The 272,851-nt window shown below is 40.3% G+C and overlaps 3 protein-coding genes and 1 pseudogene across 14 annotated transcripts in view; 3 read left to right on the forward strand and 1 right to left on the reverse strand.

Moving 5' to 3' along the window:
* Positions 1-13,166: 13,166 nt before the first annotated feature.
* Positions 13,167-97,423, forward strand: ttc27 (tetratricopeptide repeat domain 27). Its single transcript, XM_086258226.1, has 20 exons — positions 13,167-13,455; positions 19,974-20,157; positions 22,517-22,640; positions 25,384-25,527; positions 29,637-29,739; positions 33,652-33,810; positions 35,071-35,210; positions 42,528-42,640; positions 50,675-50,741; positions 58,865-58,978; positions 62,771-62,866; positions 66,656-66,778; positions 72,881-73,108; positions 74,080-74,178; positions 75,281-75,333; positions 79,767-79,932; positions 85,852-86,049; positions 89,696-89,807; positions 93,640-93,740; positions 94,681-97,423. The coding sequence occupies exons 1-20, from the start codon at positions 13,362-13,364 to the stop codon at positions 94,804-94,806; spliced, it is 2,544 nt and encodes an 847-aa protein (XP_086114352.1). The 5' UTR covers positions 13,167-13,361; the 3' UTR covers positions 94,807-97,423.
* An 8,517-nt stretch (positions 97,424-105,940) lies between these two features.
* Positions 105,941-242,521, forward strand: ltbp1 (latent transforming growth factor beta binding protein 1). 8 transcript variants are annotated; one of them, XM_086258230.1, is made up of 29 exons: positions 105,941-106,637; positions 115,901-115,971; positions 132,387-132,771; positions 157,245-157,396; positions 170,771-170,938; positions 180,742-180,939; positions 181,358-181,635; positions 182,049-182,151; positions 187,486-187,545; positions 190,927-191,049; positions 194,447-194,611; positions 196,443-196,604; positions 200,213-200,235; positions 202,022-202,124; positions 205,878-205,964; positions 208,101-208,226; positions 210,115-210,234; positions 217,030-217,152; positions 219,612-219,737; positions 219,817-219,945; positions 222,628-222,756; positions 232,474-232,611; positions 233,457-233,618; positions 234,061-234,150; positions 234,478-234,606; positions 236,885-237,058; positions 238,078-238,230; positions 238,649-238,798; positions 238,888-242,521. In XM_086258230.1, exons 1-29 carry the CDS (start codon positions 106,294-106,296, stop codon positions 239,067-239,069), a joined length of 4,353 nt encoding a protein of 1,450 aa, XP_086114356.1. In that variant the 5' UTR covers positions 105,941-106,293; the 3' UTR covers positions 239,070-242,521. The 8 variants fall into 8 exon arrangements, with proteins under 8 accessions (XP_086114356.1, XP_086114357.1, XP_086114358.1 ...); XM_086258231.1 differs by having other exon boundaries at positions 200,216-200,235; XM_086258232.1 differs by having other exon boundaries at positions 170,774-170,938.
* Positions 152,032-152,958, reverse strand: LOC147315425 (uncharacterized; annotated as a pseudogene).
* Positions 242,522-245,540: 3,019 nt separating the features above from the next.
* Positions 245,541-272,851, forward strand: part of rasgrp3 (RAS guanyl releasing protein 3 (calcium and DAG-regulated)) — a 40,669-nt gene continuing 13,358 nt past the window's right edge. Inside the window, exons 1-8 of one of the 5 annotated variants that reach the window (XM_086258239.1) lie at positions 245,541-245,875; positions 253,124-253,202; positions 253,481-253,583; positions 257,133-257,195; positions 257,384-257,515; positions 257,886-258,033; positions 268,460-268,633; positions 272,696-272,812. In XM_086258239.1, the coding sequence (XP_086114365.1) occupies positions 253,133-253,202; positions 253,481-253,583; positions 257,133-257,195; positions 257,384-257,515; positions 257,886-258,033; positions 268,460-268,633; positions 272,696-272,812 (807 nt within the window). In that variant the 5' untranslated portion in view covers positions 245,541-245,875; positions 253,124-253,132. Of the gene's footprint in view, positions 245,876-247,674; positions 247,757-253,123; positions 253,203-253,480; positions 253,584-257,132; positions 257,196-257,383; positions 257,516-257,885; positions 258,034-263,075; positions 263,529-268,459; positions 268,634-272,695; positions 272,813-272,851 lie in introns of those variants that run through there. The other 4 variants (XM_086258240.1, XM_086258244.1, XM_086258242.1 and 1 more) reach the window with 4 other exon arrangements.

Raw genomic sequence — 272,851 nt, forward strand, 5'->3', positions numbered from 1 at the left:
CACTCTCAAGACTGTGAAGGTTAGCATTGTTTATTTTAGTAAATTTAATAATGACAGCACCACAGTGGATTTTAAATGAAACAATAGATGCCACATGATAACATGTGTACTTCTTCCTCACCAAATGTATTATTACAAGATCTTTGACACTGCAGATGGTCTGGGTTTCAGAAAAACAAACTGGCAAGCTAGCATTGATATTATTAGTGTCTTGTGTTTATTCATGTCTTCCCCAGGGTCTTTGACATTTCGCTGCTGTACTGTTCACTTCAGCTTTACGTTTGATTTCTCATATTGTATATAGTAATGGCAGAGATATTAGGATATTTAAGGGGCTGCACTGCTACAGCTGTGGGGGGCAATACTTTGGTGAAGTGTCCTGGACCCTGGAAAGAGACTGTGTAGACTGGGTAAGCAATTAAAGGTTACTGGCCCAGAGTCATTGGGCAGCTGGGTAAAAGCAGATGTTGATATTCAGTGCCAGTTATGCAACGTGTCCAGCCATGTCTATATGCTCTTTTTTCATGCTGTTAATATAAGAGGAAAAAATAAACTCTTTACTGATTAAAGAAGCATGGTCTGTGGAGCCACAATCTGATCCTGTAGTGTAGCTGCAGTTTGCACATTTCGTGTATTCTCAGCCACATTTGGTTTAGAGCACAGCCAATATTTAGCAAAAGTAAATTTAAATTCACACACTGGTGATGGCAGCTACATTGTAGCCACAGCCACCCTGGGGCGCACTGACAGAGGCGAGGCTGCCGGATACTGGCGCCACCGGGCCCTCTGGCCACCACCAGCAGGCAGCAGGTGAAGTGTCTTGCCCAAGGACACAACGACCGAGATTGTTGGAGCCGGGGCTCGAACCGGCAACCTTCCGATTATAAGACGAACTGTCAACTCCTGAGCCACGATTCAGTCATCCACCCATGTGTGTGAATGACTGGATGTGTAAAGCGCTTTGGAGTCCTTAGGGGACTTGTCTTTGAACCCTTTTATAGCCGACAGGTATTGAAGACACATTTACTAAGAGGATGAAAGTTGGCATTGTGTTGGTGAAAGAAGAAGACATCATCCATGTGTTGGTTGTCCTTGAGGCGGCAGTAATCCTGTCTAATCTGAGGGATGTCTCAAGTGCCATTTCCATGCTGATGGGCCTTCTTTTTGCCTTCAACATAGACTATCCAAAGGAACTTAAGGGCATCTTTGAAGTCATTCAGAACGTCCTCGTGAACATTGGTGGAAGGCAGTGCGTCTCACTAGTGCATGGTCCAAGAAACAGACTCTTGCAGAAAGCCATACAGAACTGTAATTGTATGCTCACAGCATACAATTGCCTTAGCGTTATTAAGGACAGTTTTTATTTTACTGTTTGTTTTTTTGATACTTGCAAGTTCTCATTCTCACTTTTGTATGTCACTAAATGACTACACTTTACATTCCAGATTAGACAATTACTCATTTGTTCATGGTTTAAGAAACGTCTGTGAACAACAATATAATGGTGGACTCTGCAGATGCTTATCTCATGCAAGTCAGTAGTTTTTCCTTTGTTTTGCAATTGAGCCGACTGAAACTAATGTTTCTGAAATATTCATATTATCAAATGTTTCAGGAGCATGCACTCATTTTCAGAGCAGTTGGTTCTGTGGAATTTGTTGCAATTGTAAACAAAGACAAATACAAGAGTTTGATGTCTTAGTTGTTATAAACTGATCTTTACTGTCACTTATCAAAGGTTTTGTACTATTTTAATATTTCAAGTTTTATGCTAACAGGTGTGACTGAGCACAATGAAGTTTAAAAATTTTGAAAATGTAAAGAATAACTTTTGTAAAATAGCAAGTGTCCCGTTGATACATTACAATAATGCAGACTTTATGTTGTTACTTTTAACACAGCAGTATTTATCTCATCTTGTTGAAAGTCTGATAAGCTCATGCCATGGTGAGGGTTCTGTTGACCAGCTGTCCACAATTCACAAGAATCCCTCCTGCTCCAGAGTATTGGTCAGAATTTAATCTTCCCCCAAACTGGGCTCAAGACCAAGTTCAAATTTATTGTTTCACAGCCAGCAACTTTTGAGTTTTGATGGATTGTGAGCCTGATGAGTTACGTCACTGATTTTTCTGTTTCTCAGATGACTAAGATGGCGCAATAAATGTTGAATGTTGGGTGCTCCTGAGTAATTGTCATGTTTTTAAAACAAACTTTCTGCATGAATTGATCAGATACACTTTTAATAGCATCTGTGGGTTTTAATTTTTTTCTGTAAACATCAGAAATTTTAAAGGAATGTAGATGTTTAAACCTGAGATCTAAGATAATCCTAACAGGTAGTTTTGCTGAAATAGATGTTGGAAAGCTAAAAAAAAAAAAAAAAAAAACTTAAGATGTTCAATACACATTTTTCTTTACATCCAGTCAATCAACTCTGATAATTAAAATGAAACTGATTCACGAGTTCACTCAGATACCTTAAGGAGCTCAGTTAATTAACTCATTCACTGCCAGCCATTGGCAGTGAATGAATTAAACCCATTGACTCATTCACTGCAATTGACAGCTATAGACGTCAATGGCAGTGAATGAGTCAATGGGTTTAACTCATTCACTGCCATTGACGGCTATAGACGTCAATGGCAGTGAATGAGTTAATAAACTTAAATCAACTTGGCTAACAGATTACGTTAGTTAAGCTAAAATAGATTCCTAAGTTAAAAGAACTACTAAAGTATTTGAATTAACTAAAAAACCCAAGTCAACTGAACTAGGACAAGAGTTTAAACAATAGATTATTTTAATTTAGCTGAAAGAGTTTTCCCAAGTAAAAATGACAATTAAAGCAGTTGAACTGACTAACAAATCTCAGTCAACTAAGACGAAAGTTTAGACAACATGTGATTTTTCATCAACATGACATTTGGTTGTGTTACAAGAACAAACTTTATTTCTTGACTTAACTTAAAAATTTAAGCAGCCCTTTACATCATATTTTTAAGTTGAAACAACAAGTTATATTTTACAGTGTACTTATGTTTTATTTACATTAATGATGGGCGTATAGTAGAAAATGTTATCACTTTTCTAATTTTCATTAAATTATTAATACAAGCTCAGTTCTTGCACTATATACTGTTAACACTTTTTACCAAATGTAATGTGCTTGCAGCCAGAAGGTGGTGTTAATGCACCTAATGTTTGTGGAAGACTGTTTAAAAACCAAAACAGAACAAGGAAATTTCAATTATTGGCGTGCAATACTGCAAACTTTCATCTCAATCCAATACCAAGTAAATGCAGGGCCAGCGTTGCAGACATCAACACCGATACTGAGGGATATTACGGACACTCATTCTATCACTAAGACCGATCATGCACCTCTGTGACAGAAAAGAGTCACACCAGCATATCTTAAAATATCTTAATTTTCTCTTAAGAAAAAATAAAGAAAAATTACTTAGTAAACAATTATTAGTATCTGCCTATGCTTCCTCACCACATGAATTAACACCCTGAGAAAACTAAAACTAGAATTAATTGAAATATTTAAGAAGAAAACACGATGTCAAACTTTGGACATGGCAACAAATCTAAAAGAAAATCCTTGCTAACCAGTTAAAACTAAATATAGAAAAAACAGCTATTTATTCTAAAGATTGACTGGGAGCATTACTCATGATCCACAACAAATCAATAAATAAAGACTTTTACGAAGCTTTATAGTCATCACAGATATCCAGATAAAACAGATTCACAAAGCCCTGCAACATTTCTGAAACAGTTAAGCCCCACATCCAGGTGGCTTTCCAGAAGAGTTTTACAAAGAATTTTGGTCTACGCTGGTTTATGCTAGTACGCTATGACAGGTTTTTTTTTAAATGGCAACTCAAATTCAGAATGAGGACACACGATCTTCAAACATGAACTCTGCCATTATTACAAATACTTCTAAAACCAGGGAAGGATCCTACACTCCCATCCACCTCCTGCCCAATCTCATTCATAAATGTAGACCCTAAAATACTCTGCAAAGCCATTGCCAGAGCATTAGAAAAAATCACTCCATCGACACACCCCGATCAAACAGGTTTTATCAAGGGTCGACACTCAGCCAGCAATACATGCAGACTAGTAAATGTGATAGATTCTTGCTCCATCCACAAATTATAAACCACAGTTGTCTCTTTGGGAGACAGAATTTGACCCAGTAAACTGGACATTTCTATTAGCAGTTCTACACAAATCTGGTTCGTTCTTCATAAATTGGATCAAAAGGTTTTCCAGCTCTCCAAATGCATGTGCTAGGACAAATGTTCTTCCTTCCCAAAACTTCAGTCTAAACAGAAGAACCAGACGGGGCTGCCCGCTTTCATGGATAAGTTCTCATCCATGTCAGACTGCTCTGGTAAGTAAATGAACAGTTCTGCTGCTGAACTGCAAATTAGACATTAGATATTAAATTTTTCCTACGGACTCTCAGACTTGGTACGAATGACCTTATATTTCTCCACTAAAAATAGTAGAAGATGATCTTACATATTGCAGTACCTACATCACTCATGGGAAGAGAGGCCATAGTTGAAATGATGGTTCTGCCTAAAATAAACTACTTATTTTCTGTGATCCCCAATAAACCCTCTGCTGCCTGGTTTAAGTCACTAGACTAAAAAATCTCTAAATTTTTATAGAAAAATAAACCGTCACAAATAAGTTTGAAAACTCAGTGGTCGTCTAGAACTACCAAATTTGTATTACTATTTCTTATTTTATAGACTGCTATATATTTCAAAATTAATTAAATCAAGCTCGCTAGACAGCCCATGGCTGGACCTAGAGCAAGTATTCTGTGGAAACACAAAATTCTCTAATCTGCCTTTTATAAGCAACGGTATTAAGTATCATAATTGCTTTTAGAGCCTTAATATAAAGACCTGTATAAAATGTATAAGTTACTGTTAAAAATTGAGAATTCAATCCCCCTCCCAACCACAAAGTGAGAGTGAGATCTTTCCATTAATCCAGATCAAAACCTCTGGACACAAATCTGTTCAAGTACTTTCAAGTACCCGTCTAAAGCCCCAACTTACAACTCATACAATACAAAACTCTCCATACAATGCACAATACAGGACAAAAGATGTTCCAAAAGGGGTCTCTTTTGAGCCTGACAGCATGACTGACAGTCAAGGGTCACAAATATCCAGATTTTGAGTCGATTTTGTTTGTTGAAGTTCAGAATACTAGAGTTGTGATGACTAAAAAAATGCCTGGGATTACTAAGGTCTCAGTTTCAGAGACAATGGACCTCATTCATATAACTGTGTGTATGCACAAATCTGTATGTACATGGTGTGTACAAATGTTACACATACAAAGTAGTGATTCATCAGTATATTAGTACCTATATTTGTTAATAGTCTATTTGCTAGATGATGCTTTCTTCAGCTGATGCATACAAATAAATGATGCGTTTCAAAAAGTTTAAACAATCTTTAAAATTATTACTACTAATAATGATAATATTGTATTTTATCTTATCTTATATTACATTTTTAATGTACATGACTGTGGGCAGAAGCCCAAAGATGCAGGAGAATCTGGATTGGGTTTTTTTAGTGCGGTGACTTTCTCACCTTTGAGCAACAGATCGTGTGGTCCCTCCATGTTTTTTCTTCTTTTACTCTATTAGTCTTTTTCATGCTTAATGTTGATATCCAAAGTAATCTCTGATACTTAAGCATGATATATACTTTGATAGTTGAGAGTGAGAACTCAAAAGTGAGCCCAACCCTTCAGTGGTCATGCAGATGAAGGAAATTCAAGAGTAGATGCCAAATGGTCACCACAAGTCAAGAAAGCAGAGTTTCTTCAAGTCTCCAGAGACTGAAGGCAACACCTTAACACCACCAATGTGCTTTCATACCGGTTCAGTTTCTCACTTAGTATTATGAGAATCTCTCAAAGAGTATCTGCGTGAAAAAATTATTTCTTTCTCAGTTTAGCATAATAGGACTTAGAACGCCAATTTTACGGTGGCCCTGAGAGGCCAAATGGACTGCAATTTAAGAAAACGCCAGCAATAAGAAAAACACTGCAAAAGCACACGAAACACAACGGAAATAGGAAAAAACAGATCTCCAAAAGCACAAGGGAAGTGTTTCTGGGGAGACAAGTATGGAGGACCACAAGAGCCACGCGCATCGAAATAAAAAATTCTGTGCTTAATTAATGAATTGTAGAATAAAATCTGCATTTGTAAATTCATTTTTGAATTCCAATTTAATAAACTGACTTTTAAAATGCTTTTTAAGTCTTCATTTCAAAAAACATTTTCGAATTGCACTTTAATAATAAAACTGCTGGCTGAGAGGGATGACTCGTACATCACTAGAGCAGGTCCTTGGTGGAAGGTCCCCTAGGTTGGGTAAGATTCACTTGGAGCTCCTAAAGGCTCTGGATTTTGTAGAGCTGTCTTGGTTGACATTCCTCTGCAACGGCATGTAGGGATATGAGGGGGTGCTTCTGGATTGGTAGACTGCGGTAGTGGTTTCCTATTTTTAGGAAGGAGGCCTGAAGGGTGTGCTTCAATTAGATGGGAATCACACTATTCAGCCTCCCTGGGAAGGCCTATGCCAGGGTACTGGAGAGGATAAAATCAGGTATTCTGTGGGAGGTACTTCGGGAGTATGGGATATCTTGCCCATCATTGCAAACCATTTGGTCCCTGTGCCACTGCAGTGAGAACTCACTCCCCATTGCGCGCAATAAATCATGCTCATTCGCAGTGGGTGCTGGACTTTGCCGGGGCTGCCCTTTGTCACTGATTTTGCATAGAATTTTTACAGATAGAAGTTCTAGGCATAGCCAAGGGCCAGAAAGCTTCTACTTTAGTGGCCTCAGGACCTCAGCTCTGCTTTTTGCAGATGACGTGGTTCTGTTGATTTCATTGAGTGTTGTTGAGTGCGTGCCAAATATCCTTGGGCAAGGTACTAACTCCGTGTTTGCCTACTGTTGGTGGTCAGAGGGCCCGGTGGCGCCAGTGTCCGGCAGCCTCGCCTCTGTCAGTGCGCCCCGGGCAGCTGTGGCTACAATGTAGCTGCCATCGCCTGTGTGGGAATGAATGGGTGAATGACTGAATGTAGTGTGAAGCGCTTTGGGGTCCTTAGTGACTAGAAAAGCGCTATACAAATGCAGGCCATTACAGAAAATTATGGAATTGCACAGTCATAGGTATTATATGTATATCCTAAAACTTCTAAATTGCACCCCTAAAATAACATCAGTAACACGTTATTTTGCATCGTATCAGTGTGCTGTTACGAGTAGTATCTATCAAAAAATGTTCATCTGTCAGTTGTCTGTTTGAGGTGGTTGTACACAAAGCTGAACACTGCTTTGTTCATAACACACCCACATCAAAAAGCTGCATTTGGCTCCAATGATGTGACATAATTAGGCTGCCAAGAATAAATATCAGTCAAAGGGCTATTTATATCTCTGTGTCCTGCTTATTTCCATATCTGTCACAGCACAGTTTTTAAAACATAGACACTGGCCTGTGTTATTTTATAAAAATAGACTGAATTCAGTGAATGCAAGTTTAAAGATTTCTGTGGTAATCACCACTTAATTGCTGACTTTTGCAACTGAACTGCTTTAGTTGGTCTTATAAAGGAAATATGTGCTTCTCCTTGTTTGAGTAACTGAACAGAGAGTCTTTGTTTGTTTGTGTTTCAAGCATTGTTTTAAGACTTGCTAGGATTAAGACAATTAGGTTGCTAACACTTGGAAAAAAACAGCTAATTTTACATGTCATATTTCTGCAGGAATGACCAAAAACTGTGATACTCCAGTTTAGTATGGGGAAGAAAATTATACAATAAAATTAAAGCAAAGAAACAGGTGAAAGGATCAAAATTGTGCTGCCAGTGATGATGATCTATGACATGTTTCTGAAATGTGGTGCCAGGAGTGAACCTGGTTAAAAACCCAAGACACGCTGGAGGAACTGAGGGCCAGTTTCAGTGCATCTTCTACTCTTTCCCACTTGGTGAAGAATCTAAATTTGTGTAGTCATACTTTTGCTGCTGCAAATATCTCATGGGGTGGAATTAGGCTGCACTCTCCTTTCTCTGATGGAAACAAGAAGATGGTAAAAAGACTGGTTCTTATTTGCTATTTTACTCAAGCACTCACAGTGCTTTATACAACTTGCTCTACTCATCCAAACACTATTTTCTACACTTAAATGCTTTTTATTTAACATTCACACTCCAATGAGCACATTGGAGAACAATTTGGGGTTCGGTATCTTGCCCAAGAATACTTAAGCATGCAGACTTGAGCAGCCAGTAGTCGAACAACCAACCTTAGTAGATACCCGCTCCACCTCCTAAGCTACAACCACCCACAGGTGGATGCATTTTTATCCATTACTTTTTGGAAAACTTTCCTATTTCTTTCAATTCTCCCATTTATTTTTTTGTTTGTTTTTGATCTTTGTTGTTATCATTTATAACAAAATGCCTGCATCAGTATAGTCTTGGTAATTCTAGGTTTTATAGCACTTTAAAGCCTGAATCATTAAATGATTGCTTATTTTCTTATTCTTATTTTCTAAAAATGGAGAGTTTATCGAACCATCAGATGAATTTGTTTTAAAAATTAATAACATTTTCCATCCATCCATCTTCTTCCGCTTTATCCGGGGCCGAGTCGCAGGGGCAGCAGCCTAAGCAGAGAAGCCAAGACCTCCCTCTCCCCAGCCACCTCCTCCAGCTTATCCGGGGGAATACCAAGGCGTTCCCAGGCCAGCCGAGAGATATAATCTCTCCAGTGTGTCCTCGGTCTGCCCCTTGTCAGATGCCCAAACCACCTCAACTGGCTCCTTTTGATGTGGAGGAGCAGCGGCTCTACTCTGAGCCCCCTCCCCTCCCTTCTCCCATCACTCGCGAACAAGACCCCGAGATACTTGAACTCCTCCACTTGGGGCAGGAACTCATCCCTGACCCGGAGTGGGCACTCCACCCTTTTCCGGCTGAGAACCATGGCCTGCTGATCCTCATTCCCGCTGCTTCACACTCGGCTGCGAACCGTTCCAGTGCGAGCTGGAGGCCCTCACCCGATGAAGCCAACAGAACCACATCATCCGCGAAAAGCAGAGATGAGATTCTGAGGCCACCAAAGCGAAAGCCCTCCGCCACTTGGCTGCGCCTAGAAATCCTGTCCATAAAAATTATGAACAGAAACGGTGACAAGGGGCAGCCCTGGCGGAGCCTATCACCCACTGGGAACGAGTCCGACTTATTGCCAGCAATGCGAACCAAGCTCTTGCAACGGTTGTATAGGGATCGAATGGCCCGTAGCAATGGGCCAGACACCCCATATTCCCGCAACACCTCCCACAGGACACCCCGAGGGACACGGTTGAATGCCTTCTCCAAGTCCACAAAACACATGTAGACTGGTTGGGCAAACTCCCATGCACCCTCAAGTATCCTCGAGAGGATAAAGAGCTGGTCCAGTGTTCCGCGACCAGGACGAAAACCGCATTGTTCCTCCTGTATCCGAGGTTCGACTAACGGACGAACTCTCCTTTCCAGCACCCTGGCATAGACTTTCCCAGGGAGGCTGAGGAGTGTGATCCCCCTGTAGTTGGAACACACCCTCTGGTCCCCCTTCTTAAAGATGGGGACCACCACCCCAGTCTGCCAGTCCAGGGGTACTGCCCCTGATCTCCACGCAACATTGCAGAGGCGTGTCAACCAGGACAGCCCTATAACGTCCAGAGCCTTCAGGAACTCGGGGCGGACCTCATCAACACCAGGGGCTCTGCCACCAAGGACGTAACATTTTAATTTCCATATAAAAATTTTAATTTGTATCATATTTGCTACATCCGCCATTTTTAAAAATTGCTTAAAATGTATTGTGAAATTTATTTTGGTTTTTCAGGGGAGAAAAACACACAGCTCATGCAGAAAACTGTGAATATCAAATATGATACACCAGGCATTAAGGGGATACCCATTTCCACTTTAACAGGCTTTTTGGTTTGCACTTCATGTGCTGGACTCTCTACTCTGGGCATACTCACACTTGGCTGTCTGTAGGGTAACTAAATATGCTTAAACTAGACTTTGGTTGTGCTAGAGCACATTTCAAAAGTGTGTGTGTGTCAGTGAAGGAGCGGTAGAGTAAGCAGGAGAGAGTTGAGTTGAGATGCCGAGGCATCAACACTGTGTAATACCAAATTCTGTGAGCAATAACCCGTACTGTATTATACATAACACTATTTATTTACATATTTACTTTTTTACACCGGATTATATATCTGTACATGATGTACATGATGTTTGCATTGAGTTGGAGATGCTCTGTATCTCATTGTACAACTGTATAGTGACAATAAAGACATTCTATTCTATTCTATTCTATTCTATTCTATTCTATTCTATTCCACCACTTCCTCACTTTAGTACAGCAAGATCACTCCTTTCACCAGTTGTATGCATGCATGTAGAATGTTATCACAAGTGGGCCTGAAATGTTATTGCACCTTCACAGAGAGCCTATAGTAAGTTGAAGACATCCAGGTACCCTGCTCAAGGGAGGTGATCGGTGGTCGTAACTTTTCTTAGAGTGGGAGGGGGTCAAGGATGGGCTGGACTGAAGGTGTAGGGATACGTGATGTGCTGTGGAATGTTCTTTGTTTGAATGTCTGTGTGGGTATATAAGATGTGAGGGCGGTGGCCAAATTTCAGAGATGATCCTAGTGTTTGGCTAGCATTTTTCTCTCCACATTGCAATATGTTTATTAAACCCACTTCAAATTACAATCACTGGGTGTGTTGCAGGTGGTTGTCATAATTTCCATAACAGTACATAATCACGGTCTTTGATAGTTTTTGGAAAATAACATGACTTTTGTGGAAGCTGCGGAGAAAAGATTCTCATGCAGGAAAAGGTATCATACTGTAATACAAGAAAAATCCTTTGCTTGTCTCCAAACTCGTAAAAAAAGGACAAGCTCTGGGTCTCATTAGAAAGCCTACGTATTATATTGTTTTCAAAGTATCAGTAATCAGTCAAATATGCAAAGTCTGTTTACTTGTCAGATATGGGCCTCATTTTCTCTTTAAAGTGTTGAATTCAATAGTTAATCCCGCTGTGATGCTGTGCTCTGTCCTGCACTTTGTGAAAACTCTTTTTGCAAATTTTTTGTGGAAAAAAGATGTAAGATCTTTATATTCTCTATCAGACTGTGTTCGCCTTTTGACTCAACAGGACCAACTATACTTGCTCTGATAAACAATTCTCTTGCATCTGGTTGTATTCCAGCTGCCTTTAAACATGTTGTTTTGCAATCACTTATTAAAAAGAAGAACCTAGACCCTGCTGATCTTTCAAACTACAGACCTATATCTAAATTATCATTTCTGTCTAAGGTTCTTGAAAAAGTTGTTTTAAACCAAATAAATTAATTTTTAAGCTTACAGGTTCTAGATCATATCATAGCACAGAACAGAGACTGCTTGTTTTGAGAGTTTTTAATGATCTTCTTTAAATCGTTTACTCTACTAGCCCTGCAGTTCTAGTGCTTCTGTCTGTCAGCTGCCTTTGAGACTGTGGACCACAAGATCCTTCTGTTTCATCTAGAACATGAAGGTGGAATCCAAGGCACAGTTCAGACTTGGTTCAAATCATACCTGACGAACAGAAGTTTCTCTGCACTTCTACAACAGCACCACTCACTTGTGGAGTGACTCAAAGGTCCATTCTGGGCCCACTTCTTTTCATTGTATAACTTGCCTCTAGGTTCTATCTTTAGAAAACAAAGTATTTCTTTCCACTGCTTTGATCTTGACCTCCGGGTGTGTATGCTCATTCAGCTGAACAGCAGAGATCCATGGAGACCTCTGTTAAACTGTCTTAGCAACATCAAGTCAGTCATCTAACCAGATGCTTTTACGCAAACCTAAAACCAGATTAAAACAGAGAAGTGGTTAATAGCAATACATAAATGGAATAATGCATATATCCATGGATCTATCTGCACAGGTAGGACATTTACATTTTTATTAAAAAATAAAATTATACTTAAAAACACATTTTTCTCCTTATTTTTTGGCACCAGTGTGACATCCTTTATAGACTATACTTTTATTTATTTTTATTTAAAAAAAGTATTGAGATGATTTGTTGTGAGATATTGTGAGTTGAGTTATTGTACAATTCTTTAAATGTTTGACAACTTAATAAATAATTCATTTATTCTAAACAATTTATTCTTATTTCTTTAGTTGAATACATGTAAATGCCAAGACAAGACAGTTTGACAGGTACAAAATATAATTTTTTGATGTTTTTTTTGTATCCATGCATCTGTAACACCTGGTGTATAAGGGATAATTAATTTCACCATAATAACATCTAATTTGTAAAGATGAAATATAATTATTTTTGATCTTTCCAAATTATGATGTTTACAATATCAATCTTATATCACTAAATTGACACTTAACTATTGACACATTAACTTATGAAGTCAAGTTTACTGTATTTATGGACTATATCAAAGTTTAATGTCGGCTAAATCTACTCAAGTAATGGGATTTCAAGCCAGGTGAATTAGTTGAGCCTACAAATTCACCTCTTTTCCGAATGTCATTTTTTGCGTTTTTGTTAGGTGCACATCATATACGTGTATAGGTAAAAAAGTAAGTATCCAACCACAGTGAAAGTTGTGAAACCTTCTTTACTGTGGGAATGATATTTGATTAACTATATTCTTAAATACAAATTTACTCAAAGGGGGTGGACCATGTTTGGTTGAGGAGTGCAGTATAGCACACTTATTTTAAGACAGTCGATGGTTGACGTAATCATTCATAGATGTAAATTAATTTTCCTGTTTATAAACATACAATAAGCCCCATCCTTATCCTGTATTTTATTATTTTATGTTATTTCATTGTTGTCAGTGTGATTAGGTTAATCAGTTTGCGAACAGCACGAAAGGACCAAAGAATGTCGTAGCATCTACTAATATCCTGAAAAAACAACAACAAAAACCCCCCAGACTCCTCCACATCCCCGGGCCATGTGCAGACTGGAAATGCTCTGCATCTCTGTGTGCGCGCCTTGATTAATTTTCCCACAATGCAACGCGGATCTGTCATGGCTGCTCACTGATTCCGCTTGCTCCACATGGGCAGAAATAAACATTTTATCACTGATTGAGACGCTCCGAATCGGCTCGTTAGCACAGCGCTTTATAGCTGGCTTTTATCTGGGACCGTCCTGACTGAAGGCAGCAGCTCCAGCTTGACTTTGGCAAGAACCAAATCCGTTCAGTCATGCCGCCGCTAGACGTGGAGATCGCAGCACTCCGAGGGTTTTTAACTGCCGGTGAAACAGCGGAATGGAAGCAGAACATTTTCAGTATTGCAGGTGAGGCAGCCGCTTGATTCTGCTCCTTTATTCACCACGTAGCTATTGACACTGTCATAACGAGGTTAGTTTTGTCTCAGGTTCTCAAAGCTGTCAGGTTGTGCTCGCCTGCCAAGCGAAGGCACATTTAAAATGTAGAAGCATTTGACGGTAACAGCTCTGGTCTAAGTCTTTAACGGTATTGACAGGACTTCCTGTGTTGTCTTAATAAAAGTGTTGAGTGCTAGAGCAACAGTCTAAATGAATTCATGTTCATGTAATGTCTGCTAAGCAAACTTAGCTACGGTACGTGTCATTCGCGCTCTGGTGGATGTCACACCAAATCCCGTTTATTTTTTTGGCAGTAAAAACTTGCATTGCTTGTGGGCAGCGTTAGCTATTGCGTCTTGTAATATTGTAAAGCGATTTAAAATGTGGTATGTAACTATGCTATTCGGCGTTAATCTTATACTGGGATTGATTTTCAGTAAATGATGAAGTCGATTTAAAAGAAATTAAACATTAGCTAACGTTAGCTTTAGTTCGCCCAGTTGTCCCAATGTTCACCGGAGACGTAGCTGGACGGAAACTAGATGGTTATGTTGAAAAGCTATGAACTACAGCTAGCGTGGTTGTTTTTTTTCCTGGTAGGTTTTATCATTAGAGTCTAGCATGACGTCTTCTGTCCATACACCTGCGTCCAGTCGACTCGAGCCGCATCTGTCAGCTGCGTTTAGAACCCTGAAACTAATCCACAACTGCCAGAAAGCCCCAATGGTAGACATCCTGTATTAAACAGTGCTGTCTGTTTAACTGGGGCTCTCTTTGTTACCAGCAGGCTTTAAATGGCCAGACTGCGAGATTCCTGCTGGATAACCCGTCTCTAGTGTGACTTCAGTACGGTTTGTTCCTAGACCACGTCTTATTTCTGCCGCAGTAATTGACAGTGCATTAGCATTTAATTAAACTGGAGAGATTTGTCAGTGGAGATATGAAAGAAACTTAAGGTAGGGACGAAAATTGCAGTCTTAAAGCACAATATTCAGCAACTAGCTGTAACTCTATTATCCAGTTCTTGGAAGACAATTTCTTATAAGAATGAAAGAGCCTTTCACTGTCAGTTTAAAGGTAACATGATAGTCATTTTTTTCTGTTGAAATAAATAAAATGGCCAGATTGAAATATTTAGGAAAGCATTAGCTTTGGACTGCATAGCAATAGTCAGACTTTACCCCAGATGCTCTGTTATACTGGAAGGCTGAGGCTGTAGAATAAAGTAGCCTAAAACAATGAAGGAAACGAGAGATGGCTCTTTATTACAGGGTCCCACTGTAGCCAGGTAAGTACTTAATGACCTGTACCTCATTTGATTTCGGTGTGACACGTTTTCTATGTTGACAATGAAACAGATATGTCTTTAAATTGGACACAGCTCACAGTGAGTGACACCACTGTTGTTCTCGGGCTGTAAATGGTTCGATGCGCTCTGCTAAGGTGCTCTATGTGCCAGGATGTGTGCAGGCATGGTCCATCTCTCTGACATCCACACTGTCTTCTTATGGGCTTTGTTGGTTGAGTGGCATGGTTAAGTGCTGTGATCTTTTGCAAGATCCCGAAACAGTCATACTGGTTTCTGTTTTATCCTTGAAAGAGATACTTTTTCTCTCTCCATTTAACGTCATCAGACACCTTTTCTTCATAGCTGGCTCTAGAGTTTTGTAGTTTGCTGCATCTAAGGTGCTCTACAGTACAAAGAATGAAAAGTCCTCTGTACACCATTGCATCTGTATGCAGTTTATCTTGGGTTTTTTCACACAAAAAAACATGGATGGAAAATCAGTAAATGTAGCTGAAAAACTGCATCAGTGCCACAAATTTGTTTGTCATGATCTTTATATGTTATCCAGGTATGAATACAAAAAAACAGTTTCCTTCCTGCACTGTCATTGCGAGATGTGTTCATGCTGTTGGTAAGAAAAGTCTGTCGATGGTTTCATGTGATGAATCACATTTGAAGATGTAATTAATTTGGTGCAAAAAACCGCAGGCACTGCTCTCTTTTTTTATTTGATGTGCTTCATTTGATGTACGTACTTGTACAGATGGACTTGTTAAAAATTTGTTCTTAAAAACTTGTTATTCGTATCAGATCGAGAGGTCTTTCTGTTTACCCGATCCACTGTTTTATTGTACAGGTATTCAGGTAACAGTTTTTTGTACTCTTACCTAAGTTTAACTGCCACTCTTTGATACTTTAAATTGAAACTGCATACTTTTATTCAACAACTACATTATCAGTTATGTTTAGTGTAAGTGCTGTTTGTAGTTACTTCATGTTTTCATTTGAGGTAATTTTTTTGATGAAATTTGATGTTTGAGAATAATGTATATTGTTATCATTTCAGTTTATTTTGGAAAGTCTCAACAGGTTGTTGAGCTTTATTGTGAAAGGTTGATGCGGAAAATAAACAAGTGGACGGCGGAGCCACACGATGATTTTAACGTCGTTGTTGCTAACAAACCGAACGTAAAACAGTCGCATGTCCGACCGTAGTGTTATTATTTTTAATATAAGAGAAAGAGAGAACTATAAGAAGAAATGAACATAGCAGCTACATTTAGCTAACATGTTCATCTAACAGTTTAAGATGTTTGCCAAATAGTTTGCAACCTACAATACTGTGCATAAATCTTGAGCCACCCCTGATTTCTTTATAAACTTAGCACAAAAAGTAAGGAAATTTGTGTTTGGTTAATTATGTCTTTGTTGTAACAATGCTTCTTGGCAGTAAATCATATACTGCTGGAAACCCTGCGTGTTTCCCCGTAGTAAGGAAAATGCATGTGCAGCACAACTAAAAATGAAAAAATCAACTCTGCTAACTTAAGAAAAACTTGCCAATGTGAAATTGGCTACTCTGTTGGCTCATGTTTGGTGTCATTTATTGGTTTGGATGAATAAACAAGACCTATTGGCAATTAATCAGTTGCAAAACCATGTAAATCACAGTTCAACAAAAGAATGCTTAATACTAATACAGTGAATTTGAAATGAAACCATATATGTATAGGCTTTCATCTTTAATTCAAGGGGTTAAGCCAAAGTATTGTATTTATAACAGTTTTATGCATCGTCCTCCATTCACAGGGTGATAAAATTAATTGGACAAAATAACATCATTTGAAAAATAACTTACTGCAAGATTTGGATAGCTCTAGCAGGCAGAAACTAAAGACTGCAGCCGTCTTTAGTTTCTGAGATTAGCTAACTGACTTGGCCAGTGAAGAATATCCCATTTCTTTGCCCTGAGAAACTCTAGGGTTGCTTTTGCAATATATTCTGGTTCATTATCTATCTGCACTGTGAGGTGGCATCCAATCAGTTTTGCAGCAGTTGGCTAAATCTCATTAGAGAGCATAGCCCTTTGTACTTCAGAATTCATCCGGCTATCAACAGTCGTATCAGCAAGAAACACTACTGGCCTGGCTCCATTGGCAGACATACATGTCCATGCAATAACTTTGCCAGATGACAAATGGTAAGCTCTCCCTTCCCTTTTCCAAACTTGTGTAGCTACTCCATACTTTTCACCACTCTTGGTCAATCTTGGTTTCATCTGAAGCATTAGATTGTTTTTTTATGTGAGAATTTATGGGAGTAAGTTAATTTGACACCGCTTGTGTCGAGCCAAATGAGATTGTTTGACTTTCTTGGCAGGTAATCTTTCATAAACCATTGTTCTTATATCCCCTGGACCTATTACCATGGAAGTGTTGTGGCAAGATTTATGATGAACTGACATCTTCTTCTGCATTATTTCCCAAAAGTGTGTCGTATCAGAGGTGGTGTAGGGTGTAGATGATCGTAGAACATAACACTCAGAATTAAAGCCAGGCTAATGCAGCTGATTGAGCTTTTATGCAGATTATCGAAGCTGTATGGACAGCCCTGCTTCAAGAAAGACAAGCAGCCCGTGACTGTGTGCATTTTTTAGTGTTTCACAGAGAAATTGGGGTTCCCATGTGAGCTATTCCTGATCTTTCATCTTGAATCTATATGGCTTCTCAGCCTTGTACGCTTTTGCAAATTCTATTCACCATTTCCTTATTAACTGCAGCTCAATGCCTGAACATTTATGAATTATGGACTAATTTGAGGGCCCCTGCCTTGTTTTCCATAATTGCTGCCATTTCAACAGTAGACCTGAAGAGTAGTTGAAATGTCATTAAACATGTGGCCATACCTCAGGCTTTCATTTTCCCCTCATAAAGCCAGAGCCTTCCTCCTCCCGTCTTCTCCCTCCCACCTCACTGCGCTACTATGGCAGCCCCTGGGTTTCATTAGATCGGCAGTCAGATGAAAATCTCCACACCTCTTTTACAGCACCAGTCACACTGCAAGCATTTATTAAAGCCAAGTGGACAGTTGAGCGACCATGTGACTGACCTGTGGATGTGGGCATGTGGGATAGGCTCACACTCCTACATGAAAATAGTTTTCCATCTTTGACAAAACTATGGTGTTTGGATTCAAGGATGCGTGTCATTGGTACCCCCTTACCAATGACACGCATCCTTGAATCCAAACACCATGCATCGTCTTATTGTTTCTAACAGCTGTCTGGAAATCAACTAAGCAAACCTCTTTTGGATATAGAGATATTTTATTTATTTATTTTTAATTTAAAGAAAAATGGTTGTAGAGAGCAGTGAAGCTGGCACAGGTTCTCTGACATGACACATCTGTTATTAGTGTTTAGGTTATTTGTTGTCCACACCTGGTTTGTGATGGAGACAATCTTGTCTGTTTCTCAACTTGGCCAGGCTTTGTTATGCAGCTCAGAGCACAATCTACTTCCTCCCCTCTATTCCCTCCACCAGGGTAACACAAAGTAATCAATGCTAATGAGCCAAGCCAGTCTCCCCGCTCAAATAAAAAGCTAATGAAAGACGGGGAGATGTTGAACGGAGCACTCGGGCAACACAATTATTTCTTGTTGGCAAGCGGTGGCCCAGCAGCTGCCCTCTGTCTTTCAATAAATCGACATTTCTCATCATCTCGGTATCAGCCTTTTCAGCATGTCCTCTTTATCTCACAAGTGTACGGTGGTTTTGGAGCATGAGCAAGGTAAATACACACTGTATGCAGTATAGGTAGGGGATTGTTTATAGCAGAATAAGGCTACAGTGGAAATAAGTGCATTAGCACCACTGATGTCAACTTGGGCTTGGTCATTGTTTCAACATCAAACTTTGTCCCTGTTTACATTGTTATACAGCTAGATTTTGCAAAGCAAAGCTTTCTTGTTCTTTTAAGGGGTTTAAAGAAAAGACTCATTATAGAGAGCACAATGTGTTTGGTGCCACAGTGCAGTCAGATCACAGTTCTGATTGCAAAAGCTGCCAGACCAGACAGGATTTAAAAACAAAAAATCAGACCAATCGATTCAGCTTTACACACAAACTTAAACTACACTTTCTTTGTAGCAATTGTTTTTTTGTTTTTTGCATTTGGGTATAGCAGATCTACATAGTTTTGTTTCTGTCATTTATGTTAAGTACAGTGAATTTGTGTGTCATGAAATGCAACTCATAAATAAAATTGCCATTGCATAAAAGGTGTTACCTGTTTCTTTGTTTGCTGCAAAAGAAGTCAAACAGTGTTTGACATCATCTGACAGCTTGACAACTGCAAGTATTAACTCATTCACTGCCAGCCATTGGCAGTGAATGAGTTAAACCCATTGACTCATTCACTGCAATTGACGGCTATAGACGTCAATGGCAGTGAATGAGTTAATATCAGTACCGGCCTAAAAAAAAAAACCTCTTATACGTTGGAATATCCTTTTGAGCAGTGAGTGTCCAAGGCATTGATCTTTCAGGTCTAACCAGTTACCAAAGGCTGGCGTGATGGTTTAGAGTTCAACACCACATAGCAAATTGCCAGAACCACAATGGAGCTTCTTCAGCAGAAGTTTGCAACGGACTCCGTCAAAACACGGACTCAGCGCCACAGAACACTGATGGAAAGACCCGAAGATGGCAGTTCAGATGTTTTACAGACATCTGAAACTCTAGAACTGCAATTACTGCTAAAGACTTGTTCTAGCGCGCGCACGCACGCACGCACGCACGCACACACACACTCCTTTTTTGCCTGTCTATGATTGCACCAGTCACTAGGCTTTTTTTGTAAACATTGAAACAATGTAATTGTTATGAGATGGTCAATCCTGTGTTGGTATAATGTTCTTTGGTCCTTGGGGTATGAGGGTTTTCCGTATGAGTGCAAATGAGTCTTTTCTAGACTAAGAAGCAGCGACACTAAACATGTTCTTTTCTTTTGGCAGTAAACAAAAGTCTGTTCTTATTCACAACATGCCGTATTAAAGCAATGTATGATATTTCCTGGCAATATTGGGATCGTCATTCATGTACTTGATCCAAATTTCCTTAACTGCAGTACACAGCATTATTTTTTTTTTAGTTACAGAAACCAAACGGTAAACTTCACTTCTCCAAACATTGTCTTCCAGAGGCAGGCCCTCTGCTGGAGTCCCTTATGGAAGGGGACTTTGAAGCAGTTCTGCTGAGCACGGGAGTGACAGATCTGCTCAACGGACATGGCGACTACCACGAAGGGGAGAACATCGAGTCCTACCTGGAGAGACGTTTACTACTGTACCTGACCGATGGCACCAATGATAACCAGACCAGCAGGTACTATTAGGGCTGGGTCACTTGATGTCTATAACCGATTCAATTCTGATTCACAAGGTCCTGATTCAATTCGATCTCCAAGTGGAATTCAATTTTGACTCAGTCAGAAATATTATAATTCTAATCGTTTATCAGTACATATCCATCCATCCATTCGCTTCCGCTTATCCTTTTCAGGGTCGCGGGGGGTGCTGGAGCCTATCCCAGCTGTCATAGGGCGAGAGGCGGGGCACACCCTGGACAGGTTGCCAGTCTGTCGCAGGGTTAACACACAGGGACAGACAACCATTCGCACTCACATTCACTCCCGCATTCACACCTATGGGCAATTTAGATTTGTCAATTAACCTATCCCCACAAAGTCATATCCATCATTTAAAAAAAACCCAGCAGTGAACACAGACTGGTGCATAATAAGTGAACGAATAATACAGAAAACAGATTTTTGATGGCAAACTGGTCTTGAAGTACACTGAGCGAGAGAGCACTGTGCAGGAAGTGTGATTTTTAACCGTGATGGATGCAAAACAGCAAAAGTAAGAGAGAATTCATGACATGTTTTTCAAATGGGAAGCGTAGTTTTGATCTTCTTTTGCTGCTGGTTCAGCAAATTCTGGTCCGAGTGACAAAACCTGCAGCTTCAGAATCTTTGAGTTGTCGGCTTTCAGCACTGTCCGTGTATGTGCAGCTGGGTCGTGCTTTGTGTTTGCATCTTTGATCGGAATCCATTGACCTGCTTTTTCAGTTGTTTGGTGTTTTAACTCTTTGGCAGTTTTTGAAATGTTTCATGACCTTTAAACTGAGATTCTGGCGTTTCTGGCAAAATATATTTATATTTAAAATCGATTCAACATTTAGTATTGCATTATTCAAACTAAAATCGATTTGAATCGGAAAATTGCTATTGTGTATTACTGGCATTTTGCAAACTTTATTGATGCATGCTCAATTATCCAGGTAAGGAAATCGCAGATTGTGTTGATCTGGACGTTGATAAACATTTCGTCACTCACCCAAGTGACTTCTTGGATTCCATGTGAAATCCACACACCACATGGCTGGATTTTATTTCACTGGGAATAGTATGACTTATGTGAATCTCATAGACTTTTCTAAACTCTATGGCTATGCCAACCAAAATAATAATTAAATAATTCAATTATTTGCATTTATAAATATCAGTATTTGCAAAAACTACTGTAAATTACTACTGTGGGGCTTTTAAAGACCTTTCCCATTTAATCTGGCTGATATGGTTCATGCTAAATTAGATGGAGAGTTTAAGGGGAGTTGCACAACAGTAGTGAGCCAAGCTCCCTTCAGTCATTCATTTCTACATGAATCACTTAACAGCAAATATACTGTGCTGGTAATATGTGTTTAGCATATATCTGGTCTGGGTGGCTTTTGTTTGAGCTGCACTAAAAATAAATTAAGATGATGCATGTTAACTTCAGTTATTTTTTACATTTGCTGTAAATTCAGCAAAGTACAAAAACTGAGTTTTGTTCATAAAGACAAACACTATCACCTGTTTTTACAGGTGAGCCTTTTGTGGCTGTTACCTAATCTTCCTACATCCGAGTATACTCATGTCAAGAACTAGACTTTCAGGGCACAGTCGCACTAGGCACAGCTACTTTAAACCACATATTAACACTTTCCTATTTTGACAAAGTAATTAAGTTGTGGTTCTTCTATTTTTAATGCTAATATTAAAAAGCCTGCCCTTTCCTTGTAAGCAATGGGTACCAGGGAAAGTCTGTTTCTATTACCTTGCAGTATTAATGTGTCAATCAAGCCTGAGCACCAACATGGCAGCTTAGAGCTTGAAGAGTCAACGAGTATCTCTGTTGTTACTTTTGTAAACTAAAAAAGTGAGTTTTCTGAATTGAAGACACCAAGATGTCCATGGTGGCCCAGAGATGGACAGTGTACATCATTGTTTCTTTCTCTCCATTCACCCCCAATATTCCTTTTGGCATGAAATATTAATTCTTTAATAAGTTCAGGTTAACATCTCTCACTTCTCATTCTCAGGGCAGAACTGTACGTGAGTAAATGTTGAATCCAGCTCTCGTTCCTTCTCGTCCTCCTTCACCCCTCATAATTTTTTGTCTCTTCCATCACCCTCCATCATTTTCTCATCCTAATTGAAATGCAGCAAAACATGTCGATGGTTGTCCCTTCCATTGCCAGAGTTACTGGCTGTAGTCTGTTTTTTCCTAAAGACCTGAGTGAGCATCTCTCAAAAAAAGTTCACTTGTTTTTCCTCACTTCTGAAAAGTATTGTTGAAAAATCTCTCTGCAATATTTCTGTGCAGTAAATCTGCTGTGTGTCTTGTCCTTCTGGCTGCAGGGAGTTGGCAGTTTTGGCCTTGGCTGTCTCATGTCTCCACATGTTTGCCCAGAGTAACTGGACCGGTCCTCCGGTCTCCTTCGATATCTGTGATCTGCTGACCCCAGCCCTGTTGTCATCTCAGGTATGATTTCTTCCTTCTCCTTCATCATCCTGTCCGTTCTGCAGTGATTTATAGGCTGGCGAAAATTTGAACCGACCTTTGTCAAGGTTTTGTTGATATTTTTTTTCCATGGGCTTATCAGTAAATGTCAACATATATTGGAATTAAGTCAGTTAGCTTAGAAGTTAAACGGTGAAACTGTAATAGAGGAAACTTGAATAGTCTTTTGGGAGAAGCAAAGGAGCTGAGTGTCAGCTAAACTGAAACAGATATGTGTGATTTTCTTCATGTTTGGGGATGCAGGTTGTTTGAGGTTGATTGACCTTGTTGATTGTATAAAGGTTATTGCATTATTGAATTTCAAAGCAGAATTTACACAGCAAAATCTCTGAAATGAAAAAAAAAATGCTTTGGAGACAAAGTAAAGATGTGTAAATTTCAAGTCTGCCATACAGCATCACTGCTGTTTAACAGAAATCCTAAAGAACCAAATCAACTTAAGATTTGTGCTTTTGTATTAGAACACACACACACACACACACACACACACACACACACACACACACACACACACACACACACACACACACACACACACACACACACACACAATCTATTGGATTCAGGTGTTCCAGTTGCTTCTACAGGTGTAAAAAATCAAGTACAAAGCAAACATTTGTGAAAGAATGGCACTTTCAGGATCTGAGTGAATTCCACCGGTAATGTGATAGGATGCTAAACTATCTGTTTAACATCTGTTTAATCTGTTTATCCGGTCAGCTCTGAGCAGTGGAAGAGCTATAATACTGCTAAGCATTTGGAAACGAAAACAACTTGGCCACAAAGTGGTAGGCCATGTAAAATCACAGAGCAGGGTCAGCAAACACTAAGGTGTATAATGTGCTGATGTCAGTCACTACAGGCCTTCATGTGGCCTTCAGATTAGCAGTGTAAAGAGCTTCGTGAAAGAGCTTCCATGGCCGAGCAGCTGCGTCCAAGCCTTGCATCACCTAGGCAGGTGGAGTGGTGTAATGCATGCCACCACTGGACTCTTCTTTGTCTGGCAATCTGATGGACGAGTCTGAGTTTGCCAGTTGCCAGGAGGAAAGTACTTGTGTGACTTCACTGTCAAAGTGTAAAGATTATAGGCTTGATTTTCAGGAGCTGAGCTCAGTCCTTCGGTTCCAGTGACAGGAACTGGAACTTAATGCTTCAACATACCAAGACATTTCAGACAATTTCATGTTTGTAAATTTGTGGGAACAGTTTGGTGGATGGCACCTTTGTGCTCCAACATTACCAGTGCACAAAGCTAGGTCCATAAAGACCTGATAGAGTCAGGATTTAGATTTGGGATGAATTGGAGCAGAAGCTGCGATCCAGGCCTTCTCGTTCATTTCCTGACCTTACATGTGCTTCTGGAAGAATGATCAAAAATTCCCATAAACGCACTCCCACACTTGCCAGAAAAGCTATAGCTGCAAAGAATGGGCTGAGATCATATTAAACTCTATCGAATAAGAATGCGATGTCACTCGAGTTCATATTGAAGTGAATACTTTTAGCAATATAGTGGAATTATGAGAGCAGACTTTTAATTGACTAAGTTATTATTTGAAGGAGTAAGGTACTTTAAATTACAATCTAAATAACATCCCAATTCCTACTGATTTGTAAGTTAGCATATTATAAAATATATCAAGGAATCATAGTCTTGTCAAAGTGGTCAAAGCTTCCTTTTAAGTTGGTGTATAAAGTGACCTGAATCGAGCAGAGCCAGACGGAGCTCTGTGGACTAGAGCTCAGTACTGAAGCATCTCTGGAGTCCTAATTACTTGGGTTTAGGAGATTGCTTCCCCCTGGCACTGCGATACTGTGAGCACAATAGAGCATTTCACCCTGCCATAACACCAGAAGAGAGGACCAATCCTTTTATCAAAGTAATTTCTTTGGTGTCAGTGATTTATCTCTGCTGTCACATGAAGGAGGCTGCGGTATGAAGCAGGTCACCCATACATGCGTGGCAGCATGCGTGAAAGGGAGGACAAACATGGCAGAGCCATAATCGTGTGGAATTAATTCTGATAAAAAAATTAAAAAAAAAAAAAAGAAGTTAAATGCACTTCTGAGTCCGATTAATGTAGATGATCTTTTTCAAATGAATTGTGACAACAAACAAACAAACTAGGGAGAAAGGTTAAAAAAACTCATCTAAAAATCCGTTTTAGTCATGGGCTGCTAGGACACTTGAATAGAACAACTCTTAATGTGATGGTAATAAACACACTGTTTTCCTACAAGTTTGAGCACCTGCTGTGAAATGAGTTTTTCTTGCACTGTTGTTGTGAAGGGGAGCCTGGATTTCATCTCTCATTCATGTTAGTGAGACGAGAGAGTGTGACGGAGAGGATGACACAATGAATTTAAGTAACTGAAATGATTCTGCATGTATGCTTGGCACAATCACCTGAGAAGAGAACATGCTGTAAAACTGGGAAACTTCAGTAAAAGCTGAACTCAGATCTAGCTAAACGATTTTGACAAAACATGTTGAAATGCCATCTAACTTAGTGTTTGCAGTATAGGCAGGTCCTTTTTGTGCCTTAATGTGCCTTTAGGCTTCTAATCAACAAAGTTGATTTGCAGAGCTAGGCTGAAGCAGCAGCGGCGACTCAGCAATAGTAAGAAAGCAGTCCTAATGTCAGACCTTCATTTAAGTCAGCCATTTGTCAGTGTGAGGACTTAATCCTAATTTCCTGACTAGGAGCCTCAGATGCTGGTTGATGCCATCCACTCCAGCCTGCTCCTGGATGGGGAATCGGTGTATAGCCAGGTGGCCAACCCCTTTCTCCTACTGTTGGCCAGGGTAATTGTCACCAAATGCTTCCCCAAGATGGATAGGCTTCAGGTAAGTCAGTCTTTCTGTTACAATGATCGTAGAATTATCTGAACTTATGTATTCATTATAAATATATGCATTATAATAATAATTTTCATTGATGTTTACTCGTGGCCTGCAGAATCTTTTTAAATCAATTTTACAAGTCATTGTGTTGTTTCCATACATAACGAATCCATCCAAAAATATATGCTAACACTTGATGACACAATCTACACCAGAGATGAAAACTGGAGACCAACTCACATCTACTTCATAAATTTTACGGTCACTACATCAATAGGATGTGTGTTTGTAATTGTTAAGTCTAATTGTTGAATGTTGTCATTGGGTTTCTTAAATTTGTACAGTCTTGGTTCAAGCAGTAGGATCAAAGCTATTCCTTTGTTCCTGACCACCTCTCCAGCCACTCTGTGCTGGGGGAGGTTCTACTGCAGATTCATGCTATCTGAAAGATCTGTTTCTTGTGTTGTAAGCTTCCTGCTTTTATGATCCTTTTGGTCAGCAGGAGGTCTCTCACACACACACACACACACACACACACACACACACACACACACACACACACACACACACACACACACACACACACACACACAGTGCCTTGTCTTAGGCAGATTTTTCTATGCGTTTGCACCTTTCGTCCACACGTAAACGGCGTTTTCGGTCACTGAAAACAGAGATTTTTAAAAACTCCCACCAGGGTGGATATTTTTGAAAACTCAGTTTTTGCATTTACGTGTGGACGAGAAGAACGGAGAAAACGCAGCGTCAAAGGTGTGTGCATTTTTTTGACGTCACACTGTGCGCCACGTTATTGTTTCGGTGAAATGAATTTCTTCAATACTGTTACTGTTAATTCTACTCTCTGCAGTGTTTAAATGCTTACATATACACACAGTTACTGTCCCTCCACACATACGACTCGGTTCTGCTTCTATGCCCCAGCTTTGTTTACTTTTTCCCACCGAGGCTTCTAGACTTCTGATTGGCCAACATTTCTGCACGGTTAGGAATATATGGCATGTTCATAGCAGCGTTTTCCTTCATTTCTGCGTTTATGTGTGGACGGGATTATTTTTTAAAACCAAAACGGAAAATCTCCGTTTTCAAAAATACCCGTGTACGTGTGGACATAGCCTTAGAACCATTGGGGGGGGTTTACGGTGGGAGGTGCTTGTGTTGTATTGCATATTGTAACTCAGGGCCGTGCAGTGACGTTTAAAGGGGCGGGTGCTCAAAGTTAAAAAGGGGCACATTGAACCAGGCTGAATAACAACAACACACATTCATCAAGAATCTTAATATGGGATCGCATCATACTATATCACTGTTGTGAGGTGGCGACAAGGCAAAGCAAATGTAGCCGATGTTTTACCTGATGGGTACAATGTTGCTGTTGAGGGGTTGCTGCTGCTCCTGCTGCTGATAGTGCTGGAGGCAGGGCTGTGTTGATCTGAGACTGTAGACAGTAAAAAGTCCACAGGAGAGATGGTAGCTGATTAAACAAGTGTCATGAGATAATAACAAAATGCAAAGATTGGTGACAGCGCTTGGAACCATAAGGCAACAAAAAACTGTGAGAAATAATTTAGGCTCTGCCTGTGAATCACTCTTTGCTTCTCTTCTTCCTTCCATCCCATCATTTCATATATCACTCTCCACTTGCTGTCTATGTGAGAACAAGGCACAACTTGCTATTGCAATAAACTATAATCTAATTATCCACACCTAACAACTCCTGCACTTAATCTAAATGATGACAGAAAAATGTTATAGCACTGCCTTTAGTAGCCTCACACAGGTCCTGCTGTTTCCTCCTCATGTCCTTACCAGGCATGTCTGGACAATGTTATATCATGAGTAATAATTAAAAAAAAATCCATACACATAAAACAAACACATGCACACACAGTGACACTTTAGACCTTCTTCAGAATACTGTATATACTATGGGCATCAGTGTGCTGATCCAGAATCCTTACATTATTATTCATTACTAGAGCTACAATAATAAAGCAATGAGGAGGGGGAGGTAATAAATATGAAATAATGTCATTATGATGATTCCATTTGTTTCACTATCCACTCTGTGCAGGGCAAAGCTTATTACATGTTTAAACTGTAGAGATACAATCATTTTACTGCTGTAAAATCAAAATTTTGTCTTATTTAAAATATAAATCTAATATAATCTGCTTGTGTTACAGCGTGTTTTTTAAAATATTATAATGCATAATTATGTGGACATGCATATTAGATCGTTTTTAGTGAAATATAATCCCTCCAGAAAGGCAGGAAAAGCCCGGAAACTTACTTTAAAACTAAATATGTTCCCTAAAACGGTGACAGAGCTACAGACCCATGACAGCCTTACACAGGTAGCCAGCAGCTATGACTAGCACTACTTGTGCAGTTAATAAAAGGACAGGTAATGTTTGTCGCGCTGTTGCACACACAGCACGCTCGTTTGTTTCAGTTCGTCAGTTGCAACAAGACAACTTACCAACGTGTACGTAATAAGCTACTCCTGGGTGCTACACACTACAGTGTACGCTGTACACCTACTTACTGGTTTTGTCGCATCAGTCTGTGTCTCTGAGTTAACTTGTGTTTCTCCTACAGCTCCGGACCGCAAAAAATGCGCGTGCTCTTTGTGAGCTCGTTCCCGGCTCGTAACCAGCGCGTTCTGCCGTCGAGGGCGATCATTGGTTAAATGTGATCATGTGACTGATGCAAGCCAGATCCTTTTATTTAGCAAAACTGTGATTAATAGTTAAATATTATTGTTGAGGGGCACAGACAGGACTCCGCACGCACACACACATAAAAAAATAAATGAACAAAAGGGCACTTTGGGCACCCATCAGGAAAGGGGCGGGCGCTCAAGCCCCCCCCCCCCCCCTCCCCGCACGTGCCTGTTGTAACTGTCATGTCAATAAATAGCTACGGGGACAACTGCTCTTTGAAGGATTTTGGGCATGAGACAGGTTAGGAGCGTGAGCTCCAAGAGCTGGTTCTTGACCAAAAACTTTCCTCGTTAGCGAGTGAAAAACCGGTTGAAGATGTTCTGTTATGTCTTGTTTTCTTCATGATGAATAAGTCTCTAAACTAGCAGTGCTTGTGGAAACACAGACCCAACAGTAGTAGTTTGAAAATATTTGTTTTACGTCATTGATTTAGATCCTAGTGGTACAGATCATGTTCCTTGCTATCCATCAAGGCCCATCATTATTCACACTGAGTGGACTTAATTTCTCTTTAGCATAAGGTTTGAAGGAAAAAAATGTGAGTGCATACTGATTCATTGAGACGGGCAATTAAATCTCCATGTGACTGTGCATCCTCGCTAACACACGAGTAAGATTTTAACATGGTTCACTTGCACTCTACCAGTGTGTGACAAGAATGGGAGGTTGCAAGGTGTAAGGAGGTTTTGGTGTAAGGGGAAATAAAACACTCCTCCTCTCTCTCTGCCACTTTCTGTTCTGTTCAGATGCAAAAAGCTAAGGAGTGAGCTGTTTTTAGTGCATGCTCAGCACTTAGCTCCAGGATGCAGCACTCTAAATGCTGGTGTTGTATTTGTCCTGAAGGCGCCTCGAGATCAGCATTATGTGTTTATTTATTCACCTATGCTCTGAGGGGAGTGCTTGTTATAACATTAAGAACAGAGTAAAAATGTCTTCCCTTTAAACACACGTTGCTGTGTAAAAACACTTACCCTCACTAACCAAAAACACAACAAACTGATAATGTAGAAATAAAAAAGAAAATCAAAACATTATTGTGATGTAGTTTCCAGATATGTTGATCTTTAAACATTCCAGCTTTTCAGTAGATTACCAGGCACACAGGCTGGAACTGTGACACAACACTGTTTGTATCATGGCCTCAGTCTTGCCTATCAATATTTTAATTGCATTATTTTAGATGGTATTTGTGGTCTTCAGACTAACAAGCAAGAAACTGAAGCGTGTAAGAAGCTTAAGCACAAATGATCTCATCTCTGTATTAAATCAGATGAAATGGTAATAAGCTACAACCCTGTTGTCAGAGAAGTTGGGTCGTGGCTTTCGTTTAATAAAAACTTGACTCACTTTGTTCACATGTACATGCAGCTGCTGCCCTGCTGGACCCTTCGCTACATTAACCTACACCAGCAAATTCTAGAGGCCCGTTCCCCACAACTCTTCAGCTTGGCCCAGATCAGCATGGACAAAGGTCTGTTTGTTTTTTGTTATTGTTATTGTGTTGTGTTATATGCTCGTGAGTGTATGTGGGAAAGAATATTTCAAACCTAAGTGAGCATTTAGCCAGTTTACCACGTCAAGCATCAGCCGTTTCAGTGTATTCGCGCTGTGTGTGCTACAGTTTGGACAAATTGACGATAGAGTTGTTTCCAGCTACGTCTGTGGTGTCAGAAGTAGTGAATTCTTTGTGGTCCATTTGGACTACACCATAGTCAGCAGTTCACTCTGAGCTGCTGTGCTGCTGATATGTATCAGTATCTTATTTAACTGTTAAACTGGCTGATGAAATTAATGCACATTTATTGCGTACATGAAACGAAAAAAACAAATCGTGAATTATCGCAAAATGTTTTAAGGTTGGTTGAGGCAGAAAATTTAATAAATGCCAAAACTATATAGAGGCTGGGAGGACACAAACAGCCTCAGGGTGACAGGCTTTAGTTTGTTGGCAGATCAAATTCAAATTAATTTTATTGATTGGATAGGTGTTCTTCATGGCTGCAATTCCTGCAGTGTAAAATAGACTTAGCAGCAGATTATAGTCAAGTAGTAAGCTTATATATGTTCTGCATTCCCACATTAATATGATATGCGACACATAGTTTGTGCTTCATTCATTGGCTTTAGTAATTATATTCTATTTTGTGATTAAAACATGCTTTAAGTAAAAGAATCAGTCAAAACTGGACTCTTTTTGACTGATTCACAGATTGCTTTGCTTTGAAACCAAAACTCCAAATATAACTTACTCCCAACCGCATTATTTATTACCACAGCGGTTTAGCCACGCAAAAAGAGTCTCACTTTAAGCTCAAAAAAGCCATTAATCTGGCTTCGTAGTACACTGTGACCTATGTGATCAACACTGGTCTTGCATCCATTATGTGTATTCCTTGGGTTAAGCAGGTCCTGTTTTCCTCTTCGTCTCTGTCAGTAGAGGTTTCTTTGCAGCATTTCCACATAAAAGTCTGACTCCCACAGTCCTCCTCAGTTATGACAACCATTTATGAAGTCAAAAACATTATTAAACATTATTCCTGCATTAGACAAACATCCATATTAAAGACTTTGAGTAGTCTTGTGCACTTTTATAAGATAAATCTTATTCATGAATCTTATTTTGTTGTCTCTATATGTGTGTCTATGACTTGGATTTCATTTTGTACTGAGAGGTTTTCTGGGAAGGCATGGCCCATTTCATACATATGCATACTCCTTTCAAAAATGTCTCTGGCATATAGAACATGAAGCACGCACTGGTTTCTTAGAGGACCACTACCCAAACTGACATGTGGGTACCAGTGCACTGAAGAAACGTTCTTTGTTTATAAGCAGTTGTTTAATCACACTGTGTTCCTGTAATGGAATTAGAGTGGAGAAAATATCAGTATGTGAAATAACTGTTCTGCGTAAAGCAAAGCTACTCTCCCTTTCCCATCGTCCCAGCAGAGCTTTTATCAGCATTTGGATTGTTTATGTAATTATTGTTGGGTTTTTTCCACAGCCTTTCCAAATGGCTGCTTGCTGGAGTTTGTTTTTTAAAGGCAGTGGGTTTGTTGGAGCGCAGTCTGTTGTGTGGCAGTTAACAGAGTGTGAAGGGCGAGCCGACTGCACATACTACAAAACATACTGATCCGTATTCCAGAGGAACAGTTGGACACGATGCTTTTACGAGTGGTGTGAGCAGAAAGGTGATGCTGTGACAAGCATGCACATCTGTTTTCTGCCCATGGAGGTGCTGCCATGTCTGGCTTGATTTCCTTTTGTTTGGTGCGCAACAGGAATATTTTTGCTGAATTAATGTCCTGAACATTTTTACTGTTGGCCAGTTGCCTTTAATTATAACAGGTTTTTTTTCTGTAAGGACATTCTTTGAGACTTACTCTGAGCTGCAAAGTCAAAGTGTCTGCATGTTTGAAGGTGCCCACTGATATTGTCACAGCTTAGCTGATCAGAGTAGTTGTTGGGTTAGAATGGAAAAAAACACACCTATAAATATCTACAAAGGGTGTGTGTGAGACATATTTTACATATAAGTCTATTTTAATATGAAAGGTTGAGGTTATTGTCACTTGGAAAGAACAAAATCGGCAGCTTTAGGCACCCAGTACTTTGATGGCTCACAGTTTGTACCAAAAATGTTAAAAGAAGTCCCATGAAGCTAGAAACATTTGTGATGTGTATGTTTTGCAGAGATTTACCATATAAGTAAGCAAATCAGTATGAACGCTGCATGTTTATTTGCTTCTGTGAATCAAACTGTAGTATATAACTGTTAACACGATGTGCTCGCTTTAGTTAACGTGCAAATAGCCAATACGACAGCGCAGTAACACCTGTTACAAATGATCCTGCTAGCCAGCTGATATGGTTGGCTTTGCTTTGCATTGCTTCTGTTAGTAAACTTCCAAATTTTGTTTTTTTTTTTAACAGAAGCCATTGCAAATGATGTCGGTATTTATCTTGGCCTACAGAAAGTGTTTGATACAGTAGATTATTGTCAGTTATTAAGGAAATTAGAGAGATGTGGAATAAGAGGAATAGCCTGTTCCTGGTTAAAGCTCATTTGAAAAATAGACAACAGTGTGTGCAAATTAACAAAACTGTTTGAATTTAGAAAGGTTCAATGTGGGGTTACCTCTATGATCAGTGATCGGTCTAAAACTCTTTAGACTTTACATTAATGATATAAACAATTTACTAAAATGAGTAAATTGTTTAAATTTGTTATTTTTGCAGATGATTTAAAGATTTAAAGGATATTTTGTGTGCAAAAGAACGTGAGTATGACATTCTTAACATGTGGTTTGATATCAACAGATTGTCCCTTAAGAAAACTCAATTCATGCTTTTTGTGACCAAAAAAGGATGTAAAGAAAATATTGAATTAAAGGTTTTTAATACCAAAATTAAAACAGTCAGTGATGTAAAATCCTATGAACAACATTTTCATTATATTATAGGGAAAATGTCAAAGTTATTATGTGTTCTTTATAACACTAAGCATCTATTAGAGCTTTACATATAATTTCCTGTTCACTTGTATTTTTTTCTTGTGTGGAGTTGTGGGAGTCGGCTTTTAAAACAATAATAAATTCAATACTTATATTACAAAAAAAAAAAAAGAGTAATCCGAGTCATTAATAAGACTGGTTATGATCACACTGAGGCAATGTTTCTAAGGTCACACATAATGAAAGTGAACGATTTGGTGTTTTTAAAGTAATGAAAATGATGTTTAAGCAAAAAACAAGTTACTCCCAAACTGTGTTCAAAGGTTTTCTCAATAATTAGAGATTTTTGTCATTTTACTGTAACAAAAGCAAATAAAGAGATTAAACAAAGGTGTACTTCTGTTGTTGAGGTTTAATTGTCGAATGATGTTGATATGTGTTTAAAAATAAAAAATGCAATTCATTTGCAGTCTTCAAAAGAATGCACTACAAATATATTTATCGAGGGTTATATTTGATTTGTTAATGTTAGTCTTGTCTATTTGGAAAGGTGGGGTACCTTAAATGATAAGAATGTTGGCCAGGCATAAATATAAGCAGGGCTGCACATAAGTGGTCCGCAGGTGCGCATTCGCTGTCAAAATAAAAGAATGAGGGAATGAGACTGCGCTTTCCTCTGTCCATTCCCATCGACTCCATGCTCAGTGTGTCTTTTTAATGTCTCATTTCAGGGCCTGAGTTCTTCGAGCAGGGTTGTAAGGAGCATAGATATATTTGGTTCATGCATAGAAAAGAAACTGGACCCCTGGTGTTTTTCTCAGCTACTTTGACAATCTCTGAACATTTTAACTGCAAAATCACAATGTAAGATGGCTAATCTGTGTTTCATGTTCATCCTCACTGGAATGTTCTTCCCTTTCCTTTTACAGTGCTCAAATGCCAGTCTGTGTTATCACAACACAGAAACCTGGCTATTCAATTCCACCTCGAGTGCGTCTACACTAGTCTCACCTACTATGAGTACCAGCGTGCCAAGGAACACATCGAGAAGGCTCGGGAGCTTTCGGGGCTCACCATCAACATGACTGGTAACTGAAGTACACACCTGGAGAAAAGAATGCTGAATTGACAGAGAACCATAGGAGGCCTGTATAATCAGGGAGAGTTGACAAAAGGGAGTTCTACATGAAACACAATTTGACAGTTTAACAAATTATTATTAGCAAACCCAAAGCTACTAGAGCTGCAGAATTAGGTCTCCAGTAGTTTAGCCTATGTTGAACTCTTGGAGATCTTATTGTTTAGGAAGGAGCTTTAGTTTTAGTCAGTGACTCGTTATTTCTCGAATTCTACAAACAGGATAAAGTATAAACTATTAGCTTCTTAAGTGATAAAGTAACATTAACCTTGTGCCCTGGCTGTGGCTCATCTTTCCAGTGTGCTGCAGCGCTGTATTATAGGACTCTATGAAGTACTGTCCAGTTATCATTTTACACCCGTGCAGCTTTTTATTGGAAAAAATAAGTTTTTAAATACTTATGCTGTATTTTTATATTTTAGTTCCCGTTTTGGTAAATGGGCTGGTTCTTTTATAGCGCTTTTCTACTCTGAGCACTCAAAGCGCTCATCCACACAGCGCTTTTTTTTTTTCTATGTTCTTTCTATGTAAGTAGCACTAACATGGGGTTCACATGTGTTCACACACGGGGTTAGTATCTTGCCCAAGGATATTTGGCATGCAGACTGGAGCACCACCAACCTTCTGATTAGTAGGTGACCTGCTCTGCCACCTGAGCTACAGCCACCCCTTTTACCTTTATCTTTTATTAAGAACAATTTAGCCCATAAATTAAACTTCTCAGATATGTTATTTTTGCTGCAGTGTCTACACTAGTAAGATCTTTTTATATAAACGAACATAACTATTATCTTTCTCACCGGCATTTTTCAATCATTCAATCAACTTTCATTTCAAAAGTTATAGAGTTGATGTGTGATTTTTTTTTTTTTTTTTTTTTTTTTTTTTTTTTTTTTTTTTTTGTAAGAAATTGATATTCAGAGATATTCAAGAGATCTTTAGATGTCAGCTGCTGTAGCTAGCTAGCTTTTTGCTAACTTTATATTCAGCATAACCTCATAAATCCTTGATATCCTTGATTTCAGATTTGGGTGTGTTGAAGTATGGACAGAGCAATAGTTGTCCAACATTCTAAGCTGGACTGACAACATGTTGCATTATTGCATTATTTGTTGAATAATGCAAATGTAGTTACCAGTGGTGATGCTGAATAAAATGTCCAAATTTAACCATAGTATATCTAAACCTTTTAAGCTGATTTCATCTGTAGGTGCCCTTGGCAAACGTACCCGGTTCCAGCAGAACTACTTGGCTCAGCTCATCCTTGAAGTCAAAAGAAAGCAGGACCAGCCTTGTCAGATCAATGATGAGGAAACTCCCACCCCTACACCTCAGGCTAGTCTTCCCAAGGTATGAGCGTCTGTTTGTCTTCTTCCCAGCGCACTTTGGTTGTTCGGCTGACTGACTGTTGAGCCTCTATCTTCTATGTTTCAGACACATTTATTTAAAGTTCGGTAACTTGCAACATGTCCCTTAAGCCCACTTACACACACATTGATAACACATCGTCTTTTCCACCTTTAAGCTAATGTCCACACACTCACAATTTACCTTTCAAAACTGAGAGAGATTCCATGAAACCTATGTGTTTATTGTTGGTATTTATATTCTTGGTTAACTTGAATTAACCTTTTTATTTTGCCTTTATACACTCTAAGACCATTTGTACTTGAACTGTCTCTCTTATTCAGTTTTGTGATTGCATAAGTATTTGAAGTTTGATGTGTGACTTAAAATGGGTATGTTTGAGTTTACTAGGAGAAAATCTTTAATGGCAGGGGCCATACTATAAACAGACAAGAGTCTAACCTTGACTCCTCTAAAAATGGATAGCTTATGGAAGCTGTCTCGTTGACTTGGCAACAGTCTGCCCATTTAACCTTTTCTGCTAGCCAAAATTTACAGAGGTGCAAATGCTTTTTAATACCCACCGTCATCAGCAGAGGGGGGTGTCTACTTCTGGACCTTTTATAATACCCTGTGAAACCTGTTGATACTGTTGACCCTGTTAGTTCTCTGTTACAAGTTACAAGTTCTCAATATATAGGCCTTTAACTCAATCTTTCTCCTGAAATGGGAAAAGAAATGAAAATTTTTATGCTGGAGTGCAGTTAAAATTCATATTCTACCTCTAATACTTTGCATGTGCAAGACCAACAGCATATCAGGCAGGTGTTGTCATAATATTTTTGATTATTGACATACATGCACATAGTCATGCATACGTAAGTCTTTATAGAGAGGCATGGTTTAGGCTGCATCAAACCCGGTCCCTGTAGTCTTTTGGCATATAGGTTGCCTACTTAACCAAGTGAATGATAACTGACAGTGGCTTATGAATCTGATTGTTTGGTAGGTAACCAGAACCTGAAGTAGCAAAGCAACCTTAAACCATGATGTTGATACGTGGAGTTCCCACCACTATGCATTTGTGTCACAATGACGGGTTTTGTTTGTTTTTGCACACTGTTCTTCTAAAATTTTAGGAAAAGTTAATATTAGTGCCCAATGAACATTGTCTTAGAAATGCTCTAAAATGTACCATGACACATTGTATAATGTAATGAACTCACATTTATTTAGCACTTTTTTTCTAGTCTTACTGATCACTCAGAGTGCTTCAACTACTTTCTTTTTAACCTCACATGAATAGTTTAGAGTTTGAAGTGGGAGCTATCATCATCTGAGTTGAACATCTGAACCAATGTACCACCCACTGTTTCCTTCATGGTGTCCGTCCACACTGTTCTTATTATTTCTTTTTTTTCTTGAGGTGAATATAAAATTTAACCTTGTTTTAAAACTGTATTGGTTTTGCTGTGACCCAAGTTTTTGTAAATGGTTAAGAACTTTTATTTATAGAGAGGAGAACCTGTAAAAGCCCAGACTTTTTTTTCTGTCTTTATTTTGGCCACATTTGACAGGAACTGCATGCTGATATCCTCATATAAAACCTTTTTTACAACAACTGTTAATAAACTAAACAAGAGCAAAGATATTATGATTAGGGCTGAACGATTATGGAAAATAATCTAATTGCGATTTTTTTGCCCCAATATTGCGATTGCGATGCGATATGCGATTATTTTTTAAGGTCTTTGTCTTCTGTATTATTAAACAAAGACAAGCAATACATCATATAGTATGGCCAATACTATATTACATTAATTTTAAACTGTTCTTTCCTGGAAGACAGACCTCTGTTATGATGACATGAGGTGATGCATGAATTGATGACTGACATTTTTATTTAACTTCTTCAATCACAACAGTATATTTGAACATACACAATAGTTTATTTTTAGCTTACAAACATCTGAGCATAAAGTGCTGACAAGGAACCCTGGTGTAAACATTAAAATGAAAGTCAGTACAATGTGCAGATTGCAGAAATATACATAAAAAAAATCAGTGGCTTTACCACACTCAGTTTTTCGACATCTGTGAACTACTAGACAGTCATTCAATTAAAAAATAATATTAAATAAATAAAACCTAATAAATAAAAAATACACACATCTTACTGATCTCTGCAGTCAGTAACATTACACATAAAGTGCAAACATAATAGCAATTGTATAAACACACACACAAACACGCCTTTAAAATTTAAAGGCGTGAAATTGGACGGTCTAGTTCTGATTAGCGTCACCGCTGTCTCGGTGGAGTTTAATAAACTCGGCCGTCTGCTTCTTGCTATCTAAAATATAACCAGACACTGGTGTAAATTCTCGACTGTCTCATACTTCTGTTTAATAAGTTTTCTGTTTGACGTTTAGTCAGCTGTGTGAAAACCAAGGAGGAACCCACCCGGGGGATTAATAAAGTTTTATTTTATCTAATCTAATAACTTTAATCTCAGCCAAACCGATTTACTCACGAACAAACAAAACACTGAAAAAAGCCCAACAATAACATTTTTAGGTTGTCTAAGTGACTTATATATTACGTTTAACCCGAGCAGCGAAACTCCGCGGTGATCTGAAAATGATGTGCCGGGAGTTGTGCCGCTCTCGGCCGCATCAGTAACCCTCGAGCTCCCGGCTAGCTGTCGAGCTGGTGGGTAGCAGACGCCTCTGAAAACGTCGAAGCACTTTTGCAAATATGGGATATCTTGATAAACCGAGCAGATATTTGATGTTTACACAACTACTTTCTCGCCTGAAAATATGTTAAAAGTTTATTTTGTGACCCAGAAAGATTAGTATGAGTAATTTTATAACTTAGTAGCGGCCGCCATTGCTGGAAACTGGAGTTTGGCTGGGCCGCGCTATGAATTCTGGGATATGGTAGTAATTTGGACAGCCTTCGGCGCGTTGCTGTGACGTAATCGGTCTACAAATGCGGCCTCAGGAGGATGCAGCCCATGAATTTGGACATGTCCAGAGTATAATCGCAGCCTTTGCGGTTAGAAAATTGCACTTGATCATGTCGCGATATTATCGCAAATGCGATATATCGTTCAGCCCTAATTATGATCCAGATTGATTTTTGCTGGGTTTTTTTGAGAATGTCAGAAGAATGTCAATTATCCTTGTTTCTATTTGATATGTATTTGTACAATTACTCAAACATCCTGGGTCTAGTTCTAGATTAAACTTGACTTTAAAAGGTAACCGCTTCTAAGAGCTACCTCTCATGTGGTTTTCATACCTCTGGTATAGATTTGTCTGACTTTTTGCGTAAATCGGCTGACAAAACAATCCTTTGCTATCCACTCTGCCAAAATCAGATTGTCCTCCTTAGTTCGGTCCTCTTTACATTTATATTAAGTTTAGTTTGTGTGTACGAAAGAGATCTTGGTGTGTGACAACCTATTTTCCTGGTGTCTATGAAAACTAAAATATCACTTTGCTTCCCTAAATTCCCTCTCTGGTGTTTCCCAAAGTTGCACAGTCAGATCTCTAGTGCTCAAATGTGTCAGCCACTTCATGATGAAGTACTGGTCAGATGCCCACCACAGTGTGCTGACACACACACTCTCGCACAAAAACACCAACAAGCAGAAAAGAGAAGAATGGTTACTGTCTAAATGTTTCATTATGCTCTCCAGGCAGAGAGAAACTTGCTTTTAAATGGTCTGTAAAGCACAGAGATTTAAACGATCTCCCACACACACTGCACAATGACTGTCTAATTTCCCTCCATCATACCTGGTAAGTCTCCCATTCATCCTTACGCTACGCAGGTTTGGTTTTAGGTCCCTACACAGTCAATCACTCTCTCTGGCTGACTCCTTTTGTTCTTTTTGCCAGCATTGTGTGCTTACATGGAGGTGGTTTATTTACCTCACACTGCTGGATGCTGTGTAGTCTGGCAGTGAGCTCGGGCTGGGTGATTCATTTCATTTTCAGACAGGAATTTGACTTAAAACATTAACATTAAAAGCAAGTTAATCAAGCGAAAACAATCACTGTAACACATTTTATTCACAGTGATGGTCTTGATTTGTTACATGTTAAGCAGATCCGTGTCCTCTTGTGAACTGGATGTAAAGTGGATTGTACAAATGTGAGGCAGGGTGGTTGTACCCTGCTGGAAATGTGTTGTTGTTGTGATAGTAATCCTGCTTAGTATCCAGAGATTCAGGCATCTAGTCTGTATAATTGGATAAGGAAATGAAAACCCCTTTTCTAATCTAAAAGTGACACCAAAACCCTCCACTTTTTTTTTTGCTAGAGTTTTATTGTCCATGTTAACATTGTTTTGGAGCACAGGGTGGCTAGGCTGAGCCTTCGACTTAGGATAAAAAGCTTAGATATTCAGGATTCATGCTACAACTTCCTTTGCATTAAAAGGAGCCACTCTGTCTGTCTGGTATCTGATAAAGTGTCTGCCTCTGGTGGTTTTTCCTATCATGTGTAACTGGTATGAGATTGTTAATCAGATCAAGAACATGGTAAGAGATTATATACGTTGTCTAGCTTGTTAAGACCTAGAAAAAGTCACAATGGACAGAACCGTCTCTCTAGCTTTCTCACTGGGGATTTATCCTTCATCTGTAAATCTATGCTATGGTGACATTGGAACCACACCCCTCTTAAACTACTTACTATAACCTGTGACCTAAACCGATATTAAGCCAGATTTAGACCACAGAGGTCTAAATCAGGTGTAAGACCTGATTTGTCCCCCTTGATGGACAATGATTCATATTTTCTTTTTTATTGATCTGATCTAATAAATTCAAAATCTTTTCCAAAATATTTGCTGGAAATTCACAGGAGGAATCAATGGTACTCAGCAGGCTAATAGCAATAGTTGCAGACTGCATCAACCAGATGTGCATTCACTCTTCTGGGGGGGGGGGGAGGATTAGGTTTCAGAGTGGTTTGCAGTTCCTATTGAAGCATAATTCCCCAGTTAGTCATCTGCCATTCAGAAGTAGCCAAGCCAAAAAACTCTGTTTCTGATTTGTAATAATTGCAATAGTTCTTTTTTCCCCATCAGTTTCCCAAATATTTCACTTACTAAGTGTTTTTGTTTCCAGCTAATCACATATTTCAAGCTAATCTAACATTTAACCGTAGCAGTGGCAAAACACAATTACAAAGGTGGAACTTTTCCTTGATCTAGGGGCTAACATTTCACTGAAAGCTGTCAGGGACATTTTGTTGTGTTTTCTTTTTTTCTTTTTTTTTAATATCATGCTAACAAAAACCTTATTAGCTATGTAGTTCAGTCCATGTACATTCCAAGATACTGGTAGTCGGTGCTAAAGAATTTAGGAATGAGACACTGGTTCTAGCTTACATACATTTTCTGAAATCTTTCGAGCCTTACCTGTAGTGCGCCCATAGAGCTCTTAGTCTTGTAGCCATGGCTCAGGTCCAGTTCCTTGTGCTATGTTCAAACCACTAATACCCTCATTACTGGTGGAGGGGAGTAAATTGGCTCAATCAAAGCTGTCATTAACTAGAGCACACAGTCTCCCCATCTCAAGTGGATAGAAGGAAAGTAGAGAGGCAAGGAGTAGGGACTGTTTATCACTGGCCAATCAAACCTAGTGCCAACCGGGAAACGGGGCCATTTCTGTTGCTGTGGGTCTGAGTGGACTTAGAAGTCAGATCCAGGGCTTCTGTTTTTTTGCTGATGCCAAACCACATTATCACAACAGAGGATTTGATTGAGTTTGCTCAGACCAGAGGAATGCACTTGCCTGTCACTGACAGTTACTGATCATTAAGTCCAGAATTTTTGAATAGCTCATAATTGGTAAAGTAGTTTGAGCCTTAGCTCATCCTGACTGCATGGTGTTCTTATGCAGGACTCTAAAAATTCAAACTGAGTGTGTACACGTGTAGGTGAAGGTTAAAGATGTTATGTGTGTTATGTCTGAATAATCTATCCATATAGGCCTACCCATTAGCTTGTTGGTTGGTAGGTGCAAGGCAGTCTGTCTTAATGAAGCACCTCAATTACCAAAAACATCTTTAGAAAAAAAAGGCAGAATTACATATACTGATTTTTGTGCCTTTATTTCTGATACTTGTGAGTGTGAGTGACATCTGACATGGTTTAATCAAATGTGACTGTGCAATCAGCAGTGTAACAAACTCAAATTCAGCTTTGAAAGCTTTGGAAGTGGAACTTGCACCTTAGAAGTTTTGTTTTGTTTCTGGGGAATACCAAGCTAAATATTATTAAACCAGTACTAATCACCTCTGAACATTACCCTCTTAGCCATCAAACAGCATCTCTTTTTAAATATATTCCGCAGTTAAACAGGTCTTTTAAATCAATTCATTTCTAAGATCTTTCAAAGATCCAAGCTGTTACATGCAATAGGCTTATAGTTGTATGGTTGGTATTTCATTCCAGTTATTGGTCAACACTGTTGTTTTAATATGTGCTATATAAATAAATTTTGATTTGATTTGATTGGTCCAGTGAGAACTGCTAGTCCATTTGAGTAAAGCACACCCTCTCTGGGCAAAAAGATGGCGTATTGGTTGTTTGGTGATTTTCTTTTAGCAATGAGGTTGATCAGAAATGCATAAAGTTTATACGTTAAAGCACTGCATTAATGTATGGTTTAATATACCTTATATTCTAAAGCTCTTTAAGAATAGGTGAGGTGCAAGAGAACATTTCTCTTGATGCAGAGATACTATGGGTCGTTCCTGAATGACATATCACCTTATCGTCTTTAGAGGAATTCCAGACACTCTTTCAGTCATAATCCACTGCATGTGGCTTGGGCAGTAAATCAGCCTTGACTTCATACTCAGCTGTCTTTACCACAACAGACCTCAGTTTGGCACAGAAACCTGAGAAAATTGAGGCCTAAAATATGGAAGTCCTAATTTGCAGCCACTGTGTGGCAACCTACCTCTACCTCCAATCTATGTGACCATATTAACAGAATCACTAGTTACCAGCAGTTAACTGAAATCTTGATTGTTTAGCTTATCTTTGAATGCTCAGTAAAACGAGTTATTTTCTTGCTAATATCCATATTGAAGTGATGGCCCCAAGTAGCAGCATGTTTGAGACAGTCTTCAAATTTAAAACCCTTACCCTTCTTAACATTGTAGCTCCAAGCAATTTCTGAAAAGTAATGCTACATTCAAAAATGTATGCTTAGTCGCTTGGCAGAACCTTATAGTCTTCATATTCAGTGGTTTATGGCTGCTGATTGTACACATTGTGTTTCTTTGCCTACAGGACTATAGTCTGGGGGATGACACACTACTGGATAAAATCAATTTAGCAGAGCCAGATCAGTACCACTTGCCTGACCTAACTGCTGAAGAACAGGCCGTCATCCTGGGTATCTGGTAAGTCTGCTGCCTCAGAGCTGAACTGTAGCTGTGCGTAAAATTGCAGTTAGAATTGTTTAAAACAGTGGGAAAACCACTAAGAGTGCAGGTATATTGTAATACATAACGACGACGGTAGCCTCATAAGGAACATTGGGTTAATAGTTCATCTGTTGGATGTCAGAAGAAATTGTGTCTCAGGCCTGAAGACTGAAATAATTTCTCACCATCCTGCACATCTATTTAGATCTAATGATCCCCTCAGTTCAGTTTGCCCCTGCATGAATATATGCCATATTCTAGGGCTGCTCGATTATGGCAAAAATGATAATCACGATTATTTTCACTGAAATTCAGATCTCGATTATTTGACGATATTTATTTAACAATAACAATGTGTTGAATAATGGCTTAAAAGATGGTCAAAAAATAATATAAAATAGTGTGCAAATACTGATAACAGTGCAAATGTTTGCAATATAAAAAATAAATGAAAAATGTAAACATCTGTGTTTAGTGAACTTCAAAATACTCCATAATATTTATGCATACAAATAACCAAACATCAAGGCAAGCTGTGTAGCCACACAGTGTACAATTGCATCAAACTGACATTGAGGTATGTCGATTTACCGTGTGAGCACCGGCTCTGTGGTGCAGCTACGACACCGTAGCAAAGTTTACACACTGTCTTGATCCACGTCTGACTCCGCGAACCCATAATGTTTCCACACCACTGAAGCTCTTTTACCTCTCTTTTCAACCAGCGGCATTCTTTCTTCAGCAGCCATTATCCTCTCCTCTCCAAATAAGAGGAGGAGGCTACCCCCCCCCCCCCCCGTCCCCCGTCCCCCGTCCCCCGTCCCCTTCTGTCTGCCTCAATTTTATCCCACAACTTAGACATTCACATTACTCACACTCTCATTACACATACATATAGGATCTTGGGGGTGGGCACGCTACATGGACTCCAAATTACCATCAGGGTGTACAACCTCACCCCTGGCGTCGTTGCCCACCTCTCAATTTTAAATACACTTAGACATTGAGGGTTAGCAGGAGGGACCATGCGCTTACCTGCTGCTCTCTGGCAGGTAGCTCCATGCCCTCCTGGGTTTTAAATGCACCGTAGAACACACATGCATCAACACTACATATGAGCGGGTGGAGGGAGGTTTGGAGTCTTCTCCCACCCCCATTCTCTGCGACCTGCTGGAGCGGGGGGGCTAGGAGGATAGGTTGGCCGTCCGACTGCGGTCTGGAGTGTGGGGCCTCCCTGCTGCTGCGGAGTTGGGGCGGTCTGCCCCCCCACCGCAGGGAAAAGGGAAACACCACCTGGGTCTGGGTGCAGTTCCCCCCTCCAGGGGCAAGGGTACCTAGACCCGGTTCGTAGAGTACGCTTGGGGAGTGTGATAGTGTGTACAGCGTAGGGCTGCTCGATTATGGCAAAAATGATAATCACGATTATTTTCACTGAAATTGAGATCGCGATTATTTGACGATATTTATTTAACCCTTTAAGACCCACCATAGAACCAAGTCCGCCAGAGCTTATATTATTTTTTTTAGAATAGAATAGAATAGAATAGCCTTTATTGTCATTGTACAGAGTACAACGAAATTGGAGTGCCACTCCCTTGGTGCAAGTTTCAATAATAAATATAAATGTAAAATATAAAAAGTACAAAAAAAAACAATCGTAAGTACTCAAACAATAGTATGTACAATATATACAGGATAGCAGCATTAATATAATGACAGTATGAATAGCAGCATAATATAATGACAGTGACGGTATGGAATAGGTTCAATTGTTTTTGTGCTTATTCACTACGGTGATAGCTCTGGGAAAGAAGCTATCCCTGAATCTGTTTGTCCTGGTTTTATGTGACCTGTACCGTCGGCCTGACGGTAATAGTTCAAACAGTTGGTTGCTGGGGTGAGAGTAGTCCTTGATGATATTGCCAGCTCTGCTGAGGTACCGAGAGTTTGCAGTGACCTCCAGGCTGGGCAGAGAGCAGCCAGTGATCTTCTGGGCTGTGTTGATGACCCTCTGCAGTACTTTCCTGTCTGCAGCTGAGCACCCTGCATACCATGTTGTTATGCCGTACGTTAGGATGCTCTCTATGGTGGCTCTGTAAAATGTCACCAGCAGCCTCTCCTCCAGGTTGTTCCTCCTGAGCACTCTCAGAAAGTGGAGACGCTGCTGGGCCTTTTTAACCACCGCCGTGGTATTTGCAGTCCAGGAGAGGTCATCAGAGATCTGCACGCCCAGAAACCTCATGGAGTGTACCCTCTCCACACAGCTCCCGTGAATGTAAAGTGGGGCCGGGTCTGCTCTGCCCTTCCTGAAGTCCAAGATAAGTTCTTTAGTTTTCGTGGTGTTCAGTTGGAGGTTGTTAACTGAACACCACTCAGTCAGTCTGTTGACCTCATCTCTGTAGTCCGACTCCTCCCCCCTTGAGATGAGTCCAACCACTGTGGTGTCATCCGCGAACTTTATGATGGTGTTTGAGAGATGGGTAGGGGAGCAGTCGGATGTGTAGAGCGTAAACAGGAGGGGACTCAAAACACATCCTTGTGGAGACCCGGTGCTGAGTGTGATGGTGCTGGACCGGTGGGGGCCGAGTCTGACAGACTGTGGTCTATTTGTCAGGAAGTCCTTGATCCAGAGGCAGATGGGGGTGGAGAGTCCCAGGTGAGACAGTTTCTGGACCAGGATCTCCGGGATGATATGATTGAATGCTGAGCTGAAGTCCAGAAAGAGCATTCTCACATAGCTTCCTCGGTGCTCCAGGTGACTCAGCGCAGTGTGGAGCGCTATGGTGATAGCGTCCTCGGTGGAACGATTTTTCCTGTAGGCAAATTGGTGGGGGTCCAGAGTGGGAGGCAGACCGGCCCTGATGTGCTGACAGACCAGTCTCTCAAAGCACTTCATCACTACAGGCGTAAGTGCAACAGGCCTGTAGTCATTTGGGCTGGCCACAGCTTTCTTCTTGGCGATGGGGATGATGGTGGAGGTTTTGAGGCAGGGCGGGACGGTGTTTGATGACAAGGAAAGGTTGAAGATTTTAGTGAAGACTCCGGTCAGTTCGTCAGCACATGCTCTGAGAACCTTTCCATGTATTCCATCAGGACCTGCCGCCTTCCTGGGATTCACTGACCTTAGAACACACCTCACTTGGTGCTCCCTAAGTGTTAGTGTGCCAGTGCTGGGGGCGGGTGGAAGTGGTGTGGCAGCTGAGGGCTTGGTCGTCTCAAAGCGGGCGAAGAAACGGTTTTACATGTTGTAGTGCCGTTTGTGGGAGCATTTCAAGTTGCTATGCAACTGTTATAGCCCATATTTTAATAATATGTATGCATTAAGTCCATAGTAACTACATTAATTGCAAAAAAGTGCAATAAACTACAAAAAAATTGAAAATCGTTTTTGTTTTTTACATATATTTCTACTTGGAGAAATTTAAGAGGTTTATCCCTCAAAACTTTAAATACAAAAAAGTTGCAAAAAATAGTTTACAACAACAGGAAATTTATTTTGAGTGTCTTCATAGTTTTATTTTGGAGATACACCAATTTTTATATACTGCAGGAAAAACAAAAAAACAATCCTATGATGCAAATTTGCAAAGAAAACAGCAGGTGCATCAAAATAAACTATTTCCAGCAGTGCAATTCGAGTTCTAAGCATCCCAGAAACTATTCAGAAAAGTCAAACATGACCAGTATAGGTTTTTAAGGCGTACAAGTAAAAAAAAAATACATTTTCCGCGAAAATGACGTCACTTCCGGTTTCGGCCAGGAAATGGCGGACATGCGACAGTTCGCGCTGACGTCTGTTTCACTGTGGGAAGTGTTACGAACAGCTGATCGGATCGGCAAAGCGTGTTTCTGGAATATTATGTTTTTGTTCCTGCAAGCGCTTTTTATGGAAGGAAACCGTGACCGAGGACAAGCTGATGGCATCAGATGTAAGTACAACTCCTCAGGTTTCATATGCAAAAAAAATTATTGCGCTAGCTTACGCGGTTCAGGTTCTACAGGGATTTAAAAATAGTTACGCAAAACGGAGCGTGCCGCTCTGACTGGCTTTAAAGGGTTAACAATAACAATGTATTGAATAATGACTTTAAAAAATAATATAAAATAGTGTGCAACACCACTGAAGTTTTTTTTTTTTTACCTCTCTTTTCAACCAACGGCAGTCACTCTTCTCTCCAAATAACTTCTGCTTAGCTTTCCGGGCTTCCCTCGGGTCCTCTTAATCAGCGGTCTCCAACCTTTTTTGTGCCACGGACCGGTTTATGCCCGACAATATTTTCACGGACCGGCCTTTAGGTGTCGCGGATAAATGAGGGAGGGGCTAATAATCGGCTCAGTCATTTTTAATGATCGTTGAAAGCCCAGATCGTAATCGTGATTAAAATTCGATTAATTGAGCAGCCCTAGTACAGTGTCTCTCTATGTCTGTCTCCACGTTGGTTGAGTGTGGAGTAAGTGCATATGAGAGCATGAGGGTGGGAATGGATGTTTGTATCTGTGTGTGCCTGTATGTCTGTGTCTATATGTCAGGTTGGGTATCAGACGCCACCTCTCTGGGGACATCTCAGGCCCTCCAAGGTTTGGAGGCCTATCTCCCCCCACCACCACTTCCCCTGCCAGTGGCGGACTCCCTCAGACATCGGTGCGTTGGTGGTTCTTTGTGTCTGGGGGTGGGCGTTCGGGTACACACCGGCTCACTCCTTGGCGGCCGCTTATCGGGGCCTGGAGCCTGGGGCTCACTCGGGCCACTTCGGAGGTGGGGTGCCCCCGGCCTCTCGGCCTGGGGCTCGGTCACTCAGGCACGGCTGGCTGCCGGCGGAGCTCACGGGCGCGTCACTGCAACCCCCCCTGGCTTCTGCTCCGTGGCTGCTGAGTGAGCCCTCATCTGGGACTCTCCTCAGCTCTTTCTGGGACAGTGGCGCGGCTGCCCCTCTGTTGGTCTTCCTTGGTCTCTTGTGTTCTGGGGGCCTCTGGATGTCTGGAGTTTTGATCTCCTCCATACCTGCTTCATGCCCTGGAGGACGGGGCTGTGGCCCCCCCCACACCCTCTAGCAGATCATTACATGAAGGAACCTTTTAAAATAACAAGCGCGTCCATGCTCACAGGTGTACACACGGGTGATCACACCCACAAACTACACCCTTTTGGCTCCTACCTCAAAGCACACTGTGTTCTGTTCATCTTATGTGCTGCACAATAATCTTTAATATTTAGTATTTACTGTCATATTCCCATATACCATTGTGATGTTGTTTATTCTATTACTCTTGTTCTCTTCTGCTTGTTTTCTTTTTTCTTTCTCAGCAGGTGACCCAGGTGATTGATATTTGTATTTTTTATTTCTTTTTTTTTTTTTTTTTCTTCTGCTCATTCTGTTGGTTTTTGTCTTTTGCCCTTCTCCCCCGTCCCTCTTCTCAGCTGTTTCTCTTTCCCTCTTTCTTTCTCCCCTTCTTTCCCCCAGTCAAGTCTGTCCCGTATTCAGCAAGTGAAAATAAAATAAACAATAAAAGGTGAATCAAATGGACCATTACGGCAAGGCTGGGATGGTCAATTTGGTAAAGTAAATCCGTTGGGCATCTTTCTTCGCCTTTAGACAATAATTCTGATGGCAAAAGAGCCAAACGGGACAGGCAGAAAAAAAAAAAAAATTGAGCAAGTGTGTTACCAAACAAGACACCTTAATAGATAGCCCATGACTATCTGGCACTGGACTTTGGCCCTTGTGGGACATGATTGTCGCGGGTGGAGGATAACCTGTGCTATACGCTCCCCACTCGTCTTTACTGTTTTTAAGTCTCTCTTTTTTCCTCTTCCTTCTTCTATTTATCTCTTTATCACTTCTTCTCTCTTTTGCTAACCTGGCCCTCACCCCCTGTCAGCTCTGGGGGTGAGGGAACCTCATGATCCTTTATATTTCATAAATATGTGACACCCCAGGCAGTTTTTCAGCCAGTAAGCCCCAGGAGTTTGCATGAGTTAGCTGATGTCGTCCCAACTGTTTTGCTATGTTACATAGCTATGAATTCTGCCTGGTTATCAGGCAGAGCAGTATTAACTTACATAAACCAGAAAAAAGCCAATATGGGGTCAGCATCAAAACCAAACAAAGGTCCGTCAATGGATCGAATTCCCTGATTCTTAAGATTTAATTATGTCTATCAGTGGTGTACTAAGGGCTGTGCTCTGGTCTTAGATGACAGTCACTGGAATATAGTGCAGTGGGTACTAAACTGAATGTGTGACTGTGTACATTTACCACCTGCACAAACATTTTTCCAGAGTCAGTTAATAAGTTGTATGTTTTTCTATGTAAAGTTTAGAGTTCATCAACACTTCTTTTACCCAACCCTTTCTTTTTTTTGTGACCTGTAGTTTTCTCTAAATTTATAGCTGAGTGACTGTTATTTGTGAACGTGTTTGTCCTGGTGGTTTAATCCAGGCAAAGGGATAAACAAAATAGAGACTAAAATGTAATATATAAAAATAGTTATCTTCACAGTAACCTGGTGATTAATTTTCTTTGCTGGTGCTGGAACTGAATGGGCCAACTGAAGGTCAGTGGAGCAGTCAGTGAGATTGCTAGGAGATGATTGATGAGCAGCAGGTCTGTTTAAATTAAAGGAAGATCTGTACACCCTGATACCACTACAAAACAGTGTTAAGAACAAGTCTCTTGTATAGTGTGTGTCTTCCAGAGTGTTAGCAGACCACATTTATTCAAAAATTAAGCTAGGTAGTCATTTGACACTCAACCTAGTATAGAAACCTTGAGAAAATATAGATATCGCTAGCTCCGGGACGTCGGGCTAGCGATTTTGCGAGCCCTGTATAGTATATTTAAACATTTTAATAACTTGTCTTTATTGTCACTGCTTTTTGTATTAATGAGTGCTAATCCCAGGATATAATCAGTATTTATTAATTCCTTGCCAAGGGCTTAAACAGCAGAGACTCTGGTTATGAATTCTCCATGGTCCCTTTAACTCTGGGAATGTGACCTTGTCTGGTTTCTCTTTTCTCCCTCTTGAGCTCTTGGCAGATCTGAAATTTACCTCTTAGAAAAAGTACTTTTAAAGCTCACTGTGGATTCTGATTAATTCCCACGCTGACTTATATATAATAATTAAAACAATTTCTAACGGTCTACCCTTTATTGATTGTAACAAATCATAAATCATTCCCAGGCGCTTGCATGGTTGGCTGATGTTATCCACATTGGCTCAAGAGTTGTGTAAAAGACCATTTTTGATCTTGGAAATCGGTGGTCCGAAATGTAACAATCCAGCCTCCCCCCTAGTTTGCTTGTTGGTCAACTTGGATGACATCACTACTGAGATGAATAAGATTGTACTCATGAACTGGAAAAATTAAAATAATCTTAATTCTAACCAATATAGAGACTGTCAGATAGATCATATTAGTTTTGAATACAGCCTCTTCCACCACTATAGATCAATCCTTCTGGGCTCCTTTAGTCGGCTCCATCGCCTAGTGGGGATGGGGGGGGGGGGGGGTGTTCCGCTTTCATTACTGTGGTTGATGCGGGGGTAGGTACGGGCTTGGGGTGTCTGGGGATTCTCTAGGGACAGATTTCTTGGGGGGCTCAACCTCGGGCTGTGTTCATGACCCGGATGGGGCTCTGGTGGCTCTTGGATGGTGTTTTTCTGGCGGCTCCCTGGAGGGTCTGTTTTGGTGGACGTAGGACACTGGCCTGGTAGCCTAGCTGCCCCAGGGTGGGTCTGGGGCAAGCTTGGAGACTTGGGGTTCTGGGGGTGCTCTGCCTCTCTGCTGGGACTCTGATAACAAAAGGTTATCAAAAATAAAACAGGAAATAGGCATGGGAAACTAAACGGGGGCAAAGCCGAAAACACCGGGTCAACGACCCAAATTCCCTGACACACCGAGGGGATCTGGTTAATTAAAGCTCAAGTTACCAGTTGTTTTACTTGTTAAATAGGATATTTGTATTAATCTTTCCACTATTTATTCACAAATATTTTTGTCTGCAGCACTGACTTCCAGAAGAATAACCCTGTGCACAAACTAACAGAAGAAGAACTCCTGGCCTTCACGTCTGTAAGTCATTGTTTACTTTTTTATGACCAGCATTGTAAGTTTTCCCTGTAATACTAAAGAGAAATGACTTTGGTAGTATGCCTTGCCTTTTTTAACCCAGCCGACACATACACTCCTCTGATTAACAGTGAAACTTAGAATTAACAAAATGAAAAATAATGCAGCAGTGTATAAATCACTATTTGGGCCTCATTCATCTTGCTTATACAGGCAATAAATAAGATATGTACAACCAGACTTGCAGTTAGATTGGTAAACATCCTAAATGTAAGTTTTTCAGCAGAGTGCTGAAAATATCGTCGTACCAGCAAATTGAAGTGGACATACAAACATAAGCCACAATACAAAAATGATGAAATGGCTCACCCAAAGGTGAGCAGTAAGAAAGCTGAGCTCATGTTGAGGGAAACGTAACCATAAATCTTTAGGGACACTCCCAAAAACAACCAGTAATTTTTATGAAGGCAATTCCTGAAAACTTTAATGGAACTTTTTGTAGTGGCAGACAAACTGTAGTGGGACCACTACTACGATTTTATCGTTATGATGATGTTAGTTGGAAGATATAATTACACGCTAATCAATGTATATTCATGAGTACAACATAATTGTTTAATTAAATAACCTAAAAATCCCTTTTTAAATAAAGCTGTATTTGAGATGAATATTGTCACCATAATTCACTCTGGAGAGCATGCACGTCTTCAAAACTTCAAACCTTAGCTTTGCTGTAATTATTTGGTTAGCCACTAGGATGCACTTTAAATTTGTACTTGGCAAAAAGAAGCAACAAATACTGTACTGGTGGGATTATTGAATAGTTCAGTGTGTCCTACTAGTTGTTCTGGCTTGCTTAAGCCTGATAATAACGCTTTTGTTTCCTTTCATGAGGTCTTGGAACACATTAGATTTGATTGTTAAAATGACACATTGTCACATTCTCACCACTGGTCCTAATATAATGATTCAGTCTTTGTCACTATGGCTGTAAATTGACACAGCACTGTTATTTACACTTAGGATATGAGTGGTTGTAACTTTTTGAGCTCATGATATGTAAGACTTTGTTTTGCAAAGAAAGTAAACTGGAAATACTAGAAAGAAGAGTATGTGGCAGTCAAAGTCAGATCAGAACAGCTGCTCTGTATTTCTTTGAAAAATGTTAATTACTTTGTCCTGTACCTACATTTTTAATCCTGGTGCATTACCTGAAATCCTAACAAGATAAGGCAATATGCAAGTCTGCGTGTCCATGTTTATTGGTGCTATCCAATTGGAAACAAATATATTTGTGGGTACATTTGTACTATGCCAGTGGTTATTCTCTGTTCATCACTTTTCTTTGAAGTTGAGCAGTAGTTATTATGAAGCCAGCTGTGTATACAAAATAAGATGGCAGCATATCTGCGTTGGCTGGAAATGCTGCTGCAAGCAGCTGCTGGCTCTGTGGGCAGGCATCTTCCCAGCCTACATGTAGATCCAGGAATCTGCAGGCTGGTTAGATGGTTGTCACATGTCTGGCTGTCTTCGTCGATACCTGAATCCTATCACCTTACTAGAAGAACATCTCTCAGCACTGCTAATGTGTCAGTTATTACAGGAGCTTTTCGCCCATGATTTGAGTGTAACAGGGAATATTACAGGCACTAATAATAAGCTGCACAAAAATCAACCGAGTTGTTTCATCTCTGCAGTGAAACTTTGAATTCATTCTAGAGAGAAGCTTATGAGACTTTGGCAGCTTGTGTAGGGTTCAGGCAGCAGTATCACAGGGATTGATGATGCACCTCAGCAAACTACCAGCTGCTGGAAACCCAACAAAGAGGATTTAAGGATCTGACTTGTGTCTAGGTTCCAGTTAGGACCATTATATCTATATCCCTTTCATCTCTGCAAACATGCTTCCTCACAGATCTCTCTGTCTGATCTCTATTTCTGCACCACTCGTACATCAGAACACTGCATAGTAAATATGTCAGGTTTTTTTTATTATTTTTTTAAGAAAAACAATGATCTTCAAAAACAAAAAGAGACCGTAAATGTAGCAATACGGATTTATTTATTGCCCTGGCTTTAATTCAATAAATCTGTTAATTTTGGAGAACTGTACCAAAGCACGTGTACGGTAGGTGACAAGGCTCTGCCCTACCATCCGAACAGAAATCTTTATGCAGATCGATGCGTTTGCAGGACATGAATTATGCTGGAAGAAGGGTAAATTGGCCTGACTCCCTTTGCAACTGAAGAAGGTGAAAGCCTGGCCCACAATAAGAGTTCATGGTATTCTGCAGTTAATGAATAAATTGAACCTCATCTCAGGGTTGCAGTAAAAACTCACACAGGTCTTATTCCCATGTGACACAGCCTGATGTCTCCTCTCACATCCAGATGTTTGTTCAGCCCCAGTCTACTCTTTGCAGCATTACACACTGTCCTAAATGCCTCTCACATTAACTCAGTTTTGATCACCATACTCAGTACCTACAAAAATAAATACATAAATTTAGTATAAGTATAACCTGCTCCCAAGCAAACCTGTCTCCTCATAACAGAGTCTCAGTTTCTTGTCGACAGCTGTCTGCTGTATTGAATCTGTCCCTATCGGACTTCATCAGTCTCTCAAATTGTTGTATTGTAATTTTGACCCCCTCTTCATTTCATTGTGGGTATTTGTTTATGCACAATAGGAGTGAATGATATGTAGTAATGATATGCAACAAGGACACTGCTTTCAGTTTGTACGCATCTTTAAGGTTCTAAAAAGCATCGAGTTTGGACGGGTTTTACTACTTGTAATTATGAAGTATGCAACATTTTTTCTAAGCTTTTTTTCTGTTACTCCAAAGCATTCAGTCAAACATAACAGAAAATAATCAATATAATAAGTGGATTTAGTCGTCACCATCAAAACTTCCTCTGTCTTCTCGTTGCTGTTAAGAAACACCCATTTGCGTCAGGAGCGACATGACAAACGCTTTGGATGCTTTATCGTTTGATTTTTTTTTTAATTGCTCAACGATTGATGTTGGTAGAGGAATAACTGCATAATTAGGACAATTTACTGTTGCATTAATGACTCCAGCAAGACTTGCTAAGCATCCACAAAGATCATTAGTGTTTGTTTATCTCACCTCGAACCATGTATCTCTTTTATCACGCATTTCCATTGTCATAAATATACAGTGTGTAGAAAGTTACTGTTGTATAACTTGTTCTGATTAAAGATGAGTCGAGACATGAATTCAGATGAAAAGCTTCAGTCGTCTCTCTCTGACATCTACCTACCAGTAAATCTGCTGAACACACCCTCCCCGCTTTCCCTTTAATCAGCTCATCTAAAGCTAAACCACTAAGCTGTGCCAGCTATTATACAGCAGATTATCACCACAGCACACAGATAAAGACTTTGTGGCTGTAATAGGTTTTAATAATTAGGTGTTCTCACTAAAGCTTGCTGCTTGATTTCCCACTACAGTGCACAGCAGACAGGCGAGCCCTGTGCTTATTTCAGCTACAGAAGAAGAGGAAAAAGAAAGTTACTCTTGTGTGCATTTCCACAGTGTTGCGGTACAACCGCAACGCCAAATAATTTGGGAATTAAAATGTTTTTTAAAACGGCAACAATTTGCAGAACATATATATTCTATAATAGAGCATTAGAAATATATTAAATGTTTAAAATGTGTTAAGTTTGAGAGGTGTTCAGATGTAAGTAGGTTAACTGACAACAGGTCACTGACGTGTTTGCAGTTTAGAGAGGCTGTATTTATGAATGAGCAGAAGAACCTGTATCTACAGATTGGGAATTCATTTCAGAATGTCATTCAACATAATAAAGAAGACTTTAAATTTTTATGTCATCATATATGATAGATCATCAGATATTCAGAGTGTCTGTATTAAAAAAATAAATAAATGAGAATATCTAAAAATCAGTGGCTGCCCATGATCTTTGGGTCCTCAGGCAGCACTGCATTAGGAAGAAAAACATCATCCTGCTATGCAGACACTGCATGTGTTCACGAACCCTTCCAGAAGGTATCGTCTGTGCCATCCAAAAGCTCTATCATGCAAATAACAAACCAGATGTGAACATGATCCAGAAATGCTGCCCTCTTCTCTGGGCCAAAGCTCGAAGTAACACATGCTCCCATCTGGGGAAGGCCTTGCATATTTAATCAATACAATGCTAAACACAGCATCTATAACAACATCATGGCTTCATAGTAAAAGAGTCTGACTGCTGAACTGGCTTAACTGCACCAAACCATTTGGGCATCATGAAATAAAAAAGCGCCGTGAGACGACCCAGGATTGTTGAGCAGGTAAAATCTTTCGTCAGACTAGAATCTGACAACATTTCAGAGCAGCTGCTGGAAAGCTTTTATAAAAAGAAGGTATTTTTCCAATAATGGTAAACTCTCTCAGTTCAAATGTTTGGTATGGTTTCGGTCTTCTATTGTAAGGGAAAATGTGTTTACGAGATTTGCAGATCATTGCATTCTGTTTCAATTAATTTATTTTTTAAAATTTGTTAATTTATTCCTATATTCATAAATACTAATGACGTACTAATTTTGAAGGATAGCGTGGTGTGTTCAGATTTTTCTGGATTACTTTGTACTTCTATTGTGTTACAGACTTTATTAACAGCATATAGCTGCTAACTGTACCTCTGACTGTTAACAGGTGGGCTTTTTTATGTTGAGATTATAATGTCTAAAATCTATGCAAATATAGACGAAAGGTATGCACCGAAATATTTAGTGTTCATGGAGAGCAGCTCTTATTTTATGATGGTGCTGAACATGAGCTTCTAAGTCTTGCTTAGAAATCATCATATTTCATTAAGTTTTAGTCTTCTTAGAATCTCACTCTGTACATCCATCTGATTCAGTAACTAACTTTTAATGCTAAGTAAGTGCCAAAAAAATACAAGTCAAAAATGGCACTCAAAAGAGAATAGCACCATTAATACTCACACAGTGTGGACTGGATTAAAATCACAGACCATGTAATAATAAAGTCCTTCCACTTTCCAACAGAGAAATAAATCTTGTCCAAAAGAAGCTTGGATGGCAGCTTCGAATATAGACTGATTAATTATACAATAAATTTTCAAGTATTGATTGAATTACTCCATTTTTTTTTTTTAAAGCTTTTTATTCTTCAGTTTTCCTGTCACTGTTTCCTACTTGAAACATTAATCAAGATATGGAACAAGTTTAATCTTGAACTGTTTGTAAAATTCATTCCCTAACCCATCTGGGCCTGGACTCTTACCATTTTTTAATAAACCAATAGATTTAATAATTTCTTCCTTTGTAATCTTGGCATTCAAAATCTTGCGACCCACCTGATCTAACACAGGGAGGTCACACTTATCTAAAAAGTCCTGCATATCTTTAGGCCCTGCAGTGGAATAGAGAGATTCATAAAACTGTCTAAAGTTATCATTAATGTCTTTATGTGATGTAACCAGGTTTCCATTGCGTGATCTAATTTTGTGAATCATTCTGTTAGTTGTTAGCTGTTAACTAACAGGGCTAGTTGTTAGCTAGCCCTGTTAGCTAACAACTTATGTTAGCTAGACAGCTACATAAGTTGTTAGCTGTCTAGCTAACAACTTATGTGGCTTGTCCCCAAATTCAAAGTACTTCTGTCTTACAAAGGTGAACGCTCTATTAATGCTGCTGGTTAGTATTTGATTTAGTTCATATTTTAGTGCACAAATAGTGTTGTACTTATCTAAAGAGGGAGCCCTTGCATTATTGGCGTCCAAATCGTGGATCATTTTCTTCTAATTTTAACTGTTCTAGTTTATTATTTTTATTCTGTGAGGCCTGATATGATATTATGCACCCCCTGATATAGGCTTTAAACGTTTCCTATAATATATCAGGTGAGATTTCGGCATTATCGTTTATAATGGCATTTCTCCATCTACCAGAAAATAGTCAATCCTTGAATAAACGTTATGTGCAGAAGAGTGGAAAGAATACTCTACCTGATGGATTTAAAGTTCTCCACACATCACAAATATTCATATTGTTCATATATGTTTTAATAAAGTTGCTACCTTTACACAATGTGTTTTGTTTTGTTTTTTTCTTTTTGGAGAGGGATTTATCTAAGTATGGGTCTAACACTAAATCAAAATCACCTCCAATTATTAAATTATTATTAGGTATATCCGGAATTAAGCTGAAAACCTTTCTATAAAACTCTGGGTCATCATGGTTAGGTCCATAAATGTTCAGTAGAATAATTGGAATGGTGTGCAGCTCCCCGGTCACTAATACATATCTACCATTCTTATCAGCTATAGTGGAAGTGTGCCTGAACGGAGTATCTTTCTTAATTAATATAGCTACCCCTCTGGTTTTAGCAGAAAATGTTGAGTAATACACCTGATTAATCCATCTACACCCAAGTTTATTATGAGCAGCATTTTTCAGATGAGTTTCTTGTAAAAAGATAATATCCGCTTTAAGAGATTTCAAGTGTGATAACACTTTGCCTCTCTTAACAGGCTCATTTACACCTTTAACATTCCATGTACAAAAGGTCAGATCCACACTCTTTTCATTTCCATTTCCATTGTCTTGCATTTGAATAAATTAAGGCGGCTTAATTCTGGTGCTCTCCATACTTCTGCAGTCAAGATATGGGCCCCAACCCTCACCCCCCACCGCCCTCCCCATGTATAACCATAACAAAACAAACTCGTAAGCAGTGCATCCCCGCCCATACAGTCCCAACTGAAAATAAAAATAAAAACAAAAGATCTGAAGGGATGCGGTAACAAAAACTAAGCTTACCAAAATACTACTTGATTAATAAGATTGCAATTAGACCTAAAGTTCAGGTTCCACCAGAATAATATAGTATATGCTGTAAAGGTCAAAAAGGTGAACCTATTATTGTTTATGTAGCACACTGTGCATTCACAGTGCATTCAATTATGACTGTACTTTTGTTTCTGCAGCTCAGTGCAAGGCAGCTTTTGGAGAATATTCTAAACTGGAATGATACTGGGACAATACTTGCACAGACTGAAAAACCTAAAAGCAAAGAGATCTTTTTTGGGTTTAGCTGCCAAACTATATACTGATGTCTAATCTTCACTTTGATCATCGTCTAGTTTAATACTTACACCCAGAATCAGAAGCGAGATCCATCTGTGACAACCTTTAAAGTTGTGCACATTTATATACACAACATGTAACAGTAATAACTTGAATACTGGAGGAACAAATATTGTATAATCCACTTTATTTTGAAACAGACCAACACAGATCAGTTTATAGTTTACAATTCAATCCCTGTCTTATCTATTTTAGTAGTGCATATGGATGCATTCTGAGCTTATTATTAAAGCTGCAGAATTTGATAAGGAAAAAAAAGACAATTCTGACCTAATAATGTTAGGTTATTAATGTTATTATTTGTCTCTGTACTGTTTTATACTGTTTATACTAAAATCATGAGTACTATACTTCATTTGTCATCTGTAAGCTATGATTTTTGGGGCAAAGCATCCTTTAACTTATGCTTGTGTTTAAAAGAAAACTTGGTTATGCATCAATTTACTTCTTGTTCAGAAGGATGTCGGTAATTTGAAGTGCTGAATGAGTGTGTCATGTTCCATATTCACCAATAAATAAAACACACACACACAGATTTGTTAATACAACAATCTTTGTATTGTCAGGTATATAAAGCTCTTGTATAGTTCTATGTTTGTGGGAAGGTAATGCCAGGTTTGCTTTTTCATTTGCTTCTTTTTTGTGTAATGTAATTGGTTTTATGGACTATGAATCTGGATTGATCTGCTTGCGTTTGCTTTTAAGGGTTTAATAGTTAGTAGAAAATAAAGAAAAATACTTTTTACGTACAAGTCACGTTTCATTCGGCCATACATACTTAAATGCATCCCTTCAATTCTATCCTTCGGACCTTTGGATTGAGCCACCTTCTGATTAGAGGATGAAGCACTATTTCCTGAGCTCCTTGGCTTTTGTCACCAGAATGATACTGTTGTTGCACACAATCATGTGTTCCTTGATGATGTGAATAAAGTGTTATCTTTGACCCTCTATTTTTCTTTTATTGTTCCGCAGTGTGTTTTGTCCGAACCCAAGTTTTGGCCAGTGCAAGTGTCAGCACTTTGCCTCAGGACGAAACTGGAAAAAGGAAAATCCCGATGTGTAGAAAGAGCCATGATGCAAACCCAGGTAAATATCTACTCGGGGTGGAAGGTCAAAATAAACAGAAAGCAGAGTGTGTGCAAGCGTCTGCCTGCCTTAATCAATCCAGCTTATTGTAGAAATGGCCATACAAGTCGCCCTGTTGAAATAAGATTCAGAGTCTCTTCCAGCACCACCACCTATCACACCATATGTCAAAAATAATGCCAGTCACTGCTATACAGACCCTTTCCAAAAAATTAAAATATCACAGAAAAGTTTATTTATTTCCAAAATTCCATTTAAAACGTTAAACTTTCATACATTTTGATTCAGGGCCCACAACTTAAACGATTTCAAGTACTTAGTTGTTTATTTGTACATCATTTGGGCTTCCTGCTCATAAAACCCACAAAAACAGGATTTCAAAAAATTAGAATACTGTGAAGACATCACCATTTACTTCTCAGTTTTTGCAGAAAGAAAAGATAGAAATTAGGATCACATCAAATCAATCAAAATGTTTGACTTATAATTTTGAAAGTACATCTTCAATACTTGGTTGGGAATCCCTTTGCGTTAATCATTACCTCGATGCGCCGTGGCATTGAGGCAATCAGCCTGTGGCATTGCCCGGTAGTTATGGAAGCCCAGATTTCCTTGATGCTTGCTGTCAGCTCTTCTTTGTTTTTGGGTCTGGTGGACCTCATTTCCCTCTTGATACCCCATATATTCTCAATGGGGTTTAGGTCTGGTGAGTTGGCTGGCCAGTCAAGCACTGTGATGGCATGGCCAGCAAACCAAGTTTTGGTGTTTCTGGCGGTATGGACAGGGGCCAGGTACTGCTGGAAGATGAAATCTGCATCTCCATACAGATCCTGAGCAGAAGGAATCATGAAGCCCTGTAAAACATTCTGGTAGACTGTTGCGGTGACCTTGGATTTAAGAAAGCAGAGTTTACCAACACCTGCACTGGACATTGCACCCCAAATCATAACTGACTGCGGATATTTCACACTGGACCTCAAGCAGCTTGGGTTCTGTTCCTCACCTGTCTTCCTCCAAACACTTGGACCTTGATTCCCGAATGAAAGGCACTCTTTATTTTCATCGGAAAAGAGGACCTTTGACCACTGGCTAACAGTCCAGTCTATCTTCTCCTTGTCCCAGTTGAGTCGCTTCCGACGTTGGCTCAGACTCAGAAGTGGTTTTGAAGCTTTGACTCCTGCCTCGTTTCACTCTTTCTGGATCTCTGCCAGATTCTTGAATCTTCTGTCTGCCTGTTTTCGTGGGTTTCATGAGCTCTAAGCTCAAATTATGTACAAATAAACAACTAAGTACTTGAAATCGTTTAAGTTGTGGGCCCTGAATCTATCATCTATGAAAGTTTAATGTTTTGAATGGAATTATGGAAATAAATAAACTTTTCCATGATATTCACATTTTTTGGAAAGGGTCTGTAAGTACAAACATTCCACCTCCAGTCCCAAGGAGGCAGACGGGGACATGAATCGTCTTGGAATTGGTAAAAACATTGTTCTTGTGACTTGTTTATTTTGGATAGTTTGTATTGTAACTGCATCTATCAGAAAAATGAATGTCATTCCAAAAACGTATGTAAGTTAGTAGTGTGCTACCTGCTGTCAGGAGATAACACCTGGTAACAGTCGTCTGAGTCATGATTTTTGATTGACTCACAATCAGCTGCACATCTGGAATGATGAGTGCTGCTCATCATGGGCTATGCAATGAGCTGTCAATAACAGAAATAATTTCCAATCAGCAAAGAGCAGAAATCTGCACCTGTAGTGGGCACAGGGCACTGGAGCAAAACTGGAGAATAGAAAACTGCAAACATGGATTAATGAACCCGTATTTCTGATATCCAAAATTGAGGCTCCATGAATTCATGGAGAAAGTCCAGGCTGCTGCTGTGATATGTTGAATGTTTTCTTGCCATTCTTCATACACCTAAATAATAACAAATCACTGGTTGAATCTCAATTCGTCAGTTTTTTGTTTGCTGTATTCACTTGGTTGTGGGCAGAGTGCAGCATCTTCTAAAGGCTTGTTTCATAAATGTGACAGTGGATATAAGTGGCCTCTTTGGTCACCTGATCACCTTTGGGGAGTGGTATGTTAGTGAAAACCATAGCAGGAAAATCAAAGGCCAGGTTTTCCACAGTACTCTGCGGATGCACATGCTTTCCTTATCTGCCCTGCCCAGATTTGGATAATTAAATCACAGCCCATTAAAAAAAGTTAATAATCATAAAGGTTTATCAAAGTTCAATTATCTAATTGAACTTTGAGTATTAATCTGAACTGCTTGAAATGAAGGAAGCTAGTTTTCTTGTTTTGTTTTTGAAGACAATTCGCGTATCATGGCAGAAGCTTCTAGAAGTTCTGCAGCCTTGATTTCATGAGTGGTTTTTGCTCTAGTGCAAGTCCATCCAAGGATACTGTTTGTTGCTGTGTTTTCATTTTGTGTGTAATCGTATCTGCCCATCTGTGAATGGTTTCGCCATCATGTTACAGAATAAGAAAATTAGTGTGACCACAAACAAAGTTAAGAGCCGCAGAGCTCTGCAGACTCACAGTCCCAGTGAGTTATTGAGTAACCTTGTTCTTTTTCTCTCCAAACAACCCTGAGCACAAACCAAACCATTAATGCTGCACAGCTCCAAATGTTACTGTGGATGTTGATCAATAACATCCCTGAAAGAGTGAGCACAAGGTGCATTATGGGTTTATTAAAAAAAAAAGCCGCAAACGGAGGACTCGAGGACATAGTTTGCAGACAAGTCTTCCTTACAGAAGTAAAACGAGGCTGTTTTAGCTGCCACAGCCTGGGCTGGTAGAGAGTAAAGTTGTAAGCAGTGAATGTCATTTTTTAAGATGTATTTTGTGATTTTGTGTAGTTGGATTGGTTTCCTATAAAGGTCTCAAGCTTATTGAGCAAATAAAATGCACTTGGTTTCTATTTCATTCTATATGATGACATGCATCTAAATCAATTTGGCATGTAGTGTTGTTCTACGTTGTTTTGCTTGATTTTGGATAAATAATTCCAGTTCTCAAGATAAGGATCATCCATCAGTCTGCCCATCAGTCCGCTCTGAGATAATTTCTCTTTGAAAGCAGGCTAACAGGGTCTCTCAGATAAAATGTTTTTTGGCTTTTTTATGGAGGATCCTGGATGAGAGAGAAATGATCTCTCCAGAAGGTTATGGGACTACCCTTAGAGGCTCCTGACTGTTCGGTCTGCCTCCTACAAAGTGAAGAATCCACAAAGCATCCTGATCAGATGCCTTGACCTCCTCAGCTGTTTCTCAGTGCAAAGCGGCAGTAGCTGTACTCCCTCCAAATGTGCGAGCTCCTCATCCTGCCTCTAAAGGCTGAGCCCAGGGAGCTTATTTTGACAGCTTTTATCCACAGCCTGATCAGTTTTGACCCTTTGGAAAAGATGCCAAGATTCTGCAAGGATGGTGGCAGAAGGAAACCACAAAACGTGTCTGTTTGTTCCTCCTTGCATTTTATTTAATTCAAAATCATAAAAGGAGAACGAACAGCTGTAGGCTACAAGAGTTGTGTTCACTATTTGCTCTTTGTCTCCATGAATGTTCCCTCTCATTGCCCATTTCATGCCTAATGACCCTGTAACCCTGTCAATGGCACAGAATATATACATATATTTGCACTGCTAGCAGTAAAGATACTGGTTACATCTTCAACTGATGGAAGTAATACTCAGTCATTTTGGGGGATGAACTCTGTTGTTACAGACTCTGCAGCACATTTTGTGGTTTCCTTCTTTATTTGAGTTTCTTTCTTTTCCAGGCAATAGTAGACCACTTTGAAGACAAGAGTTGTCCTGTGACGGAGCGCCTCAAAGTCTTTTACTGCTGCCAAGCACCACCCAGATGGGCTGTCCAGGTATTAGGTCCCTTTCTGTTTTTTTCCAAAACGTTCCGTCTGGTAAACTAAAAGGAAATTAACTAGCACTTTATTCACTTTGACTGTGAGAGTCTGTGTTTTTTAAAATTTATCATTAAAAAGATCTTTTGGACAGAGACTAATAATGTCACTGATGATACGAAACGATAATGTCTCGGTTAAGCATAGATTGAATAATTCGCATTAATGTCACATAAGTGCACCTGAGATGGAATACAATAACATTTTTGCTGTTATTTGGTCATAAACCTTGCCTTGATTGTTCTACCATAAGAAAAAGCGTCTGCTGTCCTTAAAACAAGAATTCACTAAACCGCTGACACGCCCCTTAGGCTTGCTGTTAAGGGTTTGAGAGCTACTTTCTAAATACTGTGAATGTTGTCACAGGGCTGACTTCATCCTCTTTCATTCCAGAGCTCATAGCTTGTATACTTAATGTTGTTGTTATCATACCTTGTCTTGTCCTATTCTAAATTCCTTTTTTGTTTCAAAATAAACTAAAGAAAAAGTAGAGATAACCAAAGTTATAATTAAGTTAACTCTTTAAGCATAGATAAGTGAATGGCAAATTAGATTAAAATTAATATTACATTTGGATTGAAATCAAGCGGTGTCATGCCCGTAACAGGGACAGAACAATACGACAAAAGGCCTCCAGGGCGGGGTGTAGGGGAAAAGAGCAGCTGTTCTAGTGCTTGCCCACGTGCTGCATTCTTCAAGTAGCAGCCTTGTCAAAGGTTATAATCAATAATGCTTAACTGCTGTTTGTTCTTGGCTAACAGAACGAAGAGCAATGCAACAATCAGCTCTGTTGGCTTTATCGTTGCCATTCTTTTGGCATGCTTGGAACATTTTTGGTCACCAGTAACAAATAGCTTACATCACCTTATGATTCTGGTGGGTGTACCACTAGAACACTGGTACTGGTCACTGCTGGCACAATGTTCAAAGAAAACACTAAACACAAGACAGTTCAGCTGTTATTTATAATGAAGATTCTTTGCCTTTAATAAGAATTCAAGTGCCTTAATTCTCATGGCATAGTTACATTTAACCACAAAGTCTCTTACATGACATCATCTGTTTACATAATTCAACCAAGGCAGATATCTGGTCAATAAGCCAATTTCCTCTTGGCCAGCACGTTAAGGCATTAAAATGTAATGTAGACAAATATTTATCATTGTCTGAGACAAATCTTTCCACCTCTCTGGCAGGTCGTCCTTAGCTTATATAGTTCTCATGAGATCTCATACGTTTTTTTGGCTATTGAGAAATGTTTGTGATAATATTTGATTCTGCGGTCAGAGCTTCTATTCATCTGCATTTCTAATGGAGGGGCACCTCTCAGCAGCACTCTCCTAATTTAAATTCTGACTCTCTCAAGAACAAACTTTATCACCCTGAAGTTCTTCTCTGCTTACTCAGCGCATGTGACATAATTGTTATTATACTGGATTAAATTTTAAAAGAAAATCCACTCCTTGCTGCCACATTGTCTGTTAAGATTTCCAGTTTGCTAACGTACACATCCGCTCTACAGTCTTAAAGAGAACATCAGCTACTTGTAATGATATGATGATTTTATTTCATAGAGAACATGACAAAAACAGAAAAGCACCGAGTGACAACAGCTTGATTGTTGTAAAAACGTTCATCTAACTTACATACTTAAAAACCGTGTATGTAAATAACTTTTTTGGCTGCATACATACTGTGATGCTCAATTCAGATAAAAAAAAAACATTAGAACTCCGAGATGTCAGGTTAAGGAGTAAGCATGATATTACCTATATTACGTTAGTTCTTCCATAATAGAACTAGAAAGGAGTGTTGCATACCACTGTTTAAGGTTTCTTGTTTGCTAGAGTAACAAAAGTTGCCCCCATATCTGTATCAAAAACTCTAATGTCACCTTTAATCCCATTGTAAAGTTATAGCGAGTTACTGGATGTAGAAGCACTTTATGTGTATGGGAATTTTATACTAGATTGATAGTTGACCTCTGGAGTTCACACCTTAACCACACCTGTACACCTTAAGCACTTTATCTGCCTTGCATCCATGGCCAATTTAGAATCAATAGTTTACTTAACGTGCATGTCATTAGGCTGTGGGAGGATGGAGTTCAGAGGAGGCCAGAGGACTTGGAGGAAGCCCACTCAGTCACAGGGAAAACTCCACATCAGAGTGGCCCAGCTGGGCAAATTGGCCACATTTTGATAAATAAATTGCACCTGAAAAGGAGAAACTAGCTGTGACATATTTTGATAAAATCTTTGCCTCTTTGTGTCTATGTTGCACCATTAAGCAAGTGATCAGCCAGATCCAGCTGACATTATTGCCAGCAGTGTTGTCCCAGGTAGGGTAAGGAAAGAGAAGAGGTTGAATAGGCAGTAATAGAAAGATTGAAGTAGGAGGAGTGTTGGAGAAAGGGAGAAATCAGTTTGGGAGGAAACATCACACAGGCAGCCGGTAATAACTGATAACAGCAATGAAGTTGGAATTGAAGAGTCTGTATTACCGTCTGGGGAGCTGAAAGTCTGTTGAGGAGGAGGATTGCAGCAGGTACTGCAATGCATTTTTCTGCCGGGGGTGGCTTTCTGCTTTTTCCGTCTCACACTTCGTTTTCATGACAAGCCATTTCATTTTTATGCCTTTAGGGTGAGGCCATTTTTATAGTTTACTTACAGCTGGTTTTGCACATTTCTGGTCAATAACCACACATCAGGTAGTGTATATTTTACATTGCTACTAACCAGTTTCTAAAGCATGCCATCAGTTGCTTCCCTATGTTTCACTGATTTCCATTAATTTCATGGTACTTTAAAAACTTGTGATTTCTTACAGTGGTGAGGTTGGATCTTCACTCATGTCTTTTACACTGTTTTCAAGCCTGCCTGATGGATGTACAGTAGTTGGCGCATCATACTATTGTAATGTCTTACAGATGAGTGTGGATGGTTACAAAAAAATTGCAGACACCCAAATGTCTGAACCCGGCGTAAAAATGTCTTAAAACTTGCATTTTTCTTTAAAAAAAAATATATAAAAAATCAGCATGTGGCTGGTCTGTGACCATAGCAAATATTTTCCTGTTCAGTTTATCAGTATAACTGTCGTTTTGTAAATTACGATAACTATTCATCATAAATGAGAATAAAACAATAGAGTCTTCCTGTCTTCTTTCCCATAAGTCTACAACTGCTAGAAGCACTTTGATATTATATTTCTCCATGCTAACGCTAACACAGGTCACACAGAACTAACTAACACAGTGAAATTGAATGTAGATAGATTATTTATTTATATACACACACATACATGCATATATATATGTGTGTGTGTGTGTGTGTGTATATATATATATATATATATATATATATATATATACATATATATATATATATATATATATATACATATATATATATATATATATACATACATACATACATACATACATACATACAACAAATGGATGGACATAAATTATAAATTATTGGTATAGAATATTTTGTTCCATATCAGTCAGTCAGAGCAAGTTTTATCTGATTTCGTCATCAGATGCATTTATATGCCTTCATGGTTATAGAAGTTGTTAAAGATCTGCAAACAGTATTTTGCATGAATGTTAGCTTTCTAGCATGCTAATATAAAATGTGCCTCTTCTGTCACTCTATTAGCGTTGTCATAGTGAGCACCTTAGCATGCCAGCAGCCTCAACATGGTTCAGACGTCTTCGCTTTATTCTCTCCCTGTGTACAGAAACAGCTGGCCAGCCTTCTGATGGATCTCGGCTGCATCAGTTCAGCTGTACTCATTTATGAAAGGCTGGAGCTCTGGGAAGATGCAATTATCTGCTACGAGAGACTCGGCCAACACGGAAAGGTACACGCTGATCTTAACATTCCTGAACTTAACTGAATATTAAACCACTAATCTATGTAAATGAAGTCGTTTTAATGTTCATACAATTGTTCTTATTCCCTAAATCCTTCACTTAATCTAGACAACATTTCTAAGTTGTATTATTAGAAGAGGTTTTTCCAGCAGCTTGCTGTTTGAATAATCAAAATCATCTAAAAGCAATAGTGCTTAGTTTAACATTTTTTAACTATATTTTGAGTTGATATGAATTTGTTTTAATACTTCATGGTTTCTTTATTCACATAAATAGTGTAACACTTACTGTATGTAGGCAAGAGTAATGTAAAATCAAATTAAATGTTTCATTTTCTCTTAAACAGACCCTAGTTACTTTGGTAGAAATCATAAATGACACATATTTTTTAATCACAACCCCCACAGTCACTATCTGTTCTTTTCCTTCTATCTGGGGTTTTGTTGGATTAAATCATCTTTATTGAATTCTAGATTCTCTTATCTCGTGTAATAGAGAAACCTTTTCACATCTAGGAAAAACATTAAAGGTTTCCATGATATTTGAAGAATTTCCTGGCTATGGGATAGCTACAATATTTCTTATCTTATCAGGAAAAAAAGAGTCAGAAAAAGATTTTAATCCTATAATAAGACTGGAAAACTTTTGTCTATTCCAAGCTGTGGTTAACTCTCTGCAGATCTCTGTTCACAGCAGCACAGATGGTGTGATTTACATGTCAATTGTAGATTTCAAACTAAATGATTTGATGCTCATTTGGCAGATCGGTATTTTAAACTGGTTGTCAAGGCCAAATTAGAGGTTGTCAGTAATTAGTGATGAAGCGATCGGGGGGAAAAAGTCAAAAATCAGGATAACTGCACTTCTACTCATCTTTCCCTTGGTCATTATTCAAAATTGCAATGACTTTTTATTCATAGTTTCAACGCAGAAGACATATCCTTAATTACTTTACTTCAGCATATAAGAGTAACAGAAATATTGATATCTTACAGTGAAAATAGTATTAATGGATTCTGATTAATCTGAAGAACTGGATTTTGTGTATCTTCTTGGTCTTAATTTTGTTTTACTGATAACTTTGTCATAATCCTTCGGGAATGTAAACAGGAAGTATAATGTTGACTTTCACTACAACATGAGCCTCATTTGTTAGCTTGTTTACCTTTTGTTAGAACTCCCTTGGATTAGCCATCAGGATTACAGACTTCCAAGACTGGAGCATGTGATTTTTAATCCCTTGCCAAAAAATGTTCTTCTCATAGCATGATGCTAGGATTACGGTTCACTTCACTTCAATACCATTTTATTTAAATAGCACCAAATCACAACAGCAGTTGCCTCAAGTTGCTTTACATTGTAAGGTAAAAAAATTGTAAAGTATTTAATTTATCTGAACTTGTACTGCAGCTGCAAATGCTGACCGTGACTAACTTTGTATTGTTTTTAAACTAAAGGGGTAATGTCCCCTGTAGGCTCTGGATCTGTCAGAGATCTCCACTTACACATAGCCACAAACCACAAAGGGAGTCGCAGAGGAAAAGCTCTGATGCCTGAACATCACCATGTGGCTCCTAACCAAGTCCTATTACTTCATGTTCTTTTAAGGAGGGCGCATTCTCCACCCTCCAGCTGAACAAAGAGATTGTTATATTCATAAAAGCATTATCAGTCTGGGAGTATAACCAATTCATAGGCCAGCACTCACCAAGGACATTCTTACCTGCCTGTCAAGAGTACAACACAATTCTTGCTGTGATTGTGCTGCGAGAAGTGATCTCGGCGTTTAGATTTAGGTTTGAGTTTAATTCCAAAGACATCCAGTGAGGACCGTGTTTAGAAATAATTCAGTCATTCACTCAGTCATAACATTACTAAGTTTTGATCACTATTGCATCAGATAGTTTTAACTCCGATGATTTTAGTCAGCCATGCAGAAGTGTGGACAGAGACCCAGTACAACTACAGAGACGGTTAAAAGCAGATGTCAGCACGTATGCTGTCTGCAGCTGTGTGTACACTACTAATATTCCTCTTATCTCTTATATGCATGCACAGAGAAGCATTAGTGCAAAACTAGCAACATATTTATGTATGCATTATATATGCATACATGTATAATGTATATATGACACTAATAAGCAAAGCCAAAACAAACATGGCACTGATTTAGTGCTGGTAAACACATTTGCAGCAGAAACACCAGATGACAAATGTTTTCTTTTCAGTTTAATATGATGGATGGACTACTTAACAGACCTAGCAGACACAGGCCCCATGACTGCTCGGGTAACGTTTCTTGTTGGAAAGTCAATGACATTACTGCAAAAAGATGCAAAATGACGGAAAAATTCAAAACAATCACAAACAGATGCAAAATGAGCACACAGGGATACAAAATGGCAACAAATACAAAAAAGTAATTACAGGGAGACACAAAACAATAAACAAAGAGCTAAAAACAAACAGTTAACACAGATGCAAAATGACAACAACAGGAACAATCACCACAGTGAAATGCAAAAAGATCAGAGAGAAACGGAATGAAACACAAAAAGATGCAAAATCACAGCAAAAAGTGGAAGAACTGGGGGAAATTGAGAGGCCAAATGCTGTTTTCTCCATACTGATTTAGACTGTTCATAAGGCAAAAACCTAGAAAGATGAAATTAAATTCCTACTGGGTCTAGGTAACGGATCAAACACTAGATTGCGCCAATTATGTGTTTAACATACCCAGTACTCAAATCCAACTCGGTTATGAAATGCAGATGTGCATAAATGATGTGTGTGGATGTTGAGCACTGACCTGAACATTTAACCTGTCTGTTTGTGAAGAGCTCTCAGCAGGACTCTAACAGCCTGTCAGCTCTTTGTTTGTCAGTTACAGTGTCTATTGTGTCTGATTTGATTAGTCAGGTTGCTTTTTGCTAATAAAAAGTGCAGTGCCCTTCTCTAGTCTTAAACCATGTGCTGTGGTAATTCCAGCCAATAGTCTGTGTTATGTACTCACTGAGATCCAAAATAACAAGGCCGATCCACTTGTCTGGAGTGGTTGGGATTCTGTCCAGCACTGCTTCTCCGTTATCCCCTACACTCCCTTTTTGCTCTGTCATAATGACATTGTTTCATGACGTAATGTAATGTCGGACATAAATAATGAAAGAGACTGCTGTGTTCAGCATGGCTCACAGCTCGTCTCTGTTTAACTAAATGTTTGCATTGCATTTGCCCAGCTGCAGTAGAAGTTGCAGGCTGAACACTTGGATGTTTAGTGGTTACGTTACATCTTCATTGCTGTTAAAATGTCACTTTGTTTTGTTCTTTGTTTTTTTTTTCTTACTAGCAAGCATGTGGAAACCATCCCATTAGTTTCTAAACTCCACATTTTTCCTAAATATTAACAGATAAAACAGTATTTCAGCCACTGGCATGTTGTTTTTTCTGAGCCTAAAATGACCATATTTGGAAAAGAGGGTGAAGTGCTATGCTCTTAACTAATGACTGTATTCTGCAGTCTGCAGGGAGATACCTGCTAATTATGCCAACTAATAAACAAGTAGAAATCCAGTCATCAGAAATGAAGCACAGATGTCAAGAATTGACAATTTATTTATGAGATATTTCCATTAAATTACTTTAAAAACACCAACAGCAAAAACGGGTTCAAAAGATCTATATTAAAAACTGAGACTTCAGTCTGGATGTCTTGGTACTGATGTTTCACAAGTTGGACTTCTCTCCTCCATAGATCCCAGTAGGTCCCAGTCTTTTTAACAACATTTGTTTTCATAGAAAAGCAGTTAGCACAGGAATAGCAATTACCCTTGGTATACTGCATTTCACAGTGTCTTCTTGCTCAGCCACCATCCTTCAAGTCCACGTGATTGATCTGCACTTCTGGGGGTACTTTTCAGAATAAATTTGTTCAACCTTAAAACTAAAATGACCTGAAGTTATCCTCATAATGTTTTATGCACTGTTGAATTTTCTCAGAAAACAGTATGACTACAGTCATTATCAGCCTCACGCATTAATATGTAATATGCAAATACTAAATTAATCTGAGACGCACCCGCTCGAGTCTGGGAGCGACATTTAACTTCAGACAGATCAGATGAATTTGTTTTCCATGTTTGAGTTATAGTTTAGATTAAAATTCAAAGTAATGGTCTTAATAGGTGTGTGTGTCTGTGTTACCGTATTATCTTTAATTAGGGAATGTTGCATGGGGTACAACCTGCTCAGCGTTGTGTAGTTTAGATAAGTATGATGGGGTTTCTCGTTCCTAATCAGGCTGGGCTGTTGGCCCAGCATCAGCCCCATGACAGCAAAGGAATGCAGTGAACCTAAGGCTCTGTCAAACCTCAGAGGCCCTCGGCTCGCTAGCAGTGGTTAGATTGGCACTCTTCACAACCTAAATCAAGACAGAGGGATTTGGAAAGAGAAAACAATCTCATTATTCCACCCTCACAAGTGCGTGAGCTGCAATCCAAAACATGTAGTGGCAAGACAAAGTGCACCGAGTGCAAATGTCCACAGGTAATTTGACAGCTACTATACTTGTAACATAATCCCTATGTTAATTTTGTTTTTCTGTCAGACTTCATTCCTAGATCTCAGCCTGTGTTTTGATACTTTTGTTTTGGTTTGGGGTTTTTTTTTGCTTCTCGTAGTGTTAAACTATGTCCTGCCTATGAGTAGATGGGTAGGATAAGGTATTCATATCTCCTGAGGAGAGGTGAAGAGGAGATCTTTTAATAGAGCTCTTACAAGTCATTAAAAAGTCTTAGAAAATGTGAAATGACAATTTTTCAAAAGGTCCTCAGAATATCTGAAATTTGCCATCAATTGATGGTAGGTGTTAAATTTGCAGCGTAAAGAAATATAATCAATCTGATTATCATTAAGTTTTACTAAGTGTTGCAGTTTTATGTCACTTGGTTATTATTCTTCCCCTGCACTTAACTAGGCAGGTAGATAACAATCGTCACACGAATAAAAACCACACCGTTGTTCTTTTGTGGTCGTTTATGTCCAGTTGGATACATAGCATGGATTTTGATGAAAGAATAAATTGTAAAACTGTAAATAAGACACAAAATATCATGTGTGATCTGATATGCGTAAACATTCTTTTACAATTAGAAAATGCTGTGACCTTTAAGCATCATAGGCTATACTTCCTTACCATATAAATTGAAGCACAACGAAATAAGCTAATGGCTAATTAGCGTCTAGGCTAATGTCTGATACAGCACATCTTTAGGTGAACTCACTTGTACAAACTATTACAAGCAACTCACGGCAGCTAGTGCCAAACACACAATAGTAAAATACAACATTACTGCCAACTAACAGACTGTGTTGGCTTAAAAGGTAGCAAAGGCAGGCAGGAAGTAGCAAGAGGTGCTATTCCGGTAGGATGTCAACTAAAATGGACAGTGTAAAAATGCCCCTAAAACAAATAAAGACACTATGAACCTATTTAACACCACATGATATCTAGGGCGACTCTTGGGGATCATTCACATGTATTTGAGACATGCTTATGTACTACATGTAAAACACTCACAAGCCTAGTCTGAGCTGGTGAGATGTGTGTCAGCTGCCTCTGACCTATCCTCATATAAAATGCCAAATATTTGTTTTGCTTTTTGGTGCTCCAAGAAATCACGACAAGGGTTTTATAAGGTAGAACATATTTTGCTGTTACATGCATGATTAATATGATATATCACAAAAGTTCATCTTTGTTTTAGGCTGGCCATCCTGACATTAAATTAAGCTATTAATGGTTGACCTGATTAGTTAACTTATGTAAGCAAGTACCTATATTGAAAAGAAAAATGCACTGTTTCTAAGATTGTATTAAATTGTAGATGAAGTTGGAGGCATTCAAAAAGGTCGACGCTGAGGTATATTCCGTATGTCCTAACATCTAACACAGGTAGATATTAGTGTTCATGTTGCTATGTTTGGAAATGAAATCAGTTAAATTCCACCTAAAATCCAACAAACATGGGAGCTGAATGCAGTTTCACATGTCTCATCTGAACTCACCTTTGTTCTTCTCTGTTTGTGCTCAGGCCGAGGAGATTGTGTGCAGGGAGCTGGAGAAGAAGGAGACACCTAGTCTGTACTGTCTACTAGGAGACATCTTGAGGGAGCATCAGTATTACGACCGTGCATGGGAGCTGTCAGGTCAGCGCAGCGCCAGAGCTATGCGCTCCAAAGCCCTGCTACACCTCCGCCACAAGGAGTTCCAGCAGTGCGTCAACTGCTTTGAGCAGTCGCTCAAAATCAACAGCATGCAGGTACAAGCAAATCATCATTCTCTCACATTTGTCTATAAAGTTTAATAATAATTTACTCTTTTAAACTTTTTTCATGTTCAGCAGTGCACAAGAATGAATTATTTTCTCAACTGTACTAAAAGTTGAGTGTGCCAGTGATCACTATTACATGTGTAAGAATGGGTCAGACCTACAGGTGGTTAAAATGCTGGGCCCGTTCTGTAGTCTCTACACTGGTCCCTGTTCACCTTTCAGTGTTTTCCACAGATTTAGTTTGGCTGAGGTGTAAATTCAGTGAGTCTAGAATCCTGCAGATGAATTTCAACTCCACCATCCTGGACTGTGGTTGGTGACTGTATTCCTGTTAAGGAGGCTGTTAGAGTGCAATGCAACTGGTGACATAACAGAAGTTTTGTACTAGTTGCAGTCCAACTCAGTAAAGTATGTCTAACTGCTAGCACAAGATCTTCTTTGTGAAAGCACCTGAAGGATGTCAAAGAACACTACAACCTAGTGATCCAGCTGGTGGAGAAACACTGTCTGAAACCTTTGAGCAGTGGAACTGGATAATAGACATGTACAAGGTCACCATTATACAGCCATGCGTTACCTAGTTAGAGCAAGCATGGCACGAGCCACAGGCACAGCAACCAGATTTAGTCATGAATTTAATTTGTTCAAAATGTAGTTACATGTTCAGATTTTTAGACATCAGGTACAAGATACAAGACAATTAAACCCATCAGTGTAATCAGTGTAAGTGGGATCACTGATATTTAATTAAAACACCTCTATGCATAAGTACATATTAACAGAGCAGCTGGGATAGATTCTCAGCCTGGTCAGGATTTTAATCTTTCTTTGCTTTGTTAACACACACTTTCATTTCAGGGAAATATCTGTGCCTTAATTTAACACTTCAATACAAACCTTTTTTTGTGTGTGTGTGTGTGTGTGTGTGTGTGTGTGTGCGTGTGCGTGTGCGTGCACAGCTCGGTGTGTGGTTTTCTCTTGGTTGTGCCTACTTTGCCCTGGAGGGCTATGAGGGAGCTGCTAAGGCTTTCCAGAGGTGTGTGGGACTGGAGCCAGACGTGAGTACCTACACACACAGTCTTTCTTTTTAGGGACACTCTTTGACATAATGTCTTTTCTCCAAGTCCATCCTTAGTTTTAAAGGCCAAGTAATGTGGGTTTGCTTGAGGCTGCTAGTGCATGGAGATTTCTTTAACACAAATAAATCATGCAGTTTATTCCAGTAATGTCCAAAGCATCAACTACAGCTTTATGCTGCATCTTTCACTTTTGGGAACTGGACAAAGTCACAGGGAGGCAAATCTGACAGGTGGTTCATAGAGTTGTGTTGGTGTGGGCGACACCACAGGTTGGCATGTACCACTGTACAGTGGACATTGCCACTGTAACAGCACCTATTTGTTTTGAGCTCCACATTTTGAAACCTCAGCAGCCTTAGTGTTTTGTCCTAATGCTGGTAAGCTTGCAGGACTGACAGACTAATAAAATACTCAAATTTCACTTCTTGGATGGTTGTACCAAGCAGAGGGCCATATTAAATTACATATTACATAACATTATTTTAGTGACAGACATGGAGATGTCAAGTACAGTGAGTAGAACAAGTAGATGTGAAGCTAGTAGACAACAATCAACTACTGTTGCATGTGTATAGATGTCAAAGGAACTACATGGCTCACTTTACGCCTTGCGTAATGGAAAAAGGGCACCCTGCAGACAACTGTTACGAAGGGGAGATTTTCTGTAGACCACTGGAAAAAATGTTTTAAACAGGATGTAAACATGCTTTTTAATGAAGTGAAGTTTGTGGGAGTCTCTAGACAGCCTGAAGTGCTAACTGAGCTAACGCAGTTTGTGGCAGTTGTGATTATTTTTCAGTCTCGGAGGTTGTTTCTGCTTGGTCCTCCCAAAGTGAACGTTTCAATAAATTTATGTTCATAGCACACAGTTAGTGCACAGCAAATATATAGACGCTAGCCGTCTCTCATTTCAACTCATTTGGTGAGGGTTTAATAGTCACTCCAGCTTTTCTTTATGTGCATAAACCTGAAAATTGTGTCTTGTAGGATTTTTTTGTTATTCTTTACTTCCTTTTCCCCACTGTCTTCTTTCCCTCACTGACCTGTGTCTCGCCCAACCCCCTACCCCACCTTCACCCAGAATGCAGAAGCATGGAACAACCTTTCTACAGCTTACATTCGCCTCCAAATGAAGTGAGTATGAGTGTAGTGCATATTGGAAACTTGTTGGTGTAAGAACGTGTGTGCCAGGTAATAGAATGGGTTGACTTTTGTCCAATAGGATTTCTGCCGTAAGCAGCAAAGTGTTTGAAACCATCCACACCCAGCAGACTGGAAAACGCTCCAGTAGTCTTTCAAAATAACTTGGGCAGGATAAATGTGCCCAAAGGTGATGATGACAGAAAGGTCAGAGGTCAACTGCATCTAAGTTTGTCCATATCTCTCTAAATTGCTATTGCTGGTATTTAGTTTCTAAAACAGAATGACATACACCTCCATGTAGTGGATTTTACCTCCCACCTTAGTTATCTCTTCAGATTTCTAAACTACAGTCTCTGGGAGCATTCCTAAGGTTCTTCCTTATGCTTCTTATTTTACACTAGTCTTCTTTCAATATGACGCTGGATGTCCACCTTATTGAAACTACAATGTGCAGACTGACTACAAAACGTGCTCAACGTACTCTACTGGTCAAAAGTTTTAGAACACACCCCATTTTTCCATTTTTTTTTATTGAAAATTATGCAGTTTGATGCCTCATTCCACTCTGAAAAGAAAGCACAATACAAATAATCAATTGGAATTATCAAAGAAATCATGGAATCAAAATGTATCTTAAACTTCTCAAAGTAGCCACCTTTGGCAGATATAACAGCTGAACACACCCGGGCATTCTTTCTACAATAGAAATCAAATATTGTTCAGAAAGTTCTTCTCATATCCGTTTCCAGTTTCTATAAATGTGTGACACTTGTAGGTTGCTTTGCTATCACTCTTCTGTCCAGTTCATCCCAAACCAGCTCAATGGGGTTTGAGTCTGGAGACTGTGCTGGCCACTCCATGTTTTCAAGCTTACCATCTTGTTCTTCTGAGGTAGTTCTGGCACAGCTTGGATGTACGTTTTGGGTCATTATCTTGCTGTAGGATGAACCCCTGACCAGCTAGGCAGATCAGAGGGTTTTGCATGGTGCTGCAGAATGCTGTGGTAGAACAACACACTTCCTCCTCCATGTTTGACAGTTGATGCCACACAGTATGGAGCCATCCCTTCGCCTACAGAGATCCTGCGTGAAGAACCGAAGATTTCAAATTTTGATTCATCAGTGCATAATACCTTCTCCAGACTTCAGTAGTCCTATGGCGGTGTTCCATGGCCCAGCCAAGCCTCTTTGTCTTATTCTGACAAAGAGACAAACCTGCAGCTCAAAGTCTTCTCTTCACAGTTGAAACTGAGACTAAGCTGTACTTGAAGCCATTGTCCTGTGAACTCTCAGAAACGTGTCCTCAGATTCATTTGTGGCGTTGGGTCTGCCAGACCTCTTCCTGTCAGAGTTTCTGAGTCCCTTTTGATGGTGAAGGAAACTGTGCTCACTGACATCTTGACTTTATTTGTGATTTCTCTGTAGGAACGGACTGCATTTTTAAGTGTCATGATGGTCTGTCTCTCTTCCATTGTTAATTACCTTTCTCTCAACATTTTTGTAGCAACACACTACTTTCTGTAGTCAATACTGTTCAACTGATGCTCACGAGGCTATGGCACCACAGTGTGTTCCAACACTGCTTTTATGCAGACAGAGGGGGCTGTAAGTAATCCAGAAAAGTTGGAACACCTATAGGAATTAGTAGCCTTTGTAAAGACAAAAAGGCAGATGCTGTGTAGATTAAAGTAATGTTACTGTCAATATGAGAAATGGTCTGTCAAATTCTATTAACAGGTCGGGGTTCGAATCCAGAACATGGTCCAGTTATTGTGACCTAGGTTCTATTATAGCCACAAGTCATTACATTTTGATAGTGAGCCATATTTATTAGAACTCAAAGTCAATCATAACGAAAGCAAATGGTAGATAAGACTCAGGGGAATGAGGCAAAAATGACAAATGAATGACCAGAAAGACAAAATGTCTTCAGACTGATGCTGACACTGCACTCTGTTGCCCACTGAGGTGGAAAACTTGGAAAATCTCCACATGTCCATGGATGAGAATAATGCCAGTCAGGGTTTCTGCTACTGGGTTTCAGAACATTTTTGAGAATATGATCTGACACCTGATGCTTACGAAGCTTACGAGTGCCAATCACAGGGAAACGGATAAAGGAAATGCTATGCATTTGTTCCGGTAAGGTTAGCATAAAGTTATGCATTAGACTCTGCCAGGCTCATGACAGGACAACACACTGAGTCACACTGTACAAAGAAATAAAAATTCAAAATGAATACAGTTTTGTCAGCTTAAAAAAATCAGCGATTTAACTGGAAAGTTTTTTAATGTTAAGACCAGTCTTACGAATGGACTTGAACCTTCCCAACTTAAGCATTGTAACATGAATGCACATATGGGTAAAGCTTTTAATTAATTTAACCAACATGCATGTCATTGGGCTTGAATGGAAGGTCAATTAGTGGTCAAACAGTACAGATTAGATGCTGAGTTGTGGTGCAACACAAACTGAAAGTGCAGAGATGGCGCTTCAGTAAGTTCAGAGAGATATTTCAGACAGTAGTTCATTTTAATTTTAGTTTTATTTATACAGCAACAAACCAAAGCAACCATTGCCTCAAGACCCCTTATATTGTAAGGTAGAGACCCTATATAACAGCGGTTCCCAACCTTTTTTGCGCCACGGACTGGTTTATGTCCGACAATATTTTCACAGACCGGCCTTTAAGGTGTCGTGGATAAATACAACAAAATAAAACCAGTACCGGTACCAAAAAACAAGAAAATATATTCATAACACACGTGAAAAGAACCAGGAGAAACCAAGTTATCGATAAAAACGATAAAAATAAAGATTAAAAAACGATAAAAACCCCAAAAAACATAAATTTCACACCCGAGCCTCACCTCTCGCAGCCTGGTACTAAACGACTCACAGACCGGTACCAGTCCGTGGCCCGAGGGTTGGGGACCGCTGCTATATAATACAGACAAAACCCCAACAGTTACACAAACCTCTTTGAGCAAGCACCTGGCAACAGTGGTAAGGAAAAAATCCCTTTCAACAGGAAGAAACCTCTGGCAGATCAGGGAGGGGCGGCCATCTGCAGATGTTATGAGAGACACAACAAAAGAACACACTGTGGACAGCAGTGAAAAGCCTTCTCTTGACATTAAAAAGCTACTGGATGTATTAAAGAGGGTCATTTCTGTGGCTGATAGTTTGGGACAAGAGTGTTTTTGCAGCCTTGTGGCATAAAGAGTTTCCCTTTCAGGAAAAGAGTATTTAAATGAATCAGTTGTACTGAATTTACTGCATATTGCATAAAATCTGTGAACAAAAGTCACGTCTTATGCCTGTTGTAGTTGTGATAGTTACTGCTAGGAGTGTTGGTTTTTAGTAGAGGGAGATGTTTTCTGAATAAGTGTGCAGTCTGCACTTGGTGTGCTTTGCAGCTCAAAAGTTTGTATCGCCAAAACTTGCTCTGTCCTAAAGCTCTTCACTTAGTCATCATGCTGAGGTTTTAGGGGGAAACCCTAATTATTGCTTCTCAATATACTGAGACTTTCATGAAACAGAGCAGAAGTTAACTGTTTTTGTTGTCAGCAGTAACTGCTTTAAAACGGAGGCTGTTGTTCATCTGTAGTTAGTGTAGACAGTCCTCAGCTGGTGTCAGTATCTGCTTACTGTGGAGGACTGCGTGCGAACTGTGAGCTTCTTTTTGATCTAGCTTCATCGTTAAATCTGTGTGGGGGGGAAACAGCTTAGTGGAATGGAATTTATTAATATTCAACCATTGTCTTTCTTCCCTAATGTCTATAAAAGGAATTTAGACCAAAGTAATTCTGAATTGAACTGTATGACAAACTTGCCATTACAGATGAGTGAAGTCGCTCTCATTCAGGGTGTCCCATGCTGTCATTTAGTCATTCAGAAGTAAATCCAGTGCATTCTTAAGCTTTGCTGTAAAATAGTATCTCGCCTGTCCCAGTTTACAGTCATCTCTGCCTGCCTGCTGAGACAGTCTTCACAGCAGTCGTTACAAGCATCAGAACTTCCCAGAACTTTGTAACCATCCAGACAGTGTTCAGATATTTATTTATGTATTTATAATGTACAGATAAACAAACAAACAATAAAAATACTCCAAATAAAAATATGTGAAGTTCTTCATTCCAGCCCATGTTCGTGTCTCTGTGTTTTTTGTTTTTTTTGTAATTTCTGGCTGTGGGGGCTTTTCAGATACAGAGGTAGACTTTTAGCCCTTGACAGCAGCCTTCTGTCCGTTCGGGCCTGAAACCGAAGCAAAGCAGGCGAGTTTTTAATTAATACCTGGTTAGTTCTACTGCCAGTTAAGCTCAAGCAGTTTTGAAATGAACCAAGCCTAGAACTTCCTAGAACTCTGTTCAACACATTTAATGATCTACTTCTAACTTGTCTCTCCTTTTTGTCATTGGCAGAAATAAGGCTTTTCGAACCCTGCAGGAAGCCCTTAAGTGTAATTACGAACACTGGCAGATCTGGGAGAACTTCATTGTTGTTAGCACTGACATCGGAGATTTTGCTGAAGCCATCAAGGCATACCACCGTCTTATGGACCTGAGGGAGAACTACAAGGACATCCAGGTACATGACTGCACTTAGTCTCTTCTTTTGTTCCATGTAGAATGGGGAAAACATTTATTCTAGGCTGCGTGTCTAATGAGACACAGCTTGGCAAACAATAAACTATACCTGGCTGGATAAAGCTTCTCAGGGGCAATCTATGTCTCCTGAAATCTGTTAGGTTTAGCTCACCATGGTCAAAAATAACAAATAAAAATGTCTGACTTGAACACATGAGACAGAGCTGTGAAGCAGGAATTGGTCCCTTTGCTCTCTGTATTTCTTTCACCTTGCAGTGCTCCTAATAAGTTGCACCAATTAACTGACTTTCTGTAAATGAAGCTTTGTCTGTGTTGAAAGGAAGAACTTTTGAAACAAAAGATATACATTTCTCTAAATTCTGGAATACTTGGCTCAAGTTCAGCGTTTTGGCTTTATCCACCTCTTCTACTCTGTGCAAAGTCTCAGAGCTTTGTGAGACGGGGAAACGTGATTTGTTGTCCAATCACAACACACCGAGCAGATGAAACTTAATCTTTATCACTGTGGTCACTCATGCCGAGTCATTTAGAAACTCTGAAGGAAAAGCCTCTTGTAGTCACAGCTCATTAATTCCACAGCAACTGATGCATTCTAAATAAGAAATTAACCATCAGCTTTGAATAAACAAGGCGAGACAGCCAGTGGTAGTATTTCCATTGTTAATGGTCTGCTTCAGCCCTGCAGTCATTTTACTCACATAGTTTTGAGCAATTAATTTTGAAGAAGACGTCTTCCAGCCTAATGGGAATGGATAAAATCACAGCTCTGACTCAGAGATCCTGTGGGCCTCGGAATTAAATATACAAACAGTCACATTTATCCCACAATACATGATCTTCTTCTTTTCTCTCTTTTGTTGTGTCCCTCTTTGTCGTCTCTGTTTCAAACAACCAAAATGGTCATTTATGCAGGTTGTGTCCTGGTCAGCCTCATCAATAAGGTTGGCAGATGTAAAAGCACACCGGTTGAAAAGGTCAGCAGCAGCAGCTTCAGAGCAGCTCACTCAGTCTTTAGTTCTCTGCTTGCCTCCTCCTCATTTTTAAATATCTTCTCAGAACACAGTTTTCTTGAACAGTTTATTAATGGCCGACAATCTCCTACAGACAACCTAACACCAAAGCCCTTTCATGGAAAAGAGCATGAAATTGCACATTTAAGGAGTGCTGTAAAAGGAGTGTTTAGTAATATCAACTGTGACTAATGATAGCTCAGTCACACTAGAGTGAGAACAAAACTACAACCTCCTTGCAACTAGGAAAAATTGGGAATTGTATTTTTTTAAAATATCAAGCAACAGATTGCAAGTAGTCATAGCAACCACTTTTTTGTGTGTTAGAATTCGGTCCCCGAACAGCTGCAGTCTGACTCAGACTCCAGGCTTCTACAACGATGGCCCAAAGCTCTTCCTTGAATCTTGCCTGCCTTTTGTTCTGTTCTCTGTCTAGATAACCCCACACTGCTCCAATAATGTTGAGATTCAGGCTCTGCAAAGGCCAGCCGCGACCGGCCCACTGCCCACATGTGTGTTCAACTTTGTTTTAAATCCAGGTCAATCTGTTTGACCTGGATTACAGATGGTACTGGTGGATCAGAATCTCACTGTACTTTTCTGTGTTTATAATTCAGTGAACATAGAACTTGTTCAATTTTGACAAGCTCGCCATTACCACTGCCTGAAGTGCTGCACCAAACCTTGACAGAAGCTCCACTGTGTTTCACAGATGGCTGCTGCTTTTGATATTCAGTCCAGTTCCTGTGTAATTTGGCATACACCTGCCTGTCCTGATTGTTTCCCTTCCTTAAGAGTAGCTTCTGACAGCCATCCCTCTTCATTTGTGGCATTTTCAACTTCTGGCTTTTTTCCTGCTTTAATCCTCTACTCGATCTTTTTTCTTGTTAAATTATTCCAATTAATTCAAGGTGCTTTTTATGTAATAAAAACATTTGAATAATAAAAGCAAATAAGGCTTTAAAGGGTAAAGTTCAGAAACCAATGGCTGATGTTGCAGTCTTCTGTATTTTGTATAATGTAGATGTCAAACTCGTGCAGATCATCATCAAGGGAACGCGATTAAAACCAGTCCAAAGTCAGCGGCACCTGACTTTGGACTGGGTCATTTCAACAGCACTAGCGATGTTGAATGCCGATTTGCGACAGCCAGGCCCGTGTGTGCTGGCGTGTATGAGATGATTAAATGTTTTTATATGACTACTTTAATAAAATGTAGTACTGTCCCCTAAGTTCATCACCGAAAAGTCTGTCAAAGCTTGAAAGTCTGTACTTTAAATAGCTGTTCTATTTTTACCCGTCTGTTTTTACTTCGATTCACCTTAAAATGCTGCTTTGCATAACTGGTGGTGACAGACTATGTTAATTTCCTTAGATCACAGTAACAAATTTAGAAGCAACGTTTTTGCCTTATTTCATTTTATGTGCTTTTTGTGTTAGTTTTTCATCGCAGGTTCAGAAGGTGGGAGGGGCCACCAAGGATTGCTGTCCTATGGAATGTGGAAAGGGCTACTGACAAGAGGAGCTGGTGGTCACATGACTCAGCTTTTGTGCCTCATGGGGTTAAATGGGGGATATAGACGCACATGCATTCATTTCCTTACAGTTACTATGCACAGGGAGGAGATTTTCTTTTCCATTTTTGGGTAGAAATGAACTTCCTAGAAACTCTTTGCCTGTTATCCATGTTTTTCTTGTTTTCTCTCAACACAGAAATTAGTACTTTTCCACCTAATTTAACACCCTGACACTTCAACAGGAATCTTAATCGATTCATTTAGTTTTTTCCTTTAAATATCACTTTTCACCAGAGTGATAAATACCAAAATACAAAACTAATACTTACAGATGTACTTGCACTGCCACATTCACAAGAATTCACTGGAAAATCCCATCAAATGGACTGAACTACAGATTACCCTCTTAAAATCACACTTAGTGTGTTGGAGTTTGAACAGATGTAGAGGATGTGTCCGTCAGCACACCTCTGAGGTGTTTTGCAGGATGTCTAACATGATGTTACAGTCTCTGCTCCATAGCCTTGCAGTTGATTTATCTTAATTGTGACTGCAGTGCAACCTGGCAGATGGTTCACTAACTGGTGGGGGTTGGAGAACTGGTAGATGGCAGAAATAAATGGTAAATGGCCTGTATTTGTCTAGCGCTTTACTTAGTGCCTAAGGACCCCAAAGCGCTTTACACATCCAGTCATCCACCCATTCACACACACGTGATGGCAGCTACAATGTAGCCACAGCTGCCCTGGGGCGCACTGACAGAGGCGAGGATGCTGAGCACTAGTGCCACCGGGCTCTCTGACCCCCACCAGTAGGCAATGGGTGAAGTGTCTTGCCCAAGGACACAATGACTGAGACTGTCGGAGCTGGGGCTCGAACCGGCAACCTTCTGACACACAGTGTCTGTAAAGACAAAAAGGCAGATGCTGTGTAGATTAAAGTAATGTTACTGTCAATATGAGAAATGGTCTGTCAAATTCTATTAACAGTTCGGGGTTCGAATCCAGAACATGGTCCAGTTATTGTGACCTAGGTTCTATTATAGCCACAAGTCATTACATTTTGATAGTGAGCCATATTTATTAGAACTCAAAGTCAATCATAACGAAAGCAAATGGTAGATAAGACTCAGGGGAATGAGGCAAAAATGACAAATGAATGACCAGAAAGACAAAATGTCTTCAGACTGATGCTGACACTGCACTCTGTTGCCCACTGAGGTGGAAAACTTGGAAAATCTCCACATGTCCATGGATGAGAATAATGCCAGTCAGGGTTTCTGCTACTGGGTTTCAGAACATTTTTGAGAATATGATCTGACACCTGATGCTTACGAAGCTTACGAGTGCCAATCACAGGGAAACGGATAAAGGAAATGCTATGCATTTGTTCCGGTAAGGTTAGCATAAAGTTATGCATTAGACTCTGCCAGGCTCATGACAGGACAACACACTGAGTCACACTGTACAAAGAAATAAAAATTCAAAATGAATACAGTTTTGTCAGCTTAAAAAAATCAGGGGCTGAGTTGTGGTGCAACACAAACTACAGTGCAGAGATGGCGCTTCAGTAAGGTCAGAGAGATATATCAGACAGTGTTTGATTTTAATTTTAGTTTTATTCATACAGCAACAAACCAAAGCAACCATTGCCTCAAGGCTCTTTATACTGTTAGGTAAAGACCCCACAGGGTTTTTTTACCTAACAGTTGTGGGGATAGGTTAATTGATTATTCTAAATTGCCCATAGGTGTGAATGGTTGTCTGTCTCTGTGTGTTGGCCCTGCGACAGACTGGCGACCTGTCCAGGGTGGACCCCGCCTTTCGCCCTGTGACAGCTGGGATAGGCCCCAGCGCTTCCCGTGACCCTGAAAAAGATCAGTTGAAGCGAATGGATGGATGGTAAAGACTCTGTATATACAGAGAAAACCCCAACAATTAGACAAAATGCCTATAAGCAAGCACTTGATGCTGGAAAGGAAACACTCTTTTAACAGCAAGAAATCTACAGCAGAATGTGCTTCATGGGGTTTAATGGGGGCTATAGTTGCACATGCATTCATTTCCTTACAGCTACTGTTCACAGGGAGGAGATTTTCTTTTCCATTTTTGGATAGAACTTGAAATGAACTTCCTAGAAACTTTTTGCCTGTTATTCTTGTTTTCTCTCAACACAGAAATTAGTACTATTGCACCTAATTTCACACCCTGACACTTCAACACGAATCTTAATCCCTTTTAAAAGCAAGAAATCTGCGACAGAACCAGGCTTAATCAATTTCAAGTCAGTTTTTATCTAGAAAGCCCCAAACATTCACCTCAAGGCTCTTATTATTGTAAGGTAAAGGCCCTACATGCAAAGTGGTACCGGTACATTAACGGGTGCAGCAACACAAATCAGTAAATCATATCTTCCATGATAGCCACCGCCAAGTTTATTGCAAAGTAACTGATGGAGGATTCAGGGTCACCTCATCCAACCCTAACTATTTAACAAAAGGAGCATTTTAAGCCTACCGTAATCTTAAAAGTAGAGAAGGTGTCTGTCTCCTGAATCCAAACTGCTTCCACAGAAAAGGGGTACCATTCTCCTTTTATATACTCATAAGTAAGCCTGCAGTCTCAGAGCAAAGTGCTCTAATGGGTTGATACGGTATTATAAAAGTGTTTAAGATAAGATGGGACCTGACCATGACAGCTATTGAAACCTGTAATCTCCTCATGTTTGTATATGTCCAGCTGATGGCTTTTGTCCTTACCACCTTTGCTTGTTGTAAAGTCAACATGTGATGCCTAATGTCGGTACTAATTTTGACTTTGGCTCCTGGCTAGCCATAAGATTTACACCCAGTCATACCAAGAAGGCGGCTTAAACCTAGATGTTGCAACAGACTTAGAATGACTTAAAAAGTCATGATTGGCTTAGTTTATGATCAGACCGAAACTCTATTGGTGCAATTGGCCTCTGATTACTCATCTGTGTTCCAATAGTAAGCTGACGTATTACATGCAGAAGTTTCCTTCCTTGTGTTATTTGTTTTTCATTTATTTATTTTTTGACTGTATTATTTATTTATTGTACTAATAACTGTACTAACTGTGGCAAACTGGCATAATTATGAGCAGACTAGTAACTCTATTTATTTAAAGACTTCTGTAATACCATCACAAATTCAAGTTTAAAAATAAAAACTGAAAACCACATTTCCCATAAGCCCATTATTTTCCATCCAGCCTCTCAGTCATTGGGGTTTTAATGGTCTTGAGCAACGTTGCTGGTTGGATTAACAGTGATTAAGGTTGTAGCAACACATTTAAATCAGTAAATCAGATCTTCCATGATGATGTTTAAACTTGTTTTTTTCCCCATCAGATTCTGCAGATCTTGGTGAAAGCAGTTGTTGAGAACTTGACAGACAGCCAGGGTGAGCAGGCAGGAGCCCTCCAGTCCAAACTGAAGGAGCTCCTAGGTCGGGTCAGTTCTCGCCACAGCAGTGACGCTGAGATATGGCGACAGTATGCCCTGCTGTATGGTGACGGCCACAGCTCCAACCCAGAAAACGACGACAAGGTCAGTAACATGCACTCGCATGTCTTTGTTTGTTTGTTTTTGTTGTTTTTTTTTATTCTAACAAGTCTTGGATCTGCCAGTTTCTACTTTACAACTATACAAAGGGTCAGACCAGCTCTTCATTCAAAGCATGTGATTCCAAACGGTTTGTTTCCTAACAGGTAATGCAGAAATCTGCAGGAAACAACTTCACATACAAGTTCATTTTCATCTGCCTCTTGTTTATATAAAAAACCAAAGTAAAGGCACCTAAACATTAATAAAAACTAAATGCACTTAAATCAGTGGTGTGCGGTGACTTTTACAGAAAGATAATCCTCAACACAAAAATTTGTCATCATCTTAGATAAATTTGATCAAATTAAAGCATACCATTTGTTTTTCTTTCTATTAATGTACTGTCTTTAGCTTACATTATAAAACACCTTGAGGCAACTGTTGTTGTGATTTGGTGCTATATAAATTAGAGATGGCACGATACCGATATCATAAATTTGGATATCGGCCGATACCGATATGAATCCAATATAGTGTGTTTTAATCAATAAAACTGTTTTTTTAATATCTTGCTGCTTTTTGTATAAGTTTATACTCAAGTTTAAATAAACAACAACACTAAAGCTATTCTGTTATACCTGTATGCAAAACATACACTGCACCCAAAATATTTCATAGTTCAGCAATACTGATCAATCTAATAAAGTTAAACCTGCTCCATCCTCCCTATTCTGGTATTTTAAAGAGTAAGCAACCTAACCAATAGGGCTCTAAAACTCCCAGCAAAAAAATAAAAAAATGGGGAACCACCCCCCACCCCCCACCCTCCACCTCATGATGCTTAATCGACGTAATCAACTTTAATTTGATGCAGTGTGAAAAAAATGCACAGAAATCAATTATTTTTCAGGAATAATTAAATAGATTCAACATCTTTCTTCAACAGAATTGCAGACTGCACAGATGGTACCTTCCCAAAGGAAAATTACTATAGCTTACTAGGGTATATTAGACTTAACAGTTACTATATACAGTAATGGACTTCTATACATTTTACATCAGATTAAAACTTTGGGTGTAAGATTCGGATAATTATTTATTAAAAGCTCGACATTTTAAATGAGAATAAGAAAGAAAAGTATGTCTTTGTGCCCCTTTTCCCTGTTCATGCCCTATCGGCCCCCTGGCTAAACTTTGCTAGATCCGCCCCTGCACAGTTACCAGCCGTCAGCTGTAGAAAAGGATCCTGGTGTAGAAAGTGATATTAAATCAATTCTAACAACAGATTATCAAGCTTAAACGTGCTGCTGTTGTTCAGCCGCTGGTTTCCTCTTTCTGGTGCAAAGTGGGCGATAAACAAAGAAGAGAGACGGACTCGCGACAGAAAAGCCGATCAGCTGATCATTAATCAGTTTCACATGGAAGTAGCAGCAGGAGAGGGAGGGAGAAGAGGCAGTCACTCCATGTATCGGTTGTTAAGCTTAACGTGGAAATGCTTTACAAACATTCAGAGATGAACTTACACATTTGCTTTATTCCTCTCTGTGAGATAACTTCCTCTGAGATGAAATGCTGGTTTGGTAGCGAGGCTACAAATACACACAGCCGCTCTATCATGTGAGCACACTGCTCCGACGTGCTACGGTTATGAGCCGAGTTACGCCATGTCGCAAGTTTTTTGATGTGCTTTTTTGATATTTAATGGATCGGATTACATTTTTTATTTCTCTCCGATATCCGATCCAGTAATTTACGTCAGTATCGGACCGATACGTAATATCGGAGCGGTCCACCTCTAATATAAATACATTGTATTGAATTACATTTGTGCCTTTCAGCACTCTGCTTAGACATCTTCAGCTTTCTGCACTCCTTCCTGACTAAAGAATTGTAAATTCTTATTCTTTAAATCATATGTCAATCGTTTAATCTTTTAAGGACCACACATCTCTGGGGGGGGGAAAGGTTGTTGCTGAGCTCAGAAACAGGCTAAATCTTGATTTTGAAATGTACATTAATCAAAAAAATCAGCTAAATTAAAAGGCTTGAGCATTGTGTGGCGTGTATGTGCAAATCATTAGAAAAAAGCTACTGCTCTCTGTTTGTCCAGTTCCAGTCATTAACAAAGTGAGACGAACACACCCATAAATGGAGACTGCCACAGTATATATATCAGTATGAAACAAGCGCAGCTTTCAGCAACAATAGCCTGTTGTCCTTTACATTCATGCCACAAGATCGGAGTAATATAAAGGATAGATGCAGACTGGTGTGGAGCTTTTTTTTTTCTTCAATTTTTATTTATACTTAAATTTATTTTGTTTTACAAAATGAAATAATACAAAGTTCCTTGTACTAACAGAATGCCACTGACTGATGTAATATACCGCATAAAACACATTTGAACATTAAAATAACATTTACAAACCTCATATGGTGGAAAAATGTTACCATGATGGCCTCACAAGTCAAATCTGTAGTGTAATCCCTGTTGTTTAACTTTGCTGCTTGAATCATGTATTTAGTTGAGCCACACAAAGTGGCAATAGATGGCTTTGAAAACACCCGTTTGTAGGTTTGGATGCCTAATGATCCATCTGTTAACAGAAGGTCTCGTATAAATCCTCTATCCGGTTGTTCAGTCTGACGTCACTAGCCGTGTCTGGGTCTAAACTCTGCTGCAGGTCCATATATCAAACGATCACTATGGCATTACTGAGAGTTGAAAAACTGTCTAAAGTCTTTCATCTTTAATAAAATGATCAGCGTTCTGCTCTACCAGGTGTAACAATTGAGTTTAACATCCAGGCATCCATGAAAACGGGATTTATGACATTTAACGGAGTTAGAAGTTAGCAGGGAGTTAGCTAGCTAGCTTCTATATAAATACAATATAGCATGTCCTGACTGCGGGGTTTTGGAAACAAATTAAAACGTACAGCTCTGTTATCACTTCCAGCATAAATGAAGACAGGAAACTAAACAGCAGTGATGTTTGTAGGGTTACTGAAGTTGGGCTAGCTGGTATATGATGATGTGCTACATGACCGCTAGCGACACAGCTATGTTAGCATAATATAAACAAGCTAACTTTTTTCCACTCGATAAAAGTTAACGTGAGTGTTCTCGGTGGTCAGGAACAAATGTAATCGCATGGCAGGATGCTGTAAAAGGACCAAACTTCAGCCAGGAGAACAACTGAGATAATCCATCCACAATACGAGGTTAGTCATTCATATACTGCTGCATGGGCTGGGCTGTAGTTACATCCTAAGGTTTTAAAAACTGAGCTTAAATAAATGATTAGCGGTAATAAAAGCCGAGGGAGGTCAACAGTGATCACTGACTGTTTTAGGAGCTTTTTGAGATCAAATAGAAGAAAATACATAACATTAAACATGTTAACAACACAAAAGCCATATTAAACGCAGACTACTTTAGGCCCGGAAGTAGGATTCGTCGCGTCATCACTGAACAACCGGATTCCTTGAGCACTCGAGTGAATCACCATCAATTATTCACTACTTTTGGTTTCCAACAGTCTCCTTGTTTGGAAATTTAAAACAAGTCAAGGGTAAAAGTGGGGGCTGCATTTGACTACCAGAATGGTACTGCAGCTTCTGTGTTTTGTTTTGTTTTGTTTTTCTAGGCACTGCAGTTCCTGTCCAAGGCCCATCGCTGTGAGGTTCAGGGAGGCGGTTGGGAGAAAGAACCTGCTCTCTTCAAGGAGGTGATCAAACAAGCTGTCCACATGGGAGAAGGTTAGCTCACCACCCAGCTCTGTATGCCCTCACAGCCATTTCTCAGAGGAACAGAGAAGATGAAAGGATGGCAATGAGATGGAAAAGCGATATCTGATTACAGTTTAGATGATAATCTCCTCAAACCTTTGATGTTTTCATTACAGTAAGACAGATTCATAGAGTTAAACACTGGAGAGGCAATCAGAAGTGACTTTGAAAAAATAATAATAATGCTGTGAGGTATTAAATGTGTTTGCATTCTCCATCAGTTTATCCTTCCTCCCTCAACTAATGTTAGCCATGTTCCTGGGTGTGATGTTTGGGTTCTTTAAAACACAATTCAAATCCCTTCACTTTTAAATACTTTAGATACTTTTAAATACTTGTGTGTTAGATTTGATTGTCAGTGAATAAGACTGGATTTTTGTACATGTCTACATTAGTTTAGTTAATATTTGTATTCAGTATAATAATAGTAACGATCAATGCCTCATGCTACATATAGTCTGTGGGGTTTTTTGTATGCTGTCTGTGATGCAGCATTATAGAGGTACTTCTGATCATCTGATTCTACCAGGATCACAGTACCATCTGCTCATCTGCAAGCTCTCTTCAAACCAATGTTCAAACCAAAATTCTCCCATATCACCCCTGTGTTAAAATCCTTGCACTGGCTTCCGGTTGAGTATAGATATCAGTTTAAAATCCTCACTTTTACATTCATGTCCCTACAAGGTGAGGCCCCCACTTATATCACTGAGCTTCTCCAACCCTACTCTCCAAACCAGATCCTTAGATCCACTGATTCGTTTGAAAACAAAGGGGGATCCCGCTTTTCAAACCTTGGCTCGAATATTATGGAACAGTTTACCTCCCCCCCTACGCACCATCAACTCTGTAGCTACTTTTAAAAAACAACTCAAAACACATCTGTTTAGACAGGCATTTAGGTAATATTCATGTGTAGTGTACTGTTTTAGTGGATATGCTATTATACCCTCTTTATAGTGTTTTATTTTTCGTTTGGTTTGCTTTTATTCCCTTGTGAAGCACTTTGAAATAACTTCCTGTTTTAAAAAGTGCTGTATAAATAAATTTTACTTACAATGTTTTATTATCTGAAAGAGGAACCATTACATCCTCTAAGATAAAAACAGCAAATGAATTATTCCAAATACCAAAAGGGTAAATTATACATGCAGTGCATCTGGAAAGTATCCACAACACTTGTTCCACATTTTGTCACGTTACACCCTTATTTCAAAATGGAAATACGTTCAGTTTTAATTCACGTACACAATATTGCGGGATTGGTGACTTTTTACTTAGAGTGCTTTTAGTTTTTGGGGTGGTGTGCAGCCTGATATAGGGAGAGCCTGATCAGACCCAGCTGCCCTGCTAGGCTTCCTGGCACTGCCCCACCCGGCCACAACGAGTGAACTCTTTGGCCTAAATGCAAAGTGTCCTCTCTCAAGGAAATTGGGCTCATCATCTGGCCAATACCATCGCTGGCACACATCCACATGCTGTGAGGATGTGAGATCAAGGGAAAAATGAATGCAGTCATGTACAGAGAGCCTTGATGATAACCTGCTCCAGAGTGCTCACTAGGCCGGACTTGACCGAAGGTTTATATGCCAAGAGCACACAGCCAAGATAACAGTGGAGTGGCTTCAGGACCAGAGCCCCGACCCAAGTGATCATATCTGGAGCGATCTGAAAATGGCTGTGCAATGACGCTCTGCATCTAACCTGATGCAGCTCGAGAGGTTCTGCAAAGAAGAATGGAAGAACCTGTTCAAAAATAGTTAGACTTGAGGCTTTAACATGCAACATTTGGAGTTAGGCTGTATAGCTTCTGCTTAAACACAAAAACATCTGGTTGATAAAACTCTTGATCACCTCCCTTACTTGACAAAACGACAAACAAGTAAAGTGCTGAGAATACTTTTGTGATGTATTGGGTAAGCGTTCAGGGTCACCTGATCTATTCCTGCCAATAACCTTTAAAAAAATGTAAGCGCCCAGTTTGTCTCCCAAATACAAACTGGGCGCTGGTTCCACAGAGAAACTTGAAGCCTCTACCTCCCATTCTACTGTTAACCCTAAAACACTAATGTCAGGTGATTTTCACCCACGTAAAACTGATAGTGTTACAAAACTCCACATTAATATAGTTTTTTGCTCTCACAAGTAAACTGAGAGTAAAGTGTTGTATTGAGGTGATGTGGTAGTATGAGTTCTAAGTAAGATGGGGCCTGTTACTTCATGTAGTATTGGCAGTTGGGCATGGAGGAGCAGATCTTTGTCATGAGCTTCTCTTTTAGGTGGAGAAGCATTCAGTGCGTTCGATGCATTACCTGTCCTTTGGGATTGATACCTAATCTCACAGTTGGACATGCTGGTATCTCCCCCTGACCTGATTTAAAATCTGTGAAATTAAAAAAAACACTCAATGATGTAAAAAATTTAAATTTCAAGGAAAAACCCCTGAAATTGGCTAGCATAAATTCTTATAGTGTCCACTAATGGAAAAGGGGTGGAACAATTACTGTTAAATGAAAGCGTCCAAACTGAACCACTGAACAACAGCAGCTTTAATCAGGGAGGTGATCAAGAGTTTTATCAACCAGACGCTTTTATGTTTAAGCGGAAGCTATACAGCCTAAGTCCAAGTACACATTGTTTAATAGTGTTTGAGTACAGAAAATGGCTTCTGGGACACTTAAAAATTACAAAACATTTTGGGAAAGCTACAAACATCAGCCACACTTGAATCTAGGATTCCATCCATCTATCTTCTTCCACTATCCGTGGCCAGGTCGCAGGGGCAGCAACCTAAGCAGAGTGGTTCTGCTCTGAGCCCCTAATTCCTCACCCTATCACTAAGGGAGAGGCCAGACACCCTTCGGACAAAGCCCATTTCCACCGCTTGTATCCACGATCACGTTCTTTCAGTCACGGCTCGTGGGCATATGTGATGGTAGGGATGTCGATCGACTAGTAAATTGAGATCTTCGCTTTTACACTAAGCGCTCTCTTCCCCAAACTGGACCAGTACAACATCCGCATCACTGCAGCCGCAGCACCAATTCGTCTGTTCCCGTCACTCGTCAACAAGACCCCAAGATATTTAAATTGCTCCACTTGGGGCAGGAACTCGTCTCTGACCCGGGGTGGGGAATCCATCGTTTTCCAGCTGAGGACCATGGCCTCAGATTTGGGGAATCCTAGCAGTGGGAATGAGAATCAGCACCTCCAAAGTACTAAAAGGTTAGGAGTTGATTATATACACACTCTATGAAATACTCAAATAGAGGTAAACATTCGCCAAAAAATGAGCTGGACACTGTCATACAGTAGAAATGCCCAATCAATCTGAAATGGAGAATAACTCGAGTGTTACCATCTGTAGGATTAGATTTTGATTTTGTTTAAAGACAGAAGAATAAATGGAGAGGGCTTAGAGAAAAGATAGCAAAATAGTACTTCCTAGTGAGTTTAGAAAATGTGTTGCTGTTACTCGACTACAGGTCTTGGTTGAACTCTTTCTAATCCCTTTAATCTCCTCCTAATCCCCTCCATGTTGGGGGCATACTTGTGGGTTGCAAAATGGTCCAAACACCCTCCAGTGATACAGCTCACACAAGCAATGAAATGCAACACTTTTGAGGGTTTTGGAAGACACCTTTAGGATTCCTATATTTGATATTTGCGCTTGTGCACGGTTGTCCCAAAGAATATTAACTACCATGGTAATAAATCTGATTTCTGACTTTCTAAATGCTGCTTCTGCAGATGCAGAAGCTTTTCCCTGCATTCTCTAAGTCTCTCTTTCTCTGCATCACAGTGGCACTCAGTTGCAGTGTGAAGAAGAGTAATCCAGCAGAAGCTCTTCAGATACTCTCCTCTACACGCCTCAGTCTCAGGAGTCTGGCCACCAAAGCCAAGGTAACATTAAGAGACCCCCACTTAGCACGAAGCAGATATCTGCCTCACTTTATAGACAGTTTTCCTGATCAGGAACTAGGAGGAGGATTGAGTTTAGCCTGTCCTACTGTGTGTGTTCTTACTGTAGCAATTGCTCCTATAGGACCTCTTTCAGTGATGTTTTCGGGTTGTTCCTACTGCTTGTCAAGTACTTCTGACCTGCCCTGAAAAATTAAACACTAAACCTTGTTTGCACCTATTTTGCATTTCCCTTTGTTTACGGACATTTAATGTATGTTGTATACCAACGCTGATATTAAAAGATAAGTACATTTTCATACCATCCATATAAGTAAAAGCTTAGGTTTAGGAGTGCTATGATCACTGATTCATTTTCTTTCTGTTCTTGGCTCTCCATGATATTAGTAAGAATGGGCATCCTTATATGGTCATTCTAGGTGTACAGCTTTGGCTATGAGCAAGAAAGCCACACCTTCCTGCCTCACTTCACCATGGGCAGCCAATCAGAAGAAAAGTTGGCTTGAAGAAATGCAGACCTTAAAGGGGGCAAGACTAAATTACTTTCATCAGACACAGGGTGAAGTCAATGGTTGCATCAAGGCCTAGTATAAGATAAATAAGGATTATTTTAAACTGCAAAATAACAATAAGGTATCTGGAACCTCTTTAGCTCGTGGTCTTCACTCAGTAAGTGATGACGGCAGCACATGCTCATGCAGATGTTGTCAGCATGCAGCCTGACACAAAGTCTTTACCAGGTTGTGACACCATTCAAAGCATCTGTTCTGCCTGAACAAACTCCTCCAGCAGGCGATCAAGACAAATGTCAGACGTGAAGATTTAGACACAGGCGTTTGGGTTGTTAAGTCGTTCTTCTCAGTGGTATAAGTTAACATTAATGACTTTATACTTGACTCTTCCATTGTATATCGTCTTCCAGCAAATCCACACAGACGTGGCCACAGGGAGGATCCATGCTGAGCTGCAGGACGGCGTTACTGCTGTGGAGCAAGTCATCACCGAGCTGCAAGATCTGAGTGGGAAGCTGCGTAACCAGTCACAGTGACCATCCATCTCTAATATGCCCCTTTTGTGGCAAAAGAGACAACCTTTGGTTCTCAGGGGTCCTCAGTAAGACTGAGTAATAAAGACCCAAACCAGCTCTACACCTGCATTTATCATCACAGTGTATTACTGAACCTGTTAAATAAAGCAAGCCAAAGGACTGAATTTGTAATCCTATTTTCATACCTTTATGTCCACTTTGAAATGTAAACACTCACTGGGTGGCATCTTAAAATACAGTGTTAAAAATTTGAATGCTTGCTTTGATTTTTTTGTTGTTGTAAATGAAGTGATAAAATCACCTTTATCTGTGATAAACAAAGTGATCAGTTGACAGATTTTGAAGCTGCATCCATACAGAATAGGCTCTCGGGACAGGATGCAGCTTTAGGTCATCTGTATCTGTAAATATTTAGATCCCTCTCTCATCCACTGAAGAGACACATGTAAATGTAGTAAAAGAAATAGACCTAGATTGTAAAAATGTGATTGATACAGTAGGTTACTGTACCCATTGTGGTAATTTCTGCAGAACAGAACATGGAAGAAAAATCGAGCCTCTATTCCAACTTCTTTGTCGGACATATTTCAAAATGCATACTCTAAAAATATTAAATCTAGGCTCTTTCGTTTTTTTTATACCTATTTAGTTCAGTTTCATTGTACTTATACCCACTATCAGCAAGCACTGGGACACACGACAGTGGGAAAGAAAAACTCCCTTTTAACAGGAAGAAACCTCCAGCAGAACCAGCCTCAGGGAGGGATGGCCGTCCACCACGACCAGTTTGGGTGAGGGGAGGAAGACAGGGAAGAGAGCCAGAGATTAATAACAAGTGACGATTCAGTGCAGAGAGGTCTATTAACACACAGTGAGTGAGAAAGGTGACTGATTCCCCAGCAGGCTACACCTATTGCAGCATAAATAAGGAAGGATTCAGGGTCTCCTGATCCAGCCCTACCTCATCTGAAGTAAATCCGCAGTTCGAGAGGGAAGTGCACTAATGGGGTGATATGATACTATAAGGTCATTAAGATAAGATGGGGGCTGGTTATTCAAGACCTTGTATGTGAGGAGCAGGATTTTGAATAAATGAAGGGAAGCCAATATAGCTCTATTTGTGCTAAAATAATTTTATAGTCAACTAGGAAATGGCACTGATCTTAACCAGCCTGGAATAAACAAACGGATGTATTGGTGTTTGTCTTGTCTTCCCCTTTCAGCCAATAACACATGTATGTATCCAAATAGTTGCTAAGACTAGATTTGTATGAGGTAGTTGTGTGCTATTTTATAAACTGCCACTAGCTTAACAACTTGCATACATAAACTTTACATGCTAGTTGGTAAATGGAAAATAGACTGGTTATATAGCGCTTTTCTACTCGAGCACTCAAAGCGCTTTATACAATAGTAACTAACAGATTAGTAAAGTACTATAAATGTACACATCAAAGCTGAAGTCAAATTATTTTCTATAGATTTACATTAAAGAAATGATCCAAAAGACACAACAGTAGCACAACAGTACAGTGACTCATATTAAGAAAGGCGAGGCTGCTATTAAGGTGCTTATGTCAGCAACAAAGTGATAGATACATAAATGGCAGCAATTAAAAAAACATCCAAGCAGAATGTTTTATTATATCGGAGTTGTTTTGATATTGTAGCTGCAGTGTAAGTTCTTTCTAGAATAACTCAAAATGATTGACTTTTTCCGTCCTTCATGAATATTTAAATGAAATTCCTAACACCAAGTCTTATCTCTTAAAGAATTGGTTGCATAAAGAAGAATTGTATACTAGAGAAGCAGACTTACCTTTCCCTTTAATCTCCTAACTACCTAAGTTTAGTACTCAGCTCTCGAACACCACCTCCACTCATTGTGTTCTCACTAATAAAAAGGCTATTAAAAACCATGAGCCATGCTCTGATCCTCTGCGAGATCATTTCCCAACTCATCCGACATGGTGAGCACACACACACGCATCCCATTGCCCTGCAGTTCATACAGGGAGGAGACCACCATTTGTTTCCTCAACTAGAAGGAAAATGACCTTGACATTGCTCAGGTTTTTTATCTCCCTTCTTTTTTCACTGTATTGGAGCTCGTGTTTTATTTTTCTCTGCCCATTTGTCACAAGAGCCAGAACCTCTGTTTTGAAAGTATTACCACAGCGATACCCATACGGAAAAGAAATAGTAAAAACTTATATGTGATATAAGGCTTACATGATTTACTCATGAAAGTGGCCGCTTTCTCATTACTTTCATACATTGTTTTAGTAAGTACCCAAAACATACAAGTTTCATTATATAATTTTTCAAGGGATCTTATATCTGTTTTCACTTTATATGCTTTTCATACAAGTTTCACACAAGACAGATACAAACTTTATAAGATTTATATATATCTTTTCCATATGGGTAAGGACTTAAAGGCCCCTATAAATGGATGATCTCGCATGAGGGAGTGGAGCACTGTGACAATGTAAAATGTTGATGATTGCACTTTGACAGTTGTCTTCATGGTAAATTCTCTGAGCTAATATTAATGTTTGAATCCACATTTCCAGCCTCACTGCAGTTATTAAATAAAAATGGCAAGAAGAAATGACCTATTTTAGGCTCTGGATCATCATTCATGACCACATTATATCACACCCACAGGATCTCTCAGCACTGGTGACTAATCTTCCTAATATGATTGTAAATTTACCAAATGCTATTATTAGATAAAGTCCACAAGAGTGATTTGCTGCTGTTCTGTCATCACCCAGAGGACAGCTTTGATAAAAGAAAACACAAGTTTGATTGTTTCGTGCCAGACTTACGCTCCCAGAATTCCTGGTATTTCTCAGCAGGGGCTGCAAAGCTGATGTCAGCATTCACAAAACTCCCATTACCTCACACTTTAGTTCATGCGGCAGGGATTTTATTTCAGTTGGACAAAATCTCTTCTCAAAAGAAGCAACAACAAAATCTGTCACTTGCACTTGAAAAACAAATGTTTACAGCATCCCAGAAGGTATTGTTTTCTTGAAATTGTGTAAATCAACTGGTTCTTATATGGTGTTTCTCTACTAAATATTAAATTGCAATTTGATCCAGTGTAGTGATATTATTGTTCTGTGTCTTTTGTATCATGTTTGATTAATAATTCAGAAAAGTTCTAAAACTTTTTTGTACAGAACCCTTCATTCAAGCTAGTGCAGTTCGAATTGCTTCACTAATTATTAAACAAGCTGATAACTGAAAAGAACAGATGTTTAAAAAAGCAATACATTCATAAATTCAAAGCAATATAAAGTAGATAAAATTAATAGAATTAAATAGTTGCATTATAAGCAGTTTAGAATTACAGTAGCATTCAATTTTATTTATGCAGCACCAAATCACAACAACAGTCGCTTCAAGGCACTTTATATTGTAAGGTAGACCCTACAATAATACATGCAGAGAAAAACCCAACAGTCATATGACCCCCTGTGACCAAGCACTTTGGCGACAGCGGGGAGGAAAAACTCCCTTTTAACAGGAAGGCAGAACCAGGCTCAGGGAGGGGCGGGGCGGGGCCATCTGCCACAACCAGTTGGGGAGAGAGAAGGAAGACAGGATAAAGACGTGCTGTGGAACAGAGACAGAGATTAATAACAGATATGATTCAATCATAACGTTTAACTGTTTTTGTAGAGAAGGTCATCAGGCTTTTTATTCTTCTCCTATGTGATTATATGATACCCCCATCATATATATATACACACACACACACACACACATATATAAATATATATATATACACATACATACACACATATAAGATACACAAGTTTCACATATGTGAAATTTAACAAAACTTCCCCTGAATCAACTTAATTAACAAAACTCAACAACACATGGATTTGGTAACACAGCTCACCTCTCGTGAATCAAGCAGAGACTTTAAATAGAGCTATCAATTTCCCTTCAGTTAGTCTAGCCAGTACCACTAGCTAGAATTTAAAACTCAACACAACTGAATGAATTACCTAAAGCTCCCCACTCTTCTGATTAACACATTTACGCAACTAAATGGCTCTATATAAGAAAAAATATTTTGCAAATCCCTTTGTATCCTTTTTTTTTTTCCTGTCCCGTTTGGTTCTTTTGCCATCAGAATTATTGTCTAAAGGCAAAGAAAGATGCCCAACAGATTTACAGCCTTGCCGTATTGGTCTATTTGATTCACCTTTGCTTTTATTGTTTATTTTATTTTAGTTTCACTTGCTACACACGGGACAGACATGACTGGGGGAAAGAAAAGGGGGAAAGAAAGAGAGGTATAGGGAAAGAAAAACAGCGGGGAAGAGGAACGGTGGTAAAAACAAGCAAAAAAAAAAAGCAATATAATAAACAACATCATCGCGATGATCTATGTGAATATAAAAGTAAATACTAAATATTGTATATTATTGTGCAGCACGTAGAATCGACGGCGCACAGTGTGCTTTGAGGTAGGAGCCAAAAAGGGTGTAGTTTGTGTCTGTGAGCACCTGTGTGTACACCTGTGAGCATGGACACGCTTGTTTTTAAAAGGTTCCTACATGTATCTGCTAGAGTTGTGGGGAGCCATAGCCCCGTCCTCCAGGGCATGAATGCTCAGATGAAGGAGATCCAGGCTCCAGCATTTGCTTTAATTTGCTGAATGTTTGTTTTGCCAGCAACAGGAGGCTTACACAAACAAAGCCGGGATAGTAAGTGCAGCAATGTTAATTTGACAATAGCAAATGATAGCAAATAAAAAGACAGAGAGAATAATGTGCATAATGTGCAAAAAGTCAGCACTTCTGGACAAGTGGAGAGTATTACAACTGCTCATCCACTTTGTCACAGGCTAAAAGGTTGATATATAAACACAACAATTTGTCATGTGTCAGCAGTATCCCCATAAGGCATATAACAGCCCTACACACCAATGCATGATAGTTTAATCACAATATATTAAATTGTGATTAAATTACAATATATTTATAATTTAATCACATTAGCTCAACAGTGTCACCAAAATAAGCCACATACTTGAGATAACCTGCTCAGCATCACATAAATCACATTTTCAACAAAGGTTAGCGGGAAGACACAGTTAACTTGATTGATTGTAAACCTATGTTTTAATTAAAAGGTTGTAATATTGATGGTTGTTAACTTCAGTTATCCAACCAGTCAACCTGGTTGGATAACTGATGAATGAAGAAACACACTGTCCATTTACTTTTTAAGCAAAAAAATTAAAGGGACAATTTGAAAACATATCAGATCTCACGAATGTTGGGGGGCATATTTTTGATGGAAATAAAAATGGTCAGCCTACAGAGAGCCAAATTCAAAGACTTCTTGAAACCCAAAGTAAAAATTTTTTGTTTTACACTAGTCCTTTGTCTAGAAATTTCATTGCAGCCACTCATAATGGTACTGAGCAGTTTGTATGGCCCCCACACATTTGTATGCATGACTGACAACATCAGGGCATTGGCCTAATGAGACAACGAATGGTTGTGTCATTACATGGTTCTCCTCCCACATTTAGACTCAGACATCAGTGAACTCCTGAGCAATTGGAGGTGCAGCCTGGTGGTGTCGGATAGACCAAATATTAACATCCCAGAGGTGTTCTATTGGATTTATAACAGGCAAGTGTGGAGGTCGGTCAATTCCTTAATTCCTTTAAAAGCATGCATGCTGTTTGTTTTTTTGAGGAGTGCACATCCTTTGCAGATATATCCTCAACATCATTTTTCCATTGAACTAATTTAAAATAGGCGACCTTCTGAAAGGTTTTGATGGCAGGGGTAGAGGTGAGGGATGTGGGACATGCTGGGAAGTACATCAGTTGTTCTTCCTGGCATTCCTCTTTGTATTTGGTGGAAAATGCGCGTGAACATGTTGACAACAATTATTTAACAATTTGCTTTTTTGGCAAGCTCTTACAGAGTAGTTCGTAAGCAGAGTGGCATTATAAATTATGCACAATCAAACAAAAGTGGTATTCAAAAGAGGAGGGAGCATGTATATATCGCCAGGAATTTGCACCAGAGAACTGTTGTTAATGTCTTTGTTGAGCAGGAGGCCCAAAAGACCAAGTTTTGATGGGTGAGTAGTTTGTGGGGTTTTTTGTAAAGTGTTGAAACATCGTTAACATTTATGTGAAAATGTGCTCTCTCACTCTAATATGCATGTGTGATATATCTATTTTCTGGTCAACTGGAAACAATTGTGGTTTTAGAAATTCTGTAAATGAGTGTGCTTGTTTGGTATGCTGACCCTGTCTGGTCAGTCTGCTAGGACATGTGCTTGATGGGCTGTTTGTTCCATTCTTATACACATTGCAGTTGTCTTTATGTTTAGCAAGGCTAAATACACATTGGGTTTATGGCAGCCTAACTATAGTACATGTACTACAGTGGTGTGGCTGTAGCTCAGGAGGTAGCGCAGGTCACCTACTGATCGGAAGGTTGGTGGCTCCTCCAGTCTGCATGGGCTGACTTCGATACCAAGTTGCTCTACGATGCATCCATCAGAGTGTGAATGTTGTTAGAAAAGCACTCAGTTTAGAGTCAGTGAATGTGGCATGTTGTATAGAGCGCTTTGAGTGCTGCGGGAGAGTAGAAAAGCACTATATAAGAATCAGTCCATCGTTGTGAGGCCGTAAGAGATAAGTTAAAATGAACCTGTTACTGCATGGTGATAATAATCAAAAATGACCTCCCCACCTCCACTCAACAGACATCTGGATGAAGTTGAATGGTTGTCCTTGCATCCCTTCCTCAGATCTTTCTGTCACATCCTTGCGAGAAGGAACTAAGAAAACAGTATTTGGATGAAAAAGATCTGAAAACACTGCATCACCATCATCTATGATTATCATGAAATCATGGCTAGAACTCATCACTCAAACCTTTTCCACTGGTTTCGGCAAACAACTTCTACAGTATGGCCTCCACCCTCTTTCTCAAACATGTGTTTCTGGGTTCTGTTGAGTATCACCTTTCAGTGTTGTGGAAAATCTTTTGGTAAAATGTGTGAAACTTTCTCATGCCACCAAAGCAAGCAGAAGACGTCTGCAATCAAATGTAGCAATAGATGAAAGAAATCAGCCTTGCTATAATTTTTGTGGAATCAGTTAATAATGAAATCATGTTACACCCACAACTTTGTGTGTCCACTGGCGTGATGTGGTGGAAAATGGTGCACTTAAGGGAGTGGTTGTGGGGATTTGTGCACATGAAATAAATTAATTCCCCCTTGTGCCTTCAAGGGGAATATATTCTTCTAGCTTTGGGTTAAATATTTTAATTCCTGGAATCTACCAAAGTATATCGGGCCTTGGTGCAGCCCCTCAGTTCATTTACTGTCTGAAATCCTTTCATAGCCTCAGAGTGCTGAGTTTGGGGCGGAAGCCTCAGTGCATCGCACTGGCTGTCAACAAGAAATCCTTGCAGTGGCTGGAAAATCAGGAGGGCTAGCTCTGTGGTTGGCATGAAGCTGGACACTCTGGTGACAGTGGCAGAGAAAAGGACACTAAAAAAACTGCTGGACATTATGGACAATGCTGGGCATCCTCTGCACACGGCCATTAACAACCAGAAGAGTCTGTTCAGTGACAGGTTGCTTCTCCCCAAGACAAGAACTAACAGACTTAAAAACTCCTTTGTCCCACACGCCATCAGACTGTTTAACTCCTCTCTGGAGGGGAGAGGGAGGGGAGACAGGAGGACAAAGGAGGGGGGAACAACTAAGCTGTAGTGCCTCTGCACCTCACTGTGCAATACCTTTGTAAATAGTCAACGGTGCAATAGACCTCAATACTTGAAATGTGCAATTCACTTGTATTTTTATTTTTTATTCCTATTTATTCTATTTATCCCCTTCGTATATTTTATTTATATTTGTCTCTGTATTTATATGTGTGTGTGTGTGTGTGTATATATATATATATATAACATTCTGTAACTGTAACTTCGGTCGTTGCTGTGCTTTTTTGGAAACCGAATTTCCCAGAGGAACCCACCCGAGGGATTAATAAAGTTCTATCTTATCTTATCTTATCTTATCTTATCTTATCTTATCTTATCTTATCTTATCTTATCTTATCTTAAAAGGCCAGCTTAAAGACAGCACAGAGATTTTTATTGTAGCAGGAATATAGAAAACTTGTCCAATTATATGTGTCAGGTCTTTCTGAACAACATGTTATTATCCAGTAAGCATGTTAGTGAGTTCTGGCACTAGAGTGCTAAAAACAAGCTAGCATGGTCACAAAACTGATTAACAACGCCTCTGCTACTTAACGGACCAGTTTAATATCACAGAAGTTTACACAATTACAACGTTTCCCTTTCATTTTTTGACCAGTGTATATTATTACTGTTGTGACAGACAAAATGCATTTTCATTTGGGGGATGCTTTTCTGCCCCAACGTGATGCTCAGTTGTTTCTGCATCATATGTTATGGTTGGGATCATTTATTGTAACAGTCAGACAGAAATGCCATCATGGAGACAAACTGGGGGAAATAAATGCTGTCACTTTCATCCAGCATTCTGTGGAAAAGAGATCATCCCCACAACATTGTTAAGGACAATATTTATCTTGACAGAATGAATACAAATTATGCCAGGTTAAATATAAGCTGACTAATGCAGCTGTTAGTATAAAAAGAGACTGCTCGATAAGCAAGTCTTTTTTTTTGTTCAAACACACACATACTTTCTGACTCAAAGATCACAGTAGGTGGACTGAATCCAGATATGATCTACTACATGTGCATAGAAGGAGTTGATAACAATATTTGGAATATATCTGAATTTACAGCATTACACCTGTCAGACAGCTATGTGCATGGAATTTCTCCAAACCAGATGTGTGTCTGCTGATGTTCACTTTTCTCTTTATGGAACGTGTCCATTACCTTGATCCACAGCAGAGCACATGTGTTTTGTTAGGTCTGGTGCAACTGTCTGAGTCTTTCTACATTTTTTCATGAAGCTAATGTCTGCAGGTGATGTCACACAGCTTTTACAGATGCAAAGTATAGAACAAGTCACACACCATACAAGGCTTAGGTACACTTTAGGACGTTACCTAAGAAAGCAGATACTGGGAAAATTATTAAAGTCTTCAACCAGTCAGGAATTGACATGCATTTAATGTTTTATATTTGCATGGATGGTTGGATGGATGGATATATTTGCATGGAAATGAGTAGATTTGACAATAATGCCTCCCATAGACAAAAAGACCATAAACAGTCAGACACCCTCTCACATAAAAAAAAGTGTGTCATAAATCGTGTTTTTAGTCAAATGATTTGAAGACTAGGCTCTTGAAAGGCTACAACTAGTTTTAGCCTTTCAAGGCTAAAACGTTAGATGGATAATGTTTTTTTGTGATGCTCCTGGTGGAAATTTACAAGAACAAAAAGATTTGAACAATGGAGAAGCAAGGGAAGCTTTTGGCTACAGATGTGTAGTGTGTACAGAGCCTTGTTCTAAAAGACCACCTGAAGTAAAAAGAGAAGACACTGAAAATGTGGAAACGACACTGGACACAACACTGGGTGGGGCAACAGAAAGAGAGGCCACCTACTGGTGGCTGACAATGTTGACTTGACTATATTTTTCATGACCTGTAACAAAAAAGTTTCTTTTATGTGTCATAAATAGCAATACACAGTAACTATGACTGACATGACATATTCAAGTCTACATTAACAAATTCAGAATTAAACTTTACAGCCAGACAACAGTATTTTTTATTGCCAAAATTGTTGTTGCAGGATGTGAAGAAGCATTAAGCTTGAATAAATGTACAAAAATTGTGAGGATTGCTTATATTTCTAAGATGGGAACAGACCAGTACACAGAGGTTCCCGACAGCCAGGGCTAAGCTTGGTTGTAGCCTCAATATTCGTCTTTAGGAATCTGCTTTCCAACAACAAAAAAAGCTCTGGTTCTAGAACCAGGCTATCACGTGGATCACATTTTCCATGTATTTTATCCCCGCATTAAAAGCTGCACAGGAACAAAGAAACAAGAAGATAGCCTTTGTGCTGTTTTCCTGTGAGTTCTTCTTGGAAATATTTTCCTCAGTCCAGCAGTCCATTATGAGTCTCAAAGGTTTGATGTCTGAGGTTCACGTTAGGGAATCAACTAATGATTCACAGTTAAAAATCACGCATCAAACACCAAAGTTTGGAATGTGCCTCCACAGGAGATTTGATTTGGTTTATGTTAGTAATGAAAGTGTTGTTTTTTGTTTTTTAACCATTAGTGAGGTGAGTGTTAGTCTGCACATCAGCTGCATATGTTTTACAGACACTGCTTTTACATAAGCCAGTATACAAGTGAAGTAAACCAAATACAATTTGTTGTGGGACTGCACCACAAAATTGCAGTTTACATCTCCAAGTACACTAGGACCTAGTCTGCTATATATATAGTATCAATATTAATTAAATGATAATTAATATTTAGACTGGTCAACCAATACAACATGTGTATCATTTAGTGTAGAGAGAGAAAAACTAGTAATGTTAGATATAATAATTATTGTATATGTTATTATATGTTCTATATATTATTCTTTAACCTACACAGTGTGTGTGTGTTGTTGGGGGGGAACACAGTGTGAAAGTAACAGCTTATTTGATCATGGACAGCACAAAGAGGGGATTTCCAAATCCAGATTTATCCAGACTACATTTTTTACGACTTGGTCATGGAGCTAATCAAGTGAGAAACACTGAAAGATATAAAAATATTTTAATAATTACTAATCTGGTCTCCATCAGTGCCACCTGCTGAGAGATGACTCAGTTAACATGTGTAATATTTGTTGAACACAGTCTGCTTATTTATTTTAGAGTTTAGTCATTTAAACTGGAAGTCATTATGTTCTTAGAGAGGCCTAACTGGAGAATGTGTGTGGGTGTTGAGGTGGGTCAGTCAGTGAGTCTGTGTGGGTGGGGGCTTCGGTTTGAGTCCCCTGACAAACTTGGGCCCGAGAAACTCGAAGCAAACGTTCTCGGGGTTGGCGTGTAGACTCCCCCCCTCCTGACGTCACGTCTGGAGGCAGGCTGCTCGCGCTGCTGACACCGTTCACCTCCAACGGAGGAACTTTTTGGAGTTCTCGGGCTCTCCTGGCTCAAGTCAAACAGGCTGAGAGAAACCCGCTGCAGCCCGCACAGCCTCGGCGCTACAGGCAGACAGAGGAGGGCGACGGGCTCGTCTACAGCCGAGGAACACTGCAACGTTACAATTTCTCTTTAATTTGTCAGGGCTAAGTTAGCTCATTCTGATGGTTGGAATTCCGTATCTACAAGAATATGTTGAGGAATACACACGTTTTTCTTACTCGTAAGAAGTGAGGAGGTTTTTTTTACAGAACAGAATCTGGACCCTTTCCCCCCCTTGCAAACTTTTATCTTTACTTCTTCATTGTGTGTGGATATGGCTCGGATATATTTGGGGTTTTTCCTTTCCTTTGGGATGTTTCTCTTCACGCTTTGTGTGTCACCGGAGCGGCAGCAGAGCCAGAGCGGCTTCAGGAGGCTGTACGTACTGCAGCCCGGGCCGGGGCCCGGGACGGCCGGAGCCAACGGCGGGGTGCGAGTCAGCTCCATCTCGAGTCTTCACGGCCTGTCGGGGCAACCGCACACGTATAATGTGGAGCTCACAGCCAACTTTGGCGGCCAGGTCCGGAGCCGCAGGATGGGGAAGCAAGCGGCGTCAGCCCCGCAGCAGCCGGCAGTCCGGCAGGAACAGAGCCAGAAGCAGCTCCTGAAGCTGTCCGGGTAAGAGACTGGCACCGTGTCAAGAGGGAAACAGGGTTTGCTAGCGGGGAATGGATTTCATGACTTTTTGTAAACTTTTATGTTAAAGCAAATAGTTTAGAAAAGCAGAAAAACGAGACACCTATAGGTTATATTACAGCGCTATCTGAGTGGTATGCATAACTTTATTGTGCAATTGTGCATGAAGAAGCGGCTCTCTCCTGCGCACAGGAGCACACCGCAATCATCAGGTGCTGACTTTTGTTTGACGCTATCAGGAGCTGACAGTGTGTATTTGAGTTTGGTTGCTCTCTTAATGCGCAGGTCAAACATCGTCTAACCCGCCTAATGGACCAAGTAGGCCAGTGATGATTGCCCAATAAAATTAGCTGGCTAACACACGACTCTTCAGACAGATAACAGTAACTGAGACTATTTCCAGAGTTAGAATGTGACTGAATCCGTGCTGCACTTTGTTACTCTAAATGTAGGCCTGCGTTGTTGCAAAGGCTTAGTATCCTCTTGGAATATCCACACAGGTGTGTTTCTTCCAGTCATGCCTTGTTAGGCCTCTCCTCTTCAGGGTGAAGTTGACTGACCCTGGTCCTGTTAGTTTGCTTTACCCGCAACAGCAGACAAGTTGCACTTTCTCATCATTCTTATTGGCAGCGACCTCATATAATTTCTTTGTGACTCTTTAATCAAGGTTGTAAAGGTTGTTATTGAATAACAATACTAAATAAGAACAAGAGTTGTCTTAGCTACACTAGACCTACTCATTTGTATTAACTGTTTAATAGGTCACGATCAGTTTAAATGAATTTCAGGTAAGTTGTAGGACAGTATTTATCCACAGTAATTTGTATTTGGTGGTATGGCACTCTTCATTGACTTGCCTGCTATTACAGCTGAATATCTGGATTGCATCCAAGGAGAAGAGCATTAGCACAGAACAGAGCAGGCACCACTTACAACAGTGATGACACTGATTATGTCTGAACCAGCAGGAAATGGAAGAGGGGGTTGGAAAGTGGCTTGCACATTCAAAGCAACTATGGCCAGGCTAAAGCTGCCTAAATAGCATGCATTATGAGATTTACCAGTTGTAGAAGGGTATCAGCTGAGCAAACACTGAATGTGGACTCGCATAGAGATCTGAGATTGTGGCTGAGTTCGACTTCTCGGCCTGCCTGCACTAATGATGCAGTATTCCAACAGAATCACAAAGCAATTTTGTAGTAATTGTTTTTCAGTATAAAACTGACACAACTAAAGGTACAATGAACATACATGTTTGTATGGCGTTGAGCATGTGCTGCAAGAGCAGATTCAATGCTACTTGGGGTGGCTGTAGCTGAGGAGGTAGAGCAGGTTGGTGGTTTGATCCCAGGCTGCTCTGCAGGCCAAATATCCGTTGCTTTCTGATACATCCACTGGAGTGTAAATGTTAGATAGAAAGCATTTAAGCATAGAAAGAAGTGAATGTGTGACTAAGGCATGTAGTAAAGTGAGTGCTCAGGTAGACTAGAAAAGCCCAATACTGTATGAGAACCAGTCCATTTGCTGTATCTTAGTATTGACACTCCAAGTTTCTCTTACAAGTCTTTTCCTTCATGTGATGTTTTGATGGTGGTAGAGACATAGAGGCAATTTCTTAATTACTATTTGAAAACGGTAAATGAACTCGTTCTTATAAAGCGCTTTTCTACTCTATATGAACATTCAAAGTGCTTTTCACAACTTGTACATTCATAGGTGACCTGCTACAGCCTCCATGAGGTTTCAGTGGGTTTGAGATCTGCTAACCATGAAGGCCAGAAGCCACAAGCTAGCAGTCTTATTATGAGCAAAAAATCAAAGCAGTTATTCAGAAATTTTTGGAGACCAGTGAAAAAGAGAAAAGGTCCTGATGTAAGTAATGGACATTTGTTTTGTGATATAAATCTGTTGTTCCTGGTATTGTTTTGTAAGGTTAACTATATGAGCTCATAGTGGATGTACAGTCACCTTCACAGGTAACTATTTGTAGCTCCTCCCAGTACCAGAGAAATAGATTTTCAGTTTTTTATTAGTGAGGGAAGATCCTGTGACCTACTGCTGTTTAGGAGAAATAAAATGTAAAGTTGAATATTTTTTTAATGACAATTATATTTCATATTAATGAAAAGTTGTTTTTTGTTTGTATATGCCGTCAATTAGAGTTAGAGAAAAACTCAGAATCTACAAAAATCACTATTCACACAGTCAGCAAAAAATTGGAAATTGGATTTGGTTAAAAGAAATACACTTGGTGGCTCTCTAGTAAACAGTCCTTCTAAGGGGATACCTATACAGGTACCTATAGGTACAGGAGGTGGCTGATGGCCACTACATGATGCCTACCTCTGTATCCACTCTTAGTGATGAGCTGGCTTAGTTCTATGCAGAACAGCAGTGGGCCATCAAGTCACCATCAAGTGTGTATATTCCAAGCTTGATGGTGACTTGTGTGCCTTGGAATCAGTGTTGTTTTCCACAGTTCCACTGAACACCTGATGAATGTTTTTAACACAAGCTCTCCAGGATCCACGAGCAGGGCGTTGAGTCGTAGGGTTTCTTGGAGCCAATTCAAATCAGGTGTTAAAGTTCTGCTGTATTGCTCTATCAACCAATTACTGGTGCTTTGACACACTGCAATTACTCCCATTGCCCTTCTGAGCTGTGCCCTGGTGTTGATCTGGAGTCTCTTTGTCGGATGTCTGCTATTGTGATGTTGACCACTTCTTGTTCTGGGAGGTTGCTGTGGTCTGCTCCTAGGTCCACCAAGCACTTTGTGTTGGTCGTGTGTAATGCCTTTCTCACAGATATTCTTCCAGTGTTGCTCAGTTTCAGTTCTAGTTGGGTCTGCCTTTTTGTACAACTTGTTGTGCCTCTTATTCATTCAGGACCCGTCTCTCATTTTGAGTCTCATCAGAATCTCGTGATTCTGGCTTCCAGGCTTCTTCTCCATGTTGGAGCGTTCTCATCATCCATTCTTGATTTTATACCCAGGTGCTTCTAAGATTACTGTCAGTGAAACCTGAGCGCTCACTTTCCGTGCTGTATTCATGTCTGCCAACATCTGTTCTGATTGGACTTTGCTAGTGAGCAAGGGGAGTTGTGCCCTTGGATGTGCTTCTCATAATACCTCATATTGTTGTCATTCTTTGTCCGGATAAAACTGTGGGTCTTTGTGGACTGGGTCTAATTAGTCTGTACCATGACTGATGGCCTTTTAATGCTTGACTCCTGGGGCTGATTTAGCATGAACAACAAAATGTTCATACATTTATGTAGACCCTGCCCATTTCTGTGTGGGGATTTTTAAGTAGTGCCATCTAAATGGGACCTGGATGTGGTCTGTATCTTATTTTCCAAAGGACAGTGTTCTTGTTATTCACCGAGTACCAGGATATTGTAGGGTCTTGACCTTAGAAAGCACTTTGAGGCCACTGTTATTGTGATTTGCTGTTATATAAATAACATTGAACTGATTTGAATTGAAATGAAATTGATCTCTAGAGTGTAGTACCAAATCTTAACATTTTTTACTACAACACACAAAATGAGTGACAAATTAACCTGTAAGAACATCCATCCAGTACAGGGTAGCAGGGGGTTGGAGTCTGTCCCGGCTGTCACTTGGTGAGAGTGACAGGATCCACAGTGGTGAAAAAAAACAAATGTCCCTCTTTTGACGTTGAAGCTAGCAACAGGTTGCACTAAACATGGCTTTATTTTGGACAGGACAGTAGAACAGACGGGAAAGCAGGGAGGGAGTGCAAGGGAAACAACACACGGGAAGCCCAGGGCAAATTCAAGCCTGGGCCCCTGCAGTAGCCTTCCAGCAGCAGGTTTTTACAGGCTGTAAAAAGATAATTCATCCAGTCTTTCAGAAAACAGTTTGCAAGGGTATCACCACCAGTGTTGGTCAAGTTACTTGAAAAAAGTAATCAGTAACTAATTACTGATTACCGCCCCAAAAAATAATCCCGTTACTTTACTGATTACTTATTTTCAAAAGTAATTAATTACTTAGTTACTTTTTAAAAACAGGATTTACAACCTGAAGAGGTGATAAAGCGATAGATCTTTCAGTCCAATTCTACTTTTTCTGCATAATCCATCATACAAAATGTAATCAAATGGAAAAGTCTCTTTTTAAAACTTGTTTTATTAGTTTTAACCTTTTAACTTTATACATCAAGCAAAAATTAAATTATATGCAACATTCACTGACTGGAAGAAATTTGTTTAACGTTTAAACCTATTTTCTGCACATTCCAGCACATAAAATAAAATATTTTTTGTGTTTACACTCAGTCTTTCAAATAGATGCAAGTAAAACACAGCAGAAAATAAATAAAGTCAAAGACTCAGCGGTCCTGTTGCTCTATTTTCACCTGTAAAGCAGGAGTAGGTAGGCGGAGGTTTACCCTGGTGCAGGTGTGCAGCGGTCAGTGGAAGAATCCGCGAGTTTCTCTGTGAGTTTCCCATTATGTCGTAGCTACTCGGTGCTTGTTGGAAGTTTAGGGGTTTTTTTCGCTGTAAAAAGAAGTTTTCTTCCCACGCACAGCGGACACTAATGTTTTTGTCACTTTTTATGGAATCAAACTCAAAGTAACGTCAGTACTTCCACGCTTTAAACGCTGCACGCTCATACTCTCTCCCGCACTCGATATGTGATCCATTGTTGATCTGCACACAGCTGTTGTCACGAACGTCGCACTCGCTTACGTCACTGTCGTGAGACATTCTCGCAAAAAATCACGGTTTTAGTAACGCAGTAAGGCAGCGTTCCTACGGGAAAGTAACGGTAATCTAATTACCGTTTTTGCAATAGTAATCCCTTACTTTACTCGTTGCTTGAAAAAAGTAATTGGATTACAGTAACGCGGTAACGCTTTACAAGTAACGCGTTACTGCCCATCTCTGATCACCACTCTGTGAAAGATTGTAAGTGCAAACAACATAAAACTGAAAAGCATTTAGGGATTTCATGTCTTTTAGAGAAACTGAAGAAATCTTTATGTGCAAAGGACAAGAATGAAAATCAGCACTGGAGGATCTTTAGACAACAGGCAGAAAATTAGAGGTAACTGGAAGTTGCTATCAGTGTAAAATATCCATCTTCTATGGTGGTATTGATGGTTTGGGGGTCATTAGGACAGGTGCTGCCATCTGTACAGTGTCTCTTTCAGGGAAGGACTTTTAACAGGACACTGCCAAAACCAGTGTCCTGTTAAAAGTCCTTCCCTGAAAGGAAGGACTTTTCACACACCAGCAGCTTGGTGTGTGAACTGAACTTCAGGTAATCAGTAAAGTCAAACCACAGTTTGAAAAGCAGATCTGTGAATTAAACAACAAAACGTTGCACAAATACATGCAGAGTAAACTACAACGTTAAGCTTGCGTGTTTCCAGCCAAGCGTGAGTCATTAAAACTGCAGACCAGTGGCTGAAGGAGCTGATTTCAATCTGTTTGTTTGTTGGCTTAAACATGTCGAGTAGTTTAGTTGTGTCCTCAGGAATCTTTGGTTAGAATGAAAAGAGGGAAAGCGACCAGTACGGGAACACAAATCCACCAGTCTGTGTGTGGTCTCGCCGCCTGGCTTCAGCTGCTCACTCTGTGGCCTGGCAAAATGTTGGGATGTGTAATCAGTGAATAAAATTCAGCTGTGAATTTCTGTCACCCCTACCAAAAGGAAAAGAGTCTGAATTTTTACCAGAATACACAAGGCTGCAAGTGTGTGTCAAAGTACGAAGTGTCTCCATAACCTGATTTGGTTACAAAATAAGTCTGTAAGTGTGTTTCTGTTCCTGCAGTTATAATTTACAGCATGCTTTTCCTGGTGAACGCCTTGTTCCTGTGCTATACATGAGTGTGTGTTGATAGATTTGAAAACTGTTTTTGACTAAATTATGGGGAAGAATAGACTAATGCTTAAGCAGAGCTCTTTCAGAGCTGACTCATATGTTGGAGCTTCTTAAGAGCGCATGAAAACCCCTCCCCCATTCTCTGGGGTCAATTACTGCAAAGAGTGGTTATAGTTTTCACACACATTAGTCTGCAATCACTGACAATGTGATGCAAGGCAAAACAGCACTGGCAGTATGTGTGAATGGGTCGGGACTTTTCAGCTGAACTTAAAAACCCTCTGCTGTCCTCGATGGCTACGTCTCCCCCAGAGGAGGGAAAAGAGTGTGAAAAAAGAATAAGAGATCACAAACCTCCATCTCATCCTATCCCCGTGACTCCTCTGTCACACAGCCCTCTGTATGTCCTCCTCCACTACATCCTCTGAGATCTTCCTTTTTTCTCCTGCCTGGCACTTCCATATTCAAAATTCTTGTCCAGTATAACCAGTATACCCCTCATTCCAAACCATCTTAACCTTGCCTGTTTAACTTTGCTGAACCTGAGCTGTTCATCTGATGTACTCGTATCTAATCCTGTCGCTTCTACTCACTCACAAAGGAAATCATAACATCTTCAACTCTACCACCTCCAGCTTGGCCTCCTGTTGTTTTGTCAGTGCCACCAACTCCAAAACATACATAACAACCAGGGGTGGGGGAAAAAATCGATACTGTGTAGCATCGTGATATTTTGTTTGCTAATAATGTATCGATACAGGGACAGCAGAAATCGATATTTTGTTACAACAAAGGTTTTTGTGCTCCGACTTCAGAGCATGTCGATCCTTTTTCTGAGCAAGAATCCTGACACTGTCCAAATGTGTTTAACTTGTTTTTTGGCAGCAATAAACATGACAGTTTACTTATTTTAATTTAAGACATGTTTTATTTTAATTAAGTTTAAAACTTTTTTATTTAATGTAAAATTATATTTTGTTTTAATTTACTTTCAAATTCTTCAGTTGCTGAAGGGGCTGCATAGTTTTCATAAATTGCATAGTTCAGAATAGCTATAATTGTGCCAGATGGTTGCATTCAGTTAAGTTGGACTAGACTGTAATACAAACCGTTCAGTTTGTCAACAATAAAACTGACTGAAATGAGAGAAAGACTGAGTGTGAGACTTTGATATTAGATAAAATGAATATTGATAAAGTTTACCTTTATGTACAGAATCTGAATATCGCAAAATATTTTTAAAAATTGCAATAATATCGTATCGTGGGATGTATGGTGATTCCCACCTCTAATAACAACAGGTCTCATTACCATCTTGTAAATCTTCCTGTTCCCCTTTGCTGCTGTCCTTATGTCAAAAATCAGCTGAGACTCGTCTTGGCCCACTCCACCCTGCCTGCACTCTTTTAACCTCTGGGTAATTTAACTCATCTATCTTGACTATCTCTATTCCTTAAATGTTCATCTTTCCATCTGTCTTTAAAACTCTCTCTTTGGCATATACCTACCCTCCCAGTTCTCTTGTCTACTTTCTTCATCTCCCCACTTTTTTTCCTAATCATTTAATTTGGATACTTTCCTACACTTCTTCATTCCACTACCACCTCTTCTTATCCTCTTTTCTCTGTCCAGAGGATATATCGAACACCTTCTTGACAGTTTCCTTCAGCACTGAAGCTGCACTCTCCATGTCATCTGGTATCTCTTCCCTGGATACTAGAGACGAGTTATCAGTGAAGAGTTACCCCATGACTGTCACGGGAACTGCTCTTGCTCTGAAATCCCAGCGTCTCCTCCATGCCTCCTCTGGGATTCCCGCAGAACTGCTAACGCAGTCAGCTGGAAAAGACTCTCCATTGCAAAGGAGAAAACTAATGAATACACTTGCAAAATAAAAAAAGACATGTCGCCTTCACATAATACACAACAAGCAAATAAACCTCATCAGGTGTTTTATTGGTATTGACGTAATTGCGTGATTTTCAGTAAAAAAACAAAGATCGACACTGCACACTCATAGACTGGAGTGACCTCAGTGCAGATATTTTTTGGGCCCTTTCTGCCACGTCATCCCTGAGCAAACACACTATCTCACTCTCTCCCAACAAATTGTTGCATTGATGTCAACAGGTTCAAATACATTTTCCACAAATGACAGAAAGCGAGGTCAGGAAGTACAAATTATTTCCTAGTTGCAGGATAGTCGTCAGTTACAGCAAGATGATGTATGCAGTTAGTTAGCAGAGAGAGGGATGTAAACAGCCTAGAAGACTGACTGACTTTGGAAATGTTCCTTCACAGTAAAGAGATCAGAGTTGTGCCATTTGTTGGCCTCATTTCTTCTGTTCATAGAATTACTGTAGTCTGGTCCAAATATCTGAAAGTAGCAGTTAAGGTAGTGAAAACATCATTGTTAATTAATGCACTCAATTTGTTACTATGGCAGTTAGCTTGTGCAATCTTATTGTCCTGCTATGTCATATCGTCTGTGATGATAGAACAGAGATATGGTGTCTATCTCCTGTCTATCTCTGAGTTCCTATAAGTTTAAAGTCAGCATTAGTTATGACACGTACATTTAAAACGTTATAAAACACAAAAAACTTGAGTTTTTTTCTATGAAATTATTGCAGTTTTTTTCCTAAAATGTCTTTTTTATTTTTCTTTAAAACCCTAATAGTTTTAGGGTAAGGATTACTTATCGTCAGTCAAGGCTTGCACCTCAAAGGGTGAATAGTAATTCATCTGTGTATGAAATTACAGCTGTCAAATATATATGGCTCAGTGCAGTTTGATCCTGTTTTGAACAGACCCGTGTCTTACAAGCTTCTGCCATGTGTCTCAAACTCCTCAAGAGGTTAAGACTAACTTCATCACCTAACCACTCTCTTTGTTGATGATGTTTGTTGGAAACTCTAGCTGATCCAGCTCCTACAGTTTAACTTAACCAAGTCTGTGTGAATCTCTTTAAGATTCAAGTTCGCTTTTTAAGTGTAACAAACTTACCACAATAAACACTGTTTTACAGACAAATCTTGCCTTTCCAGTCATACTTAATGTCACGAGGCCAAACCACATCTCAAGCCCTCTGTGAGCATTCAAGTCTGGAAAACGTCTGCCTAACTATGATGGAACATGTGCATGAAGATCAAACTTTTAGGTGTTAAAAATTCAAATAAACATTAATATGTTCCATTTCTTTATTTAAAACCTACGCTGAAGAAATTTGAAGACGAAACCAGACTGCCAAATTACACACGTGTTTAGGTGCAAGAATGTAGAAAAAGAGGTGATGCTGGGATAGCATCAAGTTATGTGCCAGCATGTACGTTAACTGGCTTTCTATGGTTCTAGTTGTTTTATCTGCCTTTTCTTGTTTGGTGTTTGCAGGGTGAATGTCTGTGGAGGGCAGTGCTGTCACGGCTGGAGTAAATCTCAGGGATCACAGCGGTGCACGATGCGTAAGTTTGCACTGAACACCTTTCAGCACAACAGCACCTTTACATTAAAACTGCTACTCCAGGCTACGTAAGAGCACTAGATGCTGTGTTGCAACTGTCTCTCATTCTTCTTCTGGTTCGGCTCCTGCAGAAGTTCTAAAATCATTTTCTTTCACAAAAATGGGATACTTAACAAAGCAAAAACTGATGTTCTGTAATTGTGTAGATGGGCATTGTGTAGATGAACTACAGATGGGCAACATTTTAAAGCAAAGACAATATAAAGTGTGTTTTTCCTACGTATACTCAGAGTTATGAAAATATACCCGTTTGCAGTGTTAGAAAAAGTCACCAGAAAAGCTTCAGGGTATCTTGACATGGATTCTTTGATTAAATGGAGCTCTGGTGTAAAATAATACCATTATTCTAAAAGATATTCCCTCATTTGGTGCTTTTATGGTATAAACAATTGTGTGGTCGAGGAACGTGGCCAGGAAAGAAATCGAAACCACTGCCTGATGAGCAAGTACTTGGTGGTAGCGAGGAAGATCTCCCAGTTAACAGTGTGCCTTGTATTTTTTCCCATATCGCTAGCAGTCAGTTGCAGCAGCTCCCATTATTGTTTCCATCCATCCATGCATTGTTTTTCCTCTGCAATCCTCTCCATCTTTTATCTGCCGGCTTCTCGTTTAATTCTTTTCCCAAGGAGAACATGCGTCTCGTGAATGAGTCGTAGTGTCTGGATGTTTTACATTTTTAAATTGCTGTCTGCAGAGTCATGAGGAGGTTATTATTGTACCGTCCAACTGGGGAGAACATGAGTCAGAGTGAAAGAGAAACAGATTTGAAATGGACTGTGTCTCTTGGCTCAGAAACATTGTTCAGGCTGTTTTCTTATTTGGGTAACTCACTTGCTATTCAGGAAGTAAACAGCTTTTCTCCAGTGTTGTGCCCATCAGTTGTAGTTGGGAAAGAAGGTTGTTTTCTCTGTAGAGCATCGCCATGTGGTCCCGTTGAACGGCTCTCCCTGTGTTTGCCTCTGGCTTCCTTTAAGACATACTGTCAAAGCTTCTGCTTTTTGACAAAACAGACAACGTGTCTTTTGGCAGCAGTGGATTACCTATGAAGCTTTGACAACTCATCATTTTTCAAAGTGCAATGCTACTGTTGTGGGGGGCTGTGGTCCCTAACCCTTTTCTTAACCCTGACCTTTAAGTGCCTACTACTATTTGTTAGTGCCTAAAACTAAAAAGCAAGTTAAAGCAAAATAAAAAATATATAAATAAATAGAAACTAATCAATAAGTGGGGAAAAAGCAAAACCAAGAGCATAACACAAAGGTCCAAGTGGGAGGCAAACCACACTCTCCTGGCTGATGAACTTGTGACTAATGCCACAATTTCCCCACAAACTTCCTAATACCAACCAACCTAAAACTATCTTTAGGCCTCTAAAATGGGAAAGTTCTTCTATCAGCAGCCAGCATTGCTGTGGTCCAGATGTTTAAAGAGCAGTTGTGCTTAATGGTGAGACGTAGGCAGCATGTGACAAATGGCCTTACGTGACATGCTGAGATGAGAATTTATGACAACCGCAATCAGGATTTTTTTTTCTTAAGTATTTTTATTAATCTTTAGGCATGAAAAGATTAATAAAATACTTAAGAAAAAATCCTGATTGAGGTTATCATAATTCATGCATGAAAGGGTTAAATAACAATAATTACAATGAAACACGTCATACATCTATAGTAACATTAAACGACCAGCGGATGGCAGAGTATGGAGTGACATATGTAGTGGTTTATCTGCAAGTATACCATCAACACTGACACAAAGACAAGAAAACTGCCTTTGAATAGCTGTCCACTGTAGTGACCGCAATGTGAGAAAGGGTTAAATTGACTTTGCAGCTAGTGCCTCAAGTCTACAACACACGGACACCATTGATGAACACTAGTCGCCTGGTTTTGTTCTACTTTTCTTTTTCTTTTTTTTTTTTTTTTTTACAGAACTCTGACGGCTCTTAAATGTTTTACGGTTGAAGTCTAATCTGACCTTTCAGTTCTGGATGTAACCAGTAGTTTGCACCTTGTTGTAAGCCTCTGTATTTCTGCTCATCTCGTGATCGTAGACTCCGGTACACGTGCCTCCTCATGAGCTTTCTTGACTTGGTTAAAAGTTTTTTGTTTTTTTTTATAACCAGGGAAATAATTGTTCGTCATGCACTTCTGTCTTCTGTGTGTCTTCTTTCAGGCCTTTTGGTGTTGCTGAGCTAATCAATGCATTTATTCATTTTTTCCACAATGCACTAGATTGTTGACTTGGCCACTTCTAAAGTTTTTACTCTCTCTTATAGGTCTATTTGGGTTTTTCAGCCTCATGATGACATCTCTCACTAACATCTCTTTGAGTCTTTTATTTTAAATTGCATTAAAAAGTACAGTAAAAAGCTATAAAACAGCTATAAAATACAACACTTTGAATCAACTAATATTATTCCTGCTTTGTTTGTCATGAAACTGCTCCTTAGTCAGTTGTGCTGTTAATTTTGAACCAATGAAAATGGGCGATTGTTTATAAAAATTGGTGTAATACTTAAACAGTTCATGCAAAAATATTTTAAAACCCCTTGAATTAAAGCTGAAAGTCAAAGCCACAAGAATTACATCTTTGTCCTAAACATTGTGGAGGGTTCTGTACAAATGACGCTTGACAGCACAGAGAGATTAACTATAATGAGACAAAATGCTGGTGTAAATGTAGAAGAGAGTTGCTGTAAAGAGAACTTTGTATTGTCTGTATTGTTTTGTGGACTCTTGTTGGAAAACTTCTGCATTTAACTTCACAGCTGCCACACAAAACAAACCCAAGTTGGATGCAACACGTCCTGGTTGCCTGTGCCAGAGAGACTGATGCTAACCTTTGTTGATTGTGGATGTGGATCTACCCAAATCCATCTGCTTCCCCTTTGCTAATAAAAATGACTGAACCAGACCCATCCACAGTGTTTGGGCTGTTTGTGCCCAAACACTGTTACAAACATAAAAAACAGATCAGATCTTAATGGGGAAGCAATCATGCTGGATATCTATACTGATACAGACTAAGTAATGTGAAAGGAGTGAAAGGATACCAAACACAAATTGTCTGATGAAAATGATCAACCTACAGAGGGCTGAATTCAAAGACACCCAAAACATCTTCCGTTGGATTTACGTAAGATGAGCATGGGACCAGACCATGGCATCACTTCCTTAATCCTCCAGGAACTGCCTGCATTCTCATGCCACATGAGACAAGGCATTTTCATACACCAGGAGGAAACCAGGACCTACTGCACTAGCGTAAGGTTTGACCCTGGGTCCCAGGATTTTATCTTAATATGTAATGGCAGTCAGGGTGCCGTTGACTAGCCTGTAGAGGTCTTTGTTGCTCTCAGTGGAGATGCCTCCCCAGAGCATCACTGACCCACCACCAAAACCAGTCATGCTGAATGATGCTGCAGGCAGCATAACTTTCTCCACACCTTTTCATATCTTACACATGTGCTCAGGGTGAGCCTGCTCTCATCTGTAAAAAGCACAGGGTGGTGGACCTGCCAACTCTGGTGTTTCATGTCCAATGCCAGTCTTGCTCTACCGTCCCGGGCAGGGAGCACAGGGCCTACAAGAGGGCTGCAGGACATCCTCATGAAGTCTGTTTCTGATTGGATTCACACCAGTTGCCTGTTAGAAGTCAATTTGTAAGGACAGGACATTCCTTCTTGCACAAAGGAGCAGATAACAGTCCTTGTAATGGGTTAAAAACAGCTCTATGATGCTCTTGAGGCTGTGCTGGGAGGCACAGCACACCTTCTGACAATAGCACATCACACTCCCGTGACCCTGAAAAGGATAAGCAGAAGAGAATGGTTGGATGGATCCCCTCTTTTGATACAGTTACTTTGAGGGAAAAAAGTATCATTTTTGGTGATAGCCAAAACATTAATGATGAGTTTTTAAAAATCATGTTATTGCTTTTTTATTAGTTAAAATTTCAAGTAACTATAAGGAAAATTTGAAGGTTGACTTTAGCTTGAATAAAACTAAGAGGACTCATTGCAGTCCTAACTTGATTATGAGATGGATAAAGATGAAAAAATAAGATTAAAAAGGTAATTGCTACGAGAGACTTAAATTTGTTTTTCCCAGAATGTTTGAGTCCCTATCTCAGGCAGGTTGTTGAGGTCTTTTCAGAAAAAAAAGCTTCTGTGATTACCACCTCACTGAGACTGAATAGAAGGGGATATGGGAGCAGTTCAGGATCCCTTTTAAAGGCACTAGAAAATATATTCTAATCATTTGGAACTGTCACAGTGTTATTATTTCTATTTGTTCAGTGTGCTGTGATGTTGATATTAAAAACAACAACAACAATCTTATATCCATAAAATCTGTAGTCCTTGATGGTTTTAAGGACCTCTTGGTCTTCTTCTCCTAGTATCTCATTGAGCTGGCAGCTTTTCTGTTTTGTATAAAAGAAATACTGCAAAAATACTGTATTAATAGGCCCAGACAGCCACTCGCACTGTACCCAGAAGAAGCAGGCGACTCGCTGCCCTGCACTGCATGGTGGTAAAGGGGTATGGCCAAGATGAGGGATGTTGATGTTACCGTCTCTTTAGTACCAGTCTTTCAATTTTTTTTACTGCTTTTATTCCCATCAAAAGGATACGATTTGTTTGCTTGCCAGTGATGTGTCTGCGTTGGGCTTAACAGCTCATATCAGCTTGGACTTGAAGAGTTGCAGCATGTGGGTGGAGAGACTGCTTTTGTTTATACAGGCACAGGAAACACTGCAAACCCACAGCACAATGACCAATAGGGGACATTCCTCTGGTGGTTTGGTATGCAGTCTCTGTAATCTGTTCATAGGAGGTCTCATAATCACATGCTGAAGTTATGATGCAATTGACAAAGCAATAGTTTATCTTTGGATTGATAATACCCACCTCAAAGCAAACTTTAATGTTTTTCTGCCTGTGCAGGATATTGTAGTTGGTAAGTAGTGATTTGTTTTGCTGTATTTTTTCTCCGTTTCTATACTGAGATAGGCTGTGAGGCATACATTTCCTTCTTTTAGATTTGGAGCAACTGTGGAATACAATTCCCATTTATTAAATACATGGTTTAAATAGTTTGCACCAGCTGAATCAATATTTTTTATAGCTGTGCATGCCTTGTGCAACAGCCACAGTTTATTTGTGGCCAGTAGGGTTGGGTTCAGAGAGGAGGGTCGCTCTTTAGATCGTAGCTTCACATTCTCATTCATATGGCAGACAGGGCGAAAACATTATGCAAATGCCCTCCCACCCCCAAAGCAACCACACAGTAATACGTGTGACATTTAAAGTGTCGCCTCTGGATCTGCTTACTACTCTGTGGCTGAATACAGCCTGTAATGTATGAAGGTATTACGCACCTTTCTTTTAAATTATGGCTTAATTTTCATTTGGATGCTTCTCCTCTCCTTTCATATTCTGAGCAGGACTATTTATGTCATGTAAATGGAGTTATTTCATGTTGACATGACAAAGAAGCTCTGTGAATGCTTAGAAAAGTGTTACTATTACCACTTTTGGCTGTTTGCTGAATGAAAGTCAGCATTCTGTTTTTGATGTTTGTGTTTGCTCACCTACCTTGAGCAAGTTAGCATTGGTTAAATCAATGATGACATATGGAAGACTGCTGTGCATTTTAATCTGGCAAAACTATAACTACTGTATGCCAGGTGTCTTACAAAAACAGGGTGATCATTGTAGGTACACCTGAGTGTGCACTGTATACTCAACAAAACAGACTTGGATGCAACAAAGCTACCAAAGCTGGATACGTTTATGTGGTTAACTACAGCTAACCCCATTGCGTATTACTTTACAAAGCTAGTGTAACGTTAGCTTTGTTTTGGTTAACTGTCAGTTAAAATCAACACTGATACTAACATAAATTACTATCATAGTTCCTATCTGCTGGCAAATTTGTCTGACAAACCCCACTCAGACATATGGTAGTGTTAGAAACCCAGACATGTCACATCTTCCCTAAGAGTTTTGTTATATTATCTGATGTTATCTACTCAAGATTGTAATTTCCTGTGCTTGGAATTTATCAGTGTTAGCAGGCACACTAGTGTTAGCTAATACTAGCCATAAAAAAGACCGTTCAGGTTTGGATCCCCGTCCCTTCTTAGTAGGCAGGAAGCTGGCTAACCTTAGCTTGCTTGCTATCTAACAATGTTACTACTAAAAATATTATTATTATATATTATAATATCTGAAGCTACGATTCCTTGTTTTGTTGTTCTTACTGAGAGACTCTGTTCTTTAGGGACACTGTTGATGTTATTAATGGAAGGGAAGATGCCATGACTTATTAGTCAGATAATCTAAGAAATTTGTTCTTCAATTTTATTTTTTAGTGGAAAATCCTTCCACCATCCAACTGAGGCAACTGTAAGAGTCAAGAAAGTTCAATTTAAAAAAAAATTATGCTATACATTAAAGAAGCCACCAAACAACCATGTAACCCCAATAATTATCAGTCAGTTCCTTGTGTTCTTCCTTGCTTCCAATAAGTGACAGAAATTGGACAAACACGAATGTTGGGTATTTAGTTACTGCTGCAGAGCAGTGTTTCTCTTTGTCTCTTTGGCATTCGTGGCTGACAACATGTGATTCTGCTACACAGGAATCATCTGATTCAGGCGGAATTATCAGGAGACATTCCGATTAGTCTTCCTCTCTGGATGAAAACAAATGTCTGCAGATTATTGAATTGCAGGGCAGAATAGTGCTTTGTCAAGTCTGCTTGAAGTAAACATGTTACGATTACCTCATTCAGAAAATAGCTTTGCAAAATTTTAGAACTGCTTAGTTTACTTTCTGGAAGATAGCAGCCAGACATGAGGGTAAATAGTGGGTACTTGACTTTGTGTTAAAGTATGCTGATAGCAGGTTAAAATGAAATGTATCTGTTGTCATGTTTGTATTGCCTATTAAGACAGAGTGCAACATGTCCGGATGTCCAGAATAAATGGGGCCCTGTTAAAACAAAATCTTGGGGTGAACATTTTCCTCATTTGTCATTGTGTTTTTATTTTAATGGAAAGGGTTGAGAAAACAGTTAAGAAGAATTGTAGGTCTTGATTGCAGTATAAATTCTAATTGACTGATTGCAACACAATACTTTATTAGGAATGTCACAGCATCACTTTACTGCATTTTGATTTCAGGCATGAAGCAAGTAGCAGTAGAGAATTTGTAGCAGCAGCATCTTGGTATTAACTGTTGTGTTCCCTCTCATAAATACTTAATGGCCCAATCAGTATGCATTAACAGAACGCTTGTGGCTTCACTGTAAGAAAAAATAAGTGGTGTTTTATTTCAATTAAGACATATTAGATATTTACAAAGATCAAGATAAAATGTTTTTTTTATTTAAAATGTATAAATAACTATTTTAGCCATTACCCTCTATTCACTCTTCCTATATTTATTGAGGAGTATCTCACAAGCACCACTGCAGTGGGCAAGTCCACAGTCATGGAAATGAGGAGTGTTTTCAGGTCTTTTCACACAGGTGATTTCTTCTTCCCACTGATGGAAGGGCTTTCAATTTGTCATTTTTTTATTCCCATTTCTGCTTTCAATCGCAGTAGCAGCTAACTGCTCTAGCAGCTTCATCCACTGGAAAAAACCCAAACATACACTCAGCGAACTGGGGTATACAAAAATACCCACCCATGCCCCCTGCAACTCCAGATTGGAACAGTCCAGCCTCTCTCCACCAGACTCCAAACTGTGCATTGAGGTGAGCCTGACTGTATCTGATCAGTGTCTCTCGACCTCATGCACCACCAGGACCTCCACCTTTGACTGCCTCTTGAAATGCTTTGCAACCAAAGCCTCTTCCGGCCCCCCGTGCATGTGATGGGCCTATAGGAGAGCAAGCTTATGTCTCCTCCATTGGGCTAAGACCTTGCAATCAGGTGCTCTCCCTTAAGATCCACGGGTTGGCACTGGTAACTCTATCCTGGGTAGGAGGAACTGGTCCCCTGATAAGGTTCGGTTGTCATATGGGATAACTTTAGCTTTTAACAGAAAGAGTGCTGTTTTAACTTATGGAATATTTCATGTGCCATTTGGCATATTCTCTGATCCCTATTTTCTAAACTTTGATATTAATATATTGGTAATTGTACCTAGCAGAGGGCAGCCTACAAGTACAAGTCAGCCAAGAGCTAATGAATTGTTCCTTAGCTTTATGAATATCTTTGCCTTTTCCCAAGAAGCATATTGATCTTGCATCTGCTTGAAAAAGTAAAGTGACTGTTCCTTCTGTGTTGAATGTTCATTATATGGTGCTCTTGAAACATGCATGTAGAATTACTTTGTGTTTTTGACAAGTCTATGTGTAAGCAAAGATGTAGCTAATCTGACAGTATTAGCTAGCACGTTGTGTTTATCCTGTTTCAGACCAAACAACCATTTATGTTTGTGAACCTGCAGGATTTCAGTTTCAGCAAAAACGAAACCCTTTGTTACCAGAAATGACTGACCTGACCTGATGAGCAAGGCTGTTTTTACGTGTGAATTTGTAACATTTTCAGAAGAATCATGTCAGGAAATTTTTGAAGGCTGTCTTTCGAACATGTCACATTACACATTAAGTTCGTGTGAGCGATCTGCCTAGATAGCTGATTTGCAATACACACCTGACTTTTAGGTTTGTATAATGGCCCAATGTCTTATGACACAGACTTAAACTTATTGTGGTAGCACTTTGATCTGACTGCACTGAATCCTTATTTTCTCAAGTGTATCTTCTAAGACAGACACCTGCAGGGGATTCCTAGAAAAGGTTGTGTGTTTTCGTACTGACAGGATTCTGTATAGCACAATGTTGAGCGATTAGGGTACAACCACCATTTGTACCCAGAGATCCCTAGCTGGCTTTGTTCACATGGTAACATGGCTATCAACACCCACTAAACAGCTGTAGGTTAGAATTGCTTTCTGTTAGTGTTACATCAAACCAAAGTGCATTTAGTGCATTACGCTAACTTATTCGGATTGTTAATATAACAGGGATTCTTTAGTGTTATTGTTGGCCAACAGAAAGATAGGGATTAGAGAGGCCAATAGATTCTCAGCAGACACTCTTATCTGAGCTAATCTGAATTTGAGGGCCAGCAGTGACTCAGATAATGTGGAATTCAATATCTCATATATCGATGTCATATCTTTCCACTGCTACCTGCTTCTGAATTCAGTGAACATCTGTCCCAGCCACATACAAGGTTAAACAGGCTCTAGCACTTACCCATAAAATCTCAGCATTTTTTTTTTCACTTGGGAATTTGTAGTTCCTGCATCAAGGCAGAGACACAAAGAAAGTCATTATGCCTCACAGTTTCTGCCTCTCACCTTGAAACCATACAACATGAAAACAGCAGCACACACAACGAATAATTTCTACTCTTACAGACCCCGGCGAGGATATGAAGGGGCTCTCTGAACACCAGGCCCAGCGTGGTTTGATCAAAAGGGTGAGGACATCAGCATGACTATTTCCTGTCCCCAGCTAACGAGTAAATTACCATCACTTATTCCGTCACTCTTGTCACAGACCGCTGCTCTCATGTAGCTGACCTCAGAGAAAGAGCGAGAGAGAAAACTATTTGCAGAACAGATGGCAGCCTTTGCTCCAGGCCAGTGAGGGGTGGGGGAAATGAAAACTATTTATGCTAGTCAGAAAAGAAAGCAAAAAGCTTCACCCAAACTGGAAAATTAACTGTGGGGTTGTTTCAAAATACTAACATAATTCAGCTTCAGGGGAGAAAGGACAGCAATGATGTAATCTGTGAGGTAATCACTTTATAGAAGATGGGTGTAACTCGACTGATATTATATGGTGAAAGGGAGTCCACACTTCTTTGGGCTGTGGTTGTTGGAGTATAAATGTATTGTGGATATCCTGGATTTAGTGCATTTCAGTGCTGCTAAAGTTTGTGCTTAACCTAAAACGATACATCTTTCAACTTTAACTTTTTTAGTGTTAGGGCTAAAATAAGAGTGTAGAAGTAATCAGTATATGTACAGATGATCAGAGCTTGATCACAGAACAATCTGTTGATTTTAAAATAACAGTCTCGTTCATTGCAGCTAAAAGTAAGTCTTGCATTTAATTAAGTTTGGGGTGTGGCTGTCCAGTGTTGTGAAAGACAATTTTAAATCCTTCCACAAGGGGTGACCATAAGGGGGGACTTGCATTACTAACTTGCATTGGAGCTTTTCAGACGGTTTGTGAGGGTGAAAGCAAAAGAGTGCTTGCTGTTGCACGGCTGAACAATGTAGAAAGTGTAACGAAGTATTCCCAAAAAAGCGACTTCAAACTGTATGTCATCAGTGAAACTGCATCATATCCATCATGTGAGGAGGAAATGTGTACAGATCTCACTCAGTATATTAGCATTGTCGTGAGCCACGTGGATGACCACACAGGGTGTATGTTGTCCTTGTTGCAGGAGATGTCTTTCAGCCATCATTTAGTTTCCTTTCATTAATCATTTTCACCAACCTCAAAACTGCCAATTAGTCTAACAAGCTTAGTGAGGAGGTGACACACCCTCAGGGCCCATGGGGAGAAAAAGAGGGACTCTTTCTGAGTCATTTCTCCTGCTGCTGACACACACACACACACACACACACACACACACACGCGCACACACACAAACACACAAACACACAGAAGCAGTAGAATTTTTGACTTTATAGACAGAATTTAATTAAAGTTATTTAGTTTAGGGTTAGAATGTGGAACTAAGGTTTTCTTTTTAAGTTGGGCAGTGAATAGTCAGATGGAGGTCCAGATGTGTGGCTTATCTTCAGTCAGTTTCCTTTGTATGGTTTATCCAAACATATCTATGCATGTATGTGCATGTGTGTTTGAGTACAGTATGTAAACTTCTGCTATGCTGCCTGTGAGACGGGCTTTGTAGTTGATAGATGGATGCCCCTATCATCTGCTCGGCAAGAATAGTGCCTTGTCTAATTACATGCTTTTGGCTGGTCTCCTTTATAAACATACACAAAGACCTTTAAGCGCGCACACACACACACACACACACACACACACACACACACACACACACACACACACACACACACACACACACACTTACAATTTCATAATTAGGTCAAGTATATAGACGAAAAGTATTTCTAAACTGTCTCCTGAAAATATCAGTTGTTAAGTGACATTTCACATTAATTTCACATTAACAGCTGGTCAGATGTACCCACATGTTCTGTGGTATGCTCAAGTACTTTTGATTTTGTAGTTTTGGATACATGCCTTTACACAGAATTCCCAGTTTGATATGTACCTTGTAGGGGTGCAACGATACACAAAATTCACGGTTCGGTTCGATACTTTGGTATCACGGTTCGATATTTTTTCGATACAAAAAAAATGTTCATGCCTTTTTAATTTGTCATTTATTAAAATTATAAATATATATTTTAACTCAAAAGTACAGTTTTTAAATTTAATGTTGCTGAAACAAAAGTAATTAAAAAAAAAATAAAAATCTCAGGGCTCTCAAAATTTCAAAATCCCTGGTAGCCCTTCGGGCAGGGACTCTTCCGTTTTTGGTAGCCCAAAATAAATTTAAGTAGCCCGAATAAAAAAGGGAGCAATTTTTTGATTAATGTTTTGTTTCCTTTACAATATTATACATTAAAGTATAATATTGTAAAGGAAACAAAACATTAATCAAAAAATTGTTGAAAAACAAATTACAACATTGTATAAAAATTACAATCATCAACTCAAATACTTGGTTCTAATTGAACAGAAATGTCTATGAACTTGTAAGAACTGTGTAGGACATGAATCAGTCTGTGTCAGATCCTGAATTTGAAATTTCCACTGAAGTTACGGGTAAGAGGCAAGTGGAACCAAGATCGAGGCCATTTGCTTTTTGAAGTTTGCAAAGACTGCTAAATTGTGCCAGTGGTAGTTCACTCTTTGCAACATAGTAGCTGTTCTAAACAGATTTTTCGGGTTTATTTTTAGTATGTTATTTGCAATTGGTGTTTGTTCTGGGAAAGATATTGCAGACTGAGCAATAATGCATTTCTTGCATTTCTCATGCGTTCTAATGTGGGCCTTTCTTAATATGACTGGTCCCAGTAACAAAGGCGCTTGTCGACTCAGAAATCGAGGGAAAACCAACAACACACCCGGCAGAACATTATGTTATTTACACGGGTGCACATAAGTGGTCCGCATGTGCGCATTCGCTGTCAAAATAAAAGACGAGCACCAGATAAGAAGTTGCAGCGCGCGTTTGCGTCCATATAAAAAGCAGTGTTTTTGTCCTAGAGTGGGATTTTCACGGCACATTCTGCACCACATCTCTGTGCGTTCATCATTTGTTTGAAGCCAGCTCACCTCCTGCAACCACTTTTCCGAGAATACACGCTTCTTTTGTGGTTCAGCCTGCTGACATTTCTTTGGAGGTGGAGGAACACCAAAGTAATTGCTTAAAGGAGCTTCTTCGACATCTTTAAGAGTTCTAAACAAATGTCTGTCCTCCTCCAGAAAATCCTATGTATGCAAACACGCGTTGCAACTTCATATCTTGTGCGCGTTTTTTTTTTTTTTTTTTTTTTTTGACAGCGAATGCGCACCTGCGGACCACTTATGTGCAGCCCTGGTTATATAGCTCGTCATATTGCAGCCACAGAAATTATTTTGTTCATGAAACCATAACGCTGCACTTTCTTTTTGCCTTATAGTCTGATTTGTCATAACTTTTCTGTTTTGTGGTAAGCTTTTCTTTGGCTGTCACTTCTTCACCCTGACCTGTCTTATTTGGCTCAGCAGAACTAAAATATATATCCTGCTGCTTTTACACACGCACACATAACGGTCAGCGATTCTCTGCGCGATCAACCTCTCACATGTTTAAGCTGCGGGAGATTTCACTTGTCATGTTTGCATAGTAAGCTAACGATTAATAAGACGATGTCAGAGGAATTGGTGCGCAAATGATCGTCACTCACCAATCAGTGCTGTCGCTCTCTATACACAGTTCGCACGATTGCAAAGTGAAAGCAAAAAACAAGCGCAAATTCAAACGCGATTTCAATATGTCACATATTGACAGTGGCTCACCGCCAATGACATAATTACCCAGCTACATTTCCGAAAGAATGCAAAAGCATTGACATATATTTTTCCTTCCTACAATAGCCCGACGGGCAGGGCAGAGATAGATTTTGGTAGCCCGACTGAAAAAATCGCTAGCCCTGGGACGTCAGGCAGGCGATTTTGCGAGCCCTGTATCTGATTGAGGAATCACTCATCTTTGGAAAAGAGAGTTTATTACAGAGAAATGGCTCTTTCCAAAATAAAAGCTATACTATCCGCTTCTTCTGGGCTATATTCTCAGCAGCATATTGTAGCGGGCCAGGGCTGTTCGGGGTTCTGTTTGTACAGTTATGTTTTGTTTATGTTGCCATAGTGACGGGTGACGCCCTCTCGCTGCGACGGTGTGTCCTTCCGGGGTCAGAGGGCGCCCTGTGTGTTGTTGTTGTTGTTGCTGTGCGGTTGCCGCGCTGAGCAGTTAGCTAGCGGCAGTGTTCTTCTGCAGATGTCAATAAACGGCTGTGCTCCCTGGCTAGCTCACGGGAAGCAAGACCAAACGATACCTCCGTCTCCTCCTTGTCTGAGCTCGCCACAATATTAAACATATCAGGTCCCCATAAGAAGAATCATGTGCTAATGGCTGTCTAAATGACTCGGGTAAAGTTTGTAGCATGCATGCTTGTTGTTTTGTCTGCTTCCACTTGTCTTTGCACTAGGATGATGTCGGCGTAAATTAGCAGTCATATTCGTTGTGTTCCCACTAGTGCTGTCAGCATTAATCTCGTTGAAATGACGTTAACGCCACAACACGGCAAATCTCCGTTAACGAGCTACCCCTGATCGCCTGTGCGTGGGGCTAGACGGCCAACACGTTAACGAGCTAACTGCGCTAACACACTAGTTCACACCAATGTAATTGAGCATTGCGTGGCACATCCAACATACTGTTTTACTTTAGTCCATGACGCGCTTACCTTCAGGGTCATACTTCACATGAAAACCAAAATAATTCCAAACGCCAGATCTGAATGAGGGTGGGGGAGGTTCAATTTGCCATGTTGCAAGGAGAGCTTAACTTCTGTCTCGCTAGCTTGCCCTTCGCTCTTCCTTCTGACGATGCTGTCTGTGGCTGTATCCCAATTCAGATTCTGCAGCCTTAAAGTACGCAGCCTCAACGATCCTCAAGGGCCGCATACTTAAAGACCGCTAAGGCCGGAAGTGCGAGGCTTGTGAAATGGGACTGTCTAGCCTCCGTTGCGCTGCCCAGGTTGCCTAGCAACCATGATACTAACAGCTGGAAACGTGTCGTACAGCTTTGTTTGACAGAAATGAAGGAGAAAATCTTTTGTTCATTTGTTTGTTTCTTTCTACATGAGCTTTGATCATTCTCTGTAGGATTAAGCTCAGCTATTGAACGGCGTATATTTTAAAGTAAAGGCTTTAAAACCAAGTTAGTACAAACGTCACTAATGTCACATAACTTTGCCGACATGTGGCCAACAGTAATGTTTTAATGTTCTTCGTTATTAAACATTTGCACATAAATAAGTGACATAATATTCAGTACTTACTTAAAGTTTACTCTTCGGGCGCCCCTCATCCGCCGTTTTTTTTTTTCCGGCAAATTTATCCACACGCACCGCTGCGCTATGCATTCTGGGATATGTTGGGCCACGAAGTCTACACTGCCACAGCCTTAAAATTCAGGGAAATGAAGGACGCAGTTCAGGGCCGCATTTCGAGCAGCCTTTGAATTGGGACAGCCTTCGGCGCGCCGCTGTGACGTAATCGGTCTTGAAATGCGGCCTTTAAGGCTGCAGACCCTGAATTGGGATACAGCCTGTGTTGAGCGCTCAGTGGATCTGCGCTCGACAGTGCAGCCTAGGCGGAGTAATCGAACGCAGATTCACTGAGCGCTCAACACAGACAGCATCGTCAGAAGGAAAGTTGATAAAATAAATTACAAATTTTGTATTGTTCGATACATATGCGTACCGAACCGAAAGCACTGTATCGAACGGTTCAATATCGATACAAGTATCGTTGCACCCCTAGTACCTTGTTTTTGGAATAATGGTTTCTCAGTTAGAAAGAGGAAATACAAAAAAAATCCACTTTTAAATTAATTTGTTTCAAATTACTTTTTAAGCATGTTCATGGGTCAAATTCGTTGGTATCACAGAAAATTGCTAATACAAACCAAATGTGCATGTGATGTGTATTTCACTTGGGATACTGAAAAGCACATTATATGTGCAGGACATTTATGTAGTCAAAATAATCCCTGTTAGCAACAGTTTAGGCCAAATGCTGTTTCTCACATTTTTTTTCTTTGTCTTATTATTATCACCCGTGTTTTGTTACCCAGCTGTGTTCCCTTCCACTTCCCATACCTGCCTGAGTGTATAGAGGTGTTTTCTCCTCAGTGTTTGTCTCAGCATCTGCGCGTACGAGTTCCCGGTAAAGCCTGGGTTCCTTTGCCTTGTGGGTTTTGTACTTCTTGGACTGTTTCCACAACTTTATTAAAAGGTGCATTTTGAGTTAACTGTCCTGTGTTTCTCAGGCCCATGCTTCATGACAGGGTAAGAGTCATAAGATGACTTGTTTCAGACAGTTTATGAACTGAGAGTCCATCTTAAGGCAAAGCATAGGCTAAATAAAGAAATAATGGGTCAAATAAAAATAATTTGGGGGGATACATTTGCAAGCAAGCAAGCAAGGATACATTTGCTTAATTATAAAGAGACTAAAAGAGAGGAACAAAAACATTTCAGCGTACACTCCTGGACTGCTGTGTCAAACTGTGCCCCTCAATGCGTTGTCAGAATAGATATGTAATGACCTGTTCACCAGTCCTGCTGTAGGGGTGATGTTTTGGGTCTCCTATAGCAGCTGCGTGCATAATAAATACATTGGTTCTGGAATTATTTTTTCTAACTGGATTCATAAATTGCTGTAAAAACTCTGAGAATATATAATTAAGACAAAAGGCAGCTCTAACTGAACCGTTTGCCATGTGTAACCGCTGTCTATACTAACACTGAGCAGAGACATTTAAATGCTTTACAGAATCTCTGAACAATAGAAGTACATTTAAAATGAAGAAAATCCAAGTCTGTTATATCCATATGCTTTGATGTTCCTTTTTTGTATGGGTGACATCTTTCTATCATCACTTATTCTCAATCTGTCTTTCTGTTTTCCTCTTTCTCTGTACCCTGGACTTCATGTGGTGTCCTAGCCAACTGCATCCCTCAGTGCCATAATGGAGGAATGTGCCTCAGGCCTCAGCACTGTGTCTGCAAACCTGGCTCAGAGGGGAAGGCATGCGAACAGAAGACTGTACCCACACACTCCTTTCCACCGCGGCCTGGGAACGGACCCACCAACGGGCACAACACTGGTCACACAAGCGGGCACACCACTGGTCATACTAATGGACACACTTCTGGCAACACCAATGTACACAGTGTGGTACCCCAGCGGCCAATACCTCAGCAAGTGCCTCCTAATGGTTATGGCTCTGGCCCCTCTCCATCTAACAACATGGGCCAGATGAAACTAACTGTCAAGCCAGCCCCGCAGTTTGTGCGGCCACATTACATACAGCAACACATCCAACAGCAGTAAGTATCTTTGATTCAATCTTTCAATACATTTTTCCATGAAACGTCTTCACACCGCCACATCCCTAATTTGCTTTGGTAATAAACATTAATTTGTTTCCCACATATAGCTCCTGTGATAGACAAGCTTCTGGAAGTCATAAACCACATAAAAAAAAATAACAAAACCAAAAATGCATTTATGCATTTGTGTCAGATTTGTAGGCAGCATTTTCATGATGAAATTCTCTCATCACATCCCAGAGATCTTCTGTTGGATTGAGCTCTGCTGATTATGGAGGCCATTTAGTAAATTTATATTATAAAATCAGTCTGAGCTTTGTTACATGGGGTGTTATCCTTCAGAAAGTAGACATGTACTCTGTGGTCATCAAGGTTTCAGCAAGAACAGTCAGGTAGGTGGCGATGATTAAATGATACTCAGTTTGTACTTACAGGTTACAAGTTTTCCAAAAACGGATGTTCTCCTCCTATCTTATGTAGATGCTATACCTCCACCAGTTGGTGGTATACAGGGAGTGCAGAATTATTAGGCAAGTTGTATTTTTGAGGAATAATGTTATTATTGAACAACAACCATGTTCTCAATGAACCCAAAAAACTCATTAATATCAAAGCTGAATGTTTTTGGAAGTAGTTTTTAGTTTGTTTTTAGTTTTAGCTATTTTAGGGGGATATCTGTGTGTGCAGGTGACTATTACTGTGCATAATTATTAGGCAACTTAACAAAAAACAAATATATACCCATTTCAATGATTTATTTTTACCAGTGAAACCAATATAACATCTCCACATTCACAAATATACATTTCTGACATTCAAAAACAAAACAAAAACAAATCAGCGACCAATATAGCCACCTTTCTTTGCAAGGACACTCAAAAGCCTGCCATCCATGGATTCTGTCAGTGTTTTGATCTGTTCACCATCAACATTGCGTGCAGCAGCAACCACAGCCTCCCAGACACTGTTCAGAGAGGTGTACTGTTTTCCCTCCTTGTAAATCTCACATTTGATGATGGACCACAGGTTCTCAATGGGGTTCAGATCAGGTGAACAAGGAGGCCATGTCATTAGTTTTTCTTCTTTTATACCCTTTCTTGCCAGCCACGCTGTGGAGTACTTGGACACGTGTGATGGAGCATTGTCCTGCATGAAAATCATGTTTTTCTTGAAGGATGCAGACTTCTTCCTGTACCACTGCTTGAAGAAGGTGTCTTCCAGAAACTGGCAGTAGGACTGGGAGTTGAGCTTGACTCCATCCTCAACCCGAAAAGGCCCCACAAGCTCATCTTTGATGATAGCAGCCCAAACCAGTACTCCACCTCCACCTTGCTGGCGTCTGAGTCGGACTGGAGCTCTCTGCCCTTTACCAATCCAGCCACGGGCCCATCCATCTGGCCCATCAAGACTCACTCTCATTTCATCAGTCCATAAAACCTTAGAAAAACCAGTCTTGAGACATTTCTTGGCCCAGTCTTGACGTTTCAGCTTGTGTGTCTTGTTCAGTGGTGGTCGTCTTTCAGCCTTTCTTACCTTGGCCATGTCTCTGAGTATTGCACACCTTGTGCTTTTGGGCACTCCAGTGATGTTGCAGCTCTGAAATATGGCCAAACTGGTGGCAAGTGGCATCTTGGCAGCTGCACGCTTGACCTTTCTCAGTTCATGGGCAGTTATTTTGCGCCTTGGTTTTTCCACACGCTTCTTGCGACCCTGTTGAGTATTTTGAATGAAACGCTTGATTGTTCGATGATCACGCTTCAGACGCTTTGCAATTTTGAGACTGCTGCATCCCTCTGCAAGATATCTGACTATTTTTGACTTTTCTGAGCCTGTCAAGTCCTTCTTTTGACCCATTTTGCCAAAGGAAAGGACGCTGCCTAATAATTATGCACACCTGATATAGGGTGTTGATGTCATTAGACCACACCCCTTCTCATTACAGAGATGCACATCACCTAATATGCTTAATTGGTAGTAGGCTTTCGAGCCTCTACAGCTTGGAGTAAGACAACATGCATGAAGAGGATGATGTGGACAAAATACTCATTTGCCTAATAATTCTGCACTCCCTGTAAAGGAAGAGTCATTCTTCCTTTTGTGGAGTTTTGTACAGCAGTTGCCATTTTTTTCCAAAGCTTTTTTCCTTTTCTTGGTTGCCAGGTCAATACATCTTCTCTGAAGAGTCTCGACAGAAGACATGCTATTGACACAAAACATTGAACCTACTGAAATACATTAATCTTGCTGATATTAGTGAAAAAATCATGTATGTGTGCATCAACAATGAGATTTGTCTTTTATACTTTTATTCAGAATAAAAGAAAAATTCTGTCTTTTATTCTGTTATTCATAACAGAGTTCCATTTTGGGATGATTGCTATCCTCTAGGGCTGCCACAAACGATTATTTTGATAGTCGACTAGTCACCGATTATTTTTGCGATTAGTCGACTAATCAGATCATCATCCGTTGGACGTAAAACTACAGCTTATTGCACCAGCAGCATCTGCTCTTATATAACTATCATTAGCTTACAGCTTTAAGTGTTTAAGGTCTGTGCTAACTAAAAATAAAGAAAAGATGATAGTTTATTAAATTTTAATGAAATTTGCAGATTGTTTCGGTGAAGTTTAATAAACTCCTTGCTATCTAAAATATAACAGGACACTGGAGTAAATTCTGGAGCATCTCACACTTCTGATAATCAGCTGTCTGCTTGACGTTTATTCAGCTGTGTAAAAACTATAACTTTAATCTCAGACAAACTGATTTACTCAGGAACAAATAAAATACTAAAAAAAAGCCAAACAACAACATTTTAAGTTATCTAAGTGACTCATATATATATTTAACCTGAGTAGCGAAAGACGGCGGTGGGTTTGAAAACGATTTGCGGGGAGTCCGGTGTTCTCACGGTGCTAGTGAGCCTAGCCCCCGGCTCGCTATCGAGCTAGTGGGTAACAGATGTCTCCGAAAACGTCGGAGCGCTTTTGAAAATATGTGGTGTCTTGATAAACTGAGCAGATATTTGAGGTTTACACAGCTACATTCTCGCCTGAAAATATGTTAAACGTTTATTTTGTGACCCAGAAAGAATAATAAGAGTAACATTAAAACTAACTAGCTGCCGCCATTGTTGGAAACTGCGCTGGGCCGCGCTATGAATTCTGGGACACAGCTGCTTCTTCTTCTTCTTCGGGGTTTAACGGTAGCTGACATCCTTGTACATGCAATGCTGCCATCTTCTGTTTCAGTCCGGTATTACACTCTTAAATCCTGCCACTTATTCCTGCGTCTTTTGTGATCTTACAAAGCTTCAAACGACGCGTCGACTATTAAATCAGTCGTCGACGATTTTGATAGTCGACGTAATCGTGACTAGTCGACAAATCGTGGCAGCCCTACTATCCTCTTTAGGAGTGGTTGAAGTAGATTTATTTCAGCAGTAGTCTTGTCTGGTCAAAACATTGTTTATACCACTTCAAGGTGGATATTGCCGTGTGTGTGTATTTGCATGATATGCAGGATCAATAGAGATTTAAAGAAAAGAATTTTAAAGCATTTGATTGTGAGGAAAGCTATCCGTTTAATTGCTACCAGACCTGTGTCCTCGAAATGGAAAATGTCACCTTTAAAGGTTTTGGAATAAAGAAGCACTGATGGATTTGATAGAGGTTTTTAATTTGTTTGCACGTACAACATTGTTTATACTGATAATTTATGACTGAAGCCTTTCGGGGCTTCATTAGATCAGCTGCACATTGAAGACTGTCTATGAAATGTACAGCAATAAACATGGAAATTTTGAGAACTAAAACAAAATGAAATCCAATCCAATACAAATACATCTAATCACAGCAGTTTGAGCAAACTGTAATATTTGCTGCAGGCAAAAAAACTCAACAAAAAGTTTCTGTTGAGCATCTGGAATTGTTTAACTCTGTGTAGCATCATAATGAAGAGCTGGACCTTTCTCCGGTATGTTCCCTTCAGGACCATTTTGAGCAAATCGCGAGCATTTAATCAGCTTCTTAATCCTATAATTAGAATTTTCTATTGTGTAGAAAAACAACATGCTGTTGTAATTGCTTTTCTTTTTCTTATGTTAAGATATCTCTGGGATTAAATGTGCAGTTATATTCATGTATAGCGATAGAAAAGAGAGTTAACATTAAAGTGGGCTGTGTGTGGCCTGTGTGATGTCAGAGGGGAGGGGAAGCCATCTGCCATGACCGGTTAGGAGTAAGGGGAAGAAAAGAGAGAAAAAGACAAACTGTTGGAGACACTTTAGTAATTACTAATAGTGATGTAGGAGAGACAAAAGAGGTAATGCTCAGTGTATCATGGAAAACCTCCAGCAGCATAACTAATAAAAGGTCTCAGGGACACTTCATCCAGCCCTAACCACAAGCTTTGCCAGTGAAGATGAAATATATGAAATATGGTCCCTTCTTCTAGTCCCTGTCAGCATTCTTGATCAGCTGAATGCTTTTCAGGAAGTTTTAGAGCATCTTGAATTACAGTAGTCCAGCCTAAAAGTTATAAATGCATGAAATAGTTTTTCAGTGTCACTCTGAGATTGAATGTGTCTGATTTAAGCAATATGAAAAAGGCAGTCCTACATGTTTGTTTGATTTGCACATTGAAGGATTTCATTGTTTAGAATCCTGTCCTGTCTGGCAGCTTTTGCAATCAGAATTATTATCTGAATGCATTGTTGTGCTGAACATATTTTTCTTTATCCTTTTGTGTTTTGTGTTCTTTTGCTTATTACGTGTTATAGTATTACAGTGTAAAAGACAGGACAGACAGGGGAAAAAGGAGGGGGAATAGGGTGAAATATAATAAAAGGATAGAGTACAAATAGAAATTCACAATGTATTGCCTACTGCCGCACCTGTAAGAAAAAACAAATATACAAGGAACACAAAAATACAGATACTGTCACAGTCCTGGGTCGTCTGACCGGTGTTTTGAGTTTCCCTGTATTGTCAGTGTTGGGGAGTAATGGAATACATGTACCGGCGTTACATATTTAAAATACAAAATATTAGTAACTGTATTCCCTTAAAGTTACCGTTTAAAAAGGTGGTATTCAGAATACAGTTACTTTGTTGAAATAGATGGATTATACAGCGGTCTCTTCCTGTTTCATATGTTAGGCTGTTCCCTCTCTATTTTTGGTAATTCCACGCCGGTGGAAACAAACAACACGCATTAAGAGGCTCTAATGCCTGGGTCTCAATCTCGCGGCCCATGTCACTTCTACCTCCGCATAATGACGTGAAGAAATATTTTGAAAAATTATTATTCAAAAAATTATTTAATATGAAGGCAATAGGCAAAGTGTTACAGGCATAGCCCTAAAGAATGTAGCTTCATGGGCAGTGTAGTCTGTGCTGCAGGGAGAATGGACTGCCATACCCGTTATGTGTCTGTGAGCGCAAATGAGGGAGAAAAAAGAGTGGAAAAGTACGAGCTGTCACCGACCAGAAACGGGAGATGGAAGCATGTAAATATAATAATAACCACTGCAGCCAAAAAGAGTGCCTGACGAGCCCAGTTGTAAGTAAGCTACTAAGACTCGACTGTACACTGTGTTCGTTTTTTCCTCCGAACCAATAAGTTCTGTTTGAGCAGCCTTTCAATGCCTCTCTCTGTCTCTCGCAAGCACAGTTGACATAGACAACAAAGTAAAACTAGTTTTTGGCGACAAGCCCGACAGGGAACCAACGTATTAGCCAGAGGTCCCTTTATTACGGTTCGGAGCTGTAGAGCTGTTTTATACAGGGTGGGCCATTTATATGGATACACCGTGATAAAATGGGAATGGTTGGTGATATTAAAGTCCTGTTTGTGGCACATTAGTATATGTGAGGGGGCAAACTCCTCAAGATGGGTGGTGACCATGGTGGCCATTTAGAAGTCGGCCATCTTGGATACAACCTTTTTTTTTTTTTTTTCAATAGGAAGAGGGCCATGTGACACATCAAACTTATTGGTAATGTCACAAGAAAAACAATGGTGTGCTTGGTTTCAATGTAACTTTATTCTTTCATGAGTTATTTACAAGTTTCTGACCACTTATAAAATGTGTTCAATGTGCTGCCCATTGTGTTGGATTGTCAATGCAACCCTCTTCTCCCACTCTTCACACACTGATAGCAACACCGCAGGAGAAATGCCAGCACAGGCATCCAGTATCTGTAGTTTCAGATGCTGCACATCTCGTATCTTCACACCATAGACAATTGCCTTCAGATGACCCCAAAGATGAAAGTCTAAGGGGGTCAGATCGGGAGACCTTTTTGTTTTGCCCATTCTGCAAATTCTGTGCGCTGATCTGGGTCGTCCTCGTTGAGATGCTGCAGCAGCTGGAGTTTGTAAGGGTGCCATTTGTGAGTAGCCAATATCCTCCGAAGGGATGTTCGACTAATGCCACTCTCCAGTGACATGCGGCGAGTGCTATGCTGTGGGCTCTTGCTGAGTGAAGCTAGGACAGCCACTGATGTTTCTTCATTAGTGACAGTTTTCTTCCGTTCACATTTTGGCAAATTCAACACTAAACCAGTTTCCTGAAACTTAGCAAGCAGTTTGCTGACTGTAGCGTGGGAGATGGGAGGTCTCGTAGGGTGTCTTGCATTGAAATCTTCTGCAATGACCCGGTTACTGCGTTCACCAGATATCAACACAATTTCGATCCGCTCTTCACATGTTAACCTCTTCGACATGTCAATGGCTGTGAACAAAGAGAAACTTGTAAATAACTCATGAAAGAATAAAGTTACGTTGAAACCAAGCACACCATTGTTTTTCTTGTGACATTACCAATAAGTTTGATGTGTCACATGGCCCTCTTCCTATTGGAAAAAAAAAAAAAAAAAAAAAAAAGTTGTATCCAAGATGGCCGACTTCTAAATGGCCACCATGGTCACCACCCACCTTGAGGAGTTTGCCCCCTCACATATACTAATGTGCCACAAACAGGGCTTTAATATCACCAACCATTCCCATTTTATTACGGTGTATCCATATAAATGGCCCACCCTGTATACGTACGGAATAGTTTCCTATATGAGATTGCTGCTAAAAGTGCAGCCGTCCACCCTACTGTTACTCATTTTATATTAAGATTTAAAAATCTAGTTGGTATTGGTATAGCAAGTAGCCTTCAGTAATAGTAATAAATCACACAGCAATAGTACATTCATGTAGTTGTAAAAAGCATGATAATATATTAAGCAATCCAAAGTATTCAGAATATGTTACTCTCATTGAGTAAGGAACGGAATACGTTACAAAATACATTTTAGGGCATGTATTCTGTATTCTGTAATCTGTAGTGGAATACAGTTTAAAAGTAACCTTCCCAACACTGTGTATTGTGATGTTCATTGTTTAACTTTATTTAGTCATCTTAAGCTCCAAGGTTGTTCGGTTTGAGTTCTTTGTTTATTAGATCCCTTTATGTCATCACCCCTGTGTCCCTTGTAGGAATGGGTATCGTTTAGGTTTTATCCGATACCGGTGCCAAACTGGTACTTTTGAAACAGTGCTGGTGCTTAAACCGGTGCTCAAACCGGTGCTTAAAGAATGGAGAACACAAAATTGGTCCAAAATCCTCTCATGTTCAGCTGTTTTTTTTGTAAAAAGATAACAATGTTAGCCTTTTCTGCAGCTATGGGGCATATATGGTATCACTCTTAGCTGGAAGCAGTGCTTAAACAATGGAAAAAACACAAACTTTGTCCAAAAACCTCTCATGTTTAACTGTTTTCCACTTTTTCTTTGGTCATTTTAGCCTGTTTGGCCAGGGTGAAGGGAGTATCTGCCATCAAACAAGAAGACAGCCGCATGTAGCTATGATGATGTTTGCTAGTTCACCTTACATGCATTAATGTAATAACGTGGTTAGCCTACTCAACGTAAATTACACACGAACAACATGAAGCTACTCACGCAGAGAAGAACGGCTGCTGCTGCCATCATCATCCGTCATCATTTCTGCTACACTGGCAGGGCTAGGGGCCAGGACTCTCCTCTTTGTGTTTTTGGGGGATGTTGCTAACTCCGGGTCCGATAACAGACAACCCACCCGCAGTAGATGTGCTCGGTGTGAGGTCTCACAGCAAGCTATCAAATACGGCGCATTTCTTGGCTTTTAAAAAAAACGCTATGCGTCGCCAGGTGTTTCATCAGATTCGAGGTGTTACCTCCTTTGACAGTATCACAGTATCAGCTTAAAGCACTTGTTGCAGGCTGCTGAGTTTGCATATTTTGCTGTGAAGTACAGCCAGACTTTTGACCGCTTTGCCTTGGTCATTTTTAATCTGTAGCTCTGCTCTAAAAGAACGCACGTACCTGGCCCCGCCTACTATCCTCGGAAACGTAAAATGATTGGCTAGAATCTAAAGTGTATCACAGCTCAGGAAAAAAAAGCACAGAAATAAAGCACCGAAATGTGCGCTGCTTTTCGGTCTGGTTACTACCGTTTATGTCAGAACCGGTGCCATCATGGCACCGGATACCGGTACCCATCCCTAGTCCCTTGTTGGTTCATGTGTCTTAACCTGTCATGTGTCATGTCTGCGTCCCGTTATGTTCCTGCTTTATTTTGAAAGTCTTTCATTGTGCTTATTGTTACCTTTCCCCATGGTGTCATAATGTCATTCTAGTCAGCTGTTTCCCCACACACCTCCTGTGTGTATTTAGTCTGTGTGTTTTCTTTCAGTCTTTGTCAGGTTGTCTGTTTGCTTTCATGTCTAGCCATGTCATGTCTCAGAGTTCTTTGTACTGATCAGGTTTATGTTTATGTTTGGTTTATTTCATAGTTCCATAGTCGCATGTACCTGTTCAGTTTCATATCAGTGTCTCTCGTCAGAGTTTTCATAATTGTTTAGTTATTTCCCAGTTTGGGTTTCAGGTTAGGATTTGCCCTGTTCACTCTTGCTTTGTTTTTGTGTTCATGTTTTGTCAGCCAAATAAATGGCTCGCCTTTTGTTTAAAACTCAGTTCCGTCTCCTACCGTGTCTGCATTTGGGTCCCACCTTTCACTTGTTGTGTGAGTGTGGATGTGAGTGAGAGATTGAGAGTCAGTGTTTCTGTATGTGTCTTTGTCACAAACATACTTGATAAACAGGGTGGGAAGCCGCAATATCTGTCCCCCAGAGCCAGAGGCAGAAAGAGATGGAACCAGGACAACCGTACCATCTGCAGCCCCCAAGAGTACCGAAGATCTGAGTCCGTACATCTCTGTAACATCTGCATATTCATCCAAGCAGGAGAGGGAGGGACGCCCTACATGGGGTGAGAATCGACATTACCAAAGGTGAAATGCAGTAAACTCCACTAGATACTGACCACCCCGGTGCGAGTCAAGAACAGGCTCCCAGGGGCCCAGGCACCCACGAATCACCAGGCGTCCTGCAGAGCCCCCTTTCGACAAGGAGGAGGTCCAAGCCACCTGAATCCACCGAGAGAAAGGGCCAACGACCACACGACAACACCCAACCTCAACAAGCAACCCACATCCCTGGGAGGGGCAGAAGCATCCAGCGAGCATAAGCCGTCCTGAACCAGCAGCAAACCGGGACGATGCCAAAGCCCAGGACAAACTTTCTGCAGACCCCCGTCTCAGACAGGGTATGAGAAACAGTGGTGCAGGAAGATGTCCCCCCCCCCTCCTAGTGTCTAAGGCGCGATGTTGAGTGGGTATGTTGTGGAATGTACAGGATGAGCATGACTGTGTGAAAACTAGAGTGTTGTTAAAGTTGAGGCTAACGTCTCGTGCTGTCAGTGACCTTGAAAGTGGAAATATTCTAAAGATTTCACATTACGTTTGTCAGAAACTCACGTTTCATTTGAAGGCAGCTCTGGCTTTATTTTCACCTATTTTAGAAGTGATGCCAGGAGATTGTTGCACAACTTTTCCATGTTTCAACTTCAAGAGTGACCCACTTGGCAACACGCCCATGCCTCTAACAATGTTGTTTTCCACATCTGGAATATTGTTGAGCGCATGGAGAGTCTTGATATAAAGTATCAATGGACACCGTTGCTTTTTTTCCTTTGTAACTTCTCATAGTTGGAGTCCGGGAGATACTAACGAATATAATCTGCTGATGATTAGTAGAAATCCTTGATATGGTTAATGATAAGGCCTGCAAACAAACTGTATTGCTGATACAAACACATGGACTGTTCAGTGTGTTTTTCCAAACATGGATTGCTTACTGTGAAGACTGTTATTGCAGTTTGGATGGCCAGTACTCTCCTTCTCCAGCAGTCAGTGTAATAATAGGTAAAATTTCTGCCGGCACTTTCATATGTGGACTTGAAATGCCATTAACTAAAGCTGTGGGTAAGACTTGGGTTTGGTTTGCCTGTCACTATAGCAGATGACTGGAGAAAGTGCAGTCGCATCAGACACGATAAAAACTGTCCCGATGCCTTGTCTGGTCCAATTGTTGAAAGTAGATTTAAAACAATTTTCCCCTTTTCAGGTTTGTGTTACAGCAAAATGTTGATGGAAATGTCCAGAATGACCAGCGTGTCCGCTTAATGTTGGCATGTTAGAAGATGAATATTTCTAGTATGTTAATGAACACATTTTGTGTGCAGTGTTTAAGATGCACTCTGCAAAACGTTAAGAGGAGTTTTTTGTTTAATGTCCTGCACAGGCACACATAATTGCTACCAGACCTGTGTCCTCGAAAGCTGTTCTTGATTTGCAGAAAGCATTTATCTCTCACAAGGACCTATTCTCCTTTTGGTTCAAGCAGAAGAGTGGTTATGTCATAGAGTACAATACAAAATATAGTATTAATTCCCCATTCCTTGTTAGGTCATTTGTGTGGAATACAGATAATTAATATTTTTTTCTACAACAATGCTGACCAAATTTATCTACACATATCTACACATTTTTTAACTGATACACAACCTGGATTATTACATGGATTGTTATGTTGTTTTGGGGGTATGCCATTTGCCTCTGTCAAAAACAGAGAAAAGTAAAACACTTAACGTAAGCTCAGATTTACAAGAGACCTTATCACTAGAACTGCTAGTGTTCCAAAATCTCCAGAAGTGGTCATTTTAACCGCTCCTGCAACAGTAGGAATAATGGCAAAGGCATAATTTCTAATCAAAACTGATAAACAAAGGGTACAACAAATAACGTGACAACTAACACATCTAAAAAAAATAGAATAAGAACGTTCTGAAAGGTTGAAAATAACTTTTGGATAACATCAGGATTAATTGCACTAAAATAATGACAAAATAAAAACAGGTCAGTTTTAAATTTCAGGTGATTGCCTGAATTGGAAAACTGACCTTACAGCTGGCTACAGAAATGCAAGAAACACATTTTAAATAATTATTGTATAGAGTTTATCATCACGTCCACATCACCAAACTTGCAGCCTCTGCACATTGCTCCGCCTAAATCTGAAGCCCTTCCCCTCCTTAGCTCTCCATGCTCTGACCTACACCCCAAAATCCCATCCTCAACCTGGCAAAAGAAAAAATAGTCCCCTATATATTTATCTATCAAGATTCGAGAAGTTTATTGTCATGTACATGCCAAAACACAGATGGTTATGCAGAGCAATGAAACTCTTACTTTGCAGGTTCTCCTCACACAACTAAAAAGAAAGTAATAAATTAGTAAAACAAGTGCTTTGTAGCACTTGTAGTTTATGTGTGGGTGTAATTAGAATTTAAAGTGCAAGTAGTTGCAACACTGTCACAGTGATAATATACAGGGAGTATGCAATATTAGCTATGAGCTAGTTCTTGTGCTGCCCTGATTAGTGCCTTTGGGAAAATAAGCTGGCCAAGCTGGCATCCCTTTTCTGATCATGTGTTTTTGCAGCTCCGATAGTTGGCTAAATTCCCACTGTGCTAACTTGATCTTGGCCTCTAGTCTCCGTGTCCATGGAGGGTACGGCTCCTTGTGGCTGTTCATCTTGTAGCCAAACATCTCAGTGATCACTGCTGCTGTAATGTAGATGAGTTGGCTGCTTTCCGTCTTGGTAGCAGTAGGGTTTGTCCATAATGCTACATTCACATCTTTACACTTACCGAGGGCTTTCACATTCAATGTCTTCAACGCACCAGTTGTTCATGGGGCATGGTACTCAATCTTCGATGGTGAGGATGATGGTATCTCCCCCCTGACCTGATGTCCAAACTCCCTTTTGCTTTAGCATTTATGTTGTACCTCATCAATCTCTAGTTGAGCTAGCAGTTGCTTCGTTTAAATGTAGAAACACCTAGCTACTAGTTTTTTTGCTTTTGGGTATCGAATTGTCCCACATCCTCTTCATGTAAACCCTCCTTTTGGGATTACTTGTGTAGCAGCATTCCCACCGTGCCCCACTCTCATCCTCTGTCTAGCCTACTTAGAACATGCAAACCTAAAATCCCCGGCCAGATGGTATATAATCAGTATATAATCCAGTCCTGTATCCAAAAACCTAATACCAAGCTAAAGCGTTAGAAGCCTTGTGTTGGAAAATTTGTTTCAAAAAGATACAAATTTGTCCAGCGTACATGGAAATCTTGTTGGGTCACGTCTGCAGTTCACAGTATTTGTTTTTTGGCTTTGATGCTGCTTGGATGTGTTGAATGTAATTTCCCAACCAATGTTTCAGTAATGAGTTAACAAGAATGTTGTGAATGTATTTGTTCTTTTGTCCCTCTAATGATGAATAGGAAAACAGCATAAATGGCACAAAAAGCAGTTGGCTGTGTGTTGTGCATAAAGTCTCCATTTTTGAAAAATGTCTAGTGGTTTTAAGATTGGAGTGGAAACAGAAATGTTTACAGATAGGATCCATCTTATAATTGTTCAAAATATTGCGCTTGTCTAGAATGCCTTCAGTTGGAACGTTAGCTGGTGAATGGCACTGTATTGCCTCATTCTTTTTGTAAAGACCTGAATCATTTAATTCTTTTTTCTTTGTTTTTTTGCCTGTCCCGTTTGGCTCTTTTGCCATCAGAATTGTTGTCTAAAGGCGAAGAAAGATGCCCAACGGATTTACCAAATGGACCATCCCAGCCTTGCTGTAATGGTCTATTTGATTCACCTTTTATTGTTTATTTTATTTTATTTTCACTTGCTAAATATGGGCCTTGAATGTGTGGGTGGTTGTGGTGGAGCGGGAAGAGGGAGGCAGCTGGAGATGGAGAGGGAAGGAAGGGAGGGGCAAGTGACCCCTCCCTGGGGCCAGCTCCCCCTGCTGACCCCAGTAGGCACCCCCATACTCCGCGACCCGCCAGGGAAAGGGGGCCCAGGCCCATCCAGACCGGGGCCCAGTTCGGCAGCGCCGCCTGGCCCCACAGAGCCCGGGACAGCCCACCCGACCCCACCACAGAGAAAACTGCACCCACCCCGTCATCCACTCATCTTCCAGACTACACAAGACAATAGACGCCCAGGCTGAGATCTTCCTCCACCTCTCCTATATCTCCCCCTCCTGCAGAGAGAGTTCCTGAAGAGAGGAGACCTCCTGCAAGATGTAATAGCCTCTCCCACCAGTTGAAGAGCCCCCCAGGTGGCTCGATGCACTGGTGGCACCCTGCGCCAGGGCTTGTTGTGTCTGTTTTTTTAAGACCTTTCATATTTAGTACTGTGAAAGCCTCAGTCAGTTTATGTGTGATTAATAGATGTAGTTTCCGGTTCTGGAAATTTCAGTAAGCGGAAGTGCCTTAAACCTGCACTCTTATTTATACAATCTGGTTGTATAGGAGTCTAAGAAAAAACCCTTCTGCTCCACTCTCTTCATCAGTGACCCCAGTAGATTTTAGGTGAGTTCATTGCTAATCTTACAACATGTAGGTCATTTTTTAAAATGATGGTTCCTATTAGAGTCCAAAAGGACGATAAAACAGAGCGCGCTTAAGAGTTGGTCCACTGTGTAACTGACAAGTCACTACCCTTTGAGTATGCCAGAACTGAACACAGTTACACTTTAGAAATAGAAGTTTGAGTGACTGCAACTGAGAACATTACATTTCTACTGTAGTTTCATAACAATTTAAAACATGTAACACAGGTTCAGACTGACTGAATTTGAACTTCAGGAATTTATAAAAAAACGTGAACACTTGAGATCTTGGACCACATATATAAATTTTAACCAAACACATATAAAGACTGAGATTTCCTGTTTGAGCAGTGATGTTGACAAAATGTGTCCAAATGGATAAACATGCAAATATCTGTTAAAGTACCCAGAACCATTTTTGTAGTAGTCCCTGCTTCACTAACTCTATCCAGGACCACATTTTGCCAGGATGTTGCACACACAGTCTCACAAGGTGAAAATAATACCAAGCCATGGTGTTAGGAGCCTCATAACCTATGTTAGAAAAGTTGGCTTGGCTGTAGCCCAGGAGGTATAGAAGGTCATCTGCTAACTGATCCCTGGTTTCGCCAGTCTGCATGCCAAATGTCCAAACCCAAAGTCGGAGTGTGAATATGTGTGGATGTTAGATAGAAAGCACTTACGCATCAAATAAAAGTGCTTGTATGAATGAGGTAAGTTGTAGAGTAGGAAAGCGCTATATAATTATATAATTTATTCATGAAAACCTTCATTAACAATGTGCCTGAGCAAAGTGTTGGCTCATTAAGTCAAGTGACCACACTACTCTAGAAAAACTGCACTGAAGGGAATAAGCTATCGGTTTCCTTTCTTAATCATTGTTGTGATCATTAGGACTAATTTAGTGGTCATTTGACAGCCCACACATGCTCTTTAGAGACTAACAGAGGAAAATTCTCTTAGTTCTGATCATGTAGTCATGTGAAACTTGCAGGTTTTCTACGGCATGTACACATTACAAAGTACATGCAGACCCACCATGTCCAAAAGAGAAGTTGTTGGATGTAGTGCAGAGAGAGAGAGAGAGAAATGGTACTGCCATAGTTAGGGAATACAAATGGAAAAATATAATCTGAAAAACTGAAAGCAGATTTTTTTTAGAATGCAAGTTGTGGTGAAAGCAATCATAGTGGAAACCTTTACTGTTATTGAGGAACTGAATCCTTTTGACAGAGGACCAAATTTGGCATACGGGTCTTGATTTCTCAACTGCTGTCTTGTACTTTCTGCCAGGGTTCATTAAACAGTCTTTGCAGATTATTACTGAAACTCTGATCTGATCTTATCAGATCTTATTCAGTGTAGATATTGCTGCTTTCCCTCCTTGAAGTCCGACTGCCTTCACTAGTATGTGTGAGGGCACTTGTGAGGTTCAGCGGGTTCATTTCGGTAGACCAGAGTATGTCAGTTCTTGTGGGGAAGACTTGGACAGCTAGTTCTGGAGGTCGGCACTGGATTGTGATTGTGGCCACAGCATTGAAGGCCGAAAGTGAACAGATTCAGCCCTCCCTCCTCTCTCTCTCTCTCTGTCTCACACACAAACACACACTTGTTGGTTATTCATATCTTGTGGGGACATAATGCTTTCCCTAGCCGTTTACCCTAACCCTAACCATGAAAAATGAAAAGCCTAACCCCTTCCCTAAACCTAACCATTAGGTTAGTCACTAGGATTTTGGTCCCCATAAGGGCTGTTGGTCCCCACAAAGATATGAATGCGCACTCACACACACACATGCATGCACGCACACACAGGCACACACACGTACGCACCTCACTCACCGATCTGTTTGTGTGGAAATAGTTCAATCTGATATTCAAGACCAGCAGGCTTTTGTAACAATCACTGGACACCCTCCAAACTTTTGTCTTTTTTTTATTTGTTAAATAATTTCTTTATTTTACTGTTGCACTCATTGCCAGTGAATGCAGTCATGATATTTTCTTGAGGCAGGATGAAAATTATGGGCTCAAAATGTGGTCATAAATATTTTGTACTTTGTAGGTCTTTGAAGGGAATAAATGCCCTTTTACATGCCAACCCAGCGTTTTCCTTCATCACCACGAAGGAAAACAGTCTGTGGTCGTCCAAGTTTGGTGATTTTTGTGTCACAGGACTATGTGTTTAATACAGGGACTTCCACAGCCTTTTCAACAGCGCTGCGGACCGCGGGGGGGGGGGGGGGGGGGGCAGTGTTTTGGAAATGACAGTCTTCATTACAAAGCTTTCTTCGTTACGAATTAGCATACATGTTTTTATTGAACATTTGAAGAACTAGCAAAAAAAGAGAAACTCTTGTAGAGGACATAAAGTCAGAGATAGAAACGACAAGGAGCAGGTGCATCTAGTACAGGTAGAGCTGCTGCAAAAACCCACAGAGCCCAGCAGCCAGCAACAAATTCTGGATCCTTTGCTTTTAGTTAGCAGTTAGCATTAGCAGCACATCCTGCGTCGGATGTGAAAGGACTTTTATGCTGCGCACTGTGACTCACAGCAATGGTCCCGGGTCAGCCCTGACTTTGTGTTAAAATAATCCTAAAGTAATAAGTAGTAATAAGTATTTCTAACCACTGATATACCACAACTTTTTCCTTTCAACAGCTGCTGAAAGTTAGGGGACCTAGCTTCTATCGGGTATTTATATAGAGATCCTCTAGCTTCAAACTGTATTACCCTTCAAGGACCTGCAGCTCAAAAAAGCGCCCCTCCGACAGCCAAACCCATCTGTTCTCTGATTGGATTGTTACATTTGTGATTGACATGACATTGACCAATCAGATGAAAGGAAGAGAAATAGGGTCAAAATTCGTACTTGTAACTTGCAGGGTTTTTTTGGCTAAGTCCACACACAAATCTTTTTTACACACACAGTGCTTTTCTTGGCTGCAGATTTGAAAGGTTACATGTTTTTATAGGTTTCATTTAGGGGAGTGAGCAGTAAACAAAGTCAAATATGCTCCCCTTGCCTGTCTCAATTTAGATTACAACACCTGTCACCTCCATAACAAACTAGATGCTGGTCAGTTTATATAAACAAGCATGCACAAAAGCTTTTTTACATACGCTATTGTGTCCACTGTGAGTACACAGACACAAATTTATCTTAACAGATAATTGTAACCCTTCAACCACAAAATGTTTTCATGACTGCATCGTACAAGCAAACATTTCATACAATGAGGTGTGAAAAGTTACAGTACAGTTCTGCATTAGCCTGCTGCATAATCTGAACAGAAGAGCTATTTAAGACTTTACAGGGTCATAGCTGAGCTATGTACAAGGCTATCACTTTCTGTTTATTTATACTGTGGCAGGAGGCCTATCATATGAAAGGGATGAAAATATGTCTGGTTGACAAATGGCTCTCCCTCCATGTTATCATCTTCTTTCTGTGGCCATGCACTCTCCTTGTATCCCTCATTTTCCAGTCCCGGAGAAGGACATATCATTTTCCATTAGTGTTAAATCTTCTGCACATACAGTATAATGTGCTGTGTGTACTGTATTAATGACATTTTCTTTGAAAGCCACCAACAGGAGTTATCCAAAACTTTGTATAATTACTAATAATATTACATATTTTAATTTATAAGAATTATTTTATTTTTAATTGCTTTTTTGATGACAGTTTTGTTTTTGTTCAAATGCAATTTAATTTCTGCAAAACCTTTCATTTATCCGTTATTGCTTAATATTCTGTACTATTTTTTATGTTATTTTTACATTTCGCTCTGTGTCATTATTATTGCTATCTTAGATCGATCGACTGCCTGGCAACCTTCAGTTGCTACATAAAAATGTGTATTACCCGACCACTCAGCGAGTGGTTCTTGGAAGCTGCTTGCTCTGACTGGGTGAAACAGTCACAGAGAGAGTGCTGCACAAAGTAAAAGTTGTTCCCCACCACTAAACCCAACATTAGATGGATGAATGTTATTCAATTTGTTTCACAGTTTGAAAAAATATAATTACAGCAACAAATCCAACACGTTCCCATGCCAAAAAGTAACATTCCGACGCTATGTGACAAATCGTCGGTATGTTACACGTTTGGAAACATGAGAACTGTTTGGATCTACACATGTAAATTTATCTTGCTTTCTCATCATGAATCGCTTTGGAAAAAACTATCTGATATGGTTAAGGTTGTGGTTAAGGTTAGGGCTGGAATACATGGCTGGAACGTGTGTTACTGCCAGGAGCATCATTCTATTGGATTCCATCCACAATCTGGAGCATAGCATAGGGAAGGTTACCTTTTGCGTTACTATGAGACGTATCGGGACTAGGGCTGCCACGATTAGTCGACTAGTCACGATTATGTCGACTATCAAAATCGTCGACGACTGATTTAATAGTCGACGCGTCGTTTGAAGCTTTGTAAGATCACAAAAGACGCAGGAATAAGTAGAAGGATTTAAGAGTGTAATAACGGACTGAAACAGAAGATGGCAGCACTGCATGTACAAGGATGCCAGCTGCCGTTAACCCCGAAGAAGAAGAAGAAGCTGTGTCCCAGAATTCATAGCGCAGCCCAGCTCAGTTTACAACAATGGCGGCAGCTAGTTAGTTTTAATATTACTCTTATTATTCTTTCTGGGTCACAAAATAAACGTTTAACATATTTTCAGGTGAGAATGTAGCTGTGTAAACCTCAAATATCTGCTCAGTTTATCAAGACACCACATATTTTCAAAAGCGCCCCGACATTTTCGGAGACGTCTGTTGCCCACTAGCTCGATAGCTAGCCGGGGGCAAGGCTCACTGGAGCCCATGAGAGCACCGGACTCCCGGCAAATCGTTTTCAAACCCACTGCCGTCTGTCGCTACTCAGGTTAAATATATATAAGTCACTTAGATAACTTCAAAATGTTATTGTTTGGCTTTTTTAATATTTTATTTGTTCCTGAGTAAATCGGTTTGGCTGAGATTAAAGTTATAGTTTTTACACAGCTGAATAAACAACTGATTATCAGAAGTGTGAGATTCTCGAGAATATACTCCGGTGTCCTGTTATATTTTAGATAGCAAGGAGTTTATTAAACTTCACCGAAAGAATCTGCAAATTTCATTAAAATTTAATAAACTATCATCTTGTCTTTATTTTTAGTGAGCACATACCGTAAACACTTAAAGCTGTAAGCTAATGATAGTTATATAAGAGCAGATGCTGCTGGTGCAATAAGCTGTACGTTTTACGTCCAATGGATGATGATCTGATTAGTCGACTAATCGCAAAAATAATCGGTGACTAGTCGACTATCAAAATAATCGTTTGTGGCAGCCCTAATTGGGACGTGACAAATTGTTGGTATGTTAAGTGTTGGGATTGAGGATGCTCTGACAAATCACTTACAGATCTCATGTCTGGTCCATCAGAATAAAGACAGACAGTTGGTGTCGTAAGCCCCGCCCTCTGTTCAAAAATGGTCGCTCATATTGGAAATAAATGGCTTCTTTCACTCCTCTTTCAAACCAAATGTCTTCTCTGTCCAAAATATGAACACTGGCATTCTCGAAAGAGTGATCTTTGTCCTTTAGATGCAGATGGACCGCCGAGTCTTGTCCTGTCGAGGTGGCTTTCTATGTTGTGCCATGTGTTTATGAAGTGGCTGTCTGGTCTCTCCAATGTAGAGGTCTGAGCATTCCTTGCTACACTGTACAGCATACACTACATTAAGTTTGTGTTTAGGAGCTTTGTCCTTGGAATGAACCATTTTTTGTCTGAGTGTGTGGCTGGGTCTGGAGTACACTGGGATGTTGTGCTTGGAGAAGAGTTTCTGTGATAAACCTGTCACATAGGGGATGACAATATTGTTGCGTTTGCCTTTCTGGCCCTTCCTAGTTGGTGTCTGATCTTCTTTTCTGTGCATCTTTGTTGATTTGATGGAAGTCCATGTTTTAAGAGCTTCCTTTACATGTGAGTGTTCCCTCTTTTTCCCCTCAGGCTTAGAGGGAACATTTTCTGCCCGGTGTTGTAGGGTCCTGATTACTCCATGTTTGTGTTCCAGAGGGTGGTGGTCCCTGTGTGTGTGGGGCTTCCGGTAAACTTCAATGTTTAGGTTCCATTCTCTTGAATACGCATGGCACAGTCCAGGAATGGCAAACTGTTATCCTTTGTGTCTTCCCTGGTGAACTTTATGTTTTTATCCATAGAGTTGATGTGAGCAGTGTAGGCTTCTACTTCTTGGGTTTTGATTTTGACCCAAGTGTCATCAACATGTGGCTAGGTACTGTCCCTTTAAAAGAGCAAAGAGCGTGTCTTTCCACCTCCTCCATGTAAAGGTTGGCTACACTAGTTGATGGTAGCCCACACACACGGACCAGTACCTCCAGAAGACTACTAATCTTAATGGTTGTACGGGCAACTTGAAAGACTTCTAGAGATAAAACATCTGATTACTTTACAAAATTAAGTCAAAACTCCAGACTTCATGGCATTTCAAACATGACTAAAAAAATGCTGATGCACTCAGCCACTTAAAGCCAATGCTCGATATGGAAGTGTGTGAGATGATTTTCTGGACAGGGGCAGTTTCTTGTGACTTGGTTGCGGCAAGAATGCATGTGGAAAAGAAATAATCATTATTCCTCTTTTTATATGTTGTTAACACCAGAAAGTCCTCATGTTCAAATCTGCAGCCTTCCAATCTGTCTTTTTTGAGATCTCAAACATTGATCTCTGTAACAACGTTGAGCTAAGCTGCTAATCTTCCGAAATGTCGGACTAAAAGATGGCAATTAAGAGCACATGTCCCATTTGTCTGAATGTAGCTCAGGCATTTATTTGTTTCATTAAGCAGTAAACATGGTTGACGGCGTGAAGTTTGGTCAATTGAGAAGATAAAGAATGGGAAGTACAGTGTATCAGCCTGGAGTACACGAGCATTCACACCATTGTTTTTAATAATAAAGGATGTAGAGGATGCCTAGTGCCTCTGATCACTGACAGCTGACCAAACAATGATCAGTGCCCTAAGCTATATTCATACCGACTTTATTTTTACCATAGTTCTGTGCCAGCATTTGGGAGCTCCAATAGATGTACTATTTTTATGTGCTGAAGGAATACACAAACACTACAATCACAGTGTGTCAAGACAGCCAGCTTATATCCAGTCTAATAAGTGTTAAATTTAGTATTCAAATACTAAGGGCTAATATTGATATGAATTACGGTGTAAAACGACCCAATGTTCAAGACAGTATCCTTAATTCAAATGATTAAATTTAACGTAAAATGTACCTCTTCTCAGTTACTGCTTAAAGACAGGCAGATTGACCTGCTGTTTCAGTTCATGGTTATGTAGATGGAAAGCAGCTGCTGTGTATACCAGTTGCAGCAGATGGCTGCCCCTCCCTGAGCCTGGTTCAGCCGGAGGTTTTTTTCCTATTAAAACGGAGTTTTTCCTTCCCACTGTTGCCAAAGTGCTTGTCCACAGGGGGTCATATGATTGTTGGGTTTTTATTTTTTATTTTAGTATTATTGTAGGGTCTACCTTACAATATAAAGCACCTTGAGGTGATTGTTGTTGTGATTTGGCACTGTATAAATAAAATTGAATTGAATTGAATTATATGTTAGCTGTTAGAAGTAGTTATAGTACAGAATATTATACAGGGTGGGCCATTTATATGGATACACCGTGATAAAATGGGAATGGTTGGTGATATTAAAGTCCTGTTTGTGGCACATTAGTATATGTGAGGGAGCAAACTCCTCAAGATGGGTGGTGACCATGGTGGCCATTTAGAAGTCAGCCATCTTGGATACAACTTTTGTTTTTTCAATAGGAAGAGGGCCATGTGACACATCAAACTTATTGGTAACGTCACAAGAAAAACAATGGTGTGCTTGGTTTCAATGTAACTTTATTCTTTCATGAGTTATTTACAAGTTTCTGACCACTTATAAAATGTGTTCAATGTGCTGCCCATTGTGTTGGATTGTCAATGCAACCCTCTTCTCCCACTCTTCACACACTGATAGCAACACCGCAGGAGAAATGCCAGCACAGGCATCCAGTATCCGTAGTTTCAGATGCTGCACATCTCGTATCTTCACACCATAGACAATTGCCTTCAGATGACCCCAAAGATGAAAGTCTAAGGGGGTCAGATCGGGACACCTTTTTGTTTTGCCCATTCTGCAAATTCTGTGCGCTGATCTGGGTCGTCCTCGTTGAGATGCTGCAGCAGCTGGAGTTTGTAAGGGTGCCATTTGTGAGTAGCCAATATCCTCCGAAGGGATGTTCGACTAATGCCACTCTCCAGTGACATGCGGCGAGTGCTATGCTGTGGGCTCTTGCTGAGTGAAGCTAGGACAGCCACTGATGTTTCTTCATTAGTGACAGTTTTCTTGCGTCCACATTTTGGCAAATCCAACACTGAACCAGTTTCACGAAACTTAGCAAGCAGTTTGTTAACTGTAGCATTGGAGATGGGTGGTCTCGTAGGGTGTCTTGCATTGAAATCTTCTGCAATGACCCGGTTACTGCGTTCACCAGATATCAACACAATTTCGATCCGCTCCTCACATGTTAACCTCTTCGACATGTCAATGGCTGTGAACAAAGAGAAACTTGTAAATAACTCATGAAAGAATAAAGTTACGTTGAAACCAAGCACACCATTGTTTTTCTTGTGACATTACCAATAAGTTTGATGTGTCACATGGCCCTCTTCCTATTGAAAAAACAAAAGTTGTATCCAAGATGGCCGACTTCTAAATGGTCACCATGGTTACCACCCATCTTGAGGAGTTTGCCCCCTCACATATACTAATGTGCCACAAACAGGGCTTTAATATCACTAATATCACCCTGTACTTTAGCACCAATAGGTGCATTTAGTGTTTTGTGATGTATTATTTTTTTACTTGAACTTGCTTACAGTGCCCTTACAATACTGTTTCATGGCAGGATCCCAGAGCTGTACAATAGACTGAATGCTGGGCGATCCCAGACACTAAATCGCTTTAGGTTCCAGTCTGTCTCATTCATTTACAATATGTTGTCTGGAAAGTAAATAATATTCCAAAAATATTCTGAAGATTCTAGCTTGCATCACAATTTACTTTGATTTTTTTGGCCACTAATCAGCCACCCTCAGCGATAACCTGCAGTTAAGTCAACAAATCTGTGAATCCGGTTTACTGGAATGAATCGGATGCTTGGTAGCTGGGGATCGATCCACCAGGGCCTCTGCTCTGGGTGAGAAGTATAGCATAGTATAAAATAGCACTTTTAGAATTGTTTTTGTTTCAGTTGTATTTTGTTAATATAAAAACTGTGAAATCTTACTTTCAAGGTGGAAAAAATTGTAAATAGTCAGTATCTCACACCATAGTATTAGGACATGTTCATAATCATCTGCAGAAAACCTCTGTTCCTGTATGTTTTTCAACTTTTTCAGCTGGAATCATATATGACAGCTAGTCAGTGTGGTGAGAGTTTGATCCATCTCTATTTTATTATTATTAAGTACAAGGCTTAAAAAGAGTTCACCATACCACAGGGCCCTGAGATTTAAAGTATAAAGTATACATTCTTTATGGAGCTGTAAAAGAGGAAAAGATTAGTGCATGTCTGCTTGCATTGCTTTGGCTTAACATTTGATAAATGTCTTGGTGACTCCCTGACACAGAGGGGGTAGAGCTGATCCACTCAGAGATACTAACTAGAAGAAAATTTAACTTGATGATGGTGCTTTACGAACAGTCGGAGTGTCATCTCAGTTGATCCTGTAGAAAATGTGTTAACCAAAATTAACTGCAATCAGTACTTAAATTGTAGGGATATTTCCCATAACCAGTAATTGCACTTAATAGTGCAGTCAGGGTATCATAATAGTCCTACGGGTTCAACTCCTGGGGAAAATTGTTTCATTTGTCAGTGAAATCAAGTTGACTGCCCTGTACTTAAGAGGACACATCCTTGGGACGTATTCTCTGCAGCGTCGACCTGTCCATTGAGCAGAATTAAAAAAGCTTTAATCTCAGTGGTTTGAGGACAAGGCTGATGAAAAGGGAAAGGGTAGTAAGTGGAAGCGATGGGGGATGATGCTGTTCTGGAGGAACTCAAAGAATTTGTCATGAGAGAGATGCTCTTAAATATTATCACCTCCTAAAACCAAAGTGATAATTTCAGGAAGTGGTAAGAAGATTTCTTTTTACAAAGAAGCAGAAGATTTTAGTGTTGGGAAAAGATCACATTTTCCAAAGGGTCAATGCACAGTGAATCACAGAGGGCAGAGAGATGAGGCTGCAGTGCTCTCTATGGGCCAAAACCTTCAGACACTGGTGGCAGCATCCCAGTCCCTTTTGTGACAGCAGCTGGTTTCTGTGAGCTGTCACAGGAAATCGCTTACTGTGAACACAGATTTAAAGTGTTGGGGCATTTTCCTGTTAACTACAAAGTGCTATGAGCATGATTAAAACTGACTTGTTCACATATAAAATTGATATTGATCCAAAAGACATGAAAGTGTCATTTTTAGTGTATGCATGTCTTTGTAATGTGTTTTTTGTATTTGATTTGTTTCTTGCATTTGATTGTGCTCTGCTTTTCCTTCAGAATTCGACCTGTGCCAGTTCACCCTGGTCAGAGCCAGCAGTATATTATAAAGCCCAAATACTACCAAAGGCACACCACTCACACACAGACTCACATCCAGACCCAGCCTGAAAGGCCTATCCCCCTAACAGTGGGACACAACCCTATCCACGGTGAGTAAGTCCTAAAAATCATCTTTTCATGCATCTTCTCTCTGTCTTAATGAGTGTTTTACTGTGGTACAGAGTGTGTTTTTTAGTCGGTGAGAGTGTTGATTTCTGAAACCCTTAATTTATAGTGACTTAACTATACTTGAGCAGCATAATCCACAAAGATGAGTAGCATGTTTGTATTATTGCAGTGCAATGGCACGTTATCTAGCTGACCTTAATTCAGTGCGATGTTCAGGTAAATTGTTTTTTCCTGCTGTGACAACTTGATGTGTATCTGCAAGTTGCTTTGTAACTCACCTCCAGCAACTTATTTCATGGTGTATCTGACTATTAATACCGCTTTGTTCTGCCCTCCACATCTTGTGCCTCCTATGTATATTTATAGAGGTCTCCAAACAGAGCTGTGCTACCAATAGTGACATAATAGCCTTCCTTTGGCTACTTTCAGTTAGTGTGATTTTTTTTTTCTTCTTATCTGAAAAAGTGAAGGGAAGTGTAAGAATATTTACTACATTACCCACAATCATGAATGAATATACACAAGACATTTCAAACGTAACTTTAATGATGTCTGTGTCCGTTTTCTAAATTAAACTGCTTAATGGGAGAACTACTGAGAATCCTGTTGATACATTGTTACAAAGTTACCACTTAATAATAATTAAGTAATTTTTATGCACATACACGCACAGAAACCATCACATTGGGTCTGACACTGTGAGGATGTGGAGAGAATGTGCAGCTTGCAGTTCGGCAGCAAAAGGATTTGTTCAAATTGCAGCTCCAGCGGTAAATGGCATAAAGACTTAAGCATCGCTTGCTGCTCTGGGCTGTCGAAAATGAATTATTAGTCTCATTTTCTGTGGGCAATTTCAGACAAAGGGAGGGAGTATAAGAGTTCGAATTGGAGAATGGAATGAAATAACTGTGTCATTTGGGGAGAACCAGTCAGTTTGCTGAAACAACAAGTGCCTCTGTAGATTTGAGGGGAAGGAAGCTGCCTACAGCTGAGTCTATCTGCTACCTATCCTCCTTTCAACTTTCTTGCCTGACAAATTATCCCCACTTTACAGTTTAAAGTGGACGCCAGCGTGCCAAACATCTAATATACTGTATTTCCTCACTTAGCCCGTGAGTTCATAACAATCTGATGGTGCAAAATTGTAAACGGTTATGATTTAATGTATTGCAATATTTTACACAAGGCATAATATTGAGATTGTCATGTGTATCTATATTGTTTGCTGTCATCTGTAAACTGTATGGGTGCACAAACGGCACAACAGCTTAGTAAAGCTTCAGCATTTCACTAAAAACTGAAACACAAACTTCTTGGATGGTTTGTGCTGCTCAGCAGACCTTATTATTTGTCAGATTATTTATTATGAAACAGCACAAACACAATAGAAAGGTCCAGCTACTTCCACATGCCGTTTATCCTTAATGAAATTCAAGTGAGTGAGTTATAAAAACATTCAACTCTTTGTAAATGTGTTAATTTCATTGCTGAAGTCTGGCTTTTCAGCATGGGAGTCTGTGACAAAGTGGCTAGGACTGAATTCATGTACCATTTGTCACTTGTATATATTGTTATAATGTCTTCTGTTATCTTCTAGTCAATCATAATGCTTTAGTGTAGACACAGCACATGTAACCTTGGCTCTGCATACTATCCCGGGTCTGTTTAGGATAGCATTGGTTACATTCATTACATCTGTGCAAATGTTCTTAAAGCTAAATGCCACTTAATTATTAGTTGATTTGAATCTTTCATTTGTTTATGTAGTTTGGTTGTACGTACCATTGTGTGTTCCTTTGTGCAGGTCTTATGTGTAAAACTGGTATATGGGAAAGGCCGCCCCGTTACTTCCTGTTTATATAGGATATGATGCATTGATCATGTCAGTTGAGTGTAACCAAATGAAGGGGTGTTTCTTTTGTGTCAAATTGTTAATTTCCTTTAAAATTACCTCATGAGTCGGATTTTGTGACGAGATTGACTTTTCAATCCGTTTAGTTGGGTGAATGAGTTTGTTAAGTGGAAAAATGATCTTATTCCTGTTTCTTTGTCTAGACTGTGTTATTTAGTCTACCCTGTTTTCTCAACGGTAGAGATTAATGAGTTTCAGCTGTGGGTAAAATTCTGTATAAAGCAGGTGAGATTTTGACTGTGAGGGTCTTATGTTTTGCGAAACAATTGTTGAAAGGTGACGCCAGAAAATAAAGAACACTTAAAAGAAACTTGAACAGTCTGCAGATGCTGTCTTCCTATCACTTTCCTTGCTGCTTATGTTATGCTACCTCACAGTGTCTATCAGGACTTAGAGGAACAGCAGTTTCACTTCAGCTTCATTATTATTATTATTATTAAAAATGACCTAAACAAAATCCAACGAGGAGAATAAACACAATGTATTTCTATGTCATAAAGTAATAAACCATGTACTGTCTCTGGATAAACCGTGAAGTAGTTAGTAAACTTGGAAACAATCGTGCAATACCTTCGTGACATTTGCTTTTTTATTATTTCTGAACTTCCCAAACCATTCAGAGAGAAAAAAAAATCCTTTTTTTGGACCAACTTTGGCTGGCAGTCGGACCCTAATACATCTGACAGATCAACAAGAGCCATAATTCAGCAGCTCGTGGTTGGTTATTGTGGCTTGTCATAAATTCAAGGCTGGACTCCAACATCAGACTCACTGGGATGTATCTATGAATAAGCCAATATTTTTCAAAGGATCCTTAGACGGCACGAGTGGTTGTGCCTCTGGCCGCAGCCGGTTGGACTGACTTGAGGTTATTAATGGGGAAGTCAGCAGACAGAGCAGTGTTGATGCTTGGCTTTGCAGCATTGCAGACTTGAGCAGACCTATGCATGGCCACAATGACCCAGACCCGGTTTCAAAATAATTTCCTCAGCTCATTTGAATTTCAGCTAGCAGTTTCTAAATGCCAGAAAATGTGTCAGACATAAAAACCAGTGAAGGAAAAGGGGCACGGACGCATATGAGAGGACAGAGGGCAGTGGCCGCAATTTCCTGACATTTCTTTGCAGTGCATTTCTGGGAGAGAGTTTTTCTTTAAAACTTGGCTTCTAAATAAATATTTGGCAAAACCAAGTGTTATTTCAAGTGCCGTTCGTTGCCTGTTCATCTGCTGAATGAGATGTAAGAGGGCTTATAATAGAGCCAACATGTGCCTGCTGCTGGTTTCACAAATACCATACTTAAACGAGTTGCTAAAATAACAAAAATAACACAGAATAGATTCTCACATCATTTTTATAATTACAATCTAGAATGTAATGACCTTCTATAAATTACACTCCAGGCCTGTGTCGGTTGTCTACATAGTGTCAGATATCTCCCACACGGTACAACCACAAAGTTATAGTCTCCACATAGATGTGAGTGTCTACTTCAAAGTAGACCGAGAGTATCTGAAGTAAATTGTGTGTTTGGACTATGTTTGATAGCATTTTGCAGCTGAATATAGCATCAAATCCATTTACAATCATAAATTTTACAAATCCCTTGTGGGATGAAATTTGCTCCAACACGAGGTTTAGAATCGGCTCATTCATCTCTCACAGTGTTATCTGGATAGCAGATCTCTGTGTGTCCATGGGCTCCATGCTTATCCGGTTTAACCCTCCTCAAGTCCAGACCGGTGTGGTAATGTACCTGGACCCGAATAACGCTTTAGCTGGAGTAATCTGGCATTACTGTTCATATAAATCATTAGAACCCTAAACTGATCAGGGGTCAGATAACTGCTACAGAATCGAGGTGTGTCTTCTATTTGATTGTATGTGTAGAAATGTTTGGATATTTTTTCCTTGTCAGTTACGCATATAAATACCTTTTTAGTAAAGGCATTTTTAATTTTAACAATTGGATCTCAGTCTGTCTTGGGGTTATTTATACTTTTTCTGTGATCAGATAGTTATTTAATTTAACTGATATACATGAACATGAAGTGCTGAGCAATCACAGCGTTTAATTAGTTTTTTATAGTTTATTGCTTTGTGCCATTTTATGGGGTGGAAGTAATGGTCAGCACATTATAAATATAATGTATATTGTTACCCTGTGACCCTAATTCAAAAGATTTGTTTTGGCAGTGCAGTTTTTTCCAGATGGAACAGGATTTAAGTAAGATCTATTGAAACACATAACTAAGATAACTCGACAATAATTTATTAAATCGCCAGTATTTGTATAGCGCTTTACTAGTCCCTAAGGACCCCAAAGCACTTTACACATCCAGTCATTCACACACAGGTGATGGCAAGCTACATTGTAGCCACAGCCACCCTGACAGAGGCGAGGCTGCCAGACACTGGCGCCACCGGGCGAAGTGTCTTGCCCAAGGACACAACGACCGAGACTGTCTAAGCCAGGACTCGAACTGGCAACCTTCCGATTACAAGGCGAACTCCCAACTCTTGAGCCACGATCGCGCCATATCAAATGTTTTACTTTCATTTAATGAACTGAAAGATTTCTGAATGATTTTTGATTTTGTTTCCCCCCCAGTAATAGTAGAGATAAATATAATTAGAAATAAACTGGCACCAAAATCACAGAACACACAGTCCACTTCAGGAGATTTCAATTCATTTCCATCCTCACAGGATGACATACTGTGTTATTGATCAGACAATTCAATTTGAAAACACTCTAATAGGCACCAACAAATATGTTAGGAGGGATCCAGTTCAATTACTCTAGTGCAAGTTAGACCTAGCTCACTGCTGTCAGCTGTAGTTGCCCATGTTGGCGCACCCTGCCAGTCAAAGCATGCATGCTGCTAACATGACCCTAACATCAATTCAATTCAATTCATACAGCGCCAAATCGCAACAACAGTTGCCTCAAAGCACTTTAAGGTAGACCCTACAATAATACATACAGAGAAAAACCCAACAATCATATGACCTGCTATGAGCAAGCACCTTGGCGACAGTGGGAAGGAAAAACTCCCTTTTAACAGGAAGAAACCTCCGGCAGAACCAGGCTCAGGGAGGGGCGGGGCCATCTGCTGCGACCGCAGGGGAGAGTACTAGCTGTAGCAATCAAGAATAAGGATGCATTGCCTGCATACAACTTGTGTTAAACATTATTAAAATATGACTGATTAGTTTGACTGAAAAACAATTCTCATGTTGACAGCTGTCACAACTTGTAAACATATTATTTATTTATGTGATGGCTTTTTTTGGTTAAGTGTTTGTGTGTTTATATAAAGGACAATTTTGTCATAGCATCTGTCAATTAAAGAAACATTACTGATTGATTTTTTTCCCCTCCTGGGTCACCACTCGTTGCAGTCTTTGATTTGTTGGGTTTTTTAGGGGCAAACACATTTGTCCCGTTAGTTCTTTTACTTCTTTGTACTTCCCTCATGTCCGTTGTCATAGTTTCAGCAGTCCCCCTCCAGAAGCTTGGTGATATTTGTGAGTCTTATTGATGCTATGATTATTATTCCTTATAATAAAGTATTCTGATTGTGATTAATGAGACAACGATTGTTATTCTCTCACTGATAAATTTATCATTGATAAAAAACTGTGTGGGCTTTGTCGACCTCACATTTCTTGGGTAGTGCACGTCGGGTTACGGTGCAGGGTTTCAGAGTGGTTTGTGGTTAAGGCGTAACGTAGATCTCCTGCTGAAGCATATATCCCCAGTTACTGTGTAACACAGCAAAGCTACAAATAGCAGACCCCTGAGCCTAATTTAATGGGAATACCATGGCTGGTTTTTGCTCAGCATGCAGTCAGCACTAGACTTTTTGAAAGTAGCAGACATGTTTGCTCTTCTAAAACAGGAAGCCTGCAGCCTCTCTGTCAGCCCTGTCCCACGCGACAGACAGCCTGTCAGCAACTGGCTGTGGTGCGACATCTGGTAAAGTTATTCTCCGTCTCCCCTCAGCTATCCCTCAGCTCTCCCACACTGCCAAAGCAACCTCAGACAAGTGTTAGCAGTGTGGGTCATGACTGAAGGTTTGGTCAGGGAGGATCACCTCACCATCACCACAGTGACCAAAGAAGCATGCCACAAATAGTATACAATCAGAGTAGGGATTTCTGGAACTGTTGATCTTAGGTCAGCTTAATTGTAGGACCAGTTCCTACAATTAAGACTAACTTCATCAGCTTCATGAAGCACTCTAACCACAAATATAAAGACTGCACAGTCTACACTCATGCCTTTGCAAAATATATGTTTGCATTATAAAATCCCAAATGTTTTCCCTACAAAATTCTTTGCCACCTCCTCAGCTGTACTTGGTCAGATCTTTGCTAATGATGTCAATTTAGGGTGCAAGTTAAAATATGTTATCTAAATAAAGTTGTTCTTTTATGCAAGAATTACCTGAGTTTTGACATTAGTGTTGTAACGAAGCCCCTTTTAAAAATCTTGAAATAAACAAGTCGTGGGACCTAAAAATGAAGTACCTCAATTCACTCGGTCATGTTCCCATTTGAACATTTTGTAAAAATGTGTCACTCCCACCTAAAACAACTTAAAAAACACTAACTGTCTAATAAGTGGCATAATAGAAGTTAAGGTATCAGGATGTATGCTTGATAGTGATGTGTCGGTCGCGAACGAAATGGCTCTTAGAGCCGGATCTGTGACGTGAACGACACGAGCCGGCTCCTTATCGTGAGCCGTGGGGGTTTTTTTTTCCTTCTCTCACCCTCTCTCTCGCACTTTTTTCCCGCTTCACTCAGCCTTGTGCTTTGCGCTGGGCAGAGGGGGGAGGGGCAGTAGTTACACTTGCAGGAGCACAGGAACAGAGCGGGAGGGAAAGAGAGAGAAAGAGAGCCAGGGACAACAACGTCACATTAGAAAGGTATAGTAATCATCCACAACTATTTTCAGTTGCGGATGATAAAGGATTCAGAAAGTTTATTCATGCAGGCCCATATGACAGAGAATGTGCATCTTCTTTTTGTTTTCATATTTTAATTTATATTTAATTGTGTTGTGGTTTGCAGCGTTTTGTGTTGTTTCATTTTAAATTTGTTTAAAAGGAAAAAGCTGAAAATTTAAAAGTTACTTAAAAGTTAAAAGTTGAACTGTGACTAGTTGGTTTTTGTATTATATGATTTATTTATTACATTTTATGTGGAGTGAATAAATAAAAGTATATTTACGGTGGCCCCTAGAGACAAAGCACATACAAACTTCAAAACACGTACGAACTCTGAAACACGTAAAAACTCAGACACACGTACAAAACACAACACAAGTGCTCCAGGATGCTGGGCGCAGTGTTGAGCTTTTGTTACCTAGTGGCTACACAAGCCAGCAAGTACCAACGACCGGATTTGGTGTGTGGTAGTAAAAGGTAAATGAACATTTTTTTAAATTATTTGAATATATGTGAGTGCTTGTGTATAAATACACAAACAATACACATATGTATTGTTTGTGTATTTATACACAAACAATACAATTTAGATCACTTGTGTAATTTAAGTGATCTAGTAGCTCTGTTTTGAAGTTCAGTTAACGCTAGAAATATGTTTTGGAGTTTGTACGTGTTTTGTCTCTAGGGGCCACCACATATATTTATATATAAACATATATAAATAAAACCACTTTTTTTACATTAGTAATTCCTTTTGTGCATAATTTTATATTATTGATAATAATAAATTAATTAAAGCAACAAAACAACCTAAAGGGCCGGTTTGGAGCTGAAAGAGCCGGCTCTTTTTAGTGAGCCGAGCCAAAAGAGCCGGCTCTCTAAAAAGAGCCGGAAATCCCATCACTAATGCTTGAGACAGTCTTTTCTAGTTCCCCTGTGCTCTCCTGCATCCTGCTGTCATATTTGTGACTTTGAGTGAGTAAGACTAGAGATGGAAGAGCTGATCTAGAAGCGATGACTGCAATGGTTTGGCCACGTCTGCAGCATGAGCAACCATCGCCTGCCATGATGGTTGCTCCCACGATGGGTGTACATCGTTGACCAAGACGGAAACCCTACGACACCCACAGCGACGTATTGGCTTCATGGATGACCTCCCCCGCCAACTGCCAGCTAGGGACAAAAGAAGAAGAAGAAAGAAGACTTAAGAAGCCCTATATAGATGTAACTACATGACATGTTTGCCAGTGTTATCCATCCATCCACTTGTCTTTATTCTACTTGGGGTCACTAATGTGCAAAATGAACATCATGTTGTATTTAAAACTTGACACTAGTGGCTGAGACCCTAAAACTGACCAGGAACGTGTTTATTGAGGTCATAGAACAAGGCAGCTGGGGGCCATTTTCCCATAGACTTACCCAGAATATAAACCTGCACCAGGATTTAGATGGATGTGCCGTCAGATGTGCCGAAACAATTGAGCTTCATGGCAGCAGTTCCGTCTCACAACTTTGCAGACCTTAATTTTCAGCTTTCAGTGGGTCTTAATGGTTTGGCTCATCGGTGTACGTATTAATTCTTTTTAAATAATTACTGTTCCTTGTGGGTGGCTGTAGCTCAGGTGGCAGAGCAGGTCAGCCACTAATCAGAAAGTCGGTGGTTCGATCCCAGGCTGCCTCTTGGCTGCCAAATATCCTTGGGCAAGATACTAACCCCATGTTTAACCCAGGTGGTCAGAGGGCCTGGTGGCAGCCTCGCCTCTGTCAGTGCGCCCCAGGGCAGCTGTGGCTACAATGTAGCTTGCCATCGCCAGTGCGTGAATGTGTGGGTGAATGACTGAATGTAGTGTGAAGCGCTTTGGGGTCCTTAGGGACTAGAAAAGCACTATACAAATGCAGGCCATTTACCATTTGTTTGCAAAAACATTGCAGATGACTCTAAAAATGCGTTCCATGAACCCTGACTTTTCTTTTGAAGCCTCTACAGTTGTATGCCCTTTGATGGCTCACATAAAGCCTCTGTGCCTTAAAGGAAAACATCAGAAAGAAAAACAACTATCCCCCTTTCTGTACTCGCTCATTCCTCTCTGCTATGCCACAGCTTCTTTGTTGCCCGGATGAATCACGCCCTGAACCTTTTCTCTCTTCAAGATGATTATGTCTGTGTTGTGTAAGAGATGCTCCTTTACCTCTGTTTCCATATGCTCGACACGATCAACAAAAACCCTCTTCTTCTCTCATTCTCCCCCCTCCCTCTCCTGTTGCTACTTCAATCATGAAACTGATCAATGATCAGCTGATTGTCTCTCTTGTTTGTTTATCGCCCACTTTGCACCAGAAAGAGGAAACCAGCGGATGTTGCGCTAAACAACAGCAGCACGTTCAATAGGTCGCAATATGTACATTATCTCGGCAATACCTCTGAAAGATTGAAGATTGTATGTGGCGTTCCTCAAGGTTCTATTTTGGGACCTAAACTTTTTAATTTATATATTAATGATATCTGTGACGTATCAAAAAGGTTAAATTTTATTTTATTTGCAGATGACACAAATTTTTATTGCTCTGGAGAGAATTTGAAAGATTTGGTTGAAAATAGGATTTCTGAGATTAAAAAAATGGTTTGATGTAAATAAATTATCTTTGAATCTGACAAAAACGAAATTCATGATATTTGGCAATTGTGAAAAGGAGGAAGAAGTCATTATGTCAATTAATTAATGGAGAATTGATTGAAAGAGTTACTGAATTTCACTTTTGGGGTGTAATAGTAGATGAAAATTTGATGTGGAAATCTCATATTGAGTATATTAGAAAGAAGATGGTTAAAAACATTTATATTTTGGGAAATGTAAGAGATTTATTAGACTACAAAACAATGCGCATTTTATATTTTTCATTGTTTTCCTCATACTTTAGTTACTGTGTCGAAGTTTGGGGGAATACATATGAGAATACTAAAAAACCTCTAAACTTATTACAGAAGAAAGTTATACGAAGGATTCATAACGTTAAATATAGAGAACATAAAAATAAATAAATAAATTAAAATTAGGAGATTTAGTGAAACTACACATACTATTAATTATGTTTAAGGCTAAAAATAATATTTTGCCTTTTAAGTTACAAAGAGTATTTTTAATGTGTTCGGGGGGAGAAGACAGCAGAAGGAAATTTTATATTAAGCATCAGCTAGCTAGGACTACACAAAGATTAATGAGTGCAACGGTTAGGGGTATACGACTGTGGAACTCTCTTCATTATAATTTAAAGACTTGTATAAATTTGCATTGTTTTAAAAAGTGTTACATGTCTAAAACAATAACTCAACATGAAGAATGTGAATGAAATTGGAGTTAATTGAAAAAGGATCCATTATTTTTTTGCCTCATTTATTTTATTTACTTATCTTTTCTCCTTGTTACTATGTGGGGTGGTATATTCTGATTGTAAATTTGTTGTTTGGTTTGAGTTAGGACCGGAGATAAATGTTAATGTTAGTTTGTTCCTTGATTTTTGGTGCCCACTTGCAATATAAGTTGGATTGTAGATAGGGGGCAGGGTTTAATAAGAATATTTTCTTCTTCCTGCTCCTTTTCACACATGGTTGCAGTGCTTTACTGATAGAAAGTGTGGTTGGTTTGTCTGAAAGAACTAACTGTGGAAACTGTTGTACCAAGTGTGAAATAAATAAATGCAATGAAATGAAATAAAATGACGTTCAAGCTTGAAAAGCTGTTGTTAGAATTTATTTAATATTACTTTCTAGTATCAGCTGATGTTTGCTGGAGCCACAGCTGTAAAAGCTGCTGGTCATGATATCGGTTTGGATATGTGGTGAGAGGGAAACATGAAGATGATACAAATCATAAATATATACAAGACAGTGTACATCACTGTCACAACAGCGTTTGTTTTAGGCTTTATGTTTTTTCCTATAATACCTGGCGGTGTAGTTGGGACGATCTTTTGTCAGTTCAGCCTTATATATTATGTTTAACCCGAGTGACCACCTGGTCAGCTGGTGGGTAACAGGCATCTCCAAAAACATTAGAGCACTTATGCAAATATGTGATGTCTTGATAAATCAAGCAGATATTTGAAGTTTACGCAGCACCATTCTCGCATGAAAATATCTTAAAAGTTTATTTTGTGACCCAGAAAGAGTAATATTTCAAACTCCGCCACTGCCTCGTTTGAGTTTTGGATGAAATGGATTCTGGGATATTGCATTTCGTCATTTCAAGCTGATTGGAGACCAAAACAGCCAATCAGATTTTTTGCATCCAAGTCTGTGATTTGCTGGTTTTGTGGCACAAATATAATGGTTTATACGTGCACGGGCAGAAATGTTTAGAGCGCGAGCGACACATTGCGCAAATGCAAAAACTGAGCGAGAGCGGCTGCTGTTGTGTGTGTGGATAATAGCAAACACTGAAATACATTTTTTGCACGCAGCAATGAATTTTGTTCACTCAAATTTAGCTTTTCTTTGCTCAAAATAAATTTCTCCTCAAAATGCAACACTTGCACTTGCGAATTTTTTTACGTGCGCTCAAATCTTTTTTACGTGCGCTCAGAATAGTGGCACAAAAGTAACGCCATAGCTTTCAACCTTTTGAATTTTTTATCCAGGTTATCTTCAGCAGCAGACTCTCTTTATGTTCTCATTTAAAGAGGGAAACTGATGCATTTGCATTTTCCCCTCCCTGAGCCTGGTTCTGCCGGAGGTTTCTTCCTGTTAAAAGGGAGTTTTTTCTTCCCACTGTCGCCAAAGTGCTTGCTCATAGGGGGTCATAATATTGTTGGGTTTCTCTGTATGTATTATTGTAGGGTCTACCTTAAAATATAAAGCGTCTTGTGGTGACAATTGAACTGATTTGAATTTGACTCTTCTTCTGAGCAATATGGTGTAGGAAAAAAAAAAAAAAAAAAGCCAAAATAAAGACAAAATTGGGTGAATACTATATATCAGCACAGTGGCTCAGTAAACCTTAACGTTTGATTTTCTTTAGACGAAGGTTTGTTTTAAAAAAGCTTCAAAATTGTTTGCAGATTGGAGGTTTCCAGGTGGATGTTTTGGAACCTTTTGTTTATATTTTTGTTCCTTTAGTGAAGCGAAGTCCCACATTCCCCCTGCCCACAGTTACTTTGCCATTCTCCTTTCCTTGTTTATTTCCTTTTGGAAATAATCTTCCCTCCAAGGGGAATTGGACAAACCATGTGTGGACTTTAAATTTTGGACGTCTATATATACTCCTGGCACTATTTTTAAAACCAGTTTCCATTGGCTTTGGGTAGTAACCGCTACATCACATTAAGTCCCTGTTTAATAGTTAATTTTTGCACCTATTAGTGAATGTTTAGGTAGCCTGGGGCGTTTTATCCAGTGGTTTTCACTGCTCTCGGGTTTTAAAAAAAAGATTCCTCTTTTTCAGCTCCTTGGATTTACTCCACGAGTCTGCACTCGCTGGCATGAACAGCTGACAGTCTTAGACAAAGCACTGAGTGCTGGAGACAGGGGTTTGGACCTGACACAGGGATGCCAAGAACCACTGCATAGGGAAGAGATATTAAAAGAGTGTGTGTGTGTGTGTGTGTGTGTGTGTGTGTGTGGGTCTGTGTGGGTCTGTGTGGGTGGGTGGGTGTGTGGGTGGGTGGGTGGGGGGACGAAGAAAATTGAATGGATTAAAGAAAAAAAGCTTCATGTAACTAAAGAGGTGTATGTGTTAAACAGTAGGTTACACATGCTGTGTACTTTGAAGCCTTCTTTTTTTCCTGTCAGTAATAACTGAGGGCTGGATTTCATGAGGGTGGAGAAGGAATATTTAGCGAACTTAGGAATGGGGAGATAAGCTTTTTTCTTTCATTCCTCTGTAAGACTGGGGCAACTTTTTTACGGATTTGGTGCCTTCATAGTAAAGTATTTTTGGAGATTTTGCTGTTTATTTGAGGTGCTAGTGTTCCTTAAGAGTAAAAATCAAGGGGAAAGAGAGAAGGAAAAGAAAGGCAAAGCACAAGGAATGCTTGTACTGGAGCTGAAGGTGGCATAATTGCTGTTTGTCTGTTTTGGAAGATATGCCGATATCCACCTCTCAGAGACTTCTGATGACGAATTGGAAGGAATCCCAGAGTTTTGTTTGCTGACTTCTCCCGCTCCCACAATTTTTTTTTCTTTATTCCTGCTCATATTTCAGAGGCGCCCCTGGATCTAGGAGCACTGGAGAAGGAGGAGGAATAGATAGGCAGGCAGTTTGAAGTGTTGGGCCGAGACACAAGTTTTTGAGAAATTGAAAATTACATAGTAGCTGTATTTTTTGTTTTTTTCTTTTTTTTAGTCGTTGTTTTGACTGAAGCCTTAGCAGATGATTGAGACAAGCTTCAACATGAAAGTAATTTCACTTCCAGTGGCTCAAAGAATAACCGAAGTTCCTCTGCTCTCCCTCCCTCTTGTCTTGCTTTGTGCCATATTTTTGGCGGCAGCAGGCAACCATACGGGAAGAATCAAGGTGGTCTTCACGCCCACTGTCTGCAAACTGACCTGCATAGGTGGCAGGTGTCACAACAACTGTGAGCGGGGAAACACCACCACCATCATCAGTGAGAATGGTCATGCCACAGATACCCTGACAGCACCCAACTTCAGAGTAGGTAAGTGATCCTGGCTTTTGTTGGTTGCGCACATCACCAATCTCGATGGGTGGTATTACTACTAACAAGCCTCAAATCTGGCATATTAGAGCTGCTGGTGGAAAAACATGTTGTTGACATGAAAATCTTTTGCATTTTATCACCACGTTCCTTCACAACAGTACACAGGTGTGAAATTATTGTGCCGTAATGAAAAGAGTCTGCTGTATTTTAACATGATTATGCTGATTTTAAGGATGATAATTTTACTGTCCCTTATGACTCTCATGACAAACGTACATGGTGAACATAGCTAAACAGTCATATATTTTTCTAATGCCAGTTTTTGACCAGCGATGCACAAATCCAAATTTTCCAGTTGTGTATTTTCTTAAATAATTCTGGTGATTTATTTGTCATTAACTGCTGATGTGTGATGTCAAAAAAGAACAGTTACACAGTTGATGAGAGTGGCACATTGTCACCAGTACCTTGTCTAACTTTTTAATCAGCACTGGACAGATTGCGTTTGCGTCACTGGGTGGAAATATCAACATGAAAGAGCACTGTGCACAGCCTAAGGAGCTTAGAACAAATGTACTATGCAAATCTAATAATGTTATTTTGCATAATGTGGGATCTTTACCTTACAATAAAAAGTGCCTTGAGGCAACTGCTGTTGTGACCATAAACGGATGATAACTAACACTATGTCTGAGACATGTCTTGGTATCAACAGAAAGATTTTACAAATCTGAAAGATAGTCAGTATCATATACAGTCAGTATCATATACAGTCAGTATCATATACAGTGCTTCGGGTGCTAGCTGTAACCAACACACCAACAAAAGTTATTTATTGTATCTCCGCTAGAACTGGACTCTTCTACAGCATAGTCAAGTAAAAGCTGCTGAAACATCAAGTTAATAGTAGATATGGAAGAAACCAATCAGAGAGCAGCCTTAGTCTCATTCAGCCAACTGTGACCAGACAGCGGTTAGCTATATCAGCTGATGATGAATTGATAAAAGTTATTGATGAATGGCCAAAAAAAGGCAAAATCTGTGATATTAATTGGTGAATGGTTGAAATTAGGTGGACTTAAAGACTGATGTTTTTCATCTTTAGCTTTTCAACTAAATTTAGAGACAAAAGGTTTTAAAGTCCATGACTGGCTGACCAGATTTATCCCTGAATAATCTCCATGGGTCCCTGATGTTTGGTGGTTTTAATTAAAGCTAAGGACATCTTTTGCGATGTGATCTTGAATTTTGATTTTTGACCACCAACTTTTAAGATATGGATAAGCACATTTACACAGATCATAACAACATTTACAAAATACAGAGAAAAAAATCAAACCAAAAGGGAACGGTAAAACCAAAGGTAGCGTTAATGACCTCAAGATTAGTGTAGACAGTTAGATTAAAACTGGAGAATGTCATGAACTGCTCCTGTGTAACAGAGCACATGGCATGGGTGTTGTTTGGTGTTTCACAGAGCCAGCAGACTGTGTCTTAACCCGCCTGAGTGCTTACAAGAAGCAGATGAGTGTATCTGGCTGTGACACATGAATAAACATGGGGAGTCGAACTCACTGAATTCCTGTCTGACGCAGCTGAACAAATTAGTATGACTGGAGTAACACCAGCTCACGGAAAAAGAGCCTCAGACTGTTAACTGTGAATGACCCGGAAGGATGGTTTTCTTTTTTGCACTGGGATGGATTAACAGTGATGCCTGAACTCCCTTCTGGCTATTGGATAAATATAACTTTAGGTGAATGTTTCCAGTCTTTGACATTAGTATTGGAGCCAGTAACCAATAACCAAAAAGTGGTAAAAGTGAAAAACTTCAAGAGGGGTTGGGGATGCACTGAAGAGGCTGAAGTGGAGATATAAAGGAGATGAATATTACTTAAATAATCCAGTAATCATATGATTGGCTAGCAAACATGTCCATGCGGGCCCACACTGGGTAGCTGTGGATGAACTGTGGGGTTGTTTGGGCAGGCCAAACCTACATTTATCCCACATGGGCCTCAGTTGGGTGTGCCTGCACCCAGCTGGTAGGGGCTTCTATATGGGTTTTATATAGAGAAAACTCATCTGCTGTAAGACCTATGTCCGGACGCTCACTTAGGGCCTGTGTGGGATAAGTGTTGGTTTGCCCTGCCCATACAGTCCCACAATTCATCCATACCTGTATGTGTGTGTATGCTGTATTTATAATAGGGAACCAGCATACAGGGAAATATTCTGGTGAAACCACAGAACATATATGAAGCTGAGAGAAGGTGACTGATTTATAACCTCAATAAAATGGAAGTTAAATTGGATCTTATCTTGTTGCAAAAGAACTTTGGAAGTGAACTGCAAACGACTGTAGACTGACTAGTGGGATAGGATTTGAATTGTGTTTTTGTTTTTGTTTGTTTGTTTGTTTGTTTGTTTATTAGGACAGGTGATTCCCTATGGAACCTGTCCTGTCCTTACATGTCTGACTATGAAGCAAAAGAGCAAGGTTTGTCCTTGGGAGGAGCCTTAAATCACTTGAGGGTTGTGTCAGGAAGAGTATCTGGTGTAATATAATGTGAATAAGGGAGTGGATAAAACTAGCTTTTTTTAAGCAATAATCTACTGCTCACTCAATATCAATTAGTGGTGGTAATACACTAATATGCATGTGTGGCCACATGTGGGTCCCACACATAGAATCTGGGCACATTGTGGGTATGCTGTCTCTGCCTACTGTGATCAGACCACTTCCCACCATAGGATTGAGAGAAATGAGAGTTAACGTGGCAGCTAACTTGCATGCTTTCTTATATGTTAAAAAGGCATCCATCAAAATGGGTCTTCTGCAGTTGCTAAATCTTTCAACGATTTTAGAGTTGTCACACTCCATTTCGGGCACTACGTGCAGCTTGTGGCTGTAGTTATGGGTTTGAATGCAGATCAAACAGTAAATCAACAGCTTCACTTTCATGCCCAGCTCTCACCACAGGAGACCAGTATAGCATCCACAGTACTGTAACTACTGCACCAGTCCATCTGTCACTTTTAATACGCACCATTTGCTGTTTTGTTTGATAAAATTGCCATTTTTGGCAACCAGAAGTGTGCCTATTTAGTTGAGAATGGTGGCGTGCTCAGTTATCATGTAATGTGAGTAAACTTGATTAGGATGATGCATTGCATAGAAACTAATATTGGCTACCTCATGCTCAATAACAGGCCAATAATAAAGTAGAACTTCACACACCAAAACTGCACAGAGCATTAAAAATGCTCCAAAAGGCAGCACCAGGCACAAACATGTTTACAGTCGTAACATTTGCTATGAGCTCACATGCTTGTCCAAGCTTGCTTCGTCCTCCCCTTAAAGTTCAAGCGCTTCCTTTCTCTGTCTTTCTCATTCCAGCAACAGTGTGCAGGGCAGAGCCTAGATGAAAGTTACTTGCACACCATAGTGAGCTTCAAGAACTGAGACCGAATAAATCATGCTCGTCTTGTTTATCATACTTACCTCATGAGATAGGTGTTGAGGGACGAGCGCTGATTCCCTAAACTGTGGATGTGTTTATACTGTTTTTATACTCATGCCAGTTAACTGAGATCTCATGTCCAGAAGATGCAACTTGATGATGCATTTATCAGCAAGTTTCATGTAAACAGAGGAAACTAGAAACTTTAAAGCTCTACAAAGTTTAAACATCTCCTGCCATTTTGGATTCTCTTGTGTTCTGGAGAATTTATTACCTCTTTAGAATAATCCCAGTGGAATAAACTTTATTTTCAGTCAAATGCTATCTGGTTATAACTTAGCTGCCTCAAGACTTTTCACAAGCTAATCAGCAGAAAAATGTTCACTGGGACATCAGCCCAGTCTGTCATCCATCTGTGTGAATGTCTCAGCCTCACTGGCTGCAGTTCATGGTTCTTCCCTATAGTAATAATATTGTACATAGAAATGATGTAAATAATTTCTGATTTTATTTTTCCATCCACTGGGGCTACACACTAATTATTGTGGTGATGAAGGTTCAAAACATTTGCGGTAGGCCAGTCTTGTTACTGCTGTGACAGCAGTGTCACAGCGCTGTGGTTACAGCACATGAAGGCGTTGATAAGATTTGCTAAATGATTTATAAAAGGATGAAATGCAGATTTAAACAGTTTGATTTGAACATTTTGTAGGTGAGAATGTGGACACCAAGCTCATGGCAGCAATTTGATAGGCTGACAAAAGTCCAGCTGAGATAACCACATTTACTCAGGGCCTTCATGATGTGATGTTCTGTTTATAAGGTTGGAGAAACCTGCAATCAGCTGAGACTGAAGAAGCCACTTGGATGAGTAATGAAACGAAATAATTCTGAACATGTGCAACAATAATCAAAGATTGCAACATTTAGAACGTTTGTAACTGCGACATGAGGCTCTCTGGTAAATATCAAGCATTTGATGGTTGTTTCCACCTACAGCTGATCACAGAGGGATGAACAGATTAAGAGTAACGCGTAGTACAACACTCAAACTCATTCACCTCTTTAGAAGAATCCATTCTTTTATAATTTTTAGTAGAGGCAGACTGTATGGTTTGATGCTTAGTTTTATACACCTGTTGCAATGGGACAGAAAACACCAAAACACAAAGATTAAGAGGTGAGGTTAGTCCATGTAATCAATTTTTTAGCCCTAATGTGGTCAATTTAGCAAATATTGGAAAATTAGTGATTTGTGGCAAAATGTTAGATAAAAGCTACTTAGGGTTTGGTGATAGACAACAGTATTCAGGCAATAACGTCATAGCAAACAGCAGGATATGTTTTAAAAAAAAAATCTCTGGTTCAGTCTTTTCAATGTGCATCCCATTTGGCCCACTGCAGCCCCTGGAGAGTGGAATTAAGTGGTGTTTTTCCAGCTCCTCTGGCATATTTTCTCCCAGGTGAGTCCAGTGTCTTTCCAAGTGCTGAGAGCTTTCTGGCCCTCAGCTTCTGCTTCCCTTTATTAAAGGTGCCTGTGGCTGCCAGCTCATTTGTTGCAGTCCAGACAACATCGAATCACTTACAGTTGGATTTAACAAAAAATAAAGTTTTGGTGGGAGGTGTGAGTGTGTAAGGCAAAGCAGCAGGGCCTAAAGGAGAAACACAGGTGTACCAGTTCATGGTGAGGAAAGTAGCTTTCATTTTCTTTCAGCATTACTTTCATTTTATATGCAATGAATCCTGCATAAACAGTCTAGACACTTAAATTTTTTGTTCTTCAGGCTATGCTCATTCTCACATTCAGTTTTAAATGAAATAACTGGTACCACATGTTAGCAAGTCTCAGCTTTAATTTAGTTTCACTTTTCATGTTCAAGTCAGTTTAGCTATTCTTAGCTAGTCCATCCATCCGTCCAACCATCCGTTTCCACATGTCCAAGTCACAGTCATGGTTGAGCTGGAGCCTATCCCAGCTGTTATATTGTGAGGCGGTACACCCTGGATGGATGGACACACACACACACACACACACACACACACACACAGAGTTCACGTCCAGTTTAGAATCACCAGTTAACCTGACACCATGCATGTCCAGTTGAAGGAGGCTGCAATAACTGGAGAGACCACATAGACACAATCTTTCTAAGGCACAAGAAGACAAATCTTTGAAGAAGTGCTCCCTAGCACAAACTCTTTATAATTGAAACCATCTGACAGAAGCAGGTGATTTTCAGAAGTGTGCAAACATCCTGCACTCTCTGCACAGGCACTGCTCCTTTCCAAAACCAAATATGACACAGACGGTCTCCCTAAATGTGAAGGTGCCACTTGGAACAGTGCTGGGACACAATCCTCCAGGAGTTTAATTATCTTTCATGTATCAGTACAGATATCATTCATGTTTTTATTGTCTTAGCCTTCACACAGTCACATGGTTATTACAGAGTGGTTATTGTCCAAAGTGCGCAGTTTTATCATCAATCACATATGTATGAACAGAAGCGACATCTCCAGAGTTATTATGGGGAGTTTTTCAGCAGAAGTCTTTCTGATTCTGGACAAAGACTCTCAGAACATTCATCAGCTTTTGGAATACGTGCCTCCTCTTTCCTTTTCTCCACTCGCAGTCACATCAGCTGAAAACCTGCGTTTTCCAGAAGAAAACCAGAAGAAAACCTCTGGCTTCACACTTTGAAATTTCATCCTGGAAAACTACTTTTGTGTGTATAGAAGCAGGGTTGTGGCAGCTGAGGGATCTTCATGAAATTCATCACCAGTCCTAAATTTTCTGGGGATGCTAACTGGACATTCAGTTTTTGACCTTTTGACCTTTTGTTATCTTTGTCCCTAGGCTCTGCTTTTCATGAGGACATTGTCAGAGACAAATTGTTTGAGTGCATAGAATGTTAAAACTATTTTAAAAATATATAAAAAATATTTTGACTGTGGTGCTTTAAGTACCCAGTTGATATCCTTCCATGGACTCAACTGTCAAATACCACATAGAGCATGCTCTGCAAGCTGTTTACTGTGCAAACCCCCTTCATTCCAACTCCTCTTTTTGTACTGACTCTAATATATTATTTGCTGTCATACCCTTTTCTGAGGGGTCTGGGGGTCCTGCTGGATGTCCATGTTTGTATTTTGAAGTGTGGAAAGGTGTGCTCTCTGCTCAATATAACAAAAAATATAAATCACCACAAGTGGAAATAATGATCTTTTGACTATAGTGATCTTAGCTAAAACTGCCATTTACAGAAACTGAAAGCTGGAGCGAATAGCCTCTTTAATATTCACTTTGTTGACTTCTGTGGAGAGGGTATGTATACAGTACATGTGTTGTGCTAAATGGAATTCCTTTGAGAGTGAATAATCTTTTAAGAACACAAGCAATGAGACTCAGGTTTACTATATAAAACCCCAACACTGAGAGTGACTGTCCTATTATGTCAGCTGAGTATAAAAATGGAGAACGGGAAAAACAGAGGTCTTAGATCTCAACATTTCATTTTCAAAGAGGTGCTTTTGAAAATCACAGTGTGTGCACACTTGCTTGTGCTCATTCTGCACATAAGAATTATCCTTCCTTCTCGAAAGGATAATTTCTGGTTTATGATGTCTTGAGTCTTCCTCAGTTCTCACTCTAATAATAACATTAAATTCAGCAGGTTGTCTGCTGAGGTCTGAGAACACATTTTTGAATTTTGGTCTTGCAGTTTCTTCTTTCTCAAGCTTTTACATTTGGGTATACCAAACTATTTGTATGCCAGCAGGTGGCAACTACACCGTCTCCAGTTAGAAGTGGAGTTTATGGGAATAGCAGCTAGTTAAGTATAGGCTGTTTATTTTGTTAAATATAATCATATTTAGAGTAACAAACAAAATGTTTCATCAAACAGTGATGACTCCCTGTATTTACAGTACCTCGACTGTGGAAGGTAGTAGGCCTTTATTTGAAACAGGTTTGTAATAGACACCAGCTTTAATTTCCAATTCTGTCTGGCTGATTAGAATAAATTTCATGTTCATGTACACAAAGTCTCGCTGCAATACACTCACATTACCGTTATACTGATTATTTTATAGTGAGCAGTGACTCACTCTGGACACACATCAGTGATATCATCTGTGCTTCTGTACTAAAACTCTTTACTTTAACCTCCTAAGACCCGAACTCTTCCACGCCATGCATTTTTAATTTCTCTTTGACATTTGGGCATATTGGGGCCCAACATCAGTAAACAAAGTCTAAATATAGTGCAACAAATCAAACACAGAACCGCTGTGTAACAGAACAATGACAGAACACGCGTAAGGTTTTAGCGTCGAGTCAGCTGGACACTGAAACCCTGTTCTGCTCATTTCCAAGTCCAAATTTTTATTCTTAGATTCCACTACACTGGATTTGCATAATTCAAAATATTGTTTATATTCATCTTATACTGGACCGAAGATCACTGTCTGTCTGAAAGAAGTTATTTTAATTCCTCTCCCTTCAAGCCAAGGCCTTCTGATTGGATGGGCCACAGAAACAGAAGGTCTGGACAGCAAGTATTTTAAACTGTGTTCATTACTATAGCTGTTCATCTGAGACGAAGGGCTAAAGGGCCATCGTTACTGACATCATACAGGTCCAAGAATAGAAAAAAACTGTCTAAAACCCAAGTATGTAGAGCAGTCTGAAGCTTTTAGCCCACGGGACATTCAAATTCAAATTTTATCTGTCACACACAGCACCATACACAGTGCGACATGTGGTGAAATGCTTATTGCTGTGCAATGCCCGACCATTAAATGACAGTAAGATTTACAGATTTACAGGTTACTACAACATTTACAGATTTTAACTTTTAATTTTACAGTAAAAAGAATGTGGAAATAATGATTTATGAAAGAAATTATGAAGAAAAGGAAATTATAAATTATAAGAAGTGTGCAAACAGAGTGCGTGCGGTGATGCGATGTGTGTGGGAGAGTCCAGTCCTACACCTGGTTCAGGGCCCGACTAGCCTGGGGGAAGAAGCTCCTCCTCATTCTCTCTGTTTTGGCCTTAAGGGAGCGGAAGCGCTTCCCAGACCTCAACAGTGAGTAGATTCCATTGTTGGGATGGGAGAGGTCCATCGTAATATTCCTGGCTTTAGTCTTGCACCGCTTGGTGTAGATGGACAGCAGGTCAGGAAACTCTGATTGAATGATGCGTTTGGCCATTGCAACAGTGTATGACAAAAATAAGGAAAAGCATCATAGTTTCTATTAGCAAACATCTCACTTTAAATTGTCCAGCAGTTTATGTTTGAAAACAAAAAAAAGACAACGTAAAAGTGGTATACTCTAAAGTCGGGCTATTTTGTGATTGACTACCACATGGTTGTGCAAAGTGTCTTCTGCTCTTTCAGTCACATAACCCCTCAGTCCTAGCCTGCTCTACCCTTGTTACCAACAATGTGGTTAATTCTCAGTCCAAAAGGCTTGTAAATAATAATGTACACACTAAGAGATGGCAGTAGTTGCATCCACTTCTTTTATAGAGTTTATACATGTCACTGAGAGTCATACTGAGTAAAATGAAAAGTGGAATAAGCAGGGATTAAGCACGTGTAAACATGTGCTCACACACTGGTGAATTTCATACTAGCTCGTATACAGGACGTTTTCCATGTGGTGTGCCCTGTGCTGATGAGGTATGTAGAGTGATTGTGTGGAAAGATGTTTGACAGTGATGATTAACGGCTGCTGTGGTGGGCTGGAGTTTTTAGATGTGAGTGACATGATTTTCCTGTTCATGGATGACCTCTGGTTTGACTTTATCAGGCTCTGAGACAAGAAAATAATCAGTCAGAGCTGAAAGAGATGTCAAAGCTTGACAACACATTTTTATTTTGTCTTGGATCTTGTATTTAATTTCTACTACATTACACAGTTAAACAGGAAACAGTCCTTACATATATATTGTATCACCTGGTTTACTGTCAGTGTGAACCTTTTGCCTGAAAAACAGTGAATTTGTGGTATCCCTCACTTCACCCGTACACGCTGATGTTTGTACCTATCCACTCTTAAAGTTATGTGTACAGATCTGCAACCTGCTCTGTGCTGTGTGTTCATGGTCTGTGAGAACAGTAGACTTCTCTAAGAATAATATTTTCCCTTGAATAGCTTGCATTTTACTTGTTTCGTGGTGACATGTGCTAACCAGTCACACAAATGAAAATCTGGGCTGACTCGCTGATTTGTTGATCATTTCAAACTCATTATTGGCGAGTGTTTGTGTGTGTTGAAGTGGAGCCAGTAGCGCATTAACACCTTTCGCTTGGTCTTTCCTCTGCTTAGTGGTGTGTCACCTGCCCTGTATAAATGGCGGTAAGTGCAGCACCAGGGACAAATGCCAATGCCCTCCAAACTTCACCGGAAAGTTCTGCCAGATGGCGGTTCAGAACGGACACCAGCAGACATCAGGAGGCTACAGCCAGAATCAGGTCCACTCCACACACACCCTGCCTCTGACCTATAGCAACGGCCAGACACCTGGTGAGTGAAATGTGACATTGGCCTAGACAATCATCATATGTGTTTTATCCAATTAGATTGGTCTCTCGGGCCTTGGCAATCAAGAAACAAAGAGAAACAATCCAGTTGATGCACATCAATAAATATGTGCATCTTCTCCTAAAATATCAGTTTTTCTCTTCTTCAAAATAGGATTAGGCTTTGGGTTTATTTATTTACTTATTAATAGGATTTATTGTAACTGAGGCATATCACAATTTGTTACTTTTTTTGTCAGGAAAGTCATTTTTGTTTGTCTCTTGCTTTTGGGGAGAGTTTGACTCCTTACTAGTGACATCATAAACCTAACAAAGATGGTTAATCTTAATCATCTACTGTGATGCACCACATCAGTGTCATGCTTGTATACAGTATGTGTTTTTCTTCCTGTACGGCCCAGGCATCGTCAACATCCACATCAATCACCCCCCAGAGGCCTCAGTTCAGTTCCACCAGGTGTCTCAGTTGGACAATTACAACAACAATGGACAGCAAACAAAAGGCTCCTCCTCATCCACTAGTTATAGCTACCATCACAGCGAAAGCAGCCAGAAGATCCAGCACCATGGCTACAACATAGTCTATCCGGGCCAGCACAGCTACCAGTTTCCTCAGTACCAGCCTGTCACCTCTAAGAATGCACTGGGCCGCTGCTTCCAGGAGACAGCAGGCAGTCAGGTACAATGTCAGACATGTCTGCTGTTTGTGAGCTTAATTACAGTCATAACACATCTGTTAGATCAAGTAAGCCTTTCAGTTTCAGTAATCTAAAGCAATCAATCAAAAAGTCTGGGAAATATTTTGATTAGATATGGACAACAATAAGAGGCACAAAGACTACAAAACATGACACCGGTGGTATTAATCCCAAAGACACATTTATAGAAGACGATGGATGTAAAATACAGAACAGAAATAATGCCTGTTAGTTAGTATAGCTCAAAGTTTAAAATTAATATTCTCTGCATTACCAGATCATATTTTATGAGGAGGTTTGCATTTATTTTTGTCCTCTGAGGATACACAGAAGCAAAAATATTAATCCTCACTGTTTTGTCCTTTTCTCTGTTCTCTCCATCTCGATGTGTTAGTGTGGAAAGGCTCTGCCCATTCTAACTAAGCTGGAGCAGTGCTGTGGGACCATTGGGACCTCGTGGGGATTCCACAAATGCCAAAAGTGTCCGAAGAAACCATGTAAGTCCAGGTCTAGATGTTTTTCTAAAAGTGGTAGTGAATTCATAGCCATGGAATTAACGTTGAGGGGAAGAAATGCCGGCAGGTGGTCTGGGCTCTGCAGTCCCAGTGCCCACTTTCAAATCTTGAATGGAAATCTAAATATGAAAATCATTAACATTAAAGGTATTGTTTATGTATTTTAAGTTGTGTTCCATCAACAACAGAATTTAACACAGAGCTGCCAATAGAATATTTTTTCTAGTTTTTCACTTCTTAATGCATTTTGAAAGTAATGGCATAGTGGAAAAGTACAGTTTTTGACTCTGATTTTGACCACCTACTGAGCGTACCCCATGAGTTGGAAAAACCACAGACAGTATATCTTAATAAGAGTAATAATATTTGTTTCATTCTAATAATGATTGCTGAAAACAAAAAAGAAGCCCTATACACCATAAAAGCTTTTGAAGCAAGCAAAAATTAGAGTCGTTGCTACAATGTCTCCAGCACAAACACAGAAAGCGCCTCACACAAATAAACATAATGGTGTGCGTGAATTAAGTGGCAGCCCTCAGATTTTTACAAACTGAATCCAATGCATCGTCAAAAACTTCAGTTCTTCTAACGGCCACTTAGAATAGCTCCAAAAGTGAGTCATTCCCCACTTAACACATAAACATTTATACAGCTTAGGGGGTTGGATTTTTTATGACGCATTCGTCTGGATTCTTGTGTTAATGGCGCGGCACCTTTGGCTGACTGGTGAATATCAACACAGGCAGCAGTAACTGATAGACGTCTCTACCCTGTCTGCAACTGTCTCTGCTGTGTTTGTGCTGTTGGGGTTAGAAAAAATGTGTTGATTGAAGGATGTGTAAAAAGCTGTGAATGAGCAAGAATCACTTTTCCATTACACTCTCTGTGTGCTTACACACCACTCTGCATTTAATCATTAGTTATTAAAAATCTCTGGCTAATCTCTTTCTTCCTGTCAAAAGGGAGTTTTTCCTTCCCACTGTCACAAAGTGCTTGCTCAGAGAAGTTGTCTCTGACTGTTTTAGGGTCTTTACCTTACAGTATAAAACGTCTTGAGTTTGCTGTTGCAGTGATTTGGTGCTATGTAAATAAAACTGAATTGAGTCAAACTGAAATGCGTTGGATTGGATGTTTCTCTAGCGTGACCCAGGAAACCTTGGCAGCTGCTGCTTGCACTGACATGATACACAATCACTTGGTTTTTAAGAGCTGGTAAAGTCAGCCGCTTACACGTGATGCACTGACACTTATGAGGGCAGTGTTTTATGAATAAATAAGAGCACTGGTTCAGTTCAGTTCATGAGAAAGACGATCCAGCTGACTCGCCTGATATTAATGCCCTGCTTTTCTAAACCTTTACAGCAACATGTGGAGGAGCATCTCAGTGTCCTTTCACACTGTGGTATTGAGATAATGCTGTATCAACTTTCTTAGCAACCTCATTAACCTTTTATATTACATGCTGTGTGTTTGGCAGCAGATCCTCACTGACAGCATATCATGTCTTAGGACATGTAAGATGATATTTTAATGAGAATATAATCAGTGTAATTCTGCAAAGACTAGTTTGTCTTCAAATATAATACTGCACAAAAATCTTGAATTAACACTCATTTTGTTATATTTTTCTAGGTAAACAGCAAATAGCTGTAGCGGTTATAATATGTGTAAACCTCAGCGAAAATAGAGTATATAACAAAAACAGAATCCCACCTGGAAAGTCAATAGTTGCTTTCTTGTAATTTCCTTAAGTTGTCTTCAGGAGTGGATCTCCAGGCTTCTTTAAGAACATTTGAAAGCTCTTTTTTGAATGTTGGCAGCAAACGCAGATGAAACTGGTACACAACTGGTTCTTTGCTAAGTTGTGTTTACACAGTACACTTATTCAGCCCTTGAGCTACCTTGAGCCTTGATTTTTATGCTTAGCTGTTTGAAAGGTCAATGTTAAGTCGCTTAAAAAACAAGCAAACAAAAGGCCTGTTCTTGGAAAATGTTCAGGTTTGATGACTGGACTCAAAATGAATGAAAAAGCAGCCAATTTCCAAAGTAACTGGCGGTCAAAGTGAGACCGCTTTCAAAAAAATGACAACGAAGTCTGGCTCCTCAGAAGCAAAATATATAGAAATGAGGGATGCCTCAAGACATTTTTTCAAAGTAGTGTAAAATTTCAGACTGGGCTTCCTTAAAAGCAGTCAAAGCAAAATATCCAGCTGGCTTGAAACCCACACTCTAAAAATGTTTCAACACAGCTCAATGTGTCTTTTGCAGCCATAACTTTCAGCTAGTGACAAGCAAAATAAAAATGCAGCTAGGAAACATTATGAGTCTTGTACTGGGTCGATTTAACAAACAGGTGACTTTCACCCAAACAGCTACTTCCAGAGAGGAAAAGCACTAAATGCCAAGGCAGCATGTGGTGCTGGCCCTTGCCTCTTAGCTCTGTTTAAAGTGGTACCAGCTAAACTGAGTGTGTGGGGGAGGTGAGGATGGAATTGCCAGCCTTTTTATGTAGTAGCTGGCTACTCAACACTACTCCCTTTATAGAACTGTGGAACTTGTCTTTGAAGCCAGCGCTGTTGTATGTAGAGCATGAAAAGACGCTCTCTAGTGTATTATCCCCAGCTGAACTGAGGAAAGGGGTGGTACTGTAGTACTTTTGTGTAAATCCATCAATACCCATATGTGAAAACACACTTTGCAAACTCATCGTTACGATAGCAACATGTTGGTTATTGTGTGCAACAGCAAATTGAGTATTATTCACAGCATCCTAATCCATATCCAGTGTTTGCAAGGAATATAGCTGTGAGTAAGTGTTTTAAACATTGTGGATTTTCACACCTTATTGCAGTTTGTTAGATTGAAAAACACAACCTTAACTGTCAACAGAAGGGGGCAGTATATTACCAGAAAGTTATAATGTACCTGAGCCCCTCCCAAAGAATTAGGTCCTTCCTCGAATCTAATGCTGAATTAATTTCGATACTAATTATTCGTATTTAAACTAGTATCTAATAGCAGAGCATAGATCCGAAAACGCTGATTTGAAAGCTAGAGAGCCACGAATTTGAACATTATTAACGTGAATGCTATTTAAGAATTCACAGTACTCAGTATACATTAAAAATGTATTCTTTGTGCTGCAGAAGCCATCAAAATGTTCAGCTGTTTCAGAAGGTAGAGAAAAAAAGTCAACATTGAAATCAGTCCCAAGACTTTACGTTTTCAGCTGTTCTTCATTTTTGATATCTCCTGTAGTGTCCAAACAGTGACAAGTTTCAGAAAGTTTCTAAGATTACAATACTTTACAGCTGATGACATGATCACTGTCCCCCACTGAAGAATTTAGGCTCTTTATTTTATTTATTTATTTTTCTATTTGAAGTCTTTTCACTCTCTTTGAATAAATGACCTTTCCAAACCAGTGAGACGTCCAGAGCAGCCTGAGTTTTTGGAGTGCCCACGTTAAGTTTTCTCCTTTCTCCTGAGCAGAAGTAATTTCTCTGTAAATTTTTGGTTATTGACACAAAAAATATATGTACTGCTTCAGTAGATTTGAGGTTATAGTATTGTAAAGGTCTTTTAACTCACGCTGTAGCTCAGCTCGGTGCACACTCATTCTTTTGTATTCAACTTACACTTGTATCAGAAATCTGAGCCTGTCTTCTCCCTGTGTCCCCATTTCAGAGTTGATTCAGTTTCAGCATTAATCAGTGACTCCAGTCCAATCCATTCCCTCAGCTTTGTCATTGTCAAAGGATTTCTGTCCTGCTCTTCTGTACTTGGCCTTCCCTATTTTTAGGGAAATATTAATACAAAACTGCAAAGATGAACTCCCTGCTGCAGCTTTTGACTAATTGTTCAGTCTTAAAAAAGTATACAAAACAGCAATGAAGTTTTTATTGAACCAAGGGAAACAACAGTTTCAGAAACAATAGGTCTTTGATCCATCCTTTAATCTGTCAGGGCCTCGCATACACATCTGGTTAAACAGCGAGGAGCAGTTTTTTTGTCGTAAAACACAGCTGTTAGGGACACCACGGAATCTGTAGTCTAAAAAGACTGATTGCACACCTGAGCTGCTCAGGATATAGTTCTTAGCGTATAGGAGAGAACAGAACTGAAAGACTTGCTTTTATTGCATGTGTGCTTGCTTTTAGCACACATGCAATAAGACACCAGGACAGGGAAGATTAAGTCTTTTCATATCCAGCATTTTAGTGGGAGTCACCAAAGGGCCAGAGATTTGCACTCTCTGTCCTCTCCTCAGGAATGGTGGAGGCATGAGGTGTTTTTTCTTTTTTTAAACATTTAGGTGTGAAATAGTCCATTGTGCGATGGAGACTGTGGTAACTGGTAAATAGACTGGCTTTCTTGGTCAAACAATCATTGCCTTGTTTTGTTCTAGAACAAAATATCAATCTTCTTTTGAGTATTTGGGTACCACCTACCCACTGGTTCCTTTGTCCAGCTGTACTGCAGTGAGACTGACTTCCTGTGTACTAATGTTGCTGCTTAAGTAGCTTCTAGCAGCTACGTCCACCTCCTTCCCTGCAACCCTTCATGGTTCCATTAATAACTCTTTTTGAACACTGTATCCTGTCTTAACTAACTATCATTACCTTAATTTAGTCATTTTTCAATGAATGAATCCATTGTATTTTTACAGATAATAGAGGCTTTGCTGCTCATCTTATTGCGTGAAGAAGCTCAAATAAATGTATTTTTATCTCAGCTCATCTCTCTATATAATTTAATATGATTAATTTTTTTCTTTCTTCTGTCTGTTTGGTTTAGAACTAAATCGTATCTACTCTTCAACCACTCCTGTTTGTTTAAAGATACAAATAGTTTATATTCATTTTACAGCAATACGCTGAAACTACAGAGATTAAATATGTAATTCAGTTATACGCAAAACAGCTCGCATAGTGACAAACATATTTATATTGACTGGGTTCTCATTCTCAATGACAGTCTATGTTTGAATTTGACTATCAACCTGAGGTTACATAGAAAAAAATAAAATAAAATACATAAATATAAAAAAATGCAATACAGTACCTTCACTTAAACCACGGTAAAGGTACGCTGTTAACTTGACCATAATTAACATTTTTTACAATTTTAGAGTGAATACGTTTCTTTCCTTCAGGAACATGATTTATGCTTTTTTGCTTTATGAGACTTTAAATGAACACTCATAAATGTATTTTGGAATTATTACAGAATAAGAACCCAGACATTTGCTCTCAAAACTGTGACTAACATGTGCTCCTTCTCTTTGTTTTGCTCTTCACATGCTCCCGTCATCAGCTTTCCCCCTGATAGATTGCCCTCAGGGTTACATAAGAGTCAACAGTTCTCATTGCCAAGGTAAGAATTGATGCTATTGTTTTTAACATCCTAATGCTTATATAGCTTATAATAATGTGGTAAAGACACGTGTGATTCCCTGTAGTTCAGTGGTTCACAAACTTTTTTTTTCCTAGACCCCCCCTTTGTTTTACAAGAAACTCTTTGTGCCCCCCCTCCCCGGCACAAACACATCGTCCAACCACACACACCCTTGTTTTGTTTTCTAACTCCAGTGCAGTTTATTTCACACCTCAAACCTTTTGTAAACAATTAAACAAATTAAAGTAAATGTCAATAAATTGCAGGTAGCAAATAAACTGCTACCTCTTTTAGGTAACAGAAAAACAAACCATCCTTATGGTGTAATTATTTAACGTGATCACCTGACTATTATGTTTCTCTAAGTTTCTCTGTTTTAACTGTCGGGTGTGGTGTCACAAAATGTACTAACATTACGCCTCTCGGTGTACTGTGAAAACGATTGCAGTACTACTTTTAAAAACATCAACATTTCAGTATGACCGATGCTTAAGACCAAATACCACAAATTGCCACAAACTTGTGAGTTATGCCTCTCCTTACCCTTCTGTGCCTCTTGATGGGAACTTTTATTTTAGACAGGAAGCCTCCTATATGTGGTTACAACTAGGCAGGAACAGCATTTTTAAATGTTGTAAAAATATTTAAAGCAGTTTATGTAAGTGACAAGTGTTAAAGATACTCTAAAACTCTGCGATTGAGTTTGCATCAAAAAGTGTGAATAGAGCTGAGAAGTATTATCTCTATGTTATATTCAAATTAAGAAACTGGCCCTTCCAAAGCAACTTCCCACCAGTGTCTAAGTTAAAAAAGAACCTACTGAAATGATATCCACAAAAACCACGAGTCAGTGACTCTAAACTGGGGCTAAGCAGAATCGCAGACACACATGCAGCATGCACTTTAAATTAGGTTACAGCTGTGTAGGGGTGGTGTTAATCTGAGGCTAAATTTAATCATTGATTGTTCAGGGTGTTTCCTGACTGATGACAGTCTAGAAACCACTAACTGCAAAGTGGAAGTGGGCCAGTGTTTGGTGGCACCAACTCTTTTACAAGAACCCACAAAAGAGGAGCGTGACCTTTTCCAGCAGACTGTTCTGCTTGGCTGCTCAGAACATGGAGAGGAAGTCATTTTTTTCCATGACATTCAAAGTGTGGTACTGCACAAAATATAAAATAAAGACACAAACACATTCACAAGCATCTGCTTCGAATGCTGAAGAACAAACAGTCTGAACCATCCACCCATTTTATATGTCTGGTCATCTGGGGATACCAAAAGAGACAACCAGGAGTCATCCTGGCTAAATACCACTGCTTATGGGTCTAGTCACTACGTACAGCTCTTAGCCTCTATGCTACCTATGCTAAATTAACAGTGTTCCCTTCATGCTGAGCCCTCTCTTCACAACCACAGACTACTGCAGTACATTGCAGATACCACGCACTGGTAAGACTTTCTAAAAACGATTGATCTAGTAGTAATGATGTGGTTTGTATGTTTGCAAGAAGCATAGTAGTTTTTCAATAATAGTCCCGTGTAGTGGTGGCAGTTGAGTTCATCTGGATTTCCTGTTTAAAAATAATTACAGTTGACAGAGATTTAGCATCAGTAACAGCTGACTCGCAAATGTTTCCGTTCCTTTTCCATAAAAGGTTGTTGTTGCATAAAGGTTGTTTTAGTCGGAGCATGAAGGACCTCAGGAGTAAAAAGATCAACCGAGAAGGCTGTCAAAACATGCTACCTGAAACAGCTGAGCTCCTTTTCACCATTAAACTGGAAAACGTGTTGATGCGTTACTGTAATCCAATTACTTTTTCAAGAGTAAAGTAAGGAATTACTATTGCAAAAAAAGTAATTACATTACTGTCACTTTCCCGTAAGCACGCTGCGTTACTGCATTACTAAACCGTGTCTCATGACAATGACGTAAGCGCATGCGACGTCCATGGCAGCAACAGACGTGTGCAGATCAACAGTGGATAATATGGAGCGTGGGAGAGAGTACGATTATGCATCGTTTAGTTTGAGTCCGTAAAAAGTGACAAAAGCATTTGTGTCCGCTGTACACTCTGCATGGGAAGAAAATTTCTTTCTGCAGTACAAAATTAAACTTCAGATCTTACTTTTGAAAATAAGTAATCAGTAAAGTAATGGGATTACTTTCTTGGAGAAGTCATCGAAAAATGCAAGTTACTAATTACTAGTAACTTGACCAACACTGGTGTCACTGACCATAATCACTCACACACTTGGAAATTAAAGCATTAATTCAATTCAATTCAATTCAATTTTATTTATATAGCGCCAAATCACAACATAAGTCGCCTCAAGGCGCTTCATAGATACAGAGAAAAACCCAACAATCATATGACCCCCTATGAGCAGCACTTTGGCAACAGTGGGAAGGAAAAACTCCCTTTTAACAGGAAGAAACCTCCGGCAGAACCAGGCTCAGGGAGGGGAGGGGCCATCTGCTGCGACCGGTTGGGGTGAGAGAAGGAAGACAGGATAAAAGACATGCTGTGGAAGAGAGACAGAGGTTAATAACAATAACAGATTCAATGCAGAGAGGTCTGTTAACACATAGTGAGTGAGAAAGGTGACTGGAAAGGAAAAACTCAATGCATCATGGGAATCCCCGGCAGCCTACGTCTATTGCAGCATAACTAAGGGAGGATCCAGGGTCACCTGGTCCAGCCCTAACTATATGCTTTAGCAAAAAGGAAAGTTTTAACAGTGAGCTGCATAGGAAAGAACACAGTTCTACAACATTTGACATTTTAGTTGTAATGTACTCACTTTTTTAGAGGTCACGTTTTAACCATGCATTCAAACCTCACCATTCGTGGCCAATACAGACATGGGCTGTGGGAGGAAGCTTGGGTAGCAAGCAGAAACTCCTGCGGGGACACAGCAAGGCCCCAGCCAGGATTTGAACCTGGAACCTGAAGGCATGCTGAGGGTGGAAAATACTAACCACTGAACCACCAATAGTTACCAAAGCTGTGCAGACCTCCAGACTTACCCTTGCTATTCATACTGTCCAAACGTGTTTTCACAATGTGTATATGTGTACTGTGCCCTTCTCGCCTTAAAAGCCAGGACCACCAAACAGCACTGATAGTTTCATCAATGCCAGCTGACTAACAGCAGCAGATTTTTTAGGCACTGCAATTCTAAACTCATGTACTAGAAAAGTAATAATGAATAGTACTTGATGCACTAATGGAAGTATATGAATTCAGGTATAACAAGTGTGGTTAATTGTGTTTTTTGGGGGGGTTTAGTTCTGCAAGGTGAAGAAATTGTTTGAAAAACCTTTTCATTAACTGTCAACTCTTCAATAATTCACAGATCTAGATGAGTGCCAGCTACAGGGTGTGTGTCCAAATGGAAACTGTGTGAACACTCTGGGCAGCTACAGGTGCACATGTAAACCTGGATATGTCCCTGACCCCACGTTCATCATGTGCATACGTAAGTCCTCCAATCAGTTTTTCATCACAGTTGCTCGTTCAATAATTCTAGACAGAGAAGATCTAATGGAGCTGCGTCAGACTGAGCAAAAGATTCTTGCATTACATTTGCATGCTGGTCTTAGATATGCAGATTTGCACATTCAGATCTTCAGATAACTTGAATACCATGCTTGCATGAAGATTTTCATTCAGATCTTCATGCAAGCATGGTATTCAAGTTATATAAAGCATGTACTGAGAGTTACACACAGCCAAAACCGAAATATCTCATTACGGGTCGGTAAATGCTGGGAATTGTAGCCAGTTGGGCAATTTCTTGAGCACAATTATTAAAGTTATTATTTTAAAACATGCCATGAGCATGTATTGCCTTTCTTTTGCAGTGTAATATAAATTAGCATGAAAACAAAACTAGACTATCCAACTCAATACAGATACTTAGGAAAATACTTGATAACTGATAACATTCAATTATTGAGTATTTTCCACCAGTTTTTCCAAATATAGTTAGATTTAACAAAATAAGTATTTAATATCAAGTTTATAAGTTCTATTCATTTAATAAATTATTTAGATAATTTCAATGTATTTTAGATCTTACTAATAAACAAAGACATCAGAATTATTTGATTCTTGTGGAGGAAACACATTGCGGAAAAATTAACAGTGTGTTTTGTGCGGTATTAGGTATGCTAAAATAACTCACCATGAAATATTGAACTAGTTACTGCCTGCTTTTTACAACTGACCTCACAACTGGCTTTCACAAGATAAGAAGGACATTTTAATAAACGATTGTAGAGGTAGAAAAGTTCAACTTTATCATGTTGTCCACATCTGCCTGCAGCCTTTCTTTCTCATCACCTATTCACACTGCTCTGCCTCAGTCTGTAGCTTGTACATCCTCAGCTCTGCTCTTCAGCCCTGACACCCATCTGATTTGGCTGCTCTGCTCCAAAATGTGCTGTTTATGTGCTCGGATTAGTTCTCCACACTCCGGACTCTCTGCTCAACTCAGCTACGTTTCCCCCGCCGCGCTACGCAATCAGTAACCCACCCAGTTCTCCATGTGTCTGTAATGCGCTCTGCCATGACTAAATATTTCATTTGCAACCCATTCAGCTTTATTATTGATTCATTAATTATTCATCTTTAACTACATCTGCTATGTTGATGATAACAGACAGCTAATTTGGCTATTGGGTAACTGCTAATCGTTAAATGGGGCCGGGTTAATATTTATGGTAACTACTACTGTAGTATTTAAGTATTGTGAAATGGGAGCTTTACAGACCTCTCTTGAAATTCCTCCTACAGTGTTGTTTAGCATTGTGAATGTGAGCTACTTAGGCTGGTAGTGAGGGGAGGACCTGAAGTTGTGTGTGAACTGGAGGAGGCAAAGATGACACTGATGATGATACTGATGCATCGATATTAACTTTCAGTATCGGTTAATATCTGACAATCAATCAATTTTTTGACAGCCCCAGGATAGATAGGTTGGTGCATGGGACTGTGCCTTTTTTCCTCCTGTGGCTAATGAAAGTCACGTGTCCATTCGTTACTGCTACTCATTGATTGAAAGGCACAGCAGAGGGCTCCTCAAACCTACACTCCACTGAAAGAGTACCCCAATGATTTACATGTTTTTCATGCTGTATCTTTTTCTTCACACTTATTCTTACATTGCTTTAGTGTAAGGGGGACAGGTGGGCAATATGTTTGAAGCATACGGTATCCTAAACTGTGAGATTCTCAGTTGTCCGGGGCTTTGTGACTTCTGTTATCTAAATCCTGAATACACACTAATATATTCATGATGAATAGATGCTGAACCAAGCACGCTATTTCTTGGCAAACACTGTTCAGACCATTTAGACAAAATAGCCCAATTTCTGTCTCCTCAAACCACAGAAAGATTTTTCTCACGCTCTCACAGCCCTTTGAGCATTTTGGGTGACATCTGCGTTTTGCTGAGGAGGGGCTCCGTTTGCTCACTCTGCCATAAAGGCAAGACCGGCGCAGTGCAGCAGGGTTAGTTTTCATTCTGGCAGGTCGTAATATTTCTGTAGACAAAGCCCACAGTGGCTGTTGATTTCCTAGTTACCGTCCTGGCCAAGGCCCTCCTTGCCTATTAAGTCATTTCGGTCAGATGGCCTACTGTAGCAAGAATCTTAGTGGTTTCAGACTTCTTCCATTTCATTCGAATTGATTTTATTTTGCTCCGGGGAACTTTAAATGTTGAAATTTTCCTGAACACTTCGCCTAGACACAGTTCCTGTCTGAAGGGCTTTGTTGTTTTTTTAACCTCATCATGGTAAACGGAGCGTACGTGTTCTCTGTAGAGGTGCTCTGATTTGCTGATGGCCAGTCGAGTGCATTTGATTAGCAGCACCTGGACGCATCTTGAAGTTGTAATAGTGCACTTGTGCTTGAAGCATTTTGGCTTAGTTTTGATGAAGAACATGGTGTAATATGTAGTTTGTATTCACCTGTATTAAGAGCTGCTCAGGAGAAGATTAGGTTTATTATGTCCTGATAGATAAAACCTTAGAATTCATCTTTCTAAATGACTTCAGCTTGATATTTCCACACACAGGCACGAGTAGTCTCAACCTCACATATTCTTCAAACTATTTGTTAAATGTTACTATGATACATGTCATTTAAAGGTTTGTGCAAATTTTCAAATGGCATCAAAAGTAGCATTAAAAATATTAAAATCAAACAAACCTTTTTCTAGCTTTGAGAATGAACTGTGCAAACCTGATTCTGACTTTTACTTCAGTCATTCCTGATGTTTTTAATCAAGGTATTTGTTGGGAAAATAGGTCAAGTATTTAACCCTTAAGTGAAATGATTTACTTCAGGTAATGTTTCTGGCAAAAAGGAAATCAGCCTGGGTTCCCCGTGGGGGTCGTTAGTTTGTCTCTTTTCCAGTCAGAACTGTTTCCAGCATTTATTTGTGGAGTTTAATTTTTGCCCTAAAACATTTAAACCAAGCCAAACTCTCTGCATGCCTTCATCTCAGCCAGCACTTTGGTAGTGCATGAAGCACTGGCATGAAAATGTTCATTTTTTCCCCCAAGTTTTTCCTTCATCATGTGGTCTTTGCTTTCTGGTGTTTAATGTGTGTATAGCTATTTGTACCAGTACCAAAATGTGGTTGCCGAGCCTCTTGTTGTAAAACATGTACTCTCTTTAATGTACTCTGGTTTTGTTTTAGACATATATTTAGACTGCGTTTGTGACGGAGGGGGGGAGGTTGCTCTGGTGAAGGGGACTTCTTTACTCTTTATCCTCTCTTTCCTCCATGTTTGGGTCTCCTGCACTTTGGTGTGCCACTTCCTGCGCCTCCTCCCTCCTCTTTGCCCTCCTTCTGTGCTCCTCTTCAGCCAAAACACCCATCCAAGAGGAGAAGGGGGCTTGCTTCCGTTTGGTCAGCTCGGGGAGGCAATGTTTGCACCCAGTGTCTGCCCAGCTGAGCAAACAGCTTTGCTGCTGCAGTGTGGGCAAAGCCTGGGGCCCTCGTTGTGACAAATGCCCCCCTCCAGGAACAGGTAAGGTCCCGAGAAATGTCAGATAGTTGTCCTGTCCCAATAAGGCCCCAAACCTTCTGTTGTGACTTCTATGGAGGAAACACGATGAAAAACACTATTCAGCCGTCTTATAATTTACTTTTACGCCTTGCAAATCAGCAAACTCTAAAGCTCCGTCCTTTGGGATGAGCTTGAACTTATGTCCCAGTCTGTTATCCTGCCACTCTCTGTCTGCATGGGTTTCACAGCTTGGCTGAATAGCTGCTTTTAGATTAGAATAGAAAAACCTTTTGCAGTAATTTGTTTTATGTCACCTGCCTGTTTGTCTTTGTTTCGACACATCTCAGTATGTTCGTGGAATTTAATTACAAAGTGATGGTTGGTATTTCTAGGTAGTTGCATTCCCTTATGTTGTTGAAGGCACCCACATCTCATTTTTCATTTCAGTTTGTTTATATAGCACTAATCCGACAGCTGTCTCAGGTTGCTTTCAATTCTCATGTTTTGTGACGATGACTCAAGATTATCTATTATGTATCTGTACTGAGAATTATGAAAAGCGTCACGCTATTGTCTAAAAGCATGCGTAACAAACAAGTCTGTCTTCATTCATTCGACCACCTTTACTTTATGTAAATTTACCAAAAAAAGAAACAAACAAAATGCGGAAACATTCCAAATACATCCTTTATTTAAACAAGGCTACACAGGTAGAATGACGTCCTTGTGATGGTCCTGCGTGTTTTCCTGGTTATATCTTGAATATTCAACTAAGCAACAAACACGAGTTACAGAAAAAAACAGATATTTTGTCATACAAAGCTCACAAAATAACTAGAAATTGCTGCTCTGTGTCTTTCACGTGTTACACGTCTTGCCACGTTGCTGGCGGTTTTAATTGCATGCTGCAAGGTCCGCTGTTAGAAGAGTCAGGGTTATTCATTCATGTGATACGTCACTCTGCAGTGTTGTACAAATGGATTCTGATACCAACACTAAGAAATAATATCATTATGCAGGCGCTACACATGTGTTTTACTAATTAAGATGAAGAGAAACATTAGATTGAAAAATGAACTGTGAAGATGTTTATGTAAAAACGTCTTTCCTTGTACAAGGATCACACATGTGATCAAACTTAATCGAAGTTGGAACTGAAATTTCTGCACATCTTAAGCTGGGATTCAAATCTGACTTGAATCTGAAGCCTGTGATGCCGCAAAACAGGCTCAACCTTTCTTTTCAACACATACAACTCATATTAGATGGACTGCTGTTTTAAAAAATAGTTAGGATTCTAAAATACATCGGCTGGATATGGACATGTCCCAGCCTGGGATTTTCCTCATTTCTGAAACATTACTGAGTGTGTAACTCCAATCAAAATCTGTCATGCATTTCTATTTCTAAATTGTTTTTTCTACTAATTTTAAGGTGTTTTATTCAGTGAAAAAGAAAAGTCCACAGTTTTTACGGTGGGTTCTCTGTTATCTCATCGTGGGAACTGACTGCTTAATAGTATTTAGTTATTCTTAGTTAGTTAAATATCACTTTTTCCTCTTTTTGTAATATCTCATTCCATTTCTCTTTTTATATTGTTATACAAGAGAAGGGTGGAAGTTATCTTGATAAGACTAGGACATTTACTTAATATAGATTTGAAGGAGCAAAAATGGAAAGTTGTGTGAAGGTAGAGCATAAAATGCTTTTTTCTCTTCACCAGAGATGTGTTCAAAGTACCCTCTACTTGGTAAATGGTGGATTTTATTTGAGTTTTTATTCTGGTGCTTTTGTATTCATTCTAAGAATACAGATATAGAGTTAACTACTCATGTCATGTGTTGTCATGCAGCTAAGTTCAAAGAAATCTGTCCTGGTGGAATGGGCTACACTGTTCTGCCAAATCCTCCTGTCAATAAGCCAATTTATCAGGAGCCCATTGACCCACCACAACCCCTACCAACACCAGAGAGACCTGTGGAGGCGTTTGGAACACCGGAAGAGATTATACCAGGTGAGTCTTGCAATATTAATAGCTAATTACCAGTGCATGTTTAGTTGATTTAGTCTATTTATTTTATGTGTCTGGGACCACAATAATTGAGGTATCTTGACTGATTTGTATCACTAACAGTAGGGATGGGTATCGTTTAGGTTTTATCCGATACCGGTGCCAAATCGGTACTTTTGAAATGGTGCCGGTGCTTAAACGGTGCTCGAACCGGTGCTTAAAGAATGGAGAACACAAACTGTCCAAAAACCTCTCATGTTCAGCTGTTTTTTTTTTTTTTTTTGTAAAAATATAACAATGTTAGCCTTTTCTGCAGCTATGGGGCATATATGGTATCACTCTTGGCTGGAAGCAGTGCTTAAACAATGGAAAAAACACAAACTTTGTCCAAAAACCTCTCATGTTCAGCTGTTTCCCACTTTTTCTTTGGTCATTTTAGCCTTTTTGTCCAGGGTGAAGGGAGCATCTGCCATCAAACAAGAGGACAGCCGCATGTAGCTATGATCATGTTTACTCTACTCAACGTAAATTACACTCGAACAACATTAAGCGACTCACGCAGAGAAGAACGGCTGCTGCTGCCATCATCATCTGTCATCATTTCTGCTACACTGGCAGGGCTAGGGGCCAGGACTCTATTCTTCGGGTTTTTGGGGGATGTTGCTCCGGGTCCGATAACTGGACCCGACGTGCACGGTATGAGGTCTCGCAGCAAGCTATCAAATACGGCGCATTTCTCGGCTTTTAAAAAAATGCTATGCGTCGCCAGCTGTTTAATCGGATTCTTGGTGTTACCTCCTTTGACAGTATCACAGTATCAGCTTAAAGCACTTGTTGCTGCTGAGTTTGCATATTTTGCTGTGAAGTACAGCCAGACTTTTGACCGCTTCGCCTTGGACATTTTTAATCTGTAGCTCTGCTCTAACAGAACGTACGTACCTGGCCCCGCCTACTATCCTGGGAAACGTAAAATGATTGGCTAGAAGTGTATCACAGCTCAGGAAAAAAAAAAGCACCGAAATAAAGCACCGAAATATGCGCTGCTTTTCGGTCTGGTTACTACCGTTTATGTCAGAACCGGTGCCATCATGGCACCGGACACCGGTACCCATCCCTAACTAACAGTATTCTATTTATGCTGTCTTTATACTAGATCATATATAATTGATATATAGGTGGAATTCAGTAAATGAATTTAATTATCACTAGGTTAAATTCAAATTTGTGCACTAAACTGTTGCTTGCAGGATGCTACACAGTATAAAACTATTTTATTTTATTTTAATTTATCAAAACACATCCAATATCTGAGCGCTTACCTTTAAATACAACTTTTTCCTCTCCTCTGCTGTCCTGTCTGTCTTAAACTTTCTCCATCTCTAAATAAAGTTGCTCACTCGTTTCTCTTCCTGTGAAATGCAGCAGTTGGACCGTCAGACACACTGTGAAACAAACTGCACACAAACAGTTTGTGTGTTTGCTGATGTTTGTCTTTCTGCGTGCAGTTTGCATGTTCTCAGTGACATTGATATTTGTGTAAAAATGTACGGAGAAAAAAAGTCATCAGAAAAATAAATATTGGAGTAAACTACAGACAGCTTAAAATTCTAAGTACGGTAATGAAGTGTCCCACCTCTGGTCACCGTCTGTGTTCAACAATGGCTGTTCTCAGTAGATGCAGATGGCCTCATTTACTTATTTTTCCAACCTTTTGTCTTCTCGGTCCAAAATCGGCCCTTTGTCCTCTGAGTGCAGATTCAGCCTTTTCCTTTTGAGGTGGCTCTCCTATGAGGTGCCGTGTGTTTGTGGAGTGACTCTTTGGTTTCTTCTATGAACAACCATTGTTGAACAGAAGTGGTGGCTTATGACATTTGATTTGCTACTTTTGAATAAATCATTATATGGACCTAGTGCGACTTGTTTGTACAGAATATTATGCAGTGTTTATAGTCTCTATCTGGGGCGAAAAAACCCACCGTCTTTCTCAGAAAGACATCAACTTGCCCTCTGTTGCAGAATTTGCGGTGCAGCAGTTAGATACTTGAGATATTAAGATGTGAATACTCCACAGCTGTATTTTATTTGGCACACTTTAAAGTGTCTGAACTCAATGTGCTGTCAAAGCAACAAATATATCTGATGGATTGCATTTATGCAGTGCAGCAGAGAGAAAATGTTTTTTGCACTTTATTGAATGCCGAAAATGTGAAAAAGATCAAGCTGTGTAACAAATTACACCCACTTGCTCCTGTTTGAAGTGTGGTATTAATTTATCAGTGTCGTGGTGAAAAATGCCGAGACGGTGGGATAAACGGGAATCTCACGTTTGCAAATTAAAACTCTAAAGTAACATTAAAAACTCTGATTTATGATCTTCTTGCATGTGATTAGGAAGCCAGATTTTGAGAAACACATCCCTCTTGTGACATTTGTTTGTAGAGGACATGGATTAAAGTGCTTTGACTGAGCGCTCATTCCCTGTTAAAAGCCCAGCCCGCAAGCCATCAAAAAGAGAGCAAAGGGGAGATAAACCTGCCTGAGAGAAGAGCCTCATCCTCTCCTGTTATTATTCAGGACATGCTTGGCAGCCACCAAGGGAAGGAGAAACTTTGCAACATCTTAGCCAAAGCCAGACAGAAACCAAATTACTGTTTAGCTTTGCTGGAGCAGAGTACAGAGTTTTCCAGGCACAGAGGACAGGGCGCAAAAAACAATCGGACAAAATTCCACCACCCTAAACCTGTGCAGATTAGTGTTTGGATACCACCAGAAAGTAATGAGGCACCTGGCAGCCATACATATTGGTACTTTGAAGCAGCAAAAGCTGTGCTGGGTGGAAGAAGGAGATATTTTGCTTTTTTTCTAAATCTTTACTTTTGTCATCTTGAGACCTGGAAATGTGGTGTGTGCTGTTTATGATCTTTTCACAACATCAAACATGGACCTGTATATATGTCGCTAAGCATTTACTTAAACAAAGGTTGGATGTTGATGAAATTGAGGCTTTTCACATAAAACAATTGCCTTATTTTTGAAGGGTAATAAGAAGAATCTTGTTCTGGATAAGGGGAATTCTTGTGATTATGTGACCTTGAACATAATTTGTATGAAGACCTATTAGGTGTTGAAATGCTGTAAATTCTTACCAATACTGCAAGAAAAGTAACAATTCTTGTGAATTTCTGACCGACAGATGATGATGGATGACAAGGAGAATAAATAAGGTGCATATAGCTTTATAATTAATGAATAAAGTATTAACTAATACCGTACTAATGCTGAATACGTGTGTTGTTCATATAAAGTGTTACCAAAATGCTGTGATTGGGGAAGCAATTGTTACTTTTCTTGCAGTATTGGTAAGAATTTACATTTCAACAGCTAATAAGCAGTAAGCAAAGTCTGAAGGTATTCAGTGTTTATGATGTCAAAACAGTTTTTGACTGATTAGCTTGAGTGTCTTAAAGATTTAAGACACTCAAGCTAATCAGTTTTTTTTTTAAACTTTTTTTTAAAATGTCAGATGACATTTAAAAAAAAAAGTTTGAGCTACGCTACATTATCACAAACCTTCACTCAAAGTTTTTGTTTGTATTTTTTTTTTTGGTCAGTAGCAACCAGTTCACCAGAGCAGGTAGGTTTGGTACCTTTTCACTCTTTAGAGTGAAAATGCAAAAGCAGTTTGCCTGCATACGCTTAGCAAATACACTTACCTTCAAAAGAGTTTCAAAACCACATTTGCATGAAATCAGCAACATTGCTGCATGACTTTGGCTGGTCAGTTGAACAGCAAGTCAATTTCTACATCTTTGATGTGACTTTAAGAACCAGACTGAAATCTTTGACATGGCCCCAGATCTGGATACTCCACGCTTTTCTAGCTCCCTTTTGCCAAGCTGTTTATTCTTGCTCTGTGATTAAATTGCAGCCAGTTGCCATGCAAGCTAAATGCTAATCTGCTTCTCAGCACAGTACCTGCATTGCATGACGTAAGTAGTAGGAGGCTTAAATGATGAGTCTTGGCTAAAGATGCACTGCTCCAAAAAAATAAAGGAACACTTTGAAAACACATCAGAGCTCAGTGGGGGAAAAGTCTTGCCGGATATCAATACAGATATGGACTGGGTAATGTGTTAGGAATGAAAGGATGCCACATTGTTTGATGCAAATGAAAATGACAGAGAACTTAATTCAAAGACACCCTCCATAATCAACGTGAAAGAAGGATGTGGCAGGCTAATCCGTTTTGCCAACATTTCATTTGAACAATTTGAAGTGGTACTCGATGCTCCTAATGAGATAACAGGTGATTTCAGGATATCAGGATATCACTGAGCTACTGAACAGTCTAAGGCACAGGCTGATGCTATCGGCCTGACAGAAAGATCATCTCCCAGAGGTGTTCTATTGGATTTAGGTCAGGCAAGACTGGAACTCAAGGCCAGTCTATGGTATCAATTTCTGCTCTTGCCACATGAGGCCGGGCATTGTCGTGCACCAGGAGGGATTTTTATCCCATTACCTAATGGCAGTCAGGGTGCTGTTGCCTAGCATGTAGGGGCCTGTGCGTTCCTTCATGGATATGACTCCATGGACATCACTAACCCACAGCCAAACCAGTGATTCTGAATGATGTTACAGGCAGCATAACATTCTCTATGGCTTCTCCTGTCACATACGCTCAGGGTTAATCTGGATGTAACCCTTTCACTGGTTCACTGATATTAGAGTTCACTGGTATTAGAACTGTACTTTCTGGTATTCTATGGCAAATGCCAACCCTTTAGTCTCACCCCATGGTGTCGGGGAGTGAAAACAGGACACACTAGAGGATGTCAGACCCTCAGTCCATCCTCATAAGTCTGATTGTTCTGATTGTTTTGTCAGAGACATTCACACAAATCATTTTGTAGAGCTCTGTTCCTCCTTGCACAAAAGAGCAAATACTGGTCCTGCTGATGGGTTAAGGACCTTCTATGGCCCTGTCCAGCTCTCCTAGAATAACTGCCTGTCTCCTGGGGCCTCCTCTGTGCTCTTGAGACTGTGCTAGGAAACACTGCAAACCGTCCAGCATTGTATTGATGTTCCATCCTGGAGGAGTCGGACTATTTGTGCTACTGGTAGTGACACTGACCCTAGGCAAATGAAAAAACAGTCAGAATAGATGAATGTCAGTGGCCTCCAGTTGTAAAACCATTCCTGTTTTGTGGTTGGTTTCGTTGTTGCCCCTCTAGTGCGCCTGTAGTTAAAGTCATTAATGCCAAAGTAGCTGAAACTGATTAACCACCAGATCAATATCCCAAGGTTAATTGACTTGATTATATACGCTGAAGTGTTCCTTTAATATTTTTGAGCAGTATATGTATACAGTGCTATGTTGATTTTATGTCTTTGGTGTTGTCTGTGTCTTTTCATTGAAGGAGCTGGTAATTCCTGTGGGTAGCATTAGTCCAGTAGTTGAACCTATCCAGCCCCAGCTATCTCCGGGTGTTTCCACTATCAAGATGGAGGCACCTTACCCAGGTTCCTGCTTTGCCCTTTAAACTTCAAAGCAGTTTCAGACTCAGCTCATCGAGCTTATGATGGGCTCAGACAAAGCGATTTTTAATCCTTGGGTTTAATATGATCCAGTGGTCTGAAAAGAGTGCTGTTTCAGTGAGGGTGATTACTGAGTCATTTTAAAACTTGTTATTGACATGACAATGATATGTTATATATATAAATATAGCTTGTTGTTTTTCACAACACACAATATCACTGTAAAAGAGGTACTAGGTAATTACTGGAAACAAAGTGGTATCCCAAGCAGTATGTATGGTACTAATTGTACTGGGTTCCAAAAAGCCTACAAACAGAACATTAAAAGTGAGTTGTTGTTGTTTTTTAAAAATATTCTCTGTGCTGTGGATGCACAGAGGGATAAGACCGAGGTAGTAAGAATTTAAAAGAAGGGCACAGAAGATCAGTGCTAACAGCACATTATCTTACAATCTGCTCGAGTCATCTGGTATCCACAGATTACACAAAATAAACCATCAGTTATGTCCCTGATGTCTATTTATGGTATGGATAGGCATCATCAGTTTGATATTGCCTCATCTAAACCCAGTATTAGATCACTTTGTTAGTCTTAACTGCACACAGGTTTTATTGTACTGTAGTTTTGTTGTAGCGACGGAAATGTCACCGATTGGTGAGTAAAGTCCTATTTTGATGGCACAACTTGTACATTTTTACCATCAATATCAGAAGTTTTTTAAACCACATGTTACAAGCAAGGGCTACATCTGACAGCATGCTCTTCAGTAGCATCTTGTCACAAAGTCTACAGCAAACCCTTAATAAGGCTATATATATATATATATATATATATATATATATATATATATATATATATATATATATATATATATATATAGCATTACTGTAAATTTCCTTTATAATTCATGCTCATAAAATGTTGAAACTATATGTTTTGCATCATAGGGTAAAGTAAAAGAGTATAGACGGAGCTGTTGGAAATTATTTAGGAACCATAGCAAATTAGCCATAAAGCCATATAGGAACAGAGTAGGATGGTTAAGTGCTGAGGTACATGGCACATGTGTAGTTGGACTAGTATTTTTGTCCGTATACTGTATATTCATTATACAAAGTGAATAATTAAAATCTTTTCTTTTTTTTGCTTATATCTCATAAATACCAGTAAGTTATTTGGAATATTTCAAGTTTGAGTTAATTACTATTCAAAAACTGTACCGTTTGAATACTGTCTCGGTGCACTTCACTGCACACAACCACAACCACGTATAAGACAGCTGACATGAGAGTTGTTCAGATGATGATGATCGAATACCTCCACAGGGAGGGTAGGCCACAGAAGCTCGTTGGGGGTGGGTTATTTATTTTTTGTATTGGCCTGCAGTAATCATTATAATGTAATATTGATTGTAAATTTTGCTGGGTTTACTGCCTTTTTACCAAGAATAATTGTTTGTTTTCTGAAATTTCTCTTCTGTAAAGTCACAAGGCTGTCCTTTCTAAACCTGTTAAACTTCTTGCCAAAGGTACTCCCTGGGACATTAAGAAGTGGTAACAGTTGAGGTCATATGATCACATTTTTGCAGGAGCAGGTTGAGGTGATGAGTGATGGTTATGACAAAAAATAAATGTGCCTGTGCAGGAGCCCTTTCTGTTAGTAAAAAAAAAAAAAATCAAATTCTGTCATTCATGATGTTTGTACCAAAAGCTTCAGTACATTTGTGCAGAATATAAGATCAGGTGATATTATCCTTTCCATTGTCCTTATATGTTACCTAGTGTGGATAATCTAGTCACTCTAGTGTTGTATTTCCTGCCACTGGTGGTTCCCCCATCTCTCTTTTTCTAGGTGTCAGTCACACACGAGTAGAAGCAGGATGACAACCTCCATGCAACCAGGGGAAAAAAATGGTTGGCAAGTGATTGCACAGAATTTTTTGGCTGTCTGGGGCCAAATACGAGTACTTGAAACAAAGTCGTCTTGCAACAAAAAGCAGTTGCCCAATGGTTGAGGGTGCTGTACCATCAACCTCTGGGCAGCCACTTTTTTGCAGGTCGCCACATTGGAGGCAACGTTTCTCTGTCCGACTGACTGCACTCACTCTCAAATAGATTGGGGAAAGTTTGCAATTAAGCACCGTCTAATTTATGAAAGCAGACAGATTATCAACACTGAAGAGCATCTCTTGTTTTGCAAGACGTGTGTGATGGTTGCTGCTACCAGTGTTGATTTATTTAAACAGGAGGGACGTTGTGAGCGCAGTGCCAGAATGTTGGCTAAGTCTTTTCACTGTTTAGAGCTTCACATTTTGCTTTTCCACAGTAATCCTGGCATTTATTGAAATGAAACAGACTTGAAATAAACTTAATGGACTATGAGAGGGAGGGAGAAGGAGAATCCTGAGATGATAAGACGATGCGTCTCGTGCTCTTTTTTACTGTGAGCCGAGTGGGTTAAAGTGTTTCAGGGTTTTAGTCACATTTGTACTCATTGTAAACATTTCATATCAACATTCGTGTCTTTCATTCATTTATTTGGTTTGATTGGTGCTATTACAAAACACATGCCTGTCAAAATGCATGCATTAATGGGATTGTGATAGGTTTTAGACTCATTTGTGAGGTCCACAAACATCTAGAGTAATTTTAACATAACCATTCACCCTTAGGTCATAAACATATTGATCTTCAGCCTGATTGAGCTGAGCTACCATGCTGTCTTCAGAGAGCAATGCAACTATGCTTACACTGTTTTATTCTGTCAGTACATTACTCACTCCCTGATTTTTGAGCTGCAAATCTGCACTGCTGTTGGTACAGTGCTGGCCATTAATGAAATTAACTAGTTGTATCTGTTTATTTATAAATGTATAAAGTATATAAATTTACCGTGTTTACTTCCGGCCCAGTCTGTGCCTGATGTGTAGATTGTTTGTGATCCACCTGTATACCTCTAATGTAGACAGCACCAGATTTGCAACAGACAACAACAAATCTAACTTTTTTAGAGTTAATCATGATTTTATTGCATGCAGAGCACTGCCAACTTGACCCCGTGTAATTAAAACTGATCGCAGACTGCCTCAGTCTTAACAATTGTTGTGTCTCTCTTTTCTCACACTCTTAAAGGTGTTTTAAAGACAACAATTGACTGTGAGTCATCTTAGATTTGGTTCCCATCTTTGAAGGGACCATTTCAATTACAAGGAGATTGCATTTGATTATTGATTACACATGTTGTGGAGCAGTCTCCAAACTGTTTTCCCCAGTGCCTGTGGTCTTAACCATCGGATTAGAGATATGCATTCAGAGTTGCATTTCTAAGCATTGCTATCATACTGAGGTCTGTGCATATCTGTGGGTGTGATTTGGTCTGGTCCTCTGTGACCTCTCATTATAACTTCAGCTTTGTATGAATACACCCAAAGTTGCTGTAAACTGCATTGTCTTTCCTTGCCAAACAATGAGAATTATATTTTGTCTGTCGCATGTCCATCTGTGAAGACTCTTATACAAACCCAAGGTACCACTTTGCTATATGATTTTGGTGTTCTGTTGCTTAGACACACCAGTCTGGCAGTCTAGTTTAACAGTTAATTACAGTTCAGTGTTAAGCTATAAGTAAATTGTGAATGTTTTTAAAATGAATATGTTGAAATAGAATGAATTAAGAATAAACTACATACATACTAGAACTAATGGCTTGTGTTGTGGTTTTCTTTTTTGGTTCAACAGAAGTGGTTGAGAGGATTTCTCCTCCTGCACCAGTAGAGATTCTTCCAACTAATGCAGGCCAGGACATCGCACCTACTCAGGCAGCAGGTAGGGCTGAAACATTCTTCACTCTTTCTTTGCAAACTTTTTTTGTTCTTTTGTGTGTTTTTTCTGTTTTCTCTTTTTCTTCGCACCAGCTTTTTGTAATTGTGTAAATGCTAGTTGGTGTCTACCTCGTAAGAGATGAACCATTTCAATTTAGGAAAGATTCGAGTAATTTGCAAACAATGTTGGGAAGATTACTTTTTAAAATGTATTCCACTACAGGTTACAGAATACATGCCCCAAAGTGTATTTTGTAACGTATTTGGATTACTTAATATATTATCATGCTTTTTACAACTACTTGAATGTACTATTGCTGTGTGATTTATTACTATTACTGAAGGTTACTCGTCATACCAAAACCAACTAGATTTTTAAATCTTGCTTTTAAATGTTGCTGTTCAATTTTTGTACTGGCAGGTTGACGTACGTCAGCTCCCCTGACAAAGAAAGCCCAGTGTTTGACTCCCTGGTACAATTCCCAAATATGGACCTTAATGTAGATAACCCATAAGCTAGAACACAAAGTGTCTCAGTAGATTTTCATTTAACCTGGATGCAATCCAAATGCAATCCATAAATCTACAGAGACATCTTATTATACTGATTGAAGAAAATAAGAAAACCCCAGGGTTCTCTTCAGCACAGTGGCCAGGCTGGCAGAAAGTCAGAGCTGTGTTGAGCCAAGCATTCCTTTAGCCTAACTAAACTTAGCACAGAAAGTAAGGAAACTTGTGTTGGGTCGATTATTTCTTTATTGTAACAATTATTACTGGCAATTAATCCTATACTGTTGAAAGCCTGTTTATTTCCTCTGAAGCAGTGCCGCGTTTGTAAGGAAAATGAGCAGCAGAGTTATATATGTGGGTTGTGCCCATGATAAACTCACCAAATCTTCTCTGCAAGACTGCTCAAAGAAATCCTAGTATTAATTGATGCTTCGCTCTCCACCTTAGAGTGGCAGTAATTAAAATATTACTTAAAAAGTCTTCTCTAGGCTCATCTGTCTTGACTCCAATTTCTTTATCTAAATAAGGAATCATCTTCTCCCATGAAGTTTAATTATGTAGTTCCACAGGTTCTGCGTGGGGACGTTTCCCTCAAATTGAGTGAAATGCTGAACTAAAAGATTAAAGTTTGAAAAAGACTTTCTCCAAGAACTTTATGTTCCAAGTGTGCTGGAAAGGCTCCAGACTTCATGAAGTCATTGAGAGAATAAATTTATATATTTTTTTCAAATTGTACATAGAATTAAAATATAGACGAATCTATGAAGAGGCAAATGTATCTGATAAATGTGATTCAGGTGAAAAATATTTATACCTTTCAGCCATTTTATACATATTCCATTTTCTGAGGCTCAAAAGTAACTGACGAGTTAAAATTGTTTTAAATATAAGAATTGTGTTTAGTACTACAGTCAGATTTTTGCAGGTTTTTGAAAAAAAGGACTGGAATTCCAAAAGTGTTTAATGTTGCTGAAGTTCTGCAATCAGATCTTGATTTCTTTTGTTTGAAGCAAAATTGCTTCACTGTCCAAATACTTCTGACTGCATGTGTCTCCGCACTTTGTGGATGCACTCCGTGTTATATATAGTGTGTATGTTGTTGTCCATAGAGTCTTCTTAGAACTTGGAGAAACTTCTCGAACGGTTGCCTGATGTCCAGTAACACTTGTTAGCGCAGAACTAATCTACATCTTAGCTTTCCCAGTTGGAAAATAACTACATCGCTAACTGTCAAAGATGTTTGCTGTGGTGCAAACTCACATCTCGAATCATTTACTAATGAACTAAAAAGGATTTACTATGAAAAGCAGCTCACAAGGATAACTGCAAAGTACTAAAAGGTATTTATTTGACCTTCTTCACAATATGCTGAGAATAACTGCCAGTAATAAAACACTTTGTCTGGTTTGATATGGTTTTAATTCCGTCACCTGCTCCGCAGTCAGTTGCTTTCGGCTACTTTGTGGTAGATTATGTGAACTTGTGATGCTTTTTTATTAAGCTGTTAACTTGTGGTACATTAATGGTAGGCTGTGGTTCCTTGCAGCTCTTTATAGTAACTTATGGGACCCATTATTAGCTCTTAAAAGTGCTGCTACATTAGTGCTCTCCTGTTTCTCTTCTGGCCCAGAGGTAGATGAGTGCCAGATCAACCCTTATATTTGCGGCCACGGGATTTGTTACAACACAGCTGAGAGCTATATCTGCCACTGTGATGAAGGATACCACCTGGATGAGACCCAAACCACCTGCATAGGTAAGGAATGTATTGGTCAGAGTTGAAGTTAAACAAGCTTTGTACGCCATGTGTAGTGCGAGCAAAAGCAACATGATTTTAGCAAAGCTCATGGAATCAGTGTCCTGCAGTTGAGATATGATAGGTGAAATGAATGGCCCATGTCCAAAAGACATGAACAGCAAATGGCTGTTTTCTCAACTTAAAGCACTCTTTTTTTCCCTTGTGACCTGTTTCCAGCTTCCTCATTTACTGTCCGAAGGTTTAATCCTCATCACAGACAGCCATGAGGTCTGAATGTTCATGGGACTTAGATACAGTCTAACAAATCAGCATCTTTCCACCAGCTTCTGTCAGAAAAAGGAAGTTAATTATTAGTGGAATAAAGGCAAACACATTAGAAAATTTTATTTACTTTCTTTATAACAATTGTATTTTTTCCTGAGTTTTTTTGTGTAGAGTGTGAGCTTTTTTTTGGCGTCCGAGTTAGGGCATAAAAAAAGGAAACGTTTTAGAACCACTGCGTTAAAAGCCGTAGGCACTGCGTGGGTTTGCTGGATTGGACCCAAGACCCAAGAATCTTAGTTCAGGGACCAGTACGTTTGACTGAAGAGAAGTTTGTGAGTTATCATGAATTATGTTCTTACTTCTTAGTTACTCTGACTTACTGCCTACTTGTTAATATAGTCAGTGAGCTAAGAACCTAGACTATAATTTATTATAGACTAATATGTTTGTTAGGCTGGAGCCCCAGAGCAAATAAATATTTAAAACGTATTCACCATATGCTGTATCCTGTTCTGGAATAAACGTGAGACATGGAGGAACATTTACAGTCAAAGTAAATCAGGCACTAGGACAGTATTTATGCTGTGCACATCTATAACATCTGGCATTGGTCAAACTAACAAGTGCATTCTAATGGAATTCTAAGCTGGTGGAATCTCGGATGAGACCAACAACCACACTGTTACCGACATCAGCGCCACCCTCCTCCCGGCTCATCGGCCTTATTGGGATATGAATATGATGCACTGTCATTACGTGGTTTCCTGCCGTTTCAATGCAGCTCTCCCCACCCACCAAAATGATATTGAATTAGGGCTCAGAGGGCAAACAGGCGTGATGATGATTTCTCCATAGCCGCAATAAAATCTCTTCTGCTTAGCTGCAGAGGCTCGTGGATCAGATTATGACTTCTTTGAGAGGTTTATATGCATGTGGGTTTGCAACCATAGTGTCTATTAACAAGATTGATGCAAAGCAGACAAAAACAGGAGTATTGGTTTTAGATGTTCTAGTAAAAATCGTGACACCGCGGTGTATAAAATTTCCTACGATGCATATTTGACTGGTGAACTTTTGTACACGGGTACTTTTTACATTGCAACAACCACCCTCAACTCTGTTCTAAGGGAGATGTTTTTGTTTGTTTTTTAACAAAATGTATTTGTTGTGATTTTTAAATGCCCTGTGATATTGATACTGCCCAAGCGTGAGATCCTTGTTGCAGTCTTTTAGCGTTGTTTTTAGTCTCTACCAGGTCAGTTTTGTCTTTGACAAAAATCTAACATTAGGTGTGTCACCTGTGATGACTTAGAACTCTGAGTGTTAAACAGTTTCTGTCTGTCTGCTTTTTAATGCTTTTTCTTTGAAAAACAGCTGGTAATGTGGAAAAAATTGAGTTTTGTTGAACCAGCTTTAGAAATGTTGCTCTTTATGGACTCAGCTGTTTACAGTGAAGCTGATGAATGTCTGCCAAACCACAGACAGACATGCAGAGAAGGATTCAGCAGCTACAGAGCCAGAGAGCGCTGGTAGAGACTAAAGCTAGAGCTAAAAGAAGAGTGAATACTGAATGACCGTTTTTGAACATGTTTGTTGTGACAGCTTATTTGTGTGTTCTCAGATGTCGATGAATGTGAAAACAGGCTAGTGTGTCCTTCTGGTATCTGCTACAATGAGCCTGGTAGCTATAGCTGCGGCTCCTGTCCGTCTGGCTTCTTGGGTCAAGGAGGCCAGTGTGTGGGTAGGTCCTTACACTGTTAACATGTACATGTCTCTGTATTTGGACCTTACTGCAGTGCAAGGCTCCTTTAAATCAGTTTTAATTAATAATGTGCCTAAACTAAACAGTGTGTAATATAATACATGTATGATATTAGTGCAGCATTAATACAAGTCTGAGTTGTACCTAGGTTGCTGATCAGTGCAGAGTAAAGGTTGTGTTACTTTGAGCCTGGCGCACAATCATGGACTGGAGGAGTTACAGTTACAGTGACTGCCTGAAAACACATGGAGAAAGACCAAGGGAGGTTTTCATCTGTTTCTGATTTTTCATTTTTAACAAATTTCTTTTAATCATCTGATCACATAGTTAAAATATTGCACTTGGTTGCTAGCAAAGCTTGGCGATGCATGAAAATCTCTATGATCATCAGAAAACCAACAGGAAACCGTTGTGTGTGCCAACTTCCAGTATAAGCCATTAATGGCCTAGAGAACACTTATATTTTTCAGGATAACCCTTAACCTCATGGTGCGTATGTCTGGCGGTCAAAACATTAAGGGATCAACCCAGGAAACAGATGCAAAGTTGTACACCTGTACCAGTCAAGAAATAAAATTGCAAACCATGCCAAAGAATACACAACATTTCCCCATGCTTTCCTGGTAATGCTATTATTTCTAGCAGGCACAAAAGGTGTGCCCATCTCTACTCTTTTAGCACTTTGCCACTCCTGTATCCAATGCGACTCGAGGTTAGCTGTGAAGTTTTGACACACCATGTCAGCCAAGCCAAGCCACAACAGAGAATGGTGGTAGCAGCGAGAGAAAAGAATTAGGCTGTGCAGCAGAATCCTTCATAGAAGTTAATAAACCATGCCACAAGTGTTTGCATGTGACTGCCAAACTCACATCAACTAGATTATGTGTGTGTGTGTCCATGAGTTCGAGGGCATTTTTGGACTACAGGAGAGAATAAACGAAAGTTAATGACATGAAAGGCAACAGTGAAAATTATATATAAATAACAGGAGTGAAAAGAGGGGAGTGCTGAGTGCATCATGGGAGGTCTTTTAACAGACTGAGCCACAGACAGCCCTTTATCAAAAAAGAAAGTATGAAGTCAACGTTAAAGTAAAGAAGGTGTCTGTCCCCTGAGCTCAAACTGGTAGCTGTTTCCACAAGACAGGGCCTGATGGCTGTTGGCTCTGCCTCCCATTGTACATCTCTAGGAACCACAAGTGAACCTGCAGTGTGAGAGCAACGTTCTCGGCCGGGATGATGGGAGGATGTTTTCGAGATACGGTTGAGCATAATCATTAAGGACTTGTGTGCTGATTCCTGACTTCTTGGGCATTATGCTTCAGAATGCTGAAGAGCCTGGAATGGAATCTGACTCAGACCGACTTACTTAAACCGACAATGATTTAGCTGGTGGGCACTAGTCTGTGGTGGTCACCAAAAGTCTATAAAAATACAGTCAGAAGAGCCATTAAAAGAGGTTTTACCCTCTAATCATGCATTAGGTTTGGCCAGTGCTTGCATGATTTAGATGTCATTACCTGCTTATCAACCAATGATGACATTTTCATAAATAAAAATGATTAAAATCATATTTAATAATTTAAAGCCGTGCTTCCATTGTATAACAATGCATTAGTTATAATAGGCCACTCCCAATACTGTGCCTGTGTTTGTTCCAGTGTTCAGATAAGTTTAGTGTAACACTCACACTACAGGGAGTGCAGAATTATTAGGCAAATGAGTATTTTGTCCACATCATCCTCTTCATGCATGTTGTCTTACTCCAAGCTGTATAGGCTCGAAAGCCTACTACCAATTAAGCATATTAGGTGATGTGCATCTCTGTAATGAGAAGGGGTGTGGTCTAATGACATCAACACCCTCTATCAGGTGTGCATAATTATTAGGCAACGTCCTTTCCTTTGGCAAAATGGGTCAAAAGAAGGACTTGACAGGCTCAGAAAAGTCAAAAATAGTGAGATATCTTGCAGAGGGATGCAGCAGTCTCAAAATTGCAAAGCTTCTGAAGCGTGATCATCGAACAATCAAGCGTTTCATTCAAAATACTCAACAGGGTCGCAAGAAGCGTGTGGAAAAACCAAGGCGCAAAATAACTGCCCATGAACTGAGAAAAGTCAAGCGTGCAGCTGCCAAGATGCCACTTGCCACCAGTTTGGCCATATTTCAGAGCTGCAACATCACTGGAGTGCCCAAAAGCACAAGGTGTGCAATACTCAGAGACATGGCCAAGGTAAGAAAGGCTGAAAGACGACCACCACTGAACAAGACGCACAAGCTGAAACGTCAAGACTGGGCCAAGAAATATCTCAAGACTGGTTTTTCTAAGGTTTTATGGACTGATGACATGAGAGTGAGTCTTGATGGGCCAGATGGATGGGCCCGTGGCTGGATTGGTAAAGGGCAGAGAGCTCCAGTCCGACTCAGACGCCAGCAAGGTGGAGGTGGAGTACTGGTTTGGGCTGGTATCATCAAAGAGGAGCTTGTGGGGCCTTTTCGGGTTGAGGATGGAGTCAAGCTCAACTCCCAGTCCTACTGGCGCCGAGTATGGCAGCCTCGTCGCGAGCTCCCCCAAGCAACGGCTTTCTTCTGTGTTTAATTTTACTTTTCCTTTATTTTTTCACGAGCAGCACATGTCTCCTTGTGTACGACCGACAAACCTTACTGGACATAAAAGACGGTCTTTCTTATAACTTTCCGGAGTTCAAGTTTTGCAACACGGACGCTCCGTTTGCAGACCCCCCATTCATCTCACCTGAGACGCCTTTGTTCTCTGGCCCTGGAGGCCGCAAACGCCGACGCAGAGGGAGAAGATCTGGCGTTCTGGTTCGACTGAGACGGCGCACTTACAGACCACCGTTACCCAGTTTATTACTGGCTAATGTGCAGTCTCTGGAGAACAAGCTGTGCGAGCTTCGGGCACGGATCTCATTCCAGCGAGAGATGCGGGACTGCTGCGTGATCTGCCTCACAGAAACCTGGCTATCGGACAAAGTACCGGACTCCGCAATACAACTGCCGGGGTTCTCTGTGCACCGCGCGGACAGGTCACAGGATCTTACTGGGAAAAGCAGAGGCGGTGGTGTGTGTTTCATGATCAACAACAGCTGGTGTGATTATGCGAACGTGCACCCGGTCAAATCCTTCTGCTCACCGGACCTGGAGTACCTGATGATTAAGTGCCGGCCATTCTGGCTACCGAGGGAATTTACAGCAGTGATTATTACGGCTGTTTACATTCCCCCACAAGCCGACACTGACCGAGCACTCAGGGAACTGTACAGCGCGATCAGCAGCGAGGAAACCGCACACCCAGAGGCAGCGTTTATCACAGCCGGAGACTTTAATAAGGGAAACCTGAAGAAAGTCTCACCAAAACTCCATCAACACATCCTTTTCAACACACATGGAAACCGGCAACTCGACCACTGTTACACCTCTTTCCGGGATGCGTACAAAGCCCTCCCCCGCGCCCCATTCGGCCAATCAGATCACCGCTCCATCCTGCTCCTGCCCGCCTACAGGCAGAAGCTGAAACAGGAAGCTCCAACCCGGAGGGCGGTGCACTGTTGGACGGACCAATCGGAGTCTGCGCTGCGGGACTGTTTTGATCACGCGGACTGGGAAATGTTTCACGTGGCCGCCAGAGACATTGATGAATACACAGACTCAGTCTGTGGATTTATCAGGGAATGCGTGGAAGATGTCGTCCCATCCAGAACAGTCAAATCCTTCCCAAATCAAAAACCCTGGATTAACGGAGATGTTCGCGCGGCACGGAACACCGCCTTTGCCTCCGCGAACACATCGGACTACAAACACGCACATTACCAACTCCGGAAGACGATCAAAGCAGCCAAACGTGAGTACAGGGACAGGGTGGAGCAACAGTTTGACAACCCTCGGAGTATGTGGCAGGGACTAAACACGATCACAGACTTTAGAGGGAAAACCAGCACACCGCAGACCACGGCCTCTCTGTGTGAGGATCTAAACGTATTCTACGCTAGATTCGACACAGCGAACACCATGAGACCGGACAGTGTGCGCACCGCGGATGACGTCAGTGCGCACACTGTGTCTGAGGAGGATGTGCGGAAGTGCTTCAGGAAGGTGAACGCACGCAAAGCTACTGGTCCGGACGGGATTCCCGGCCGCGTCCTCAGGTCATGCGCGGCTCAGCTGGCTGGAGTGTTCACGCACATCTTCAACCTTTCCCCCTCTCTGTCGGTAGTCCCAGCCTGCTTCAAAATGGCCACCATCGTCCCTGTACCCAAATCCTCCACCATCTCCTCATTGAACGACTGGCGACCTGTAGCCCTGACCCCCATCGTAAGCAAATGCTTCGAGAAGCTGGTCAGGGACTTCATCTGCTCTGCACTACCCGACTCACTGGACCCTCTACAGTTCGCATACCGCCACAACAGGTCCACTGATGATGCCATAGCCCTGACACTACACACTGCCCTGTCACACCTGGAGAAGAGAGACACGTATGTGAGAATGCTGTTTGTAGATTACAGCTCAGCATTCAATACCATCGTTCCCTCGAAGCTGGACAGGAAACTGCAGGATCTAGGACTGAGCAGCTCCCTCTGCAGCTGGATCCTTAGCTTCCTGTCTGACAGACGCCAGGTGGTCAGACTGGGCAGCATCACCTCATCCCCCATCACACTGAACACTGGTGCTCCACAGGGGTGTGTACTGAGCCCTCTCCTGTACTCACTCTACACCTACGACTGCACAGCCACTAACAGCTCCAACATCATTGTGAAGTTTGCGGACGACACTACAGTGGTGGGTCTTATCACCAACGGTGATGAGACGGCTTACAGGGAGGAGGTCAGCGCCCTGACCCACTGGTGTCAAGACAACCATCTCACCCTCAACGTCGCAAAGACAAAGGAGTTGATAGTGGACTTCCGGAGGTGCAGAGAAGTACACACCCCCATCACCATCAGCGGCGCTGCTGTGGAGAGAGTGAGCAGCTTCTGGTTCCTTGGCGTACACCTGGCTGAGGATCTTACGTGGTCAGTACACACAAACAAAACAGTAAAGAAGGCGCAGCAGCGCCTCTTCTTTCTCAGGAGACTGAAAAGATTCGGCATGAGCCCCCGCATCCTCAGGACCTTCTATCGCTGTGCCATTGAGAGCATCCTCACTGGATGCATCACCACCTGGTATGGCAACAGCACCGCCTACAACCGCAAAGCTCTCCAGCGAGTAGTGCGGTGCTCTGAGCGGATAATTGGAGGTGAGCTTCCCTCCCTCCAAGACATCTACAGGAAGCGGTGCCTGAGGAAAGCGGGGAGGATCATCAAGGACTCCAGTCACCCCAGCCATAAACTGTTCAGACTGCTTCCATCAGGAAGGAGGTTCTGCAGCATCCGGTCCCCAACCAGCAGACTGAGAGACAGCTTCTTCCATCAGGCCATCAGACTGCTGAACACTTCATAGACACCTCAGCTTCACTACTGGAACTTCAACATTATGCACTACACACTGTATATAAATGCCACTTGTTTTGCACATATTCAACTCTGTATATTTTATATATTTTATTATTATTATTATTATTATTTTATTTTTTTACTATTTAATTTGTAAAAATGTGTATACACACACACACACACACACACACACGTAGGAAAATATTTAGTATACACATCCAGAAATGCATACACTATTATATATTGTACATATATTTATTAGTTTCAGGTTGGCCATTCTTGTATTTTGCTCGTTTGTGTTGTTGTGTTTGCACATCTCTGTTGCTTGTGGGGCTCGCACACAAGAATTTCACTCGCATGTGCTGTGCCAGTGTGCCTGCACATGTGATGTGACAATAAAAAGTGATTTGATTTGATTTGATTTGATACTGCCAGTTTCTGGAAGACACCTTCTTCAAGCAGTGGTACAGGAAGAAGTCTGCATCCTTCAAGAAAAACATGATTTTCATGCAGGACAATGCTCCATCACACGCGTCCAAGTACTCCACAGCGTGGCTGGCAAGAAAGGGTATAAAAGAAGAAAAACTAATGACATGGCCTCCTTGTTCACCTGATCTGAACCCCATTGAGAACCTGTGGTCCATCATCAAATGTGAGATTTACAAGGAGGGAAAACAGTACACCTCTCTGAACAGTGTCTGGGAGGCTGTGGTTGCTGCTGCACGCAATGTTGATGGTGAACAGATCAAAACACTGACAGAATCCATGGATGGCAGGCTTTTGAGTGTCCTTGCAAAGAAAGGTGGCTATATTGGTCGCTGATTTGTTTTTGTTTTGTTTTTGAATGTCAGAAATGTGTATTTGTGAATGTGGAGATGTTATATTGGTTTCACTGGTAAAAATAAATAATTGAAATGGGTATATATTTGTTTTTTGTTAAGTTGCCTAATAATTATGCACAGTAATAGTCACCTGCACACACAGATATCCCCCTAAAATAGCTAAAACTAAAAACAAACTAAAAACCACTTCCACAAACATTCAGCTTTGATATTAATGAGTTTTTTGGGTTCATTGAGAACATGGTTGTTGTTCAATAATAACATTATTCCTCAAAAATACAACTTGCCTAATAATTCTGCACTCCCTGTATAAATCAGTGCGCTCACTGTTTTCACTGTATGTGAAGAAACACTGCAGACAGTCGGTCTCAACCAGTTTGTTTGCTTAAATAATTATTCATTGAGAGAAGCCCCTCAGCACACTGTTCATCTGCTGTGTGAGAAATCCATGCAAGTTTAACCCTGTTGTTTGTGTTGTTTCAGATATAGATGAGTGCCAGGATCAGAGAGTCTGTGTCAGAGGCCACTGCCAGAATACTGAAGGCTCCTTTTTCTGTGTGTGTGGGCCAGGCTTCAGACTATCGCCAGCTGGAGACCAGTGTGATGGTATGATATTTTGTTATCTTTACCCATATAATTGGAGCAGAAATGGCTGAAATCTTTGTCATCTATAAGCTGTAGATTTTTAAGATATTAAGCTATATTGCTTAATATGGTTTCTTCAGATTTTTTTCCGAGGTCCCCAAAGTCCTACTATGTTGTTGCAAAGTTTGTAGATATCAATCTGTGCATGCAGGTGGGTAACAAAGTTTTTATTGATTTTTTGACCTTCTCCCAATTTTCACCAAAAATATATCAGCTCAAGCTGATATAACAACAAAATTTAAATATGATATTTTGAGGACCTCTAACAATCAGACAGACAAACAAATGGAAGCAGTTACATATTCCCTCCATTTCATGGGAGAATAAATAAGGTGAAACTATATGCATTCTGCATTAGTACTGTAGTTTTGGAATCTGATTTGATGTTTTATTTTGAGGCAGAAGTTGGTGTAGAGATCAGAAGATACAGTTTTCAGTAGCAAGCTTAGTTAGCCTTGAATCCTTAAACTGTATGGATGCAACATGGAGGCATAAATGTCTGCTAATTAGTGACCCACAACTGTCAATCAAGGGAGCCTTTATAGCATAACAATATCCGAATGGGCGACTTATTAATCATCAACTGCAGGGTTGTTATACATGGAGAATCTATCCATAGAGGTCAAAATTGTTATACCAAGTACTTACTTGATTTTTTGATTAAAACTTCACCCCCGTTACCCTTGACGACGCTTTGTGCAGTGATACCTTTTAGTGCATGTGCTTCTTCTAGACCATGTTGAAAAAGTATCTTTTAAGCTTTAATTTCATTTTAGGGAAACGATAGAAGTCACAGGTGTCCAGATTTGACAGAAAGAGCTGGTAGGTCATGGAAATTGTCGTGATAGAACATCCAGCCACCTTCTGGCAGCATTTCAGATCCTTTGTATAAATACTCTGTCTTCGATGTCTCATAACATGGCTGAAGAACACATCATCACAATGTCTCCAAAAGTTGGACGTAGCGTTTTGTGGGAGAAATGTTTCGTCACTCATTCAAGTGACTTCTTCAGTCTCAGCTGACTGCAGGTTTCCCCAATCTTATAAACAGTACATTTGCATAATGACTGAACCCAGCCCACTGAAGGAACAATGGGCTGGGAGGTCACTTCCTTAATCTTAATATGCAAATTCTCATGACCATTGATCAACAACCACTAACCAAAACCCACTGACCAAAGACCACTGATCAATGGCCATGAGTACCATTCACAGAGTTGGTGAATGGCTGCAATCACAGCATTGTAAGATGGTGAAAGATGTACCCTTAAGCCCCCTCCTCGATTCAGAGATGGTCTTTCCCTTTCCACGTAAATGGCCTCCTTGACTCCGCGCTCAAACCAGCGTTCCTCCCTGTCCAGGATGTGTACATCCTCATCTTTGAAAGAGTGTCCACTGGCCTGACGAGGTGGCTCTTCTCTGTTGTGCCGTCCGCTTCGCCAGAGGTTGTTTGGTTTCCCTGATGTATAAATCCTGACAATCCTCCTGGCACTTAACAGCGTACACTATGTTACTCTGTTTGTGTCGGGGGACCTGATCCTTGGGCTGGACCAATTTTTGGCGCAGCATGTTTTGGGGTTTAAAAGCCACAGAGACACGGTGTTTAGAAAAAATGTGTCTCAACTGCTCCGATACTCCTGACACATATGGGATCACTACAGGGGTCGCTTGGGCAGCGGTTGTCCTTCTCTCTGACCTCCCAGCCCATTGTTCCTTCAGTGGGCTGGTTTCAGTCATCATGCAAATGTACTGTTTATAAGATTGAAACCTGCAGTCAGCTGAGACTGAAGAAGTCACTTGGATGAGTGACGAAACATTTCTCCCACAAAACGCTACGTCCAGATGAACAGATTCAACTTTTGGAGATTTACTTTCCTGGATGATTGAGAATGCATCAAGACATCATTACAATGATTTATTTACCTGAAAGTTTTGTTCTTGCCCTGGCCTGTGGGCAGCTTGTTCACCGTTCTGCTACCACTTGCTGCTGCAACATTCAAATAGACAATGGGCAGCACGGTGGTGCGGTGATTAGCACTGTTGCCTCACCGTGGTCTTTATGTGTGGAGTTTGCATGTTCTCTGCGTGCTTGCCTGGGTTGTCTCTGGCTTCCTCCCACAGTCCAAAGTCATGCAGTCAGTAGGGTTAGGTTTATTGGTAACTCTTAATTGCCCGTGAGTGTGAATGGTTGTCTGTCTCTATGTGTTAGCTCTGTGACAGACTGGCAACCTGTCCAGGGTGTAATCTGCCTATTGCCCTGTGGTAGCTGGGGTAGGCTCCACCCTCCCCCCCACGACCTTGACAGGGATAAGCTGTCCGGGTCGGGACGGATGTATAATAAGGATTTGATCAAATCTGTCAAAATAATCAGAACATATCACTTTAATCAAAAAACCTGTGTTGTGTTATTGATGTTTTAGATGTGAATGAGTGCACAGAGGAAGTCAGGCCATGTAAGGAAGTGGGAGAGTGCGTCAACAATCTGGGCTCCTACACCTGTACCTGCCCACAGGGGTACCGGCAGATCAATGGCACCATCTGCAGTGGTAAGCTGCTTCTTTAAACAAAGGATGTAGACTCGTTGTATGGAATGACACAAACTCTGTTCACGCTGTGTGTTCGCAGATGTCGATGAGTGTGCCGACGACACAGAGCTGTGTTCCCCTCATGGCAAATGTCTCAACACAGAAGGATCGTATCTGTGTGTGTGCGACAGTGGATTCACTGCTAGCCTCCACATGCCATCCTGTGATGGTAAGATGCAATGGCACTGACAAGGCACACATATACGATGTAAACATGCTGTTTCCAAGCAACCAGATGTTTAATGAATGTGATTATTGTTGCATAAAGCGCTCTAAATGCCCAGGTAGAACCAGTCCATTCACCATGACTAATATCTTCCATATAAATGTTTAAGTGTAGTTTTCCTATGTAAATTCTCCATACTTCCCCAAATTACCAGAATTAAATGTTTTAGGTGTTGGGCTGCTGATGGCATGTGATGAATGAATAATGGTAAAAATGGTAAATGGCCTGTATTTATATAGCGCTTTACTAGTCCCTAAGGACCCCAAAGCGCTTTACATATCCAGTCATCCACCCATTCACACACACATTCACACACTGGTGATGGCAAGCTACATTGTAGCCACAGCCACCCTGGGGCGCACTGACAGAGGCGAGGCTGCCGGACACTGGCGCCACCGGGCCCTCTGACCACCACCAGTAGGCAGTGGGTGAAGTGTCTTGCCCAAGGACACAACGACCAAGGCTGTCCAAGCCGGGGCTCGAACCGGCAACCTTCCGATTACAAGGCGAACTCCCAACTCTTGAGCCACAATCGCCCCCGAATACTTTTATTATAAAAAAAAATGTAAAGATAAATTCCCCTTATTTAGTGTTTTGGTGATGGCGGTGGACAGCACTCCCAAAGGTGTTTTTAGTCCTACATCCAGTGACTGTAGAGGCCATAGAATAATATTTACATCTTACATTTCATGTGAGCACTCATGCCCTCTGGTTGGGGGCCATGTTTTCCTGGAAGAAGCCACTCCCATCGGGACAGAAATGGTACATGGACCCACACCATGCCAGCATAACACACAAATTCTAGTCACTGTAGGAATCAGAGTTTCATGATTTCAAAATCTACCCATCAAGATCATCTCCGTGTGCACCTCCACACTGCTGCGCTTCATTTGGATCACTGTGTGCATGATCTGCTCGCAAGTAGCGCAATGACACAAACTGCAGATACATTTGACACAATTTGTATCTGCATTTGAACTCTTTGTTGACAGTCAGCTTGCAGGGGATAAATTTGGAGGTAAAAAGCAACGAGGACACTTCCAATTGTGCTCCTGACCTTACCTTTGTGCTTGGATACTGTGTTTTAATTTGACCCAGCAGATGGTTTTTGCTTTATGTCCAACTTTGAGGTCTATGGTGAAATTGCAAATGTGCTCAGAATAGGACTTCTGTGAAGTATTCTAAAAGTAGCAACAGATCTAGGAGCGGTCTAGAAGTATGTAAGGAAGTGCCATTAAAGGCCAAATTTAAAATCAAACATGGTTTTGCTTTCATTTCTTTTTTCATATTGTGTGTGTGTCTGTGAACCAGCTTCATGAGATCATCAAATGCAGGCTTTCCAACAGTTTCCAAACAGAACACATGTCCTACAGTTCCCACATATGCTGAGCATATGTGGATGGCTTTTCCTTCATTCTACAGTCCAACTCAACCAAAATCTATCTAATGGACCCTAGGTCATGTATGAGGTGGCAGTCTTATCTTTCTTTTATGTGCTTCAGTGAGCTAGTTTCAGCGTTCAATAGTTTTTAACCGTGAAGAAACGTTCTGGAACTTTTCTGGACCGACTTGACTTGATGCACTGTTGTTAGCTTCTACCCTGCTATACTCCAATAAGTAATACTGCCTGAGCTTATTTTTTTATCTTGTCTGCCCTCTAACTTCTGTTCTGTAAACATTTGAATAATTTTGCATTTACATTTTTTTAAATAATTTAGAAGTCTGTCTATTTTAGTATTTTCCTCTGGTACAGATGAATCTTGTTGCATAGTTCAACTCTACTGTTAGCGAGAGGGTCTCCCTGACACGATAAATGAAAGATGACATGCTGTTGTTGTATGTTGTGGATTGTGTATTCCCTGCTTTAACTGAGAGGTGGGTACTTGTGAACTTGAGAAAAGGTTAAATAAATATTTTCCTTTGTTCACCTACATTTGTAATATGCGTTTCTTGCTCAGTTACAGTAGATCAGCCAATTCCAAAGCTGTCATTACTTTCAGATGACTGTTTATTAAAGTGGGCTTCTCAGTCTTTGCTTCAGTATCAACACTGAACTACATACAATGTTCAAAGTGTTACTGCCATTGTTGTTAAGTATGCTCTCTTTATGTGTGTCCATAACTCCATGTCTCTGAGGAATTTTTTTCATGTTTTCATACTTTCTGCACCGGGGCAGGAGTCATGGCCTCTGTGGTCATGAGGTTTAAATGCCTTCTGCTGTCTTATAGAAAAACAGAGAGAAAAGAGAAACATGAGAGAAAAAGTGGACGGAAGACGGAAGCTGTTGAGCCTGCTGTCTAGACTAGGAGGGAAATGTGTTGCTTCTTGCCTCATGATTTATGCAGGGGGCTCAGACTCAAGTGTCTGGGTGTCTGCTTTTATGAAGCCTGTGTGTGTGTGTGTGTGTGTGTGTGTGTGTGTGTGTGTGTGTGTGTCAGAGTGCAAACATTGTAGAAATATTTGATTTTCATAAAACTACAATGGAGTTGTTCTGCAATGAGATGATTGCCTCTACAGTAAGATGTCAGAAAGCAAAGATAATATTTTATGGAGTGATGTAGAGTCAAGGCTGGAGAAAGTCACGAAAAAGAAATAAAAAATTGATGTTGTTTATTTGGTTTTCAGATATTGATGAGTGTGGACTCAATGAGACAATATGTGGCCCCCACAGCTTCTGTGAGAATGGACTGGGTTCTTACCAATGCCTCTGTGAGCAGGGCTACCAGGAGTCATGGGATGGCGAAGGCTGTGTGGGTAAGTGTGTGAGCTTTGGTGTATATCAATCAATCGATAAGGCTTTTAGAGCTGATACTGATTGCAAGTTGTATATTAATAACGTGCTATGATGGGAAGCTGCCATCCAAAACTGTGCAACTGATTTAGATATCTTAATATGTCATAATGACTATGTCAAATACAAAGGATCACGAAAATACAAAGGAGACACTGAACAGAAAAAAACCTTCAAGAACACAAATTTGACTGACAAATTTACTACAAGAGCACCTCAACAGATTTTTGAAAGAAGTGACCAAAATGTAATGGGGCCTTGATTTGCCCATGCGCCACATTTCTACCAAGATTTTGCATAAATGATTTTGCTTGTTTTTGCACTGAAAACTTGCCCTTATTGGCCTTAGTTGTGTTTCACAATGAGAAATACATGAGTGTTGATGGGTGCTGGTTGTTTCTCAGGACTAACTGGGCCCATGCAACTCCAAACTCGTTACTGTTAAAGGTGACTTCCACTATCATAACCCTGGCAGAAAGATTCACATACAGGTACATAAAAACCCCAATGCACAGCAAACATAAAATACAGTAGCAGAACTACCAAAGTACAGTATGTGCTTTATACACACTTAAACACACTTCTCGTCTGTCCTTTGGCACTACTGCTCGGTCCCACCCTTTCAGTCCGGCCAGCTGCCTCCTCTTTCCTGCCAAACCATCACTGTGCTGTGGCTAGCAAAGATGGACTCACACACACACACACACACACACACACACACACACACACACACACACACACACACACACACACACACACTCCTTAAAAACCAACGGTGATGGTTTACCGCTAACCATTCAGAATGTGTGTCTCCTCTCTGGCTTCCTTCTCCTCTTGTCTTCTTATGTTAAATTCAGTTAGTTCAATTCATAGTTATTTATTCAGGGTCAAATGACAACAACAGTCACCTTCTTTAATTTTCATATACAACCTTCGATCACTTTTATTCTGGAAACTTTACAGAAGTACAGGGAGTGCAGAATTATTAGGCAAATGAGTATTTTGTCCACATCATCCTCTTCATGCATGTTGTCTTACTCCAAGCTGTATAGGCTCGAAAGCCTACTACCAATTAAGCATATTAGGTGATGTGCATCTCTGTAATGAGAAGGGGTGTGGTCTAATGACATCAACACCCTATATCAGGTGTGCATAATTATTAGGCAACGTCCTTTCCTTTGGCAAAATGGGTCAAAAGAAGGACTTGACAGGCTCAGAAAAGTCAAAAATAGTGAGATATCTTGCAGAGGGATGCAGCAGTCTCAAAATTGCAAAGCTTCTGAAGCGTGATCATCGAACAATCAAGCGTTTCATTCAAAATACTCAACAGGGTCGCAAGAAGCGTGTGGAAAAACCAAGGCGCAAAATAACTGCCCATGAACTGAGAAAAGTCAAGCGTGCAGCTGCCAAGATGCCACTTGCCACCAGTTTGGCCATATTTCAGAGCTGCAACATCACTGGAGTGCCCAAAAGCACAAGGTGTGCAATACTCAGAGACATGGCCAAGGTAAGAAAGGCTAAAGACGACCACCACTGAACAAGACACACAAGCTGAAACGTCAAGACTGGGCCAAGAAATATCTCAAGACTGGTTTTTCTAAGGTTTTATGGACTGATGAAATGAGAGTGAGTCTTGATGGGCCAGATGGATGGGCCCGTGGCTGGATTGGTAAAGGGCAGAGAGCTCCAGTCCGACTCAGACGCCAGCAAGGTGGAGGTGGAGTACTGGTTTGGGCTGGTATCATCAAAGATGAGCTTGTGGGGCCTTTTCGGGTCGAGGATGGAGTCAAGCTCAACTCCCAGTCCTACTGCCAGTTTCTGGAAGACGCCTTCTTCAAGCAGTGGTACAGGAAGAAGTCTGCATCCTTCAAGAAAAACATGATTTTCATGCAGGACAATGCTCCATCACACGCGTCCATGTCCTCCACAGCGTGGCTGGCAAGAAAGGGTATAAAAGAAGAAAAACTAATGACATGGCCTCCTTGTTCACCTGATCTGAACCCCATTGAGAACCTGTGGTCCATCATCAAATGTGAGATTTACAAGGAGGGAAAACAGTACACCTCTCTGAACAGTGTCTGGGAGGCTGTGGTTGCTGCTGCACGCAATGTTGATGGTGAACAGATCAAAACACTGACAGGATCCATGGATGGCAGGCTTTTGAGTGTCCTTGCAAAGAAAGGTGGCTATATTGGTCGCTGATTTGTTTTTGTTTTGTTTTTGAATGTCAGAAATGTATATTTGTGAATGTGGAGATGTTATATTGGTTTCACTGGTAAAAATAAATAATTGAAATGGGTATATATTGTTGTTTGTTAAGTTGCCTAATAATTATGCACAGTAATAGTCACCTGCACACACAGATATCCCCCTAAAATAGCTAAAACTAAAAACAAACTAAAAACTACTTCCAAAAACATTCAGCTTTGATATTAATGAGTTTTTTGGGTTCATTGAGAACATGGTTGTTGTTCAATAATAAAATTATTCCTCAAAATACAACTTGCCTAATAATTCTGCACTCCCTGTAATATTACTAGTATGTCATCTTTCCTAAGAGCTTAATATCTCTGTAATCCATCCATCCATCCATTTTCATCCGCTTTGTCCGGGGCCGGGTCGCGGGGGCAGCAGCCTAAGCAAAGAGGCCCAGACCTCCCTCTCCCCAGCCACCTCCTCCAGCTTATCCGGGGGAATACCAAGGCGTTCCCAGGCCAGCCGAGAGATATAATCTCTCCAGCGTGTCCTGGGTCTGCCCCGGGGCCTCCTCCCGGTGGGACATGCCTGGAACACCTCACCCAGGAGGTGCCCAGGGGGCATCCTTGTCAGATGCCCGAACCACCTCAGCTGGCTCCTTTCGATGTGGAGCAGCAGCTGCTCTACTCTGAGCCCCTCCCGGATGGCCGAACTTCTCACCCTATCTCTAAGGGAGAGGCCAGCCACCCTTCGGAGGAAGCTCATTTCTGCCGCTTGTATCCGCGATCTCGTTCTTTCGGTCACTACCCACAGCTCGTGGCCATAGGTGAGGGTAGGGACGTAGATCGACCGGTAAATTGAGAGCTTCGCTTTTACACTCAGCTCCCTCTTCACCACGACGGACCGGTGCAGCGTCCGCATTACTGCAGCTGCAGCCCCAATCCGTCTGTCGATCTCCGGCTCCCTTCTCCCATCACTCGCGAACAAGACCCCGAGATACTTGAACTCCTCCACTTGGGGCAGGAACTCATCCCCGACCCGGAGTGGGCACTCCACCCTTTTCCGGCTGAGAACCATGGCCTCAGATTTGGAGGTGCTGATCCTCATTCCCGCTGCTTCACACTCGGCTGCGAACCGTTCCAGTGCGAGCTGGAGGCCCTCACCCGATGAAGCCAACAGAACCACATCATCTGCAAAAATCAGAGATGAGATTCTGAGGCCACCAAAGCGAAAGCCCTCCGCCACTTGGCTGCGCCTAGAAATCCTGTCCATAAAAATTATGAACCGGAGACAAAGGGCAGCCCTGGCGGAGCCCATCACCCACCGGGAACGAGTCCGACTTATTGCCGGCAATGCGAACCAAGCTCTTGCAACGGTTGTATAGGGATCGAATGGCCCGTAGCAATGGGCCAGACACCCCATATTCCCGCAACACCTCCCACAGGACACCCCGAGGGACACGGTCGAATGCCTTCTCCAAGTCCACAAAACACATGTAGACTGGTTGGGCAAACTCCCATGCACCCTCAAGTATCCTGGAGAGGATAAAGAGCTGGTCCAGTGTTCCGCGACCAGGACGAAAACCGCATTGTTCCTCCTGTATCCGAGGTTCGACTAACGGACGAACTCTCCTTTCCAGCACCCTGGCATAGACTTTCCCAGGGAGGCTGAGGAGTGTGATCCCCCTGTAGTTGGAACACACCCTCCGGTCCCCTTTCTTGAAGATGGGGACCACCACCCCGGTCTGCCAGTCCACAGGTACTGCCCCTGATCTCCACGCAACATTGCAGAGGCGTGTCAACCAGGACAGCCCTACAACGTCCAGAGCCTTCAGGAACTCGGGGCGGACCTCATCAACACCAGGGGCTCTGCCACCAAGGAGTTGTTTAACTGCCTCAGTGACCTCGCCCCCGGAAATTGGCGGGTCATTCCCCTCATCCCCAGACTCTGCTTCCTCCTCGGAAGACGTGTCAGTGGGATTAAGGAGGTCCTCGAAGTATTCCTTCCACCGCCTGACTATTTTCTCAGTCGACATCAGCAGCGCTCCGCCAGCACTATACACAGTGCAGGTAGAGCACCGCTTTCCCCTCCTGAGACGTCTGACGGTTTGCCAGAATCTCTTCGAGGCAGCCCGAAAGTCTTTTTCCATGGCCTCTCCGAACTCCTCCCACACCCGAGTTTTTGCTTCAGCCACTGCCCGAGCCGCATTCCGCTTGGCCTGTCGATACCTGTCGTAATCTCTGTAATATTTCTGTTAAACCCTGAGCAACTCATCAAGCAACTTGAGTGAAGAGTGAATATTAAAAGAAAGTTTATGTGTTTATTTCTGACTTATGAATTTGGCAGTTAGTTTACATTTTTTCAAAAGGGGCTTCCCCTTAACCACGACTATACTGTACCTTCCAAGTGGAAGGAAGCTTTAAATAAAGGTTACTTTGTTTCCTTGGAGATCAGAATATGCAAGCACAAGAGCTTGATACTTGTCTTGAATGAATAGACTATTTGCTCCTCTGGTTGCTGTGTGTTAGGATGTAGTGTAGGCCATCTCCTAAGTGGGAGATTGGTGGATCCATCCCAGGCTGCATGCCGACGTTTCCTTGGACAAAATACTAAATCCCAAGATCCTCTGTGATGCTTTCATCGGGGTGTGAAAGCACTTGCCTGTAGAGAAAAAAGTGCTTGTGTGAATATGGGTGAAGTTGAATAAAGTGCTATAAGAGAACCAGTCAATTTACCATTAGACTGGACTTCAGCTACTGAAATCCTCAAAGTCGTCCCAAGAGCACCCATCAGGTGTATCAGCTACAGTGGGGCAAAAAAGTATTTAGTCAGCCACCGATTGTGCAAGTTCCCCCACTTAAAATGATGACAGAGGTCAGTAATTTGCACCAGAGGTACACTTCAACTGTGAGAGACAGAATGTGAAAAAAAAATCCATGAATCCACATGGTAGGATTTGTAAAGAATTTATTCGTGAATCAGGGTGGAAAATAAGTATTTGGTCAATAACAAAAATACAACTCAATACTTTGTAACATAACCTTTGTTGGCAATAACAGAGGTCAAACGTTTACTATAGGTCTTTACCAGGTTTGCACACACAGTAGCTGGTATTTTGGCCCATTCCTCCATGCAGATCTTCTCGAGAGCAGTGATGTTTTGGGGCTGTCGCCGAGCAACACGGACTTTCAACTCCCGCCACAGATTTTCTATGGGGTTGAGGTCTGGAGACTGGCTAGGCCACTCCAGGACCTTCAAATGCTTCTTACGGAGCCACTCCTTTGTTGCCCGGGCGGTGTGTTTTGGATGATTGTCATGTTGGAAGACCCAGCCTCGTTTCATCTTCAAAGTTCTCACTGATGGAAGGAGGTTTTGGCTCAAAATCTCACGATACATGGCCCCATTCATTCTGTCCTTAACACGGATCAGTCGTCCTGTCCCCTTGGCAGAAAAACAGCCCCATAGCATGATGTTTCCACCCCCATGCTTCACAGTAGGTATGGTGTTCTTGGGATGCAACTCAGTATTCTTCTTCCTCCAAACACGACGAGTTGAGTTTATACCAAAAAGTTCTACTTTGGTTTCATCTGACCACATGACATTCTCCCAATCCTCTGCTGTATCATCCATGTGCTCTCTGGCAAACTTCAGACGGGCCTGGACATGCACTGGCTTCAGCAGCGGAAGACGTCTGGCACTGCGGGATTTGATTCCCTGCCGTTGTAGTGTGTTACTGATGGTGACCTTTGTTACTTTGGTCCCAGCTCTCTGCAGGTCATTCACCAGGTCCCCCCGTGTGGTTCTGGGATCTTTGCTCACCGTTCTCATGATCATTTTGACCCCACGGGATGAGATCTTGCGTGGAGCCCCAGATCGAGGGAGATTATCAGTGGTCTTGTATGTCTTCCATTTTCTGATGATTGCTCCCACAGTTGATTTTTTCACACCAAGCTGCTTGCCTATTGTAGATTCACTCTTCCCAGTCTGCTGCAGGTCTACAATACTTTTCCTGGTGTCCTTCGAAAGCTCTTTGGTCTTGGCCATGGCGGAGTTTGGAGTCTGACTGTTTGAGGCTGTGGACAGGTGTCTTTTATACAGATGATGAGTTCAAACAGGTGCCATTCATACAGGTAACGAGTGGGGGACAGAAAAGCTTCTTACAGAAGACGTTACAGGTCTGTGAGAGCCAGAGATTTTCCTTGTTTGAGGTGACCAAATACTTATTTTCCACCCTAATTTACGAATAAATTCTTTACAAATCCTACCATGTGAATTCATGGATTTTTTTTTTCACATTCTGTCTCTCACAGTTGAAGTGTACCTCTGGTGCAAATTACTGACCTCTGTCATCATTTTAAGTGGGGGAACTTGCACAATCGGTGGCTGACTAAATACTTTTTTGCCCCACTGTATATGAAGCATAAAGAGGTCCATCTCTAACAGAAAAGTATGTTGGAATTGGTGGATCTACTGATACAGATTGCTGAGAAGGATAAGCAAATTTACCTCCTAGAAAAGAGAACAGAGGACTTGGAAAAACGACACTAGGATGAATGAAATCATTATTGCAGGGTTGGAAGTTAAACCCCACTTGTTGAAAATGGAGGGAACCCAGTGAGTCGAGGTGACAGGATTCCTTTAGTATATAAACAACATCAGGCTTTATCACCACAGAAAAAAAGTGTGACAAACCAGCAACAATAATGACATTTGTAACCCCCCAAAAAAGAAACTGTCCTCCTAAAACAAGAAAATAAATGAATTAGAAAGAAAATAAACTGTGTATTTGAATGACACAGTTTATTTTCAGCGAAATGCAGACACTGCCAGGAATTCAGTTTTTGAAGAATTACAGTTTTTTCTGATGGCTTAAGCTCATTTTTTGTAACTATTGACTATTTTTGCAAAACTCTACACAGAAATAAGAAAACCCTTCACCAAATCAGCAAAACATTGAAGTTTTCTTACAAAAGCTAATAACCCTTGCTTAACTCTCCAAACCTTCGTAAAAATGGTGTTTTCGTATCAAACAGTTAACACAAGCTATCACATTAATAAGCACATAATGCACCAACTACACACTGAAGGTATGAATAGAAAACACGTCTGGCCTTTGCTTTCTCTGTGCACAAAGTAGGCCATGTCAGTTTGAGGTCATACTTTTGTCATAGGTCCGTAAACATGGAGGGATCCAAACTTCAAGTACTGGTGTTTATTCACACACATCAAAATAAACACAAGTGTTTATTTCCAAGTCAAAACAAAATAGTAATTTCACTGAGGAAAGAAAAGAAATCAGTCTACATCGTGTCGTCTCTCTGGGTCCGGCCACAAAATTGTGTCTACATCACATGCAATGTCCTCTAGTCCAAGGCACCGGGGAAATTATCTTGTGGAATGGCGCATCCAGGCCTGACATGATGCCTGGTCAATATCCCCACATGCCTCCTCCATTGCCTGTAAAAGGGCTATGCGTTGATGGGGATGACGGTCACAGACCTTCCAGCGCCAGGCAGAGAAGAACTCTTCAATTGGATTCAAGAATGGAGAGTATGGGTGGAGGTTGAGTACAGTGAAGAGTGGGTGATCTGTAAACCGGTTGCGGACCAAAGCAGCCCTATGGAAACTAACATTGTCCCATATGATAACGTATCTGGTCTGCTCTGGTCTCTGAACATTAGTGAGCATGTCCTGTAAGGTGTCCAGGAATGTAATGTGTGTATTGTTATATGGGCCCATGGTTGCATGATGGTGAGCAACACTATTTTGACTTATAGCTGCACACATAGTTGTGTTACCACCACGTTGTCCTGGGACATGATTATGGCACGGTGTCCAATAATGTTCCTGCCACGTCTCCTTGTCTTAGTGAGGTGAAAACCAGCCTCATCCACAAAAAACTGCTCACGACCCATCTGCCTCTAGCTCCATCGCTCTGTAGACAAGACAAAACAAATTCAGCACAGCAGGCACATGCACAGCACTACAGTGTGCACTTCCAGATTCAGTACCAGTGATACTATAGCTTACCTGCACATATCGCAGCTGTTTTACACGTTCACTGTTTCTTTCAAAAGGTGCTCTGTAGATTTGTTTCATTCGGATTCTGTTGCGGGCAAGTACACGACCTCATACAGAAATGCTCACATTTTGTATGTTTTGGAAGGTGGAATCATCCTCAATTATGCGCTGCTGAATTTTGCGTAGCCTTATGGAATTATTTGCAATCACCGTATTGACTATATGAGTTTCTTGGTCTGCAGTGAACATGCTTCCTCTGCCCCCAGCATCTGCTCGTCTAGCAATTCTGTAAAGTAACAATTTCAGTATTTTTACATCTATGGTATTGTCGTGTTCCTCATTAGCATACGGCAGTGCTACAAATCCTAGTGCAAAGTGACTGTGCTCACCGATTCTCATTTCAAGATGTCCTTATGATGCTCGCTACAGTGTAGCGGCTCGAGTTAGGCTGAACCCGTTGGCCAGCTTCCCTCAGGGTCATTCCACGGTTGATTACATGGTCCACTATTGTAGCTCTGATGTCATCAGTAATTCTATTTCTTACTCTTCTTACCCTTCATCTTCCCCCTCCTCATCCTCCTCTTGCTCCTCCTTGTCCTCTTTCTCTAACTTCACCTCCTTGTCCTTGCCATCCTCTTCGTCCTACTTCTTCACCTCCACGTCCTCTTCCTCGGCCTCCTCTAATTCTCACTCTTCTCACTCTTCCTGCTCACTCCATTGTACTCCACACGGACAGCTTACCTGTAGCTTATTTATAGTGCTTAGGCTGATTGCAAAGTGAACTAATTATCTGAAACAGTTTCCACATGTGGCAGTGTGCCAGACAGTTGGCAAAATAGTGTAAATAATAGTGTCTAAATGTGTCTATGCTCTATTTGTGAGTATAGATATTTTTTAAAATCCAAATAGATGTAAAATGACAGAAGATGAATCAGCCTGTATTTAAAAATCACTAAAGCTAGCAGGATCACAGCTCACTGTGCAACTTCAACAGATAACACACTAATGATATACACCAGGGGTGGGCAACTCCAGGCCTCAAGGGCCGGTGTCCTGCAGGTTTCAGATGTGTCCTTGATCCAACACAGCTGATTTAAATGGCTAAATGACCTCCTCAACATGTCTTGAAGTTCTCCAGAGGCCTGGTGATGAACTAATCATTTGATTCAGGTGTGGTGACCTAGGGTGAGATCTAAACCCTGCAGGACACCGATCCTTGAGGCCTGGAGTTCCCCACCCTGATATAGGAAGAATGGGTAGTATCATATAAGTCTCTTCCTCTTCCTACTCCTTTTCAAACATAAAATTTGAGTCACTTATATACAATCGATTAACATATTTCGTATTTAGGTTTTTTTTTCTGTTTTGTGTTTATCAGCTACTTAGCTTAACTATCAAAGCAAATGAACTTCATTCAAATATGAACAAATCTTCTATTAATACATTCTTTGACTTTTCCACAGATGTGGATGAGTGTGCGCTGCTGGGCAATGTCTGTGGAGAGGCGCAGTGCGTAAACAGGGATGGTAAATTCCAGTGCGAGTGTCCTAGTGGCCAAGAATACAACGGCATGATCGCCAAGTGCGAGCCGATTCCCACAGGTGACTTCAGATTGACAAATAAGTTGAAGATAGACCAATGCACAGCTGGTTTCATTACACTGCCATTGACACCGTCCCATGAAAATAACAGTGGGTTCCTTTCAACACATGAAAGAACGACGAGGCTCCATAACTACGTCCAGACATTACTGTACAAGTGTAGAATTTATTTTCATATAAACAACTGTGTTTTTTCTGGCATCTTATTGAATAATCTGATCAGTGAAGCTTTTGTCAAACCAAAGTAAGTAAAGCGATCCTTAAAATGTATTAATCCCCAAGACCTGCTCCAGTTGTGATATCATGGAGGCGATTAGTTGCATTTAACTTCATTGCTAGAAACATAAATGTTGCAGGAGCTGATATTGTTCTTCTTACAGTTATTTGTCTGCATTCAGCAGTCTGTATTGTGCTGTTTAAATGGGACTTTTAAACACTGATAAAGAAGAACAACCTCCTCTCCTTAAATAGCTCCTGCACTGGTGACGGTACAGGCAGGAAATCTTTATACGTTATATATTTCTCCAACTTAGTACCAAATCTTGAAATGGAGAAATTGTACTGATTTGTAGTTGCTTTCTTATTTCTTAGATTGCCCAGTTTATATACAGTATATAAGCCAAAACAGTTTTCTCGCCTCCAGGTTTTCTGTCGCGTTGTGCAGTCCACTGCACATGCTCATGAGCTTTTTGGGAGGCTTTTTTCATTGCAACACTACAAGTACATATATAATAATAATGCTCATTTTATTTATATTGTAGCTTTAAGAATGAAGTTTGCAAAGTGCTTTGACAGAAAAGTAAAAGAATAGTAGGGCTGACTGAACTCCTTCATTTGTCTTTCAGCACCGTTGGTGGAGCGGAAGGAGTGCTACTACCGTCTGAATGACGAGAACCTGTGTGAGAGTGTACTGACCAGCCATGTTACACTGCAGGAGTGCTGCTGCACGCTGGGAGCTGGCTGGGGTGATAACTGTGAGGTGCATCCCTGTCCTGTCAATGGCACAGGTAAGCTCAAGGAGGATAATGAAATATACATAGTGTTCTCACCAGAGGCACCTACACAGTATTCTGAGAGGGTTTAAAAATCCCAGCATACCACATTTGAACAAAAAGGTTGCTTTTCATTATCCAAAGCAAGGTGACTAGGATGAAAAACACAACCTCCTCACCTTTTTTCACATTATGTCTCCCTATAGCTCCTCTCAGTATATTATCTCCTCGTGGTCCTGAGGTAAATGGAAAGCTTTATAGAGTGCTTTTTAGTCTTACTGACCAATTAAAGTGCTGTATACTACAACCCACTTTGAAAAAATTCAATTCAATTTTCAGTGCAAAAAAGTTGCACCGAAACTGTTTTCTTGACATGAAAACCACAACACATACTGGGTTTATATCTTACCCAGTGTGCATACAGGATTGTTGCAAACATGTGTCTGTCCTCTTACAGACCAGTTTAACCAGATGTGTCCATCTGGAAGAGGTTTTATTCCCAATGGAGACTTCCTGTATGGAGTACCCACTTCTGATGTCTACAGGGGTAAGAAAAGTCTACAGCCATTCATATCATGCATATAAACCTAACACAGATTATTTTTACTCAGTCATAGGAAACGTTTTATAGTATGCTGAGCAAAGATTTTTAAATCAACTGAATGGATTTTTTTGTCTTGTTCACACAGCTTTGAAACAGTGTGTAGTTATGCTGCAGAAAGATGCATTTCTCTTAGCAGAGGCCAAATCAGGCTTTAGTTTAGCTGTAAAACATGTTAATATAGTATTTTATGGCACTCACTGTACAGATAGTACTGTGTAGTGGCTAAGGCCTGTATTAAGGAGACTGTATTAATACTGTGTGTGTTTTCAGATGGAGATGAATGTTCACTGTTTGGTCAGGAGGTGTGTAAAGGAGGCTTCTGCATGAATACTGAGGGTAGCTACGAGTGTTACTGCAAGACCGGACAGGACTACGACCCCATCAAACTGGAGTGCAGAGGTGAGGAAAAACAGACAGATGTGCACACAGAGAAAGGAGCCAAGTGTTATCGTTGCTCAGATAATACGGTATTTACTGACACAACTAACAGTATCAGTTTACAGAGAGTAAATCACAGGCAGTGTGTGTCCATGGTCACATTTGATCCTGGGATGGTGTGATTACATGTCCCGTGTTTTACACTCTGCTTGATTTAGCTGAAGGGCTCACAAAGTCCTGACAGAGTGACGCAGTTTCATGCACCCTGACTTACTAAATACACCTTCTCCACCAACACGGTTGAGAAGCACTGAAGGGTTAGGGTTGTAGAAATGTTTCATTGTATGATGAAAGGTCAAAAGAACCTGGAATCAATTTGCAGCATTTAGCATTTGTTCCACGTCGTGGCATAACATCCTCTAAGTTGTGGTGTTTTTCTCTGCCTGTCTTTACTGTAGACGTCGATGAGTGTCTGGATGAGTCGCTGTGTGTGTTGATGGGAAGTGTTTGAACACAGATGGCTCATACATGTGTTTGTGTATAAGCCCCACGATTCCCCATTGGGAACCGCCGCATCTTCCATCCTGAGGTGGCTGGAAAGTTTTCTGTTCGCCATTTCAAGACCACATAATTACATAAAAAAAAAAAAGTCACGTTTTTTCAAATCTAAATGTCGCCATTCTTCTTCATGTGGTCATCTATGAAACCTAACCGCCAGTGCCAAAACTAACTTTTAGCTACTGATGTAAAATCATTTCAGTTTATCGCACAATTAAATGTAATTGTTCACTTCTTTAAAGCATTTTTTGAATGACAGTGTCATGAAATAGAAAGCACACCGTTTTGGGAATGCATCGTCTCATCTTTTGATTCAGGAGCCAGCTTTTGATTTTTTTTTAAAGTCCTATTGTGACCCCTGCTGGCACTGACATAAAACTGCAGATTACTCCCTGTATTCAAGAATGAAAAATCATGACTCAGAATCCTGTTTGTCTTCCCATATTTTTTTTCTCAAAACAATATATTAATTTTTAATATGACATTATTTAAACTGTAAAATGTTTTTCTATCTAACGGTGTTAATGTTATGTTATGTATTTACTTTGAACTTTTTCCTAGGATGCACTCTTACCGGTATTATACTGTATGTTATTAACTCAAGTTGCTTAATGTTGGGAAAACAAACAACTACATGAGGGATCGTTGTCCAGCTTCATATCCATGTGGTAGACATATGACTGACTTGTCTCTCTGAGTGAGAACAACATATTTTCCTACTGCCACATTTCGGCTTAACCTCCTGTAGCCACGGCACATATTTCACAATAGAAAAATCACACGGCACACCACCAAAAAAAATATCACAAAAAGCACATTGATTATTTTTCTCCACGCATCAGGTATAGTGGAATTGGCTTGGTTTGTCCCCAGTATACCTTTTTTGCTTCTTCTAACCACTACTCATGTTCGGGCCTTCATCTGGGTGGGAATTTCTCCCGGACCCGGGTCAGACTGACCACTTTTTCTTTCAAAAATGTATCTATTGTTATTACACTGTGCTGTCTAATTCATAGCATGACTATTATGTAATTTCTTCTTCATCTTCTTCTGTGTTATTGGCTGTTGGCGACCCATTTATTTAGAGCAGGAAGTTGTACTGCCCTCTAGTGGAAGAGAATGTAATTGTTCTGCCCGTTACTCACGCTGATTGCTTAGAGTACCAATCAGGTGGAACCAGATAAGCTTCCACGGCACACCTGATCATTTCTCACGACACGCCTGCGGCACAGCACTTGGGAAACACTGCTCTACATCATTCTACACAATATATTCCTTAATGTTCACGTGGACTTACAACTAGAAGTAAAAACAAAACAGCTGTTTATCTTTTTTAAATGAGCTCTATAACTGTAAATAATACTGTATATAAAAAACAGAATTCAATATGAATATTCCCTGGGTTAATGTCTTAAAGTGTCTGTAAAGGAGCTTTGCAAACACTTTCTGGGTGTCGACATGCAGTTATGTGTACTGATAGACTTTACATGAAGTCTGTAGATATTACCTGAAGATTGATAAAGCAAAGTGTGTGATGTTTTGCGTATACCTACTCCTCATCAGATCCATTTAATCTCTTGATTTTTATTTTTATACATTTTTTCAGCACATCTTCTCCCCCACTTTGTGCGTGGCGTGTGTTTTCCATTTTAAATTCCATGTGCTGCAAGACATTTATCCTTATGTTAGAAAGTACACCAAGCTTATCAAAGTTTATAGGTGACAATGTGTGTGTTTGCAGACCAACGTGAAACGGAGGAGATAGACTATGGGGACATCTGCTGGCAAGAGGTCAGAAATATGATGTGCATCAATCCACTTGGTCCTAACCAGAAGACCACGTACACCGAGTGCTGCTGTCTGCACGGATATGCCTGGGGCATGCAATGTGCCCTGTGTCCTTCCAGAGACACAGGTACACCCACCCACACACACGTTGCATTTATAAATCAGATGATATGTCAGTGATGTCAGTTTTGTGGGACTGTTGGAGCTTTATGAGAACTGACACAAACAACTGTTCCATTGAATTAAAAAATGACAAGTGAGATGAATATTTTAAACATTCATTTTATCTTTGTGGTTTTTGTGAATTACTAGGTTACACTACATCTCTGACAATGTTTCAGTGTAGGGGCGTTTAATTAAATTACCGTTTATTTCTGTGGAAATTCAGAACTGATAAAACAAAGCGATTTAAACAAAATGCCTTCGGGTATTAAATAATTCATGTGTTTGAAATGTGAACGTGTCGGAAAAAACTGTTCCACAAGGCCTGCTTATCTCACTGTTAGCATCACTTACATGCAGTTATGAATCCTTCATCATCATGTCAGCTGATAACGCCCAGGTAAAACAGTACCTGCCATAAGATTTACCTGATTCATATGTACACATAATGTATGTAGTGGAAACTGCAGGTGCAGATTCCTGACCTACATAGAAGTATAAGCTTTAAGTCTACATATATTCCAACTACATTAGTGGATCTACAGAAGTTGGAAACTCAAAATAAAAGTGCTGTTTCTCTCATACAAGAGGTGGTAGATTTAGCTCCAAGAAACCAGATTATTTCCAGACCTTGTGTTGAGGAATTCTGATGTTGTAACTCAAGAATTGGTTCTGTCAAATGTACCGAGTGTTTAGAAAGAACTGCATTGTTTGTTGCTTACTTTCCCCATCATATTAGACTTTGCCCTATTTATTGTTTTTTGTAGAGTTCCAGGTAAAGGAGGAGCTGTAATATGGGAGTAAAGCTTACATTTAAGACTTAAAGGGAAATACAAAGTTTTTAAGAACAGGGATTTGTTTCCAGGCAAAAAAAAGGTCTTAAATAGTGTCTGTAGGGATCATTGCATCATTGAACAGCTCCAGGTCCTGGCATTTCTTACTCAGTGATTTGTCGTTTTTCTCACTCTCTCTCTCTCGTCTCAGAGGACTACGCCTCCATGTGTAACCTTCCTCTGAGTGGTGGGCGGCGGCCGTACGGTCGTGACGCTCTTGTTGCAGGTCCAGTTCATGAATATGCTGTGACACCAGACTATTCTCTATCACTTGAAGCACGTCCCCACTATGATATTGAAGAGTGTGAGTATTTCTGCAGTTTTGATGTTAACAGAAGTACAGAATAGTGCTACAAGAAAGGATTGTTTTATCAATATTCACTTTCATGACATCTTCACAAATAAGTTCTTCCATTTGCAATTGAAAAGCCCAGAAGTTCACTTTTATCATACTTCAAAAAAATGTAATTGTGAGCCCAGCTGCTTTCATCCATATAGTGTATGACCTGTGCCATAGAGGGCAGCTGCTTTCATCCATATAGTGTATGACCTGTGCCATAGAGGGCAGCTGCTTTCATCCATATAGTGTATGACCTGTGCCATAGAGGGCAGCTGCTTTCATCCATATAGTGTATGACCTGTGCCATAGAGGGCAGCTGCTTTCATCCAGGAATGGTGTCTTCTCTGATATTAAGTGAAACACTGTGTTTTACGTGGCTCAGACCCATACAGAGCTTTTGAGGGTTTGCGAGCAGAGGAGTGCGGAATACTGAACGGCTGCGAGAACGGTCGGTGTGTCCGGGTTCAGGAGGGTTACACGTGTGACTGCTTTGATGGATATACGCTGGACCTGTCCCGCATGACCTGCATTGGTAGGAGAGCAAACACGCATACAGCCTAAACTGTAACACAAAGAAAACATTTTGATCCAACCTTCTTTTTCTGTCACATCTGTCCACAGATGTTAACGAGTGTTTAGAACTAAACAACCGGATGTCACTGTGTAAAAACGCCAGGTGCATCAATAATGTGGGCTCCTACCAGTGTGTGTGTCTTCCAGGCTTTAAGGCCTCTGACAAACCCAACTACTGCGTGGAGGCGGAAAAACACCAGACATCCACACACACAGTGAGCGTGGACTGACCAGGAGGCGACAAGAGACACCAAAACCACATGCATAATCTTGTATTACTATACTTGTGAGGACGTCCTCACACCACTTTCACTCATTCTCAAAATGTCAACAGCAATCTTAATTTGAACTGCTGGCCTTGGTTGTAGCATACAGCAACAATCCCAAAGTAACAAAAGTTAGAATAAGTTAGTGTTGGTTAGTGTACCTTTATTTCTTTTATACATTTCTGGAGGCATAATTCTTTTAAGGGCACTATAATTAGAAATGCAGTAATTTTTTTTGTGGCAGCGTGTGGAACCTGTCACTCTTCCTCGTGGAAAGTGAAAAGCCAGAGGCAGCAAAATCAATAGCACCAAGCAGACATCACTCAAAACAAATAAGACACTGGTCAAGCCAGAGACGGCATGGAAAGAGCAGCTGGCCTGGAAGTGGGTTGCAAAGCAGCTTACAGATGCATAGCAACTGTGAGTGGGGTAAAAAGCAGAAATGGCAAAGCCCGAGTGATTAGCAAACTGGATGAGTAGATGGGTGTCAGCTAAGCCATCAGCTGAGCTGCCAAAATGATGGTCATATGCTTTGTACCAGCATCTTTTTTCACTCCTGCTTTACAGCCTTATGGTTCACTTCCTCTCACATTTCATTTTGTTGGGCTTTCTTCATTTAGTGCTGTTTGTTTTTGTGTGTTTTTGTTAAATAAAGCCCTCCTATACATTGTATGTAAGTGGTATAAATGCAGGGCCTATTATTATCCATTGTTTTTAATGAATATTTACCAACACCAGCACAAATATTGAATTTGAGTTTTAGTTTTGAACAGATGTATCTTTTAAAGAAAGCCTACGGGGAAATGTTTTTTACACATCATCTAAAGCATCATTGTGGGTGGGTTTCTTTTAGCTAGTTTCCAGATGTATAAAACGATAGATATGGACAAACACAAACTGCTATTTACAAAGAACGTTATGTGCTGTAAAAACACCTAAACAACCATTACACACAGATCATTTTTACTGGAGAAAGAAAGTCTGATAGTGGCAAATTGTGCTTCTTTTCTGCTGCTCTGTATTAAATAACTGAAAACTTGATGTGCAAAAACTCATTGTTGCACGGAGACAGAGTTGTACAAAATCTCTTTTGCTGTTCCAACTGGTCCAAACTTCCAGTGGTTTTCCAAAAACATAAATGTAACAGTTGTGTAACAGTGCCAGTTTGCTAACTGGATTAGCACTGTTGAAAATGTCATTGTGTTTGACTAATCAGCAACACTGAGTTTGGAAAAGCTCCAGAAGATCTAAACATTCAGTGTGACTGGCACATGTGCCAGGGGTTGGACTGTCTTTCACACGCATTCATTTACAGCGCACCAGTACCAGTAGATTTACTAATAAAGAGGTAAAGTAAATGGAATTTGAGGAAGGTTACAGGCAATTAATTGCATTGCTGTTTAACATGTGTCTGTGATTTGTTGATGTGGTAGTTGCCAGTTCATCTGGGATACAAGTGAGTTATCAGAGTAAGTGTTTAGTGCCCTGAGATGTAGCAAAGCTTCGACCTGTAGCTCTTCAGCCCAAATGTTCAGAGACGGTCCTCGGATGTTTCTGGTAAAGGTGTTATTGGGGGTTTTTTCTAAACAGTGAACACAGAAGCCTTTACATGTTTCACTTTCAAATGTTTTGCCTCTTTTTTCCCATATCATGTGTTACATAACATGCTAAAATGTCTGTCCACATAAAGCTATAAATACAACTCAGAGCTGAAGTGTATAAGAGCAAGTCAAAACTGATATGTTGATCAGGTATCACAGGATGGATTTTGTGATTGTTGCAGGAATTGTCTGAGAGTCAGATCCCTTCCTTTGACTTGAATAAATTGCTGCAGCCTCGTATAATATGCAGATTAAAAAAAACTGTTTGCACATTAAGACATGTGGCACACTAACTTCATTAATGTACTGATCCGCCTCCAAAACTCGACGCAGTTTCCATCAGCTTCTCGCAGAAGAACATCGAGATCCTCTTTTAGCTGCCTTTCATTTGGACTGAATGGCCATTCTCTTTCCAGGGAGCGATAAATTTGTGACACCTGCACTTCTTTTGTTATCAGTTCACTAAAAATTGACTACCAATTTAGTGCTTAGTAAATCTGGCCTCTGGTGTGGAGATGCTAATACTCCAAACTGTGTGGTCAACCCAAAGAAGACTTCATGATGCACAGAAAATTCATTCCTGTACCAAATTTTACAACAAATGATCTCGTAGCTTTGGTATTTCCCAAAGCTGGACCAAAGTTGGTTACCTGAGCGAACAGTGTGGCTCCTTTCCTCGGCTCCTGCTGCTAGCATGTCTAATACATGCATCAAGTAACCCTCGGATTTTTTTAACCGCCATATTTATTGTGCTGTGTCACTGATCTGTCACTGCTTTGTGTTTGATTTTTTTGAAAAAGCCATCCGTTATTTCTCTATCCAGCTCAACATCTGATGCCAACAATTGATAAAGCCCATACTTGCAACCTTAAACAAAATGCACGTCAGCCAGTGTGTCTTCTGCCAAAACGCTTTCTGATTTCAGAGAGGATGCTTGGTCCTTAAAAGTATAGAAATACAAGTACTCACACACTCGTCATTAATCAAAGCCCATATATTCTGCACTGTATATGACACACACTAAATGAAACAAACAGTAATTTACTTGAGATGAAGATTCAGCCTAATGTACAACATGGTGCCTACGTGGAGGGGAGAAACTACATAACTGTATAAAATCTATGTCTTGTCTGGTGCTTAATTCTGTGTTTAAGTGGGGTTTTGTGTATATCATAGCAGACCATTTTGCTCATTTATCGTACTGACAAACCCTATGGACTCGTGCTGGGGGATCAAGTTGTATTTTGTACCCAATCAAACTGATTGTGGATATTTAATTCTGTGAAGAAGCCAGCTGTCCAATCCTTTGCTTCCTCCATTGCCATGCCTTTATCTGTTGAAAAAAAACGAGCTTGTCTCTACACCACAGCATCACCAGATATGTAATATGCACTTGTTGTTTTAAAGAAAGTAGCTAATGTCTTTGAAATAAGCTTTTGTAAGGGTGTTCAGATGCAGTTAGAGAACTACTGGTTGTCTGAAACATAGCCAAAGCCACCTTCCATGTCTCTTACAAATATGTTGTTTCTTACAAGCAGGTTGTTGTGTTACCTGGTAGTACTTCCCTCAGTGTCTTGAAGGGACTGAATTCACATGTGTTTTGTTTCCTACTTCTCTTAACTGTATTTCACTGCAAAGTCTTGCCAGGTTGCAAAGCTGCTATGAGGCAGTGATCGGAGAGAAGAACCTTGTGTACATTTAAACAAAAGACAGCTGATGTATTTGTAATATGTACATGAATAAATAGCTTTTTCTATGAATTCATAATACAATGTACATTAAACCCCTTGATAATAAACCACAAATTGTGATATTTAACACCAGCTGCTTGTCTGTTTTTACTAGTTGAAATTTTTTTAGATGATTTTATATCTATGTTCAGTTCAACATGTATTATTTATACACATACATACATACATACATGTTGAACTTAACATGGAGCAGCAACAGAGCTGCTCTAAGACTTTTTTGTCCTGTGCTGGGACCTGAAAGTGGAAACTGACTTGCACAGAAAGAGATTCCTGTGCATGTGTCTGTGATGGAGCCCTGGACCTCACTACTTAAAAATCGTTTAGCATTAAACCTTGCATCTAAATCTATTTCTTCCAGTGTATTGTTAAACACCATCTTGCTCAAGTTGTTCAACTTTTGAATGAGAAACATGTCGAATGCTGTTATGGACCGTGTAAGTTGGGCATAGCATCACTGATGAAACTCAGTAATGAAACTATAGGAACACTGCAACAGATGATTAGCGATTAGCCAACTAGTCACAGTACCATCCTTATACATCTTAGTAGGTACTGCTAAGCAAATGAAAAAGACTGATAAAGTCATACAGAAAACAATTACTTTAATTATTTATTGCTGCCAGTGGTGGTTCTGTAGTCTGCCTATAAGGGAGTTAAAGCCAGAATGAGACACTTTATAGAAAATAAAAACTGATGAATCAGCTACAAAAGAATCTGTTCACTTTGCTTATAGATAAAGTCTGCTCCTCCCCTCTGCAAATATCAGTGAGTAGTCTTGGTACAGATAGAGACAGAGTTGTCTTGCACACCACCCTTTGTTTTCAGTAAATTCTGAATCTATTTCTGGACTGAGTGTGTGGAAAAAAAAAAGCCAGGATGGGAGGGGAATCTTTGGGTAGCAAGATAACCTGCAGCAGTTTGAGTTTTCTGCATATTGCTGGTTATCCTGATGAGTACAACAATAGGATCATGATTTCTGTAGCAGATGTAAGCTGGCAGTGTTCACAGTAAGGTAGGTGCATATCTTAAGATGTGAGTATAATTGGTTATTACTTTAAACCACGCATATACAGCTTGCAGTTAGTTTAGGAAGTAGTCTTATTGCAGGTTATTGTTTTGCTCTGGGATAATGTGGCATATTTGAAACATTTTCTTTTATTCCTACACAGTACTTCCCACCAATCAGGGGTCATACTGTGCTCTGCAAGGGTAAAGTTTGAGCTTGAATGACCAAAGCACCTGACAGGTCATGGTTGCTTTAACAGATGATTTAAAGAAACATCTGGACTCCATTTGGATTATTTCACTTATTTGTAGTTTGTGATGGAACTTAGTGACTTCACATTAGACCTCCATCTAGCACATTAAAAGCTGTCCTTTTGATTTCAAAAAGACATTTAATTGAATATTCCGTTACTTCACGTGACACAGAAATCAGCAGCTTGGAAATAGCTATTTAGCTTAGAAATATTGAAGATATGATGTAGTGTAGACTTTTACATTTCTTTTAATTGCTTTAAAACCTTTTAAAAAATAAACTTCAAGAATTTTTATAACCTCTAGTCTTAATAGTAATTAGACTATTGATCAATTAACTGATAAGCAGTTTCATGGCCAGGTGAGTCTGTTCATTCAGTGTTAGACAACAAATTAAGCAAAAGCTCCAAGTGTTGAAATTTGGTAATTGTTTACTGGAGCACCATCTTAAATGGAAGTGGGTTGGCATTTATCTAGCACTTATTGAGTCTTTACTGACCACTCACAGCCAAATGTAACTATCCAGTCATACAATATTTCATTCTATGCACACTGCAAGCATTTCATCTACCTCTCATCCAGCAAAAGAAAAGTCCAAAGTTAGGGTTCAAGCAAGAACCTTGCTGCAAGGCGACAAGAGATAACAAATCAGATAAATCAGAAAGATACCGAACGTTTAGCTACAGCTTAACCAAAATTCTGCTGTATTCTTAAGAAGAAGGAATGCACTGGTTAGCTCACCAACTGAACTGGAGGCAGTAAAGTTTGTCAGGGTGTAACTGGTTATCTTCCATCACTGGTGCTTTTAGAGGTATAAATGAGACAAAACCAAATGCAGTAAGCCAGAGTGCAGATATCTATATGCTGCGGCCACACTTTGCAACACTTCTAACAGCTTAACAAATATCAATAAAAACACAAACTGCTTGTTTGCAGGTTGTCACATAGTGTAGAAAAAACTGAGCAACCTTACTTACATTTGAGAAAGATGTAAGGGAGACAGGCCAGGAGAGGAAGAAGAGAGGTTATATTTAAAGGTTAGGACCGCAGGAAGACCCTGAAATAATATGTATGTGCATTTGTTGTGAAGCACATCAACTCTAAATGCTTTACGCCCTATGTGGAGCATAGACTGCATATACATATTAGACAGATGTGATGACATTTAGATAAATGTAGCAGGACTGACTGTATCAGTGCATTACACAAACAGAGATACATGCTAATAAGGCAAACAAGTGTGTTAAAAATTGTCCTCCTCCTCGTCTTTGCAGCCTAAAGAAGACAAAGGGGGGAAAAAATAGAATGTAAGGAGACTTAACCATCCCCCACAGTAGTTATCGCACAGTCTTTAATTGAAATTGTGTGTCTGAGACAATAAAAGTTGGAGTTCAGTTCTTTTTGTCCAGCCAGGCAGCAGGATGTGCAGTCATTGCTTTTGTTTAGGGAGACATTTTTAGAAGCCCAGAGAGACAAAACAATGTGTACAACGTCATTAGAGTGGAATATGGGATAGGGTGACCCACTCACTGAGGCACACAGCGACAATGCAGGATCACACATGTGCGTACTGCACCCGTGCTGTAGAACGTCACTCTCAGAAACATAAAAAAGAAAGAAAGAAAATAACTCATCCAACTTGCAACTGCGGATTTCACCAGACACAGTTGGTGAAATGCACTGAACAAAGTTATCACGACTGACGGGCAAACATCAATGTGCGCAAAAGCATATTGTGATAGATTTCCTGCTCTGCTCTTTACCCCCTCTTTACCGTGTGTGGTCCCTATATTTAGCCCGACCAACCAACGCAGGCAGGAAACCTAAGTTGGGAAAGAATTGAAGGAAGTCTAGTGGCCATTTAGACAAACAAAAACAGACTGAGATCAGTGCTGGTTGAATACACACTATAACTGTATGCAGCTGAGACGAAGGGCTTTACAAAGATAGAGAAGCAAGCTGAAGAAAGGGCTGGACGATACTTTAACGGAGCTCTGACAGCTGGAGCGCTGCTCTGGTTTTAGCAGCAACCTTTTCAGTCCAGGTGGATTTTAATATTAATGCTCATTTGAACAGACTAAAAGGTGTATCTGTTCACGGACATGTTTAAAAGGCAGATCCATGAGATGTTCTGGTAGACCCTGACAGAGTCTCAGATGAGGTAAGAAGTTTGTGTGTTGAAACCTGCAGCTAAACTAAAAATTGACTTGAGCTACAAAATTAGGAATCAAGAGTTGAAATGTGAACTCTATTGTGCTTTAATTACATATTATGGCATTTTCCTGGCTGGACTGATGGATACTGATAACATAGCTGGGTCTTTATAGTCTTCAGCTTGTTGTATATCCACACAATATGACAGTCATTTCTGAAACTTACACGGGACTATGACTGACTAACATATGACAAAAGCAACCAGTCACTTCGAAACCTCTATGTGCTCCAGCTGCGTATGTCCATAAACACATGCATCACCTCATCAGAATAATTTTTTCATTGGCTGTCACGGCCACCACACAGATTTGACTGATGGTAATCTGACTCTGTCCCTGGAAGATTTAATGCAGTTGCATTTATTCATAGGGTTACTGGGCTGGCTGCAGCTTTTCAGTACAGTTAGTGTCAGGTTTAATGAGAAACCTCTGAGTGCTGCAGGGAACTCACTCCTTTCTGTGAACTGTCCCTGCCTTGTATTGTTACTTATAGTCAAACAGACTCTGCGCTTATAAACTTACATCGCATTTAAATGGCAAAACCTGGAAATGAGTAACTCATCAGTCTGTGAGCCACAGGCTTTTAAGGCTACTGTGTGATATTCTTTACTTATCCCTCTGAGGTCTAAGTCATCCTCAGCTCTATCCCTGTACTAGCAGGATATGTAAGTTTTCTTCTTTTAAAAATTGTTTTCCAAAAACAAAAAAAAAAAAAAAAAAAAGAGTCACAGCACAGAAACAGCACTAATGATAGTTAATAATGATCTTATGGCCTGTCCTATTACACTGCAGTGCAGCATTCAGTACTGCTGATTACATAATTGTACAGCGTCCAAAATAAACCACTGGAATGAAAGGAGATAAGTCATACTCATCTTACTCAATCAAATTTGGGGAGTGTTTCTCACACACCAATGTTAAGCCCTCTTCACACGTTTAGAGATTATCAGTGATGTAGAGACTACAGAAAGTCGATGACACCACGACTTCAAGTAAAAACAGGGAAAATAACACAGTTGGGATACTTAGGATACTGCTGATTGACATTTGACTGGAAGTAAAGACAACCAGAGGCTGGAATGTCAACTACCAACCAACCGATAAGGTGACACGGCACAAGGGAACCACTTTCTATATGAATGTGACCTTAGTCATGGCGCTCCACAGTAGGACTGATAATTTAAGCATTGCACATTACACAGTATTTGCAAACACAGCTATGCAGGTGAAACCAGATGACACAAATCAATTAAAACTATAAAAAAAAAAACCCAAAACACTTTTTTAGATTGCTTTGGAAAACTGTCATCCTGCTCTTCACTCTGATTTTTTTTTCTTTTTTTACATTTTTATTAAAATGTCAACATAATATGGTATATTTAGTAAAAGCAAGTGACCTCTGATGAAGAGGCCATAATTGCATATGAGCCTGCACAGCTTGAACCTGTGAGAGTGCAGAATAGATTAAATTGCTTTATAACAGATGGAGACTGGAAATGTCTGTTGAGATGCTAAAATGAATTATATGACAAAATAATTCATTTTCCAGTGCACTGCAATCCAGTGCACATCTAACTTGTTAGATCAACACTGCACTGAAATCCGGTGATTGCAATCTTCCAGTGCAATCACTGTGCGTGTGTGTTTAAGGTCACATGGCCGACCGCTGCTCCTCCAGGCTGCTGTGTTTACTAAGAGGAGGAGGTCATAGCGTAGTAAGTGCTACCATGGGAGTCTCTGTGCTTGACAGTCAGTAGGAGCCTGCAGTTATCTCAGTAACAGAAGCTGATCTTTAGCCTGGATGGTTGCTCATATTCAGCTCTTTGAAGGTAAGATCTGGGAGATTTTATTCCCCCTTTCCTATAAATTCTGTTGTAGCAAGAACAAAATGTAACTGCGTGTAGTTTAACTCATGAAAGAATGGGGGGGAAAAGTCAGTTAAATGCATGAAGTAGCTCTGGCTTTGCTATGTATGAACTAGGCTTCAGCGTTCAGCAATTCAGGGTTTTTAAGGCAATGCACCGTCTGTGTGTTCAGAGGTGGCGCTTTTTGTGAGATTACGCCTCTGAACAGTGTCCCTTGATTACACATTTGGCTGCATCATTGTGCGCTAAAGCCAGAGAGATACACAGTGACCTACTGTGGATGGAGAAAAAGCACAAATCAAAGGGTACCGCCGACTGTAACAAGCTGTGAAATCGGGAGCAAAAAAACACATGACACACAAGTCATTAATGTCTGATACATTGTGAAAGCAGCACATTGCCCACAAGAACACTTTGAAAGTTTCAGAATGGCCAGTTTGTTTTTTGTGAATTATATTGTTAGCAGCAGAAAGCATTAAGACTCAATGCCTGAATTGTGGAGACTTTTGCATTTACTGAATATTTTGACCCTAAATCACTGAGTCACATCCATAACGCAGCACAGTTTAGATCAAGTCAAGACCAACAATTGTGTCCCCTCCCAATGCTGAGGGAGTGAGCTGTGATTAAAAGGGTAACATGTTTATTCCAATGTGTGACAAAGAAAGGCTATTGTTGTTGTGGTGAAGTTATGAAATTATGTTTAACTGCTGACTGAGTTTGCATGAGTTTCCCTCTTGGGGCTCTGGTTTCCTCCCACTTTCCAAAGATATGCGTGGTTTGGACACTAAATTAGCCTGAAGTGTGAATGTTGAAGGCTGAATGCTTGTGTTAGACTAGAGACTTTGTTAGAGTCTGTGGGACATTGAGCAAGGTGTTGTATTTGCAGGTCCAGACTGAAATTGTTCTTAAGGGAAGCTTCCTACAAACACAGTATGTGCTACAAACGTGTACCAACACCTTCGAAATGTATAGTTACCCAGAGGACTGTCACATTTGATCTCTTCAACAGGGAATGAAAAAGAGGTGCTTCCATAGACATGTTTGTGATGCGTGTTAGAATTTTTTATTTTTAATTATTTTTTTAATTATTTTTTTTATTATTATTATTATGTATTCTTAAGTTATCAGTATAAAATGCCACTTTAGCCAGTATTTACCTCACGTCTACTGGACTGTAAGTTGATATGTTGAGGTTGTTTAGTGCCGTCCAAAAATCATGACGCTTGTTTCTTAATAGGAAAATTAGAAATCGGTGAAATGAAGTATGTGCAAACAAATTCTAATATAGCTTGAACTCTTAGGCAAGCGTTCTAGTAATGCATTCAAGCATTCTTGAGGAGCCAGTCTCTGTGAGGGTGAGCCTAAACTGCTTCAACAATGACGAGATCCAGGCTCTCCATTCCCAAACTGATATCGCTCCATTGTGTGCGTTTTGTGGCCACTCAGAGTCTTTTCAGATGGTATTGCACAGTGACTCCAAATCTGATGGTGCTGTACAAAAATCCCCAACACTGATCCAAAACAGCACAGCGCTTTTGTGTTTTATAGATGTAGACACCGACTGTTGTGTCTCTCGCCTGACCTGTAGGAAAGTACTTTGTCACCAGTTTGTGAAGAAGAGGTAAAAGGTAAATTGGCTGGTGGTGCCTTTCTACGGATGTGAGCACTCCATTTGAACCAAAAACGCAAACTTTTCATTAATCACTCCATAAATCCTGCTAACATTGATTTTCAGCACATTTGCTCCTTGGTTCAGTCCTGACGGTCACCCTTCCATTGAAACCATTTGTGATGAGGCTGGTGTGTGATGGTACTTCTCCCTCAATTTGAAATATTTGTAACATGTACAGAATCACCTCTAACCAAGTACACTTGGGCATGCAGACTCAAGGATCGAACCACGAACCTTCCATTTAGTAGGTGACCTGCTCTGCCACCTGAGACAAAAAAGTGCCCCAAAAGTTACTCATTTGCTTAGAAAGTCAAAAGCTTAGCAAATACATCTGACACCAAAAACTAAGACCTTTAAGAACTCCAGAACCTTACCAACATGCTACATCACGGAAAAATAAGACACATTGGTGGGAAACGCCACCATATTGATCAGGAGCTGAAAGCCATTATAAAGAGCCCAAAGATGCAATTAGTGTCCTTTGGTCAACCGATTATTCCAAACAGGTGTGAATGTGAACTTGAATGGTTGTCTGCAGCTCTGTGTTAGCCCTACAACAGATTGGTGACCTTTGTGGATCTTTCAGAAACAAATAGTCTCCTGTTCATGTCACCTGGGTGAACAAGGATTTATCAAAGCTGTCAGCATAGAGAGAAATGCTTTGCAAGCACCAGCAAAGCCAGGAAAGATAAATAATATACCATCCATATCCAGGGTTGAACATGAACACATACTTCATTCCCAAAGAGACTTAAATCATTTGGCAGGAATGTGTAATATGATGTGAAGTGTATCTCTATAAAGCAGTTCACAGACTGGTCACTGAAAACATGAGCATGTGTCACAATCAGTGGAAGCTGACTGTGTGTAGAGAGACGCAAATGCAGACTGAAAATGGAGCGTGAAATGTGACTTGAACAAAAAGTGGGCTGTTGTGGCTCATAAGAGTACACAAAGCAAAGGCAAGCGGGGCGAAAACTAAACTAGAACCTAAACTGGAAAAACTAAACTATGATTACTGTGACAAAAACATGAATTCAGAACGTGCATGCAGGAAACTGAGAATGAACATGCATTACCTTAAACTTGACGCAATATGAAGGCACGAACACAACCTGACAGAGTCTGAATGAAACACACAGACTAAATACACAAAGGAGGTGATCAGAGGAAGTGGAAACACCTGGGGAAACAGCTGACACAAATGAACATAATGACATCAGAGGGGAAGAGTAAAGCTAAACACATTGAACTAAGAAACACAAGACTTTCAAAATAAAACAGGAAACTTGGAGAGACGTAGACATGACAACACAGGCTTGACAACATGAAACACGTGGACAAGAAATACATAACAACTAGCACAGAAGGCCTGAGTGAAACTAAAATTCACTGCCAATTAATAATAATCCAACATTCCACATTATCTTCAACATATAACGAAAGAGATCAAAACAACTGAAAGTGCTGGATCACAGACCCAGCCCCTGACAAGTATGTGTGTACACCATTGCATGTATTATGTTTTGCATATTGCACATAGTCTAAGGAGCTTGGAAAGAAAAGCGTCTGGCAGAATTTTCCACACCAAGACTAAAGCTCTGACATTTAATGAGTGATGTCACACTTGATTTGGTTTGTTGAGGTGCCGAGCTACTTGGAAAATCAGTATCGTAGGCAGCCAACTACGTCATTTAGACAGCTGAATAAGGATCAGCAGTGCATCATGGGAGATGGGGCCTCTGGTGGTTCTGACCTTGTTAATGTCATCACCTTGGTGAAGCAAAAAAAGACATCCCTTGCAAACATCTAATTTATACAGAGACTTGCGTCAACATCAGCATTCTGTGTGTCTGTGTTTGCCTGTGTCTGAGTGTACACAGTTGGATAACTTGCCAATAACTAATATAACTGATAGATGTAAAACTACCAATACCCTTAACTATTTATACATTTTCTGAATCAGAAAGGAAGCTACTGATTCAGAAAAATTTAAATTAGAACTTTTTAATTGTTTTACTTATATGAAGACATTTTACCGTGATAAATAAAAAGACCTTTAGTAAGCCACATAAATAGTGTCTGCTGTAGTCTGCTATTATGCAATGAAAAGGAATTCATTCAAATGTGCCATTTGAGATACGTATATGAGAGTCCTGATGCTATTGATGACACACACTCTCTATTTTGGTGTGAATTCTGAAATGCATGTAAAACTACAGTGACACTATTAAGTTATACCCTCAGAGAATGATCACTTTTGGCTTTTTTCAGCTAATTGTGCTAACTGTAGATGCACTGGCTTGTGTAATTCTCAATCCTGACTGCAGCATGTCATATTTTAAATGTCTTCTTATCCAGCAGCAAACACCAGACAAACACGAACACACTGGAGCCTTTAGTAGCTAAAGAGCCAGCAGTCATTTTCACAAACCTTCTAAGAATCGAGCTCATGACATAAACCAGGTCTGGCCTGGGGTCTGCTCTGACCATTAGCATGCTAAAATACCTCACCTATGAGTTGCTTAGGGTATGTCCAGCAGGCATTCTCAGATACTGAAGACACATCAGCTGGCTACTTTCAGTGAGAGGGATTACTCTACTTTCAGTGCCTGCCATTACCCTGCTTCTTGTGCTAAGATTAGACACCTTTGAAAGCTCATTTACCACTGCTCACTTCAAATTTTTGGTCACTACCTATAGTTCAGTTTTATAGGTGAATATGTGAATGTGCATCAACTAGTAAGGTATTCTCACACTCTCCAACACAACCAAAAATCTCTGAATGTGGGAATGCAGGTTTTTCCAAAGTTTGTGGAACCCATAAAGAGCTATAAATCAGAGTGTGTATATGTAACAAAAAAGCACACTAGACTGTTTGGGCCATTTGTCACTCAGTCAGCATTCCACGTCTGCACAGTTGAGCTATGTACTGTTTGAAATTTGGAGGATTCGTGTAGGTTAAAAACCCCTCTTTGTAGCCTGTCTTATGCAAATGGACACAGTAGCAGTAAACCATAAAACAAGAGTTAACCCCCTTCCCCCCTCCAGAAAACTGTTGTATCCTTTGATCAATGATTTGATCAATATTTGTTGGAAACCAAAGGCATTTTTTTTCAATGCAGTTCTTGCTTATTTCATCAGCAAGACATGCAAAACCACATTTCACTCTAACAGTGGTTTTGTGGTTCTACATCTAGAACTTTTCTAAATGCAGTCCATACCTGTAACCCAGTCAAATGATTTGCATCAGTTGATTTCCTCAGTTCCCAAATGCATAGATTGTTGTTAAAAACAATACTCATACTAGGCTTGATATAATAGATTGTCATGAGATAATCATTCCTCTTTGAGTGATCATGTTGTATGGACTCGGGCGTATGGGACGGCATGGTCATTGGTGAAACCCACTGTTGCTCTTTCATGGAAAAACGAATCGCCTCTGCTCTGTGGATAGTGAGCAAATAGTGAAGGCGATCTTATTGTGCAAGCAAAGTGTGATTAGACTCCCTGCCTTCTTTGCCATGTACAGATTAGCATTAGCACTGGCAATACATCCTCTTCACTTGATCAGAAATTGCTCTTTAAAGCGTGTTCTTTCCTGTCCTACCAGATGTGCTCTCCCTCTAATGACATACTCTCTGTCCTCCTTCCAGCTTGGCGTCATGGGATCATCCACACTGGGGAAGGCAGCGTCTCTTGATGCTCTTTTAAATGAATGCATTCATGGATTTGGTGAGTGACACAGACCATCAGGGGTCCTAAAGGTCCCTTATTCACTGCATTGCAATTAGTTTGTGGTAATTTGCAGAGAATAACTTAGGCAGTCCCTAAATTTATACCATTGTGCAAAAGTGTTGGGACACCCCTAATTTTTGGTGTCTGTTCAATTCTTCATAATTGCATTAATTCTGTATTCAGAAAAACAGTGTATCACCAACATTTTATTTTGAGCTAGGTAAGTGAGAAAGCAGTAAGAATTCAGACTGAAATTTGGGATTTGCTCTTCACAGATGACAGTGGTGACCTGCAGGCTAACCCCCTCCCACGCATTGTGCTGCTGATGCACCGTTGGTATGTTACATCCTCTGAACTGGCGCGAAAACTTCTGATGATATATCCTATCTTGTAGAAATCATGACTCGTTGCTCATACACATTAGTGAAATGGTCCAACAATATATTGAAGTGCTGGCTGAAGCTTGGAGGGCTCATTCACCTTACAGGAAATCTCACCTAAGCTTTTATTTGGATAATGGTATTCCAGACAGTCTCTTAAATGATATTTGATGCATCTCTCTCAGCTGCTCTCTTGGTGTGCCGTGAACATTGATGTAAAATAAGTGGTATTGATCTTAGCTTGGATCAGTGACCTTGGAGTTGCTCAGTAGGTGGTTTGTTGTACTATTAGAGACAAATGGTTGTAATGCAGCTATTTACCTGCTGTAAATTCAAACGCCAACTTCATTCAATTTTGTATAACTACCCTGTTACCAAAGTATATACAGTCATGGTGAAAAGACAGCACATCCACTGCAATTCTAAGGGTGTACGTAAATGGCCTGTATTTATATAGCGCTTTACACATCCAGTCATCCACCCATTCACACACTGGTGAATGGGTGGATGCTACATTGTAGCTGCCAGAGGCTGGCGCTACATTGTAGCGCCAGCCTCTGGCGCCTGGTGGAGTGTCTTGCCCAAGGACACAACGACTGAGACTGTCCAAGCTGGGGCTCGATCCGGCAACCTTCCAATTACAAGGCGAATGCCCAACTCTTGAGCCACGATCGCCCCTTATGTATCAGGACATACTGAAATAAAAAATCATCTGGAACTTGCCAGGATCTAAATTAATTTAAATACATCCCGAAAAGTGTTTTTATGTACTTAACACAAACTAAGGCAAAATACAAATGATATGAAAAATGATTAAGCAGCTTACAGAAGCATGTTTAGCTGCAATGCCTGAAGGCATTATGACTTTTCAGTCTCTTACATAGTTGTGGAGGACTTTTGGAGCACTCGTCTTTAGAAAGTTGCTTCAGTGCACTGACATTCATTTATGCACCCCTTTCTTAAGGTCGTGCCACAGCATTTTGAGGCTGAGGTCTGGACTTTGACTCGGCCATAGCCTTTTCTTTTTTAACTATGTATTTAACTTGAGGGGGTAGGGACAAATAAGTAAATACTTCAGCCTACTCCTTTTCAAACAAATAATGGAATGATATTTTGTAATGATTGTGAAGGCACATGTTTGAAATGTTTGAAATAAAAATGAACTGAACTATGTTGTTATAGATCAGACTTTATTTTCTTACTTCAGTAATCAGACACATGGAGAAACCCCCCAACAAGTAGCCATCACAATATAACTTCACTAAAACTTCTAACAGACCTTGTGTGTAATGGAGATGTAATGCCAGCCTATTTTTAATTTTTCACACACACACACACACACACACACACACACACACACACACACACACACACACACACACACACACACACACACACACACACACACACACACACACACACCATTGTTGTTGTCTCCTTCCTCTCTTCTCTCTCTATCTGTTTTCCTGCTGATCTCCTCCACTTCCTCCTCCTTTCAGGACCTCCTGACAGCCTCCCAGATGAGCCTGGGGAGATTTTATCAGCGAAAGCACTTTTGGGATGTGTCCGCTTACTGTAGAAAAAGATTGAACTTTTTTTCATTGTCTAAAACAGAGATTAAATAAATAAAATAATAATGCAGGAATATTTCCTGAATACTCTGTTCTGAGTTGCAGTAGGCCCTGTGCTGTGAGCATAGCCTGGCTCTTCATTTAGATTCATTCCAAACTTTAGGTCATAATTCTCTGTAATTGTTAGCTATTAACCTCCAGATTAGCTTGCATAGAGGGTCTATGTTTATTTTTTTTAGAGCGAAGATTGCCAATGGATATTTGACATCCAGATTGGAGCAGCCAAGGACAAAACCACCAACCTTCTGATTAGTAAATGACCTGTTCTACCTGCTGAGCTACAGAAATCGATGTCTGGAATGTTTTCTAATTGTTAAAAATCTTTCTTATTGACTTAAATATGCCATGTTACATTAAACCTTAGGAGTGAAGGAAGGTATACTCTAACATGACTTTGTAGAATCATCACCTCTTATGTATGTGCAGGAAAGGTGACCTGTAATGGAGTAATAAGTAATATATGCAGTACTTTTCTCCTTGTACAAAGTAGTTTGTTAAATTACAGTTATGTTACTTTGCAACATGGCCTGTTTTGTTGGTAGGCAACAATATAACACCAAACTCACTGTGCTAACAAGGACATGCACAAGATCTTTCTTTCAATAGTCTATTTAAGTGCTACCCCAAAGCTAACTGACAGCAAAGTGGGTAAAAACAGCCCATAGAGCACTTCACAGAAAAAAACGTTGTGATCAAAGTGATTGGACCCTAAGAAAGAGTTTGAGCAGAAATGCACAATCCTGCAAACTTCTTCAGTTCTACTTTAAACCTCCCTAAGTATTGGCACACTCCACTTTAGCAACACTCTGTCTCTTGCAGTTAGCTTTGATGTCATGTTTACAGTAAAGCAGTGATTCTCAAACTTTTCACAAGAGTACCACCTCATAAAATATATGGCTCTTAAAGTACCACCCTTATGACCGAAATTAGTATTACTAATGTCCTGGGTCGGCAACACAGTGTTTTCTGTTTGGTATTAATAATCTTTGATTTCTGGATGTGTCTTTGTTAGTTTTGGTTCTGTGTTCCCACTGTTCTGTGTGCCTCTGAGTTTCGTCTGTGGATTTCCTGTTTTACATTTAGATGGTCTTGTCTCATGTTAGTGTATTCTGCTTTACTTCCTTGTCTTGTCTTGCCCAATTAGTTGCAGCTGTGTTGCCATCTGTTCCCTCATGTTCATGCCTGTGTATATATGTATATATAGTGTGTGTTTGCCTTTGCTCGTCGTTACTCCGTCTGTGTTACTCGGTGTATCTCTGCATCTCTCTGCCCTACAGTCTCTGTGTCATCACTCTGCGTCCTAATGGTTTCAGGTTAGTTGTCCCCAGTTTAGGTTTTGGTAGGTCCTCCGTTCCTGTTTTTGCCATTTTGCCAATCCTGTAAATAAAGCTCACTCGCATCACAGCCTATGCTGTGATGCGAGTGGTAAGTGAGAAATCTTGGGTCCTTACTCTCACACACCACACGACTGCGCTGAGCTACTAGGTGTTTGCCTTTTGCATTCCTAATCCAAGTCAAGAAGGCGTCAGGCAGAAGGCTGATGGTAACTGGATGAGATGTCCTGCATGATCCATTAGAGGCAAAGCTTGAGGGCAGCATAGTGACAAGATGGTTAGCACCAATGACTATAGAAAACAGTCATTGGTTAGCACTCTTGCCTTGAAGCAGCTAAGTTTTGGGTTTGCAAAATCACATGGTTAGCTTAACTGGTGATTCTAAATTCCTTAGGTGTGAATTATTGCCTGCCTCTCTGCGTTAGAGGCAACCTGTCCAGAGTGTAACAAACAACCTCTATCTCACACATGCCATTCCAAAATTAGATGGCGATTCTGTGTTTTTGTACTCAAACAAATTCCTTATTTTGTTGATTTGCTGGTTTTGTTAAATCTTGAAAAATGTCCTTAACTTAAGCCCACGTACCGTAACTGCAGCGGTGACAACTGCCAAAGAACCAGGCTGAAGATTTGTTATTTAATGAGGTAAGTTGGTACTCATACATTCTCCTACATGTCAGACAGTCAAACTTCCTGCATCATACCACCCATCGTAAAGGGGCTTACATGTCATAAATGTCCCGGTCTGTCACACACTAATAAAGGATATACTATAATCTGCATTCGTCCCATGTTTATCTATTTGATGTATAATTTCAAATATGTGTACTTAGGTACTGGATAGTAACATTTCCTGCAGAGTTCAACCTGGACTTGGGTCTGATTAGAATAACAGAGGAGTTCAGAGACGTGGCAGCTCAGCTTGGCTGTGAGGAGCATTTCAAATTCATCGACATCTCAACCATGTAAGACATCAAAGGCACACAGATGTAGCTGAAGAAACTCTTGATATAATCACTCAATTTTAACAAAATGTAACATCTGGGCTGGGTAAAATTTAAAAATAAAATAAATAAAATAATAATAAAATAAAAACTTTTTTATTTAAAGGGGACAATATTTTGGTTATTTCCAGCTCTTTATTTTTACCATCAAAAGGCTACACTGGTGTTGTATGACTTACAGTTCTAAATAATAAAATAATCCAAATTAAGTCACACAACCATGAGATTTAAAGAGTGCACATCTAAAGCTTAAACATGTCAAAGAACTGTTCCGTTGATTCTTATGCTTTTATTCGAGTGGCTAATTGCTTCTCATTTGTTCTTCTTGCAGTCCATCATACGACTGGATGAGAAGGATTACCCAGCGGAAAAAGCAAACCAAAAAAGGGAAGGCCTCCCTGTTGTTTGACCACCTGGAACCCATAGAGCTGGCTGAGCATCTCACCTTCCTGGAATTCAAATCCATCCGAAGGATATCGGTACATTCAACTGTTGAGTGATGGCTGCTTTGTGGCTCAGGGATGGTTCTGGAATTCATTGTCAGCAGAGGATGAATCCTAACACCATTTTAGTGCTCTATATACAAACTTCTCCTTCATAACTATTCTACAGCTACTGTACTAGTGTGGTCAGGGAAAATAAATAGTTTAATTATGACACCACATAGGGACATGTCACCATGAGGAAATCTAAAACTTAAATAGTAAAAAGAAGGCTCACAGGTTTATTAAATACAGATGGCCATATTAGGCTTCTCCTTAATACAGTTTTATTAAAAAATGATCAACATGAAAACAATACATGTGAAATAGTCAAAACCTTGAACAAGAAGGTATTGTGGAACACCATCTATTTATCAATGGCAATACAAAGTAAAAATGGACTAGGATGGGACATTTCAGAACCGTAGAAGGAGGGTTATAAAGGGGAACACACACACACACACACACACACACACACACACACACACACACACGCACGCACGCACGCACGCACGCACACACACACACACACACACACACCTATGGTGCTATGTAATAAGTGCGATTGTGAAGGAGAGATATCCCCAGGGTTCAAGGTTCTTTATTTGTCACATGCATAGTTATACAAGTATAACACACAGTGAAATGTAGCCTGACACGCTCCTCGACATGTGCAAAAATGGGGGGGGGGTGTAGAGGAAGAACATTATATATATATACATATAGTATATACACTGGGTGAATGTGCAGTAGTAGCAGCAAGCAGGTGAATTCTGTACATTAATATGAATAGACATCTGACTATTTTACAGGATAGACAATATAAACATATTTAAAATTAAAGGAATTTGAAATGTACATTGTGCCTTGGTTTAGTGTCTGGAAGAGAGTCCTGTCTCAGTCAATTATAGATGATGTGAGAGGGCGGGTGTGTGTGTTTAGGGCACGGATGGCTTGGGGATAGAAGCTCCTCTTGAGTCTCTCTGTCCTTGCCCGGAAGATGCGGAACCTTCTACCAGATTGCAGAAGTTGGAACAGTTTGTTGCCTGGATGGGACGGGTCCTTCAGTATCTGCGCTGCTCTAGTCCGGCATCTCCTGGTGTAGGTGTCCTGAAGCGGGGGGAGTGCAATCCTGCAGCAGCGTTCTGCTGTACGGATCACTCTCTGGAGAGCTTTTTGGTCCTTCACACAGCTGTTCCCAAACCACGATGTCATGTTCTGTGTGAGGATGCTCTCCACAGCGCCTGTATAGAAAATCCTGAGGATCTTTGGAGAGACCCTGAACTTCCTCAGTTGTCGTAGGTGATACAGGCGTTGCCTAGCCTTTTTGGTCTGGACCTGAATGTGGGCAGCCCATGTCAGGTCTGAGGAGATGTGGACACCAAGATACTTGAAGGACTGCACCCTCTCCACTGGAGCTCCATTGATGATAATAGTCTCTGTGCTGACCCCTTCTGAAGTCCACCACCAGCTCCTTGGTCTTGCTGACGTTCAGCTGGAGGTGGTTGTCCTGGCACCACGATGCCAGATTCTTCACTTCATCCATGTAGGCCGCCTCATCGTTGTTGGAGATGGCACCCAACACCACTGTGTCGTCAGCAAACTTCACAATGGTGTTGGAGCCATGGGTGGCCACACAGTCTGAAGTGTAGAGGGAGTAGAGCAGTGGCGAGAGGACACATCCCTGAGGTGCTCCTGTGTTGATGGTGATGCTTTTGGAGAAGCACCTGCCCACCCTCACCACCTGAGTTCTGCCAGTGAGGAAGTCCAACACCCATGCACACAGACGGCTGTTAAGTCCCAGATCCCTCAGCTTTGTGAATAGTCTGCAGGGCACTATTGTGTTAAACGCTGAACTGTAATCAACAAACAGCATTCGCACATAGTTACCCTGTTTCTTGTCCACGTGGCTGAGAGTGGTGTGTAGGACGTGGGTGATGGCATCCTCTGTGGATCTGTTGGATCTGTAGGCGAACTGCAGCGGATCTGTGGTGTCTGGGATGGAGGGGGAGATGATGTTCTTCAGCAGCCTCTCAAACACCTTCATTACTACCGAGGTCAGTGCAACTGGCCGGTAATCGTTCAGGGATGAGGGTTTGCTGTTCTTGGGCACAGGGATGATGGTGGATCTTTTGAAGCATGTGGGGACCACAGACTTCGCCAGGGACTCGTTGAAGATGTAAGTGAACACACCTGCTAGCTGGTCAGCACAGCAGCGCAGCAGACGGCCGGTGATGCCGTCTGGCCCCGCCGCTTTCCTTGTGTTCACTCTCCTCAGTGCCGCTCGGACGTCATGCTCCGCGATGCTGGTCACCGGTCTCTCGCTGATGACGTCACTGTCCTCGGTAGTCAGGCGGTAGATAGCATTAGCCGCCTGGCTAACCTCGAAACGGGCGTAGAACTGATTCAGCTCGTTGGTGAATGCAGAGTCAGCGTTGATCAGGGTTGCATTATAATAATAATAATAATAATAATAATAATAATGGATTGGATTTATATAGCGCTTTTCAAGGCACCCAAAGCGCTTTACAATACCACTATTCATTCACTCTCACATTCATACACTGCTGGAGGCAAGCTACAAGTCATTACTACTGACTGTCCACTCCCAGTCCTATCCAGCAGCAGGGAGAAGTAGGGCTGGGTATCATCACTGACTTCTATTCGATTCGATTCCGATTCAATTTTGACTCAGACAGAGAAGCACAATATAGTAATTCAGCTGGATTCATGCGGTCTAAGATTTCAGGTGCCCAACAGGAACAGTTACACATTCCAGATAAAAACTACTCCAAGTCTATTCAGGAAATGCTGCCAGAGACATTATCAAATGGTAATCAAAAGTCTATAAAAAAAAACTATACCAGTGAAATGTGACACTTGTAAAAATGACAAGAGGTGAATGCTGCAGCAAATCATAAATATTGTAATTAAGTGCGCAAAGCAGTGGAAGAAAAATAAAGATTTTAATTCAGCTAACAGATCATCTGCAGAGGAATGGCTTATTTGAAGAGTTTCAGTCAGGTTTCAGAGCTCATCACAGCACAGAAACAGCTTTAGTGAAGGTTACAAATGATCTTCTTATGGCCTCTGACAGTGGACTCATCTCTGTGCTTGTCCTGCTAGACCTCAGTGCAGCGTTCGATACTGTCGACCATTGTTACGCCCCAGTCTAGGGGTACAGGAACGCAACATGAGTTTGAAAAGACTGCCCTGCCCTGGTCCCCAAAACCATACACAGAGGGAAACCCAACGGAAACCAATTTCTTAGTGAATCATGATTTATTTTTCTACACTGCAAAAATGAAGCTCCGGGGTGAACAAAGGCCAAAATAACAAACAAAACAAACTAAGTCAGGAGGAGGTGCTATCTAAAACCCTATGTGAAATCAAACATCAAACAAAAGACAAGCGCTACACCTAACTCCCTAACTGAAATAAACAGGAGAAAACAGTGCAAGGAAAAACAATAAGGCAGCTCACCCCTTCTGTTGCAGTGCTATTTACAATGAAAACTAATGTACACACTATATACAAAACTCAGAAAAGCCGCAAAAATCACAGGCACAAAAATCTCAGGTTTTGGAGGCCAGGGTCAGGTCTGCTGCTGCTGTCAGTGGCTGCCCCAGGACAACTGCTGGTGAGGGATTTGAAGAAGATCACATGGCCAAGGGACCAATCAGCAGCCGTCAGCTCATCATCTCTGGGATCTGCAAAGACTTAAAGGCACAGACAACAACAGCCACCAAAACAGATTATGGACAGGGCCATAACAACCATAATATCCTATTAGAGTGAGTAGAACATGCTGTAAGTGTTACAGGTACTGCACTGCAGTGGTTTGTATCATATCTATCTAATAGACTCCAATTTGTGCATGTAAATGGAGAGTCCTCTTCACACACTGAGGTTAATTATGGAGTTCCACAGGGTTCAGTGCTAGGACCAATTCTGTTTACATTATACATGCTTCCCTTAGGCAGCATCATTAGAAGACATAGCATACATTTTCACTGCTATGCAGATGACACCCAGCTCTATCTGTCCATGAAGCCAGATAACACACACCAATGAGTTAAACTGCAGGAATGTCTTAAAGACATAAAGACCTGGATGGCCGCTAACTTTCTGCTTCTTAATTCAGATAAAACTGAGGTTATTGTACTCGGCCCTGAAAATCTTAGAAATATGGTATCTAAGCAGATTCTTCCTCTGGATGGCATTACCTTGGCCTCCAGTAACGCTGTGAGGAACCTTGGAGTCATTTCTGACCAGGACATTTCCTTCAACGCACATATTAAACAAATACATAAGACTCCTTTCTTCCATTTGTGCAACATCTCTAAAGTTAGAAATATCCTGTCTCAGAGTGACGCTGAAAAACTAGTTCATGCATTTATTACTTCCAGGCTGGACGACTGTAATTCATTCTTATCAGGATGTCCTAAAAACTCACTGAAAAGCCTTCAGCTAATCCAAAATGCTGCAGCAAGAGTCCTGACAGGGACTAGAAAGAGAGAGCATATTTCTCCTGTTTTGGCTTCCCTTCATTGGCTTCCTGTTAAATCCAGAATTGAATTCAAAATCCTGCTCCTCACATATAAGGTCTTAAATAATCAGGCCCCATCTTATCTTAATGACCTTGTAGTACCATATCACCCTATTAGAGCACTTCGCTCTCGCTCTGCAGGCCTACTTGTTGTTCCTAGAGTATTTAAAAGTAGAATGGGAGGCAGAGCCTTCAGTTTTCAGGCCCCTCTTCTGTGGAACCAGCTTCCAGTTTCGATTCGGGAGACAGACACTATCTCTACTTTTAAGATTAGGCTTAAAACTTTCCTTTTTGCTAAAGCATATAGTTAGGGCTGGACCAGGTGACCCTGAATCCTCTCTTAGTTATGCTGCAATAGACGTAGGCTGCCGGGGGATTCCCATGATGCATTGAGTTTTTCCTTTCCAGTCACCTTTCTCACTCACTGTGTGTTCATAGACCTCTCTGCATTGAATCATATCTGTTATTAACCTCTGTCTCTCTTCCACAGCATGTCTTTCATCCTGTCTTCTTTCTCTCTCCCCAACCGGTCGCAGCAGATGGCCCCGCCCCTCCCTGAGCCTGGTTCTGCCAGAGGTTTCATCCTGTTAAAAGGGAGTTTTTCCTTCCCACTGTCGCCAAAGTGCTTGCTCATAGGGGGTCATATGATTGTTGGGTTTTTCTCTGTATCTATTATTGTACGATCTACTGTACAATATAAAGCGCCTTGAGGCGACTGCTGTTGTGATCCGGCGCTATATAAATAAAATTGAATTCAATTGAATTCAATTAATTCAAGTTAATTGCTTTATCACTGAGCACAATTGCTGCTGCTATTTGTAAATCACTGAATTAATACATGCACATTCCTGCAAAAATCTCTCCAGAGCAGGTTGGATCCACAGAGGTGGCTGTGCTCCAGAGGCAGAGTAGGCCATTCGAAGGGAGGTGCTTCAATCCCTTTGTACGATAGGCTCTTGTTTCCATCCCAAAAATAAGTCTTGACAAAAAACTAAATGTGTGTGTTAATGAGAAATGCTGTATAAAATATTTTGAGAGCTCAAGTTAACCAGAAAGGTGCCCTATAAAAACTAGCCTTTATTCATCCGTTTATACATTAGCAGTAGTAACGTTTGGTAGTAAGAACCGAAAACCCTAAAAGTTACCTGGACAGCCCAAAAGCTTGTTTCATACTCTGGTCAGGAGCAGGTAAGGAGTTTCAGTTTTAAATCACCTTTAAATACCACATTTTCACTGTTTTTGAGGAATTGAGCTTGAACTTGAGGAATAACTGGGGAATAACTTTTACATGTGCAGCCGTATGCAGTTAATTTGGTAAATGTATAAAATATTTCAGTTTCATTCTCCTGCTAATTCACTTTTACACTGCTAGAAATATAGCTACAAGAACACACATACCAGAGTGTCACATTTTACTGATAATTACCATTTCATAATGGCTCCAGAGTATGTGGCCCTCATATGGATCATTTGAGATGGAAGAAGAGTCATATGATCCGTAAAACCCCCCTTTTAGATCGGTAATGACCAACTCTTTCATGTGACCTCGCAGGGAAAACGCAGCTTAGTAAGTTGATAACTAGATTCATGTGACCACTTATCCGGATCGACAAACTAGGGGTAAATGAATCCAGGTAACAAAAACACGCCCTGGGTCTGCTGAACTTGCTTCATAGTACATGGCCCAGGTTATGTATTCAGCATAAGGGATTTGTAACCACTGACCGGAAGGCATCAACCCCAGCAGCTGACTAATTTCCGGCTGTAGCATAAATCTCCAGAGACCTCAATAAAGGAATAGAATAGAATAGAATAGAATTCAACTTTATTGTCATTGCACATGCACAGGTACAGGGCAACGAAATGCAGTTTGCATCCATCCAGAAGTGCTTTAGTGATATAGATATATTACAATATATATTAGCAATAATATAGATATGTGAGTATATTACAGAAATGGGTCTATTATGGTATGTTATAATGTACACGGTATGAAGTATGTTGTGAATATTCTATAACTATAAGTATGTACAGGCTGTAGTGAGTACAAGCTATGTACAGGCTATGAACAGGATATAAATATGAAAAACTATACAGAATATGAAATAAATAACTTTACAGAATCTGAGATATACAGCTATACAGAAATGGGAACTATGCAAGTTGTAAACAGTTGTAGGATTAAAGATTATCGAATGTACAGAATGATTATTTACACAGAGCTATACAGTAGTGCAGTTAAGATAAGTGAGGGTGTAGATAGTTTCTACAGAGGCTATATAAAGTGCTAGTGGTTGTGAGTGGTGGTTCAGTCCATGTTATTATTGTGTGTTTGAGGGTACAGTTGTCCATTGTGGGTGTGTGTATGTTCAGTCCATATGTTAACGTGGGTCAGATGTCAGGAGGCAGAGTTCAGGAGTCTGACAGCTGTGGGGAAGAAGCTGTTCCGGTACCTGGTGGTCTTAGTCCGGAGGCTCCTGTGGCGCCTCCCAGAGGGCAGGAGGGTGAAGAGTCCATGTGATGGGTGACTGGGGTCTTTGATGATTTTCCCAGCCCTTTTCAGACACCGCTTCCTGTAGATGTCTTTTATGGCAGGAAGTGGTGCTCCGGCGATGCGCTGGGCAGTTTTCACGACCCTCTGCAACGCCTTCCGGTCCGAGGCAGAGCAGTTCCCATACCAGACTGTTATACAGTTGGTCAGGATGCTCTCGATGGTGCAGCGATAGAAGTTCACCAGGATGTCTGAGGACAGGTGGTTCTTCCTCAGAGTCCTCAAGAAGAAGAGGCGCTGGTGAGCCTTCTTGACCAGCTTGGAGCAGTTGGTCGTCCAGGTGAGATCCTCGGAGATGTGGACTCCCAGGAACTTGAAGCTGCTCACACGCTCCACAGCCGTCCCCTTAATGTGGATGGGTGGATGTGGGTCAGCATTCCTCCTGTAGTCCACGATGAGCTCCTTGGTCTTCTCGGTGTTAAGCAGCAGGTTGTTTGTGTCGCACCACTCAGCCAGACGATCCACCTCCTCCCTGTAGGCGGCCTCATCGTTGTCACTGATGAGGCCAATCACCGTGGTGTCATCTGCAAACTTAATGATGGTGTTGGAACCATCAGCAGGTCTGCAGTCGTGGGTGAAGAGGGAGTAGAGGAAAGGGCTCATCACGCAGCCTTGTGGTACACCGGTGTTCATTGTGATGGTAGATGAGCAGTGGTTATCCAGCCGGACATGTTGGGGGCGGTTGGTCAGGAAGTCCAGTAACCATTTGCAGATGAGGGAACTGATGCCCAGGTCTGTCAGTTTCCTGATGAGTTGTGAGGGGTGGATTGTATTGAACGCTGAACTGAAGTCTATAAACAGCATTCTGGCGTAGGTGTTGTTGTTGTCCAGGTGTGAGAGGACAGAGTGCAGTGCGATGGAGACTGCATCCTCTGTGCTCCTGTTCTGGCGGTATGCGAATTGGTGGGGGTCCAGGGTGGGGGGGAGACAGGATTTGAAGTGTGCTAGGACCAGTGCTCTAAGCACTTAGTGATGATGGGGGTGAGTGCTACTGGGCGGTAATCATTGAGGCAAGATGGGTTGGAGTTTTTGGGTATCGGGACGATGGAGGTGGATTTGAAGCAGGCCGGTACCACAGCGTGGGCCAAGGACAGATTGAATATGTCTGTCAGCACTCCTGCAAGCTCCCCAGAACACGCTCTGAGAACACGCCCGGGGATGCCATCAGGGCCTGCAGCCTTGTGGACATTGATCCTGCTCAGCACCGCTCCTACATCGGTGGGGGAGATAGTCAGAGGTTGGTGGTCTGGCGTCATGTCTGCTTTGGTTGTGGTTGTGGGGTTCCCTCGCTCAAAACGAGCATAAAAGTTGTTGAGCTCATTGAGGAAGGAGACATCAGAGGATGCGGGAGAGGGTTTGGTGGTCCTGTAGTCTGTGATGGTCTGGAGTCCTTGCCACATGCGTCGGGGGTTGGAGTTGGAGAAGTGTTCTTCTACCTTCTTTTTGTAATGGTGTTTGGCTTTTTTGATGCCCTTCTTTAGATTAGCCCTGGCTGTGCTGTAGGCGTGTGCATCTCCTGACCTAAAGGCAGTGTTGCGGGCCTTCAGGAGGAGACGAACATCCCGGTTCATCCAAGGCTTCTGGTTGGGGTACATGGTGATCCGTTTCTGGGTGGTGACACTGTCTGTGGTTTCGGAGATGTAATCCAGTACAGATGAGGCGTACTGGTCCAGGTCTGTGTGGGTGAACATATTCCAGTCTGTGTTTTTAAATCTGTCCTGGAGCGCGTCTGTCCCCTCTGGTCACACTTTAATTGTCCTCACAGCAGGTTTCACACGTTGGATGAGTGGTGAATACCTAGGTGTGAGGAACAGGGAGAGATGGTCCGATTGTCCAATGTGGGGGAGGGGGGTGGCTTTGTAGGCTCCAGCCAGGTTGGAATACACATGGTCTAAAGTCTTGTCTCCTCTGGTGTGGCAGGAGACATGTTGGTGGAATCTGGGGAGGACTGTCTTTAAGTTGGTGTGGTTGAAGTCGCCAGCAACAATAAAAGCAGCCTCGGGGTGTTTATTCTGGTGTTTGTTAATGGCTGCAGAAAGTTCTTTCATGGCCAACCTAGCATTAGCGTCGGGGGGTATATACACGGCAGTGAGTATGATCGAAGTGAATTCTCTGGGGAGATAATAAGGTCTGCATTTGACCATTAAAAACTCTGCATTAGGTGAGCAGTGACACTCAGTAGTGGAGTTCATGCACCAAGCATTGTTAATATAAATGCACAAACCTCCACCTCTGGTCTTGCCGGAGTCATCTGCTAGCCTGTCGGCTCGGTGTGTGTGGCGTCCTGCTAACTCGATAGCATTGTCCGGGCAGCTGTTGTTCAGCCATGTTTCGGTGAAAAACATGACATTTGCTGTATCACAACTGTAGGGTGTAACACATCTGTGTCCTCTGTTAGAAATAAACAGCTGGCCACATACCTGGATTAAAACTACTTTAGATTGCACAGAATTCACAGACAGCCAATATACTTTGGTCCACGCAAGACAAAAGACTCCATGAGCAAGAAGAAATTCTGCATGATTGTGTCTTGGGAAAGTTCTACCCATCCCTGACTTCAGAACACAGAATGGCCACACTGGCTACAGAATTAAATCCCTTCTTCAAACAGTTCCATGGGGCCTTTGATCTCAGTGTTTTTGAGAAATGGAATTTATGAAAAATGAAATATAACCTTATCCTTTCAGGACATACATGGGCTCCCAAAACCAGCCCTGATCTGCTGTGCAGTTTTTTGGCTCAAAGCTAATGCTAACTCATGCTATCACAGGTGTCGAACTCCAGGCCTTGAGGGCCGGCGTCCTGCAGGTTTTAGATGTGTCCTTGATCCAACACAGCTGATTTAAATTGCTAAATTACCTCCTTGACATGTCTTGAAGTTCTCCAGAGGCCTGGTAATGAACTAATCAATTGATTCAGGTGTGTTGACCCAGGGTGAGATCTAAAACCTGGCCTAGACATTGGCCCTCGAGGCCTGGAGTTCGACACACCTGTGCTAGATGGAGAGCTTCTGGAAAGCTGAACATTTGCTGGGATTCCATTCTGCTGTGATGGGCCATTGGCGTCTTATCATCAAACAGCTTAACTGAATTCTACATATCAATATGTGGGAGAAAAGGCTTACACTAGCTGACATATGGTTAGGTGTTTAATAGATTTCCTAGAATAGGACCCAGATCAAAATGTAGGGTGGTAGAGAAATAGGCAGTTTCAACACTGGTACAAAAACAGTATGTAAAGGATTTTTTTTTTCAGTCTTTGCGTAGGATCTTTTCTGATTCTGTAAGGCAGATACCTGATTTATGTTACTCTGTCATTCCTAGTTCACTGATTACCAGAGCTATGTGATCCATGGCTGTTTGGTGGACAACCTGACTCTGGAGCGCTCCATTGCTTTGTTCAACGGCGTTTCACAATGGGTGCAGCTGATGGTTCTCAGCAAACTCACACCTCAGACCCGTGCAGAGGTCATCACAAAATACATCCATGTGGCACAGGTAAGCCAAGGAGGGCAGGCTCTACGCACAGCTCTTCCAGCTTTCACAAAGTATTTCTCTCCAAAACATATAGAAATAACAGGGTGACTCAGCACTGTTACAAAACCATACTATATAATTAAGTTTAAATTCCACATTCCACATAAATTCCAAATCTTAAACTCAAGATTTTTCTTTTGACTAGTCAAACAAATTATCGAGAAAAATGCAACAGTAAAATCTTACAGATTAGAAAAAACCCACTCAGCTAAAGTGGCAAAACAGCATCTTGGCTTTGCTCATTTGCAGTGCAGAGGCTCAGAGATGTTATGATAGTTTTTCCCCTAAACTGCCACCTTAAAGTCTAACATAGTAATACAGGGTTAGGCTACATTTAAAGCCACAGTTTCAGAAGCCAGAAGTTACTTTCAATTTATGTCTTTTTTAATATGCATTTTGGCCTCATAGTTGTTCTAATATAATATTTTTGTATTTATGCAGCAGTCTGCTACTTCCTGAGCCTTGTTCAGCTGGAGGTTTCTTCCTGTTAAAAAAGGAGTTTTTTTCTTTCCACTGTCCTTTGATTTGTCAAGGTTTTCTCTCTGATATTGTACCTTAACAATGTAAAGCACCTTGAGGCAACTGCTTTTTATTGTGTGAATTGAATTAAACTGAACTGAATTAATTTATGCCAGATACATTAAATTATAGCTAAGGCAGTAGATGTGAACTAAACTCTAACTCTGTCACTGAATGATGATTGGATTGGACTGACTGAACCTTAAGAGGCTAACATTTCACATATTTTCATCGTTTTTAAACCATTCAGTGAGTTCCCTATGGATAGTATAGTATATAGAAAGATAGATAGATAGTTTGTATCTAGGGGGAGAGATGGGCCCTGCATAAACAAGTAACCCGTTTAACGCTAAAAGGCACAGTGGTGTTATAGAATGTCCCCTTTTTTTTTAAAAACAATGATAATTCTTCGTCAACCACATAACTGAAGTATGCCATCTGGAGGATGTAGGCTGAATATCATGCTGCTGTTTCTCTCACACATACCTGACATTTTTTATATGTTGCTGCCATCAAATTCAAAAGAAACTGGTTTTTCATGAGAGAGTAACATGTTTCAAATAAATGATATAAGAAATAATACTAGTGTTTGGTAAATGGACAGGTGTTTATGTAGCACTTTTCTTCTCAAGCTGAGCACTTAAAGGGCTTTTTGCTACAAGTCTTATTCACCCAGTCACACACAGGATTTGTAAAAAGAGAATGCAAATATACGTTCTTATTCTTAGTCTTCTTCTTCTTCTTCTTCTTCTTCTTCTTCTTCTTCTTATTATTATTATTATTATTATTATTATTATTATTGAGTTTGTTTCATCCAGGACGTATCTATTAAAATATGTCTGGTACAGCTTTGATCTCTTGTAGTTAAAAGTGAAAGTCTTATGAGAAGACAGACAATAACAGTTAGAATATGGATTGCACAGGCAGTCACCATTCAGATTTAATGGCCCTTCTGTGGATGAGTATGTTTAGCTGCCTTTAAGCCAGATTCTTCATGGTTCCACACTATGCAAAAAAATGGCTTCTTTAATATTTTTAATATTCTCTAATATTTCTCTAAAACAAACAATAACAAACATACAAAAAACACCGCAAAAAACAAATGCACTTGAGCTGTTGTTCAGTCATAAAAGCTCCCCATCATCAATATTTATGTTCCATATAGTGCACACTGTTAGAAAAAGCATCTTGAAAAAACGGTAATATTCCGGCAGCTGGGGCACCAAAATACGACCGTATAATTACAGAAAATAACTCCCGCATAAAAATACGGTCATTTTCAGTAATGAAAATAGAGTTTGTTGCGCTAATTTGACATGGGATTCTGCTTTTTCCAAGTGCTTTTAGACATTAAATTAGGAACATTTTAACGTGATCAAACAATGAAATTACCTATAAACAAGGTCACTGAATGTGGAAATATGAATCATAACACATAAATATACAGAAATATACAGTTGGTTTAAATAATAATTGATTGCATGCCCAGGGACAGACTGACAGAGGCGAGGCTGCCATATCGCACCATCGGCCCCTTTGGCCATCACTAGTAGGCGGTAGGTGAAGAGTCCTGACCACGGACACAACGGCGGACAGTGTCCGAGCCGGGGAGCGAACTGGCAACCTTCTGATCACAAGGCGAACTGCCAACTCTTGAGCCACGAACGGCCTAACTAGCAATGATAATAATACTTATGTGCTGTAACACAAGCTTATAGGGATCATGTTATATATAGCATTACATTTGAATTCAACAGTTCAAGCTTTCAAATAACAGACAGATATTTGTGAGTTCATGATACATTTGTGAATGTATTTTAACAATCTAAATATGCATATGTACAGACAGCTACATTTAATAATCATGACAATTATGTTGTATTACATTACAGTGATGTAACGTTAATTTACATTCAAAATGTGAAGTCAAAGTCTATTTACGTACTTTAATGATATTCTAGAAGAACAGAACATTACTGTAAAATGCAGTAAAATACCTTCATATTAGGGTTTTTTCCTACGGTCGCAGCCATACCCGCGACCTTGTTGTTAGTTCACATTCATTGGCCGATGCTTAGCGACATATTATTTATATTTATTGCAACTCCTACCTCTACATTTCTTTTTCAAAATATATAATTAGCACAGCGTGTCCGTGCAATGTTTTACATTGTGGCATGCAGAGAAATCTTAACAAAGAAGCTCACAGAGAGAGATTGAGCTTGTTATTTAACCCCAAGCTGGTGGGGGGAGCGCTTTATTAAAACACTTGCGGTGCTACAATGTGCCTCAAGGTTCAACAACAGCACCACAGAAGTCACTCATGGTACAGCACTCTCTCTACCAAACAACAACTGTCAGTGACGCTGCACCACTGCGTAAACACAACATTCAAGATAACAGTTAAAAGTAACGTAACCATAAACAATAAAACAAGAACATCTAAACAGCAGCTCATGTCCCAAGGCATGATGGGAGACATTTCTGGATTTCTGGATATTTTTACAATCTAAATATGCATATGTACAAAAAAATATATTTAAAAAACAAGTAAATTGTGTTTTATTACATTTACAGTGATGTTATGTTATTTTACATTTGACGTGTCAGATCACAGTCTACTTATGTAAATGTAATGATATTCTAGAAAAACAGTACACAACTGTAAAATACACAGTAAAATAATTTGACATTACTATTTACAGTTTACTATTACAGTGCAGGATATGGTTCTTTCTGTCTGTGTTCTAGGCAAAGAGCTTCTCCATTACTCTTCCATTTGTATTGAAGGATGGATGCATGCCCTAATAATCTGCCCTGTCCTTTCTCCTACCAAAGTAAAGGCTGTCTACAGAAAGGGTCAAGGATGAATCTACTTAACACACTGCCATAATGACATGCTGCACAGAATATTGTGTGCTGGTTTTTAAGATGGCTTGGTCAGCTTCAAGTGCAAATGTTCTCATTTTGTAAGCATGCATATTGTAACATATTGTTATGTTATGTAATGCTGAATTGAAAAGTAAATATTGACTGGGCTCCATGCAGCAGACTGGGACTCATCAAAAGCTTATGATGGCTTGGTTTGGATTTGGTTTTATTCACATAGCCATTTGTCTCTCATCTCAGCATTATTAGATTATTAAAATAAAGTAAGTTTTTACAATTACTCTGATAATCATAGTGGTAGCAAAGCTTTCTTCTTCAGCTATTGTCATTGGAGACTGGTGCAGTGATAATGAGCTCTAGTATTCATGTACTGTGGTTTCAGAAAGGAGTCAGCTTAATTTGTTGGTAAGCTCTTAGATTAACATCCCCTCCACAGTCCATAAAAAAATTAAATAAAGTTTTTCAGTGTTTTTGAATTTTAATTAAAAAAACGAAACAATAATTGAATAAATTGCCACACTCCAAACTAGCACACCAAGGACCAAAAGCAAGGCGCTAGGCCACCTCTTTAGACAATAAACAGTGATCTTCAACATGTCTTTCTCTGGTCATCAGAAACTCCTTCACCTGCAGAACTTCAACACTTTGATGGCGGTGGTGGGGGGCCTGAGCCATAGTTCAATTTCTCGCCTAAAGGAGACTCATTTATATTTGGCTCCTGAAGTAGTCAAGGTAAGTCAGTGCCAGTCTTTTGTATGTAGATTCATTTAT

Source organism: Aulonocara sp. 'chitande type north' Nkhata Bay, linkage group LG13 (assembly GCF_057382095.1).
Source record: "Aulonocara sp. 'chitande type north' Nkhata Bay isolate Kocher_YH1m ecotype deep benthic linkage group LG13, A_spYH_male_GT1.1, whole genome shotgun sequence".
In the NCBI taxonomy this organism is placed as follows: Eukaryota; Metazoa; Chordata; class Actinopteri; order Cichliformes; family Cichlidae; genus Aulonocara; species Aulonocara sp. 'chitande type north' Nkhata Bay.

Excerpts from the sequence above, each read along its gene's own strand:
- ttc27 (XM_086258226.1), top strand. The coding sequence starts at position 13,362 with ATGCCGCCGCTAGACGTGGAGATCGCAGCACTCCGAGGGTTTTTAACT. Across the intron at positions 73,109-74,079 it reads TCAAAATCAACAGCATGCAG|CTCGGTGTGTGGTTTTCTCT; the intron begins GTACAAGCAAAT and ends GTGCGTGCACAG. Across the intron at positions 79,933-85,851 it reads AGAACTACAAGGACATCCAG|ATTCTGCAGATCTTGGTGAA; the intron begins GTACATGACTGC and ends TTTCCCCATCAG.
- ltbp1 (XM_086258230.1), top strand. The coding sequence starts at position 106,294 with ATGGCTCGGATATATTTGGGGTTTTTCCTTTCCTTTGGGATGTTTCTC. Across the intron at positions 196,605-200,212 it reads ACCGGAAGAGATTATACCAG|TAGCAACCAGTTCACCAGAG; the intron begins GTGAGTCTTGCA and ends TTTTTTGGTCAG. Across the intron at positions 205,965-208,100 it reads CGCACCTACTCAGGCAGCAG|AGGTAGATGAGTGCCAGATC; the intron begins GTAGGGCTGAAA and ends CTTCTGGCCCAG.